General features: G+C 37.1%; 5 protein-coding genes, 1 long non-coding RNA gene and 1 pseudogene across 12 annotated transcripts; 2 read left to right on the top strand and 5 right to left on the bottom strand.

Moving 5' to 3' along the window:
• Positions 1-16629: 16629 nt before the first annotated feature.
• On the bottom strand, positions 16630-36587 carry EREG (epiregulin). The gene is made up of 5 exons (XM_031684019.2): positions 36457-36587; positions 24591-24677; positions 22582-22705; positions 21803-21952; positions 16630-19916 (listed from the first exon to the last, which is right to left on the bottom strand). Exons 1-5 carry the CDS (start codon positions 36506-36508, stop codon positions 19835-19837), a joined length of 495 nt encoding a protein of 164 aa, XP_031539879.2. The 5' UTR covers positions 36509-36587; the 3' UTR covers positions 16630-19834.
• On the top strand, positions 36428-180129 carry LOC140686802 (uncharacterized). 2 transcript variants are annotated; one of them, XR_012060736.1, is made up of 6 exons: positions 36428-36519; positions 63707-63754; positions 166882-166927; positions 172595-172676; positions 177470-177599; positions 179814-180129. It is a non-coding gene; the product is annotated as an uncharacterized lncRNA (long non-coding RNA). The 2 variants fall into 2 exon arrangements; XR_012060734.1 differs by having other exon boundaries at positions 177470-177604.
• On the bottom strand, positions 79352-86699 carry EPGN (epithelial mitogen). 3 transcript variants are annotated; one of them, XR_012060651.1, is made up of 5 exons: positions 86531-86689; positions 85912-86001; positions 83052-83172; positions 81064-82312; positions 79352-80749 (listed from the first exon to the last, which is right to left on the bottom strand). XR_012060651.1 is itself a non-coding variant. In XM_015246354.3 (5 exons), exons 1-5 carry the CDS (start codon positions 86571-86573, stop codon positions 80695-80697), a joined length of 462 nt encoding a protein of 153 aa, XP_015101840.2. In that variant the 5' UTR covers positions 86574-86689; the 3' UTR covers positions 79355-80694. The 3 variants fall into 3 exon arrangements, 2 of the variants coding, with proteins under 2 accessions (XP_031545120.1, XP_015101840.2); XM_015246354.3 differs by having other exon boundaries at positions 79355-80749; positions 82160-82312; XM_031689260.2 differs by lacking the exon at positions 85912-86001 and having other exon boundaries at positions 79353-80749; positions 82160-82312; positions 86531-86699.
• Positions 91370-206119, bottom strand: MTHFD2L (methylenetetrahydrofolate dehydrogenase (NADP+ dependent) 2 like). Of its 4 annotated transcripts, none has more exons than XM_031689253.2 (8): positions 204974-206119; positions 189351-189535; positions 188602-188724; positions 166768-166920; positions 165532-165639; positions 149975-150067; positions 112873-112998; positions 91370-92655 (listed from the first exon to the last, which is right to left on the bottom strand). In XM_031689253.2, the coding sequence occupies exons 1-8, from the start codon at positions 205120-205122 to the stop codon at positions 92543-92545; spliced, it is 1050 nt and encodes a 349-aa protein (XP_031545113.1). In that variant the 5' UTR covers positions 205123-206119; the 3' UTR covers positions 91370-92542. The 4 variants fall into 4 exon arrangements, 3 of the variants coding, with proteins under 3 accessions (XP_031545113.1, XP_072797789.1, XP_072797793.1); XM_072941688.1 differs by lacking the exon at positions 204974-206119 and adding an exon at positions 199323-199369; XR_012060727.1 differs by lacking the exons at positions 91370-92655; positions 112873-112998; positions 149975-150067; positions 165532-165639; positions 166768-166920 and adding an exon at positions 202997-203116 and having other exon boundaries at positions 188642-188724; positions 189355-189535; positions 204974-205319.
• On the top strand, positions 105981-106303 carry LOC140700228 (bolA-like protein 3 pseudogene; annotated as a pseudogene).
• Positions 206120-216800: 10681 nt separating the features above from the next.
• On the bottom strand, positions 216801-218868 carry LOC116285036 (growth-regulated protein homolog). Its single transcript, XM_031689273.2, has 4 exons — positions 218682-218868; positions 218459-218582; positions 218266-218349; positions 216801-217482 (listed from the first exon to the last, which is right to left on the bottom strand). Exons 1-4 carry the CDS (start codon positions 218770-218772, stop codon positions 217467-217469), a joined length of 315 nt encoding a protein of 104 aa, XP_031545133.1. The 5' UTR covers positions 218773-218868; the 3' UTR covers positions 216801-217466.
• A 15620-nt stretch (positions 218869-234488) lies between these two features.
• Positions 234489-236420, bottom strand: LOC107034385 (growth-regulated alpha protein-like). The gene is made up of 4 exons (XM_072973306.1): positions 236131-236420; positions 235912-236035; positions 235719-235802; positions 234489-235135 (listed from the first exon to the last, which is right to left on the bottom strand). Exons 1-4 carry the CDS (start codon positions 236219-236221, stop codon positions 235120-235122), a joined length of 315 nt encoding a protein of 104 aa, XP_072829407.1. The 5' UTR covers positions 236222-236420; the 3' UTR covers positions 234489-235119.
• Between the last annotated feature and the right edge of the window lie 1377 nt (positions 236421-237797).

The raw sequence follows: 237797 nt of genomic DNA, 5'->3' as shown, positions 1-237797 counted from the left end.
AATCTATTAAACCATAAATGGGATTATTTTAGTCCTATAAATAGGAGCTCTTCCCATAAGAAGAAAAACTAACCACCCTCCAATTAGAAAAAATAAAAAAAGAACTTCATCATCAAAAGTGCCTGTGTGATTTGGCCTCTGCCTGCCTGTCCACACTAGGGTGGTAGCATACATCTTGGTTTAAAACTAATTGTCTTAAAGTCATTATTAAGAATGCATTCTGCTACTCTCAGAAATATTGCCTGATGATAAATTAGGTAGGTGGTCATTGAACTTCAATCTCATTTCTTTAAGCCTTCTCTTTCTCACTACATTTGAGCTACACTGGCCATCCAGAAATGTCTGAGGACAACGTTTCATGAGGAAGCTAACTCTTTCATGTCTTAGGAGCCAAGCCCAGGACACCCTTCTGCCTCTATAAGTGGCTAACAGTTAGGCACCTTTCAAGTCTACTGACATATATCTACACACTCTTGTATAAATCTGTTAATCTCTTTTATTATGTTCTTCATTGCACTAAATTTATAGTAATACATTTGCATATGTATTTATTTCTGTAGTATTTGTCATCTCCACAGGACTCTGAGGCAGACAGGACTGGTTCTGAATTGGTTCTCTATTGAGGCCTATAAGGGTCGCTATAAATATGGTTACCCAGTGCCTACCACAGTGCCTGGAACATAGTAGGCACTCAATGTATTTGTTCAATAAATAAAGGAATGACAAAATCATAGCATGACCTCATGAAATCAGTTTTCAAGAATTCAATTAAAATCAGCCTCTATTGAACTGTAACTCTGTGTGAGACGGAGTGGTTCAAGGACCATCAGCATCAGTGGGTGATTAATATAAAGGCTGAACCTCGGGTCCAAACCTGCTGAATCACAATCTGCTATTTAACAAGATACCCCGGTGGTTCCAATTGTACACTGGGATCTGAATGCACTAACTTAGTGCACATTTACGTAATAAGCTTGGAAAAACAGGAAGTTAAATGACTACTCATACTCTTCATTTTTAAGCAATCTTCATGGTCTGTCAAAGGGGCACATGCTTATTTTAAATGTGGCTGAAATTTTTGCCATTTATTCTAAACTTCTTAAATACTATCCCTGGTCTTTCTTGTAAATCATATAACAAAATGGATATCTCTTTAGGTTTCTGATTTTCTGACTTGGAATGTTGTCCTAATCTAAGTAAGAATAATGAGATTTGGGGGTCTAATCTAAAATAAACATGAAGGTACACAGAGTATTGAAATTCTACAATGGTTGTAAAATAAGGACAATTGTCTCAAATTAAAAAAAATTAATGATTAAAGGTAAACTCATAGTGATACATAATAAGCTCACTCATGTTGGTGACTCATGTGCCATTTATGCATGTCTTCAAAAGCCCAATGAACTTTCACCCAAAAAGAACTTCTGCCTTTTACTTACTTCACCAGAGTCCACTGATTTCCTGTTAATCAAGATTTTAAAACAGCAACTGAGATTTGCTTTAGAAGAAACAAAGACAATTTAGGAGGCCTCAGGCCAACATCCAGAATGCCAGAGGTGACTGAATGAACTTTGATACAAAGCAAATAATGTTATAAATTCCACAGGTGATCTGGAATTCTCATTGGCTCCAGGTCTTCTTTATCAGCCAGAAAGCCATAAAGAGGGCAGAGGGAGCAAACTCATTCTCACATGCCAAGGCATGTTTAAGCTCAGCGTTTAGCATGCCAGGTAGCTGCCAGATACAAATCTTGCATATTAGGTCAGTCTTAACATATATCATTGTCATTATACTCATTAAACGTTTTTGACTACAGTATTTAAAAAAAAAATAAGGTAAGGTAAGAATTTGCCTTCTAAGGCCGAAACCCAGAACCTAGAAACACGAGGCCATACATGGATTACTAAAGTGAGTATTTGATTGTCTTGTCTATTGATGAAGAAGGGTGCTTTAACTCACTTCCATTAGATGCTGTAAATACCCAAGTAAACAGAGAAGAAAGGACTAAGTTTCGATAATGTGAACTCAGAGCACTCCTCAAGTGTGGAAGTGTCCAAGGCTTCAGGAAGGAACCAGAGATCTGTGGAAGGCTCTAATATTGCTGAAGCAGTACAGTGGAGAGATTAAGGCATAGGCTTTGGAGTCAGTAGGACGGGGCTCAAGTCCTGGTATCCATCATTTGTACTGAGCCTCGTCTCTGAATAATAAAATTACTTCAGAGAGATTTTAAAGGGTTAAATCCGATCATCAGATAATGCATGAGAGTTACTATTAACAACAAAAGATAACACTAGAATTAAAATGAAACTATTACAAAATTTAAACTTTCCAGGAAATTCAAAGCACTCGCAATGGTGGAAAATTGCTATGTTTAACACCATTCTTACTAGAAGTTAGTTTTGGACAGTTCATTATTCATTCAGCATGTATTGATTGAGAGTCCACTGTGTTCTGCCAACAGCTGATGTGCAAAAAGAACACGAAGATCTTGTGAAATACCACTTAGAATTTAGTGGAAATAGTGTTGTTAAAAATAATAATCATACCAGCAAAAACTATGTGAATTATGATCAATATGATGGAAGCAAATCATAGGATGCTATCAGAAAATACAACAAGAACTAACTTACATGGCAAAATCAGGAAACACTTCTGAGAAAAAATGGCAGTCCACCTAAGAGGTAAAGAATGAATAGGGTCTTGCCAAGACAAGGAGCAGTGGGGCAGTCCAGGTAGAGGGATCAGCATGGATATAGCATTGAGTTTGGCAGAGTTTGTACTAAGAAAGAGCCAATTAGGCAGAGTGGTTGGGACTCAGATGAAGCTGGACCATGCAAAGCCTGGGCAGGAGTCTTTTATCCCAGACACAATAGGCTGCTGTTGAAGGGTTTTAAGCAGATGAATGATATAGTCTGATCACCCTGGCTTCCACCTGGAAGATAAACTAGAATGTGACAGTATTGGAAGCAAGAAGACTAGTTTATTAGGGGAGTGTCTTAAAACATTGGAACATAAATTTACCTTTAGCACATTCTTTGTGTAGACAACTTTGCTGGAGCATGAAAGCACGGGGTAAGTTAGGGTTTTACAAACTCACATTCCAGGTCCCCTTTAGACCACTTTAAAACATGTATTTGCTAAGGGATTCACTAATAACTGTGTGTGTTGGCTCATCCACTTCCAACAAATTTTTATTAAGATTTCTCATGTGCCAGTTACTGTCTTAGGCACTGGGAAGAGGGCAGTGAACAAAACACACAAAGACATTGCTCTCATCAATCTTACATTCTAGTGGAGAGAGAACATAAGTAAACAAATAAATATATAACACGATTAATACTTTTAAATAAAATAAATCCAAGTGAGAAGACAGAGAGTAAGGTAAGATAGTAACAATTTAAGGTAGTCAGGGAGGATCTCTCAAATAAGATGATTTTTTAGCACAAATGAAAAGCAGTCCATTTAAAACCTAGAGAATGTTCATTTCAAAGGGAACATGAGTAAGTGCAAAGATCCCGAGGTAAGTGTTGCTTTTAAAATTCTCAAGCAATTGCCTAGAATTTTGGTCAAAATTAATGATTCCATCATCACCACCACCACCACCACCATCCTCGTTATCATCATCACTGCCACCACTACCATCACCATCATCACCACCATCATCATCACCATCATCATCATAGTGTAACCTTGGGAAAGCTTCCTAGAGGCTTTATACGACAGGCCATTGGTCAGCTCCATCAGAGACAGTTTTACATTAGGCAGAACTTAGAGCTCAGCAAAAGTCTGAATGTTTAAGTACTCCCAGGTTTTATAACACTTTGGTTTTAAAAGTTAGGAAAAATAAATCATTTTAAGGCAAATATTTTTATTCTTCAGCATCAGTAAGAATCAGTTGTGGTACTTGTCACATATGCCACAAACATCCCAGATGGTTTCTTGATGCAAGTGGTCCAAGGACTGTGCTTTGAAAAATGCCATTTTAATCCCTCTGAGTGATTGAGACCTCACAACTCTTACAATTTGTAATCACTTTCACCATGTGCTTGAACTCATTCTGTGCTTGAACTCAATAATGGGGGCCTAAAACATTATTCCCCAAATGGCAAAAGTGACAAACAAGCCAAGAAGAACCAACCTTAATGAAAAACCACCCACTATTTGAAAATTGATGGAGAAGGGAAACCGATGAGTTCAAATTCATTGTCACCTGAAGTATGAGACTAATGACACAATAATTTTTCTTCTATGTAAATCACTTTTCTAATTGGCTTCAATGGCAAATCTTTTTCTACTAATGTAACTTGATGGGGGGGAATCTTCAAATAGATGCTCTTTACAAAATATTTGTGATATCTAAGGAATAATGTTATGGTTTATAAGATGTATCAAACATGATTTACATAAGCATTGTTTATTTTGTATTAGAGTATACAAATATACTTGGCCTTTAAATAATTCTTCACAATATTTTAATACCCCAATGAGGTAATAATAACTCTTTATGAACTGAAAATTGTCAGAAGTGCCAATTAATAGAGAATTCTGCTTCATAAAATTCTGGATAATAGAAAATTGATTTAACTATATATCTTCCTTTAAATATTAATATTTGCAGCACAGAAATGTGCTTTCAATAAAATATCTCTTGCCTTTATGTCAAGTATCAGTTGATATTTTCATCTTACTTAATTACTTGGTAGTAACCAGCCTCTTCTACACCAGCTTCATGCCAAAAGATTATACCAGTTTTATCAGTATATAGTCAGTTTCCAGTCTTTAAAAGTAGCCACTGGATCATCACCCTCCTCTGCCTTAGAAAAGGAAAGTGATCCCTAATATGGGTCAGCTGTTTGGATATGTAGGGTTTTTTTCCTTCCTTGGTAATTAGCTCTTTTATTACTTCATTTCAAAAGATTAATAAGGGACTGGGAGACAGGTACTGTTTTTGAAAGCATATACCTGAGATTAGCACTTATAGTAAACACAACAAGGGATATTAACAAAGGAAACACTAATTTTAGACGAGACTCTAAGATTCTGACCTGCAGATGAATTGCCACTCTCTGTGCAAATTTTTTTCAAGGTACTCTTTAAAATAATTATGATTATTATGATAAATAATTTTAGTTGGAAGTTGAACTTGAAAGTAGACTACTATTTTTCCTTCTGTGTTTATCACTTTTATATTTGGACTCAAAACTCAAATAACTCTTCTCCCCAGCCTCACCTCTACACTCAAGTTCCCAGTATCATGGTCTTTCTTTATTCAGTTGTTTGCACTAAATATTACCTTGGCTCCAAGTTAAGCTCAGGGTTTTTGTGTTTTTGTTTTTTAACAGAATTCCTGCCATTGCTCCATTAGGGCTTCCAGCATTCCTAAAAGAAATTGAATTATAAATCCAAAGATCCTGAATTCTAAAATTCAAAGCGGAATTTTAATAGCTGAAGGCAAATTTATTTGGGGCCAAACTTTATCCAGCCCATCCTGCACTCTAGGTGTTAGTTAATCAGGATGTAAATTTCTACTCTGAATAAAAGAGAGCTTTTATGATTTTTCTTCATTTCTCCTCTCCCTTCCCAAAGGCAGTTTTGGAATCCGAAGGGCCAGTGAGACTGATTATCAAATCCCCTGTCTTCAGATCATGTATAGTCCCCACCCTTTGATGATGGTGATGCCATTTCCCTTGAAAGGGAAGTACAGAACTTAGTCTTTGATTAAGAGTTATAAACTAGTATCTGACTCCGGAGCTGTCTGGGATACGGGCTCTTTATTATCAGCAGGATTTTGGAGGCTTTCTTAATCCCGTCTTCAATTTCACACAACCTAAGGAAAAGCCACTTTATTCTGCTCAGTGCTCTCAATTGGATCATTACACGTGCATACCTTTAATTTTATTTTAATTGGATATTAAATGCTTTTATGCCAAGAATTCTCCTTGGCACATATATCTGTTTTATACACTGCAGGTGTAAATCACCAGCTCAAATAGAAGCCTCAGGTATAGTCCATCCAGTGGGGAAATTAAACATAGACTAGTTGGTAACTGGAAGCATCTGCATCATCTGTTAAGATTTCAGGTTGCTGTTCTAAGCATTGCTAATACATTTCTTTGGTTGTACTCTTCAAGACCCCTGTGTGAGGAAGCCCAGAGTAATAAGACATTGTTCATTTAAAGTGACAGAGGATTGCAAGGATTCCAGAAAGGCTGATTCTTGACTATAAGCAAAGGAAAAGGCATGTGTCCCCGGGTTGTTGGCTTGTGCCAGTTGGGAGCTCTGCTATGACATGTCAGTATCGATGCCAGACATACAGAGTAGTCCTGGAAGTTGAAATCTTAGTATTTCATTCATTCCCTGGGGTGTAAGCACCATGAAAATAGGAGCTGTGACATAAGTTTCACAGTGTCTGGAAGCCCCAGAGAATGGGGACACAGAAGTGCTGACTAGTATTTGTCAAAGCAAATGGAATTATCCAATCATTTATTCAAGAGAACTTTATTGAATACTTACCAAGTAAAAACATTTATTGAACAGTTGTGTGGAATACTAAGATAAATAAGACATGGAAGTGAACTTTAAGGAACATTTAGTTTATTAGAGGAGCTAAGTATGAGTTAAAATAACTGATAATGCAAAGTAGAAAACTATAGGCAATATTAGACAGATACTAGCTTTGTATTTTTAAGTTATTTTAAAAATATTTTCATACCAACTTAAAATGATTCAATGCTTTGAGGAACACTCTGAAATGTACTGCATGCTAAATAAATGTGAAAAATTATTATAATTATAAATGGCTCTGTTGTTTACAAAGAAATTAGATGGTGGGACCACTGTTTTTAGAAGGCTTCTTCTTCAAAGATTTCTACACATCTCTAACAGAAGATGCAGGCAATTTATAAGATCATCATCTTGGCCTGGTTGCACATTAGAATCACCTTTGGGGTTCTCAAACTCCCAATGTTCAGGCACAGCCCAGACCAACTAAGTCTGAATCTCTAGGGGTGGGACACCAAGTGATCCCATTGGTTGAAACCATTGTTCTTAATCTTATGTCGCATGTAAGCAAATACCACAAGGAGCTTCTATGAACCAAGCCATAAATTTATGAGATTCTGATAAATTTGTCTGGAGTAGGACCTGGGCATAGATACTGAAAACAAACAAACAAATAAAAATTTAACAAACAAAACAAAAACCTCAAGTTCTTTAGTAATGTGCAGCCAGGATTGATAAGCTCAGAGTTAGGGAATAATAAAAAATTATATCTAATTGTGGGAAAAATATGTTTCATCACTGGCTATTGTCACTGGTCATCTGTAATAACTAAGTAATATCCAGTTGAAGAGACTACTCTGTTTAACTAGTTTTTCCCAGTTGTAAGTGATTATGAGGATGACCAGAAAGGCTTTCTATCCCTGAACCTATGACAGGTTGGGCCTGGGGGAGGCAAGAAGACTGTTCTGAAATTCTTGGCCCTGTGAGCTGGTGTGGTCACTCTTAGTCATTAGTCTTTGATGGAAAAGGCCTGGGCATAAATCGCGTGCAAGCCTGTGTGTTCATTTCGACACAGATGTCACCACCTATGCAAACCACCATCTGGGAAGGAAATACATTTGCCCCTTGCACATCTTACATGGATAAAATAAAGCATTATGTTATGTCAACCATTCTTTGTTTGTAAATGCTTCTGCTGAATAACCCATGATGCAGTTTGGAAATTTCTTGAATTATCAGTTTCTCAGAACCATTGCTATAAATGGATATTTCTGCTGTGTTACATCAGCTTTTTTTAATAAAAAGAAAGAATTGTGAAATTGAAAGTTTATTGAAAAACTCAGATACCTTCCATCAAAGGCAAAATTATCAACCTTAATTTCAAAGCATAAATGATAGTATGTTGCTTTTACTGTCTTCAGAAAGTCTATGTGATTTAAATACTGAAAAATAGAGGGGTGAATGCAAGGTGAAGGAAAAGGTGGAATAATTACAGGAAGACTAATGACTATAAGTGATGTCAGCAAGAATTTTAGTGCTTTTGGAGAAAAGAATTGACTCATATTTCAACATTTAATTCATTTTATTTTATTTAGATCACTTAATATAAAATTTTCTTTATGCCTTCAAATAATTTCACATTTCCGTTCAAATGAATCACATGAATTATAGCCTAGGGCAGTTTATTTTGGCTAATTTTTTTTTTAAGTTCAGCTCCACCTGGACAAAGTCTGACAAGTTAGTGTGGATTCATGACTGCAAAGATCTTCTTTGGAGAGAGCAAGTTTGATGAAAAATGGAGTCCAAAACAGAATGACATTCACTGGTGATTTTGTTCAACTCTCTTGCATATCCTCTAACTGTTCATGGCCTCAGATACAACTCTACTGTTACCCTGGCAGTGACACATTCCAAATCAGACTGAGGAAATGAAAGGCACACTTGCTGGGTCAGCTCCTCATGGTTAGCCTTGGCTTCTGCTGAGAATAGTCCTCTCCGTACAAGGGACAGTGACAAGCATGTACTGAATATCCATTGAATATGTTATCCCTTGTAATTCTCACCACTCTCCTAGAAGTTAACGGAGATAATTATACTAATTTTAAAGTGTAGAAAACAAAAATGATTTGAAATAACTAATATTTCTGTTTTTAAATTTTTCCATCACATTAATTGTTATAGATGTAAATACATAATTTGGAGAAAAAAACTCTACAGCTAAATTTCAGACTATTCATTTGTCCTCAGATGATCCCAGACCAATTAAATTACTTGGCAGCTAAATGAATTACAGGCATTGAAAAAAAATTGCAGGCATAGGAAAAATGAAAATCTGTGAAATACTAGACTCTCAAATACAAACCTAAAATGTAAAGTATTTTAGGATACTTGGATAAAGAGAAGACAAAAGCTTGGTCATATATTCTACTATTGGAAACTTGGAAAATCTACCTTGCCTGTTGATAACTCTCTTCTTTCCTCTTCTTTTTAAATGAACTTTTTCTCTTCTTTCCACAGGTTGGCACAAGTTAGGACCCTGTTGGTTGTCTGAGCTGACAACCCAAAGCCCTTCATTTGGAGCATGTCTGGGAGCCTGAGAGGGAAATAAAGAGATTTAAAGTCAGCTTCCTTATTATAGATTTGAGCAGTGGCTCCTGTAAAAATGTGTTGGGTGAAGCAGGACACTTGATGGTGTGTGTCACTGCTCTTAGGACAGTCCCTAATCTTAAATATGGCCTTAAGACCCTACCTAACCTGCCCCCTTCACCAGTCCCAACTCCCACCATCCACCTCCTCTCTGTCTAGACACAGGCATCTGTCTGGGGCTTTAGATGTGACATGTTTTCTCCCATCTCAGTCTTTGCTCAAACGCCTTCTATTTGGACAGGAAACCGCTCTCCTCACTCCTTCCCTTCACTCCTTGACTAGAATGTGCTCAGGCTAGGGTTAAACATTTCCTCCTCAGGGATTCTTCCCTGATTCCCCCAGAGTTGAGGTCCTTCTGTTATATATCTTCATAACACTCTCTGGCTCCTCTTCTGTGGAAATTTGAATGTAATGAGTATCAGATGATAGTATAGCAGTGTTAAATTTCCTGACTTTGGTAACTTGACTGTGGTGATGTAAGAGAATATCCTTATTATTAGGAAATAAATACCTATGTATTTAGAGGCAGAATTCCAGATAGCTGGAGCTTCTCTCAAATTGTGCAGAGAGTGAAGGAAGGAATGATGGAGGAAGTGGAATGAAAAGCTCATAGATTAACTCATGACTGAGTAATTTGCTAATGTCTTTTGTTGGTATTAAAATGTATCTTTTATTTTATCATCTGGGACTTAAAAAATAATTCCTTAGAGTTGTATCAAAAGCAAAATTTATATAGGCTTAACTTTGTCCCTCTAATTTTATTTTTGTGTGTTTATTCTAGGAAATAATCATGAAGAGGCACAATGGTGGTTTTACAGGGATATTCATTAAAATTTGTATACAAGTTTGGAAAATTAGAAACAATTTACACATCCAGTAATATACCTTTGGTTTGAGATTATGCAGTCATTAAAATGCTATTGAATAATATTTAAAGGCATGTATAAATGTCATTATTAAGGGTTAAAAACAAGAAGCAAAATGGCACACCCAGAATTTCTCCAGTTTTATGCGTATAAATATGCTCCCAAACCCATACATATAAAAGGTCACAAAACTATAAATCAAGATGTGATAATTTTAAGGAATGGGGGAAGGGGTAACTTTAAAGTTATTTTTACTTGATAGTACTTTAAAATTTTGCTAAAAACAGACATATTATTCTGTAATTAAAAACTAATTATAAAACTAAATGATTTGCTGCAAATCTAGAGTCCATCTTAAAAAAGAGGCATACATAGCCATAAATTTTAATGAAATTCTTTTCTTATTACATGCATACACACCTAGTACATACTATAACTTCTTCCCAATGACACAAGATCTTGCTGCTGAAGTTGGTGGGTGACATTTACAATGTGACCTCCAAACTCTTCCTTTAGTGAAATATATACCCAGGTGTTGGAGGAGGCCATCAAAAGGACATGGTCACTGGTTGACCCTCAAGCTTGACCAGGGCAATTGGTGGCTCCTCCTCCCCTCCCATGTCTTTGGAATGTATGTTCTGCCCACCATTCCCACTGTGAGAGCCATTTTTAAGGATACAGCCTTGAGAAAACAACGTGTTATTGAGACCATCTGCAAGGTATATGTAACTGAACCCTTTTCAGGCCCCTATATAAAGCTTTAAGAATCTGGTGGGTGATATTGGAGATTTACCCATCTTACTGCTTCCCAAGACAAGCCTCATATGTAAATTCCCTCGCTCATCAGTTCTGCCAGCTACCAATCTGGAGTGGTCTGCCACTTTCTTTTGGTATCTCCTTGCCCTCCCTGTATGGGGGCCACTTTGTAACTCAACACCAGGAAATCCTTTTACCATTGTAGTAAACAGATCTATGGCTGCTATAAAGGGCTACGGCCTGTTGGATTTGTTTCCTGATGAAAGTAGCAAGCCTGAGACTAAATGCTGCCCATCCACATAAGAAAATACAATATGATTTATTAAAATCTGTTTAAAAAAGGCACACTTATTTTATAATAAAACTTGCATTTTCTCAATGTCAAGGACTTTTGAAGGAATTCAGTTCTCTCTTGTGATTTGATTTCCAAGTTTAGTTTCTTACATGTTTTTTAGGACCTAAATTTCAGATAGTATAGGCCTGGATTTAGAAACTATTTCTGTGATTTTAAAAAATCTTTTCTTTGTCATTCAACTCTGGATATATTTATTTGTAGTTTTATATGCATATTGCTATTTAAAAAAACTGTATTTCATGTGTGTGTGCGTGAGGTATACCTAAGGAGGTAGACACTATGTCCGTACAGTCTTGGTTTGGGGCTTTTTTACAATCTAGATTGATCCTAATGAGGTGCTTCGTTAGCGCAGCAGGTAGCACGACAGTCTCATAGATTGATCCCAATGAGGAATCATTACTTATGTTACCATATTAGTAATAAACATTGAATCTTGTACTAAGTGCCACAGAATGACAAATGGCCAGAAGACAAATATATATTCAGCATATAAACTACTGAAGATTGGCTTCCAAGCTATGGACTAGTGCAATGGGGGCTATTGAATGTTGGGGACTTGAAGCACAAATTAAAGGCAGACATACCTCTTCTTTTTTATATTCTTTTTCATTATAGGGTATTACAAGCTGTTGAATATAGTTCCCCGTGTTATACAGTGGGACCCTGCTGTTTATCTGTTCTATGTATAGTAGTTTGTATCTGCCAATCCCAGACTCTTAATTTATCCCTCCCCACCCCACTTCCTTTCCCCTCTGGTAACCATAGGTTTGTTTTCTAGATCTGTGAGTTTGTCTCTATTTTGTAAATAAGTTCATTTGTGTCATTTATTTGGATTCCACTTATAAGTGATATCATATGATATTTGCCTTTTTCTGTCTGACTTACTTAGTGTAATAACCTCTATAACTGAATCACTATGCTGTACACTAGAAATTAACACAACATGTAAATCAACTATACTTTAATTTTAAAAAATGTAAAAGGCAGAAACAATGCTATAATGTGGCACTTTATTTCAACCACAAGCCCTTATTAAGTTTCCCAGTCTTGTTACGTCAAAGAGAGCAGATTGTTGCCTCTGAGACGTCATCTATGATTGTATCCATTAACCTGAAATCGCCTACTCATGATTTGTGACTTATACAACACGACCAACAGATCAGGAGCCATCGCATGCATTGGAGGGGGAATATATTCTCAGTACAGCTGAGTGTATGTTCTTTAGTTAAGCTTTCTGGTTGGTAGTCCAACCCATGTTTTATAAAGAGGCCCTACCCAGTGATAAGGGGCTTATTTATATTTCCACAGCCAGATTCTCCTACTATAATCTAGACTGCATCTTATGTAAGCACATGACTCACATGCATTGGTCCCTTTCCTGAAACTCAGGATGAGAGCCAACTCTCAGTTACCTGTGCTATGAGTGCCAGAGGCGACTGGAAGAACTGAAACCCATTCGTGATCCCCAACTTTCATTTTATACCAATAATCTTAACCTCCTCCCTGATGCCAACTGTAACTAGTGATTCTCATGATTACAGAAGAGGCCAAAGAGAAAAGCATAGGATCTGGTAAATAAAAAAAAATTGTATGATTATTGAATACTTGAGAGCTTGTCACTTCCATTCTCTTTAACAGTCAAGATCCTAGGAAAGGATTCTCTCCCAGCAGCCACCACCAACTCCTTTCATCTAGAGCAATCTAACTTCCACCTTCATCATCCACTAAAAATACTCTTTCAAATTTCATGACATTCAGAAGTCCAAACCAGTGGCATTTTCCCTCTTCTTCAGTTTTTTTTTCCCCTAGGTTTCTTGTATACTAGACAGTGTTGACTATTGCTTCAAATCTTCAATTTTTTTCCTCTTGACTTTCATACCACTATATTCTCCCAGTTACTCTCCTGGTTATAACCATGAGCAAGTCCTGTTGCTATAAGGTACATTCTAAGTACAGCCCAAGTTCAACCATTCCACTACTATCATCTTTGTCCTAGCCATGTTACAATTTAAGTGCATAATTAAAACAATCCCCTACCTTGTCTTCTAGGCTTGCCTTGCCCCTCTTTTAGTCTGTTTTCCCCAGAGCAGATAGACTGGCCTTTTGGAAATACAAATTTTATCATCACCCTATACCCAACCCTCTGATTATTTCTTACATTTGTAACAGAAAGCAAACACCTTACCAAAGCCTATACCTCCTCAATTTTCTCTGACTTCTCTTGCCACTGTTCACTGAGTATGCTCCAGCCATGCTGATCTTACTGTCTTTTGAACATTAGAGTCCTTGTATTTCCTGCTCCAGGTCAAAAAGACTTTGGCTCCACAAGTTCGTATAGTAGAGTTTGCCCCATCTCTCTACATCTCTTCTCATATATTACCTCCACAGAGATGCCTCCCTGGCCTCCCCGGCTAAAGCAGCCCTGAAACTGGAGTTACCTTACTTATTACTTAGTTTATCAATTCCCACGAGAACTTGGGCAAGTTACTCTCTGCTTCTGTTTCCTCACCTGAGAAATGAGTCTTATAAAAGTAGCTATATACCTCATAGGGCTGTTACAAGGATTTAACAAGTTATTACATTTTAAAAGTTTCACAGTAAATAGCCCTGGATAAGTGTTTGATACCGTTATTATTAGTAGTATTTATTTACTTCCTCTCTTTTCCCACTAGAAATACAAATTCCAGGCATTATCTGTCTCAACAATCACTTGTTATCGGCATGTAGAACAGTGAGACACATACTAAGACTTCAATGAGTAACTGTTGAATGAATGAGTGAAATAGTGAAGTGTCTCTTTTGCCTTCATAGGCTCCTTTTCTTTTTGCCAATTCCTTAAGTGAAGACACTTCCTTGGAGTCAATCATTGGCTTTCTTGGCATTGTTCCTCTACCCTCACTCCTTTGAAGTGTTTAACCTGAAATGTTTCTCTGGTATCAGGTGTAGTCCCTGTGATGGGAGTTTCCACCATTAAATTTTTAGCTCATACCACACCCTCAAGTTCCACACCAAGGAGGCAGCTCTAAGTAGATGGAAATTTGGGTCTTGTGAGACCTGAAATAATATATGAGTTCTGTGACTTCACTTGCTTTGTGACTCAGAGCAAACCACAGCCTTTCGGGAACTATATTCTCTTGTAGGTAATATAATTCTTCATCTCAAACTTCCATCTCTGAGAATGCATTTAAACAAAGAATTAATAGATGTAAAAGTGTTTTGTAAATTGTAAAATAGTACATATAATTTTGAGATATTGTCAAATACCTTGAACATGCTATTTCTACAAATACACTGCTCTTATATTCAACATATTTAAACTAAATTAATTTCCTTTTTCCCCAAATGGAATTCTTTCTCACTTCACTTTCTCTTATTTCTCATATCCAGTCACTAAACACTTGGGTTCTCCCATTGTGATGTGTCTAAAATTTTCCTCCTGCTCGCTGTTCTCCCAGGCATAACCTTAGCCAAAGCTTTCTTCAGTTTACATCTAGGTCATTACAACACTCCACCAGCTGCTCTCTCTGACCAGTCTTTTTCTCTCAATCAGTCTTCTCAAATAATCTCATTTCAATTTTCCTCAAACACCAGTTATATTCAATTTACATTACTGCTGTAACAAATTACTACAAATCTAGTGGCCTAACCAATAGAATGTATTACCTTACAGCCCTGTAGATCGGAAGTTTGACAGAGGCTTCCCTGGGCTAAAATCAAGGTGTTGGCACTGGGTAACATTAAGGTGTTGGCAGTGATGGGTCGATTAACAAAACCTGCATTAAACTAGCTTAGCCCATGCTTATTTTCTTGTTAGGTGCATGGCACCAGAGGCTTATGGGGAGTTTTTGGACGACTTTCTCCAAATATTTATTTGAATTCAGATAAACTGAATGTAGTACCTGTGTTTGGTTTTATATGATGGCAGTTACCATTAGCTGGTTACCAGAGAGGATTTTTTTTTTTTAAGATTCATGTTTTATGTCTCCCTCTTTATGAATCCATGGTGGAGGCTAGTAAACAGCACTTATGTTTTATAATATCTTGTGACCATTTAGGGAGAGATATATTCTAGAATTGACCAAAGTCAAATTCAGTGCCTACAATATCCTCTTCTTTAAAAATTGCAATATCCTATCTAACTCTGGTTTTCTGGATTTTTTTTCTTTCTGCATAATGTATTCAAAATGATTGATTCCATTGTTGCTGTAAAAAGTTTAAGGTAAATCCTCTCTGAAATCTCTTGAAAGTGAGCCATTTCAGCACCTTCCAGAAGACCAGGTTTTTGGCTTTGAGATATAAGAAATATGAAGTTGAATTTAACTGAATGAGAACGTTGTAGAAGGAACACATTTTGAGGGGAATGTAAGCTTTTGAACATGTTACCTTTTAATGTCCAATGGCTATCCAAGTGGAGATATTAGATGGGTAGTTGGATAATGAATCTGGGACTCAGGAAAAACATTAAGGCTAGGACTGATCAGTATACTGATGACAATTAAAGGCATAAGACTGTGTGGAATAGAGAGTGGCTGTAGAGCACAAAATTTCCAAGACTGAGATCTGGGGGCCCTCTAGCATTTACAAATCAGAGGTGGGGAATGGAAGATATTAAGGAAGATCCAGCATGCAGCTGAAAACAGGTGAAAAACCAGATGAGTGTGGCATCCTGGAAGCCAAGAGGCTAAATTGCTTTAAGAAGTTTTTTTCTTAATTAACCCTTTGGGTTCTCAGACATGGAACAGAGTCAATCTGATGAGGTCCCAAGAATTTCATTTTACAAGAATTTCTGTTTCTTCCCCACAAAATTCTAAACTAAATCTCAGACTAATTCCTTATGATGGTTTGTTCTGCTGCCTCTGACATGGCCAGAGCTGCAGTAGAACTGGGGATGGGAAGACCTTGTTTCTCATGCCAGGTTCATCTCTTACTACCACTGTGACCCTGGACAAATTAGTTTACCTCCACGGAAAATGGTCATGGCTCTGCCTCCCTGCCCTACCCACAGGCTAATGAAATGGCCCAGGGAACTAATAAACGGGCAAAGCACCCTACAGATTGTTGAAGCACGGACCTCGGAAGCCATTGCTCTGACAGACGTTCAGAGGACCGTTTCCTGCTCTGAAGGCTTGGGAAAGCCAAGCCTCTTGGTTGGCAGATGCTGAGGGAATCACAGGACATTCTTCTGGCTGATGCGTCCTTTCAAAAGTTATTTCTCAGTGGGACAGCTATTCATTTTAGAAATACTTTCAAAAATACCCTTTAAAATATTCTTTTAAAAAATACTAACCCCTACATGATTAATGTAGTTCCTTATATTTCAAAGAAATTCATCACTATAGTAGGCTACAAAATATGATAAATTTATATAATGCTTTCTGAAACTAAAGCCATATGTCTTTATATCAAAACATATTGTAGACCTGTCACTGCTTTGAAATCCTTTAATGTAATATGGAAAAAAGAAAAAAAAAAACAAAGAAAGAGACCATATTTATCAGTGACATTTTTAATGCAAGGTGTTTAATGCATTTTTATTTTTCAATTGTTTTTTCCAGGTTCCAACAAAAATAAATAAAAATTAATAATATATTATAAGTATCTATATTCTCCTTCAAAATCTTAAGGTACACAATTATCAAAGCTGATATTGAACACAAACAAATTGATACAATTCAGTACTCTCATAAAATTCACTGTCAAATAAGTTACTTTAAACTGTATACAATACAACTTTATGTTCCATAGCATCTTTAATATAAGCTGTATACCAAAATGGCTCTTAAGACTTGAAAAGTGCAATTACAGAGTGCAAAAAAAGCAGAGAGAAACTCACTGTCTTACATTTAGTATCATCCAATTTGAATAACATATATTTTGGATAAATTTATTCTTCAGTTAAAAGATTAAACTGTATTCCAGCAACGCTGTGCATACAAATTGTTATTCCCCCTTTGCCCATATGAATAAGAGTAGAAAAAGATTAGAAAATATCGAAATATTGGGCAGCCAATTAAACACATTTTCCCCCAAATGTCTACAGAATGAATATTGCAGCAAAAATGGCAAGGTGGGTCAGACAGGAGTTTTTAAAAACTATGTTATTACATTCAACAGAAATTAGAAACTAGTATGTATTTGCTACATAAAAATTGATTGATTTGTTATCTCACGGCAGTTGAATTTAGTTAACTCTCTTCTCAAAGACTCAAAAATAAAAATCTGTCATACTAGTGCACCATTTCTCCGCTTGCTTTGACTTTGGCAAATATAAGAGTAAAAGAATGTCCAAAAGAACAGTAGCATTTGATTGTATTTTTAATATTTAATATATTACGCAAATTTTAACTACGAGGTTGAATCTTGTACCAATCACAGAACTTTATGTCTCCGGTTATAGAGTACGTCAACTGGGTTACTGTGTGGCCTTGGTCGAAAGCCACAAATTATGCATTTATGCATTGGGTTTGCATTTGTTCTCATGGCCCCTTCTGGAAATACATATAGTGAGAAATATGTAGAATAAGGAAGATAGACTAAATGTGAGCCAAAATTTTTCCACTGTTTGTAGGAAACATGAGCTGATAGCAATCATTTTTCAAGTTTGCTCAGCATTATCCTCATTAAAACAATGATTTTTTTTTCACCCATTAAAGAGATCTGTGTCAAACCTTTTTATCATTCAATATGCATTTATAAGAAAAAATTTAACTTTTGCAGGGGTTAGCTTTTTAAGCATTCTTAAAGAAAGATTAAAAAACATCCTAAAATACTACTTAACATTAATTATGTAGTATGAACTGAGATGCTTAAGATAAACCAATATGACTCTCTTTTTGTCATAAAATAAATAGATTGTAGTTAACTTCTTGGTTCGTCAAGAAATTTTCTTTGAAGCAATCAAGATTACTCAAAATAAGCAAACCTCCTTTACATGCAGTAGATGTCAATAAGTGTGTGCAGGATTTAAGCTGTATTAGTGAGAAACAGAAAAATCCTTTTAGATCTTACTGAATTTTATTCAATTTCTCTTTATCTTGTTTTTAAGTTTTATATATTGTTGATAGAGCAACAAAAGATGGTTTTATCTGTTTGTTCTCCTAACAGTGAGGGCCAGACCCAGGACTTTGGATGACAGTCACATGAATGCACCAGGGTATATAAGGCAGGAATACGTATGGAGGCAAATCCTGGCACCTGGCACTTTAGAAGTCAGCCATCACTTACTTACTTCCTCTTTGTTGCCCTAGCATATTCCAAGAAAAAAGGTGAAAGAAGAGATCGTCCCTGACCAGGTATGGGATCCTGAAACATTGTCCCCAAAGGTCCAGCATTCAATAACACAGTCTCCCAGGAGACTGAAGGTGGTGACAGATGTGCCTCCTTATGTGGTTGTGCCAAGTACCCTTACGAACTCACTGAGACCATGGGCTCAGAGCATAGGAGAAATCTTAGTCTCTTTCAAAAAGTAAAAGACAAACAACAGGACCCCGGTTTCATCTCAGCCTCCACAGGAAGGTGTGGTTAAGCCTCCACATTTTAAAAGTTTTCAAATGAATGTATTCATTTGGAAAAATACACTAGGATATTTTTCATATTTTCCCCACTTCTCTGATCAGGATGTAATTTTAAATATATCATTTTAAATTTTAGAGGAAGCTACTTACTGCATTGTTTTAAGTTTAAACTCTCTTGAATAGAAAATGAAATAACTGTATTTCCAACTTTAGACAATATATAGTACTACTGTCTTACAGTACTTAAAATAATAATTTAAATAATATCAGTCCGTCAGATCTTGGACTATGATTTAAACTTAGAATTCTTCAGCAAAGTCCCTGGAGAAATAGTCTTAAACAGAAGCACGGATTTTGGCTTCATGTGTGAATTATTTTTTTATCTCATGAGCAACAGTTAGCTCACATAAATGTCGTACTAAAAAAAAAAACAAACAAACTGTGAAGCTATAAAATACTATTTACATAAAAGATGGTATAAAATAAAGTTCTCAGTTCATTTTCTTATGGAGAATCTGCTACAGGGTTGACGAGCATCTTCGGAGTTGTGGGTTAGAATAGAGAACTGTCCACTTTCCCTCCAGGTGGATTAAGAGCAAGTTACAGCTAAAGATACAGGTGGAGGGGGGATAGCCTCCTGGGTTTAGTTTGTTTCCAGTGTGTAGCATGTAGCACACGATCTATATTTGCTTCTCCCCAGTTCCCACAGCATTACTGTTTTAATACATGCCCCAGTGGTGCCAACTTTTACATCAAACTATGATATAGTCAAAACAATTATCATTGATTTGAGGAGCAGAAAAATATACTTATTAAATTGATTTGACTGTATATCTAGGCGTACAGAAATCTGTCATTTGCTGATACTTCTTAACAACGAACGGGGCATCACCTTCTCCTGAGTTTTACGCAGACAGTAAATATGCTTTGAAGCTTTCAGTAAAGCATTTAGCCCAGGAAATAACTTTTTTTTACAAAAATAACCATTTTCTTTCTACATTAAATATTGTGTATACATTATACATTAGCAAATAGTCTGTCAAAAATAAAACAAAAATAAAAACTTTTCTTAGTATATTAAAAATACATCATTGTTGACTTAACACATGACCCCACATAAGTATTATTAATAAAATAGGAATATTAACATAATTAGCCATGCAGTGCATCCCTGCTCAGAAGCTTAATGGCACCATTCAGACTTGTGGCAACGTCGGCTCCCCTGAGGTCACTCTTTCATATTCCTTCTTTGGTTCTTTGCCTTTTCGATTTCTATACCTAGAAATATTCAGAAATGAAGCTGTTAGCACTGTAGTTCACCGTAATAAGAACAAAGTATGCTAACAAAAGAAACAAATATATGCACTCAAAAGGTACATTAGCATAGTGTTTCCAAAATGACAGAGGTGAAGAGGTTTAGGTTGGACACGAGAGAAAAAGAGGGGAGGAGGGGTTAGTATTTATGGACAAACAATTTTGGGAGGAAATGGTGAAATGCAGTTAAAGGACTTCTCAGAGGCTTTCACATTAGATGATGAAATTGTAAAATTCCAGGAAAGCATGTGACCACATTAAATCCTCGGCTGTTTTAGCATTTTTTCTTTTTCTGTCTTCCCTTCTCTTTCTTTCTTTCTTCCATTCTTTCTTCCTTCCTTCATTTCTTTCCTTCCTTCTTTCCTTCCTTCCTTCCTTCCTTTCCTTTCCTTCCTTCCTTCTTTCCTTTATTATTAAAGTACACATATTCTGAATATCACACTACATTATTACATTCTACCCATCACAATGATGTCAATCATTAGGTGACTGACAATGTTCCAAGTGCTTTATGGTCATTATTTATTTTATACACACATTTATCATTATCATCTTCATTTTACAGACAAAGAAAGTGAAGTACAAATGGGTTACATAACCTAGCCAAGTTCTTCCATCTAGGATTCATATATTTATCATGATTCAGAATCTTCATTTACTCAATCATTAAAGCTATCTTCCTAATACTCTGAATTCATTTTCTACCCATTTTGGAGATAAAGCGTGTAGCCCTGAGGAAACTGCATAATGTTTTTGCTTAAGAGAAGAATAAGATTAGAAAGTTTTTATTTAGGCTCAGTTCTGCCACTTATCAGCTAAATGAGCTGGACCATCCCAATTGACCTCTCTGGGTCTCATTTTCCCCCCTTTATAAAGAAAAGGATTGTAGTCAAAGACCTTTCAAGTGTATTTCAGTTTTAGTAATATGCAGTTCTGTGACTATAACTAACTTAAAAAGGCATTATCATTTGATGAATACTTAGAATCAAACATGGGCAAAATAAATTTAATCTTGTAATAACAGCACCCTTTCAGGCTTTCAAAGTAAAGGTGCATTACTTTCAGCAAAAAATAAAATAAAATTCACTCAAACCTACCCTAAAACATTTGTATCAGTTCCAAAATAAGAAGGATTTCATGGAGACATTTTACAGGCAGTTATTATTAATTAAGTCACACTATTCCCAAATCCTGATCCTAATCCTAAAAAACTGACAATCCGATGGACTGTCAGTAGTTTCAGTGCCCACTCTATATTCTATCAGTTATCAGCATATGTCAGTACAATATTGTACATGAAGATGGAGTGATGAAGATGGAGGTTCTGGGGACTGACATAAACCAGTTTTTAAAATTAAACTTTTATAATTACCTGGAAACTCATTTCTACTAGTCTGCCTTAAATTTCAAAATCTTAAGCCTCGGGGTTACTGATTTATAAAACGTGTTTTATGAAATACAAAATTTGACCTACTAAATTAAATACAAGTGACTAAGTTTAACATTGGCATGGTACCTTACGGTTTACTTTCACATGTGTTATATTCAATACTGAAAGCAGTTCTGTCATTCATGTAGGATAAGGATTTCCATCTGTATTTTATAGAGGAAGGAATTGATACTCCCAGCTTGACTTGCATAAAGTCACAGAGATAATAAATAACAGAGCCAATAATATAGTCAAATCCAGACATTCGGCTGCTAAAACTTCTTTACAAATATCATCAGTCCAGAGTCTGTCTTATCCCACTAAATAATGCTTTGCCGTATTTTTATCCAGTTTGTAATGTATTGTATAAATGTAACTTACAAAAGTAGAATGTTAAAAAAAAAAGAAAACGCTGGCTTACCATCTGCAGAAATAATACATGGAACCAGCGACTATGACGAGGAACAAGATAACAAGAATCACAGTCAAAGCCACATATTCTTTGCTCAGAGGTTGTTGGACGGTTAAAAAGAAGTGTTCGCATCGGACACCGGTGTAACCCACTTCACACCTAAAGGAAAATGCACAGAAAGATCAGTTATTTAAAAAAGGAATCATGGTTCTGAATTAGTTTGGTAAGAGCTAAGAGCTAATCTCACACTATCATGCAAGGTTTGCCAAAAGTTGTAACGATGAATTCAAAGGCTGACCTTAAACCTGGGCCAGCTTTGATAAAAGAGCCCCACATAGCCCTCAAGCTCAGTTGTGGTAGTAAAACGATAGTCTGATTCAGCTGCTGAGGTGGCTGAAAACGGTGCCTTTTAAGTTTTGTAGGTTTGAGGTGCTTTTCGTATAAATCAGTGGAATCAATTCTTGTAACAGTGGCTGGCACATAAGCCCAGTGAAAAGATTAAAAGCTCAGCTGCTACTGTGGCAAGTGTGAGAGGAAGGCACCGGAAGCCCTCCCCATTCTGCACCCCCAAAGAATCTGTACAATTTGATAATTATTGTTGGTTCTACTATTTGTTCCCTAGTTTAAAAAAAAATCACTTAATAAAGTTTTTAATAGTACATATAAACGGCATGCCGATAGTACATATAAGTTGCAGCCCATGAAAATAATAGAGTAACTTAAAAAAAAAAAAGAGAAATACAGTTTTTTTAAAAATTGCTTCTGTTTGTTTGTATTTGGCATATTACCTGCAGTAATTTTCACTCATGTCTACCAGGTAGATGCACTGTCCATGCAAACAGTAGCCATTCATATCAGAGCTACATTTTGTGATTGACACCTGAGCCACACGTGGATTGTCCTCTGTCTGAACTGTAAAAGAAATGCAAAGTTGAGTAAATTCTGTTGCTTCCCTTTTTTTTTTGTATGAATATATATAAGTTTATTTAATGTGAAGAACAAAATTACAGTAATAGTAATAGTTTCATTTATGTTTTTACTATTCTGATTATGAATTTCATTAACAAATGTTCTTGAAACATACCCTGATGCACTTACCAGCTCTTTTGATAGGTCATTTTTTATTTTTATTTTCTATTTTTTTTAATTTAGTTATAGTCATTTTACAATATTGTGTCAAATTCCAGTGTAGAGCACAATTTTTCAGTTATACACGAACATACGTATATTCACTGTCACATTTTTTTTCACTGTGAGCTACCACAGATCTTGTATATATTTCCTTGTGCTATGCAGTATAATCTTGTTTATCTATTCTACATTTTGAAATCCCAGTCTGTCCCTTCCCACCCTCCACCCCCTTGGCAACCCACAAGTTTGTATTCTATGTTTATGAGTCTGTTTCTGTTTTGTATTTATGTTTTTGGTTTTTTTTTAGATTTCACATATGAGCAATCTCATATAGTATTTTTCTTTCTCTTTCTGGCTTACTTCACTTAGAATGACATTCTCCAGGGACACACATGTTGCTGCAAATGCTGTTATGTTGTCGGTTTTTATGGCTAAATAGTATTCCATTGTATAAATATACCACATTTTCTTTATCCAGTCATCTGTTGATGGACATTTAGGCTGTTTCCATGTCTCGGCTACTGTAAATAGTGCTGCTATGAACATTGGGGTGCAGGTGTCATTTGGAAGTAGGGTTCCTTCTGGATATGTGCCCGGGAGCGGGATTCCTGGGTCATACGGTAAGTCTATTCCGAGTCTTTTAAGGAATCTCCATACTGTTTTCCACAGTGGCTGCACCAAACTGCATTCCCACCAGCAGTGTTGCTTTCTTTAAAGTAGTAATAAGCCTTTCATAATAGTAACCACTGAGCTGCTATAACAAAGCTGGTCAGGTATTTTCAGGACTAGGAAGTCACTGTGATTACCAATAAACACACACCTGACCCCCTAAAAACTGTCCAACAGACTAAACAAAACAAAATAAAGCCTGGGGATATAATTCCCAGAAGACAACCTTTAAGGATAGAAAAGGTAAGCTTAAGACATATACATAAAAATCACAGTTATTCACTTATCCAGACAAAGTCAGTGTGATTTTTTCAAATCTCAAAATAATCCTGACATTACTCCAAAAGCAACAGCAGGCTGAATCCACTAATTAATTTAAGAAAGCTTAATTCTATAGTGGGTTTTAAGCCAGCAAGGCCTGTCTGTGTGTGCGTTCCCAATCTTTTGAGGTTTGGGAAATCAATCAAAGTCTCCCAACATCTCTAAAGATGAGACCTGACATGAACTAGACAAACTGAGTTATAAAAGCCTTGGCTACATAAATACAGCAATAAAAGCAGGAGCCTCTTTAGAATAATGTTGCAACCTACACATAAAATACAATTTAGAATATTTTAGATATTAAAATGTGAAATATGCTTGTGAAACAGTCACACAAAGTATCTTGAACAAAGCATCCTGAGTGTAATACTCTTGTTTAAATAACCAAAAAAAGGAAGGGAGGAAGACCAAACCTCTAGAGAGTGCTGATTTTCTTTGTTCCTTACCTCTTTAAGATCAAATCTTTATATATAACTAGATGTCCAGTCCCTCTGCCTCCGGTTATTCCTTTATATAATTTTTTCAGATCACTAGTTCATTGGAGGGGGGATGTTTTAACAATTCTTCTGTTATCCCCTCCTTTTTTCCCCACTATCATGTATTTATAGTCTTTGAGTTTATATTTCTGCTAAGAACGTGTAATTCTTTGATGCAACACCAACAAATCTGGGCTTACCTAAAGCTGTGCAGTTATCTTCGGACTCTCCTGGGATACATGAAGGAATCACTGTTGTACTGAGCACTGCTTGTAGAAGGTGGAAACCTATTTATGGAGGAAAATCAAATATATAAATAATGCTGCAAAGAAAGAAATCCTGATCAGATTTCTACATAATTACAGTATTTATAGTTTTTTAATTAAATCATAAATTTGGCCCATCAAAACTGTAAAAGAAAGTAATTCATGGAAATAGGAATATAATTGAAAATAAATGAACCCCTCGCTCCTCTTTCTATGGGTAAAAGCCCTGGCATTGTATTCAGAGTTATAGACTGGACTTGCTCTAAATATTTCACAGTAACCTTTTCAAAGACCTGATTTTGAAGTTTGATTTCTTAAGAAGCTTAGCAATTGGAAAATTGGAAAATTTCCACTGTTTGACCCATGATGTGTTCAGAGCAATGCTCCAAGCCAGAACCTATCACAAAAGAAGCCTTCAAATTAAAAAATCAGCTTCTATGTATGGTAACAACAAAACGGAACTCTCAACCTCAGATAAATTAGTTATCCCTTTAAGCACCTAAGTTACTCTTTGCTTTCCACATGAAAGTAGCTTTTAATTAATAAAGTGTAATCTAAAGTCAGAACATATCTCATCTAACACGGGAATGAACACGCGTGCTGGATGGACCACAGTGAGCCCTAGAATCCACCCCTAGAATCCGGTCAGCCCAGGAAGAGGTTAAACAAAGCCTTGTCATCATCTGTCTCCCCTGAAAAGACAAATGTTGGAAAACAGGCACCAGAATGACTCAAGTGGTTTCTGAATCGCATAGAAAGTATAAGAAGAATCCTTTTAATTGCACGGATGTTTACTGAAGAGAGTTTGGCCTCTTTTTCTTAAAAGTCATCTATTTGCTCTTCAGTCACTCTTTCCAGGCTCTGTGAGTAACCGTTGTATAATAAATATTATTGGTGGTGGTGGTGGTGGTGGTAGTTGGCAGCCGTTAGCATTTCTTGAACATGCACTACATGAAGGCATGGTTCTACCCTCCTTACCTATATTGTCCCATTTAATCCACTCACTCACTCTTTGAAGAAGATACAACTGTTCTCCCCATTAGACATATGAGAAAACTGAGACATAAAGAGTTTAAGTATCTTTCCCAAGAGTACACAGCAATGTCTTTAATGGGCCACATTATAGATTTGGAAACAGGCAATAATACTAGAGTCTAATGGGCTTGGACATCACAGGGAACAAACGTGGATAAATGTAATTGAAGCAGATTATTTAACCCCATAAGGAGGCAACAAAACATGGTGGAAAGGCAATCCTGGGAGAAAACTCAGGCTATGTAACTTTGGACAAATTAATTAACTTCTCCAGATCTTAATTTTCCCTACTTTATAGAGTTTTGGGGAGAATTAAGTGAAATGATATTTTTCTGAAACGTCCAACATACCAGAGACTTGATGAATGGTCCATGACACTCAACATCCAGCAGCAGTATATGTGGGTAGTGCCCTCTGCTGGTCAATAACAAGGTTATAAATCGCTCTGTAATTTGATACTTTAAAGGATAATTAAATCTAAGTAATAAAGAATTTTATTTTTTCTCAACAGAGGAGGTATGTATATGTTAAGAAAACTGCACATTCTCTGGGTAAAACAAAAATTTAAAACTAAATTACACAAGAGCATCAAAGTTTGAGATTTCTTATGTTTCAAACTTGACACATAACAATCCTGCGAAGTAGTTATTAGCCCCAAACAACCTCAACCCAGATAAATTGTCTTGTCCAAGATCAATTATCTAGTGACCATAGAAAGTAAAACTTAGGAATCTATCTTTTGACATCGTCTCATAACCTTTCAATGATTTGAAAGTACCTTTTGAAAAGTTTAGAACTATCTCCTTCCCACTCCATATTTCTCCTACAATATAAGTAATGCTTCAATTGCTGTTACGGAGTTGGGGTAGGGTGGAAATCATCTTTCTTAAATGACAAAAAAATTGCTAAAGTTTGGATTTCACTGTCAGTTGAACAAAGATGGAGAAAGATGACTTTGTCCACATGGTCTTCTTGAGAGAATGAACTAGATTCTCATCCAAGCCAATTTTGTTCTACTTCTCAATATAATTTTGACCTGCACTTTCACTTCTGAAGAGTTCTCGATGTGTGCTTTTACATCCATGAAGCTCCTCCATGCTTCTTCAGTGATGGGAGGAGATATTACCAATTCTCCCACTGCAAAAGGGCCATCCAGGTCCATGGTGCAAATGCACATTTCTCTACCTGCAAAGAATCGTTTCTTTATCCTTAGCACAAATTAGACCCTAGTCTTTCCTGTTCGGAATTGCTTACAACTGCAATCTGCAACTATTATAGAATTAAGCTAATTTCTTTAAGGTGTTGCTTTGTAGTCTTTTTTTTTTCCCCCTCAAAGGTTTTTAGTATTGTTAGTTTTTCTACTGTTGGAAACTGTGTTCCAGCTGGCCAGGCCACAAGTGAAATATTTGCCTTTATGAATTAAAGAATGTACAGGGCAGGGCGTGCCTCTACAAAAACTGGGCTGGCCTAACCTGTGACGCTCCCTTGGACATAGTCCATCACTCAGGATGGTTTCTGTCAGACTTGATACGTTAATCCAACATCCGGGTATTTTACAGAAGAAACTATAAATAATTTTAAATGCTTCTATCAAATGAAAGTGTTTAGACTACAGTTCCAACAGATGTACATAGCCAACAAACTAGCAAAATTGGTTCTAAATCATGTGTCCATCTACACAGCTCTATTGCTTTAAAAGAGTGGTTCTTAAGCTTCCCTCAACTTCATCTCTGCCCCTGAGTGTTGCCAAATACAGTAAAGGAGTAAGTGGAAGTAATCAAAAGACTGAAACAACCCAGCCACGGACAATTTTGATATCCACCACCCTGTCACCCTTATAAATCACAACTCATTATTTTAAAGTCATACAGGGAAAGAATAGATGCTAAAGTCATATCCATATATTCCATTAATCTTTCAGCTTTTCATGACATTACTGTCATTTGACCATGATAATCTTTCTGTAATTCAACTGCAAATACTACATTTGAGTTTTTGATCTTGACCATGGGTCCTTGCTAAGAAAATAATTCACTATGATGTTAAAGATTCTGAAATACCAGAGGGTCAGTAAACAGATCTGGTGGCCAGCTCCACCTTGGTAACTAAGACACAGAAGAATTCTGTTCTAAATGATAATGGGGCAGAGGATCTGAAAACTCAAAACTGGCCGTTGGAACATCTATTTCAATAATGTTATGAAAATAAAAGTCCCTTTGGAGGCCACTATTTCTGTTAAATTTCCAAATGGGCTTCAGGTGTCTAAAGCTCCTGTCCATCTGTCTACCTTCACCTTTCAGGGATTTGTTTCAGTGAAATGGCCAACTGTGCCAGCAGGAAGTGATGCCGATGACTCACAGGATACAAATCACCTCTACTCTGTGAGTCAGAGCCGAGCCCACACCTTACACAACACCGGGGACAACGTGTGGGAGAGGCTGAGTACCACCACCCCAGTAGGGGATACTAAACGTCGTGGGCCCCGAGCACTAAGTAAGAAGTGCTTGCGTGAAAGTCAGGAGGAGTGACAGATGTAGAAAACATCCTTTTCATTGCATATGGTTTCTTTTGTCCTTGTTTCCTTATGGCCACACAGAGGGGCCATCTAGAAGGAGACTGACATTTGGTGACTGGCTGACCAAACCTATTCTGCAATAATCTTGACGTTCTCAGAAATAAAACGACTTTCCTGAATAACAATCAAGCAAATACAAATGATCTCAAATAAAATGAGACAGGTTGCAGAATGAAAGGAATGCACTTTATTTTCCCAATTGAACCTTTTAAGATATTTAGACCAGAACAGCAAATTCAAATGAATCATAGTATTTGTCCAGCCCAAACAGGCAGCAGAATCTGCTCTGTTCACACTTCTGCTGTGGTCACCTGCCTGTGTGCTCATGGACTGTTAGTTCTCTACCTTCTCCACGGCAGTCTGTGATTTTAGGATTTGTCTGTAACGTAGCAGGCTTGTTAGGTCTTGTATGCTTTCAAGGAGTGAATATGCTGTCACCGTTTCTAGATGTCTTTTTGTTTTAAATTAAATTCCACTATTAGATAAAGTCATGCCCCACTTGGTTAAAATAATAGCAAATTCTTTATCGCATCAGACACTGAAAATAATTAATGTCAGTTCTTTCTAGTAACAGTCTATTTTTCAGAGACTAGTGTACAAATATATATATATATATATATCTCATTATATATATATATATGTATCTGTATATTGTAAACCTTGCCTTCTACCATCAATCATTTTCTTCCTACAGTTTTTCAGTGTTACCCTTATAACTAAGCTTCATTAAAAGAGATTAAAAACAGGATAACGAGATGAAACCAGAGGTTGATATAATAATGGGTTACAAATAAATCTTTTAATTTTGAGTTTCAAATACAGTCATAAGATCTCCCTTGTCAAGTGTCAAGAAAAGATTTAATAGGCTGCATTTTTCAATTCATAGGCATTAAATCAAACCCTTCAATTTCAGTAGTAATTTCTAAATCATACTTCAAAGCGCTCATACAGTTCAGTGATCATACAATACTGTAGCTAAAGCTACTCAAATCAAGAATCAGTGAGTCAAAATATAAGAGTATAGTTTACTTTGGCCTAAACATGGATTTAAAGGTGTATGTCTTATTCATAATGGAAATGTCCTCCTAAGGCAGGAGAAAGCACATCAGCTACTGGATAAAACTACTGTACACTTAATTTATATTGATCTGGGTGCTTTGGAACTTTGTGACTAAGAGCTCTAAATATGGGAATTGCAGCCCCTACAACCAAAGATTCATGTCTAGAATATTACTTCAAACGGTCTATTGAAAATATGTATTTTTTTCTTCAAGATAATGTTACATGGTAGGGTCTTTTTATAAACTTTTCTATCTTTATTCTCTTCCATGTTGTTTCTCACACTTACCCCTATTGATCCAATTCAGAAATTTAAATTTCTATTACTTTACTGTTTTGACATAAAAATCTCCTAAAGGAGCAGCAGTTTGGATTATAAATGTTTGCCATTTAACTTTTTTCCCATTATGGTCGTATTGCATCCTAAGGGTTTGAAGACTTAATGACATTTTTTAAACCATATTGACTATCTTATCATTCGTTCTTTTATATAGAAGCCTATTGCCAAAAAATGAATTTGCATAAGGATACAGTTTTAATCAGTGATCATCAAAACACAAAAAGAGAAAATGAGTACATAAAAGATGATTTTAAAAGCCTCAAAGTGAATCGCTTTTCATTGAAAGAATCGATGTAATGCACCTAGCACAACGGAAGCTGCTGAGAAACTTTATTGTGTGGAAATACATTTTTTGGTTAACACTGGAGACTTCAGCTTCCATGAGAAGCATGTATGCACCTGTAGTATGACAGGAGGGTGGGAAGGGCTTAGTCATACTCAATAAATGGGGAAGAAGGAGGGCGCAGCTTAGCCTTTGCTTACTTTTAGTAACTACATGTCTCAGTAATATCTGTTCAATAAATATCTACTGATATTTTTCTAGATGCAAGATACTGAACAAGATGCTGAAAGGAAAACTGATGCAAAGGATAGAGTTCTTGTTCTAAATAGAGTTAGTGAGGCTAGATACCAGGGAGAGGGAAGGAGAGAATTCACAGATGATGCCAAGTTTCTGGCCAGAAAATCTCCAGGGAGGTGGAGCCATTAGAAGAGTAGACGACACAGCCAGGATAGAAGGTTCATGGTGGCATTTGTAGCTAGTCCACAGGACGGGAGGACTTAATGAGTGAAGGGATTTGAGTTTGTAGCTCATATGTCCTCTATGTATATTTATGAGGCCCTTGGGAAGACAGATCTTGAGTAAAAGAATAAGAATGGAGTCGATGGAGTCTATTTGAAAGTCATATGACGAACTACCACCTTTAAAGGCCTAGGAGTCATTTAAATGTTCCAAGGGAAATAGTATGGAATGGCAAATAATAAAAGTTTGGGAAATATGTGATAAGGAGTGGATAGAAATGGCCAAGGAAACTGGAGAAAAAAGGAAGTTCAGTCTCGTGGGAGACAAGAGAACAGAGTTATCAAAGGAGGCACAGAGTGGTCAGCAATGCGATGACTGAAGAAAGGAGGAGTGACTGGATCGTGAATAATATTCATCATTGTTCAGGGCCAATGGTGCCGAAGTCAGCAATAAAAATTGCTAACTTGTTTTTTTAACACTAGAATTGGTTTTATATTTGCATCCAGCTTATCGTTAATATGATTTTTTTCTTCCTTGGTAACTCACTGATTACTGATTACTAAAACTGTGAATCATGAGTGGCAATGTGTTATAGCAATGGAAAACACATTAGCTAGTGCTTCCCACCCTAGTGTAATTTTGTCAGCCAGGGACATTTAGCAATGTCTGGAGACATTTTTGATTGTCATAACTGGCCTGGGAGGCGGGGGTGGGGGTGCTCCTGACATCTAGTGGGTAGCGGCCAGGGTCTCTGCTAAACACCCTGCAGTGGATCGGACAGTCCACAACAAAGAATTATCCAGTCCACAATGTAAATAGACCCGAGGCTGAAAAACCTTGCATTAGATCCGTAAGATACAGAATCTAGTTCTAGCTCAGATACTAAGTTTATCCCTCTGCAGCTGGGTTTCCTTATCTCTAAAAACAGCACCCATGAGTAGGGTGGAGTAGAGGGGGAGATGGAATTTAGATCAGGTTACTCTAAGTTTCCTTTCATTTCTAAAACGGTACTTTTTTTTTTCTTACTGACTATCCATCACTCAGTCATTTCACTGACCCAGCCTCTCACTCTGTCTCTCTCATACGCAGACACATAGACACACACACATACACAACACACACACACAAACACACACACACACACACACACACACACAGTGCTGATATACTTAAATTTTTTTGGCATACCATCAGTGAATACAGACTCCATTAAGAGAAATGGGAAAAATAAGGAAGAAAAATTATTCAACTTTATTATTAAATAGAATTGAATTTTCAAGAACTATTGCTTAATCAGAATATTTTGCCTCTCAGCACATTTTCAAAGAACAGCTGGTTGAGTCAAAATATAGTGCTGAGAACTCGGAATAAGTAACCTTTTAATCATCCATCCCACAACATTTATTGGGTGATTAATATAAGTCAGTCACAATGTGAATGATAAAAGACAAGTACAGTAGTACTTAGAGAGACCGGCCAGATACACACTTACAGTGCGACGTAAGAAGAGTAGGCCCGAAGGACTCAGAGAGGTGCAAAGGGCTGGGGGCAGACTGCCCATTTATTTTCCAGTGGTGACAGAAAGATGGAGGAGAGTATCAGAGAAAGCTTAATAGTTTTCTTCAGACTTAAAGGATGAGTTGAACTTTCACCAAAAGTGAAGTGTGAGTTGGGAGTATCCGCAGTAGAGGATACAGCCTATTCAAAAATCAGCCCTTACATGCTGGGTAATTCACTTCTTTTGAATTCTGTTTTCTCATTTGTAAAATGGAAATGATTACAAAACCCTACCCGGCAAAAGGAAGTTATTATAAGGATCAAATGAGGCCTTTTTCTTAAAAAAAAAGCACTTGCTGTTGCTGCTAACAGCTCTAATTTTAAAAGTGTTTTTTTAAAAAATTAATATTATCATATTTATAATATCCATATACAATAACAATGTAGTTATTACAATCTCCATTCTACAGATGAGAAAACTGAAGCTCAAAGAGGAATAAACCTTTGTGAAAGTATGAAATAAAAGAACTGGGGTATGAAACTTGTGTTCTATATACTATGTCCCTTGATTCAAAACTATAAAGTTTGCCATACCTGAATGTGTGTGTGTGTGTGTGTACGATAATCGAGAAAGAAAGGCTCTTCTTATCGTAAGGATTTTCAAAAGGATTTGTATTTAACTCACTTTCATGCCTCAAATTTAAAATTCAGGATTTTTTGTCTAAGTGATTAAGGGTTAACGCTTTTTTTTCCTGGAGAATTATCAAGTTGTCTTGTGTATTATAAATAGTAACCTAGTTAATTAAATCATTACTTTAACCTAGAATGTCACTGCACCTTTTTTTGCCCTGTCACTAGACATCCAGTCTTACATCAACTGCATCGCCAGAGGACACTGAGTCTGTTGCATTTCTTCATTTTTTCAAAGGTTCCAGGATGGTCATACCAAGGCCATGGGTGTCACGGTGCTCCTCCCTAAGGAGCTCTCCTATTACAGCTTTGAGGAGTCTTCCCATTGTCTTCTGAAGGAATGCTCCTAACAGCAGTTACAGCCAGATGAATTAGACAATTTGCATAAGCCTGTATTCAGAGTGAGGACTGACAGATGAGAAAACCACACCTTAATTTACAGTCTCTTTAAAGAGGATTTCTTAACATGACATTTGTATCTCCTGGGTGATCATTAACCAGAAAATGCAAGCTTCTTGGGCAAAAATGGAAAGAAGACATTCAAATTCATTTTTTCCAAAGTGACTGTGTGACTATTGTTCTTTTTTTTTAGCCAAGGAAGTATGTTTATTTTCTCACTGGTAATAGAAATGTACTGTAGATTCCAACTTGGTCCCTCATATATAGTACGTTCAATTCACAGTAACACTGTAAATTGATACAGGAAATCAGTCAGTCAAAAAGGACATGGGTGTCCTTCTCTTTGATTGTTTTACTTAATTTACATCTTGGAAAACACAGCAATAAAGGCCTTGATCAACTGATGTCAATGGTTATTTCATAATAAAAGTCATTTCCAGGGTACTATGTTGATTAAAAACGCTGAATACAGGTTAAGTAAAAAATTCAACATCTCTTAGCAGAGTTAGAGGAAACAGTCACATCTTCTCTGTGCCTGATTTTGAGTGATACCATAAAGATACCATTTTTGCACATATACTGGTCCCCATAACAGGTTCTAAGCCCTGGGGCAGACGCCAGACTACTCTGGAACTTCTCTATTAGAATCAGTTATTTTTATTACATTCCTGATAACTCTGAGACCCTCCGGCTCCTTCCACATTTCTCCAGAATGACCTTGACATTTGCTATCTCTAAGTCCTGGTAGGTATCTCACTTCACTGAGCCTTAGGTTCTTCATTTGTCAAACTGGGCCAATCATACCTACCTCGTAGAGTTATTTTAAGAAGTAAATGAGATGAGATTGTAAAACACCTAACACGCGACATGGCTGGCACACAGGAGGCGTTTGGTAACTGTTAGTTCTGTTCCCAACTCCTGTATTTGGGCCTCAGTGCTGAGCCACACACCCCAATTACCTAAGTTGCTCTTGCTCGTATGGCAAGATGATGTGGAAGGCAGCTAGGGAACCTGGGTCAAAAATCCAGCCTGGAGAGGCCTGTCATCAAGTTTTCAGCCTATGATGTGTCACCTCTGGTTGTGACAACATGGGCAGTTTATAAACTCTCGGGGTCAACAGAAAAGATCTGAGGCCAGCCAGTGCCTCACTGTCATCCCTACTCCTCAGTTTTCAAGAAAGAGTGTTTATTCTGCTCACTTCTCTGTCATTGGGCAATGAAGTAGGGATGAATTGTCATTGAGATGTCATTCAGGAGCGTGTTCAAAAGTCCATTCAGATATCAGCGGACATGTTTGATTTTTAGATCAAAAGCCCCTAAACATTCATTGCAGAACTTGAGATAATAATTTCTCATCTTCATTTTGGAACAATCATAGGATGAAAAATGATAATTTAACTCCAAAATTGTGTGTTATTTAGAAATGTGTTATCTAGTTTGAGGTATCTCAACCTTTTTACTTAATGTTGAGTAAGCTAAAAGTGCCAGCTAAAAGTGAACTTTTTCATTGTAGTGCTGCTTTTCTGTGAGACTCTGGGCCAGAGTTTCCCAATACATAAAGTGAGAACATCGATATCAAATATTTATAAAATACAAAAGTAACTAAATGATTGTGGGAGTGTGTAGCAATTTAAATCTGCATGTGTTTGAGGCAAAATAGGAAAGTGAAGGTGTTTGTATTTTTTTTTTCCAGCCATAAATCAAGGTAAGTCCACAAAAAATAATAAAAAATGTTTGCCAAAATCTAAAATAAATGTCTCCTTCTTTTGAAGGATAGACATTTGAGAAAAGCATTTCTAGTTAATTTTTTGTTTGGGGGCGAGAAATGGCAATTTCAGAAATAACAGATGTTTTTGCCTTTTTCCCATGTGCCTTAGAATAAGACTATTGGACTTGCATACCTCAGTAGAGTATAGAGATATGATATGGAAATTCAAACAGGAACTTTCCTAGTGGCAGAGAAATATCTAAACAAACTGGGAAAACAGAAACTGACCTCGCTCATTTGGAAATGGGCTTGGTGGCTGATGAAATAGGTGAACTATAATTAAGTAATGCAATAAAGGACTTAAGCACTTTTATGACAACAAAAACACACACAACACATAGACTAGGTGGGTAGTAACCAGGTTATTCATAGGCTCTTGCTGTCTCAAATTAGAATATTCAATGAGTGGCCCAGAACAGATACCTGCATTGTTCAGAGCAACCTTACAGGTGGAAAAAAAAAAAAAGTGCTAAGCCATTCTGACCTCTAGGTTGATTTCTAACTCCAGGAAGTCTGTCACCTTTGTAATTTTATTCTTTTCACAGGGACTTCAAAACAAAGATAGCAAAGACACACTGAGATTCTTCTAGCAAGTCATTCTTACCAAAGTTTGGTAGAAACCACAGATCCAGTTTCCACCTATGTTCTTGAACTTGGACGAGTAAGTTACGACTATGCATAGTATGCATTTCATAAAGTCTCCCAACTCTTGAGATAAGGCATGTCGAAATAATAATTTAACTGTCACATCCTGCACAGATAGAGTTAGGGGAATTCGCCTCATAGCAATTCCAGAAAGAATTTGAGATTGGCAACTTTTATTTCCTTATTACAACTTTCATATACAAACCCCAAGTTCCACTTGAAGTTTAGGAACTAGCAATATTTTTTTTTTCAAACCAGGGAAGTTACATGAAGATTTTTTCTTTTTTCTTTTTTTTCCGTATGCACAAGAACTAAATGATCTCAAATAAGAAGACGGGCATTAAAGTACACTCAGCCACTACAAGCTCTAGGGTGTAATCAGCAGCAAGTGAAGAGCGCCTGACCGGCCTCCCGGGGCGGGGGCTGCGGGGGAAACCGGAAGCGGCAGGCCCTGGGGTCCCGCGCGGCGAGGAGCGCCGGGACCTGCCCGCGTCCCTCCCGCTCCCGGCACGCAAACACGCAAACACGCCTTTTCATTCCGTCGTGTCCGGCGCTTCAGCACCGCCGACACCGGCGCACACCTGACACAGGCGCGCACCAGCGCCCCCAGAAGCTTAACCAGGCCTGAGTTAGAAAACTGAGCGCAAGACGGAAAAGCATTTCTCTCCAAAAGGTCTTTAACTGGCGCGGGTCTTGTCGGTTCCCGCCCCCACCGCGTCTTCTCGGTCTTTGGATTTCTAGAACTGGCAAATTTTCAAAAGGAAAAGCCCAAACCTTTTCAACTTTTTATTTCGCTAAATACAGAGCTCTATGAATTCATTCATCACATATATAGCACGTTGATTTATCAATGAAAAGCATTTTGAACACAGACCCCCCCCCCCCCAGCCCTCTTCCATCCCCTGCTGGAGGGAAAGACTGATTTGCCTAACAAGAGACACCGCGTGAAGTGGAGCTCGCCTGAGCCTGGTGGGAAGCTCCGCATTGAGATGACAGCTGCCTGCAGGCCGCCTGTCCCCACTTGAGCGGCGGGCAAGGGCGGGGGACTCACCCAGGCAGAGCAGCAGCGCGGGGACCTGGCAGGCGCGGAGCGGCTCCATCATCGTCTCCTGAGGTGAGCGTCTGCGGGGCGCGGGCTGGGCGCGGGCTGGGGGGGCGCGTTGAGCAGAGCCGGAGGGGCCACGCGGCTGCCACGTCCGTCCGACAACCCGCCTGCCAGGCAAGTGAGTTCGACGGCCCCGCGCCGCGACCTTTATAAGTCTGGGGAGGGGCCGCGGGCCCGAGGACTAACTAGCGGGGTGAGGTACAAAGTGCCCAGAGTTTCATAATCGGCCCTGAGGGAGGAGTGGCCCGAGGACTGTCCGGATGTCATCCTCCCTCTGTGAACACCTGAGAGTGGCTGAGGAATGAAAAATTGCCCTTCTGGTGAGCCGGGGACTACTCCCCAAACTTTTCCATCTTCTTCTCGGGCTCCTGCGGGAGGAGGTGGGGAGCATGGACCAGAAGGGTTGGTTTGCTCCGTGGGGTCACCAGCCGGATAGTGGGTGGTGTTTTTAGTTGCTCTGGGTGACAGGCATAACCTGAATCAGTCAGCCGGCCAGCCCGAGCTGGAGCTCCCACTACATGCTTTTGGAAAGGGGTGTGTGTGTGTGTGTGTGTGTGAGACTTGTGTACATTCTTGAAATCTGTCAGTGGCTCGAGGGCTCTCCTTGTACCCGCCACCGCCCAGAGGTGTTTTTCGGGTCTGCACCTTCCTTTGCAGCCCCTCTGCTTCCTGCCTGGTACAATAGTTATGGCTTCAAAGCATAGTTATTATGAAGAAAAGCCCCTAAATTATGTTTTTTTCTGTCGTGTTTGCCATCCATCAGCCTGCTGCTTTTGATTTACTTTCCCCGAATTTTGCTTTAATCCTGTCACTCTCCAGTACAAACAAAGTATTTCAGTGACTTTCCATTAACTTTTGGACAAGGCCTGACACAAATGGGAACCCAGCAGTCTTCTCAACCTCAGCTCCCACTAGTTCACCAGACAGACGGCCCGCACCGCGGCCAGGCTGGGAAGCTCGCCGTGCCTTTGCTTACTCCCACTTTCCTCCCTGTGCTGGTGGAGTCACGGTTTGGGGAAATGGCTGCCTTTTCCTGGAGCTACTCAGATCCTACTCACTTTCACAGTTCTCCTCAAGGGCCTGGATTTCTTGAGCCTACAGGGATCTCTTTTCGTTCTGATCTCTTAACAGCTTGTATTGTTTCTCTTTGCCCTAGTCTCATAGAATTCTAGATCTGGTACTTCATACCTGATGAAATTACTTTGAATTGAATACCTTTTCTTGTTTGTCAGTCATATGTTCAGAACTGTCTGAATACATACATTGTCTTACTTGTTATTGTTATTGCATTTCCTCCGTGGGCCTAAAAACAGTGAGTCAGTTTAGCAGTACTGACAGCATATTTGAATAGAAAATTGAATCTAATGGATGTTGAAAACTCTTTGTGTTTCTACTGTTTGTTTTCTTCTTGTTGTTCCTTTCCTTGTTTTTGTTTGTTTTTTGTTTTGGCCTCTTTCTCCCTTATCTCAAGTATCTTTAGTGTCCAGAACACTCTTGTTGGAAACAAATACTTTATCTTTCTTTCAGTGGTTAGAAGATCATGGGTTCTGGATTTAGATTGTCTGCATGGGAATCCTTGGATGAGTTATTTAATCTCTCTCAGTTTCCTCACATGTAAAATAGGGTTAGTGATAGTATCTAACAGATAGGAAGGTAATGAAAGTGCTTTTTGCAGCGCTAGTACAGAGCTGGCACTCATTAAAAATACCTATTATGTTATGTCGATATAAATTAGGATGGTGCTACTTGGTTGGTAGTCAGTATTCATGAGTTAAATGAATCAATGCACAATAAGGTGGAGGGAGGGGTCTGGGTTCCTAAATCTACCTTCTGAATCCAGCAAGAAAACAGGCAGTAAGTGACTTGGCACTTAACTGCTTTTTTGTAAAAGAATAAATAGAACCAAGAAAGATGATCCTGGCAACGTCTTAGTTTTATAGAAGATTGATGGAGATCACAAGTTTGGTAAACTAGACTTAGGAAAAGGGACTCCTCACTCATAGTGGCTTTTGTTTTACAAATTGGATCTGGAAAAGAAATAGCTCAAGTGTCCGAAAAATTAAAGAATTGAGGTGTCACCTGGGAGCATTTCCTTATTCTGTGCAGTAGCACTGTCGGCACTTAACAAGGGGTGACCGGAAGAATGTCTTAGTCCTGATTAATATCTTATTTTAACCAATATAGTGTTGTGGTCTGTGTTCAAAAGGATGGGGTGAGAACACACTGGGGCGAACGGGGTCACGCGGCTACAGTCAACTCTTCAGTATTGATATGTGGCGAGGGATTTTTTTTTTCACGTTGTAGCTGATGCTTGCAAGCCTGAGATCCCATCATCATGAAAAAATCCTTGTGCTTATCCCAAAATTTTCCACAGCTATGTGCTCTTCTATGGGCTGATTTCACATGGTGTGAAGAAATCTTTTTTTTTATTAGTTCTGTGTTTACTCAATTTTCTAGCCATTAGTTTTCGAGAATGACTCCTTCATGACGCATCAGGGAAGATTTGCCTCTGCCTCCGCAGAATAGCCTTCCGTTTTAAAAAGATAATTGGGGACAATTTTCTTTAATCTTTCACTTAAATGTATATACAGAGTATGAAGTACAATCATAATTCCTCTTAAAGGCCCAAAACACATTTGAAGATAGAATAGTTTGAGAAGAAAATCAAGGCATGTAGACTCTCCCAACTAGGAAGTGACTGACGACATCAACCGGTTCAGCAGTTCCCAACCTGAGAGGTTTGGGCACTTCTTTTCTGAGTTAGTTAAGTATAAGTAATATCTATAGACTAAACATCTATCTATCTAATGCAGTTTTAAAAATATGTTGAATATTGGGATTATTAAACTGTATTCATTTAAAATTGCTAATGAATTCAGGGTGGCTTGACTGCATGTGTATTTTAATTGATACAAAGAAAACGTGTAAGCTCGATCAGGTGGGAGGATGTGGCAAAATAATCTTGTTACATTAAAAGGGGTCCTCCTAGGATACGTTAAGAAAGCCTGGACTAATGGTATCCACACACAGGCCCTAAACTGGTATCAGCAGTCAGCCTACTGCAGACCACAGCCAGATCCAGCCCTGGGCCGGACCCAAAGGACCAGCATCCAGCCTCAGACAAGAACATGGAAAAACTCACCTTTCTTCCATCTCTTACTTCTTCCCTCAAGTTAGTGCTCTTCGGGATTGCAGCTGGCACTTGTTTATTAGGAAATTACCCGCTTTTCAAAACTGACAATGGAGCACACATACTTTGGTGAATTAGCTTTTATATAACACAAAATGTTTCAAGTCTTTTACTAGCTAATTGTTAGCAAGAGCCTGGTGCAACGGAGTGGTAATGGATTGCTTTTGTTAACAATGAAGGCTTTGAAAAATATAGGAAAGTCTCCAAGATCAAATTGTTAAATTTAATATTCAAAATATGAAACTCTGTTCTATCAGATGTTAATATTTGAAAAAACTGATTTTATTCTAAATTTAGCCAAATTTAACCATGCAGGGCATTTTTAGCAAGTTCCATTTGAATGAAGAATTTATGTCTTTCATAATAATTCTTAAAATGTATATTAAATTACGTAATATCATATAAAATAGAAGTAAAGCACAAATTTCCAAGCAAAATTCTTGGCACTATATTTCCCCATAACCTTTATGAGACAGTGACTGTTTTTCTTTTCTCAACCAAAAATCAATGGACCACAATGCTATTTAGGCACATCTCTCATTGATTTATTTATTCAGCAGATATTTCTTGAATGTCTCTGTAATGGCCTTGCTGTATAGCTGGAGGCAGATACAGATATACAGCGGCATCCCTGAGCCCAAAGAACTTTTAATCCAGTTTGAGACAAAATAGAGAAAAAGAGAAGCATATATTGAATGTAGCGATACTCTCTTTATTTAAATAGCCTCTGTGATAGGCTTTTTAAAGAAGTCTTTTTCCTCTGGACTAATCCATTCTTAACTGAGAATTGGTTTAAGAATTCAAAAAGGAAAATCCTCTGTTTTTGTTTAGTATGTAATTAAAGAGAGAAGAAAATAAAAATTTAGAAAGCTTTAGAATCTAATAAATAGTAAATGATTGTTTCTCATTGATTGACTGGTAATTTGAAGGGTTTCCTTAAATTAAAAATGATTCTGACGCATTTAAAAATTTACATACAACTTGAATGTTGAGTGAGCAGTGCGGATGGCTGATTAGCTGATCAGATGAGTGAATCTACTAAGGCAATATCTTCAGTTTGTGGTTCTGTTTAGCTTCAGAACTGTAGGTGGAAAGGAACATGAACTTAGTGGATATTTGTTCTTAAATCTAAATGTGGATGGGCCTAATAATAATAATAATGAGTAATAATAACAACAACAACAATAATAATAATGACAACTAATATTTATACCTAACCTTTTTAACTCACTAGGTAATTTAAAATATAATTGCTTACTTATTCCTCAGAATCATCCTGGGAAGTCAATACATTTTTATTTCCATTTTATAGATGAGACTAAGGCAAAAAGATTAAGAAATTTGTTCAAGGCCCTTCAGCTCATAAACAGTAAGACGGGATTCAAACTTTGCAGCCTGATTCCAGCCAGCATCAAACTCTTTCATCTCCACAGTGTATCACATTTACCTGTAACAACATCCAGTTCACTGAAAGTGCAGGGTGTGTTATACCTGCGATGCTCTCATATATTTTCATTAAAATCCGCATTTCTGGAGTTTTCTAGTCTCAGATTATTTGCAAAGAGCATTCACACCCCTTTGCAGATAGTTTTTATACTCTTTCCTTAAGAAGAATGTCCTGGTACTGTTTTCCTATGAAGAAGAACATCAGGTGTGCCAGTCTCCCAGCTTCCGGTGGCAAAGCATTCATCTTACTTTTTTATTGTTCATTGTGCTTATGAAAAACATTTTACTCTGAAAATGTCACATCAAAAATGAATTTCATCAGCAGAACCCTCTGAAAAATCATTCAGTAGTCACAAAAAGTAAGAAAAAGCCAGGTACTGCATTTGATATTAGGAAGCTGGCCGAGACTGGAGCTGTTGCTTCTTGTGCTTGCCATGAGCTGTGCCCTAGTAATAGGAGAGCCTGCCCTTCCGTCACTTATGCATACCCACAGAGCATTCATTACACACTCAGAGATGATGAATTAGGAATGCAGCTATCCCTATTTAAAACACTGCTATTGCGTGTCTAGCTAATGCCTAGTGCCATGTGATTGTAAATCGCCTACATCAATGCTGCTACTTCCCATGCAACATCTTACAGTTAAAATGCTAACTCTCAAAGGCATTGATTTAAACAATCATTTTATGCTTGGTCATTCAATAAACATTTTCTGTGTCATTCAGCCACAAATCAGCCTTGGAGAAACTTTGCAATTTACAGCTAAATCATTCGCACGACTATTGCATGATGACGTACGGATTTATGGAAGTTTCACAAATATTTAATGTTAATATTCTTCTCAGGTGTGGGAAAAGGGCAAACATGCACAATAGATATTTAAGCTTGAAATTTTATTTTCTGTCAATGTCTTCAAAGATACCTGAATTATTGTCTAAATCTAAGTTCAATAAATTTAGGATTGCCTGATTTCTGCAGACCCTGGGGATAAAAGTATCTAGAAGACAGAGTGAAATGCCACAAAAATCCTAGGAATTGTTTTATGATTAATATTTTTTCTCTGTTGAGCACTACCACTAACAGACATAAAAAAAATTGCTAGCAAAGGCAATAAAACAATAGCTATTAAAGCCTTTATTTTTATTGCATTGGATATTACTGGTAATATCTATTTGACTTAGAAATTATCCCCCAATAAAATTACACATAAATGAGATTATATTCTATCTTGCAATGCATCCTACTCTATAAGGAATGATTTATGTAGTTTTTAATATTTTATTACATTGGTTCTCACACATGGCTGGACTTTAAAATCTCTTGGTCAGCTTCTAAAAAAATACTGAAGCCTGGGCCTTACTTGCCCAGAGATTCTGATTCATTTGGTTTGGACAGGGCCTCAAATGAACGTATTGTTTCTCGCAAGCAGACAGCCTGTTGTTTTAACCAAAACATGGAATGAGAGAAAGAATACTGAGCCACATGTAGTTTAGATCCAAGTTCTGGTCCTGACTGAAAATAAACTGTTATGTGATCTTGTCTAGGTCATTTAAGAGCTGTGGGCTAGATTTTTTCATTCTTAAAATGCAATTTGAACCACACGATCTCCAATGCAATAGTTTTCTATGATCTCCAAGATACGGTATTGAGAAGATGGAATCTCAGCTTTATCATCTCTTGATGGTAGGTGCTTTTAAGCATTGAGCAATTTTAGGCACGTACACAAAGGCATTGGCTCAAAGATCCTAGAGTGATAATGCAGATAATGTCCTCAGGCTGTGAAAAAAAGTAGTTCATCTTATAAACAGGCTTTTCCAGTTTTCTCAAATCTTGCCTTCATCTCCCCTAGGATCTTTGCTTAGGTGTTTTTTTGTTTGTTTGTTTTCTTCCCTTTGCTTACAACTTATGAATCATGAACTCCACAAAAACTCTGTGGGGATTTTGAAACTTGAAAATCTTGATCCTGTTGCAGATAAAGAGGATGGTATTGTAGTACAACCCAAACCACATTTATGAAGAAAATTTCACTTTTTCTGATAGAAAAAAAGGGGGGAGGTTATATGTTAAATGTGCTAACAAACAGAAAACACTTAAGCAAAAAAAAGAAAAGAGAGAGAGACAATCAGTAGCTAGAAGCCCTAGGTTGCCGTCCTCGCTCCTGTCAATCATAAGCCTTTTGACTTTATGATCTCGTTTACACCGCCTCATCTGTAAAACCTGGAGATAATTGTTCCTTTCATTCATCTCACTATTTTTATGGGACTAAAAATACGATAATGCTTAATAAAATGGTGAGAACTGTCAGATATAATTACTGACATTAATAAATATCAGGTATTTAATTAGTGCCAGGATACATAAGAGAGTCAGAAAGTTTAAAGGGCAACCAAGACAGTGCTGGATTCGCAAAGCAAAAGGTGGGCAATCCAAAGAGGAGGCATAGGTACCAATAGCAGGTGGAGCAATGAGGTCGAGACGGTAGGAATGGATGAAGAGATTTGGCAAGAATGAGGTCACTGGTAACCTTTCAGGAGAAAGTTCAGTGGAATGAAGAGGATGGAAGTCAGATGACAGACAAGGAATATTCCATGTTTCTTCTAATACCAAGTGTTACTATCAGAGAAGATGAGTCGTCTGTGAGCCTCAGCATGGGAACATTCACAGCACATTCATAGAACATTCATAAGTTGTCAGAGTTAAGCATAAGAGCAGAGATGAGTCATTCTTCCAGGCCAGCCTCTGTTTAACCCATGCTGTATTCAAATGAGCGAGATAGGGAAGCTGCTTCTGATGAGTTTTACTATGACGTGCGTTTCTTATCTTTTCCTTATTTAATTTGGAAGGAAACATCACGAATAATTTTCTTCAATGTGACATAGCTCTAAGAAGATATCCTTATGTATTATGATAGAGGGGTTGGGGCAAAATGATCTCCTGAGATATTGAGATTCTATACATACTATCTCACTCACTCCTTATTTAAATGCGTTGGTCTCTCTTACTCGTTTCCTACCCATCCCTATTCCACTCTTTTTGTGTGGAGGTGAGGGGAGCTTAGGGAGATACATATGACAGAGATTGCCTCTATATATAGTATACAGACGTACATATACACATATACATATACCTACACACAGGTAGCATCTGTTGTATCTTCCTTGAGAGCAAATAGAGACATGTATCACCACCCTGTCTTACATGGTGCTATAAAACAAACTGATTTGGACTTCAGAATGGCATAAAATTAAAAAAAAAGATGACATGACAGGAATATCGATCTTATGACTGGTATAGTCTCCTCTCAAGTTCCTATGGCTCTTGGACTATAAATTCAGACTTCAGGATCCTTCAAAACTCCCATCGTCTCACCAGTCAGCCCCGCATACTCCCTGGAACAACATTCATTTCCTTCCTCTAAAGACACCTGCTAATACATACCTATTTGGAAATCCAGTTATCTCTCCACCTCTGCACCAGAGGAAGCAGTACTTCAGGTCTGTTCTTCCTGGTTTAGTGCAGCTGCTTCCTGAGAATATATGACAAATGAAGTGAAATGAAGCCCGAAAGCTCACCAAGAAGAAACCTGAGTTCTACAGGAATCTTGAGCCAATTCCCTAGAGGTCTTCTGAACCCTACCTGGATGACAGCGTGTCTTTGGATTTGGAAAACAGATCGCCCCTGTAGCTGTGGGGCTCCAAAAGGATTGTAAACTGCTCTTTTCTGTGTCGTTACCCTGTGCTGCCAGTCTCACAGTAGGTATCATGGCCTCCTAATGTGAAACCTTCTGCTCTTTGTGCTGGTGTCTGTTGTACTGAGGTCTCTGGTGGCTTTGAGAAATCCTTGACTCTCCAAAATCACAAGTCAATAAAAAATATTCAAAAGACAATGCTGAATCAAGCTCAACAATGGATAGGGCTAGGCTAGGCTAGGATAGGAATAGCTTTTGATGTTAGAGGGTAAATTTGAGAGTGGAAGCATTGATATTTATAATATCTCTCAAAAGAGTTCAAAATATTTTTATGACACTTCAGCTCCAGTTAGTTGGAGCTTTTGCTTATTTTTTGTCCTAACCCACATTCAAACCCACATTATCCCTTCCTCTGGGAACCTTCCCTAGTTAACTTTATTATCACTTCCTCTGGGAACCGTCCCTAATTTTCCTAGACCATGCCAGGGACTTTAGTGATGGCCTTTTTTTACATCCTGAACTTTCTCCACCATAACACTTACCAGTTCTTCATGCGCTTGCATCTTTGCTTCTTTCTTGGAAAGGTAAGTTCTATGAGAAAGGGGTCGACAGCTCTGCTTATTGAGTAACTTACATGACAGGCGATATTCTAAAAACATGAAGTTAAAAATTTTGGAACATTGTCTGCACTGGCACATAAGAAGTTACAATAAATATTGACTATTGTTACTATTAGTGGTGATTTAAAAGTTGTATTCTCAAGACCAGATTCTAATATTCTTGAATCCAAAGAGATGCCTTCCTTGTGTTCGGATACCCTGCTGTCCCTAGTTTAGTATCTTGCATATAGTAGGCACTAAGTACATAGTTGTTGAATGAATTTGTTGATTACCAAAGCTGAATTCCATATTATAAATTACAGGAAGAGAAGGAAATGACATTGGGACTTGGTTGTCCTATATCTGGTAGTGATCTAACACCACAATGTTAATAATTATCACCAGTATAATTCCTATTACATTAATGGTGTGCATGTTATCTCAACCAGCTCCTGGACCAGTTTTGTTAGATACGTACGAATCACATTTAGGACCAATGGTAAGGAAGACTTGCCCATTAAGCAGGCACTTAACAATACTTCTCTGCATGGATCAGTGCTGCTCACAAGAAACTGTGTCATTTGATGGGTTTGGTGTGGACAGCCGAAATCCTGTTGAGCAGGAGCAATCCTTGAAGCAATCCTCAGAAAATTCAGCTTGTTGAAGACTATAACATCTTGAATCACTCTGAGAAAACCCAGAAGCTTAAGGAGCCAAGGGACTCCATCTGTTGGCGACCCAGCCATCAGGAGCCCAGCCAGCACCGGACTCTTGTGTTCCGCATGGAAAAGACAAACATGCTGATCAGATCGTGGTGCTCATTACTATGAAAATTACTGTAGGAATAGTACTGAGATGGAAAGAGAAACACAGCAGCAGTGTTATTCAGAGATGCGGTGTCATCCAGTTTCATAGATTAACTAAATCTTTGCTATTGCCACTTTTTGCATTTGAAGTATTTCAAATATTTTTACTTCTGCATCCCTGATTTATGAAGGACTTAGTAACTATAATAGAAAGCATGAGAATGTATGTTCTTAGAGTTGATGGATTCCAGGTTCTCATCCTACTTTTGCTACTTTTTGTTCTGTGTACAGATCTTCCCTAGAAAATTTCATTTAAAGAAATATATTATTGGGTAAAAAGTTTGACAGCTACCTCTGTACATTATAGCTTCCTTACCTTATGGGTCAAATCCTGTTATGACAAAAAAACACTACTTCTGAATCACTATATAAAATAAAAGCTTTCTTATATGATGTTCTGTTTATTTCAAGCAATACTTTAGGCACAAAGTTGCAGTAAAATGAAAGTATTTGTCTGGGCCCTTAGATTTCCTTATAATGCAGTTTTTCTCACAGCTTTTAAATCTGGCATCAGAATTTTGGAATTAATATTATGGGCTTGTGTTAATTTGGTTAGATAATTTACATAGATTTTAACCCCTTTGCTTAGAATTCAATGCTAAGTTTTGAGGGATCACTGTTTTTGTTTCTGATAAGTAAAGACATTTTCTTCTTTAAGGGTCAAGATAGTTTAGTTATTGCTTTACTATTCATGCCTTTTTAGATAAAGAACATTTCATTTCAGTCAAAAGGAAAATTAGAATATTTCTTTAGATTTTATCAGTCTGTCAGGAATGGGAACAGATCACTCTCATAGAGATATATGGTATTTCAAGCACAAAGGTGACATTCTGTAGTTTTAAACTAATTAAAAAGGAATTAAAAATGGTTTTTACAACTTCCTAAAATTGTTACCCCCAAAAGGTAAAAATTCCCATTCTTGTCATACTCGAAAGACAAGTTTACAGTTGGGCGACGGTGCATTGTGTAGTGAAAGATTTTAAAAGATTTATTTAAAAAAAGGAAAAGTATACCCCCAAAACAGGAGGTGGGCTGACCCAAGGGAGGAAAAAGCGGCGGTCTTTGTCTCCCCTTTCTCTTATACCCTCACTTGGAGGTGGTCTTTTGATCGATTGATGGCTCTTGTCTCTGGAATGCTTAGTCACGTTTGGCCCCTTTGCGCATGTTCTTACCCATGGTGTACACAGAAAAACCCATGGGGGTGGCTAAACTGCAATGTTAATTATAATACAATGGGCACTGGGCTGTGTTCAGTTAAGTCCTTTCTCCTACCATGCAGTTGTGGCTGTAGGGTTCTAACCAGTTTCTTGCTGGCACTTATTTAAAAGAAGTAATGTCCCTTTATGCTGGAGGCTGGCATAACACCATCTTCCAGACCATCCTCCCTCTCCTCCACCTGTCTGCCCAGTGCCCTCACATATCTAACTACCTAACAAAATCACAAACACAAAACCAGTTTGTAAAAATAATTCAAGACTAGGATGTGGATGGGGGAAGGGGAAAGGAATAGGAAGCAAAAGAAGGGAGAGAACTTATATTTATTGGATATTTGCTATGTGTGAAACATTAAGCTAAGTGTGTTATACATATTCCTCCTTTTAACCCACACAATGATCCATTGAGTACATACAATAATCCCCAATTTCTTAGTGAGAACCTGAGTGGTAAATAATATTTCCAAGGTCGAGCAGTGATGGAGCTGGGGTTTGAAACTACGTTTGTTAGATTTCAGATCCCTGGTCTTTCCTGGTGTTCCTCTGGATCCCGAGACCAGTCTGTTTTTGCATGGTTCCTACAAACTGCCCTTCTCACTCCTCCTGCGGGGGTTCTCACTGATCTCGGTCTAAACCTCCAGTCACGTTCCATCCTGCTCTCCATCTCTTCAGCCTTCTAATGCCAATCCCTTTGTGGCTCCTTCTCCCATTTGGGGGCCATCTCAATCTTCACACACAGAACTCTTTGCTCCACATGTTCCTTAGTTTCCACTTGACCCCAGGTTAGCTTTAACTTTTGACTACACAGCATCAGTCTACCTTAGGTTAAAGAGCCTCTTGATTTAAAGAAATACCAGGGCCTCACTTTGCTAATCCTGCAAGGAAATCACATCTCCTCAGCTTACTTTGGAGCCTTTAAATTGAGGATCCAGGTGTCTTTTTATATGGAAATTAGAGGAGCTGGAGAATGGAAAGAGCCAAAGGCGTAAACTATTTGAAGTCAACAACTGGCTCCCAGGTGAAGCCCTTGGAGGCATGGAGAGCCAAGAGTCAGCCCTTCCCCCGTCCCAAATAGCCCATCAGATAGGGAGGAGGGTCACTCAGAGGGGAGGATGGTTGAGTGGCGTTAGCCTGAAGTAGAAAAGGCATTGGTAGTTGTGGGTGAGAGGTGACTGGGTGCCTGGAGGCCAGAAAACTCAGATGTTTTCTAGCCAAAGGCTGAACAAAAAAGACTGGAATGATGAATAAGTCAACCTGAAGCTGAGGCATCTGGTTTTGTAGAAAATAAATCGTAGAGGGACATAGTTTTTCGGTGACCCAACAACAGTCTGTAATGCCATTGAGGAAAAAGGAATCTCTCCTTGATTTTGAGCCTAGGTAGAAGGAAACAATGAAAAGCTTTCTTTTCAGGTGATTTGCAAGGAATAGAAGTTTCTTGTACCTGGGATCCTATTGACAATCGGGAGAACTCTGGTGTAGAATTTCACAAAAGACCCTCCTCTTTTGTAGGTCAGAGTTGGACAGGGAAGAAGGCTTGACTTTCCCCAGGCCACACTAGAAAGGCCTGAGAAACATTTTTTAAGTTTCTTTCCTTTTCTGGATGATAAACCAGGCCCGATGTCTTACACTTTTTGTTGTATCCTCCAGCATCCCGCTCCGCATCTAGAACACAAACAGTGCTCCATAAATGTTCTCTAGGTGGATGAATGGGTTGGGCCTCAAACAGGATGATGTATGTGAAGGTACTGAAGAGGGTGGAGGGTTAAAAGTGTAGGCTTGAGGGCAGATTGCCTGGCTTGAAATCGTTACAACCCAATTTACTAATTGTGTGACTTGGAGCATCATTTGACACCTTTCTGTGCCTCAGTTTTTCCTCCTTTATAAAGCAGAAATGATAGTATCACTATCTCTGAAGGATGTTGTGGGTGTTAAATAAGCACAAGGCATTTAGAACCGTGCCTGGCCCATAGTAAGAGTTCAGTAAAATTTAGACACTTGGGACTCAGCAACTTGGAAATTATAAACCAAAAAGGGGTTTTATTGTTTTAAAAATAACCAAGATTGGATAAAAGGCTAATGCAATTCAGTAAAAACCATGGCGTTGAAGTGTATAATATTTTAAGTTTGTTTATTAGCAGTCATAAAGGTTGTAACTTGGAGTAATTTGTCATTTTACTTATGCATGAATTTACGTTGCCAGTACTGTTAGACTGGTATGCAGGATGAATCTGTTCTCTGCAGACTGTGCCCCCCAAATACCTTGCCTGACATTTCTTGTAGCTACATATTCATTATCTATTTTCTTAATAAGCACTATGAACACAAGCACTATACCTGTCTTATTTTTAGAGCCTGACACAATAATAAATACAGCTAAAAATGTGGTTCATTTACTATGTGCTAGCTACTATGCTAAAAGCTAACATAATTGACGTCAATTAATATCTCATTCAGTACTCACAACAACACTTTGAAATGGGCATAATCATTGTAATAGATCATTGTTCAAAAATATTCATTCTCCTGCTGCCACTTCCCTACTCTCAATTCTGGTTTCAGACACGTGACTTACTTGGACCAATGGGATGTAAGCAGACATGGTGCTAGCTAAGGCTTAAGAAGTACATGCATGGGTGGGCTGGCTTTTTTGCACCTCACCATCATCATGAAAAACAATGCCTAGGCTAGCCACTGGTTCCAGGAACAGGATGAGGGACCCCTAGAGCAGCGCTAAGCCCTTAGCCCAAAGCAGTCAAGATCAGCCCACCACCAGTCAAATTCCAGACTCATGAGGAAGCCCATCCAAAATCAGTAGAGCTTTCTAGGTTTCTCTAGGCACTTGAAATTTTAACGTTATTGTTACGGAAACGACAGGCCAGTCAAGAAACAAGCACCACTTGCAGGGTTGGAGTACTCAGATGTATTACGCCAGCGGGCTCAGAGGGGCTTCTGCTCCGAACCTCTGAGCACCTCCAAGACGTGTGCATGAGGTTTTATAGGGTAAAGTACAGGCTTGGGGTATTTGGCCAATAGGCATGGAACAGCTTTAGCAGCATTATCATCACAAAAGTGGAGGTGGGGAGGCAGCAAACCAATATTCCAAAGCCAGATATGTATCTTTGAAAATCCAGCTGGCTAGCAAAAAAAACATAAACAGCAAACCAACACTAATTAACTTAGATTTACAAGTTAGTCCAGCAGAACTCAGATCAGTATTCCAATACTTAGATTTGTGAGTTATCTTGTTAGCCAGCCCAGCCTCTCCTTCACATTCCTAGACTTGTGAGTTATCTTGTTAGATCAACCCAGTTTTTCCTTCACATTATATTTTTATTTTCACTTAATTCAAGGTATTCTTTAATTTCATTTGAAACTTCTTAGACTCAAATGTTGTTTCATTATAAAATCTTTGGGGATTTTCCAGCTATTTTTCTGTTGTTGATTTCAAGTTTCATTCCACTGTGCTCTGAAATCATACCTTGTCTGATTTCTGTTCTTTTAAATGTGTTGAGGTATGTTACATGGCTTAGAATGTGGTCTATCCTGGTGAATGTTCCATGGAAACTTCAGAATAATGCGTTTTTTTGCTGTTGTTGGATGGAGTATTCCATAAATGTCGATTAGGTCATATTGATTGACAGTGCACTTCACATCAACTATATCTTCACTGTTCTTTATCCTGCTTGATATTCTCTGGGCTTCCAGGGTCTGTGCTTTGGTGTCTGTTGTTAATTTCTGAAAATTCTCAGCCACCGTTACTTCTGTTGACTGAAATAAACGCACAGCCTAAAAGTTGAGAGTTATGTTGTAATTGGCGGACATTTCTGAGGACTCGAACCCCTTCAATCCTGGGATGACAGCCTCTCAGATCGCTCAGAGGGACAGCTCTAAAGATGGAGGGGAGGAGCTGGGATATATAGGAGTCTAACAACAAAGATCAGGTAGTTGGAACATTTAAAGTTTACTCGTTAACTAAAGAAAACCAGGCATCTCAAGTTAACTTAGCGCTTTTCTATGTATGGGAGGGAGCAAACATTTGGGCTCACTGAATTCATTCCTTTGACAAGCACCTAGCTATCTGGGGCCAGTATCCTGTCCTTTCTTACTGAGTCCCCTCAGAGTGCACCATTGTGAGTGGCTGCAGAGGCTGGGCTGCAGCCTTGTCTTCACTGGGAGTGGTGACTGCAGCAGCTGATGGCTTCAGCATTCTTTGTTTACTGATATGGTTTGCAGTATTTTTCGTTCACACTTCGAATATTTTTTTCCGTCTTACTCTCTTTTCCCTCTGGTATTCTAACTATGTGTGTGTGTGTTACACATTTTGAAAATTTTCCACATTCTTGGGTGTTCTGTTCTATTTTTTAATTACTTTTTCTCATTACATTTCAGTTTTGAAAATTTTCAATTGATTTATCTTCAAGTCTGTTGATTCATTCTTTAGCTGTGTCCCTTCTACTCTTGAGCCTATCAAAAGCATTCTTTACTTCTGTTAATAGTATTACAATCTCTGGTATTTCCTTTTGCTTCTTTCTTAGAATTTCCATCTCTATGTTTATATTACCCATCTGTTAAAAAACAAAATTCAACCAAGTAAATTTGAAGATCTAATTGACTTTATCCAATGATTCATGAACCAGGCAACATCCCATTTAATAAATTAGAAAGACACTCCAAGGAGTTGTACAAAAGAAAGGCTTTCAGAGACAGAAGGAAGTTGGGGCAAGGAAGCTATTAGTAAAAGAAAAGGAAGGATCATTTCAGGCCCGGTTATTTTCTTTTGGGGGTAGGATGAGGGTCAATCATGCAGATTACCTCTTCTTCCTTTGGGGGATGGAGAGGGCTCACATGACACATTACCTCACTGGTGCTGATCAGAGAATTCTAGACGGGCCAATTAAGATTACATTTCTGGGAAAAGTCAAAACTGCAATTAAGTCAAGTATTAAATCTTGATTTGGTATTGAGACAGGAAGGGGGCAGGGCACAGCCATTCAATGAATGCTACAGCAGTCAACATCAAAATGGTGAAAGATTCAACCCCCAGTAAGCCTTAAGGCTCAAGATGATGAGAGATTTAACTTCTAGCAGATCTTGAACTTCATTATATGCTCACTGTAATATATTAATATGTTGAATAACATGCCCACAGGCACCATGGCAGTCCCAAAGCTAGCCACAAAAGGTCAAAGAGTGGGAAATGGCCTACTTCCTGGGAATCCCAGCCCCTTCCCCAGGCTACTTAGACTGGTCCTTCCACTTAATAGCATATGAAGCCATCAAGCCCATAAAAACCAGCAACATGGTGCCTTACAGCCACTCCTCTCTCCCTCTTTGGAAACAGCCCACATTCTGTCTATGGAGTGTGTACCTACTTTTAATCTGAGCTTCCAACTGCCACTCCTCGTGGCCTTTATCTTGCCTTTCAATGTATCTCTCTGAAGAAATCTACCTTTACTCAACTGTGGCTCGCTTTTGAATTCTTTCCTGCCCGAAGCCAAGGACCCACAACTGGCGGGGCACGTCCCGGGGGCTCAACCAAGATTTGGAATACGGCCCTCGTCACTCCCTACATCCGTTTTCCTGCATCAGTATCATGGGCTTTAGCATAAGTGACGGTATTTTGCACCTGTGGTTTTCTTTTTGCCACATCTGTTTTTGTGTGTTGTCTAATTTTTCTGTTAGTGTCCTAAATATGTAATCATAGTCATTTTTTATTTCTTATCTGACATCTGCGTCCTATCTTGAGTTCTGTCACTTGCTTTGTCTGTATATTTTCTTGCCTTTTAGCATGTCTTGTAATTTTTGGTTGAAAGTTGGACATGATATGTCAGGTGTCAGAAACTGAGGTAAATAGGCTTTTAGTGTGAGCTTTTCTGTTAATCTTGCTATGAGTTGGGCTGTATTCAATGTTTGTTGCAGTGGTAGTTATGAGAGAATTAAACTTCCTCTAGAGCCCTTTTTTTTCAATCTTTCCTCATTACTTTGGGCTTCTCTAAGGACTTCCCTTCAAAGAGGCTGTACAACTTATAGCTCTTTCAGCTATAATCCACTCTTATTATCCTGGTCATGGTGGATAGGTGTGGGAAGGGAAGTGTTCTATAATCTTATGATTAACTCTGCCTTTTAATCAGTCTGTGTCCCTAGGATGTGAGCTTCACAAGTGTTCCTTAGCTTGTTTTTTCCTCCCTCATATGAATTAAGAAGACTACAAGGGGCTGGAGTAGGATAAATGCCCTTCCCCTAGGTGGGATGAGGCTCTGGTCAAGTATTTCCTATGAAGATAGGCTTCTGCTTTGGAGAATGCTCTGTGTGTATTCTGTAAGGTTATGCTTCTCCTCCCCCGTCAGAGCCAGGAGGATCTCCTTCTAGGCTCTTCACCTTGAGAAATGAATGCTTTCCTGGAGATAAAACTCATTAAAGTGTGGGACTCCCTGCAAGGCAGCAGCCCCCAGAGGTTTCTCACTTCCACTCTCAGTCTCCAGCAATTCATCAAAATTACCATTTAAATGTTTCTACCAGTTTAGGACTATAGCACCTTCTGCTTCAGATAAGCAGGTTTCAGCAGTGACTCTCTGAATTCATCTGCCCCTCTAGATTTTGGGGTGGCAGTTTGTCCCGTAACCTCAGTTCTCTGATAGGTCCAAGGAAATTTACTGACTTTTAGTTTGCCAGCTTTTTCTTATTCTAAGTGATAAGAGTGATATCTTCTAAGTTCATTGCATGTCAGAATTGGAACCGCATAACCTTCAACTTATTTTTTAAGTAGGAACGATATTAGTCAGCAATTACATTCTTACTTGGAATAGATTAATTTCATTCCTAACAGCATTCCTCAAATAAGATCAACTTACATATTTTCCAATTTGTTAGACAAAAATCCGTTAAAAATTACTATGAGATTGAACAGCTTTGCCACTGAAAATGAGAAGACTGTTATTCAACCTCTGTCTGTGAACTCATTTTGCTTGTGGCGTTTCTCTCATGTCCAATACAGAACCTGTGGATTTAATTGGCTTGTAGAATTGTGCAGTAACATCAGAGGCCTGATAAAGACAGTATCCAGCAAAGAGGTGCCTGTCAATCTATTTGTAACTGGAAACAAAGACAATATTGGGTATACAAAGAATCTATGTGATAACTGTTATTATTATCACTTAAGAAGGAGCAATAATTATGTCATAGATATGGTCATAGAAATGTACTGGTAAAATACAGGTAAAACTCATTAGATTACTTTTATCTATTTGGGAAATTCGGGGTATTTAGATTTGTCCCATTATTCCTGTTTATCTCCTTGTTGAATACTCAGTCATACAGGTATTTAAGACAGCCTGGGTAAGCCCCAAGAGACCTAGCCCAACTTAGAGTCATTCCAATTTGAAAAAAAAAAAAAACATGGGTTAGTTTTGGGGGTTAGTCTGTTCACATAAGTACCAAATGGACTCCAGGAGTTTACCTGAACTTGTGATTTGGTGGCAGGATCATTCTGGGAACCTAGGGTGAAACCTGAGAACAGACTCAGATCAATGTCTGTGCTGTAGCCTCTGGGCTGAGCAGACAACCAAGAACAGCCACAGGGATGGGGTGTGCTGAAGAAAACCTTTCAGTTTTGAGTGGTGGTGAACAGACTTTCTCTCTTTTAGCTGAGATAGGACAAATTGGAATATTCTTAAGGGATTAGCAGCTTCCAGGAGGTACTCTGGCAATTAAGACTAGAGAGACTAGAGTGGGCTGCAAAGGATTGGTATGAGTCTTGTCCTTGGAGCTTTTAAGGGGAGGCAAGAGGGGTGGAAGGCAGACTGCTGTCTGTATTTTAAGTGAAATTTTGTCTGAAGACAAGGGGATGGAATAGGTAACTTCATGGAGTAATGACTCTCTTCATGATGATTTTCACTATTTTTAAACTTCATTCTTGAATCCCAGCTCTGACACTTATTAGCTTGAAGTTGTTTAGCAAGTCTGAATCAGAGTTTTATCTGTAGAATGGAATTAATAGAACGTGCATCATGGGAAACAATTTCACACATTTAAAGTGTTGAGAAGAATCCCTGGAAGATAGAAGGTGCTCAAGAAACAAAGTGTCAGTTCCTCCTGTACACACATACACACACACACACACACACAAACACACACACTTCCATGGTGAAGGTTACAGGTGAATAATACATGCCAAAATATCAGAAAGGGCCCTTTAATTTTATTATCAAATAAATAAAAGTTTAACAGATAAACTTCCTCATTGTGGGGAGTGTTGCAATGGTATGACGGCTTAAGCACTGTTTTCACGTATTCATGGTTGCTGGATATCTGTAGAATACTTAATTATAAACAATGACTCTTCGAAACACAGAGTGGGTAGGATTGTTGTCTTTCACCAAAGAGAGTTGAGTAATAGGACATATTTCTTTTTGACTGTCTAAACTTTGGGGGGATAAATAATAAAATAGGAGTATATTCACCATTAAGTGCAACACGTGAACTAGTTTTACTTTCAACTGTTTATATTGTACCACATATTCAAGCATGAAGGACAAAAAGAAATAATTAAATGTGATTCCTTCCTCTAGTTTGTGTTTATTCATAAACATGACATGTCTTCATTTTGGTTCCTGAATTTACGTCAATTTTATATTCTAAATGCTACAATAAAAACTTGGAAAGCTTCAGCTTAATTTTTTTCTTTCGAATCTTTTTCAGAAACAAAACATTACAACATTACAGAGTTTTGAAATAGCTGCATATCTGAAGTCTTATTTTGTCCAAGGACACAGCTGAGTTATTTAACAAGATTAAATTAAATCCATAGTAGAGGACTCTTGAAAGCACACATTTTATTGATCTAAAGTTATAAATAGACATCATAAACAATAGTAACACTGAAGGCAATCTGGAAGATTCAGTACCTATAAACTCTGTGGTTATCTGTAAAAGTACAGGTCAAATGAAATTTTCCACAAACACTCATAATATTATTTATTCATTTAAACCTTGGTCATAGACCACATGATTTTAACATGATTAACAATTATTTATATTTACAGAGTTGCTATTTTTTCATTCTTTTACCATTCCTCCCAGTTAAGCTAATTGTGTTGATTTTACTGGTTTGAATGAGAGTCATTTTGCACTATCAAGATAAAAAAAGTTATCATTTGAAATAGACTGGAACTGATCTGTGTTATGGGCTGAATTGTGTCCCTCCAAAATTCATATGTTCAAGTCCCAACCCTCAGTACCTCTGAATGTGACTGTATTTGGAGAGAGAGTCATTGAGGAAGTGATTAAATTAAAATGAATCCATTAGGCTGGGCTCTAATCCAATCTGCTGGAGTCCTTTCAGAAGAGGAATTTTGGACATAGACAGAGACATCAGATATATGCACGTGCACAGAGCAAAAGACCATGAGGACACAGCCATCTGCAAGCCAAGCAGAGAGGCCTCAGAAGAAGCCAGATCTGCCAACACCTTGGTCTTGGACATCCCAGCCTCCAGAACTCTGTTGTTTAAACTACCCAGTCTCTATATTTTGCTGTGGTAGTCCGAGGAAACTGATATAGCTGCGATTCTTACAAACCTCTATGAAGAAGGTATGACTGTTAGTCTTTTTAAATTTGTTATTATTTACAAAAGAAAAAAAATAGCTAAAGCGCAAGAAGCCAGGGTTTGAACCCAGCAGGAAAGAATCAGAGCCGTGATTTGACCTCCAGGCTTTTAAGCTCATCTGACTGCATATTATATGCAATGCTATTAAAGCCATATTGACATTATACATACTTCTTTTACTATTGAATTGAGTATATTGTTAATGAAAATAATCTTATAAATTATGACCAGGAAAAAAAGAAGAAAAGAAAAAGAGAAAATATGGCAGGTTTAGAACACTTAAAAGAAAAATATTTCCACTGAGCAGATACAAACCATGACAGTACATTGTTACAAACTTGGATGGCTCAGAGTATTAATCAGAGTTCTCCTAGGTAGCACAGGAGACCGCAGGGCCTTGTGATGAGACAGTAGAATGAGTGAAGGCACACACTGTCAGAGCTCAAGAAAAATATAAAAGAAAAATAAAATTTTGTATCAATGAGCACCTTTCTGAAATAGCAAAAGAAGACAATAGATATTGTTTAAAACACAATAGAGGACACAGAGGACAGAATTGAGAAAAGCAAGTAAAACAATAGATATAACAAAATTAAAATAATTACTATACATAAAATCTTAGTTTGTTTAATTTTTACACTGATGATAAAAAGTGAGGAGACTGCAGTACTTTGGATTAACCTTCCCACTAAGAATACCTACAAAAGCCAGAGCAGAACAAACGAAAGCTTTGACCTGAAGGCATCAGAGACGTAGTCGTAACGAATTGAGGGAACTGCATCTGGGAGGGAGGACAGTGAGCCCCACACTTTGGACTGTTCTGGATGATTCTCAACATCCAGGAACTGAAAAGCTAAGCAGAGCTATTGCCAGACTCCCAAGGATGGGGACAAGTGTTAGAGTTTAGATCCTATTAAAAAGGAGGGTCCTTGTTACCACATTCCCAGCCTTTCATTTGGGACTTGAAGAGTTACATTCTAATAGGACAAAGAAACAGAAATATAGCAGGCCTCACATTATATAGTCAGGGAAACCAGTGCACAGAGAGGTTAGATAATTAGCGCAGGGTCACACAGTCACTAACAGCAGAGCTGATTTAAACTGGCTAGTCAGGCTCCAGAGTTCATGCATTTTTATCTTCATAGTTTAGTATTCAGTCTGCATGATACTGACACCCAAATCCAACAAGGATAGCACAAATAGAAACTTTAAAACAATTTCACCTATTAGTTTGATATAGTAATAACCTTAAAAAAAAAAACCCAGAATATAAAATTCAACAGCACATTAGAAAAGTTATAAAAACAAGAGCAGGTGTGATTCATACTGACAGTGCAAAGAGGATTTACCATGAAGAAAATTTAATTTAATTTAATTCAACATATTAATAGAACAAGAGCAAAATCATAACAATCTCCATAGATGATGAAACTCTTGATAAAATTCAATATCCATTCTTGACCTTAAAAATACTTTAACTAAAATATAAATTAAAGATTTATTTTTATCATACTTAGACGAAATCAAGAGTCCACGTCATATTGATGGAGAACACTAGATATATTCATAATAAAGCTGGAATGAGACAAATTATTACTAGCTAGTATAATTGTCAGCAATAGATGAGAGAGAAATTAGACAAAAATGTTTGAATAGTAGGAGGTCAATTATCATTATTTATAGAAGAAATGATTTTATATCTTTAAAAACAGAATTACCTTATAAACTATTACAATCAAATAAATATTTCAGTAAGATAGCTGAAAAATTTACAAACAAAATTTGATGGCCTTCCTATAAAGAGTCAACCACCAGTTAGAATTTAAAGTGGAAGATCCACCTGACAGTAATACCAGGATGAATCTTAATGGCTATGAATAAATTTAACAAAAAATGTCCAAGAATCCTATAAACAAAGTATTTAAATGCTATTATGAGAGATGGGAGAAGACCTGAATCAATTGGAAGATATACTCTAACCTTGGATAGAAACACTGAACATCATGATAATGTAAATTCTCTCTAACGGAAGGCTATGCATTTAATACAATAATACTAAAATAACAGTATGTCAGTATTTGAAATAGATTAGGTAAAATGATAAAACAAAACACAATTCAAAGACAGCAATATGGGAATAGTATATAGTTTGAAGATAGCACTTCACATCAGTGCATAAGAACAGTTATTAATAAATGTTGAGAAATTGGAATAGGCATTTAAAAAATAAACAACTTTCTTTGCTTATTTCCTACACTAAAACAAGTTTTAGATGGATCAAGCATTTAAACTTAAAAATGAAGCTATAAAAGTATTGAAGTGCACTAGGGAAGCTTTTATTCAGTAGTTTCCAAGTGAAAGCTTTATTAAGTGTGGAAAAGAAACCATAAAATAAAAGATGAATAAATTCAACTACATGAAATGTTAGAGGTATTAAAAAGTGCCATAAGTAATTTGAAAGACAAACAACGAATATTTGCTAGACAACTCTAGAGCAAAGAGCATCATTTCCTTTATATAAACAGTGCCTTATTTCTGACTAATGGTGTGGGCCCTTGGATTGATAAAGAAATGGAAATATTTACATTTTAAATACAGAAAGAGATGTGTCTTTGAACCAGCAGCCTCCCTTTTAGGAACCAGGAGTCTCGTTTCTAAGAACTTATCTTTACAGATATGCTTTCATATCTGCAACCTGATGTACATGCAGAAGGATGTTCCTGCTGCCCTGTTTACAGTAATGAGATGAGAAGCAGTGTAAATGTCCACCACGTAAAGACCAGTTAATTAATATGGTGCACCGAGCAAAGCAATACTGTTGCAACTCTGAAATAAGTGGTGCAGCTTGGATGCACTCACATGAAGAAAACCTACAAATATATAACATTAGGTAAAAGAAAAAACCGGTGTGTATAGTATGGCACACTGGGGGCAAACAAGCTCATAAATGATTATACTAGTTTATATATAGAATATCTTTGAAGTGGTAGAAAATACCTCTGAAAAGTATATGTGGTGATTGAGAAACAGTAATGGAAAAAAGAATTATGAGTTTTTGAATATTCTTTTTTTTAGTTCTCTATATCATGTTTATATAAAACCTACTGAAAGTTTTTTTTTTTCTTCCAAAAGCTTAACCTGGAGTAATGAGCAAGAATAGCCCATAAAATTTTGAAAAATCAACTTAATAATGAGATTCTAACTTTACCTGATCTTTAAGCATCTTATATATAGCTACAACTGTTAAATGTATGTGTTGGACTAGTGCAAGAAGAGGCAAAGAGAGCAAAGGAATAGAACTGCAGCTTGGAAATATAAATAAATATTAATTAAATATATGTATATTATGTAAATATATATGAAACTTTTATTACATACAATATACTGATCAATGACAAAAGACAACACAAATTAGAAAAGAATAACTAAGATTTTCAGCATTCTTTACAAAGAATCTCTAAAAATAAAAAGTTTTAGTATTTATAAAAATAGAAAGTTGTATTATGTTTAGAATCTCTAAAAAATAAAATGTGACATTTTCTCTAGTGAAAATTAGTGTAGAAAATATCTTTAGATATGAAAATATCACTTTTCAAGTTCTGGATTTCAAAGAGAAATATAAGCAAAATAAAAATGGAAAACAACCTGGAATAAACATTTGCAACCCAAACGATAAAGGGTTGGTATTTGAAGTATTTTATATTTCTTTATGTCAATAAGAAGCTGAAACAGCCTCATTAAAAAAAATGGGCTGTGAAGATGAATAGGACTTTCACAAAAGTAGAATTACAAATGCTCAAAAACATATAAAAATATTCAATCTCACTTATAACAAAAAAAGCCAATTTTGCTCCAGTGTGAGAGAGCAATTTCACTTCCTTTTTCCAATCTATAGTCTTGCAACATAGATATGAAGAAACAATTCTCAAAAATGTTTCAATTTTATGATGGTATTTTTCATGATAAATTGGCTAGTTTCGGGCCTAGTGCGTGCGCTGCTGTGACTCACTCCCTTTGCATGCAGTCCCCTCGCTGCTGGCGATGCGGGCTCCAGGGCTCCTCTCCAGCTGTGAGTTTATGTCACACAGCAGTTTAGGGTGGGCAGGGAAGGGGCCTGGACACATTCCTGGTCACATAGTCTGAGGAGGAAATTACTCAGATGGGTCAAGATTTCCCTGCCCTAGTCTGACTCCTGGATTGGGGTTGTTTATCTCTTCTTAGATCTTGATTCTAGTAACTCAGCACGTCACTGATAGAGCCTTGTGTACCTCAGATTTAACCTTTTACACAACCTCTGACTCTGATGTCTTTCACAACTTTTTACCACTTGTGTAGAGTCAATGAGATTGTTAGTTGCAAAACCACCACCTCAGTTTTCGTGCTATTCTGTTCTTACATGTTTTATTACTCGTAACCTTTATCTCGCTGTCGGGGAAATTGGTTGATGATTTTTATTCTTTACTTTTACAATAAAATTCACCTGTTATGGAGACTAAAATACTTTGAGTCTGCAGGATAAGTGTGTCTGAAAAGAGACAGAGCCTAGGTGTCCAAGTGAACTTGGCTACAACACTTATTAATTGTTGACTGTAGACAAATTACTTCACTTCCCTAAGCCTCAAAGGTCTCATCTTGTAAAATGGAATAATGGGATTGTCACAAGAATTAAATGATTAATAAATGTAAAGCATTTAGAACAGAGCTTAGCACAGACTGAGTGCTCAATAAATACTGTATGTTGTAATCTTTTGCAATGTGCAGTTTAGCATGCATGTTCTCCATCAAGTCTTTTTTCCTACAGTTGCAGTTGTACTCTACAAATGTCTTTTGTGGGAATAAGCTCACAACGTGTCTGTCTCCAGGTATGAAGGATTAAAATAATGTACCACAAAATCTAACTTTTGGTTGCGTTTTTCTGTTTTTCAATATTACTGATAAGTAACAGTAACAATGTTGATTAAATATGAATTGTATATGCATTCATATAACACTAAAAGAAAATACCTTTTTAATATTTGACAAAATACATGTATAAATTTTTACTTCTTAATTTTAATTTCAAGTAATGTTAGCCTCATCTGACTCTAATACTCAACTGCCTGAAATCCTTTCTGAGACAAGATGTAGCACAAATAAATTATTAAAAGCAAAGTCTAGAATTCTTAAGAAATAATAACCCGATGACACGTTCTTGTGTTAAAAAGTAGACCCTGATGATTTGTTTCAAGTTTCCTTTATAAAAGTTTGAAAGTTGTCTCCATTACAACTGCATTACTCGTGCTATACTCGTGTAAAAGGGAAACAAGTATGGTACACTCACTTGGAAGCCCCTGTTTATTCACTCATTCAGCAAGTATTTGTTGAGGTCCTACTGTTTGTTCTAGGTATTGAGGTGCATCAGTGAAAAAAATAGACAAAGGACCACACCCTCTTAATTTACAGTCTAGTAGAAGGAAAAATAAATAATAGACATCATACACAATTAAATTGTATAGTCTGTTTGACTGTGATAAACACCATGGAGAAAAAAAATATGTTTCAGGGTAAGAGTGATAGAGAGTATGGGTTGAATTTTATGAATTTGACGTGCGTGTTTGCATCACTTCCTCCACACTAAGTGGCTGGCCTGATACTTTCATTCAATTTAGGAGCACAAGTTTTAAGAGATGGGTAAGACAATTAGACATTCCTAGGTGAATGTTCTCCATTTTGCAATATTCACTTTACAGCTGTTACTTAATTATGTTAATATGTTTCTATTTTTGAAGGGTAATCTGCATTTTACCAGGCTTCAACAGCTTTGGAGTCACAGGGACAGGAATATCTCCTTTCCTTCAGATCTTTCTTTCATTTCTCTCATTCTCTCTTTATTGTGTCTAAGCGACTGTTTAACCTAGCTACAGGATTTATTTTATCTTGAAGACTGTATTTAAGCTTTCACTTGTCTATTTTCCAATTCCCTACCCTTATTTTATGATTCCTTTTATCTCTTTGAACATTTTAAGCTGCATATTTTAAAAGGTGTTTTGGATCATACTTGCGCTAATTACTCAGGTGTCCGTTCCACATTTCTTGAGTCTGTGGACTCTCTCCTCTCTGAAATTCTTCCTGTGTTTTATAACTTTTGTTTATGAGGCCATTTTCAGTGGGACTTATGTTCTCTGGAAGGCTGTCACATACCATTGGTTAGGGAGGCCTCTCTCTAAGACATTATAATGAACTCTGCTTATGTGCAATAAAGGCCATAGGTTCTGGATTTTTCTTTTATCTTACACTCAGTTTGTCAGCCTGGGAAGCTTATACAATATGAGGAATGTGATTTCAGGCCCCTATGTCCTTGCTTGATGTATCTTCAAGCCCTGCTTTCTTGAAGTTGATTCTGTTTCTGTTCATAGCCTGGGGTGGGTATTTTTTCATCTACTGAGATCTTGACTGTCTGGTGAAGATTTTCTAGTCTTTGTTCATAAACAAGAGGAGAGCTTTCTTAGCTCAGGACTCTAAAAAAGTACCCAGGAGTCTTAACATCCTAAGCCCTAAGACATAAATCTATTACACATTCTAACCACCTCTCTCTTTCTTCCCATTATAGCTTCAACTTCTGCTCTGTGACTCTGGGATCACTCTTTTTGATAACCTGGTAAGAGCCATTTCTTTCTTCTGAGTTCAGTCATGCACTAGCAATTCCTGACACAAAAATCATCTTCCAAGTTAAAATGTACAGGTAGCAATGATACAATTATGTTATCAGAAACCATAGAAAGAGTGCTTTACAAAGCTATAGAGAACACCAGTGATGACATCAGATTCTGCTGTGGTGCTAAGTGGGAAGCACAGCAAATGTGTAATTCATAGTTCTTCGGTGGCAGAGTTGTGTTAATGGTAAATGAGCATTCTCACTGAAGTGATATTACTGAAGTTCAACCAGTCTCACTTTGACCTTCAGTTTTCAGAGTACTTCAGAATAGAACTGATAGCTGAATAGTCACCTGTACTTTTGAAGATACTGCTTGGATAGCATGATAGGCAATGAAAAGCAAATTACAGAAATGAATGTGCTGTAAAGATACTAATTCAACATGAAAGAAAGTGTAGAACATTCATCCTAGTACCAGCACAACAGGATTTAGCATCAATTGATGTGTCAAATCATTTCAGACCTATATTGAAAAGGACTTCCCTGCCGCCATTTCCAGTGAAAGTGACTCTAATAGCATTTTTATTTTTGTCTGACAGTTATATTAACAAGAATTAGCATATGAAAAAATTTACATGGATGACACATAAAAAAGCCATGCCATATAATTTTAACATCAATTGGATTTGTGTTTCCTGTTTTATTCATGCTCTGCTCAACAAGCTAGAACAAATGTACTCACATAATTTTGAAGCCAAAAGAAATCTTGTGGCTAAATTCTACATCGTCTCTATCCATGTACTTTGAACAAGAAGTTTTAAAAGCAATCTGAATATCTCTGGTACTGAATATTTCAGGGCTTTTTTCCCATCTTAAAAACATAAGGAAAAAATGACAGAATTAGAAGCAATAATCTTCCTGTAAAGAAATTATTGTATTGCTCACTTTTCATCTTTGCCAACAAAGATCTCCAGTAGTGTGTTTCTATGACTGAATGGAGTTGGGGGAGGTGTATATTATTGTTAAAAATATGAATTCCTAGGCACTGACTCCTGGGATTCTGATTCTTTTGATCTGCATTTTAATAAACACCCCTCCTCGTGATTCCTATGCACACTAAATTTTGAGAACCATTGATGTAAAGGCTACATTAAAGAGCATGGTAGGCAATACACCAAGACAAGTATTCAGAGTACACATATTTCTTTGGAAGTTGGTCATTTCTTTGATTACTGCCAGGCCACGTTAATTTATAGAAGAACTACAGACACTAACAATTCAGTGAACAGTTCCATCCAAGCTACAAATAGCAAAAGCAAGTGGAATTCAAAATATACATCCTGCAGTTTGAAATCCAACCACTAGATCTGTTGGATTGAAATAAGAAAAGACAAAGAGCATTTTTCAAGCAGAAATGGCACCAGAGAAGTGATTAAAATGTGGATGAAAAAAAGAATTTTCGATCCGTGGGTCTTATGATAATGAAGCAACCCTAATATATCTGATGGGAATACCAATGTTCTGATGGATTAGGTAAGAAATACACAAATTACTAGAATTTGGAATTCAAATAATCTGATCACAAGAATATCATTGAATATTAGCATTGATATATCTAGCCAGAATATCACTAGAAATAAACCATAATGTAAATGGATAAAATTACACAAACTCAGATTTATTATTCCCTAAAGCATTTATTTTAGTTGGTTGAACAGTCTTACAGCATATCACTTGCTAAGTAAGCCAACGTTTAAACTGTATATTATGAAGATAAACCATGAATTCATTTTCACTTTTTAGTTTAAAAAAATTCAATGTTGTAATATTACTACTTTTTAATCATTATTTTTCATGCAGAAAACAGTTATTTAGTTCTGAGTTTAAAGACTAATAAACACCTATGCTTCTCTGCCCTAACATATGAGTAAAACAGGTTTTTAAAGTCTTATTTTATTACACATTTGTCTAAAACAAAACAATTTCAAACTACTGTAATTTTTATTTTGTTTTCTTTTAATAAGTGTTAACATTTACACTTTGAGAAAGTCAGGAAGCAAGCTCTTTGAGGTAAGGAGAGTCCGGATACAGTGCTGGTAGCTTTGATGTGGGCTACGCCCATCAGAAATTTTGTGTCATAAATTTGATTCATATGTGTAAACATTGCATCTTTTTTCTAACCATTGCCAAAGATACCAAAAAAAGTCTTCAAAATGCCTTCAGTCATTTTACCTTAAAACATTTCACAAATTTTTACAAAATTCAAAGAATTTTTTGAATTACAAGGATTACAGTTATTTGTCATCACATTGTCCATAAATTCAATAACAAAATAATATGCAAAAGATTAAATTCTTGATTTACAAAACAGAGATAGACTCACAGACATGGAAAACAAACTTATGCTTACCAAGGAGAATGGGGGTGGGGAAGGATAAATTAGGAGTGGGGATTTGCAGATACTAACTACTATATGTAAAATAGATAAACAACAGGCTCCTACTGTGTAGCACAGGGAACAACATTCAATACCTTATAACGGCCTATAATAAAAAAGAATATGAAAGGGAATATATATGTGTGTGTGTAGTGTGTGTAAAACTGAATCACTGTGTTGTACACCAGAGACTAACACAACATTGTGAATGGATTATACTTCAACAAAAATAAATAAATTCACTGCTTCCATCCAGTTTTAAGGTTAAACAAAACTGGATTGAGCTCAACTTTCAATCATCTGTTTAATATTAAAATATGCCTTGTTTTATAAAGGCACCTACTGCAGTTTGGCTTCAGCTTGTGGTTGCATGAGCAATTCAGGGTTCCATAAATTATTCTTCAGTTGTATCCAATTTATCATCCAAGATGATTCTGAAATTGACTTTGAAGGAAGCTTTAAGCAATTTTAATTTGGTCCTGTGATTGAATTCTCCATTTTACCTAGTTGAGGCTTCTCTCTTTGAAGTTGCAAATAGACTGATGATTTTCTTTCAAATGTATAGATAGTTTTAAAATATAATTTAACACTGATAATTTCACGCTTTTATATCTTGAGCTTTTCTCACCAAAGAAATATCATTATTTGGACCATTTGTACCTTCACAATAAAACTAGTCTTTAATTAAGCATCTAAGTAGCTCTTAAAATTCATAGGTCTACTGCTGCTGCTTGCCGTTAAGGGTCCGCTGTGTGTGGTTGAGAGCCTGCTCTCAACTGCTTAATTTCAGGCTCAGTTCAGGGGGCCTAATGGACAATTACTTTATTTCTTCATGCCTCATGATTTCAGGTTGTTCTAAATTTTTCTTATCGTGAACATTTTCTCTGTAAGCATATGAGTAAAATTTCTTGTTTTAAGTAAATGAAGAGCAAATATTTAAAACAAGAGAATTTTCAGTTACTTGTTTTATCTGGGAACGTATTGCAGAACGGTGGAGCTCTGTGCATGGACTAGGAAAAAACATTTAGTATAGCTCAACTCGGGCAGACAGTGAAACTGATTTATGGGAACCAGTGGTTTATGTAATTGAAAGTTTTAAATTGCCTTGAATTTATGAAGTTATAAATTAATTTTTCAGAAAATCTAACTGTGCAGGACTCCTGAGTACATCTAGAAAACATGCTTCTCAGCACAGCCATGTGGTTTACTCGCTGCAGTGTTAATATCCCTGTTCTCCTAAGCTTTAAAAAAAGGTGTCATTTTTTTCTGTCACTCTCTGCAATGTGCAGATTTTTTAGTCTTTGAGCTTTCATTGAAAAAACAGTGAGTTGGAACCATATGGAAAAGTGAGACAACATATGTCTTGTGAAACCTCTAAGGACCAAAAAATTCAGAACTTTCTACTTTAATCTTGGAGTAAATTTTACAGGTTAAGAAGATCGTCAGTGTTTAAGCTAACAGTGAAATCTGTTGACTAGTTTTATTTTTACAAGTCTGCAATCAGAGTTGGAACTCTAAATATGGCTTGAATCAGGGCCTCAAAAACTGTCATCAGGGCTGGCGTCTCTTCAACACGTCTCATTTCTTCTCTGTGTTGTACTTTCATTCTCAGGCAGGCTATTGCCCTGTGGTGGCAGTGGTCACCTTTAGAAAAATCTAAGATTTCATTCTGCTAATTTAGCAGTGCAGTCCAAAAAAGAGAATTTTCTTTCTGGATAATTCCCATAAAAACCCCAGGGCTGATTTTTTATTGGTGTGGATACCATAACATGCTTGCCCTTCAGTTAATGGCTAGTTTGGGTGATAATAGAATGCTCTGATTGCTCCTGGTGTCAGAGATGAGCTAAGTGCACTTAAACCAGGTACAGTGAAGGTGAAAGGCAACGGCATTTCCAAAGCAAAATGGGGGTCCTTTGTTCAGAAGGGGCATGGATGCTGGCAAAGCAAACAAATGAATTTTTGCTGCATTTTACTACATGCTATGTATTTTGCTAGTCATGCAAACACAAACCACTGGAGGGTAAATCAATTATGATTAGGGGTGAGAAGCATTTGAAGATGTGCTCACTCACAGAAGGTTTAGTCCCTCAAGCAAATGGACTTCAGTCTGCCTAAAGCATCAGTTTGTAGACACACGTTTTTTCCTAGCCCATCTAGACAGGCCTGACCCTGATGGTAGCATGTGTTAGGCTCAAGCTGGGGACCCTTGTATATACCAGTTTGATTCTTCTTTCTTACTGATTTCCTTTTGCTTAATGGTCCCTTCTTTCTATTAAACATTTTGTTAATTATGAAGCAAGTTCTTGCTACTGGAAGGTCTGCAGTTGGCATAAAATTTATTCCCTAATAGAAACTGCTGGAGGAAGGAAGCCAGTTTTTTTTTTTTCTGTACTATTTAAAAACTTTTGAACACAAGTAACAGTTTCCTCAGAGGGTTAAAAAATAAATAAAAAGGAGGGGAATAAATCATGCTGAAAGGAGGAAGAATTGGGATTCTTCACATTAGTACTGTAAATTGATAACATTTGGAAGAGCACCATCTTAGAATGATAATGAATTTAGGAAGGAAAATATAGTCAGAAGGTGTTCTGTTCATTTATAGTTTGATAAGGAAGAGAACAGACATGGTGATAACAAGGCTGTCTGAGAGAACTAGGAAGCGCAGTACTGTGGGGCCTTGGAATTAAGTCCTTGACATGCTTGTTAAAATTGAGACAGAGAAATGAGGGTTATCATAACCCCCAGCCCTCAAGGTCTTGAATGCCTAATATAATCAGAATATTTCAAGTGCCTAATAATTATAATTAAGCTTTAGGTTGAAATACAAGGGTTATGATCATTTCAGGGTACAGTCAGATTTATTTGAATGCTTCTTTTGAAAATGTGAATTTATTCCAACATAAAGAAACAATTTGAGCATAATAGGAATTTTTTGTTTCTTACACGTGAATTCACCTGAGAGAATTACTGGATGAATGCACAAAGCTGTTGCGCAGAGCTGAGTAGATGGCACCAAATGCACAAATGACATGCCCAAATCACAAGGTGTGCCACCTACCTTGGTTCAGGTTGGTGTTAGGAGCTTCTCTTATCGAGATCTGATGTTTTCTATCCAGTTTCTATAATCCTTCCTCTATCAATTCCACAAGCAAATGTCAGGTATTTCTGAGATAAATTACCCTACATACTGAACTATTTATTATTATTATTTAACCACTTAAAATGTATAAAACTGCACTACTGTTTTTACTGTTTCTTTTTTATTGAATTATAATTGACTTACAGTATATATTGGTTTCAGGTGTACAATACAGCGATATGATATTTTTATACATTGTGAAACAGTCACCATGCTGTGTAGTCACTGTACAAAAGTAATTTAAAAATTATGAACTGTATCCTGTAAGCTGTACATTACATCCCTGTAACTTAACTTATTTTGTAACTGGAGGTTTGTATCCCTTAGTCCTCTTTCCCCATTACGCCCATTCCCCCAACCTACCTCTTCTCTGGCAGCCAGTCATTTGTTCTCTGTATTTATGAGTCTGTTTCTGTTTTGTTATGTTTGTTGATCTGTTTTGTTTTTTAGATTCCACACATAAGTGAAATCATATGGTATTTCTCTGCCTGACTTATTTCACTTAACATAATACCCTCTGGGTCCATCAGTGTTGTCACAAATGGCAAAATTTCATTCTTTTTATGGCTGAATAATATTCATATATATATGTATTTGTTGTTGATATATGTTGATATGTATTAAATATACATTATATATAATGTCTTCTTTATCCCTTCATCTATACATGGTCACTTAGGTTGCTTCCATATCTTGGCTATTGTAAGCAACACTGCAGTCAACATCAGAGTGCATATATGATTTCCAGTTAGTGTTTTCAGTTTCTTTGGATAAATACCCAGAAGTGGAATTGTTTGAACATATAGTAGTTCTATTTTAAAAATTTTGAGGAACCTCTATACTGTTTTCATAGTGGCTGCACCAATTTACATTCCTACCAACAGTGCATGAGTGTACCCTTTTCTCCACATCCTTACCAACACTGTTATTTGTTGTCTTTGATAATAGCTGTTCTAACAGGTGTGAGGTGATATCTCATTGTGGTTTTGATTTGCTTTTCCCTAAGGATTAATGATGTTGAACATCTTTTTATGTGCCTGTTGGCTGTCTGTATGTTTTCTTTGGAAAAATGCCTGTTTAGGTCTTCTGCCCATTTAAAATCTATTGTTTTTTGTTTGTTTTTTGAAGTATTTTGCTATTGAGTTGTATGAGTTCTTTATATATTTTGGATATCAACCCTTTATCAGACATATCATTTGCAAATATCTTCTCCCATTCAGTAGGTTGTCTTTTCATTTTGTTGATGGTTTCCTTCACTGTGCAAACACTGTTTAGTTTGATATCATCCCGTTTGTTTATTTTTGCTATTGCTGCCCTTGCCTGAAGAGACATCAAAACAACAACAACAAAATACTGCCAAGATTGATGTCAAAGAGCATGCTGCCTATGTTTTCTTCTAGGATTTATATAGTTTTAGGTCTTACATGTAAGTCTTTAAGCCATTCTGAATTTATTTCTGTTTATGGTGTAAGAAAGTAGTCTAGTTTCATTCTTTTGCAGGTAACTGTCTAGTTTTCCCAACACAATTTATTGAAGAGACTGTCTTTCTCCATAGTGTGTTCTTTCCTCCTTTGTCATAGATTAATTGCCCATAGAAGTATAGATTTATTTCTGGGCTCTCTATTCTGTTCCATTGACCTATATGTCTACTTTTGTGCTAGTATAGTTTGAAACCGGGGAATGTGATACTACCAACCTTGTTCTTCTTTCTTAAGAATGCTTCGGCTATTTGGGAAGTTTTGTGGTTCCATACAAATTTAGGATTATTTGTTCTAGTTCTGTGAAAAATGCCATAGGTATTTTGATAGAGATTGCATTGAATCTGTAAATGTCATATGGACATTTTAACAATAACTCTTCCAGTAATCAGTGAGCACAGGATATCTTTCCATTTATTTGTTTCTTATTCAGTTTTTTCCATTAATGTCTTATAGTCTTCAGAGTACAGATCTTTCACCTCCTTGGTTAAATTTCTTCCTAGGTACTTTGTTCTTTTTGATGCAGTTGTAAATGAGAAATGCAACAGATTTCTACATGTTAATTTTATATCCTGCAACTTTACTGAATTCATTTATTAGTTCTAGTAGTTTTTGGTGGAATTTTTAGGGTTTTCTATATATAATATCATGCTATCTGCAAATAGTGACAGTTTTACTTCTTCTCCTTCCATTTTGGATGCCTTTATTCACTTTTTTGTGTGTGATTGCTGTGGTTAGATCTTCCAGTACTATGTTAATAAAAGTAGTGAGAGTGAGCTTCCTTCTCTTATTCCTGATCTCAGAAGAAAAGCCTTCAATTTTTCACCACTGAGTATGATGTTAACTGTGGGCTTGTCATACATAGTCTTTATTATGTTTAGGCATGTTCTCTCTATCCCCATTTTGTTGAGGGTTTTTAATCATATCTAGATGTTGACTTCATCAAATGCTTTTTTTGCATCTATGCACATGATCATGTGATTTTTATCCTTTGTTTTGTTAATGTAAGTTTTCACAGTAATTGATAATGCAGATATTGAACCATCCTTGCATCCCTGGAATAAATCCCACCTGATCATGGTGTATGATCCTTTTAATATATTATTGAACTTAGTTTGCTAATATTTTGTTGAGGGTTTTTGCATCTATGTTCAGCAGTGATATTGGCCTGTAATTTTCTTTTTTTTTGGTAGTGTCTTTGGCTGATTTTCATATCAGAGTAATGCTGACCTCATATAATGAGTTTGGAAGCTTCCTTTCCTACAATCTTTTGGAATAATTATAAAGGATAGGTAATAACTCCTATTTAAATATTTGGTAGAATTTTCCAGTGAATCCATTTGGTCCTGGACTTCTGTTTCTTGGGAGTTTTTGGTTACTGATTCAATTTCATTACTAGTAATTGATCTGTTAGATTTTCTATTTCTTCCTGATTTAGTCTTGGAAAATTGTATGCTTTCTGTTTATTTACTTATTAATTATTTATTCATTTCTTCTAGCCTGTCTAATTTGTTGGTGTGTAATTGTTTGTAGTAGTCTCTTATGATTGTTTGTATTTCTGTGGTAGCAGTTGTAACTTCTTCTCTTTCATTTCTGATTTTATTTGTTTGGGTCCTCTCCCTTTTTTTTCTTGATGAGTCTGTCTAAAGGTTTATCAATTTTGTTTCTCTTTTAAAAACAAAATAGCTCTTAATTTCATTGCTTTTTTCTATTTTTTTGTCTCTATTTCAATTATTTTACTTTGCTCTTCATTGTTGATGTTCATTATTCCATTCCTTAGGCTAAATTTGGGCTTTGCTTGTTCTTTTTCTAGTTTCTTTAAGTGTAAAATTGGATTGCTTATTTGAGATTTTTCTTATTTTTTGATTAAGCCTGTATTAGTATGGTACTGCCTCTTATAACATTTTTTGCTGCATCCTATAGATTTTGAAAAATTGTGTTTCCATTTTCATATGTCTCAAGGTATTTTTTAATTTCTTATTTGATTTTTTTGTTGATCCATTGGTTGTTTAGTAGCATGCGGTTTAATCTCCGTGTGTTTATGTTTTTCCCAGTTTTTTTTTTGCTCTTGTAATTGATTTCTGGTTTCATAATGTTTTGATGGAAAAGAAGCTTGATATGATATTAATCTTCTTAAATTTATTAAGATTTGTTTTGTTGCCTATCATATAATCTATCCTGGAGAATGTTACATGTGCACTCAAAAAGAATGTGTATTCTGCAGTTTTGGGATGCAGTGTTCTGTATGTTATCTATTAAGCTCATCTACTGTGCCACTTAAGGCCAACGTTGCCTTATACATTTTTTTGTCTGATTGATCCATTCATTGATGTAAGTGCAACATTGAAGTACCTACTATAATTGTATTACTGTCAATTTTCAATTTATGTCTATTAACATTTGCTTTATATATTTATGTGCTTCTATGTTGGATGCATAATTATTTACACATGCAATATCCTTTTCTTGCATTGACCCCTTTATGATAATCTAATACGTTTCTATATGTTTTGCTGCAGTCTTTTTTTAAATTTTGTTTTGTTGTATATAACTATTGCCACTTTATCTTTTTTGTCTGTTTCCTTTTCATGGAATATCTTTTTCCGCCTTTTAACTTTCAGTCTGTGTGTGTCTTTAGATCTGAAGTGAGTCTTGTAAGCAACATTAGATAGATTTTGTTTTTTGTTTTTTTTTTTGTAAGTTGCTGCTGCATGTAAGAATTAACTCCTTATTTTTCTTTTTTTTAAACACCTTTATTGTGGTATGGTTCCTGTACAGTAAACTGCACATATTTCAGATGTACACTTTGATGAATTTTGATAGGTGTATACATTCAGCCAGTCTGAGTTTTTGATTGGAGAATTTAATACATTCACATTTAAAGTGATTATCAATAGGTATGTTCTTACTGTCATTTTATTATTTTCTGGCTGTTTTGTAGTTTTTCTCTGTTCTTTTGTTATTCTCTTTGTCTCTTCCTTTGTGGTTTGATAACTTTCTTTAGTATTTCTTTTTTTTAATGTGATACTGACAAAGTTTTTGAGTATTATACCCGTAGACCCAATTTTCCCATAAATTTTTGTTGCTCAGTTTTGCAGTGTGATTATTTTTTCTAGGAAGGCCTATGACATGTCATGGAAAAAAACTGTACTGAGTGCCAATAAGAGCTTAAACAGGCCAGTCAAGAAACAAGCACCACTCGCAGGGTTGGAGTACTCAGATGTATTATGCCAGCGGGCTCAGAGGGGCTTCTGCTCCGAAGCTCTGAGCACCTCCAAGACGTGCGCATGAGGTTTTATAGGGTAAAGTACAAGCTTGGGGTATTCAGCCAATAGGCATGGAACAGCTTTAGCAGCATTATCATCACAAAAGTGGAGGTGGGGAGGCAGCAAACCAACATTCCAAAGCCAGATATGTATCTTTGAAAATCCAGCTGGCTAGCAAAAAAACATAAACAGCAAACCGACACTAATTAACCTAGATTTACAAGTTAGTCTAGCAGAACTCAGATCAGTATTCCAATACTTAGATTTGTGAGTTATCTTGTTAGCCCAGCCCGGTTTTTCCTTCACAAACTAAGTCCTATGTTCTAGATATTTTATATACGTTAGCTATCTAATTTAACTTAATTCTAAAATGTCTCTATAGGTTAGGTATAATTATTATCCCCATTTTATAATGTAGGCAACAGAGATTTAGAGGGGTTAAATAATTTATTTTCCACCACAGAGCTAATAAGCAGTTGGGATTCAAAACCCAGCCCCCTGAGATTGCAAATCTTGCTTCACACAACATTTGCCAAGTGACAGCCGTGGTCAGAGTACTGTGCTGAGTGCAGCAGACCTTGGAACTGGACAGCCTTGTGGTCAAATCCAGGTTCCACCACCTGCTAGCTGCATATCATTGAATAAGTTACTTAAACTTTGTAAATTTCAGTTTCCTGATCTGAAAAATGGAAGACAATCATAATAAAATAGCTAATATTCTTGAGTACTTACTGTTATCCTCAAAAGAACTCTAGCAGGTAAATAATACCCTTTTTTAACAAATGACAAGATTCAGGTTTAGAAAAGTTAGGAAACTTTGACAAGGTAGCACAGCTGGTAGGAGGCAGAGCTGCGATTTAAGCCTCAGACTTTTCAACTCCAAAAACTAGTCTTCTTAACTACTGTTCTGCACAGCTCCCAATAAAACTTTCCTCCAGGCTCTCTCTGAGGACTGAAAGAGATACTGAATAGAAATTAGTTTGCACTGTGCCCGGTCTATGGTATGCACTTAATGAATGAAGTCTATTATCATTATTATTACTACTACTATGACTGGAACTTAGCCAAGAACAAAAATCATTATAATACAAGACAGAATGTTAGCACTATTTGAGGTATTAAAAAAATATAATATCCAAGGAGTTCAAAGGAGGGAAAGATGATATTTGTAAAAAACATAATACTTTAAGGAGAAGGCAGAATTTGAAAAAAAAAATGTAGGATTGTAGGAGACAGAGCTGGAGGAGTGTAATGCATGTGGAGGGAACAGCAGGGACCCTAGCAAATAGGAATTGTGAGGTCTGTTTGGAGAGCAGACGGCAGCTATTGGCTGCAGCAGATGGTCTGCGTATGGAGCCCTGGGAGGGTAGATGAGAAAAGGAGACCCCTCAGAACCTCCTTGTGGAGGGTCTCACACTGCTGGGAGAGGATTCTTCGCTAAACATGATGTAAAATGGGGAGCTAGTTTGGTTTTTGAGCAGGGAGTTAATATAAACAGGATTGAACACTGAGAAAACAAATCTGGCAAGGGCTGTATCAGAGAGCGACTGAGGGTGTGGGCAGGGCAGAGTTGTCTGAGTCATCAGACGCCGCCCCTGGCAGCTTCCAGGTGAGTGTAGGTTCTCCTAAAGAGCACGTTCCTGGACAACCCATCCGTCTGAGATTCCTTTAGGGCTTGTGTGGTTTGCAGAACAACAAGGCCCTCTGCAGGTACTCTGATGACTAGACTCAGAGGAATTTAGATGAGGTAGGATCTTAAAATTAATCCAGTCAAAGGACTGTGATGGTGGATGGTAAGGCCCATAGGAACCCTGCATGGGTAGCTTAATGGGAAAAGCAGGCTGGGTGTCAAGGGCACACTCTTTCTTACCAAAGCTTTGTAAGAATATAGAGTCAGATCGAAAGCCATAGGAAATATGCCTGTGGACTGGATGTGCCTTATAGGCTGCACGTTTTCAACATACAACTTCCAGTGAGGAGGGGAGTGTGGAGGTCATCTCTAGAGTATCACTTCTCCACTTAACAGACAAGAATAGCATGTACAAAGGGCCCCAGCAAAGTTAAATAATCACACAAGCAGATCAGATCACAGGTCCTTTAAGTGTCCATCCACTGCAGATTTTTTAATGTTGCTTCCAATTTTTGCCCTAAGATGGACCACCACCATTGACTGTTTTTCTCCTAGGTATATGTGGGACTACGGTAGGCTTGAGAGGGATGTGGTGGGAAGGAGGTTGATGAGATTTTCCTGTCGGTGTGAAAACCACTCACTCCTCATCTCATCACCAAACTGAAACAAGTGTGTCCCAGTTAGGATAACATTCATGCCAGAGAACCCTTGTCCACAGGCTGGGATCAAGTGTTCCAAGTGACCAACTTATTCCATAAGTCCTAAGGATAAACCAGGGTTCATTTACAGTCTTAAGTCTCTCCCTGGGCTATACATTGAACTATCAGCAGCGTGAAGCTTGTTCTGGCCCCACCCTAAGGATGGTATGCATATTTTAACAATCTGTAGATGACAGCAGGGAATTTTTGTGGTTGATCCACGATGAAGGTTATTATTTTATATAACTTAAAGAAAAGTCTTTTTTTCATTTGTGTGCAGCTCCCTTGGGTATATCTCTAAGCTCATCAAAAAAACTAAACCCTTATGCTAATATTTTACATAAAATCTTAGGAAGCATTATCATATATAGTTTAGAGGAGGGACTTTGACATCAGATCTACCCAGTTGGGTCTAGACTTTGCCACTTAAAGGCTATGTGATCTTGAAAAAGTGAACTGTCTTCTCTAAGCCTCAATTACACACAGGCATGGATTAATTAAAATAAAGCTAATAATGTTTTTCAAACATTATAAGTGCTCATAAATGGTAGCTATATTGCACTATTACTTCAACTTGGTTTGTGAAGGGACTTAACACTGAATCAATATTTTCATGCAATTTCAAAGATCTAGATATGCCTTTTTTTCCAGAAAGATGAGAATCCTAATTAACATCTTCTTAAAGATCAAAAGCACAGTGAGTTTGATACTCACGGACTGTGGTCTTAACGGAATTTCAATCTAAATGACTTATGCTCCAATATTGTCTGAGACGTAAAAATTACAAAGAAAGGCCATAAAGTATAAAGGTAAGATCTAACTAAGCAGTTCAGTTTTTCTTGTTACCATATAATCACATTTCTAATCTTTATGAGATGCTTCTTTGGAAGTCATGAGTGTTGCCCACAATCTGTAACGTCCGTCATGTTTAGCTTTGGCCGAGGAGCGAATTGTAATGATGGGACACATTTATTCCTGTGGATAGTCTCAAGGAGTGTGGCCTTTGAATTCTTAGGAAATTAACTACTTAGGCTCTTGTACTATGAGCTGTGCATTCAGTGACTTGATAGTTAACAGAGATTTAGAGCTAAATTTGAAAGATATGCTTCTGAATGTGCTACTGAACAGGGCTGTGCCAAAAATTTGGACGAGAAATGTGGACTTACCCAGATTAGCAGTGCCAGACTCTGACAAATTAAATTTCAACACTTCCAGTTCATCTTGGCAGATGCTAGTGTCCTGATGTCATGCGGTTATGATGTAAGCCAGAAAGTGATATTTTGCAATAGAGATTCTGGTAACCCTTCCCTTGAGTGTGGGTTGTAGGATATCAATATTTACATCACACCACAGAGTGCATTACAGTTTGCAAGGCAGAGAACTTATATGGTTGACTCATGGTCTTCGGCAGAGAACTGTCCTTATGTTCAACATCAAAAGCTTAAATTGCTCATGTTTGCCTTGTTATTTCCTTGAGACATTTTTTTCAATTACATGTAATGAATGGAAATCTTGATGTCACCAAAGTGGACAATTCAAAATTAAAGGACTAGACTTATGCCAGGAAACACTAAAAGATGGAATGTGTTATAATTTCATCTACTTCAAACGTTATAAAAACATAATTATACAAAAAAGTCATTTGGGGAAAGAAGGTACAACAGCAAGCAGTTATAATTCCCTTTTTGTAAATTTACTTGCTCAGGCATGATTGAAATTATAGTATTTGCTCCCACCCCCATCATCCTCCAAAATGCTAATGAAGCACTCTTGAATATTGATGACCTAAGACTGTGTTCTCAAGAACTGAAGGGCAGACACAGGAAGGAGACAAAATGGGAAATGAAAGAAATTGATGAACCCCTTGGCCAGTTTGATTTAGTCAGAGATGCCGGTATCAGGTTCTCACATCTTTCCTAAATGACTCACCTCATTTAATGATTCACTGATAGCTGCAAATGTAGTTCTGATGCAAGGGCTTACCTAGTAGGCTTTTTTTAGAGTCTTATTGTATATTGGAAAAAAACCAGAAGATGAAAAAATTTGCAGAAGATCTTATGTTTATGCATTTTCCTGCTTAAGTTCTGCTTACATATATAAATACTGCCATAAGAATGCCAGGGATTCCTTCCCACAAAATTAACTCTGTGAGAGTTATGGGATCACAACATTATTTTGTATAACCGGCCATAAACAGATGGCTTCCCATAAACTGTAATCTAAATTTCCATACAGTCTCACTCCATGGGTTTGATAATGTTAATACTTAATATTTCAAAGGTGAAAAAATTTGCATTTGTTGGTTTTCTATTTTGATTTACTTTTTGGTTTGGCATTCTAGGAATCTGAATTTGTTGTTTAATTTCTATTCAATTGTGTTTACATTTTAGAAATATTTGTAGGTCACCAATATTTATAACTTTTTTAATTGAAGTATAGTCAGTTACAATGTATCAACTTTTTAGGTTATCACCTCTCTAGTCTCTAGTCTCACTTCCTCTTTCTTTTCATCAGTAGGCAGCCCTTAATTAAGCCTTATTTTTTCTTCCTGGACTCTCCCAGCCTTTTAACACCTTTTTGAAGTGCTCAGGAAAAGCCTAGCTTTCTAGGTGCGGTCGCTGCAGTCATTGGGAGAAACCTTCACCTCCCTACTCCTTGGTATGATGTAACCTGGGCATACTTTGTGAGATCATGCAGAAAGTGCTGATGTGCAATCCATCTGCATTAAATTCCTTCTGAAGGAGAAACAAAGCGAGTGAAGTGCCTTCTACTCAAAGGAAAGCGGAATGTAAAGCTTTGCTCAGAAGTGAATGAAAAGACATAACTTCCTGTAAGAGAAAGGCTTGTTATCAGGCTACCGTTGTAAAAATATTCACGTTTGATCCTCTTTTAACCTGTCTTATGATCGAAATTATTTTGCTTATCTACACCACAATAGAAAAAAAAAGTCCATAGTTTTAGAATAGATCTAACAGAGAAATGGTAGATATTATTATTCTTTAATTTCATGTTTTACTTCCTTTAAAAACAAATTCTTAAATTATTATTTCACAAATCAAACACTAAAATAAACACATAAGATGATATCCAATGATGTGTTTTGAGTTAGGGGTGAGGGTGGGGACAGAGATGGGCTGAGAATAGTCCCACTTGCAACACAGGTATGGAAAATTGTCTCTCTTTTCTCACTATCAAATTTTAGAGCCAGAAGGACTTTGTAGAAAATGAAATCAAAGCCCAAAGAAATGAAGGGACCTGCACAAAACTTTTCAAGTTAGGTGGAGGAAATATGATTAAAGAGGAAGAACCTTAATATTCCCAAACTGGTGTTTCTACCAATGTTCCATTGTCTCTCTCTACATGTGAATCTTCTATCAAGTATTCAGAAATGGTAAAGGAAGTTTCCACAAGCTGTTGGCTGCTGAAAAAATTCCTGTGTCCAATTCTTCAGTTTCTATTTCAGAACCAATTGTAGAACTTTATTTATTAGTAGAATTTTAGAATTTCAGTGCAAATAGATAGTCGTCAGGTAATTCCACTAACAGTGGGAGAAAGTGATGAACATAAACATTCGAGGACCAGTGAGTCCGACAGAAAGCTTTATAATCCATGTAAAAACAGAAATGTTTTGCCTACTCAGGGCTCAATATCCATATAGCTTTCAGTCATTAGAAACTTTTTAGCTTATTCCATATTTCACAGTGTTATCACCAGCTGGATATGATTTATGTTTGCCTTGGACATTCAATTTTCTTTTCCTTGGCTAAACTTCAGGCACACGTTTGTTCCCTGGAGGTGCTATAATACTGATTTTGTCCTAATAGTTGACATCACATTCTTTTAGACATCATGAAAGCAGCATATTTGGGATTCAGTCCGTAGAACAGTGGTCCAGAATAATGGTGGCGAGCACAATGAAGAACCCAAGCTTGGCATTGCTGTGACTTGCTGCAAGGTTGATAATTGTTCCCATGAAAATTCACATCTGACATGGTTCGAAGCATAAAACTCAGTCTCTCTGCAGTAAGAGCAATAACCACACAACAGCAGAAAACCCAGAGTAGGTCTCTGGACTTGACTTCTGTCACTGTAGCTTGCTCCCTTGGCTCCCATGGCACCCTCACGATGGCCAAGTCTGAGGACCAACGTTGACATTTACTCTCCCGTTTCATCATGATCCCAACTTCTATTATTTTCAAGTCTAGTCAGCTTGGTAAGTTGTGTTGTTTCACTTGAAGATTTCAGTCTTGGGCCCACTGATTTTTTCAAATGCCTCATGAAAATTTCTTACAGTCTCACAGTGGTCTTCCTCTGGAACAGACCTTAAAAGGTGGTTTCAATTTTAGACACCTAGAACAGAGCATTGGTTTCCGTGTGAATTTGACTGCTGTTTTTATAGCTCATTGAGAATTATATAAACGCTCTGGTGTAGCAGTTGCCCTTGCACCACCTGTATCCCCTTTACCCGCTGGTGGACCACCCCCCAGCAGCTGTGGGTGCTAATAGGCTCACAGCACCATCCTTCCCTAGAAGATTGTTTTGGCCAAACAGAGGACTTCCCCTGAAGATTCCTAGGGGATTCCAGGCCTCTACCCCTTGCCCCACCAGGAGCATCCTAACATCCATGCTTGATGACACTGGGTATTGAAACCAAAATCCCTTACCTTCTTGGGATGGGTCTGCAGAGCCATTCATGTCTTTTCCTGTGGAATCAGCTTGAGGCTAGACTTCAGCTAAAGCCGCATCTTAGCTGACCTCCTTCCTCTGCTCTAGCTTTCCTGCTTCATTACAGATATGTCTCCTTAGACTGCTCCCTTGACCAGTCACTCACATAAGAGGTCCTGTCTTAGGTTCTGCTTCTTAGGGAGCCTGACCTCAGACAGCTGTCTTGTTAGCATTAAAAGGTCTTACCTTTTTGTTTTTTTTCCTTTCTTGGTCTCTTAAGCAATTGAGATAACAGATCTTATATCAATTGGTTCACCATTGATAGATTTTATTCTAAGATGCAATTGTTAAGCAAACAATTTTTTTTTATTTTGTAGCCATGTTTGGTCATTTAAAAGAATGACAAATTAGTTAATAACGTACAGCAAGGGAAATGTATTTATACCTTTTTCTTTAATGTGCCTCATGTTATTTCTTCACTGTTTCCTACTTACATGGAAATTAAGGAAAAATGACCAGTGTGGAAAAGCCAGAAATAATAATTAACAATTAATACATGAGTAATTTATACTTAGTGGCTTAGGCTTATCTTCTTAGGTTTTTAGCAATAGACAATGTCTCCTGAATGTACCCTCATTGGTGTCTGGGGGTAAATGGCCCAAGTTTGTCATGCATTTGCATTCATTTAATACTCATTTCTTGATTTGTTCATTCAACAAATATTTACTGAGTGTTTATAGTGTGCCGGACGTAGTATTTGGCACTGAATTTAATTGTGCACAAAACACATTTAATTTTTACCCTTGTGGGCCAACTGTCCTCCTCATTTATAACTTTGATGTAGGCAGACAGAGTTGAGGATGAAGGGAAATTATAAATTGGAACTACCCTTTGGCAACTGAAGGTAAATTTTTACCTCTTGTCTGGATTTATGAGAAAAGACATCGAAACAAATATGTAGGAACTTGCCAGATTTATAGTCATATTTTCGCTAAAAAAAATTAATACATGTCAATGCCTGGTACATGGTAGGGGCTCAACACATTTGTCCAAGGAACGAGTGCCCAGTGACTTCATACTTTATCTTTTTCATACCTCTTTCTTATGTAGCAGTAAAAAATAACAAGAAAACCACTTAATAATAGTCCAACGCCAATCCCAATTGCAATGTATTTTTCATAAGAATCCACAGCATATGATGTTAAGGTCAAGTGCTCACACCTTTCTCCAGTATAACCAGTAAAACACCTTTAAAAAAAGAAAATAATGTATAATTTTAAAACTCAGGATGACAGAAACACAAATGACCAATTTCAAAGAATGAAAAAAAAATTTAATGAAAAGTAAGTGATTTAAACTAAAGAGGCAGACACCAGTTGAAAGCCAATCTATGAAAGGTACTGAGGAAGCTATGTATTTTATAAAAATCATTTGATTAAAACCCCATAGTAATGCAACTTCTGCCATTGGTAGTAGGGAAAGGTAGTTTGCGTGCTTGAGTTGATCTAGAAAATTGTTAACCTGATCTTTCATAGGAGGATGCTGAGCAAACTGATGATCATAGAGATAATATCTCAGTTGATCCGGAACTTCATATTCCTGAAGTGGTTTTGCCATAGTCTGTTTCATTTCATCCTATAATCAACCCATGAATACTCATAGTCATCTTTGCATGTTGTTAAAATGTAGATTTGGATTCCGTAGTTTCGAGGTGGAGCATGAGTTTCTGCATTTCTAACAGGATCCCAAGTTACACAGATGATACTAATCTAGGAACCATATTTTTGAGTAATAAGGATTAGGTAGGTCAGAAAAAGACTCCTTAGATATTCTAATACAAAGAGGATTGGTGAATCATGTTCAAATTGTGTACCCTTTTTGCTAGATGATACAGAGGTATGTGGAAACACACCATGTGAAATACCATGTGGAAGGAGGCATACATTATCCTCCCATCTCTAGGACTTGGGAAGTGCTCTGCAATTACCTGCAGATGGCTTTCTCCAGCTCGTGGTGGAATGCACAAACACCATTGATGCAGTAACTGTGGTGGTCTTCCAAGCAGTGACGTGAGAACTTCAAGGCAATGGGTCCTTCTGTGTAGTCAGCTAGAAAAGGAGATACAATTTTAACTGATGAGGTGGGTCACACTTTTATAGTAGATTTGTAACACATATGTAAAAAGACGTTTAGTTTTAAGAATATTTGTGAGCCATGTGAACTATTGATTAATTCCTTTGGCGGGTTGGGTTAATATCATCTAGACATATCACTGATTAATTAGGAGGTAGAAGTGGATTGATCATACCATTCTTTAGAAACTAAATAATAAGGTATGGATACAAGTTTGCCAAAAGGTGGCAGCATTGCTTCTAGTCCTAGCATGCTGTCCTGAGCAAGGCTTCCCAAGTGTTGCCTGATGCTAATAAATATAGAAGCTTTTACAGTTTTTTTCTTTCTCCCCTTTACACCCTAGAAGTCAGCACTTAGGAAGGCTTGGATTTATGCTTGTGAGAAAATGAACTTGATTTCTCTACACTCCCCAGAGAAGCATGAGACGAGACCCCCTTTCCCTTTATGGTAACTACCTTAAGTAGTTAATGGTGGAGGGAACATTTTCCCTAACTGATTTCAGAAGAGCTATTGTTACGACCTATCCAGGAAGACAGAAACAACTCATGGCTCAGGCTTAGCACAGCTAAGACAATACCTTTGAATGTTAATTAGAAAATTTACTCAGTTAAGAGGCATTATGAGATCCTGGGAAAAGCCATGCAGTTGAAATTAGAAAATCTGGGTTTTGATTTCTAGTGCTAACACTATGCAAGTCACCACACTTGTCAAAACTTTTGTGGTTAAGTGTCCAGAAGCCTCTTTATGGCCAATTTCCCTTTGGGAAGCTGTACTGTGGCAAAATATATGTATTTCAGGATACTTACTCTTCATTGCTAGATGTACTAAAGACATATACCTATCCTGTCCTTGACATGCAGTGGGAATGACACTTGGGTCAAACTACATGATTGAGTCCTTCGTGGTATACTTTAACTACTGATTCTTAAATTCTTCTCGAGAAGAATTAGTGACATTTTATTTGTCATTGTCATGAATAAACAGATTTCCTCATCCATAGTTATCATGTTACCCCCTACGTGCCTCGCTAAGTAGATTAAGAGAATACTACTCATTTGTTTTTAGGAAAAAAGATCCAAAAAGGCATATTTTTTATATTGAAAATTCTTAATCTTTTAGACACGAAGAACAACAAGATACTGTGTTATATAACTTCATTTTGGCTGAGAACACACATTACCTTAAAAATCACATTCATTTTGTTGACTGTGGTATAGTAAATCTAATTTCTTATCTTAATAATTAATTCTAAGTCAGTGAGAATTCCCATTATAAACTGTGCTAGGTTCTTTCTACCTCAAGATTAAGTAAGTTCAATTAACCAAGCCTGAACCAGGACTTCCTAGAAAATGTGAGAATTGAAAGAAGACATTTCCAAAGAAAGAGTATACTAGAGACTTGTCTTTCCCCTAATGGGAATAATATTAGTTATAACTTCATGAAGAATTTTGTAATATACTGGATTCAGATTTTAAGTTAAATAAAATGCAGGTAAAATCTAAAATCCTCCCATTAAGAAAGCAAAGGAAAACCACTGAGATAATATATTCATAATCCCTTTTTTCCATTATTATTTCCTGTAATTTGGAGAATTTTACTTGCACTTCACTATTGGGGAAGAAAAAAGGTGATGATGGGCACACTGTTACATTACTGAGAGGAAACTGTACTTTAATTTTCTACAGTATCATCTTCCAACAAAGATGCTTTCTCTTTGTTTAAAAGTTCAAAAGACATGAAGGATTTGGCTAAAAGTTATCCTAACACACAAATTTTATTTTGCAGATTGATATATATTCAAAAACTCAAATGAGCAAAATATTTTAAGTAAATTTTTTAAACTTAAAATTATTGGTGCAATGAAGAATAATTAAAATATTGCGATTTTTCATGTTCAGAAACAATATATTTGACTTTATCTTCCTGTATTTGCCTGGCTCTGAGAGCAATATATAGTGTTAAGGTGTTTTCTCTGTCCTAAGTCAAAGGGCCAGTTTTCATATCGGGGGATGGTATGTGATTTGCTTGAGAATCACAACTACCTGATACACAGGTGTTGGCAGGTAACAAGCTTTCCAAGTTCACCTCTAAGAGTTTAAACAGTCTGGAAAAATGCTAATACTCTACAGTGGCCAGAAGATATTCTAATCATAATAATAAAACAGGAAAGAAAATATATCATCACCATCAATAACAAAAATTGGGTACACGTGGTTAGGAAATATAGCACCTACTAAAGCAACAAAAAAAGTTCCCCAAAACAAACAAGAAAGAAGATTTTCCCAAAGATGAAGGAAAGTGGATGAAGGCTTCATCTTGTGGCCATAATTTCTTCAGCTGCAAAGCTCATAATCACAGATCAAAATAAGAAGTCACTCATCAAGAATGCTGAAATGGGGACAGACCGACTGGATGCAATGGGTTATTGGGAACCCAGCAGGAATCAAGCAGAAGGTGTTGCAAGTTTCATGTCCAGGACAGTGACTGAAGACAACTTTGTTTCTCTCGTTTGCTTCACTTCTTTCTTTTCAAAAGGCAGTTCTTTGCTGACACATTTACCTGTCACTTCCATTTAACAGCATCCTAATAAATGATTATCTAATAATAAAATATATATTTAAAAATTTCCAGCGTTGCTTTTACCACAATCCAAACTTCTCTCAAATGTTAAAAAGAAAAAAGTCTCTTGAGATACATAAGTGTGAAGAAAATACCTTCAGTTGTGTTAACTGTCCAGTTACTTTGCTGGGTTGTGGTTGGGGCTGTTACAGTCATGGCTGCCTCTTCAGTCAGGGCTGTCATTGCTGTATGGAGGGGAGGGAAAGGCGTCTTTAGCAGGTGAGCCTCCTTCTACGTACAGGCAGCAGATTGAGAGTTACTCTGTTTATTCCCATGTCTATTCTGTTTTTAATTCATTTACATTTGAAATCCATAACCGGACTGGGGCAATATCCTGACGGTTTCTTATCCATTCCAGTTCTACTGACTACATTATAATTACAGAAGATAGAAGCACATTAATTTTAAGAGAACGTACATTTATAAACTAATCCTATCACAAAGATGCTATTATATCATAGTTAAAATATATCGACTACTCTTCAATTGTATAAAGTAAGCATTTTCAAGATCTCAGAAAAAGAGGTATCAAAATATTTAAGGAGAGGAACATACATTACATAAGAAACTAAACTGATTCCCAGACTCCTTGTTTGGATCTTTGTCCTGAAGAACAACTGCTGAAAAGCCAGCTCCTCACTAATTCGGAGAAAACAAATCCCATTCACACTTTACACTGACAGAGAATTAACGAATCAAAAAGAAATGACCTACCATTGAACAAGAAGCAGACTGTCATTGGAACTCCGAAGGCCATTTCCCACACTTGTTAAGAGTATTTGCTCTTATCCTCCTAGACTGACGGCTGGAAGGTTTTTATTGAGCTCTCTGAGGCTTTTCTGCATTTATATTTCACGAAGCGTCATCTGGCAGGTCTTACCAATCAAAAAAATATGTACTTCTGGCAGCAGCACGAAGCCTCGAGGCGCTCGCGCACTTGCTGAGGATACCTGTGTTATCTAGCACTGTGATCAAGTTTTGTTTTGAAACACTGGTTTCCTGTGACCTGTGGGCATAATCATGTTTGTAAAAGTACTTAAAACCACAAAAAAGAATCAGAATTCAGGAAAGGCCTCCTTGCTGTGAACTTAGAACCGGACCAGCTCCAAAGTTGCTAGTGACCTATGTAGGATTCAAACACGGGGCAGTTTTGGTGTTTCCAAACTAGGACAAAGCTTAACCTGTTAGTGAAAGAAATATCCCTGAAAATGCATTTACTGAAATACTTTTCAGTACTGATGGGGTTCCCCTGCAAATCGAGATTTTTGAAAGTTAGTGGCAGGGGAGAACAATTAAATTTGTGTAAAAATAGAGGTTTAATACTCCATTTGAATTTTTGCTATTTAGTTTTACTATTTTAGGTCTGTAAAAATAATTATTTTTAAGAGTATAACATTTACCTTTATATCATTCTTCTATTAATCTTATTTTAAGAAGATGGAATGGGTTACTAAGTTCCAGGAATTACAGTTCTTAAGAATGTGCCCCCAGTAATTAGGCTGGAGAGAACCAGTAAAGCACTAAGATATTACTACCACCACCACCACCTCTGTTAAGGTGAAGTTAAAATTAAATTAAGGTTTGGTGCATCTAATGAATAGAAAGTTTAAGTTTAATACAAATTCAAGATTTTCTCTTAATCTACTTAAGATTATTAAGGTGCCATTTTTTAAGGCCAAACCATGTAATTATTGCTATTACATTTTGTGACTACAGGAGCATCTATAAATTTTCACTTGCCCCAAATTATTATAAATAATTTATAAATATGTTTTACTGAGAGATTGCTTCTTTCTACCAGGAATGTCAATTGCTCATATTTTCTGTACCTTTAAAACCTGTTTAAGTCAAGATAGGTTGTCATTTGCATCATGTCCACCCAGCAAATTCAATTTACCAGAAAGGAGCCATTTCACTAAGAGATGAATTTGGCTTTAGAAATCACACAAGAATGAGCTTGTCGAACTCATTAAACTTGGGCAATCACTTAACCACAGGAGTCATCCTGTTAAAGTTAAAAGAACTTGGCTCACTTTATATGTGCCTACATTCTGTATTTCCACTTTTGTGGGGTTTTTGAACTGTTTGTTATTAAAACAATTTCTGAATACTATTTTTCCCAGGCAAATATTTGAATTATAAATCAAATAATCATCTTCTGTCCCACTGGTGAGAATTTAAGAAGAAATCATTTAAAGAATTAAATAAACCACAACCAATTGCAGTTGCAGGAGGAAGATGCTAAGACTAATGTTAAATATCTTTATGTCTAAGACTGGGACGTAGCACAACAGCCAGCTTTGTAATAACTGTCAACTGCTGCTTGCACAGTGCTTGGCATTTTGCAGAAGGGTCTCATGCACATCCCAATTCTGTCTTCAGTAGTTCTGGCCCCATCAAATCCAGTGCCTAATATATAGCGTACACTCAATGAATCTGTCTTGCGTGAATAAAGAAGTAAACAATGGGCCTGATTTCTATTCCTATATGGCAAATAAGGAATGAAGACTTAAAAAGAATAAAGTGAACTTGCCAGAGGACACGTCCTCGAGTCAGGACTTGAATTCATGTTCAGATTCTGGATCGTATGCCCTTTCTACTTCCCCAGCTTTGTCCTCTGGTAGGAGTCAGTTTACTGATCTCAGTGGGATTCTCCTAATTATCTCCTAAACTCAAGCTTTCAGTAAATTAAGTCTATTATAAGAATCTAAATGTTAAATGAACTGTGGCCTTTGCATGCATGTAGGCTGAGAGAAGTGGACCCCTGTCTCCCTCGATGTCTCTCCACTCTGGTGCATTGGGTCACATAATGTAGAAACTCGTCTACCACTGGAGTTTGAGGTTCATACCAGAAAATAGCTCTCATCATCCCACGAGCTTCTCTTCCCCTGGACTCATCCTGCTGGATCCAACTTACACTCTGTAGGAGGGTCTCCTGCCTTCCTGTCCTCAGTCCTCTCATCACGGAGTCCTTCCCTAATCCTGTAGAATGGGGGAGGTGGGCATGTGGCTTCACTGATATTTGCATTCGTTCCTAACACTTGTTAAAGTGAGAAAGAAGGCTAAGAGCTGCAGCACTGCACTATCATTTTTTCTGTCTTTAATTTATTCATCTCTCCCTGGTTATAAGCATCTCTGCAAGTATCTTCTCTTCCCTTCTCTCCCCTTAAGTTTATTTTTTCCTTCCTTTCTCCTTCTCCCTCTTCTTCCTTTTCTTTCTTTTACTCTCCCTCCCTCTCTTCCTTTCTTTTTTTTGTCTTTATTTCTTGCTCTTTCACAAACAACCAAAATTTGTTGCTGGACATTGGCCTGAAATGGTCTTCAGCCCATTGCTTCTCTCTCTCTAAACTTACTCTGTAATGCTTGTGGATTCAGTTGCCATCCATTCATTCATAAGATATTGACTACCTATAACATCCATGGCACTAGGCTGGGTGTATTGTTTGCAAGACAAACAGACAAATCATGCGTGGACTCTGACCTCGAGGAATTCGGGGTGTAAGGAAAGTATATATATAAATGTACATATATAAATGCAGTGCTGGGTAGAGAAGAATGACTATCATGAATGTGTGCAAACTGCTATGAGAGCTTGAGGGTGGGACTCAGTCAAACTCTCACATCATTTTTCATGGATAACTTTCATTGAAGTGAATCTGAAATAGTGAGTAGAATTTAGAAATCCAGTGGTAAGAGAAAGGATTCCAGGTGGGGGTGGGCCAGGCACTGAGGGGAGGCAGAGTGATATAGTGAAAAGAGAGTGGGTTCTGGCTCCCATCATCCTAAAAGACTTTTTTTTGAATTCTAGTTTGACCTTTATTCTCCATTTGACCTTGACTGAAACTTTTTAATAATTATGTGTCGATTTCCTCACGTATCAAATGAGGATTGTTAATAACAGCAACAACAACAAAAAGAACTCATTTAGACCATGATAGGTGCTCAGTTAAGGACAGCTATTATTAATGGACAAGTGTAAAAAGACACAGGGTGTGTACAATGGGCAGCAAACAGGTCAGGAATTTACTGGTTAATACATGCTGATGAGTCTTAATTTTCATCACTAGCCATGAATTCTTATTCTGATCTCAGACTGACATTACATCAGGACTTTAATCTATGAATTATGTCATCACCTCAAACTCAACATGTCTTAAACTGAACATATTATCTCTTCTCCAAAATCAGCTCCTCTTTACAACTTCCTCCTGTTAATCAGTGATAACATCCTCAAGGCTGTAACTGCAGCTCTCATCACTGACTAAATGTAGTCTAAATTCTGATTTATCCAGGATTTCTCTAACATGTTTCTGTTATTATTCTATTATCCAGCTGTATTTCCACCACTCTCCAACACTTTTCATTTTAGTATGAATGTAACCCTTGCTTTTATATATAAAAATACACACATATATGCGGAACTCTTTCTCACCTCCATATCCTCATATTATTCAATCCCCATTAATTCTTCAGGGTCCTTTTTACACATACTTGTAGAAGAAGGGTACTTACTTCTTCAAAGCTCCTCAACCAGGCAATGGTATGTCTATGTTTTATGGACCCCCCCCAAGTATGTATAAATGAAGTCGTGGTACCGATGAACCAACTTTATTTCCTTTATATGTTGGCAAAGGCTTCCTTCTTGGCCAGGCTTTACTTAGGCTCTTTTGAGTCCCTTTCTCAACTAGGCATGGACTTAGCCTGCCTGCAGAGCCCAGTTTTAGCAAAGAAGTTTGCTCAGTTAGTTTATGGAGAATCCCCCTGGCTCTGTCATATCTGATCAAGTTCCTCATCTCCTACCCTTGATAGCTGGCCTAACCTTATCAAGAATCGTGGTAAGCTAGTTTCACAAGAATCCCTCTACCTTTGACATCTAATCAAATTCCTCTTAGTTTTCCATACATTGATTACCTCACTCTGCTCATTGGCTATAAATCCATAGCTGTCTTGGCTGTATTCAGAGTTGAGTTCAGTCTCTCCTACTGTGATAGTTTTGACCCCATTGCAATAGTCTCAAAGTCTTCCTTACATTTTTAACAAACGTTAGAATAATTTTTCTCTTACATTGTTTTAATTAGTCTCTGGAAAGGCTCACTCCTGAATTTTAGCCTCGCCAAAGGGGCAAAAAAACTAAAAAAAACTCCTCCTGCATTTTGGGGTGGGGGGAGGGGGAAGCTCAAAATCATGACTTCGCCTTTTCCTTGTACATTTATTTTGGGTTGGTATGTTTGTTTTGGGAATTTGGGGCACTTAAAAATTAAAGAGGGCCTTTCTGAAATGTTTGCTTGAGAGCTTTGGATTTAAACTTCTATCAGGGTTACTAGGCAAAGATTTGTGTGGAATGGGCTATAGAACCTTTTCTTTCATGTTTGAGAAATGTGCATTTCCCCAGCATGCTGTGAAGAAATAGATAACAACCACATGAAAAAAGAAACTTATAGATAGATAGCTTAAGGAAAAAGAAGACAGGTATTCCTCTCCAAATTACCTTTATTATACAGTTGAAATATTAATTATAAACATCTAGTCTATTTTCACAAGAATGATCAAGAAAACACACTAATAAGGACATGCATTGGGTACGAATCATTATTGGCACATAAACACACTAGGATTTGGGCATGAAAACAATACAATTATGTGCCCAGGGTAGTCTCAAAATAGCCTTCAACTGACAGTCATATGTATTTTCTAATCTAAATTGTGTTAGAAACATGGCATCTACTTTGAAAACCAAATGCCATAAGAGAAGAGGGAAGAACTGTGGGCAACAAAGCAGTAGATTTTCAGTCACATCCTAAGGTTTAGTTTTGGCACACTGGAAGTGCATGTTTTCCTATTAAATTTCTAGATTTGTGAACAAACATAACATCTATTCTTGAATGAAGTTCACGCTCATACTTAGCATATTTTTCTGATATTTGTTGGAAAATACAACCTTCATTTTGTTTTGTGTATTGGCTTATGTTTGGATTTTCCATTATTCCTCAAGGAAGGTGTTGTCCATATATTTTTCTAGAAGAACAAGGAAACTACATGTAAACCTAACATATTCTTATTACATTTCTACAATGGCAAGTAGTCATTCACAATTTGACATGCCTAATACTTCCCCAAATAACACTGCATTTTTTGCCTTCCCTGAATATTTTCTTTCCTTGAAGGGAGCATCATTTCTCGTTAAGATGCCTCAACTGATGCATTTGGGAGAAATGTGAGATCAAAATTTTATTTTTAATATTTTATCTTTCTTTTAGCAAGTAAGCTCTTTTTTAGCATACAGTATAGAACATAACATATATAAAAACTGAGCACGATTACAGCAAAACCTAAATCACATTTTACAAGGGTGCCTATTTAGCTGACAAAACGTTTGTTAAAAACATACTATGTGAGATATTTGTGCCAAAAATATATGCACTTATCGTGAGCCCTTTATTATTTTAATATTATGAACAAATGTTATTCACAAAGTAAACAACTGTTACTAAAGTTTTCATTGTCATTGCTTTGTTTTTTTCCTAAAATTAAAACCCACTCCAAATATTCAGTGAATATTAGGAGGAAATGCATTAAGTTGTATGAATCATCTGATCCACAATGATTCCATCCATGAAAAAAATAAATACAATGTAGAAATAGCTTTGTAGTAAAATATAAAGGTTTTTTCCTTTTGTCAAGTAAATAAACAGCATGGCTTCAGTTTGCTTTGTGCTGTCATGTGACCTAGTAAATGATTTTTTTTGCTGCCAGAAGAGTGTTCTTGAGAAGCATCGCCACCGTCATGGGTCCCACGCCTCCGGGAACTGGCGTGATAAAGCTAGCCTTCTTCTGAACAGCTGGTGGAGGAAACAGAAAGTATTCTTTATTTTTTTATTTTTTCTAAGAATTTCATATTTTCAAACGCACTTAAATGTTAAAAGATAAACTGAGGGCATTAAAAAAAAGTAAAGTGTTTATTTGAGCAAAAATGGATTCAAACGGGGTGGCGCCAACCCTGAAGTAGTTGTTAAGGCTTCCACCATCGGGTGCACAGGGAGTGACTTGCAGAGAAAAGGTGGAAGCAAAGCAAGCAGATTGTTGATTGGTTATAGCTTAAAGCCTAGTTGGCTGTTTGTGATTGGTTGTCCTTAGGTTTCTATTTTATAACCTTGAGGCATTTACAGGCTAAGATTTTGGTTTGCTCATGTAGGCAGCTGCGGCATTAGACCCACCTCAGTCTAATGGCCTCCTTGTTTAATTAACAGAATATAGAATGTTTTTCTGCACTACACATAGAACCCTAACAACCTCACATCATTTTTAGAATGAAGCAGACTATAACACACACACACACACACACACACACACACCTCTGTGTATGATATCCAGTGTGTATAGAAAGAACACAATAAGGCCAACACTGTAGAATGAATCTCCATGTAGCTCAGTCTTACATGATGAAAATCTATAACCCATGATTGATCCAACTATGTGTAATCCCAGCTAGCTACTTCTAAAATACATAATACTGATCACAGAGTGGAGACAGGATAAAGACAGTTCCGTTACATTAGAATGTTCCTGTTATAACAGCAGCATCATGTATATATGTGGATAATGCATTCCAGTCCTAGTCTAATAAGAATCACTAAACATATTAAAATTATCTGAAACACAAAACATGCACAGTCCTCTTGTAAGGTATGAATGAAGACTTCTTTAGTCAATATACTTAAAGAAAATGGCAGAGAATTTTCAGCAAGTTATATTTAAGAATGTTCTTACACCCACAATATTACAGGTGAATGACTCCAGGCACTGACCTACTTACTGGCTTAGTGCTTCACCGTGTGAATAAGAACAATGAAGTTTTTCCAGATAACTCTTTTCGTACAAAGTTAGCATAGACAATACTTCTTTCACGCATACTCTGACCTTATTAATCACATGCTATTTAGATGTATTGCCTTTTACAAGTTTGCTCATATATACATTAATATATAAAATCACATATTTGTAAAGCACTGACTTTGAAATATTAATTCATGAATAAAACCAGTAGATGTTTTCTAGAGCTTAAGTATTATTTTTAATTAGCGTATTTAATAATTGCCTTTATTATGTGTCAGGCGTTCTGTTGCCTCTTTAAGTCACAGTGGCACCTAACCCAGATGTTAGTATCCTCATTTTACTAATGAGTTACTCTTTTTGTGTGTTGTTGTTAGTGGAGATACTGAGGATTGAACCCAGGATCTCATGCATGCTAAGCATGCTCTCTACCACTGAGCTATACCCTGCCCACTTAAGTATTATTTTTGTACAATTTATATTGCCTTCTTGAACCACAGTTTGTAAAATTTACATTTACTTTAAGTGTAGTAGTATACTGCAATGATTTTTTAAATCATAGGAAAATATTATTTTACCTGAAGAAAAGTCTAAATAAGCTTGAAGTCATCATCAAAAAAAGTCCTGCTAGTGTGTATCACGAATCTTCTCATGGTGCACAACAAAGAAAAGAACACTGTGATTTGGAAGATAATATTTTTGAAATATTAAGCATGTCCTTTCCCTGCCGTTCTTCTATTCAGTGCACTCTGTGCTGAAGAAACACTAGACTAGGTCAACAGCCATTTCATAAATAGCTAGCTATGAATTATCAGTCCTTCCTTTGCTCTCGCTATTCCTTCCACCTGGATACGCTGCTTCCCGAATACGCTGCTACGTTCTCCAAATAAGAAACTCCTTACTATTCTTCAAAAGCCAATAAAATGTTACCTGTCCATAAATTTTCTCGAAACTTTACCCTTCCAACACTGAATTAAAAGCTCCACCATCTATTTCCAGTCACTCTACACCAGACTCTATTATGGAATTTACCACACTGTGCTGTCTGTGCCTTTAACTAGACACCAGCACCTAAAAGGCAGAAACTCTTTGTGGTGGTGGTTGTCATTTTTTAATCTTAGAACTGCTCTGTGCTCTGAGGCATTCAGTAAATTTTGATAAAGCAAATTAACTAGCCCTTGATATTTAAAATCTAAAGTCAATTTGCAGGAATGTGCCAGTGCTTTTGACTGGACACAAACAACATCAAAACAATTTAGTTAAAGTTAATTTACTGAAAAATTCAAGCTACATTTTTTGCTTGAGGGTGACAAACTGCATTTTTCACTTTCTAATAAGCTGACCTGATGGCATGAGCAATGCCTTCTAGGTAGGACCTTTTCTGTAAGATTAGAGAAGTAATGCCTTTAAAAATTTCAGCAGGTCTCTGGAAGAAATGTAGTACACTACTATTACTTAGATTGATGGTATATAAAATCATAAACTTGTAAAGCACTAACTTTGAAATGTTAATAAAGATAGAATACTACTGAATAGTATAGTAAATTATGAATCAAGTATGAACTAAATCTTCCTTGGAAAACAAAATGGCTTATTTCACAATCAAAAGGTGGATTAAATTGGGAATCATTTTTTATATAATTTGGTTTTCAATTTTGAAGAGGGAAGTGGTTTGGAATTATGTACATATGGAAAAATAATAATAACTGCAGCTACTATTAATTGAATACTCACTACTTGCCAAGAACTTTATGCACATGACTTTAATAATTAATACTTAATTATTATTTCATTTTAATAGGTGAGGAAAATATGGCTCACTGAAGTTAAAATGACCTACCACTCTCCTATATTGTAGAGACATTCACAGCCAGGTTTGAATCATTCTATAATTCCACCCCCATCCCGATACAACTATATTACCATAACTTGAACAAATAGAAAAGTCCCAAGAAAGGCTCAGTGCCAAAAATTAACTCAGTTTTCTCAAAAGTTTAGGGAGATATTTTGGAAAAACAAAGAGGGAGAAGTTCTAATATAGTAATTTTCTGACAATTGTACTATGAGTACTCATGGCTCATCATCTTTGAATTATATCCAGCACTTCAAATTACAGCTGACTTAGTAGTCTGAGTTACTTTCTTCCTGGGTGAGGTTCAGATCAGATAAACCATGGGTCTGCTCGGGTATTATAACCTTCTTCTTCCAAATTATGTTTTTCACAGCATGCATACTACTATATTCTTTTGCTCAAAAAGTGAAGTTTGGGGTGGAGGAATAGGGAATGAGAATGAGCTGTTGCATGAAATAACACCTGCCTGAAATTTGTAGCTCTGTGTCTTGCATTTTTGCACACTTTACTGCCGCAAAGTAACACACATTTATCTTGTCTATCACTTAGACTAGAATTAGACTGTGTGATGGGTAATAGGTCTTCACTTGACCTAGGCTAGGACTTCTCTAGATATTCATAAGCATTTAGTTGCATCAACAGAGCCCTGTAAATTACTCATTAGCAGAAGTTGATGACCTCACTGTGAACACACCTGGTTATGCAAACACTTGTTTCAAGCATTTTTATCTTTGGAATAAAGTGGACAGTTGTGAAAATGAAGTTTGTACATAGTGTTGACAGGTTGATTTTGATTTTGATTTTTGACAGTTGAATTTGATTTAAAAAAATGTAAGAACTCTATTCCTTTTGGTTTGATTTTCATGAGAATCTATGCCTGGGAAAGTTTATCTGCTGCTGGCTAGTGTTAATGTATTCTTTGTCTATTTACATAAGGACCAGGATACGGAAGTAAGTGCTTTCTCAAGAAAGATGAGGAATTATTATTGGCAAGGGCTGATGGGTACAGATACCAATGCTTAAAAGAAATTCTCTAGTCTAATGATTTTGCATAACTATTTCAGGGCTGTCCTAAGCAATGTGTTTATGAAGTACCAGAGGTGGCTTATGAGCTAAAATTAGTCATGTGAGAAAGAGTTAAATTCAATACATGTTTGATGCTCTTTAAGTCATCTTCCCGAATCCTGTCTGCAAGAGAGTAATAAGTTAACAAGCATTATATCACCAGAATAACTTTTCATTGGCTGGTCTGAGGGCAGACAAGGGTTAGCACTTGCTTATAGAAGATAATGCTATTAAAGATTAATCCTATTATGTGTGGGAAAAAGGTGTTCTATATGCTCCACTGAAAATAATTACAGAAGAATTTTAAGGCAGCAATTTCACTCAGAAACTTATATCCTATGAGAGAGTGTGGGTGTGTGTTTCAAGGAAAATACCAAAAATTCTGTATGTATGAGAATCAGGTATTGTATCTTGATTGATACTTGTGCTTTCATGAATAGCTTTCACGAAACCAGAGTTAAATTCAATTTCATAAAGTCAACATGATTTCAGAGTTACTGAAACCATAATGGAGGCAAATAAAACAATCATAAAATCCTATTATCATCTGCATGGAACTTACCTTAGGGAATGAGATTTATATGGAAATGATTTGGTGATGTTTAAAGCAGTTTCTGAAAATAAGAATATTTTGAGGAAAAGCAACAATGATTATGACAATATATTTGAATGACTCTCTGTAGACTTTAGGCCCTGCAAAGTAAATTCTATAGATTTCCTTAAAAATAATAATGCTCTACCAGCATAATTTAGACTGTGAGAGAGTGTATGTTCAGTTTTATAGAAAGAAAAGATATTACCATTTAAAGTCAGTCATTTTAGACACATGATTTGCCTTTGTACTTACTATTCTCTGTTTGACATACAAATACTTGAATCATAGTTACTCATTCCCCATTGGTCAAAGCAAGTCATGTGATCAAGCTCAAATTTAAAGGCTTGGAATAGGAAGAATGGCAAAGTCACATTGCCAAGAGGACAGAAGATATGTGTAGTCATTTTTGATAATCCACTGTAACGGTCTCTTGGTTTTCAGTCTCCACCTTATTAGCCATACAATCTGCTGCCAGATTTATTCTTCAAAGCATGTATTAGATCATTTCAGCTTATAAACATTTGATGAATCGTCACTGTTTCTTCAATAAAATATAAACTATTTGTCATGGCAATTAGGATCCTTTATTATCTGGCCCTATACCCTTGTCTTGCATTGTTTCTTAGTCTTTGCATGTTTTCCTAATTTGATTATTCGCTGTTCCTACACATGCTAAAAACGGCTCCAGGTGGATTCACAGCAACAGCTTCTTGAGAAAGACAGCCATAGGCACTGTTCCTTGGAACTTACAGTCTAGTTGGGAGATGTATATTACAAATATAACTTCCTAAGGATTCCTTATGCTAAGGTTTTGAAATGTTCTACAAATGAAATGCTTATTGCACTGTGGCGTGTTGGGAAGACCTCAGTGAGCATGAGCATATGTGGTATATCTATGCTAAGTCTAGAAACCTGAGGATGAATCAGACTTTTCCAGGTGAAAATGAGAGGTGGGGAGTAGACAGCATTCTTGGTGGAGGAACAGTGTTTGTGATGAAGGTGGGCAGAAGCTTCCCCCAGGTGGAAAGTGGCATGAACTCTTGCAAACTCTGCAAGAAGGCCAGTGGGGCTGACATGTAGAAGTGAAGGGGAGGAGTTGCAGGAGATGACATGGAATAGTCTGGCTCATGGAGAGCCTAGCAGATAATGCTACAAATTTGCGGTATTAACCTAAGAGCAATGGTTAAGGTGGAAAAATATATATATTTGGAGGCAGGGTAAGTCAAGTGGGGAAACTGCCTGTACTGTGTACATTTTTCTAATGAGATGAGTTTATCATCTGTGGCAGAGAGAAGGGAGAACACAAAAGTAGCCACACAAAGTAAGACATGCTAAGATGGTAATAAATGCTGGTTCTTGTGGGAGCACCTCAAAGACAAACAGAAATCAGATGAGGGTCAGAGAAATATTTGTAAAGTGACATAAAAGCATCAAGATCTTATGGCTGTCTAAGGGGGTAAGAAAGAAGGATAGAAGGCAATGCAAGCATACGGAATAGTAAAGCAAAGGAGGTTTGGACTTGACAATGAAGCGGACTCAATGGAGGAGCTTAAAGAAGTTCACCATGACTGAAGCACCTAGCGGAAACGAAGAGTAGAAAGAGATGAGGCGAGGGAGGTGGTCCTGGGCCGCGTGAACCCACAGTGAGGGGTCAGGACGCTTAGGATGGGTGATGGCAGCTATGGTTTCTGCGAATAAGCTTTTAAAAAGGCTTCTGTGAGTGAACTTGGTTATTTATATATTTAGGAATAACCAGTTTTGCAAGATGAGAAATTGGATAGAAAACGTGTACTACAAGATAATTTTCAGAAGAAAATTATAATAAAGGAGAAATTCATGTTTCAGTTTCATAAAGTTTCAGGGTTTTGAATGCTATTAAATTTTTATTCAAGAAATCCGTTTTTAGCCTGGAATCTAAATCTAATCTGCTGGGCTTCCTTTTCTCTGCTAGGTAGGGAGCTACTTTTTATCATGTTACTGAATTCAGATTTCTAAAGAGAAGAAATAAGACAGGTTTGGCTTGACATTATTTTCATCATTTCTTACTTGAAGTTAACCACCTTTCTGTGTCAGGAAAGGAATAATAGGGTATGGAGCAGAGGTTTAAAATCTGAGGTTATGGCAGGGATGATGAAAGAAACTATGTGTTCAGTTTATGTGTGTGCCTCAAAAAAGTCCAGTGTGACACATGGTCACAAGGTGTGGAAATGTTACTAATTAAGGATATAGCAACATAAGGGGAATTAAAATGCCTTTTAACAACTAATGTAAGAATAAAATAAGAAGTATGTGATCATTAACTTTTTGGCACCAGCAACCCATGCTTCATGACAGGGTGTCTCTGGTTTGTGTGTTGTGTGTCATTATTTCCTCTAGAAACTATATGTTCCCAGATTCCCAGGGCCTGGGCTTAAAAATCCAGTTTCATCTAAGATACTTTTGTTAGGAAGACTCACTAATTCTTAGGCAGATAGTGAATTTCTGCTTCAGTACATTATACACTATTCCAAAATTCCCAAATAATGGAATTTTCATATGTACCTAAAAATAATTAATGTTGCTAATACCATTTGGAAATTGTATCTTCTGGCAAAGTCAAAGAATGTATTTGTGCCTTGTAAGTCTATTTTGGGGTGGAAGAAGAGGAATTGATATCTCAGGTCCCTACGGTATTGTTTTATTTCCCTTTGTAGTTTGTTCAATTCTCTGTCTCTTTCAAGGAAGTACTCTAAGCCCATGTCAGATTTCCAACAATGCTACAACTCATTTTTAAAACCAACTCCCTTCTCCCAAAGGAAAAGGGATGATTCCTTATCTGTGGCAATGCAGCAGAAGGAAAATTCCTTGTCCCACTCATGTGAATTTCAGCCTCCTAGAATCCATGTGTAATTGTCTAAATTAAATGCCTGGAGATTTTCCCATGCTTCTAAATGCAGTCCATTTAGGCATGACCTCTCTCAAACATGTCCACTGTAATGAAGGAGAGACAAGCTTCAGGAAAATGAAGTACATGAATAACAACCAGAAAAACCTGACTGGCATAAGACTGGAGAAAAGTATGACTCAGGAGGCAATATGGAAAACACTCCACATTCTTATGTGGTTGATATAAAAAATGACACTTAAGAGCATGATGAGTGAGAGAGAGTAAAGGGCTCCTTGCAACTGAATGGCTCACCACTGAATTCTTGCAAGGCAACAAGGAGTCAGGTGGCCCAGAGGCAATTTACTATGCTTTCTCTTGCATTTACCTAGTTGCCTGATTCCTGGGGTTTCTACAAGTTTTCTGCACATATTAAGGCATTCATTATCATGGCTTCTAGTGGGGTATTAATGGAACAGACAGGATTGATGCCTTACTGGGGACAAGAGTATGAGACTGTGATCACATTTGTATACGAATTGTGTTGGCTTCATTAGGCTGGTGAGTTGTACTTACAAAGACTTCCTTTACCTATTTACTATACTCTCTGTATGAATAAAGTGGCTGAGCCTTTTTTCTTTTGCTTTAGTGACTGTTATCCTTATGTTAAATCAAATCTGTATATCCCCCTATCTGTCTCATAGATGTGAATATCTAAAAATACCGCTCGTACCACTTAGATGACTTTCAGTGAATCCAAATAGTCAATCAGTCACCTGCTGAAATTTTGAAATTGTTTTCTACAAACTCTGTCTATGGCCCACCAGAGGAACCTCCTTTCTTACCTTGAATGGTATTAGCCATCTTTGCCAGTTTCCATTTTGGTAGGTTGGAGTGGGGATCACTGTCATGATATTTCTAATACTCTATCAACACGACTAAAACTATCTTCCTTTCATGACTTCCTTCACAAAAATATATTATTTACTCTTGTTGTTCTCCCCAATCCTTTTTCCTCAAGCCACTGGGACATTCCTACGATAGAGTGGCCAATCTGTAAACTAGATAGACTGTTTTGGAGTATCCTCAAAATGTCTTGGCAGGACCTTGATCTCAGTGATCTGCCATCATCAACCCAAGACACTAGAAGATGATACTGTCCTCCCATAGATAGCTTGTTTTTAAAAGCTGAGAAGCAACTACAACAAATCTCATCATTAAGTATAAAAGAAGAAGAAAGACTTACAGAGGCATCAGGCACTTCTCTTGTTCCAGCAGACAGCTTTTTTGTGCTTCAGCTTTAACTATTCTCTATAAAGGTAGATCATTCAGTGTCGAAAACATCCTACTTTTTTAAAAAGAATGTCTCTAAAGACTGACCTGATTTCAAAGACCTAGATTTTACAATAAGCATCTTGACCATGTGGTAAGCAACAAGGTGGCAGTTGGGTCACTGGTAGGAATATCATAGTGACCATCAGTGGTTCTACCTGTTTTCTGAAATGACATGTGTGGCACTATGACCACAGTATTAGTAATAGCTTGTCTAACAGAGGCATTTGCCAATTTCCATCAGCTTTTTTCAAAGTGGCTGTAACCTCTGGGTTTCAGTGTTAGGTCGTCTTTTATACCAAAGCTGGACTTTTGAGCTACCTTGTAATCATCTAACACAAAACATTGATATTTTGAGCCAGACTGATCAACCATATTGTTATAAACTGAATGTTTGTGTTTCCCCAAAACTCATATGTTGAAATCCTACACTCCAGTGTGATGGTATTAGGAGGCGAGGCCTTTGGGAGGTGATTAGGTCATAAGGGTTCCACCCTCGTGAATGGGATTAATACTCTTAAAAAAAAAAAAAGACCCCAGAGAGCTCTCTTGCTCTTTGTGCCAAGTAAAGATACAATGATAAATTAGCTGTCTGCAACTCAGAAGGGGGTTCTCACCAGAATCTGACTGTGATGGCACCCTGATCTTGGACTTCCAGTGTCCAGGACTGGAAGAAATAAATGCTTTTTTTTTTTATACCACCCAGTCTATAGCTATAATTTGTTATAGCAACCCAAACTGACTAAGACACATATCATCAAATTAAATGATTAACACTGAAAACTGACTTGGTACAGAGTCAGTTTAATTGGGTTCCTTACAATATCACAGATTAATAGTTCTCTCAAAATGGTATCATTCCAAAGTAATCTTATTTCCTTAGAAACTGGTAACATGCGCGTACTTTCCCATCTTGTAGAACACCCATTTGGGAGTAAGCAGTGCAAAACCACTTCCGGAAGAGGCCTGCTTTGACATATAATCTGGAGACTATAAGTTCCATGAGGGCAGGGACTTTGTCTATCTGTGCATGCTATATCCTTGGTACCTTAAAGGTGTGTTGAGTGAGAAATATGTGCTGATTAAATCAATGTATGACTCAATGGATGTATCATTACTGAATCAGGGTTGTTGTAGATAAATAATGTGTTGGATGCTACCTTGAGGGAGAACTTTTGTTCCCATTAAGGCAATTTTAAGGAATTACTCCTGTAATATAAGAGTGACACTAGAGATTTGTAAGTATCGAGGATGATCATACACCAATGACCAATGACGTGACTAAGAAGGCTGAGACCTGGTACGGGATGGAGATACAGAAGAAATGTAGGGCAAGAAGCTTCCCTTACGGAGGCAGACAATTTAGTAGGGAACAACTAAATAAAAGTGCAAGGTAGTATAGGATTAAGAGCAAAATGAGTAGGGCAGATTGAGATCTACCACAGGAGTTTGGAGAAGATGAGGATAAACGTGAATGCTTTAAAGTTGATTTGTATGAGTGTTGGGTGAAAACAAGCCTGACCAGAAGAGAGTTGAGGCCAGAAAAGTGATGAGGAGCAGGGTGGTAACTGAAATGTGAAGTGATATACTTTCAGGTTAGTACCATAGTAGGAACAAAGAGAAAGGCTGAACAATATGCACACACAGACACACACATACACTGTCTTCTCAGCAAGTCACATACATTAGCTCATGGGAGGTGATTATTTCACTTAATCTTCATAACAACTCTATAAGACAGATACTATTATCTGTTTTTCAATGATAAAATCAAGCCTCAGAGAGGTTAAGTGATTTACCAAGATCATAATTGTTTTAAGCAACAGAGCTAGAATTCAAACTTAAGTCAGCCTAACTCCAATCATAATCGTTTATGAAGAGTCGTACATTTTATATAATCGGCAGGGAGTAAAAGGTAGCTCTCAGGTTTCAAATGCAGAGTACTATGCATAAACAAAACATCTGGAGGTGACTGACGATAGTAAAAGAAGAGAAAATGTAGATGAGATGCTTTAAAAGCACGCCAGGAGTTTTAGTTTTTTCTAGTAGTTTCTTAGAAGACTGGTACCTTCTATGTAATTCTAGACCCTCTTCTCTCCTCAGGTTTTGACTATTGGGTTGGAGTTTTGAAGCATAATTCTGACCAGATGGAGTCCCAAATTATAGGTTCCCTTTTGCTCTAGGAGAGATTTCTTGTCCAGTGGACAGTCTTTTGAAGAAAGCAAAGTTCCAGCTAATCTGGGGACAAATCACAATTATTTAGAATATCATACATCATTCAACAAACAGTGTTGGACCTATTATTGAGTACATAAGGCCTTCTGTAATTTTTCTTCCTTCCCTTTGATCTCCTGTTTCCTCCACATGGAAACAGCCCCTTTTTCCCTCTGCCCACTCTCTGTCCTGTATACGTACATATAGATGAAATTTATCCTTTCAGATTCATCTTGAAAGGATTCTAGAACAAGTACCTTCACTCTTGCCTATTTGAAAACTCTTAGAGTCATAAATGATTCTCCTCTTTCTTTTATATCTAATCATTTAGCCAGTCACTCTAACTCTCCCTTTAAATTATATCTACCATCTAACCACCTCTTAATACTTTCACTCATTACCACCCTGGTCCACGCCCCATCTCAGATAATTTCTTATTGCATAATTACAATAGGCTCTTACAAGGTACCGTATTTGTACCCTTAGCTCTCTAAGGTCTATTTGCCACTCAGAAAACCAGGGTGATCCTGTTAAAATGCAAGTCAAATGTCATTTCTTTGTTCTAGATCCTCCAATGGCTTTCCATTGCACTTAGAGTAAAATTCAAATTCCGCTCCATGGTCTATAAGGCCATTCATGATGTGGCACCCCTGTTGCTACCTCTAATTATGCCCAGGGCTGGGCATACACACAAAAACCTTAGTACTTGGACCAGAAGAAACGCAGGTCTTAGGGACCCTGTGCAGCCCTAGGCCTGAGAACAGTAGCCAAGGCTTTCTCATAGACTTGTCCCCAGCTCCTGCAAGTATGACCCAGGCCTTCTTGCTCTGGGCTGTGTTGAAGTACCACTGCCCTCCTACTGGAGACTCAGTGGGCTGTGTCCAGGCCTGGCCCTTGGTCTCAGGAGAGACTCATGGCAGTGGCAACAGCCCCGTCTCCCCAAGCCAGGGGCCCTGAGTCTGAGTCAGACTCCTACCCTGTGTCCCCAGTCCACCTCTTGGCTGACATGGCCCAATTCAGCCTTGGCTGACCTACCCTCTGTAGCTACCCCATTTGTCTGATGTTCCAGATTCACCTCAACCTGGCCTGGGACACCCTGGGAGCCCTTTCTTGGGAGGCAGGTCATCTGGTACCAGTTCGTGTGCCATGGTGAGGCCAGCAGGTGCAGCGGGCAGCTTGTGGACCCAACCCTGGCTGGTTCCCCTCCCTGCACACCACTCTGAGGGCCTCCTGCTCTCCTGCTGCATCTCACTTTGTGAGTTTCTCTTTCTCTCCAGTCAAAATAAATGATAAGTCATATGCCTTTCCTTGTCAGGACACGGTGCAGATGGTGTCTGGGCCAAAGCTGGTCTCTAGACCTGCTCCCTCTGTTAGTTTTCTGATTCCTAGGCGTACTGCTTGACATACATTTCAATAAAAGATATGGCCTAGTGAATTTGAATGGCTACTGAAAACATCAGTCATGATCAAGAGACTGAAAATAAGGTCAGTAAGGTGGTGATGTGAAAAATGGAAGCCACAAAAAGACTTGATATAATTTTTGACATTGTGTGAAGTAGTCAGAAAATGTCTAGTCTCTACCAATGACTGAATAATAAAAATGAATGTAGTTATAACTAAAGATATTTTGATGAGGCTGTACTAACTACAGAAATTCTATTGCAAATCTAAATACCTTTCACTTACAGAGAGTTCAGAGTTAATACTGTAAGAACTGAGCCAAGATACATCTTTGCTGACACTAGGCATCCATTAACCTCAAAGGAAAGAGTTAAAAAGCAGGTCATGTTTAGAAACTGACTGAAAAGCAAGCAGACAATAATGAAATTGTTCCTGAGGTTTTCACAACGGAATGAATTCAGAGAAGACTGAATGGTATATGGATGCTGGGTGAAGAAATCACTTTCTCTCTCTCTCTCTCTTTTTTCCCCAAGTAAGAGATTGGTCTTCAAGTTCTTATGTACAAAATGGATCATTATTCGGCCAAGTTTGGTCTCCCATCTAGAGACCACGGATTCCATAGCTTTTTCACTCCCACATAGGAGGGGCCACGTGTCACATGTTCAGGTCAATAGGGTGCTAGCAGAAATGATTCCTGCAACTTCCAGTTCAATTTTTTTAGAGGTGAAGTCACCCGACTGTCTCTCTTTCACCTTCCCATGGAAGAAACCATGTATGAGGAGGTAGTTCAACTGTCATCCAATAATGCTCAAGTGGAACATGTTATGGGCTGAATTGTGTCCCCTCAAAATGTGCATGTTGAAGTCTTAACCTCAGTACCTCAGAATGTCAGTGTATTTGGAGAGAGGATCTTTTAAGAGGTAACTGAGTTAAAATGAAGCCCTTGGGGTGGGCCCTCTTCCAATATGACTGATGTCCTTCCAAGAAGAGGAAGTTTGGGCATCACCCAGGCATGGCGGCATGGAGCCTGGCCACGGCAGCGCCTCTGCTCCACGGGACTGGGACTTCCTCTTCTCTGTGCCCAGCAGATGTTTGCCTTGCAAGCTGAGGGGGCGCTCAGAGTGACCCAAATTCTCAAAGAAAAGTTTCCCCGAGCTACAGCTATCAAAGTCACTGATGTTTCAGGAGGTTATGGGGCAATGTATGAGATTCAGATTGAGTCAAGAATTTAAGAAGAAAACTGTCCTGCGTCACCAGATGGTAAATCAGGCACTAAAAGAAGAAACCAAAGGCATGCATGGGTTGCAGATATTTACCTCCATCCCCAAACACTGACCACGCCCTGGCTGCATAGGTGCTGCTGCTAACACCTTGGGTGAATCTGACTGACACCATTCTTTCCCAGGCATTTGACAGAAATTTTATCTATTTGGTTCATAGACATTTCCAAAGTATAATTCTAGAATATGTTATCTATTTAGATGCTAATTAAAGGTAAGAGACAACTAAAAAATTTTTTTTCATTACAAAAAAAAAAAGAAGAGAAAATCTGGATATAAACGTGTATAGAAGTGAAGATACAGGTAGCAGACCATCTATCTATAAGCCAAGAAAAGAGGCATTAGAAGAAATGACCCTGGCAACGCCTTGATCTCTAACTTGTAGCCTCCAGAATTGTATGAAATAAATTTCTTTTATTTAAGACACCAGTCTGTGGTGCTTAGTTACAACACTTCTGTCGAACTAATACAAACAGTAAGGTGGATGAAACCAGTAGCCCGGGATGAAGCAGGGCTGCGTAACTCCCTTGGCGGCCTGCCCAACTCCAGACTTCTATGGGAGCAAGCTAAACTACCCTGTTTGAGTTTATGTATTTTGGTGTCTCTTTGTCATAGCAGCTTAACCTATCCTCTTGTATAATACTTAGAGGGGAAAGGGGGAAAATAATTTAAGCATTTAACAAGAGAAAGAAGCAAACCTTGATGTAGTCACTAAACATAACCATGAACTAGGATCTCAGCATGGAACATAAATGACAAAAATGTAAGTGCAGAAGTCACGTATTCCTCAAAGTATGTAAATATGCATACACAAACTATCTGGAAGCAACAACAGCAAAAAAAAAAATCAGTTCTGTTAGAAGATTAGACATTCTTTTCCATAAAAAGTGGCTTCTTTGTTTTTATAATTTAAATCAGCTTCATCAACAATGTAATGTGCCTTTCGACTTATCTCTATAATTTCTATTTACTATTCTATAGGTCTAAGTCAGCAAAGAGAATCATTCTTAGCCCTTAACCCCACCTATTCTGGTTCTGAGAAAAGTGCCTACACGTTGTTCCTCCTTTCTGTCTCTTTGCTTCTTCTCACCAGTTCTTCCCAGCATTATCTCACTCCCTGCTTTGGTACAGACCAGTGGGAGGAGAGGTGTGGTCAGGGATGGAGGCAGGGAGGAGAGAAGCAACCTCAGTCCCTGCAGAATTCATCACAAAACGGAAGTAAAGTTATTAAAGCTCCCCCAAATTACAGACACATCTGTATATTACCTACAAGGTGTAAATGAGGCCTGAATGTTCACCAGTGTGAACAAGCTTAGCTGAAGTAACAGCACAGGAAGTCAGTGCTCAGATTGTTCAGCTGACCAAAGCCACTCAGTGAAGGGCTGTTCTGAAGGCGTTGTGAGTATGGGCTTCTGAGTCCTGGCCCGCAGACAGCTTTCTAGTTTGTTATTCAGAAGAAGTAATTTATAACTTCCATCACATCATCTCTTGTTTCTATTTCATGAGAATACAGCCTTCTTTGTTAGAAATGTATGAATTCCCTTTCCAAGTTACCAATAGAAAACAATTAGAAGAAATTCCATGGGAAGGTAGGTATGTCTCACTGTTTGGGTTTTTTTTTTGAAAAACATCTACATAGGAAATCCAAATCTTTCAGAAGATTATTTTATGATTATTCATAATGAAAAATGATTTTTAGACATACAAAATGATTTTATCACTGATGTTTTAAAAAACCGTTTCTTCTTTTAACGTCCAGTTGGACAGGGGTGCAACGTTCAAGTAGCTGAACAGGCATAGTAAGCCATCTGTCAGATGCAGGAAGCAATGATGATCTGTCTTGAGTTCTATAGCAGAGGATCAATATAAGACAAAATAGCACTACAATTTAGCAATAACCTTAAGGCATTATGAACTCCTCAGAGCACCCAAAAAGGAATTGTGTTGCAGAGAAAACCTGATCTACTTTAAGGAAAAGCACCAGTGCGGTTTCCTAGAAAAGATATTAAGCAAAGAATACCTCCAACACTGCACAACCCACATGGGCAGTAATACTGAGAAATCGTAATCAAACACAACCCAATAAGCATGCAGTAGAAGTGATAATGACGTTGGATACGGATTTGAACTACGTGACCGCTGATTTCATGAATGTTATTGGATATAGAGATAAATACAGGCAGTGCTCACTTTTTATAGTAACGTAAGACCGCAAAAATGACTGTGTGAGTTGAAATTGTGCAAAGCAATCTTAATAATCAATGGGGGGAATTACGTTTGTTCAATGACCTTTAAAAATTTTTGGTCAAAACATTAAAAACTCCCTTACTGTCGTTTATAAATATATAAGAATTGAAAATAATAGTAAAAGTAGTATTTATTTATTATGCCATAATTTAAAACATAAGACACCTTGAGAATTAAAGTGCTTTCTTTATTTGTAAAAATCTTATGCAGAGTAGTCTGACTGGTGCCTGTCTTCCTCTGATCATACACCTTATGGTATGGGGCTAGCATCTTTTTTGTGATTGATGAATTGTAAGATTCCTTCCAAATTTAGTTCTGCTTCCAACATTCTGTCTGTCCTTTCAATGTCATGACAGATCTCTGAGAGCCCCTTTAATGTAGAGTTTTCTGCCAGCGTCCCTTCCTCTGGGGCATCATCATCCTTTCAGTCACAACCACTCTCCTCATTTATGTCAGCTAGTTCACCTTCACTAAGCTTGTCTAGCAGTGTAGCTGGAGTCTCTCAAATGCCAAATGGTGGCACTGTCAATATTCCAAATTTTACTTTCAGCATTAGCACTTTTCATTTCTTTGCTGGCAATTCCCCCTTTCCGTGATCTAATTTTGTAAAATGTCATGTGGTTTATCACCAAGAGACAAGGAGTCAATGTTGTCTGAACAGAATAACGAATGTGCCATGACCAATCACCCAGAGGCTTTGAAAGAAGTGATATATGATCGGTCACAGACCATGATGCACATTTGCTACTGACATAATGATTTATGCACTGAAGAGTGAGCAGAGAAGCTTGCACTTTATGTGATGACAGTTAATACAGCACGCTAACTGACATCTGAACCCCTTTACTGGGAGACTGGTGCTATCTAGCTACACCGTGGTAACTGATTTGGGTATATCAGAACCATGTAAAGGGAGGACTGTTGTGTACCAACACTGTTGTTCAGGCACTTTAAAAACTGCTCTTATACAGATCCTGGGAGTGGGGGAAGACGGAATAAAGAAATAACCTCATGTTCTAAAAGGGAAGTATTAACCAAGTGCAGTATAGGATAGTAGAGGTAATAGAGGGTAGAGATTACAGGTGCCTGTGAACCCACGGCGCCCCATACTGTGTCATTTCAGGCAAGAGCCCAGGCTCTGTGTGCCTCTGTAAAATAGAGGATAATAACATTACCTACCTTTTAGGGTTATCATCAGAACTCAAAGTTAAACAATATCTACTTACAGGGTTATCTTATATGAAAGGCTGAAAACAATACTAGCGCCCCGTAACACTTCATAAACACTAACTGTGAGAGCAGGAAATAAGAGCAGGAAACCCTTGTAGGTGAAGGAGATGTGGTCGACAGGAAATTATATCTAAACCAAAACAAAACCCTGACGTTAAAGTCAAAGGGAAATATTTAGGATGTGTTTATGTCTCTTTTTTTTTTTTTGTCAAGAACAATAGGAAGTGGTGATGCAACCATCATGCTGTATTTGATGTGAAATATCTCTCTTTTTAGAGAGAAGCCTGATTCAAAATTGAAGCCAAAACCTCTAAGAATGAAGATTACAAATGGGCATCTATATTCTCTTAGATTACAAATGGGCATCTATATAAGAGAGAAAATAACTCCTGGTTGCAACTGTGAAATAATTTGCCATTCTTTACATGTTTCCAGGAGTGCCCAAGCAGGGTCACAGATGGAACTAATTTTTAAGAATTATTCCCATCAAAGTAACCTGCTTGAAATAGGTCATCCTGTCTCCTTTATTAGTGAGCCAAAGATTTCTGCAAGGACAGTGTACTTCAGCCCTGGGTTTTACCTTTATCTGGTGTGTCTATCTTGGCTATAGTTAGAGTGAAACTTCCACCGATACTCAGCAGCCACACTTCCCCTGTGGCAACTTGCAGCCAAATGCGACCAATAAGTTTTGTGGCATAACCCACGCTGCAGTTCCTCCCTTCAGCTGAGGGATCAGCCCGCACTCAGGTTAAGTCCTGATGAACAACCTGAAGAGCAACATGTCAAAACCTATCACTCGTGTGCTCCTCTGGGTGGCTGAGTCATGGCCTCGCCGGCAAGACCTTCTTTACCAAGTCCAGGTCTTCCTCAGGGCTCTGGTTCCAGGAACCAGCAGGGCAACAAGAGTAATATTATCAATCACATGGGCGTATTTTATGATAGGATCAGAAAAACCTGACTTTCCGAAGGTTGCAGTGTTTTTACACAATCACTTGGTAGCACTCAGCTGAATGTTCAGGATGCACTAAGTATTAGAGCTGGAAGGAGCCATGCTATCATTGCTATCATTTAACTGATAACAACACAGATGGCCAGAGAGGTTGCAAAGTTATAGTGTTCCAATAGTAAATCTGAAAGCATCTCTCCAGTCTCCCAGTCCAGCGCTCTTTCCTATTCATCTTGCATCTTGTTTCTCTTGATCATTTCCTTTTTTTGTTTCACTATGTACTTAGATACACATAACTGCAATTTAATTTAACAGATACTACCAAGGGATTGCATAGCTGTGACTTAGCATATGTACCCACTCCCAAATGCTCATTTTTTAATATTTTCATAATACCCTTATGAGAAAAAAAATTCTTAGCTAAGTGTAAGAATGTACGGAAGTGATCTGAGACCAGTGAAATATCATATGAGAGAAGGGTCTTATAAAACATTGCCAACTGCAGGGTAAGCTTGCCCCACAAGCACAATCAAGGTTGTGCAGTTCAGACAGCCCTGCTTTTCCCGCCTTGAGCTGCTTATAATGTTCTGTCTGTGTCATCTGGGTGCATCGTAAGTGTGTGGTGATTTTGCAATAAACACATGGTAACTATCATGCAAGCAAGAAGAAGAATGACAGTGCAAAAAATAATAAGGTCAGGTTTTAAAATGAAAGGCATCCTTACTCTTTCAAGTTGAGAAATTCAAGTAAATTATTGATATCTCACATTAGTGACTGAACATGAAAATGAAATAAAGAAACGAGGTCATATCCTAGAGAGGTGAGCATGTAAGCATGACACACAGATACAGATACAGACACACACACACACACACACACACACACACACTCTCACTTGGAGGGCACTCCCTGCTAGGCTGGAAGCTTGATCCCTAGCAAGGCCCTGTAAATGACAGCCTGTAAGGGCAGGAGTGTGCTCTTTGATAAGGTCCATCTGTATTTGTTCTCTTAACCATTCTGTCCCTAGAGAATTTTGTCCTCAGGCTTTCCTTTTCTTTTTAGCGCCAGGCTCAGATTGCCCACCTAGATCTGGTCCTTGATGCACCCTAGAAGCTCACATACTTGGGGCCAGTACCCTATTCAGAAAGACACTTCTGAGCTCCTGCATGTTCAACTGTATTTCACACCATGCTAGGATTTGGGTAAACCATCAGCTGATGACCAGATTCCAAGAGGAAATGTCAAATTTGAATTATTTTGAAAATTGCACTATTTTCCCCTTCAGTTTGTCTATAAAGACACACTAATGACTAATAGAGTTCTTGCATGGCCTTGCTTTTTTGGCTGTAATGGTGAACCTAATATACACAATATTTCTAATATGAAAATATCTCCACTTTATTAGACGCATATTTTATTAGACATTTAAGATTCCTAGATAATTTGAAAACCTGAATGCAAGTAAGTATCTGACAAAGATATTGGAAGTAAAATTGGATTAGGGGTCAGCATCAAAAAATATGTCTGTCTTGGTCCTCAGTTTCCTCATCTGTAGAGATAAGGCATTAGTTAGAATTGGTTAGAATAATTTTTTTATTACTACACATTGGCTGCTTTATCTCCTTTATTGGCCGTTGAAATGGTAGCCTACCTTCTCTTTCTCATCCTCTTTAAAACACAGGTGAAGAATGTTGAATTATCCAGGTAACTGTCTGGATCTAAAATATAGTTGGGTTAGCAAACACACCCTACGATGACTTCTGGCTCTGAGAGGAATGACTGAGTAGAGAGCACGGATGGTGAAGGACACAGATATATTCCAACTTGTCAAAATAATGCCAACTATAAAAGGCTGGCCGAATTCTTTCACTATAAAAAACTGCATTACAAAGAATTTACTCTTCAAGTATTAATGGTGCAATTATGTTTTTCTCCCAAGAAGGGATCGAAGGAAGAAAGGAAGGACAGAAAGAAGGTAAGAAAGCAGGAAGGCAGGAGTAAAGGAAGGAAGTCAAGAGGAAGGAAGGAAAGAAGGAAGCAAATAAGTATGATTAAACTCTTTTCCCTCAGAGGGAAGAGGTGGAATGATTAATAACTTAATAGTGCCCCCATCAAATAGGAAGTTTCTCTTTCTTCTATCAAAACATGCGAAGTAGAATCTGTTTTTTCTTTCACTTATCAAAAGAGATATAATTTATTACCTTCAAAGTCCACATCTCCAACTAATTTTGTCTTTCCTGTCACCGGATCATGGACGTAGTTGATACCCACATCAATGACAGCAGCGCCTTCTTTAACCATATCAGATGTAATCAACTTCGGAATACCTGAAAGCAAAACAGAGTAGTAAAACATTGGGAAATATTTGAACTTCGTCCTCGAGTATGACAAAGGTTGATACATGTAATGTTTTGGTTGTCATGGCTTTAAAAAATATACAAAATATTTTGTTCCTAAGGAAGAAGCCAACTGCACTTGGTCATTTCTGATCAAGCAGAAGAACAAAAGTAGCACATGGTGGCATCTCTGGATGAAATCCTGCCAGGATTTACCCTTTCACCTTAGAGACTGCTTACCAGACTTCTCCAAACGAATATCTTCTTGAGCAGCATCTTTTTGTATTTCAAGTACTATAAACAGCATGAGATTATGGAAATAAAACAGGATTCTGCTGAAGGTGAGTGGAGTGGAGTGAAAACAACTTGGAAAATGGAGGGAGAGTGAAGGAAGAGAGGGAAGGAGGCAGAGAGGAAGGAAGGATGAAAAGGATGGTAATAAATCATATTCCTCAGGGTTGTGGTAAACTGTAAAGTGCTGTTCACAAAGTGATATCTCATCAACTCCAAACATGAAAGGCTATCTTGAGCTTTCTTTTTATTTTTTCTTGGTTTCATTGATTCATTTTATCTGTATATGACTTGGAAAGGTGTAAGATACAGTAAGTTCTACTCACTATTTTTCCATTCCAGTTTGAAAGGTACTCTACAGAGATCTTACATCACCATCTATTTTCACAACTCATTTCAAATGTTATTTCAACAGTACCAGCTAACGATGGCTAGTGTTCCATTTGTTTTTGTTAAAAATTAACAAACTGTTCCCAAATTTAATGTCTTAAAACAATAATTTACTATTATGTTTCAATGATTCTGTGAATTAGCTGAGCTCAGCTGGATGAATCGTCCTTGGGGTCTTTCATATAATTAGAGTCAGATAGTGGCTGAGGCTGGAGTCATCTAAAGATGTGGCTCGGCTGCTTGTCTAAGATGGCGCACTCACTTGGCTGCAACTGATGCTCATGGTGGCTGAGCTCAACTGGGGTTGTCAACAGGAGCACACAGGTGTGGCCTCTCCACGTGGCTCGGGCTTCTCACAGCCCAGCAGCTGGCCTCCAAGAGTGGGTGTTCTGAGCGATAAGAAATAGAAAGTGCTCGTTGCACAGTGTCACTTCTGTCATATTCTATTGGTCAAGCAGTAACAGAATCCACTTAGATTTAAAAGGGGGAATAGAGATGCCACTTCTCAATGGGAGGAGAATTAAAGGATTTGTGACCATCTTTTCTCTACCAGAATGCCTCTGGTGGACATTGTGTCTGGTAGGTGATTTACACACTTTCACATTCTACATCCCTTGCTAGAAAAGGGTTACTTATTGTTGTGTTGTCAGAGGCTTTCCTTTAGCATCTGAATATCCACTAAGCATTCCAGATGGCTTAAATGTCACCCTGTGATATATGCTAGTAAGAACTGAAAGGCTATAAAGTGGCAGTCAGTGCCAAAACAGATGCTGCTATCTGATAGGTTCCTCGCTCATATAATGATACCAATGAAGCATCAATGATTAAGATATATTTTTTCTCTTGCTTCCAATACTATCCCATAGAACTTCTTCCTTTCTATCAGTTCTCACATAGATTTTGAGTATTGCTCTAAAGATAGTTATAAAATCCTGTTTCTTCTTGGCATCCAATAGAAAAAAAAACATAATTGATTGTGGCCACAGGAAATATTTTTATGATGAAAATGTCGATGAAATAGTTGTTAAAATCCGGCTCCTGTGCTTTTGAGAAAGATCCAACTCTCCCTTCCAAATGTAATTGTTCATTACAATTTCTCAGAGAATATCAAACTGGCAATGGTCAAGTCTACAATGTTCAAAATACAGGGAAATGTGAGCTTGATTTTAATTCCAGGAAAATTACAAAATGGAAAAACCTTAAATGCATGTTTGTTTTTTTCTGATGATGATGTTATGTATGTCCATTGTAGAAAATCTGAAAAACATCTACAAGTTTAAAATTACAATAAAAGTCACTATAATCTTGCCATCCAAAGACGGTAAATGCATTTTATTGTTTTTATTTCTAGGATTTTGAAATATTTCTGTATTAGATATAAAGTACGATGCCTGTTAATTTTGCTTGTATTGTGCCTCACTATGTATCTTACCACTTTGCTTTAAAATTAAAATGTGAGCATTTTCCCATTTCATCAAAAATTTGAAATTTAAAAACCACATGAAAGAATTATATGAATTATCACAATAAGCCATTCATTCCTGCACTCATTGCAATATTTTGCTGCTTTAAGTAATGCAGTGATGATCATTTATGCTCAGAAAACTATGATGATTTCTTAATTGCAGCATTAAATTTGACAAAAACTTTCACTGAACCCTTATTAATATGATGGAAAAACATGGGTTGGATAAAAGCTCTTGTTGGTAGTTGTGGTAGTTGTGATACTGCTTAAATAACATATTCTGTCTGAAACTACGAATGCATCTGTAAGGAGGTCTATTGAGGTCTTCCATGAAAAATATTTTTTCAGTGCCATTTTCAAATTTTATAAACAACTCTGAAGAACACATTGGCACTGTGATGGTTATTTTATCTTTGTCCTCCCCCATTTCCACCTTTCTCTGCTCTGTTTTATGGCAAGGATGAGACTGGTCCTTACAGAGGTTTTGTGTGCTTCCTGTCACTCTTGGAACTCGTGTCACAGCCACAAGTACAAGTTCATGCTAGCCTACTGGTGGATTCAAATCCTGTAGAAGAGAGCTGAGGTGTTTCAGTCCTGGACTCTCCTGGACCTACCTCAGTCTAAACCTGATCATTCCACCTCCGATGTAGACTCTTGCTTCTTACATGGATTTGTACCATATCCCAAATTCTTATACTTACCTTTCTAAATGGCATCGTTTCACCAAGAATAATTTAGAATTATAATAGCTATTCTGAGGAACTTGTAATGTGAACAAAAGTGTTCTTTTGAAAGGTGCCTTAGAACATAATGAATACAATTCCAAGCATCCAGTGGTCTGCATATTTTAGTTTTTGAGGAAGTATCCAAAGGCATTTAGATTCCAAAATTGTTCCCTTAAAAGATGTCTTGGCCAAGCAAACAAAAGGTGAAAAACTAATAATGGTCTCTCTTTTAGGTCCCTCTAAATCTCAGTACAAATCTAACAGCCTTTATCCTGTTATTTACCTTCCCCCAACCTATGTTTCTCCATTTCCTCTGACTTGTTCCTTTTACCTTCTGGCTGACTAGAAATCCCCAAAGTGCAATTGCTTCATAAAATTAAATCCCCCTACCTGATATAGGAAAAACTGCACTGGTTTTACGATCTAGTCTCATATTGAGCCAAAAGCCAAATATTAAAGTTGTTTTAAAGCCTAGAAAGAAAAAATAATTGCAGAGGAATTAGGAATAGTTTCAGGAGTGTATAATCCAGCATCCCAAAAAACATCAAATAGTACATATGTTCAGATGCAAAAGAACTGGATGGAAAGACAGCATTCAAACACCCCAAACTGCGTAAGAAATCAGAGGGTTTTAGAAAAACTGTGTATATTGGAAAGTAGCCCCCAAATCATTCCTATAAACATACATTGAACCCTGATTCAGTCCCATAAGCAAAGAAAGAAACCATCCTCCAGGGAGTTCAGAGATGGGCTCCATAATACATTTTGTGTTCAGAAGTAACTCCTGATAAAGATGTAGTGAGCTCTCTAACTTCTGTGAATAACCTTAGCCTGAAATTTAATACACAAGAAAAACGAGAATGGATAATAGCCCCATTGCCAGACTTCCAGCACTTTGCTGAGCATTTTTGAAAGAACGTAAGAACAAAACAGAGTAAGACTCAGAGTAAAGCTATGGCCTTATGGATAAAACAATTAGACACTCACAGTCATTAAAGAGGAAGACACAAAGAGAGAAATAGAAAGAACATTGGCACAAAAGAGAAAAAAAAAAGGAAGTGAACAAAGCACTTTGTTCTTTGAGCAAGACAAGAAGCAGAAGGAATCAAATACCCAATCTCTCATTTTATCCTTAAATTCACAAGACGAAATTTCTAACAATGCTAAAGGACAACCTTTTGCTTGATCTGGGCACAACTTTATTAGCCTTAAACTTTTTTATTCAATATCTCCCTTGGAGTAAACAGACTACTCAAGAGGTGGGTCTCTAAGAATCCTCAGACATTCCTCATGCCCTGGCCTGGAGCAGAGGTATAGTCTTGCCTCCTCAGTGACCCCACACTTGCTAACTTGATAGGGAGAGATGTACACTGAAAATGGTATTACCAGCAGATTTAATTATTTCTTGATGGGCTCTTTGTTAAAAATCCCTGAGGACTCCCTAGTCATAATGAGGTCACAGCTAATTTGAATACTGACTTATGCTTACTTACTTTCTAAATCAAGCCCCAATTGAAAATCTCAAAGAAGTGCCTGAGTTTTTTGTGGGTTACACATCTATGATATTGGCAGCATTAATGGGACTGAACTTCTGTCTAAATGTACATAATACTCTCTTAAAGCACAAGCTAAGGAAAGACTAAAAAAAAAAAAAAGGACTGATTGTTAACACTTTCATCCTTCTAGTTAACAATACCAATGGGATGAGGATATAGATTCATTCAGAACTTTAGACGCATAAATAGAATATTCATTCCCTGGTTCCCTATAGTAGCAAACTCGCATTCTATCTATAGGACCTCCTGAGACTATATACTTTACTTTTAGATGTGTATTTTGTTTTCTTTAGTGTCCCTTTAGATCAATAATCAATACTTGTTTGCCTTATTTTGGAAATGTCAACAATATACATACCTGTGCTGTTATACCCTCATACTTTTTACAAATCCTCAACCAGGACCTAAAGAATCTGAAATTTCCATGTAATTCTGCTCTTATCATTCAGAGGAGGATTTGGGGCAGAACACATATTTCAGAAAATACGATTCAGAAACTGAATTTCAAGGTTCTAACAGTTCAGAGTATGTTTATGTTATGCTGGTCCATCAGCAGATATATTCCTCAGGTACATAGGTAATAAGAAACATTAAGTACAATAAAATGCTGTTAGATTTTACAGAAACATTTGCTGTTGCAAACTCTCACCTTAATAGTTATCAATTTCAAAACTCTCATATCAGCTGTCTAAATTCCTGATAAAACATACCAACTCTATACCCTAGGATACTCAGTAACATACGAAATTTAATTGTTACTTAGAATATCATCATTAAAAATTCCCAGCTTTGTCCCAAACAGCCAAAACAATATTGAGAAAGAATAACAGAGCTGGAGGAATCACCCTCCCTGACTTCAGACTATCACAAAGTTACAGTAATCAAAACAGCATGGCACAAAAAACAGCCACATAGACCAATGAACAGAATGGAGAGCCCAGAAATAAACTCATGCACCTTTGCTCACTTAATATGACAAAGGAGGCAAGAATATACCATGGACAAAAGACAGTCTCTTCAGTAAGTGTTTCTGTGAAAACGGGACAGCTACATATAAGAGAGTGAGATTAGCACATTCTCTAACACTATATACAAAAATAAACTCAAAATGAATTAAAGACTTAAATGTAAGACCAAGGACCATATAACTCCTAGAGGAAAACATAGACAGAACACTCTTTGACATAAATTATAGCAAAATTTTTTTTGGATCTGTCTCCTAAAGCCAAGGAAATAAAAGCAAAAATAAACAAATGATACCTAATTAAATTTAAAAGCTTCTGTACAATAAAGGAAACCATCAACGAAACAAAAACCTATTGAATGGGAGAAAATATTTGCAAATGCTATGACCAATAAGGGGTTAATATCCAAAATATATAAACAGCTTATACAACTAAACATCAAAAAAAAAACAAGCAACAAACAACTCAATTAAGACATAGGCAGAAGAGCTGAATAGATTATTTTTTTCCAAAGAGGAAATGCAGATGGCCAACAGGCAAATGAGAAGATGCTCAACATCAATAATCATCAGGGAAATGGAAATCAAAACCACAATGAGATATCACATCACACTTGTCAGAATGGCTGTTATCAAAAAGAACACAAATAACAAATGCTGGCGAGGATGTGGAGAAAAGGGAACCCCTGAACATGGTTGGGAATGTATATTGATGCAGCCACTGCAGAAAACAGTATGGAGGTTTCCCCAAAAACTAAAAATATAACTACTATATGACCCAGCAATTTAACTCCTGGGTATATATCTGAAAAGAAACAAAACAAACAAACAAAACACTAACTTGAAACATTAATGCTAATTCGAAAAGATGCACCTCAATGTTCATGGCAGAATTATTTACAATTGCCCAGATATGGAAGCAACCTAAGTGTCCATCAACAGATGAATAAAGAAGATATGGTATATTCCATTTTTTTATATATATATTTATATATATATATATTTACTTATTTATTTATATAATGGAATAGTTCTTAGCCATACAAAAAGAATGAAATTTTGCCATTTGCAGCAACATGGATGGACTTGGAGGGTATTATGCTAAGTGTAATACGTCAAGAGAGAAAGACAAATCCTGTATAGTATCGCTTATGTATGGAATCTAAAAAATACAACAAACTAGTGAATATAACAATAAAGAAGCAGACTCACAGATATAGAGAACAAAACTAATGGTTACCACTGGGGAGAGGAAGTGGGAAGGGGCAATAGAAGAATAGGGGATTAAAGAGGTATAAGCTATTATGTATACAATAAACTATGTCATATATGGTACAATATGTGGAATATAGCCAATATTTTATAATAACAATAAATGGAGTATAACCTTTAAAAGTAAATTAAGTTAAAAAATTTCTAGCTGACAAATATAATTATATACTAAAGCCCAGGACAGGTTTATGGAGGTAGGCTTGTGTTTTCTCCCCAAGCCAATTAATCCATCAATGAATTTACTCCTGGCAGAAGAAAAAGGTCTTTATTATTATAGATTTTCCAAAATAATTGGGATAATTATTTTAGGGTGAACTATTCTGATCAGAAAATTTAATAAGATTTTTGATTCATCTAAGATTTCTCTGTTGTGGGTGAAATCTCTTGGAGAATTAGACTAACCAATGGATGACCCACACAGAATCACGCTACTTCAAAGGTTACGACTTTCTTACTAGGTGATTGCAAATCTGTTATTTTTTGATTCCTTGTATGACAAATATGAAATAAATCACCAATGCTGTCTTAATAGAATATACCAAATAAATATAACATTTTAAAAACACCACCAATACATGAAGTACACACAGGACATGGTTCAGTACCCTAGGAGCTAAGTTTACTCTTATGTGAGGTATAACCATTACCCCTCGAGCAAGTGGAGACTGTCTCCTTATTCTCATCAGTTAGAACCCCAACTAAGTATTTTCATATGCTTATTCGACAACCTCAGAATTCAGTTCACATGATTTTTTTAACAGTAATCCTTTCCCTATGAATCCTTCTATCATAGTCATCTTTAAGTCTTTATGAAATGGCTCAGTCAAGGCATCCTGATAAAAGGAAGCACCATATTTACACATCAGTTTAATTAGTAGAGTTCAAAGGGCTGTGCAAACATTATCTAATTAAACTTCACAACAACTCAGTGAAGCAAGAGAAGGTTTACCTATTATCCTCATTCACAGAAGGGAGATTTTGAGGTGCTGAGAGGCTAAATGATTTCTTAGTTTCACAATGATGAGTCAGAGGTGAGGCTGGGAACAACCCAGAACTCTTGTTCAGATAAAAAAGTAACACCATGGAAATGCTTATTCAGGTGGATCACTCCTTCAGCTGGAAGTTGTCCTGCTACATGAGTAACAAGAGTAATTGTGATGGAATTTGTATGAATGTATATGTTTCTTTCTAGATTAGAAAAACTTTTGCATTATTTGCTTTGGGGACAGTTATATGATGGCTAAATGCATCCAAGCTAAATAGAACCTACATTAGAAGTCTGGATACTTCAGTATCTTCCCCAAATTGTCCCCTTGTTACTCCTAGGAATCCTCAAGAAGTGTTCATAAACCAGTGAGTCAGAGGCAGTGACCACAGAACATATCCTCTTTTTTCTCTTTTCCCGTAGCTTCTTTGGTTCTTATCTGATACCTGTTTGACTGTGATGCCTGACATGAGAATGTTGTTCATACCAAGGACAATCCCTGGGTGCTCCCAAACCTTCTAATCCTTCGGGTGCAAGAACAGAACTAAGTTCCTTACAGGGCTGAGGGCCAGCAGGGCCCTGTTCTGTGCCATACTTGATCATCTAGGAGTATGGAATCCTTTTGTTTTCAGAAGTTCATAGGCTCACTCTTGAGTAGTTCTATCAGCTTCTACCTTGAATCTTTCCTCTGCAACGTCCAGTGGACCTTTGGGGGTGAGATGCATGCTTCTCTTTTAAAACATTTAAAAAAAATTTAAAAATTTAAAACATAAGAGTGGAAATTAAAAGCACGTGAAGAGAGAAGACAAGCAGCCCAAATCATCACTTATGAAATCAACCAAGATCTCTAAAACAGGAGTCTGGAGGGGAGGGATGGCCTGGGTCTTTATCTAGGGGCTGGCAATGTGTTTATTTGAGATAGCCATCTTTGAAGTGGATGCTTCTTTGAAGTGGATGTCTCCACAGTCAAAGCTTAAGTCAGGCACTTGCATTACAAAAAGAAAAGCCAACTGTCAGGGCTTGTACTACACACCTCCTTTAAGTGTTCAAACATCAGCTAAGACAATCTGTGTGTACTGCCTCACAGAAGTGACACAGATAAGAAAGAGAAATAGAGAAGAAAGAATTTGCTCCCCAGCTCCTGGATTTCAAAAGACTTAGCACTTTAGAAGCTGTGGGGAAGAAGAAATTTTCCTCTACCCTTCTGAGTTCTTCTGACTGGTCTAAGAATTAAATTTACATGAGACAAATTAGCAGGAGAAAATCAAACAAAAGTTTAATAACTTGTATACATGCGAGAAACCCAGGAAAACTGAGTAACTCACCAAAATGACAAAACCGCTCACCTTAAATACCATCTTCAGCTGAAGACAAAAGATGATGTTAGGAGTGATGGTTTGAGACTTCAGAGCAAAGGAAGGCAGTTTACATTGAAATGGAAAAACACACGTTTGGTAAACAAATGTTTGCTCGGCCATGCAAAGACAGTGGGACACAGAGTGGAATCTGAATTCTAGGTCCTGCTGGGTTTCCCCCACAACACCTAAGCCTTATTTCTTGCATATAGCTCTGGTGATAGCTCTATTCTGGGAACAGGCCCTTTATCTAAATTCTCTTAGGCAGTTAAGGGGAGGTTGTAAGAAAAACTTCCTGAATCTTCTGTTTCTTAAAAATAATCAACCTAAGATAAACAAGTTTCTTCCGTAAAACACAGGAAACTATATTCAATATCTTGCAGTAACCTAACATGAAAAAGAATATGAAAACGAGTATGTGTATATATGTGTATGACTGAAACATTACGCTGTACACCAGAAATTGACACAACACTATAAACTGACTATAGTACAATACAATAATAATAATAATCATCATCATCATCATCATCGACCTAAATTAATCCTCTGCCAAAGAAACACACTTTGGGGTGGCAAATTTTGCTGGTCTACAGAAGGATAGAGAGACTCAAACTAGAAAATGGAAGGGCTAAGTATAAAGAGTCAGGAGAGTTGGAAGAAATGATGAGAGCTTAGACTTAAGAGGTTCCCAAGGAGAGGCTGCTAGTCAAATTGCCTAGAGATGTGTCTGGGAGAGCTGGCAAAAGCCTCGGTATTGGTTTGGGATATCCAAAAACAAAGGGCCCTTTTCTCTTAGCCTGTGTAGAAGTTGAGAAGGTGTCATGACCTCAAATAATTAAATGGATGCAAGAGGCCTAGGAAGACATCTTAGACACTTTCTCAGAGTTTCCGGTAGCAGAGTGATAAAACCACTGGAAGCAAACAGGCCAATGCGTGTGTAGATAGTTGGCCAGGGGCCAGATGAGATAAAGGACATCTTGTTGGATGCCAGCTTAGAAACATAATAGAACTGAATGTCCTACCATTCGTGGTACTTACATGCAACCTCAGGAAAGATGGACGAAGAGTCCAAATGGATGAGGTTTGAGTTTCTACTTCCTCAAAGATACTAATGAAAAATTCAGTAAAATTTGAGGAGTATGTTTAACAGATATTTAAGGATACAATGGTCTGGATAACTGGTTACCAAACAGAAGAGTTTTTAGAATTAAATCAGAACTACAAATACCAGAATCTCAAGCATAAATGACTAACTTCAATGTGTTTAAGTACTTTGGAAGGACAATTTAAAGTACTCCATAACAAGAGAACTAGTCATGGCAAATTTTAAGTGTTTGTCTAGCTTCCTCTGTTCCTGGCCAATATCTAAGATTCAGATTCAAACTCAGGCTTTATAATTTAGTGCCTGGGTAACCTTGGAGCATTACCGCAGCCTTAGCTTTCTTATCTATATATTAAGAATAATAATACTCACCACTTCATAAGTATGATTAGAGAAATGATGTATGTAAAGTGCTTAGCACATTGCCTGCCACATAGAAAATATCCAATAGATACTGAGGATATGCCAGTTATTCACATATTATCCTGGACAAAACATTTGGAAGAAGAGAAAGTCACTGTCCATGCCTATGTTATGTTATAATCTGGTATTTTCAAGCTGTGTGGGTTTGAAACAATCCAGTGGCAATCAACACTTTTTTTTAAAGGAATAGCATGGCTTAATGTAGCATGACATAAATTTTCTGTAAAAATTTGTCTTATTTATGTGTATTTATGTAAGTATATACTACACCGTGAAATGTGTTACGAGGGGTGAGTACCTAGGTATCCATGACCATATTATTACATTGACCACATATTTTGCAAACTTGCTAAACTAATTTACAAATTCTGGTAGTTATTTTGTATATTCCACTGGATTTTCAGTCATGTTGTCTGAAATAAAAAATAGTTTTACTTCTTCCTTCCAAATCTCGATGTGTTTCACTACTTTCCTTACCTGACTGCACTAGATAGACACACCAGTACAATGGGAGATAGAAGTGGCGAGAGGGATCTGGTGCCTGATCTTAGTAGGGAAGCATTCATTCTTTTAACAAAATACGATGTTAGCTGTGAGGTTTTCATAGATGCTGTTTATCAGGTTGAGGAAGTCCCCTTCTCAGTCTGCTGAGAGATTTTTGAGAAATCAAAGATGAATTTTGTCAAAGTGATTTCTGAGACTATTTAGATACTTTTTAAAGTTTTTGTTGATTTGGTTTTAGTTTGTAAAAATGGTGAATTGCAATCCTACAGTAAACTCCATTTGGTCATGGTGCATTATCCTTTTAATATGTCGGATTAAATCTGGATGCATTTTGTTCAGAATATTTGCATCTATATTCATGCAAGATTTTGGTCTATAGCTCTCTCTTCTTCTGATGTCTTTGTCTGCTTTTAGTATCAGAGTAATGCTGACCAATTTGAAGTACTCTTTCTTTTTCAGTTTTTTGGAAGGGTTGGTATAGAACTGGTAATATTTCTTCCTTAAATATTAGGTAAAATTTACCACAGTGAAGCCATTTAGACATAGAGTTTTCTTTGTGGGAAGAACTTTAACTATAAATGTAATTCTTTTGATAGATATAGGGCTATTCTAGGTTCTAGATTTCTTCTTGAGTGAGCTTTGGTACTTTGTGTCTTTCAAAAAATTGATTCACTTAATCTAAGTTGTTAAATTTATTGTTATAATTTTTAATCATAGTCCTTTATTACTCTCTTAATATCTGTAGAATCTGTAATTATACTAACTCTCTCATTCCTAATATTAGTAATTTGTGTTTTCTATTTTTTTTTTCCTAATCAGTCTGGCTAGAGGTACGTTAACTAGCTAGATCTCTGTGTATTCTACACATTGCCTGTGAATCTTCAGTTTTTCCAGTCTGTGTAGTAAAACAGGCACTATTTCTGGCCCTGTGTGAGTACTAGGCACTGTTATCTCTAATCCCTTCAGGTGGTTCTTTATCTGCCTGGGTAGTCTCCTTACATGCATGCACCCAGAGTACTCAAGGGTGACCCTCTGCACCCTTTAAGTTGAGTTTTCTCTCTGTGCAACCTCTCCTCTTTGGTACTGTGTCCTGTGAACTCTTTCCACTATGGTCTTCCCAAACTCTCAGCTCATTCTCCTCAGCTTAGAGAGTCCACCATGCTTCGCCTAGGTCACCTCCATCCCAGGGCACAGTATGAAACCTTCTCAAGCCCGTCAGCCTGGGCTATCAAAGGGCTCACCTTATTTGTTTCCTGTGTATGTCTCAGGGATCACTTTCCTAAGTTGCTGGATGTCTCCTGAATGTAAATCGTTTTTTCAATATATCTTATCTGATTTTTTTTCAGTTGTTTAAAACAAGAGGATGAATCTAGCCCCTGTTACTATATCTTGGTCAGAAGCAGCAAATCTCATGATCATGTTATTATAAATGAAATGAATACAGTTTTACAGAGAAAGTTTATACCAGTCAATACCTATAAACCTAAATTATTCCTTTAAACTGCTATCCATTGTGTATATGCACACCATTTTACTTATCTAGTCCTCTGTTGGCAAAACTTTAGCTGTTTTCAGTTGTCCACTATTAAAAACAAACTGCAATAAGTATTTCTCTCTATCTAGGCCAGATTTCTCTTTAGGCATCTAGAAAAAAATGGGATCTCTGGGTAACATGATATGCACATTTTCAGACTTAATAGCATTTTCAAGTAACCTCCTGGAGTGACTATAATGAAGTACACTTTCCTCAGCACTGTGTACAAATATATGCTTTCCTGTATCCTTGCCAACATTTGTTATTATCAGACTTTTTATTCTTTGCCAATCTGATATGTATAAAAATTCTCTCTTTGTGGGGGGTGTTGCATTTGCCTGATTATTAGTGACATTGAGCAATTTTTCACGTTTATTGGCATTTAACATCCTCTTCTATAAATTATCCTTTTTAACATTAGATTTGTGTATTTTTCATCATGATTTTTATAAAAAATTTAGCTATAATATACTGGATATCGATTCTTTGTCATTTATAATGCAAACATTTTGTCACAATATAATGCTTGTATTTTAATTTTTTAACAGACATGTTCTATAGATTTTTTAAAATTGATGTGTTGAATTACGGCAAGTTGCTTGTTGATTTTCACTTATGTGTGTATCTGTGTGTTTGTGTGCATCTTTCCTAAGACAGTTTTACCTGCTCTAAATTTATGAAAACATTCTCTTTTTCAATTCTCCAGTGGAGTTTTATTTTTGGTCTTTTTACTTTATTCCATCTAGAATTAATTTCTACATATGGTGTGAGGTGGGAATCTAATTGGGTTTTTTTCCTAAATGGGAAATCAAACGTTTTAACACTCTTAATTGAGTTGTTGTGTTTTCTTCTACTGTTTAATGACACCACCTGATTTCATATATATGTATGAGTTTTAAAATTTCCTTCCAATGATGTATTTGTCTTTTCTTGTGCCTATGCCATAATTTTAATTACTAATACTTTATAAAATAACCTGAGTTTTAATAAAGTATTACTATTCATAATTAATAACTAATATTTGCTGAGCACCTACACTGTGTCAGTATTCTAAATGCTTTGTGTGTATTATCTCTATTAAACCTTATAACAATGCTGTGATGTAGATATTATTATCAGGCCTATTTTAGAAATGAAGAAACTGAGGAACAGAAAGTTTAAGTAATCTGTGACCTAAGCAACAAGGTCATACAGCTAGTAAGTGAGAAAGCTGAGAAGCAGAAATTAAAAAAAAAAAAGTCTTCTCCCTTATTCTTTTTCTTCTACTGCTTATTACTTTTATAAATAAGATGTCTGCATATTTTTTGGTCCAAAATAGGACAATTTTGAGAATAATAGGGAGCACTACTAAAAATAACATCAGGTTGCATAATCCTGAATTATTGCAAACAAATTATGACATATGATCACATTATTTATAAGATAACCCTTTTGTGAAATGAACCTTTCCATTTCCTTGCAAAATTATAATACTTGGAGATGGTATTGGATTTAAAGATTAATTTGGGGATAATTAACATCCTTATATGAATAAATTCCTCTGTGCAAACACATGGGGTATATCTTCAATTTTTTTTCAGCCTTCCCCTTTGATTATATTTTATAATTTCTTTCTACTTTCTTATTACTTTTGGTTAGTTTTATTCCTAGGAATTTTATTCCCAATTTTGCTACTATTGTGAATGAAATATGTTTTCTATTACATTTTTATTGAGGTAAAATCACATACAACATTTCAGGTGTATAACAATGATTCAGTATTTGTATGTATTATAAAATGATCACCACAGTAAGTCTAGTTAACATCCATCACCAACCTAGTTAGGTATTTTTTTCCCTGTGATGAGAAGTTTTAAGATTTACTCTCTTAGCAACTTGCAAATATGCAGTACAGTATTATTGACTATGGTCACTTTGCTGTATATTACATCCCCATGACTTATGTATTTTATAACTGGAAGTTTGTACCTCTTGACTCCCTTCACCCATTTTACCCACCCACCCATCCTCCACCTCTGGCAACCACCGATCTACTCTCTGTATCTATGAGCTTGTAATTTTGTTTGCTTGGTTGGATTTTTTTTTTACAATTCTATGGTATTTGTCTTTCTCTGTCTATCTTATTTCATCTAGCATAATGCTCTCAAGGTCCAGCCATGTTGTTGCAAATGGCAAGGTTTCTTTTTAATGGCTAAATAATACTCCACCGGTGTTTGTATATATGTCACATTTTCTTTATTCATTCATCCACTGATGGACATTTACACTGTTTCTATGTCTTGGTTATTGTAAATAATACTGCAAATGAACATATCTTTTCAGGCTTAGTGGTTTTGTTTTCTATGATAATACCCAGAAGTGGAATTGCTGGATCATATGTATTTTTAATTTTGAGGAACTTCCATACTGTTTTCCAAAGTGGCTGCACCAATTTATATTTCCACCAACAGCGCACAAGAGTTCCCTTTTCTGCACATCCTTGCCAACACTCGTTACTTCCTGTCTTTTTGACAACAACTATTCTGGCAGGTGTGAGGTGGATATCTCATTGTGGTTTTGATTTGCATTTCCCTAATGATTAGTGACGTTGAGCATCTTTTCATGTGCCTATTGGTTATCTATATGTCTTCTTTGAAAAAATTCTATTCAAATCCTCTGCTCACTTTTTTAATTGTATTTTTTTCTTTGCTATTGAGTTGTATGCGTTTTCTCTATATTTTGGATATTAACTTATTAGATATATAATTTGCAAATATTTTCTCCCATTCAGTTTGTAGCCTTTTCATTTTGTTGATGGTTTCCTCCTTTGCTGTGCAGAGGCTTTTTAGTTGGATGTAGTCCTCCTACTTGTTGATTTTTTTTGCTCTTGATGCCTCAGCTTTTGGTGTCAAATCCAAAAAGTCATTGCCAAGACTGAGTCAAGGAGCTTATCCCCTATGTTTTCTTTAGAATTTTTATGGTTTCAGGTCTTACATTCAAGTCTTCATCCATTTTGAGTTAACTTTTTGGATGGTATAAAATATGGTCTAATGTTGCTGTCTAATTTTCTGAACACTATTGTATATTCTTGGCTCCTTTGTTGCAAATTTTTGTGTTTATTTGTGGGACCTCCATCCTGTTCCATTGATCTATGTGTCTGTTTTCATTCTAATACCATTCTGTTTTGATTACTATAGCTTTGTTATACAGTTGAAAATCAGGGAGCATGGTGCCTCTTGCTTTATTCTTCTTTCTCAAAACTGCTTTGGTTATTTGAGGTCTTTTGTGGGCCCATAAAATTTTAGAATTATTTGTTCTATTTCTGTGAAAAATGCCACTGGAATTTTGATAAGGATTACATTAAATCTGTAGATTGCTTTGTGTAGTATGGACAGTCTAACAATATTAATTCTTCCAATCCATGAGCAGGGAATATTTTTCCATTTATTTGTGTCTTCTTTAATTTCCTTCATCAATGTCTTACAGTTTTCAGTGTACAGTTCTTTTACTTCCTTGGTTAAATTTATTCCTAGGTATTTTACTCTTGTTGATGCAATTATAAACTGGAATTTCTATTACATTTTATAATTGTGTATTATTGACATCTGTGAATACACTTTTTATTATAAAATGTCCCTCTTTAATCTCTAGTGACTTTTTTGTTAGTTTGTTTTAAAGTCTGTTTTGTACATTGGTATAGCCACTCTTGTTTTCTTATGGTTGTTTTTTGCACCTTTTTACTTTTGAACCTATTTGTATTTTCAAATCTAAAGTGTGTCTCCTGTAGACAACATATAGTTAGATCTTGCCTTTATACCAGTCTGACAATCCCTGACTTTTCACTGGATTGCTTAATCAATTCATATGTACTGTTATATATATGTATTGCTATATTGTCTTCTACTTCTGTTTGGGGGACTCATTTTAAAGGAGATAAATTTCCTGAGTCCTTATGTATCTGGAAATTTCTTTGTTTCTTTGTCACTTCTGAGTGATAGTTTAGCTAGGTACAAATTTCTACATTAATTTCTCTCCTTCAAATACTCTGTTGTCTTCTGGCACCAAAACCATTGACAGTCTTCATTCAGATCCTTATTTGTTTATAGATACTCTCTTTTTCTCTTGTAACTTTTAGGATTCTCAATGTTCTTAAGTTTTAATTTTATGTACCTAAGTATAATTACTTTATTTTAATACACCTCAGCAGTTGGTAAATTTTTTCAAACTCAGGACTCATATCTTTCTTTAGCTTCATAAAATTGTCAGTGATCTTCCTTTAAAGTGTTTTGTTTACATTTATCTTTAATATCTCCTCCTGGAAGAGTTTCTTGATTTATCATCCATATCCCAAGTCATACATTATAGCTGTTTATCTCTTTTTGTTGAATTCTGGGATGCATTCATTTTATTATTCCAGTGGATTTACTTTTATGCTATGTTCAGCACTATTCAGTCTACTTACAAAGTTTTATTTTTTTTTAATTTCAATAACTATATTCTTCATTTCCAATGTTTCTAATTAATTACTTATTAATTATTTTTCATAATTATTTTTTCTTGTATAACCTCCATTCTTGTTTTTAAACTGTCATTCTTCTCTCATGGATGTAATCCCTTCTTTATCTTGGTAATAGCATCAGAGTAACTTTTTTGAAAGTCCTTTCCGGTTGTGCTACTGGGCTTATTTTTCTTAGTCAGCTTTTTTATTTACTGAGTTTGTTGTTTCTCCTTTATTGCCTATGTAGTCATTTTCCATAAGATATCTCCTCCTAGGGCATCCTGGACTTTTACACAAGTTTGTGGGGCCTTAACACGGGCTCCACTGATAGTCTGGCTCCAGAGCAGGCCTAGCACTCAGGGCAGCACTCTTCACAGATCCTTTTCCAGATGTGCTCCTGCTGAGGTGCAGATCCGCTGACCCCTGTCAGTGCACAGGCTGTGCTGCAGGAGCCCCACACTGTATGGCAGGAGGCACTGCTGTTCTCAGCTCAGCCAGGACAGTAGACAGCAGTGGCACCTTTCCCAGAACCCAGTTTCATTCAGGCTGTGCAGATGTGGTCCTGAGCCTTGTGCACAACTTATGTGGGCATAAAGATGCCAGCACTTTTTCCCAAGCATTCACCTGGGTCTCAGCCCTCTCCTACCGATGGACTGACCTCACAGCTTCAGGCTGTTCTGAATTGTATTTGTTCCTATTGCCTTCTTCTTTGAGGGGAATATCCTTATTCTAGTCCACAGAGAGCCCTCTTTCTTGTTTTCTAGAATAACTGTGTTTTTAAATTAAAAATGTTTTGCCACATTGTCAAACGGTAGACAAAACATTTTATTTCCCACTATGCTGTTAGGAGAAGGGCTGGTTCGATTTCAATCGATCACATTCCAGTTTAGGTGTATCCTGAATTTTGAGACTTGGTTTCACTGCTGAAAATGTCAAAAACAGCTAGTTTCATATTGCATTCAATTCTTGGGAAAACTATGGCTGGGTGTACCCAGTGATCTAGAAATGTGAGTATGACACAAGTCCCTGCGGGGAGGACCACAGAGCTTCTGAGAGACAGCTCCCCCAGGTCTGCACATGACAACCATCTGGGGAGCTGTGAGTCCTCTCAATGACCAGGCTGCAACTAAATCAGAATTTCTGTGGCTGGAACTTCAGCACTTTTGAAGTTCCTCAGCGGATTCACACGGGTAGCCAAGGTTGAGCTCCTGCTCTAAAGAGAGAGTCGGGTGCATATGGTGGGCGTCAGCCAGCGTATTTATTGTTAGAGGAGAGAGAAGTCTCAGTAGCTCTCAGTGTTCATAACTCAGACTGGGCTTTATCCAGGCTCCCATAGGGCTCGTTCATTGCGAAAAGGGAGAAACCATGAATAAAAAATAGCAAGGTGTCTTTCCTTTAAAAGTCTGTAGTATTCTAAGAAAGCATACCGTGAGGAAGAGGCCTTCTTTCCCATTTTGCAGTTCCATCGTGAGGGCCCAGCGCACGTAGGATGGAGTGTGCAGTTAAGAGACTGTGTCTGGCCATGGCGACAGCTGTTCTTGGCAGGAAAAGAAAATGCAACCTCGTCTCTACATGAGCCCGTGTTGTGGGCAGAGGGTGACGAGGGCTTGAAGTAAAAGAGAACACCATGTGAAACTGACTGGCTTTGTTAGGGAGAATAAAAACTCTTTTTTGAGAGACTCAAAAATAACAGCAAAGGGATAAGACAAAATTTAAAAGAATTATAGAGAAAAATCTCTATAAAGTTTTAGCACGACAAAGAAAATATCCAGATAAGAAAAATCCTCATTGTTCCAACAGGTATTTGCTGAATAGCTACTATGTGCCAGGTGCTATAGTAGGTGATGGGGAGACAGCAATGAACAAGATAATGAAAATCCCTTCCCTAATGGAGCCTACATTTTCACAGGGAAGACAGCCGATAAGCAAATAAATACATACATAACACAATGTCTGCTAATGACTGGTGCCAGAAAGAAAAATAAAAAGCTGTTATTTTTAGATAGGCCTCTCTAAACATATGCCATCTAAACATATGATAAAGACACAGGAATGAAAAGTGTTGTTATGTAAATCAGTGCTTCTCAAACTTTTTGGCTTCAGGACTATTTTACATTTTTAAAAATTATCAAAGATCCAGAAGAGCTTTGTTTATGTGGCTTATATCCATTGATTTTACCATGTAAGCAATGAAAACTGATAAACTATTTAAATATTTATTTCATTCTTTGCAAAAAAATAATAACCCTATTACATGCTAAAATAAATAACACATCTTTATTAACATAACTAAATATCCCCATGCAAAAAGAGAAGAGAGTCGCTGTTTTACAGTTTTGATAATCTTTTAATCTCCAGCTTAACACAGAAGGCTGGATTCTCAAATTCTGCATCCAGTGTCACATACATGTACTTGGAAAAGGGAGGAGTGCAGTAATAGCCTTTTAATTGTGGTTATCTGTCTCTGAATCTATACCAAGACTTGACAAGTAATAGTTTCTTAAAGGTTACTTACAATGTGGATTTGGAAGCCATTTCAATGAGCTTTCCATACTCTGTCATATTAAAACCCAATATTGTTCTATCATGCATTTGAACGGATTTAGTGACATCATGTGTCACTTAGTTGGAAAATATCACTTCATTGAGTTACATATATCTTCCTAATATCATCACATATCATTAAACAATATTTTAAAAATCCTATTCATTAATATCACCATTAATCTCATGAGAAAAGAAAGTTTTGGGAAGCTGTCAAGCTCATAGTGGGGACACTGCTTTTGCAAAATACTAAGTTTGCTTGAAATCAAACTGTAACCTAGCCCAGGGGGCTAGACCAAGTCCACCACAACTCACCTGGGTGCCTTTTGTACCTGGTATCAGTCTTTGCTTTCATATCTTCCTTCCCACTGGCAAAAGCAGAGCATCAGGCACTCTGACCCATTTCCTTCAAAACCAATGGAAGGATGTGTCTTTACCACCAAGCCAAGACCTCCCCACCCCCCCATCTCTCTGATCTGAGGATCACTTTCCAGCACATGGAAAGACTGTGGTGATGGATATAATGAGTGATCTCACTCTTCACTTGAGACCCCACCCCCCAAAAACAGAGTGGCACAACCTTAACATAATAATCACTTAACAACAGTTGGGACAAATAGTAACAAGAGGATTGTTCTCTCACACCTATCAACAAACTGAATGGTGTTAGTTCTAATTTGAGTCCTCCATAAAGCATAAAAGCAATATTATTAAACAATATTTGGAGCCAAACCTTAGAGTCCTTAGAGCTATAGACGGGCTCAGTGTGCAAGCCAAAGTGAGGAAAGAATGGGCACTTTGAGAGAATGAGAAAAGGGATTTAATGGGTGGCTCTGTTACCTTGCCTACAAGCTTTGTTTTGGGAGAATAACTTGTTACTTATAACCTTGTGATACAAGGACCAAAAAAAATTAAGGGCAACACATTCATAATCATTTGGAACACTAAAAATATCCAGAGCATTGAATGCTGAAGAGGCTTGAGATAAAAGCAGGGAAATCAAGGGAATAATTTTTTTTAGGTTGAAAAAAAAAAAGCTTCTTAGAAACCAACAAATAAAATACCAAAAAAAAAAAAAAAAGCCAGTGCTTGCAAAATCCACATAAATGGATGTGAGAAAGTGCCAAGACTTTGTGATGATGTTCTGATCCTACCATGACCACCCCTCCCCATGTAGCCTAATAGGGGTGTAGTGAGACAAGAGGCTGACATTTGGGAGTGCAAGGATGGCCAACAGAGCCCATCCTCAGGGAACTCAAATGTACTAGGTGGGAGATGACTGGTAAAACTGGAATGCACTGTAATAAAAACACACCAAAGTCCAGAGGGTATAGCTCAGTGGTAGAGCACATGCTTAGCATGCATGAGGTCCTGGGTTCAATTCCCCATACCTCCATTAGGAAAAAAATTAAAATAAACCTAATTACCTCCCCCCCTAAAACAACAACAATTAAAAAAAAATACACCAGATGTATACAAAGTGCCTAGTTAAAACTAGTAAAAGGAAAGAAAACTGTGAAGGTCTTATTTGCTTATTATTAATAAATCCTTAAAAATATATGCCAGCCGAACAGCCACTTCCTCTGGCAGGTCTTCTGTGGTTACACCGGTCCTGATACTGACCAAGTCCCCCTCCATATATGCACACATAGCCCCTGCACTTTCCGTTGTGTTTTAAAATTCTGCCATTACATTTGCATGTTACTATTTGATTACTGTCTGTTTATAGTAGACTATAAGCTCCACGAGGGCAGAAGCTGAGTTTTGTTGTCCACCCAGCACGAAGGCAGCACCTGGCACTACCGGTGCCCGGTCAACATGCTGCGTAAATGAAGGGAGAAAGGGAGAGTGTAGCTTTAGACCATCTTGAGACGCTGTTAGAAAGTGGCACGTTAATCAAGTTAGGAGAAAGACAAAAGGAGAAGAGTCCCAAAGGAAAATAGGAAAGTCACCAGGGCTCTTGTTCTGTGTACTTTAACTTGGTGAAAAGGAGTTAATGTGAGAAAGCAAGAGAATATAGTTCAGTAAGCGTCTGTTAGGTAACAGATAAATCCTCGGAAGTCTGACCAGTCAACACAAAGCATTCTTTGTGAGCTGTTTCTTTTTTCTTGGTAGTGAGGAAGAAATAGCTCCCAAGAGGAAAGAACGTTCTTTGAAGTAGTTCCTCTCATTTGGGCCTTATCATTTAATTGGCTTGGCTGGTCCTGCAAGGCAGTAGTGAAGCAATGGGAAAGGGAAACAGCTGTGTCTCTGACAGTCGTGGGAGCGTCTCACCTGGCAGTGGAAGCAAGGACTGGCAGGATGGAGAGAGAGGTGAGCAGAAATGGCAGTAGTTCCAATTCACAAATCCCAGGGGGTAAGGTGGATGTATACCAGTTATCTGCTCCATATGGCACAATCAAAGTATGGTCTGAGAAGTTCCCCATGTAGAAAATTGGAATGATGATGCAGCTCTCCACTGGGAATTAGTAGTTCCTCCGTAGGGTAAGCAGGTTTGCCATTTGGTCTGCACAAGCATGTGGTCGGAGTCGTTGGAAAGAACTTGGGCTTTGGAGGCAAATAAATCTCCCCTTGACAATTATAAATTGTGTGTTCTCACACTAATGGTAAGATTATATTCCACATTTATAAAAATAAACGCAATGACACTTCCCAAAGCCCTAAGTTTGCTGTAAAAATAAAATTAGATGAAAGCACAGAGCTTGGCACATGGCAGCATTTGATGAATGACAATTGCCTTTGGCTTCTTAGTTTTTTAACTGAAATCTCAAACACAGTATGAACATTGTGTTGTATATAGCTTTACTGATATTAAGTTGCTGTAAGTGACCTTCTTCCTATGTAACTAAAATATCTGTCTTTATTTTTAAGTTGCTTCAAACTTTTTTTCCTTCGAAAAAGTCAAGGTGTAATTAAATTTCCATAAATAAATGTTGTTAACCTCCTGGCAATTTTAGCAATTCAATTTATTTTGTGAATATCCCTAGTTATTTCGATAGGATAAAAAACAAATATGGCTTAATGGATCACATGTAAATAAACTAAAGTTGCCCCAATTTTACCTCTTTTATCCACTGTTGTTATGTGACTATGACTGCCAGCTGATTCCAGGAAACCAATGTGATAATTAGTGAGCCATATTTTGTGTCTTTGTTCAGGGGAGGGAGGGGTGCCTTTCCCTTCCATAATTATTCTAGGATTAGGGGTGTACCAACCAGTTTCCATCGAGTTTACAGGCCAGAATCCCTAATGAGGCACACTGGATGGTGAGAAAACTTTTAATGAGTATATAAGAATAAACAGTAGGTTAAAAAAAAAGTTTTGATTTGATCTCTAACTTAATTCCTCGGCCATGAAAACACACAAAAAATATACCAGGAGTTAACATTTTTCAGCTGGAACACATACTTTGCTAAAAACAAATAAGGGTCTAATGACCAAAAAAATGGAGATGATAGGATAACTTCTGCCCTTTTCAACAGATTATTGACTCCTAAAGACGGTCACATCACTCTGAGAATAGGCTCTTTAGCATTGCCACGTGTTGTGAAAGGGACACATATGGCAGGCTGTTTTGTAAAAGCAGAACTGGAATAAAGATGTAGAAATACTCTACTCAGATGAGTAAAATGCCAAGTCTTTTGAATGTATGAATGTGAAACGTTATTAATTGGCAGGGAGTTATAGAATTGTAGATATAACTCTGCAAGCTTTGCAGATTTAAACCTCACATTTGTTTTTGCCTTCCTTAAATATGCCCCTTGGGTTCTATTGGAAAGTGTTACTAATAAAATGTGGAGTGTGACCAATACAGCTATAAATTCTCGAGAAACAGTATGCATGCTTGATGCCTGCTCCTGCAGTTACTATAACACTTTCATTTAAGATAAAATAAACAAGGAAAATAAAAGCACACCTGCTTTCCAAAATTATGGCAATAATAGCCAAAAGCAGAATGAAGAATCGATGTCAGGGTTTAGAGTCAGATGGGGTTCCCCATCCTGCTCCAACCACTTCATTCTATGACCACAGGCAAATCAATTCATTTTAAGCCTCAACTTTTTGCATCTATAAGGATAATTAACTTACTGACCTCAAAAGGGTACTGTGATATTTAAATAAGATGATGTTTCAGAAATGCTCAATAAATATTAGTCCTTATTATCACAATAAATAAACATTATGAACACCAATATTTAAATAAAATGATGAAAAGCCTATACTGAAACTCTCTATTCAAGAGAGAGTTTTGAAATCTGTTTGATACTATTATTTTAAATTATTGTAAAAATCTGATATTATTTTAAATTATTATTTTATTATTATTATTTTAAAATCTGTTTGATAACCACTATATTTTAAAAAATAATGTTCTATGATATTCAGAAATATGAGAAGGTATTAATTATTTATCATACAGAAAAAAATTTAACGGTCTGATACCTACTTTTTCAGAAATATCAGGAACTAGCTAGTGCTGGAGATGAATCAGATTAATCTGAAACTAAATAGGTTTTTCTAAGGTTTAAAATATTTATGTAGAGGCAAAAAAATGGATGTGCCTCTATTCAGTACAAAGCTTGCTTCAGTTAAAATCTGGATTTGCCCTCAACTGACTATAGCAGAACAAGGTATTAATGACATCTGGGTAGCTCTAGGGGCTTGAGGCAAGACGAATGAATTTGAGCAGCAAGAACACTTCCAGATAGATTGGCAAAGGTAGAAATCAGGAACTCAAATGAGAACAGGTAGGGGTCTTCCCGCCCTGCCTCTTTCCTCATATTCCTGCCCTACTCCTTCCTCTTGGTGCCAGTTGAAAACTAGATGACTTCTTTCTATTATCTATCTGGAAATAAACTTGAAAACCAAAATTACCCTCACTTTATCCCTAAGTCTTTCAGTTTCCCATCTCTCTTTTTAAAATAAACTTTACTAAGATATACATCCCATACTTTTAATTCACACGTCTTTTCATTTCTTCTTTTCTCCCAAGGAAAGTCATTTAATTAAAATGTTTGGTACCCAGCAGGAGACCAGCCATTTCAGCTTAGTACAGCTTCCCCATGCTCCTCTAAATTAAAGGCTAGCAGCCCCAGAAGACAACACAGACAGCAGGCAGAATCTTGCCACAGACCAGGAATGGGTCCTCTTAATATTTTTAAATGTCATTTTATAATTAGGGAATCAGTACATCCTGAAGAATTTACTCAGAGAATTCAAAGAAAGATAAAGAATCAATATTTATCTATCACCTATTAACTACTAGCCTGAGGTAAAAACACTTCTCAAGTTGTATTCTTTTTCATCTTTGTTTTGTGTCAGTGTGTGTGTGTGTTTGGTGGGGAGGTGTTATATTTAGATTTCTGTCATGTCTGTAACCTAACATAATTATTTTTCAAAATAGAATTGTTTGTAATAAGTCCTTTTTATAGCTACACCACCATTCATTAAATATTCCCGTGTTATTGAATGCGTATGCTGTTTCTAACTCTTTGCTATCATAAATTTGTGATGGATATCCTTGAATGTTAACTATGAAAGTCTCCTTGCAATTCTCTTTAGGATAAATTCCTGGATGTAGTATTTTGAGAACTGAGATAATGTGTGCTCACAAGCCTATATCTAAAGCAAGTTTTAAAATCTATTTATTTATATTTGAAGACATTTATTTAAGTTTACATCTCATCTAGTGCCCACATTAAACTAATGTCATTTTCCAAGTTATTTCCAAGCCATTCAGTACTCTTTTGCAAAGCTTCCACTAAAAAATCAGAAAATGTATCATAAAGTAGTGGAGGGGGAAACTCTTTCAGGTAGTTTTTCATTCAAAAAAGTAAATTTGGGGTGCTATCTTAGTTACCTAAAAGGACTTCTATTACTCTTAGTATGTAAGGAGGGATTCTCATTCATCCTAACGTGGCACATCACTTTATTTTTAGAACTGTCCTGACTGTTCTGTGAAGGATATGTGTCATGTGTCCTTTGTTTTTTGTGTGTGTATGTTTTACAGAGATAAGGAATCTTCCTTGCTTATGTTTAAAATAAGTGTAAGTATGAATTATGAAACACGCACAACAGAAATGATTGAAATGCACCTGCCCTTTATTTTTGTAATGTAATATCTGATCCCTGATATTGATTACCATCTTGATTTAAAGGACACATATTAGTAAGATACTAAGAGCAGATTGCCTGCAATGTGCACACTCAGAGAAGAACTATGACTTTTTAAAATCTGTTCCAACCACAGTCATAAAGCCCACATGCATGCGTAGTACTCATCAATCCCCAGGTTTTGTAACAAAGATAAGTCATTCTAAAATAAGCAATTATTAATTAGAAAAATCAGAAATAAAATTTGGAAAGAATTGCACCTATGTGAAAGAGCAAGAGACAGAGCCAGAAACCTTTCTCTGACTATAGAAATGGGTAAAAAGAAAGGACTTTTCACAGAAAGCTGCCTGAGGAGATACAGCAACACAGTGGCTCCCTCCTTCTCACTGTTCCCCTTCAGAACCAAAGCCACACCTAGAGCAGGTAGTCAGGCGCACAGTCAGATTCTCCATAGCCTATTTCAAACACCACCTCTGTATGGATAATTACACAAGTGCTGATGTGGGACACTCCATCCCTGAATTGTTTTTTAATTTTCCTGAATTTTAATGAGATGTATGGATGTTATTTCAAAGCCACAACTAATAATGACTGATTGTAGATCTAATGAAATCATTTCACTTTCTGCCAGTCAACGCATGTTTGGAAGAGACATTCAGCAATACCCCACAATCTGAATATACCACAGGAATGATGACTTCACCAAAGAAGGGCTCATATTCCTCCCCACATGAGAAGGGAAAGCCATAGTATTTTCTCGTTCTTCATTGATGACAGTCATCACTTCTCAGCTGTTTCTCTGCCGCCTCCCCACCTTACTTTTGAATTCTGCAGGTGTAAGCTCTGAGTCAGCAGTGCTGATGCAATGCCATATTAAGCCTTCACGAAGGGGAACAGCCCCAAACAAGGTACTAAGGAGAATCTAAGGTGGAACAGATCCTGAAGAGCCCATCTGCCCCTATAGAGGCTCACCTCAAGTCTTAGGAGAAAAACTTAAACCAAGATAAGCATCTGACTTCTAAAGAAGGAAGTTGTTCATTAAATATTGAATTGTCTATTCTCCAGTGTAAGGTTCTTCATTAGGTACAAGAAATACAAAGATAAATAGGAAATGGTCCTGGCTACTGGAAGTCACAATACAATGGGAGTCACATCAATGATGTCTCCTCAATGCAGTCACCTTCAATACTGTCCCACTATAATTCATACTTTTTTTTTGAAGTATAGTTGATTTACTGTAGCCATTTTAATTATAATATATCTTGTAGATCTGTTTGGGTTCATCTTGTTTGGGAACCGTGTGCTTCCTGTACCAGGATATCTGTTTCCTTCTTTAGGTTTGGGAAATTCAGCCGTAATTTCTTCAAATATGTTTTTGACCCCCTTTTCTCTTTTCTTCTCCACCTGGGACCCCTATTATGCATACACTGGCACATTTTATATTATCCCATAGGTCTTTCATATCACTCTCATTTTTTTTCATTTGTCTTTCTATCTGCTGTTCTGACTGGGTGGTTTCCATTACTCTATCTTCCAGATCTCTTATTTGTTCTTCTGCATTATTTAGTCTGCTGTTTATTGCCTTTAGCTCGGCTTTCATCTCAGCAATGGAGTTTTCTGATTTTAACTGGCTCCTCTTTATAGTTTCTAGTTCCTTTTTACAGTGATCTGCATTTCTGTCAATAGTCTCACTTAATTCATTCAGTATTTGTATTGTTTCCTTTTTGAATTCAAGTTCTGGCAGACTGTAGAAGTCTATTTCATTGATTTTTCAGGGGCTTTCTCTTACTCTTTTAATTGGGAGTGGTTCCTCTGCTTCTTCATTTTATTCTATTTCTCTGACACCATGAACTTAGGAGTAACAGTCATCCACTTGGTCTTGAAGTGCTGTTCTTGTGTGGGAGCGTCCTTGTGCAGCTTTGTGCATCTGCTATTTTGTTGCGAGGGCTGTTTGTAGTATGGATGGCTGCCACGTTTTTCCTCCATGTGTGCTGGCTGTTGTCCCCGTGATAGGGGTGTAATTGGTGTTGTGGTGACCAGAGCCTGCACTGGATGTTGAGCGGGGCCTCCTCTTTGCCCTGTGGCTGTCACAGCCCTGTCGGGGCCCAAGTCTGCTCCCTAGTTGTTGGAGAAGAGGCCCCGCAGATTTGTTTCTAAGCTGCCGAAGGAGGAGGGCGGGACCGGAGCACTTCCGCTGGGAGAGGAGCTGCTGAGTATTCCTCCACAGGAGAAGTCCCCTGGGAAGTGCCCTCTGTGGTGTCACCTGCCGCCTGTTGTGCAGGCTAACAAAGTACATTGTTTGGCGCTGCCCTCAGCCTTGCCTCAGCAGTGGGAATGCAGGCAGCCTGCCCTGGTGTCCCTCGGGCACTGTGCTCACAAAGCACCAGGGCAGGTCCAAGGAAGTCAGGCACCAGGGCCCACTGTAATTGTGCATAGTCATGCACTTGGATGGCCGTGGGCTACAGGGTCACCCTGGCCTTACCTCCGCATGTGCATGCCTGCTGTTCATGTCAGACCTGCCCCAACCACACACCAATATTCTGCCCAGATGTCCCACATGCACTGAATTTACAAAGCACCGATGGCGTAAGTCCACCAAATCCAGCTGGGACACAGCTCAAATTTCAGCTCCACAGCTTCTGAATTTTTGTGGCTTCTGGGAATGGGCTCAAGTTTCAACCCACCAGCAATTGCACCCTTCCAGAGCAAGCTGAGAAGGAGACTATTACGGCTGGGTCCTGCCCCTCCTTTCATTTAATAATGAGGCTTTCAGAACAGGGCTACAACTCGTGAGCTTCCCAAAGAAAGAGGTTTCTTTGGTGGTGTCCTGACCCTCCCTTTGCAAAAGCATGTTAACAGTGGGGCTTCAAAGGTGGACATGGACTCCTTTGTACACTCCCAGTTTCAGCTTGCACATCACTGTAGCCCCTTAAAGCTGGCTCTGCACAGCCAGCCCTCGTCCTCTTCCCCGGTCTGTCCTCTGAAGTCCAAGCTTCAGCACCCAGGGCCAACACACACCAGCAGGCTCGAGTCTTGGGCTGGGGCCTGCCTGGACCCTCTGTGCTGGCTTCTGTCTGTTATGTCTGCCATGAAGTGGATGCTACGCTCCCCTCAAAGCTTCTGAAGATCCCCTTCTGTTCCCGCTAATCTCCCCGCTGTTGAAGGGACTTCCCAGAGCACTTTTCCTCTTTCACCACTCCGTCCCCAAGGCACAGGCACCATATTGATTCTGTTTTTCGTTTCTTAATGTTTTTAAGTCCTACCCGGTTACATGGAGATCTTTCTTGTAGCTTTGAATGTATGAGATCTTTTGTCAGAATTCAGGAGGCATTCTGTGAGAATTGTTCCACATGTAGATATATTTTTGATGTATTTGCGGGAGAGGATGAGCTCCATGTCCTTATATTCTGCCGTCTTGAAGACTCTCTAGTTGATTTACAATGTTATGTTAGTTTCTGGTATACCACATAGTGATTCAGTTACGTGTGTGTATACATATGTATATTATTTTTCATGATAGGTTATTATAAGCTATTGAATATAGTTCCCTACTAATTACATACCTCATCTAGGTCCTCTGTATTTCCACTCCCCCTTCTCCTCTTATTATTTTGTTACACTTCAAAATTTGAAGCATGATGCTTGAAAGACTTTTCTACTTTAAATAAAGGCAACCACTGTCATCCCATGTTAGCACCATGTATTTAAATTTGTCATCATATTAAGGCATATTTTATACCTTACATGGGTGTTGTTAAACAGCATTTTTACAACTATGATTTGATACAGCCTCAAATAAAATAAAAGTCTACTAAAAATTAATAAACTAGAAAAAGGTAAGTCCATTGGAGGCATGGTGAAAAAAAAAAAACAAAAAACAAAAAAAACCCTCAAACCTCCTTCTCAGTGTAGTGTATTGTTGCTAATGACTTCTAAACTTGTCACTCCAGATCAGAGCTCTCTCCCTAATCCCAAATCCACATATCTCAATCCTCTACTGGACTTTTCTACCTGAATATACCATGAGTGTTTCAAACTCAGCAAGTTCAAATGGGGTTCATTATCACCTCCCGCCCACTAATCTTCTCCCCCTCCCACACCCTGCTTCCTTTCTACACCCTCTTCCATGTTAATGGTAACACCATATGCCCAGGATCCAGAGCCAGAAAGTCTTTCTAGTCTACTTTGTTTCTCCATTTGATTTTCAGCTATTCCTGTATTAGTTTAGAACCACCTCAGTGCTACTTCCAGCCTCATCCCTGCCCAGGGGCTACCAGAATAACCTTTCAAAAATTTAAATATTATCATGTTATTTAGCACTTACAACTATTTACAGGTTACCCATAAACTACTCTGTATCCAAATCTCTTCATTTATTTTGCTGTCTGGCCCTCCCTAAGTGCTCAACTTCATCTTTCATCACTCACAGACAGGCATCTATCATTTTGAAAAAGTTAATAGTTTTTGAAATATACAGTGTTTTATAGCTGTAAGCTGCTGGAAGGCCCCTTCGCTTTGATTCTTCCTAGGGAACTTCTGTTCATTCTGTGTGCAGGGCCCCCCTGAATCATTTCATCTTCAGAGCTGGTGAAACACCGCTGTCACACCTTCTCAGAGGTCTTTTCTCTCTCTCTGTCTCCGTCGCTGTGTCTCTGTCTCTTTTGACCTCTGCTTCTGTCTCTCTGTGTGCATGTGTCTGTCCCTCTTGGTCTCTGTCTGTCTCTCTGCTGCCTCTCTTTCTCTGTTTCTTCCTAGATGACGGACAGACATATACATATCTGCACACACATACCTCTAATACTGTATCAGGAAACAGTATGACACTAATTTGTTTGTACATCTTTCTCCTTTGCTAGACTCTGAACTTCCCAAGAATTGAAACTATAATTTATGTATCTCTGTTTTTCAGCATTATATATAGGCCTAATATAGGGCCTAATATAAGTAGTGGCAAAATTACTATCTATTGAAAGAATGAACGGACCCAAGGAAATATGTACAGACCTATATACTACAGCACTACTTCTGATAGCAATAAATTGGCAATAATATACATATTTATTAACAGAAAATGGAAACTCCCTCAACTGAGAATTATACAGCTAATGCTACGTCTATTCACATGTGCAAATCTCCAAAACATAACAATAAGTTGCAGAAATGTGTATTGAAAACATGCATGACAATATTCAGATCTGACAAATCTGACTGGTGTTTGTATAGGTATAAACATTGTTCTTTTGCTACTTTTATGCATATTTTAAATATTTCATAGTATAAAATTTTTAAAGACTTGGCCATAAAAACATAACAAAGTAGGAATGCCAGTGGCCAGGCACTTCTTGAAAGGGCCCTTCCCCCCAGTGATAGACATATATGTAACCAAGTAGAATTAAGAATAAACAACATACCATTTAACAACGTATCATTCATCATTTAACCTCCAAGGAGAAAAATCAGTCTGTGCTTATGTCATGTACTGATACCATCAGGTGAAAACACTTGGTGACGAAAGCTTGTAACCCCTTTTTCACAAGTACATGCAATTGTAACAAGTTGAGAAAAAATATATACATATAAGGGTCTCAGGCAAATGAAGAAAAAGAAATAAAACCTTGGGATGTTTCCCAGATGCTCAGTTTGGTGGGAATGTTTTTGTTTATTTGACGACAACATGAGTCAAGGAAAAATTTTAACAGTGAAGTTCATATACATCTTTTACAGAATGTATATCAAAGTATCAGTAAGTTTTTAGTGCTAGATGATAATTTTTTGTATATTTTCATTTAAAGCATATTGTAATTTTAATCATAGACTCATAACTCAACAGACTGAAGGGAAGAGAAACTACATTTATTTAGTATCAAGCATGTGCTAGACACTTAATTCTTGCAGCAGCCTGTAAGACTAGTCATGTTACCTCTATTTTGTAATGTTTGAAAATGAAGCCCAGAGAGTTAAATGTGATGTTTAAGGCTAAAACTGACATTGACCCCAGAGCCTCCCTACTTTAAAGGCATGCTCCGTCTACTTCCACACCCTGCCTTTGGGCTAGTCCCTTTCTCTTTACACCACAGGCTGCCCTATTCTTGTATGTATCCCTAAAGCCTCAGAGTACTGATTTGTTATGATAACAGGCCTACAGAATGGCTTACAAATGATACTCGTACCTTTGTGTATATTCAAGCTGTGCAGTAATACACATGTAAGGTAGGAAATATTATATTCATATATATGTATGTAATTAATACTATATACACATATGCAGTCTTTTTTATACACAAAAGTTTAAATGTTAATTTTGTTTTTGAGAATATAAGTAATATTTCATAAACAAAGAAAGAACTTAAGACCAGTAAAACAAATATTATAGATCCCTTTTGCAAATAATTACAGGTATTTACAAAGATGTTCACAGTTGTTTACTGCAATATTCATAATAGTAAAAACTGGGAACAATCGAAATGTCCAACAATCAAGAATTGAATAAATAAGTTATAGTATACTCATCACATAGAATAATATGAAGTAATTAAGAATCATGTGTTAGAAGAAAACATTTTATGAGGAAACATGTACACAGTGTGGAGCTGTAACATCCAGATAGTACACATAGGGTCAAAGAACTATGTAAATATTTAGATATACATATTAATACAAAATAGTGGAAGGCCAAGCATCAAATTGTTAACTGTGGTTGGCTATGGCTGGGATTATAGGTTCTTTTTCCCTTTAATGGTCAGGTTTCCCAGGTTTTTCCCAGGGATGTATTACTGACATTAGGAAAAAAAATTAATAGTCAAATGCCCTCTTATTCATTGATGAAGCTGATTTCTTGTAGATCAGGGAGGCTTTGCCTATGTGGTATCTCAGCCTTTGGGGATGGAGTCTGGGGACTGGAATGGGGGCGGGGGAGGAGGTAGAAAGAAAGGGAGACTGGGAGGGTAGGTAAAGGCAACTGTCCAAGAGAACAAGATAGAGAATGAGAAATAGGATATGGGAAGAACAACAGCTTTAGTGAAACCATGAAATGTGCTAGCATCCACTCAGGAAGCACTCGGGGCCATAAGTGAGCAAGTTCCACTCCCGAGTTGCATGAGCTGCAAAGGGTGGGATAGAGTATTTCCTTGCCCCACCCCGTGGAACTTCTCAGTGTCCTGGCATCCTGAAAATTACTAACCTGGCCCCAAGAAGGTGGAAATCTACCAGAGGGAAAACTCTGAACCTGAGATGATGTGTAATGGGAGTGTATCTAAAACTCGATAATATCCTGGGAGAAGCAGTGAAAAGAAATTGGTTGGCCACCTTGTATTTTCTGACGAGTAAGTATGAATATTCCAAATTACTCTACTGAATTGCCCATTTATCCTATTTTGTATTACAGTGTCTATCATTAAGAGTGTTGCAATAGAGACGCTAGAGTTGCGACGGTGAGGGTTCGTTCATCATGCTGGCGGGGATAGCTTAATGGACAAAATACCAGCTTTTACCAACTATGCATCCAGAGGTTAACATGCAAGTGGCATTGACTCAGCAGCTCATCTTCTGAATGAAGCTAATTCCACAGAGTTTACTCAGATGGGTGGAGGGTCCTTTGGACAATGTCTGGGAAAAAACTTGCCTATCCTGCCTGGAAAATCAAGATTCCTAGAACTTTTACAAACTCAAGATTTCCCTCAGTTTCCTGGAAGCATGAGCTATAGGAGAGCCAAACGTCTTCTGCCACTCTTAGAACTGGTGCCCTATTCTTGCCAGCTTTCCCTGTTTTATCATTAGCCTTACAGAAAGCCAATTTAGCCTTTCCTAAACTACTTCTTTCCATTTAATTGTTTAATACTCTTACTATATTTTAGATGTCTATAACAGTCTCTTAGTTTCTTCATCCTGCTCATAATTTCTTAATCTTAACCGTTCAAATCAAATCAGTTGATTCGTATATGTAATGATATGAACTACTCTTTAATAAACAAATCTTTCATTTTCATGGCTTTATCAATTTATGATGACAAAGTAGGAATGTTTACTAGTCACAAAAATAATGCTACCATTGTGTAAATCAGCCAAAATCTAGGCTAATGATTCCATCTTTATAAAATTATATTCTTAAAACTTCATCAGCTAAGTTTGTATCAATTTGAAGAAATTCTTGCTCCATTTGTAATCTCAAAAATGAACACAGCACACATTTATTGAGTACCCACTGTGTGTCAGATATTGTTATAAGCACTTGGCTACCAAGCTTAAAAAAAAAATCCCTAGTCCTGTCCCTGCTAGTCTAGTGAAAATGCCCTAAAAACAGATTCATTCTCTCTGTGAACTCAGAGGTAGCTATAAGTAGAGACTTGAAGCTTCTTATTTCTAAATGCAGTCTGATAATCTGATTTTCAGATTTGAGCTTCTACATTAGTCCAAATCTCGATTTTTGCAGATAGATATTTAAAAAGTAAATGTTATATAGTTAAACCTATAAGGATAAGAGTATGGGAATTTGAGAAACTGGAGGGGTGATATTAATATTAACATAAGCTAATTTTATTCATGTCCCAGACTCTTTGCACAACGATTTCCTCTTTTACCTTTTTTTTTCTGCAAGCTCATTCTGAGATTTCATCATTACACTCTGTACTGTCATCTCTCAGACATGATCGATCTTTCTGATACATCACGCACTGCTCCTCCTTCTACTCTTCCTGACTTCTAGATGGGACTGCTTCCATATATGCTGACATTCTAGTTATGACAACGACCCAGCCCTCCCTGTTCCAGCTACTTCTGCCATTAGATCACTATCTCCTTCTTTAATCCCCACTGCTAATTGCATGTGCTTATTTCCCACACATAATGCATGATGTGGTCATTTTAGTAATATTTCATTCCTATTGTCCCATTATATGGAATTTCTTTTTTACATTAATTCATGCTTTCTCTATAATTTCCCTACAATTCACCAATATTAATACATTTTATCCTTAAATTCTCCAGGTGATTATTAAGGAAGTGGAAATGTAGCAATGTTTAGTTATTTCTTATAAATTCTCAATTTTCTTCCCCCAAATTTCCCATTATCCAAATATTCATTTCTTCAGGATGGCGGCAGGGCTATGTACCAGGCTGTCTTCCAGCATTCAGCAGACCTTTGTATCTACTTAGAGGCATTAGAGCTAGAATAGAAGGCAGGAGCAAGACCCATTTGCACTGTCTTCCAGGTCAGGATTAGGATGGTGTGTGGCCAACTGTCTGTCTGAAATAGCTGCACACCTGACTGGCGCACTCTGGTGGTGAGAGGATACCCTGAGCAGGATGGCTGCTGTGCAGCCTCCATACTGTCTCTACACTCTAGGGCTTGAGTACCACCTGGCTCCTCTTCTGTGAATTTTATATGGGATTGGTTCTTCCTTTCTCTCTTCATTTTCCTTTCTCTTTTTCTGTCTTAATTTAACACCTTGTACTCAGTTTTGATGTAGGCCTTTACAAAGGAGCCCATCGTGAGTCTACAGGAGTAACTCAAGGATGATGACAGCGTTGGCGTAAATACTTGGGACATAAGGTTTCATTTAGTCACAACAGAATGTCAGTGGTTCTTGAAAGAGGACTGATCACCCATTTGTTATTTCTCATCAAAAGAAAAACATGGGGGGAGGGAGTAGTAGAGTGCATGCTTAGAGGTTCAATCCCCAGTACTGCCATTAAAAAATAAATAAATAAACCAAATTACCTCCTCCCCCAAAAAAGTCTTAAAAATATATATATATATATAAAGTGGAGGGTAATAAGTAATGTATAATAAATATATAATAATATATATTAATAAAAATTTAAAAATATATAATAAAAATATATATTAAAAAAGAAAGAAAAACATGAGCATGAATGCACACTGAGGCACTTTGCTCCACTAGATGAAAATATTTATTCAATGTAATAATTGATAAGTGGGGATGAAGATCAATTATGAAATATTCTTTACAAGCTGCTAACATTAGAGTCAAGCAGCACCTTTTAAAGATAATGGAAATTTTATTCTGTCTTAAGAAAGATGGACAATGACCACTCAAATTCCTCTCTGCTCACCATATCCTGAGACCTGTGTGTGAATCCAAGTGTTTCTAAAAAAATTCAACATAATATTTGCCCTCTCTGAATATATCAGTTGCTGCAGCAGTAGCTCACTTAATGTTGATCTGTGGTCTAAAAAATGTACTGCCTCTCAAAACATCAGTCTTACTTATGTCAACCCTGTTCAAAAATTTGCATTTGATATTACCTGAATATAATTTCTCAGATAGACAGGAAGTGTGGTTAGCTGTACCAGCTTACTGGTGACTTCTTGAAAAGAGAATACTTCTATTTTTCCTCTGTAAAGGAAGCAGATTACTCCACCTGGAGTTATCACATATATATTCTCAGTTTCAGAGAAAGGCCTATATTACAGTAAGAAAGTGAATTAAATTTGATTGAAGCTAATTTAAACTATCATTATTCTGTTCATCAAACTCAGTTTCTTCTGGAACTTTTACTCTCACTTCATAGTTTGTAAATACTCAGCAATTCAAGTATAAAGTCTAGGAATTACCAATAACATCTAGTTGATAAACAGAATAAAAAATGCTCTCATTGAAGCCTTGAATAAAGCAAGAGGAGTCACAATTGTCTGCAGTGTAAAAATACTATGTAAAGGTAGAAGCAAAGGGTAGAATTACTTAGTATGTTTGAATATAAAACAAACTAAGGAAAAACCTAGATCCATTAAATGAAAATGCAGTAACTGTTCTGTTTCTACTTTTGCCCTTCTAGAGTCAAATTTTCTTTGCACAGTGTGAGTAATATTTTAAAAACATAAGCCAGACCATGTCAGTCTCCTGCCCACAGCCATCTTTGGCTTATATGAAAGTTTCATACAAGATCTATGAGGTCCGACATGAGCTAGCCCTGGCTACCTTTTCAACAGCATTTAGTACCAGTCTCCGCATTACTTATTCATGTTTAGAATCAATCATGTCTGTCAAAGTAATTGTCAAAGTCCACACTTATTCTTGTGCTGAATCAGTCATTCCAAAGGCTATTTCAGTTTTCTACGATGAAGTGACAAAATCTAACATAGGCATAATGGACCAATATGATGATTGCCAAGAGACACAAAATGTTATTTAGTTGTACACATACCTAACTCTCCCAAGAAGCAGTTCTTATAGACAGATCAGTAATTAGGGTAGGAATTATTCTGCTGATGACATTCCACCAAGTAAAAGCTACAAAGACTTACCTGCAGCTACTATGATAATATCTGCCAGCTGAGTATGGATCTTCAGTTGTTCTTTCGGGGTGTATCTGTGAGCTATTGTGACAGTTGCATCACCTAGAATATAGAATAACTTCCATTAATGATTACTGAGTTTTTCAAAATTTATAATGCTCCAGTTCTGCAGGAGTTTTAGTTACATCCTGAGAATAGAAAAATTGCTTTGAAATGATCAAATCACTTTGAAACCAAAAGTTAGATAAGGAAATCTAGATGACCCTTAATATTGTTCCCTTCAACTGACCAGTGGAAAATCAAATGAGACCAAATAAGGGTGTGTGTTGACCATCAAAGGAGAGTTATAAATAGGGTCCTAGAAATCCAGGATTTGAAAGTTCTGTATTGACAGGTCAATACATAGGTGCAGGGGGTATTCACTAGCTTGATAATAAGATATATAAATTCTGAAAATAACAAAATAAGTACACTAAAATGGGATGATGTACTATGGTAGCACAGGTGAGATATTAATTCTGCCTCATTTTGAGAAGGTGTCAAGGAAGGGTTCCGAAAGGAGTCAATGTACATTTTTAGGTCATGAAGTATGAACAAGAGTATACTAATCAGGGAAAGAATAAAATGGCATTCCAAACCAAAAGAACAGTAGGAAAAAATGGACCAACCTTGAAGTTATATGTTTAGAAAATGATGGAGAGGTCTAGGATATAACAGGAAGTATTCATACATGCTTTAATAAGTGATTTAGGAATAAGAAAGGTTAGCAGTCTGAGGGATTCCAGTGCTTAAAGTCTGAGCCAAGTAAGGGGAATGAGAGAAAGGCAGTGGTGAGGGCAGTCAAAGGAAGGACTTCCAGTAAGAACGTGCCTGTGTGAGATAGTATCTTCTTTCTTCTCCTCCCAGATAACATGCAACACTACACAGTTAATGACAATAACAAAAACTGCAGGATTCCTGTATTCAGCAAAACTAGAAGACATATTTTCCACAGACTCCAAAAACATGTAAAAGTTACCCAGGAGTAGCAGAGTTAGTGGATACCACACAGGGAGAAAGGCAGAAAGAAGTTCAGAGAATACCAAGATGGCCAGTACTGGCAGATCTCTGAAAATGACGACAAAAATACACTTCCTGAAGGTGAAGGGGGTCACATCAAAATGCAATATATCTCTCTCGTATTTGTAGCAGAGAAGGTAGGAATAAAGGCGAGAGAAGCCCTTTTGGACCTAGCATAGTTCACTGTGGGTGTAACACAAAGACTCACACAGAGGAACCATTTAAATGGGAAGCAGTTTGACTCTGTGAAAGTGGTAAAGGAAGAATCTGAAGGCTGCCCAGGATGTCCTCCCCAAACCCCAGCAGAAGTACCCTGCAAACAGCTGATCCAAGAAAATCCAACTCATTCCATGATAAGTAATAAAAAACAAAAAGGATTTAACACAGCATCAATACAAGGATACTATATAAGGATCAGCCCAGGAGAATTTTGATTCTGGTGGTACTTACATGACTATATGCATTTGTCTAAATTCGTGAAACTATACACCAAAAAGAGTAAATTTTACTATATGCAAAATTTTAAGTAAATAAAAGGATACATTAAAAAAATGTCAAACCCAAGAAAAAACAGAAACAATTAAAAATTTTTTTTAAATTGAAGCATAGTTGACTTACGGGGAAATAAAAATTAAGAATTTACCCACAAAGTAATAAACTAACAGAAAAATGTTATTATGGACAAGTTGAACATTATGACCAAACACTATACTAAATGTTTAAAAAATAAGAACTTAGAGTCATACAAACTGGGGAAAAAAAGACTTGAATCCATACAAATTTACCTATAATGGTCAACACTGGGACACATTTCAGCAAAGTTGATGGATTTTAAAGATTAAAAAAAGAATTCTATGAGCAACTGGGCAAAGATTCAGATTTTTACATTGAATTCCAGAAAAATAGCAGAGCAATATCTACAAGAGACTCATGTAAAGAAACTGGGAGTCAAGGACTTCATATCCAGTCAAATCATCCTTCAAGATTAAAAGTTTGCTAACAATTTTGAATTATAAGAACTCAGGGAATATTGTTCCCATGAGTTCTTCCTGAGGTATGTGCTAAAAGATGAACTTCAATGAATCAAAATATAGGAAGGAATTGAGGAAACTGACAAGGGAACTATTGGAGAGTTTTGAATATATTTAGTTAAAAAATTATGACCAAAAATGTGAGGATTGGGGTGACAGACAAAATGTAAATGCTGTTTGTTCTGATTATATAGAAATGATGCAACTAATAAAATTAGAAGGGGAAGGCCAAAGATGAGAAAGTTTGCTGACTGCCTATATCTAATGACTGGAATGAACAGATATTATTTAAAACTGGCCAATCAAATAATAGAAATATAAGAATACTTTAAAGTATAAGGTAAACATACAACAAAGATAATATTTATTGGCAAATATCAGGTAGGAGACAAAGAAATGGAATTATGAAAGGGAAAGGAAACATTTTATTATCTTTTCCATTAGAATTGTCAATAGATACCATATGAAAAAATAGAGAACTAAGAGTACTGTATAAAGTTATAATAATTAACTTTCTAAATCTCCTAAATAGCAAAGGAACCATACACAAAAAGACAAAAATTTAAAAACACAATAACCATATAAACAACAAACAGAATAGAAAATAATATGACAGTTCAGATTGTATATATTTACCATAATAACAAATATAAATTCCTCTAAGTTATCTATATAATATTTTCAAATTGGTTCACAAAGCAAAATCTAATTCTATATTTTATATAAAACACACCTAAATCAAAGCTGTTTTCAGCATCAAATAGAATAAAAAGATACATATTATAATGCAAAGGGGGGATTGAAATGAAGACACAACAATGGTAAATATATAAGTAACAAGTAAAAGAGAAATATAATCATAAAACAGAAATTACAGGAGGTACACAGAAATAGAAACATATTGTATTTGTTGAATTCAGTTAACCTTTCTCAATCCATGACAGAGCAAAGATATAGTAAATATGAATAACATAATTCATGACTTATATCTGATTACAATATATCAAGCTCCAAAAAGAGATCATATATTTTCCTTTAAGATGCCCCAAGAATATATTTTTAATGATATGATTTTTGACAACAAAGAAAATATTAATGAACACCAAAAAGTAGATGGTTAGGTAAACTATAGATATTTTCTTTGATCACAACTCATTAAAGTTATAATTACTGGCAAAAATCATAAAAAAATTTTAGAATATTATTTTAAACAATCCTTGGATCAAAAAGAAAACACAAAACAACATTGCAGAATTTCGAGAAACATGTACAATGGAAGTGCTACAGATTGGATCCTATAAAATATAGATAAAGGAAAGCTTAGAGGAAAATTCACAGTCCTAAATTATTATATAAATAAAACGGGAATTTAAAAATGAGTGAATCAATTATTACCTTAAAATGTTAGGTAAAGAACAATAAAATTAATGATAAAACGATTAATAAACAAATGTTTATATAAATAAGCCTAAAAACTGGAATATTATAAGCAAGGAGAGAATTCAATAAATTAGCCAAATAAAAAGGAATATATAGAAATAAATGTGAAAATGAATAAGGAATCCTTAAATAAAATGAGAGCTGAGAAGACCTGTAGAGGATGTTCTCACTACTACAATGCTCCATCATTTGTATGCACTCACCTCTATTTGTGCGTCCCATGGGAAGAGCTATACCTAGCATTCTCAAACAAGAAGTCAATTACAACAGGAAGGCACATTTTTCTTGCCTAGCAACAACAGCCCAGCCAATGAGAAACCATTGCCATCCTGAACTCTTACTTTCCTCCAATAAATTTTCGTTTAGAACGGTCCCTCCCAACTCTCCCCTTTTCTCTATAAAAGCAAGCTCGCCTCCTTTGTACTCTGGATTTGCCTGTGGTTCACCATAGCTTGTATTTCGAAAACTGCAATTCCTCTGGGTATTCCCATATAAAGTCATTTTGCAGATAAGGTAACTGGCTATTTTATTTTTAAAGCAGACATAAATACTATCCTATATAAAAACATGTAAGAAGATATAATGAAAGAAAAGACCCCATTATACTAGTAATACAAAAACTAAAATACCCAGAAGTAAACTTAACAAGAAATGAGTAAAATTTATATGGTAAAAGACAATCTCCAGAACAACACCAAAAGACTTAAATAAGACTGAGGACTAGTCATGGTTTATAGATTAAACCATGTTCTTGAGCAGAAAGGCTCAACATCATAAAGATGACACTCCCCACTATGTCCATTACACATTGTATACAACTCTAATAAAAATGGAATTTCTGCTTCTTTCTGGATGAATAGAATTTTATTCTAAAGTTAATATGGAAAAATAAATGAGAAAACCAGCCAATCTTTGAATAGGAAGAACAATGAGAGGAAACTCCTTGTACTTGATGCAGAAAGACTACTTGAGTAATTGTTCTCATTTAAGGTAATGGTACCACCTTCTGCCCAGTTACTTAGTGAAAGTCTGTGAGTCTCCTTGTTTTCTCTTTTTATTCTACTTGCTATAAACCATCAACAAATGCAGAGTATATATTTAGAACCATCCCAAGACACCAAAATTATGAAGCATCTTCTCATCCCTATCTTAATATAGTTCTCCTATATTTAGAAATATACATTAGCAGTCCACTCAAGCATTCTCTGGTTCCAGATAAAAGCCTCCCAAATCCCTACAAAAGCCAGAATTAAAATCAAGACTAAACCAAAACCTCCCCCTTCATCAGTACTGATGATTTAAGCAAGGAATTGAAAGAGACATAATCCAATGTGTTATACAAACAACTATGATTAACAATCTGAAAAGTTTCATGTAAAAAAAACATTAAGATGAATTTCAATCAGCATGGAAGAATCTTTTAGGCAGTTCCACTCCTTCAATAGTAGTATCTAGTTAACTTGTTATTGCTTCTAAGTGAGTTAGGCCAGCGATACTCATGACACCTATCAGAGTCATATTTAGACTTGATTGGTCAGTTTCTGACTGTTGTGCTATCAAGCCATGGCAAGGCTTCTAGCCTGCTGTTCATTAGACTAGATGATGATAGCAAAAGAGGGGTGAACCAAGGGTGAGTTAAGAGCAAATGTATTCAAATAATGCGTCAGACTCTCCTGCCTTTGCCCCCCGATACCTGTTCCTGGTGCTGAGAGCTAGATACCCTAACTATTGCCTTATTTAACCTGTCTTACTTGGCATTGTGAAAATTGTTGTCATTCCTATTTTCAATTCTGGTGCCGTTATTTTTCTTCAGTGACTCCTATGGCTTGCTGTGCCTAATTGTTTCTTGCACCTCAGCTTTTTACCTAGGGTAATCAGCACCAACAAGTTACAGTAGCTACTTTATAGAATGATGCATGTATCTCTGACCCTCAGATGACCTCTTCCCACACTCAGTTTTATCCTCGTATTGTGTGTATGATAACCGCCTGGGCGAGGGTCTAATTTTTCCATCACACAAACCTAGATAAAAATGTTCTATAAGTAGAGTCTTAAGCAATTTCATTGTGTCCAGTGCTTTACACCATGTTTGTAAGATATAGCAAGAATAAAAGACTTAGAACCTATCTCCTGGAATCATAGGTTCTGTTAGAACTTAATAATTAGCTGCTGGGCAAGATACACTCCTTACACAATCAAGAGTTGTCCACTCCCAGCCACCTGAGTGGTTTTCTAGTCTAAAATTACCTCTGTGATTTATGCAAAATTGCAGATTGTAGCAAAGAGTTGTTGGCAACTGACACAGAATGCCAATTTGAGGAAATTAGTATATGCTCTTAAAAAAAGCTAACACAAACAACACAATATGCTTCATTCTAGAGTGTCTATTTTTTTTTTTTTGGTTAAAATTACCTAAATGAGAAGTTCTCTTATTCAGACATTTCCAGGCCATTTCCTACCTTCATTTATTTAATAATTAAGAAATCATCCTAGGACCATGCCAAGCAATGGAGACACACAGTTCTCACATGGAGAACAGATCTGAATCAGAATCATAATACAGTGTGACAGTTCCACGTCAAAAGGAGGTGTAAGTTACAGCGTTGACATCAAGCACCATTATCTACTCTAGCTGAGAAGAGCATGGGGCAGTTAAAGGTCTTAGAGACAGATTCTTGATGTGGGTAGGAATTTGGTTTGCTTCTGCTTCAGTTACCTTATGCTTTTCCTATCCTTTCCAATTGATAAATTATTTTCTATAAAAATGTGAGGAGGGCATATTATTTAGCCCCAACTGTTAGAAACTTCTTTCTTAAAGGAGTGGAAGTCTACCTTTTCCCAGCTTTTACCATGATCCTATATCTGTCATCCACAGCAACGCAGAACAAGTCTCATCTTCCTTTTCCATGAGGTACATCTGCAAATAACGACGTACTTGCTTCTGCCTGCGTCAGCGGATGAAGCAAAAGGGTGAATCCAACAGGAGCTAGAATTTCACATGTAGGGTTCTGCTTTGTCACTTTCTCTGGATAAGGGAAATCTGAGTCATTCCTGTTACATTACTTCATCCCTTGTCTGGCTTAGAGGAAAATTGCTGAGGAAACTGCAGGAAGGAAAACTCAGTACTCATCAACAGAAGAGCACTTGATGGAAAAAGGACAAATGTCTCCCAGAGGCCTAAAGATTTTGGATTTGAATATGTTATTTCTTTCTCTATAAGCTGCTATTGCATCTTGAAGCACAAAACAGACAAACAAAAAACCTTTCCACAGAAAAATTCTCTGTAGAAGCTAAATAGGCAAAGCCAAAACATATGTGATGGGAATCATCCTTATATAAAAACCTACCACATGTCCAGCACTGTTCTAGTGCTTTACACACGTTAACTCATACATCGTCACCAAACACTGTAAGAGTATTTTTATGAGACACAAATTAACATTATTTACATTTTATAAATGAGAAAACTGAGGAAATACAAAAAGCCCAGTAATCTGTCCAAGGTCATAAAATTATATGAGCCAGAACTGAAACTCATTTAGTCCAGTTTTAGTGTCCAAGCTTCTAGTCATTTCTCTATCCAGCCTCCACACTGGACAGAAAGAAAAGGAACTGCTGGAATTCACAGTTGTAAAATCAGAGCTGGCAAATGCCATGTTTTCACTTGTCAGCAAAATAGCATTTCTCGGATTATCATCTTGACTCTTTTAGGAGGCCAGTGTGGGATCTTGGAATAACAGTGGGTTCATTTCAGTGTTTTGAGCAGTCACCCTCAATTACCCTGACTGTGTTAAATTCATCTATGGAGCTTTCTAAAAAATACTGATACTCAGGTCTAGCTCATAAAGATTCTGATATAACTGTTCTGCATTGGGATCCGGTGACTACATTTTCTAAAGTCCCCAGATGATTCCAGTGGAAAGCTAAGGTTGAGAACCACTGGTTTAGAACTTGGGAAGAAGAGAATGACTCAGAAACTGAAAATGAGAAGAAATGTCTAAGTGAGATCAGAGAAGTGCATACCAATGGTGGCTTTGATCTACGCTAAACAATAAAAGAAATAATCCTATAAAATATGGCCATTTCATTAAATTAAAAAGCATAGTACGAATATTACTCAGTCCATTACATAGCTCCCTGATTATAAGGATCCTTAGGAGAAATTAATTTTTGGTCTTAATATCAGAAAATGTTTTATTTATCCTGAGCATGTGTTTGTTTTTAATCTTAAAGACACTTAATTGGGTAACTAGTCATCTTTTTTTTTTCAACTGCTAAAAAGCTTCAGAATGAAATTAGTGACCCTATCACATTGAGTTTAGACTCAATTAAATAAATTCAACAAACATATATTCAGTGACGGTATATAAAAAAAGCAATGTGCTTGGTAGGGGTAAAATAGCCATGGAGATTTAAAGATAAGCCTATTTTTAGTTGTAGCTTTATTCTTGGCTCTATTTTAGATCCAAGCCTTTCTTCCCCTTTTCTTAACTATTTCTCATTTGCATTGTGCTTTATCTACTGCTGTGGCCCACCTTAAACACTTTTTAGAATAAGTACATCACAATGGCTAATGTGAACTGAACACTTCCTACGAGTAACCACTGAGTTCTAGGAAGATGCAGGAAGAGAGTGTGCACTCAGGCAGCATGATCAGAGAGCTTGTTTTCATTGACACTAGGCTCTCCTGCTCCAGGAGTCAATCTTCACCCATCAAGACTGCAGCGAGAATGAGAACAAGTTGGCAGTTATAAATGAAGATATTCACTTTGGACTCATATTTTTAGGATTATTTTCCCATTAATGGGGATGAAATGTGTTAAATCATCCACATGAATCAGTTCTCCAGGTGACCAAATTCTTCATGCTACCAAACTGTGAGGTCAGTGTTGATGGTAGTATTCCTGAATGTGAAACAGATTTTAAGCTATTAAAAACAGAAATAACAACAAACTAAATTTTAAAGCAGTCAGACTCTCCCAAATCCTAGCCAAATGAGGTAGCCAGCCCAGCCATGGGACAAAGGGTTAAGTGTTAGTATGGACCAAGGTATTGCCCTTTCTTTTGTGTCATTTTGGCTAGGAGGTGAGTGTACATAATTATATAATTATCTTTCTATAATTTTTGAATTTTATTTTCTGCTTTCTAAAATTAACATATGAAAATAAACGCGGATCTTGCTACATCTGATTCTGCAAACTAGCTTAAAAGACCATAGACTAATGCTAAATAAGTATTCACAAGGTTCCTTCCTGAATTTGGGACTGAAAAATGCAGACACCTTGAAGAACACTGTGCTGTTCACTGCCCTGTTCTTCCTCTGTGTGGGAGAAGGCTAGACCTCTGGGGTGTACTAGTACAAATACAGAAAGTATGCAAGTTCAGATATAGAGCTATGGGGGAGAAAAAAAAAGGTCCCGGGTCAAATACTGAAGACTAGTACTCTCAGAGATTCCACATTAGAGCTCTCAGTGCTACCTTTTAAGGCTATATTATATTACTATACTCACACCCAACTTATATGTTTGATTTTGTTTAACCCAGACTTATTAGACTAATTCTTGCCCCTTTAAAAAATAATTAAACCCATTTAAGATCTTGTGGTACATGGGTGTGCCTAAGAAACAGCTTATGAACAGCTGCATTAGAACTTTCATGACACTCTGGTGCTACAAATAGTGAATGTATTCATTCACTTACTGAACAAAGACTTCTTGGAGAGCCATTGTGCTAGATGTTGGAGATAAAATGGGAAGATAAGCAGATCTGGCTTTCACTCTTGTGGAGTTGATAGACCAGCAAGTAGGATGAACACTAATCAGATAATGACACAGATAAGTGATAATCACAAACTGATCAATGTGGTGAAGGAAAAGTTCTTCAGTGTGTCTGTGGTGGTGTGTGTGAGGGGGTGGGTGAGATTTTCAGAGGAGCTGGCTTCAGGAGTTATATCTGATGCATCTGATGTATATCTGAAGTAATAACACTATTTTGCATTGAATTGATTTTTTTAAATCATCAAATCGTCAATTATCGTTATAAAATTACTCACTTTGTGGAGAATGAACTTTTTTCTTCTAGAAATTTCAGAAATTTTTAATAACTTACTAGAAGATATTTTTATTTTTGTTTGTGAGGTGGGATCTTTAGTTTGAAGAGTAGTGACAGAAAGTAGACAATAAAAACATTCCACTGCAATAGTAACAGAAGTTAGACAAAAAAAAGGTACAACATTCATGTATAACTGTGATTAGAAATTATCCATTCCTTCCTACAACTAAGCTTTTTATTATAGAAAGCTCTCCTCTTTTGCAGCACTTTGTACAACTACAATGATTAATTATTCATACCTAATTGTTTAATGACTGTCTTTCCTACTAAGCTGTAAGCTCAAGAGGACAGGGCAATATCTGATTTTTTCACCATCATATTCCCCGTGCTAGTGACAAAGAAATCAGGCCATTGTAAGAAGGCCGCATTACATATCAGCAGCTCAAGGAAAACAAAAAATCTAAACAAAATGATAGATTTTAAGTGTTTTACTGGAAAAACACTGACCTCTTTCAATTAATGCTGTCGATAACAACTTCCTCTCTCTTCCCAGAGTCCTGAGGTCTCTCCCCTTCCTGACGGTCATGAGGCACCCTCCTCCACTGTGATCTGATTCTTGGGGGAAGGGGAGTCATAAGTTATATTTTTATATAAATTGCTATAGTGTTAAAATGTGAAGGAATCAGTGTGTGGTAGGCACCTAGCTACTTATCTCCCTCTTCCCCACGATATAGGGATAGTTTTCAATAAATGGCAGTGTTTTATTTTAAATCCCCAGCCTGCAGCCTTATTTTCTACAATACAGGCACATAGGAGACACTAAATATGCTTTTATTGATTCACTGACTAGTTGCATTATTATATGCCAAGCCCTGTGCTAAATTACAGAGATATAAACAGCCTAAGACAAAATATCTATCATTGAGCAGTTCATATTTATTATATGTGTGTAGGACAGGGGAATGGGTAGACAATCAACATGCAACAGTATTAGCATTGTGATGGCAGCATATATAAGGTGCAAAAGTTAGATCTGGTCCACATCTTGAAAGATGGGTGGGAGGTGAGAGCAAAGCAGGTGAGTGATGGGAAATGGCAGTCTCTGCAGAGGGAACAGGGTAGGTAATGCCAAGCAGGCAGGGAAGAGACGGTGTGTTTGGGAAACAGTGTGTAGTTCTATGGAGCTTCTGCATGAGGTATGAGGGGTAATGTGATGGGAGGAGTGGCTAAAAAGGCAGGTGGAGCAGAGCACAGCAACTTTACAAGTGATGCCTGGAACAACTGGGCTTATAGACATTAGAAAGGGATGCTTTGTATTGGTAGTAAAACAAATGTCTGGTACTCTGAGGTCATGAAAAGAGAAGAAATGAAAGGGAAAGAAAAGGATTTGGACTTCATTTTATATTTTAAATAGTCTTTAATGTTAGTTTCAACAGTAACTAATAGTTCCAGCTGTGAGAATAGGCGGTATAAGTACAGTGCTTTCCAGATACTAGCTGGCTGAATTTAAATGGCATTGAAAATGAAACAGTATCCCTACTATTCAGCTTAGAAAATGAGACTACAGCAAGCATTTGTTCTGTTCTATCGCTTTCCACTCTGCAAACTCAAAGCTGTAATTCAGTAAAGTCTAGTCAACATGGAGGCATCACAAAACATTCCCCCAGTATCTTCCCATGAGTACTTCTAAATTAAGGAATAGTGGGATGGAAAGAGCAGAGGCTAAATGCTGGCCACTCCTCCCTGCCCCAGTTTGACAACGGTTCATTCTACAGAGGAGCAAAAGCCCCACTCCACTCCACTGCCGACAAGACTAAGAATCTTGGTCTTGGTGGCATGATTGCTTTGTGTGACTCCTGCACTCCTAGGTGTCCCTTTTTGGCTCCTCTTTTTGAAACCCAAGAGTGCCTGGCCCAGCCTGGCGCTGGGCTGAGCTTAATCACACATACCACTTATATCATGTTGCACTGCCTGGAACATCTGCTCCTGTGTTACTATATGAAGGCACCTCCTGTAGGCGGGAGGTAATACTTCCAGGTTGGCAAAAATGTTCATTTTTCACAACTGCAGCCAATTTTCACAAAGGGAAGGCATTCCACTGACAAAATATCTTGTGGTTTTCCATTTAGATAGGATGTCCCTTGAATAAAAAATATCTGATATGTAGAAATTTGCAGCAGATGGGCAGCTTGGGTGTAAAAGCTGAGCACCAATCCAGAAGCAGCGCCTTGAGAAAACATGGTGTCCAAAGCTGAACCCTGAAGATGCAGTCTGTCATCCTCTGGAAACAGAGGACTAAGTCATCACTGTACCCCACAGTGTTTCACAGAGAATATGTACTGAATGCATATTGCCTGAATGAAATCAAGAACACCTCTGGGTCCATAGGACTCTAAGCAAAACCAGCTACTTGCTAACCCTCAAATGCTCTTTTAAAAAGACCCAGCACCAATGCCACGGCAACAGTCCCACATCTCAGTTAAAGGAGCAGCACGTAGCCCTATGCTGTGGCCATTTAGGGGGACCTATTTAGATGAGATGTCCTACATAAGAATATAAAATAGGCAGAAAAGAATTTGAAGTAAGATCAGATTCTGTATTCGTTCAGTGGTAATTAATACACATAATGCCTTGTCATTATGACACTTTGTTATCTTGAAGGGAAAAAAACAACTGTTTCAAAGAAATTGGAGGACTTCTGTCTTACCTCATCACAGTAGAGCTAAGCATAAAGACTTTGTGCTAAAGCCAACAGTGTTCAGTTTTCCTTCTGAATGGTGACACTGGGTAGTTACCACACACAAAGAGGTTACCAGAGCAGCAGTGATTTATCGGCGGTCACGATGGTACTCAAACAGCCTAACAAGTAGTAGGGCTTAGGAGAAGAGACGCTCCACTCCCAGTGTCTTTATGTTTCCTCAGTTAACCAAAGGCTTTCCTTCACAAATGAAATGTTTACTTAAGGATGCAGAATTTTATTTTGTGCCACTGAATATTTCTCATTTAAGTCACCTGTACTTGCATACAATGCTCCCTCTGTACTTCCATCCCCACCCTACCACCACCAAGACTATAAGCTCTTGAAAGACAGGGACCACTTGTCGCTCTCTATAAACTACATAGTGGCTCAAATGTCATGTCTGCTACGAAGCTTCCTGGGATGACACTTCCTCAGCAGACGGGTGTCTCCCTGCAGCATCCTGCTATGTTGGGTATCAGCACTACCTCTTTACCTCAAGAGTTTAGCACATTCTCAGTCCTCTAAATATTTCAAGCCCTTGAAGAATTCAAAGAAGCTCTTTCTCACCAAACAGCTGGGGTCCATGTCCTAACTCATCCAGACTAAAAGCTAGCCAGGTGTCGACACATATTTATCAAGCTAAGTTACGGTACGGGCATATTTCTTCTAGTGCAATTATCTTCTGCTTTAAGACACAAATGAATCATTAGCGCTCTGAATCTTTTCTGGCCAAGAAATACAGTGTGAGCTGAATGCTGAACATTGTGAGTGTCATCAGAACATGTTCTATAGATATGAAGTTGCCCAGTTAATCCTCCTTCATTATCTCCATTAGCTAACAAGGCACATGGAGTCACTGCACATAATTACTGCTCTAATAGACATGGACGTTTGAAATATTAACTTTCCCACAGACTTCAAATCTTCAGTAAGCAGCTCTCAACAATTCATTATATTAATCATATATGCCACCACACTCCTATTAAATATGCATGAGATTAAACACCATCCATGTTGTGAACTGTCCAACATCATTTTTAATATAATGTATTACTTTTTAGGTACTATAATTATAACAGCACCTGGTGCTGCTATAATAAATGTAAATTTAACAACTTGGCATGTAAATAACCAGTATTATAGCTAATTCTGCTTTTATTCCATTTTTAACATGCATTCAGGTGAAAATATTTTATGACACAACGTGTAAAGTATTAATAAAGTTAATGTTTTACAACATAGGAATGTCTAATTTAAAACTGCATGAAGAAGAAGTAAATAAATTTTCTTAGACTTAGGTATTTTGCAAATAATTCAAAATTGGAATTTATCAAGAAATTAGCACACAATGTATTACTACAAGAAAAATGTAAAGTACAATTTATGATGTCATATTTCCAATCTAATACTTTATAAATTCTATATTTATGCAAATTATTACAACAAAGACTAGGTTTGATCCCCAAAAAAGCAAACATAAAGTCCAGCAGAAAAAGAAAATAAAATTTCAAATGAAGGTGAAAAATACATCATTAACCTTGGATTATGTTACTCTAAACTTTGTAGTTATGTCTATGGCCACAGAGTATTAACTTAAGCATAATAATGGAAATAATAGTAGTAGCCACAGTTTACACATCCCAAGGGCCTACTTAACCTACTGCGTGAGGCACTGTGAGTAGAGCTTTACACTCAAATCTCATTCAATTTTCACAATAACTCAGTGAAGAAGGTAGTAATACTATCTGTGCTTTACAAATGAGGGAAATGGAGGCTTATACAGATTAAATGACTTGTCAAGGACACAGGGCTTGGTAGGAGAGGGGTCTGACTTCAAGTCTTCTGTCCTCCTAAACACGCAGTCAGCACCCACCGGCCAGCTCAGAACACCATGTCCTTGTATGGCCTTGGGTAAGTCACTGAAGTCTCGACAGCTCATTTCCTCTGACTGCAAAATCCAAATACTAATCTATGCCGGAATTATTGAGGATTAAACGAGATAGTTCACAAGAAAGTGCTGTGCAAGTAATGGAGTTACATAATGCTGTTGCTATGTTATCAATGAGATAAGAAAATGAAATGTTGAAAATGAAGAAAAAATTGCCCATTGGCTCTTGGTCAAAATTTCCCAACAAAACTAATACACCAAGGTAAACTTCCCTGGTTGTTTTACCTTGCTTAACACAGAAACGGTTACATAAGGGAAATATGAATCAGTATCTCCGTAAGAGACAGATAGATAAGCATTAATAGATTAAATTAGAAGGGAATAGTAAAACCAGAAATGCAACTTTGTGGATGGTTACGATGCAAACTGTGTTCATACTACCAGATTTGGCCTTTCAAAGAGCTCTTCAAAACTAAGGCTTCTTAAAGTTACCTTGAGTCACTATCAGGCCCTAGTTTACTATGATGCACATACACATTTTGATTTGTGGCAATATTTAAATCCTTAAGTCCAAGGAGAAAAAACAATATTCAAAAGTCTTAGAATTTATCACTTTAAATAAGTGATACATTATAATTGGGCTTATTTTTCCATACGGATTTGTGGCTTAAAAAATTATTTCATATGCATCATGTCAATCAAGATCATAAAATTAGTACTGTTGACCCTTGAACAATGCAGAGATTAAGGGCACCAACCCTCTGCCCAGTTGAAAATCCACACGTAACTTTACAGTTGGCCCCCATAATCATGGTTCCGTGTGCATTGATTCAATTAATTCACCCTGTAGTACTGTAGTATGTATTCAGTGAAAAAAACCTGCATGTAAGTGGACCGATGCAGTTGAAACCCATGTTGCTCAAGAGTCAATCATATCTGAATAAATGAAATCAGAAAACTGGAATTCACCAAGGTTAATAGTGGTAAAACAAAGTCTTTTACCCATACCTTGGTGGTGTGTGTTGGGGGGTGTGGTGTGTATGGACAGACACGTATCTATTAACATGTGATTTTTATGTATCTAGTATGTGTCTAGCCTTTCCACCCTTCTTAATGTTTAAATTTTTAATGATTTAAAGGAAGTGTATATACTCAAGAAAAAGTAGGAACAAAGGGGTCACATATTTCCAATAATTCTTATATTCATTATCAAGGTGCTCATGTCATTAGAGAAGGAATAAGGAAAATCTTTATTTGCATAAACCCACAAATATGCTAAGTCACATTTTCAAACATCTTCATCTGATGATTTTAAGAAGAGACTGTATGAGTGCCTTCAATCTCCAGACCCACCTACCTCCCGGCCGTTCGTGTTCTCCGTCGGTGTGGAGGAGCATGGCAATGGGCATCCCCACATTCTTGGATCTTCCAACCACAACCACGTTTTTCCCAAATGTTTCAATCCCTTAAAACACAGAGTTTGATTTAAATGAAGAATAAGCAACAAGAATGAAATTAAACAACAGTCAGTTGAAACAATCTTCAAAAACTTCTAATTAAATTTGAATTATTGTGTGTCTTGTCTATAATGTTCCCCCATTCATTCTTTATAAATATTTTTTTTATACGTCTTGGATTTGTCACTTCCCCTCTCATTACATCCTTATTAAAAAACCACAGACATTTTCAAGTTGCCATTAAGTTACTTTTAACTGTTAAAATGCACATGAAGAGTTAGAAATGCAGAGAATTAAAATATATGAATTACTGATTATAAAGTAAGCAAATACAACAATGTCGAGCTTAATTGGCAATCAAACTTTGAGCAAATCTGGGACAAAATGACATGGGGAAAAAAAGTGTTTTTTTCACAAAACTCATGCACTTTACTCCATAGGAGAGAACCACTAAAGTTATAGACTTCGAAAGGTCCAAAAGATAAAGCTTACAGATTTAACATCCTTTACCTCTTTAGGGCATAATTTCTTCTTAAGTAAAACGAAGAAGTTAGAATTAAGGTTTTTCCAAGTACTAACATTCTAAGAGTATGATTCTAGGGTCTGCTTTCCCTTGGAAGTTTTTTCTCTCACTTAGAAAACGGCAGATTAGAAAGGAGGAAATGCTGCCAGAAATGGAAATGACAGTAATGGAGACTTAAGAACCATCACCTGCCTCTTCGAGGGTCTGTCGGAGCATTACTATATTTAGACTGCATTTCAAGGGCAAGTGTTTATGATGAAAATCTAGGTCATCAGAGATGGTTCAAAAGTGTTCAGCACATTTTGTTTTGAAAAGTAAGGAAAAACATAATACATTTTGAAAAATGTACATCAAAATACATTAAATTTAAAGTTTGAAAGTAGGGAGACAAATGTACTGTTTGGAAAATTCACTCCCTAAAGGATAAAACAGCATTCACTTGTAACCTGGCACATGTCTTCATTTGTTTTTATTTTATATTATTCTTTGACTTCTATGACTTTATATATTTCTATAGACTGAAGTTTTATGGCTTATATTCTTTCACTCTTTCCATCAAGGCGATGCACAAATCCTCAGTTTGGCAGTTAGCACTCATGTTCCGTAGACCAACCTGTTCTTTTGATTATTTCCCAAACAGCACTAGCAGTGGCAGGTATGAGAGAATGCTGATCAAGGCACAGTCTTCCGATGTTGATAATATGAAATCCATCTACATCTTTTTCAGGGGCAATTCCATTGCATACTGTCCGCTCATCCACATGGTCTGAAACGTAAGTAAAACTGATGTAATTTTATCATTGTTATTTATTTGAAAATCTGGAAAATTAAATCTTAGCACCTACAGCCAGATCACTTATGGTTCAGCTTCAGTTAATGTATAAAATCATCCTCTCTCCCCTTTCTTGCCACCAAAATAGTAAGCCAAAGTGCCCTTGACCAATGGCTGTAATTAACCACTATAAGAGTATATGCAAGTCCAGAACCAGAAATGGCTGGCCCAGTGAAAGAGAAAAATCTGTGAAATAAAACAATGCCAATGAGATCTGAGAACATCCAGGTGATAAGTCTTTGCCTCAATAAGATTAGGTATTTAAATCTATGTTTTTCCTATATATTTCCACAAATAGGTTTCTATTGAATATTTCTAGCATTACAGATTAAAAGGGCTTTGTTAGTGTTAAAAATAGTGATAACTTCAGTAATGCCTAGCTTCCTCCCAAATGACATAACAAAAAGCAAGTAACACACACATACATGTCATTTTCCTGAAGCATCAGTACATTGGAATCCAAAATATCATATGGTTTCCTTTATGAAAGGAAAAGAACATAACATGAGTAATGAACTAATCAAATGAGATGTGAGATTCCAATCATCTCATTTTGAAAAGCAGTGAGTATAGAAATATAAAATAAGCTCTTAATACTATTCTGTGCAGAGTAGCTTAGGTTACTGGAAACCCAACAATTAACCCACGTGCCTAAAATATTAAAATAAAGGTGTGTTTGCTACATAAAAGTTTCTTAATGCATTATTCAATGAACGCCACTTAGACATAATTTTTTAAAAACATTATCAGAGCCCAAGTTTACATTGTTTTCAAAGGACTATGCCTTATGCCTTAGACCTTTTGCATTCTAAAAGTGCCACTACTGCCATCTCACTTCAGACAGACCCAGTTCACCATCACTAGACCAGCAAAGTCCTTTACGTACATAAAAGTCATAATATGAATCATATTCAAGTAGAAAGTGGGCCTTTGGAATATCTCTCCAATGAACAGTTTGTCACTTTTGGTGACTGCATTCATTCTATGATGTCCTAGCAGTGGAGGCCTCCACCTGTTTTCTCTGAAGTTATAAGATGATTGTACAGGTTCTAGTAAAACTTTTTCATTTTTTAGAATTATATATTTAACTTACTATTTGAGGACAAAAACAGTGGTTCCTTTTTTAATCTGGAGGAAGAGGATGATGATGATGATGATGATGATGATGGTGATGATTCGTTTTTTAGACACCTACTACTCAGGCAGAAGCTTCATGCCATGGACATTTCTTACAACAACATCAAAAGCTTTGTAAATTAAAAAAGAAATAACTGTAATTGAACTCTCCATTATTGAGCTATGGCTTAAATTAGTTTATTTTTAAGTTCAAAATCGGCTAATGTATATCTGAGCCAACAATAGATGTATGGTTGAAAGAATCCAACAAAGGCTCTTTTGTAGATTTTGAGAGCCATCCTCTTACCAAATAAGCCTGAGCTATCTGAATTTCATCATCCACTGGTCTGTGCTGCTTTATTAACTAAAAATAACATCAAGTTGTAATGAATAATTCATCTCATGCAACAGCTGAAATAGGAAGAAATGGAAGCATCTGAAAATTTGGAGGCAAGCACTAGAAACTGATAATTACAGACTTGTCCTCTTCTGTACTTCTTAAATTTCAACTCTGATCACCATTTTAGAACAAGTTTATCTTAAGCTAATTAAGTAATTTTGTTTCAAAGACAGATGTGTGGATATATAAAAGGTGTGATGTAGAGAACACATGAAAATGGATTATTCATGTGCTGAATATTTAATCTAAAAGGAAAATAACTGATAGTAGTAGGTTAAAAATGTTAAAGATCATGAAAATCAAGAAAACCAATTCATATGTGATTTTTATGTAACTATTATCTCAGCAGTGGGTTAAATCTCACATATATCATTTGTCAGGAAAGATGTACCTTTTATTATGTAATCTATTATTCTATCTATTTTATAAATTTATCTATTTTATTATGTAAGTGCATAGAGTAATATAAATTAGTATATCTTACATTAATAGTGCTTTATAATGTTTATGTTACCATCATAGATTTCGCCTTTTATTTTCATAGTTTCTGGGGTAGAAAATGTATCATCTCCATTTTAAAGATGACACTCCAAGAGTAAGACTCAGCCAATCTCAAACTACTACTAAGAGGAGGGTCCAGATAAAATCCACATCTTTCTGCCCCCAAACGTCTGTATTACATAGAAATCATAAATACTAGTCATCTTAAAAACCACTCAAACACTAAAATGAGAAAGGGCTCCTATCCCTTCTAATCAAGACATTTGATTAAGACAATCCTAAAATACCCCAAGGAATGTACTGTTTCTTCTAGGCCTCCAAAGACAACAGCATCCCTAGAGTAACTAACACATGTCTAAACACATGCAAAAAAGCATTAAACATTTCATGCAAATACCACCTTTTGTTGTTTGAGTAAGAGAAATAAACATATTTCATGATTTTGACTGACTGCTACGGAAAGTCCCCTGATACCTCACTCCTGGGGACCCTGACTTGAAAAGAAAAAACATTCACAAGACTCAACAGCATTAGTTTTTTCAAAAGGCTTATAAAACATTTTCGATTCATAGAATATGCTGGCAAACAATTAACCACTTAATATCTTACCCAAATGAATGGGGAACCTGGCATTATTCACTTTGTGTTTTTTCCCATCTACTTAATATTATGAGAAGTCATTAAATCATGCCAGAAAAAGAGTCATCAAATTAAATTCATAACACTGCAACAGAACAGGTCTGGAAATACCTTTAGGGACCACACTGTAGAACTCAACACTGAATATTTATTTTTTGTGATTTATTTATTTAATTGCCTTCAGATAAGGAACAACAACAACAACAACAACAAAAAAAACAAACAAAAATTACTGGTTTATTTTCCACCCAAGGATTTTCACATTACTGTTTAAAAGTACCTTCTTCCACTTCCCCAGTGCTTGTTGGATAAGTGCAAGCTCGTTAGCATACTAAGTCATATGTTCCTTACTTTCTTTTGTCCTATACTTTCCTCTCTTCCAGTGCGCCATCTCTTTCCCAGCCACCATTATCACACACCGTTAACTCAAGCCACACCAAACTGTGCCCAATTCCCAAACCCTTAGCGTTAATTTTTGCATTTCTGGGTTATTGTTCATGATTATTTTTCCATTACCAATTCCTTCCTCCCTGTTCTTTCACATCCTATTTATTCTTTATTATGTTGATCCACTACCACCTGCTCCCTCATCACAAATTGAAATGTTTCTTTTCTTCTCTGGTCTCCCACAGAACTGCTATCAAAAGTACTTAGCACATTAGTTCAGTTAGTTGATCCTGTTAGTTATTTAAGTATCTCTCTCATTTATGAGCCTTTTAGGGCACAGATCTTGTCTTATTAAACTGATTCACCCATAGCCTTCTCTTGGTTGATAGGAATTCCATCCTTCTGTTTTATAAGCTAGAAAAACCTGGAGTCATTCTGAAACCTCACTTTCCTTCACAGGCCACATCCAAGCCACTGAAAAATCTGTTGGCTCTTCCTTCATAAACATCTAGCACTTCACCAGTCTTATCACGGCCACTGATAACACTGGTTTGAGTGGCCATTATCTCTCCTGTGAATTCTCCAGCCTCCTAAGTAATCCTCTGCTTCTACATTTGCATCCATAGAATCTATTCACAAAATAGCAAGGGTTATATTTGAGAAATGCATATCTGATCACACTACTCTTCTCCTTAAAATCCTGCTCTTCTTGCTCTTCCTCAGACCTATCAGGCATTTTCCACCTTGATTATTGCTCTTCTGTCAGCCTGGAGGCTTTTCAAAAAAAACTGCCCCTTTGGCTAAATCCCTCTCATCTTTCCAATCTTTGCTTAAATTCCACATTCTCTGTGAGGACTATTCTGACCACATTATTTAAAAATGTACGCACCATGTCTGATAATGTTAAAGTTGTTTATATTGGACCAAATGTCTCAACAGAAAACAACTGTAAATATTGGGAAAATTATATTAAAACAACCACTGACAACCCTGGAGAGTTACCAGAAGCAGATAGATTTGGAAGAGGGTGGGCATCTGAATGGAATGTCTCTGAAAGAGTTTCTGATTTGGGAAGAATTTGGATAGAATTCTGCAGTTTTACTTGCTTGAGGAATCAAACAACGAAGTTTGGGGCTACGACAGAAGCTGGAAATCAAAGGAAAATATCCAGCAAAAGCAAAAACTGCAGAAAAGAGACTCAAATTGTTTCTATAAACTCTGTCCAAATCTCTGACTGACCTTTGAACAACATACACAAGAGGCAAATTCCAGGAAGCCCATCTAAGACTAACAGAACTAGACAGATTGCAGCTGTGGTTCACCAAGGGCAAAGCAAAGCTTGAAGTTCTCAATATGATAGGCACTCACACACAAAAATTTACAGCTATTATACTCAATAATGAAATACTGAATCTTTCCCCCAAGATCAGAAGAAGGCAAGGGTGCCCACTCCCACCATTTCTATTCAGTGTTTTATTGAAGATCCTCGCTGGTGTAATAAGATAAGGAAAAGAAAAAAGAAACCCAAAGATCAGGAAAAAAAGAAGTAAAACTCTCTAGCTACAGATTGTTGTTAATGCAGAATATTCTGAAGAATTTACAAAACAATAAAAGAACTAATAAAGTGAATTTAGCAAGATCACAGAGTACAAAGTCAATATATAAAAAAATCAATTGTATTTCTGTATACAAGCAGCAACTACTAAAAATGAAATTGTAAAAGTTCTATTTACAATAGCTCATAGATCATAAAATGCTTAGGAGTAAATTTTAAAATTTGGGGGATGATACCTATAATGAAAACTACAAAACATTGCTGGCAGATTACCTAAATAAATGGAATGTACACCATATTCATGAATTGGAAGACTCAATAATGTTAAGGTATCAATTCTTCCAAATTGATCTATAGACTTAATGTTATCTCAAAAATAATCCTATGAGGCTTTTTGGCAGAAGCCGACAAACTGATTCTAAAATTTGTATGGCTATGCAAAGGACTTAGAATATCCAAAGAAATCCTGAAAATGAACAAAGTTAGAGGACTTAGAATACCTGACTTTAAGACTGGCTACAAAGGTACAGTAATCAAGACAGTGTGGTATTAGTGTAGGGATAGACAAATAGATCAGTGAAACAGAAGAGAGAGACCAACTTTAGACTAAAACTTACACAGTTTGATTTTTAACAAAGGTGTCAAAAGCAATTTAATGGGAAAAGGAAAGTCTTTTCAAGAAATAATACTTGAACAACTTGACAGCCATACAGAAAATAACCAAACTGAGCCACAGTCCCTACTTCAGACTGTGAAGAACATCTGTCACCCCAAAATGTGTTTCTTTGGCATGAGAATTAATTTTTACCTCCCCCTTAGCTTCCTAAAGAATTTAGATAGAAGACCTGTCCCAGAATAGAGCTGTCACCAGATTCTGCAAAGAATATAGGCTAATTGTGTTGGGGGAAACTTTAGACAGAGCCTAGACATGAGAGTCCACTCTGTGACCCATTGTCTCTGCAATGCCCAGCAAGTATTTGTTTACTAAACATTTGCTTTTGCATCTCCAGGTGAGTTGCCTTCTTCCCCTTTGAAGTCCCAAACCATTACCCCTGACATCCTCTTTTGTCTTTAGCTGAATATGGCATTCAGGTGAGGGTTTCAGCCATTTTGGTGAGTTACTCAGTTTTCCTGGATCACTCTCACGTATACATGTTATTAAACTTTTGTTTGATTTTCTTCTGTTAATCTGTCTCATGTCAATTTTATTCTTAGACCAGCCAGAAGAAGAACCTAGAAGGGTAAAGGAAAACTTCTACCTCCTTGATAGTACCATACAGAAAAATTAATTGGAAATGGTTTATAAGCCTAAGATAAAACTGAAGAGTTTCTAGGTGAAAACTTTAATTTGTGTGCTAGGTGCAGGCAAAGTTTTCTTAGAAAGAACACAAAAAGCATAAAAAAAAGAAAGAGAAAAATTGATCAATTAGACTTCAGAAAAATTAAAATTTTATGCTCATGGAAAGACACCATTAAGAAAATGAATAGGCAAGCCAAAGATAGGGAGAAGACGTTTGCAAAACACGTATCTGACAAAGAACATGTGTTGAGATACATAAAGAACTACCAAACCTCAATCACTAAAAGATAAATAATTTAGTTTTTTTAAATGAGCTTAATACTTAAACAGGCACTTTACAAAGTAAGATATTCAAATGGGCAATATGCTTGTAAAAAAAAAATCAGAACAGAGAACTTAAGGGTGAGAATGAAAAGTAGCCAGAGGTTGACCGCGAAGGGTCACAAGGAAACTCTCTCAGGTGAAAAAAAAATTCTGGGTTTTGATAAGAATTTAAGTCAAATGAGAATTTGCATTTTTCAAAACTTATAGAATAGCACACATATGATGTGTGCATTTCAATGCATGTAAATTTCACATGGAAACTGTAATGATATGCACACTGACATTTTAGAGGTACATTACTTGTTCTTTTTTAAACGCTTTTAAAATTAGATGGATGATTAGATAAATAATTGGATAGATGTAACAAAGCAAATATAGCAACATGTTAATTACAGAATCTAAGTTGTGGGCATATGTATGTTCACTATATCATTCTTTTTTCTGAATGTTTGAAATTTTTCATAATAAAATATTGAGGGGAGAATAAAAATACAACCCATCCCTGAACATCTGATGCTCTTACCATGCTCTGCTTTTTCTTTTTTTTCACATAGCATATCAACTTCTAATAAATATACAGTAATTGTTTATTTATTATGTTTATTTTTAATTGTCTGTCTCTCCTACTACTCCACAAGGGCAAAAACTTCTTTTTTTCAATGATGTACTCCTAGCACAAAGAACAGTGCCTGGAAATTGTTGAATAAATTATTACTATTACTCTTGATTTACAGACTGAGAAACAGACAAATGAGTGGACAACTGGAGACAATTAGAATGGTCTTTCTACAACCTCTGACATCCCTCTTTTTCAAATATGACAAAAAACCAAAGATGGCTTTCATTAAAGTCTTGATTTGCTGCATCTACAATATTAGATATTTGGTACTTTTTATCCTCCAATATATATTTAAAGTAAAGATTCATGTTTGTTTGTTTGTTTTTCATTTCTTCCTTTCAGGGCCTGAAAAATCAGAAATCTCAGGCAAAGCTTTACGCTTACACATTAAAGCCCACACTCTGAGTAAGTGTAGATAAGGTCCCTGAAAATTCACTCATTTATTCATTCAAGAGATATTTATATATTTATGATATATATTTATTGAGTGTCTACCATATGCCTGGCACTGTTCCAAGGGTTTAGGAAAAATAAGCGAACCAAACAGGTAAATCTCCTACCCTCTGGAGCTTACATTCTAAAGAAATAAAGGTCTGCCTTTATTTAGCTGTAGTCTCTCAATTAGTTAATTATTTACTAGAAGTAAATGAGAGATATGCTTTTGGAAACTGTTCACTGTTCTCAAACCAATAAATAATATTTAAGTTACACCCTCTGGATTCTACATGAATGTATTCTGACAGAAAATACTTAGAAGGTGCTTACCACTTGCCTAATATCATTTAAGAATTATTTCATCATCAAGGGGTGAGAGGACAAAAAGGGAATATGAAGTGACTACTCTCACTGTATCACTCCACCCCCACATCTGAGAAAACAGCAGAGCCTGGAGGTGGAGCAGGAGGTGTCCGCTGGGCCAGAAAGGAGTGGCCCTGGCCCTCCACATTTCCTTACCTCTTTCTCCTATAAAGCCACAGAAATGACACAGGACATCCCCAGTCAGGCTTGAAGACACCCTGGTTTATTAAGCTGTTGGTTTCCTAGACTGTATACACAGTGGCTTCTGTCAAATACATTGCACTGCACTCGAAGCAGTGTCTATTCCAGAGGAAAACAGGTAAGTGAGCATGTCTGATGAGCTGCTTTTATACATAGGGAAGAGATACTGTGTTTTAGGGACTCTGCAAACTTCTCAAGGCCAGTTAGTCGCAAATTGTTTTCTAACTAAACTTTCCCCTGTCGACTGAAATAAATGTGCAGCCTGAAAGTGGAGAGTTATGTTTTATTTGGTGGGAGGACTCGAGCTGGGAGGACAGCCTCTCAGGTCACTCCGAAGAGTTAGGGGAGGAGCTAGGATATATAGAAGATTTACAACAAAGACCAGGTAGTTGGAACAATAAAAGATTACTTGTTATCTGAAGAAAAACAGGCATCTCAAGTTAAAGAATTTAGTACTTTTCTATGTATGGGAAGAGGCAAACATTTGGGCTCATTGAATTCATTCCTTTGACAAGCACCTAGCTATCTAGGGCCGGTATCCTGTCCTTTCTTATTCTGAGTGCCCTCAGAGTGCACCATTGTGAGTGGCTGCAGAAGCCAGGCTGCAGGCTTGTCTTCACTGGGAGGTGGCGGCAGCCGCTGATGACTTGATGGTTTCAGCATTCTTTGTTTACTGATATGGTTTGCAGTATTTTTCATTCACACCCCCTAGTGACTATCAGAGAGTCATATATAGATTGGACTCTAGGTAAAATTTTTTCAACTGGTAAATGAACAAAGAGAGTCGGAGAGCAATCATATAAATAGATTTCTTGACAAACTTTCTACAAAGAAATATCCAAATGTTTCAAAGGACTTTTTGATTTTGGTAAATTCTTTAGCAAAGCCAAATGCACTCAAAAATAGGTATCATGGTGAAGGAAAAATAAAAAATATGAAAAAGGAAAGAGGTAACTATTGTTGTCCTGAGAAATTCTGGATTTTGAAGATACTTTGAGAAGTAAATTATCTCAAGTTACATGATATAACCTGTTTATGATAGCAGCTGCTCAAAAAGACGTAAGTCTATAGATCTGAGTGACTGAAATAACTCTTGGGGTGGTTTCCACCTGGGAGTGAATAGGGAGAGACATACGTGCCTACAGAGACCAACCAATCCCACTAATATGTAAGTCATAAAAGTGATTTACTAGGCTTCCAGTATAAACCATTAACATTTTGAAAAATCACTGCTTGCTCTATGCCGCCATCATGTGGTTATCATAAGCCACGTGCAGGAGAACAGTCTTCCATTTTATTCACCCTACATGCAAATTCTTTCGTAAAAATGTTAACAATCAGAAATTTTTTTAAGTAGATAAAGGATATCATGGGGCTGGCGTTGTTTCTATGTTAACACTCAAATCATGTCAGAAAGGATTTGAACAAAATAGTGTTTGGAATCTGGCCATTTTTCTTTGAATAAACGACATAAATTGATTGATTCGTAAGTCATGGCTTATGACACAATCTCAGTACTATTCCAAGCACAATACAATTTAAAATAATTAATTAGTTATTTTTAATAATAATCTGGGTGCATGCAAATCCACCACCCCAAACAAAAGTTACGGCCTTGACAGTAATCTATATTTCATATAGATTAATCCTATATTTCACCCACTAACTCATCCCATTTCCTGCTCCAGCCTGGAGTAAACATCCTGTGCCTGCCATTCCCTCAGCTTCCTTTCCATATTGTTTTATTGCATTTATTTGTATTCCTAATAGATTTGTTTTTTTAAACAACTTCATTTAAGAATATTTGAATAGAACAGACTGCACATATTTAAAGTGTACAATTTGATAAGCTTAATATATATATATATGAAACCATCACCCCAATCGAGATAATGAACACACACCACCCAGAAAAGTTTCCACATGCCCCTTTTCCTCATCCCTTCCTGTCCCCTCACCTTCAACCACCTATAAACACTTGCTATGGGCTGAATTGTGTCCCCCCTACAAATTCATGTGTTGAAGCCCAACCCTTAATGTAATGATGTGTAATTAGGTTTACATGAAATCTTCATGGTCGGCCCCTCATGATGGGATTAGTGCCCTTATAAGAAGAGACACCAGAGAGCTTGCTCTTTCTCTGCCATGTGAGAAGGAGAGAGTCATCTGAAAGGCAGGAGAGCTCTCACCAAAACCTGACTCTGCTGGCACCCTGATCTCAGACTTTGAGCATTCAGAACTGTGAGAAAATAAAGTTCTGTTATTTAAGGCACCCAGTCTATGATATTTTTTTATGCAGCCCAAGCCGACTAATAACCACTGATTTGCTTCCTGTCACTATACATTAGTTTGCAGTACATAGACTTTATATAAATAGAACCATAGAGTATGTACTTTCACTTGTCTGGATAATTTCACTCAGCATAACTATTTTGATATTCACTCATGCTGGAGTGTACATCAATATTTAATTCCTTTTTATTGCTGAGTAATATTCCACCGTATAGATTATACCACATTTATATCTATTCACCTGTTGATGAACATTTGAGTTATTTCTAGCTTTTGACCGTTAAAAACAATGCTTCTATGAATATGCATATACAAGTCTTTGTGTTAACACATATATCTTTTTTTCTTTAGGTAAATACAGAGACATGAAATGGATGGACCGTTGTACATATATATATGTAAATTTTTAAGACACTGCCAATCTTTTTTCAAAGTATACCATGTTGCATTCCCACCAACAACACATCCTCATCAATACATGGTAAGGTCAGTTATCTTTCTAATATCAGCCATTCTAATAGGCGTGTAGTAGTATCTTATTACAGTTTCCATTTGAATTTCCCTAATGACTACTGATGTTGAGTATCTACTTATGTGCTTATGTATCATTTGTATTTCTTCTTTGGTGAAGTGACTGTTCATATCTTTTGACCATTTTCAGTATTTACCCTGTTTGGTGTTCTTTATGATTTGGTGTGTGCCATTAATTTTGGACAGTTTTAGCTACTATTACTTCAAATATTTCTTCTGCCCTGTTCTCTCTTCTCCTGATATTCCAATCATCTGTATGTCACACCTTTTGAAAATGTCCTATAGTTCTTAGATGGTCTTTTCTGCATTTTTTTCTTTCTTTTTTCTCTCTGCATTGCAATTTGAGAAGTTTCTATTGGCATATTCTCAAGCTTACTCATTATTTCCAGTCTACAACTGAGCTACAACAAAGCATTCTTCATTGCTGTTAGAGTGTTTTTGATTTCAGCATTTCTTTTTGAATCTTTCTTAGAGTTTCCATCTCTCTGCTTTCATTACCCATATGTTCTTGCATATTGCCCACTTTTTCCACCAGAGCCTTTAACATGTTAATCACAGTTATTTTAAATTCCCAATAACTCCAAAATCTGTGTCATATGTGAATCTGTTTCTGATGGGGTTTTTTGTCTCTTTAGACTGCTTTTCTTTGTCTTTTGGCATGCTTTGTGATTTTTCTTTTTGGGGAAGAAGCCACATCTAAGACAATGGCCCCTAGGAGTTTCTCTCATGCTAATACACATTAATCTCCAGAAATTCATCAAAATTACGTTCAAGTATTCCAATCAGTTTATGGCTCCAGAAGCTTCTGTTACAGGTAAATAGATCTTGGTTGTAACTGGATTTGCCTGTCTCTCCAGATTTTGGGATAGTGGTTTGCCCTGCAACTTCAGTTCTCTGATGGGTCAAGAAAAGTATTGATTTTCAGTTTGTCCAGCATTTTCTTGTTATAAGGACAAGAGTAATTATGTTGTTCTGGCTAGAGTTGGGCTTTGTTTAATTGGGTTGTTTTTATTTTCTTGATATTGATTTTTGATAGCTCTTTATATATTCTGCATATATATGTTATCAAATACATGCTTTGCAAATATTTTCTTCTAGTCTTTTTTTTAGTCTTTTAATATTTTTTGAAAAACAGAAGTTTTGCATTTTGATGAAATCTGATTTATCAAGTTCTTGTTTCATATTCCTATGCAATCCAATTGCAGCAGCCCTCATTTATTGAAAAGCACATCCTTTCTGCACTAATTTATCTTTCCACCCTTTTCAAAAACCAATTGTTGATATAGGTATAGATCTATTTCTGGATTTTAAATTTTCTTCCATTGATCTGTTTTCCTATTTATTCCAGTACCACTCTGTCTTGATTACTGTAGCTTTATAATTAGTCTTTGAAAAATTTTAATTGAGGTATAACTGACATATAGTTTAGTTTCAGGTGTACAACATAATGATTCATTATTTACATATATTACAAAATAATCACCACAATAAGTTAACATCCCTCCAATACACAGTCAAAATTTTTTTCTTATGATGAGGACTTTTAAGGTGTATTCTCTCAACAACTTTCAAATATGCAATACAGTATTATTAACTTTAGTCACCGTACTGTATATTACATCCCCATGACTTATTTTATAACTGGAAGTTTGTTGCTTTTGATTTTAAGACATTTGATTAGTCTTAAAATCAGGAAGTATTAACCTTTCAACACTGTTACTAATTTTCAAAGCTGTTTTAACTATTCTAGGTACTTTGAATTTCCATATGAATTTAGCAATCAGTTTTGTCAACTGCTACAAAAAACAATGCTGAGATTTTCATTGAGACTGTCTTGAATCTACAAATTAATTTGAAGATAACTGACATCCTAACACTAGTTAGTCTTTCAATCCATGAATACAATATATTTATTTACTTAGGTCTTCTTTAATTTCTCTCAGGAATGTTCTATAGTTTTCAATGTACAAGTTTTTCACATCTTTTGTCAAATTTATGCCTAAAGATATTATATTTTTGATGCAACTTAAATGTCTTTATTCACTTCAATATCTGGTATCTGATGCTAACACACAGAATGGCAATGATATTTGCATGTTAATCTTGTATCTTCTAACCTTGTTAAACTCATTTATTAGTATTAATAGCCTTTCTCTTCCCCTAGGTTCCACTGGATTTTCTACATAGATGATCATGTTATCTGCTTTTAATTTTCTTTTTCTTGCCTTGCCTTATGTGTTGGTTAGAATCTCCAATACAATGTTGAATAGACATGGTTAAGAATGGACATTCTTAATTTCTTCCTGATCATATGAGGAAAATATTGTCTTTCATAATCAACTATGATGTTAGCTGCAAATTTTTCATATCTTTTATTATGTTTTGTTACTAGTTTTTAGACAGCTTTTTATCAGGAATCAATTATGAATTTTATCAAATAATTTATCTCTATCTATTGAGATAATCACATGACTTTTCATTTTAATTGGTTAATATGGTGAAATACATTGTTGGAATTTCCAATGTTAAACCAATGTTGCATTCCTGGAATAAAAGTCTTGATAGATTTTGGTCATGATGAACAATCCCTTTTATATATTGTTGAATTTTATTTCTCAAATTTTGTTAGTATCTTTTGCATTTATGTTCATGAAGGGTATTAGTTTGTAGTTTTCCTTTCTTTTATTTCTTTGCTTGTTTTTGGGTATTGGTAATTTTAGAATATAAACCACACATTAAATTGTTTTTCTTTGGGGTTTAATACCAAGTACATCCTAAAATTATTTTACTAATAAGAAAAATATCATATATATTTACTCACATAGCTATCATTTCTAGTGTTCTTCATTCCTTTGTGTAGAAACATATTTTCATCTGGTATCATTTTTTTCTGCCTGAAGGACTTCCTTTAATATTTTTTTATAGTGTAGGTTTGCTGGTGATTATTTCCCTAGCTCTGTCTGGATTCTATTCTCCCTAAATATCTAAAATAATATTTTATTTGTCTTTGTTTTTAAAGATATTTTCACTGAGTATAGAAGTCATTGTTATAGTTTTTTTTTTCTCAGTATTTTAAAGATCAAGATGCTCCATTATCTTCTTAATTACATTGTTTCTGATAAGAAATCTGCTATTTCTTTCTTTTTATCCCTCTGTATGTAATGTGACTTCTCCCCACTTGATGCTTTCAGTATTTTTTCTCTACATTACACTGGTTTTGAATAATTTGATTATGGTGTTTATATTGGTATAGTCTTCTTCATATTTCATGGGCAGGGAGTTTGTTGAGCTTGTAGATCTGTGGGTTTATAGTTTTCATCACATTTGTGTATTTTAATCTGAAATCCCAATCACTTGTGAAAGGATACTTATTTCTTACTCCTGTAACCTCTGTTAAGATTCCCACTTCCATCCTTCTTGTAATTGACAATCATCTATAATACATACCTTCCAGGATTAGTGCAACAAAAAGAGAAGTGGGGGTGGATGCCACGTAGCTTTTAACCATCTCAGTTCAGAAGTGGCTCAAAAAAAGTCACTTCCCCTCACAGTCCAGGAGCCAGAAATCACACGGCCCAAGCCTAATTGCTAAGAGAAGCTGGGAAATGTAAGGGAATACGTGGATGTTTCGAGAACTTTATTTGTTTGCCACACAAAAAAGCAGATCTAAAGCAGGGATTGACAGAACTGAAACAATTTCAGAGGGTGTGGCTGAAAAAGGCTCTCTGAGGCAGTGGCATTTAAGCCAAGACCTAAAGGTGGGAAAGAAGTCAGCACTGGTATGTTTAAAAGATAACCAATGTAGTTAAGAGGCCAGAGGCTAAAGCCCTATTCAAGTAATAAAATGTTATCCTACCTTGTTCTCTGTATAATAAATACTTAGGGCTACAGAAAGCTTTCTAGGGTCTGGCGTGTAAGATCCTCGCCAAATCTTGACCAGTGACAGAACTTACATACTACTGTCTTAGATGTAGAAGAATATGCAGAAGGATGAAACTTTAACGGAGGGGAAAACAAAAGCAGTGGCTGTAAAACTACAGGGTTCATTCATTCCAGCAATAACATTCACTAGGAATCTACCAGGATGCAGGGTGGAATTCAGGAATAAAATGTTGACTGCAATCCCCCCCTGATTTGGTGAAACTAATAGTCTAGTGGAAGAAACACATTACTAGAAAGTAATGAAATATTCTATGTGGAATTGTTCTGTGCACTCAGTCACAGAACTGGGGTTCCTCCCTAGAGAAAGGAGTAAAAATGCTATAACAAAGGTCAAGTCTAATTTAGAAGCTATTTAGAAATAAACAGGAAAAAAAGCTCTACAAAAATGGAGTCCAGGGTGATGAAAATTTCCCACTCTGTTGAAGAACATTATACATAGAGTAGTAAGTATTCTGCATACACAAATTTCATAATCTCTCAAGAAAAGCAATCAAGGCAAGGCCCTTTTTCCCCTCCAAATGAAGAATCAGGTTTTAGACAAATGTACATATCTGCATGCCCTAATTAGGTCAACACCCACATTTTTATGCCTACTAATTACTAGAAAATGTTATCTTTGTTAAATCTACACTGCGAATTCTAACTCTTCTTACTCACCGCATCTGTATTTAATCCTTTAATCCTATGTTTCATTCTGGTTTCTCTGATCAATCCTCTTACATAAATTGGAAGATTTAATCCTCAAAAGCTTCAAACTAACTGAAGGGAAACATTTGAAAAACAATTTTAGAAAAAGATAGATAAGCTAGATTAAGTTTTCCCATTCGACCTAATAAATTTTGTTCCCAGAAATAGAGAAGTAGATTTCTTGGAAAGCAAGAAAATAAAAAGGGGTGAGTAAGCATCTCTTGGTGCTTGACTTGCAGTCTCAGCTGTAGGACTGTGATGAAGACTGAAAGAACACCAGAACTGGTTCTCCTGGCACTGCTCTGCTACCCGCTACTGCCGTGACGCTACACAAGTTTCTCAGCTCACTCAGTTTCCTTTACTATAAACCATGGCCTTAAAAAAGAGTACCTACCGCTGAGCGCTGCTGTGAGTGTTACATTACTTACTGAATATTGCTGGCCGTCATAAGTGGTAGTAGCTGTCAAGGAACAGTAGTCGTAAAACACCGCATCCAAATTGAATTGACTGATTATTGTTTTCTAGGCTTACATCTGAGTGCTTTCATATAATTCATATAATTTGAACCCTTTTAAATCAAATTCACCCCGTGCCAAATCCCGCACTACAACAAATATTTATAGCAAATTTTCAGTGTGTTTCAACCTTGTGGATATTATAATTCCCCTTTCGTTTCTTTGGTCTGAAAAGAATGTCACTGGTCCCCAACTTTTAAAGACCATCATTCCCACTTTACTTTTCACTGTACGTACTGATACAGATACTTGTGGGAAGGGAATGTTGCCTAGCATTTTAGCAAAATAAAGTTGCTGCCCACCATCAAGCCAGCAGCCACTGCTGCCACCCCACCCCCTGCCTGACTGTGTGCCCTGAGGAGAATTCAGGATGGAGAAAAACAGGAAACATTCTGTGTCCTGGGTACTGATGCTAGATAGTTAAGATGCATAGCTAAGGAATAATTTCAGTGAGCCCAGACTCTTGCATCTTCCCATAGAAAATCACTAAAATCATTCACTTGAGATGTCTGGTTTTTGTGATTAGCAGTGAGCTTTTGATATTCACCCCCCCCCCAGCAAAAACTCCTAGATATCCTAGCTTCTTCCTTACCTCTTCTGAGCAGTTTCTCAGAGCTAAGAGGCTGTCTCCCAGGCAGTAGTCCTCAGTAATGTTCCCAAATAAAACTTAACTCTCAACTTTTAGGTTGTATATTTTTCTTTGGTTGACATACTCTACAAATTATATAACTCTTAGTATAATATCAGTTTAATAGATATAACTCAATAAAAGCTAAAAGCAAAAAATGCCTAATTAGGAGAAAAAAATATATATAATGTGAATAGCAGACATCATTCTGGCCTTGACATGATGACGACTTATTGATACTGACAGAATCTGTGCTCAGTGGTGCAGGAGTAGGGAAGCAACCTCATATGACTGCTCTATTTCTCCCTCTTTGTAGGATCAGCTACAGGACAGACAGGCCATACGACTGTGGACGCACAGTTGCATCCTCAGTACTTCCAGTCCTGGCCAGAGTCACACAGCTCCTGAGCATAAACATGGGTGTAAGCCTGTGACAGACTCATTATCACCAAATGGAGAACAGAATTCTCTCTCATTTCTTTGCTTTGTATCCAAATGAGATGCATGGAAACTGCTTGTACGCTCTCTTTAATCCTTATGCAAGCTAGTCCTCCAACATCAGGTTTCTAATTCTAATTTACAATTTCTTTTGCTTAAGATATTGTCCTAATTGTAAAAAATAATCTCCGATTTCTATCACGAAATAACGTGAATCCCGATGTTAACCTAATGACAAAAAATTAGAGGTAAAATCGACTAGAATCATTTCATTTGTTCATTTGCTCATCGTTGCGTTGTAACAATCTTAGAAGACATGTACAGGAGAGGCTATTTCAACCCACTTGCACATGGCCAACTGTTGGGGCTCAGGGTAGGCCACCCAAAAATATGCCTCAATGGCACATTAATTATTTTGAATTTGTTACTTAAGAAAGAGCCGTTGTAAGAGGGGACACTCTGACCCTCCTCTGTCCCCTTGAAAGGAGAAAATAAATCTCACATGAAAGGCGCACTCCCTGCATCTGGGGGTAGGACACCCTTGTTGCCAGAGACAGGGAATTTAGGGCAAGAATCCTATGTAAATAAAGCTCGCGACTCCTTTAACTTACCACCTCAAGCCCAAACTCTGTTTAGTAGATGTCTAAGAAGGCTTTTAGATTTAGATTTTTCATGCATTAAGCACCCAAGGCCTAATTTTCTTTGTCCTGTCAATTCCTCACAAATGTATTATTTGTCTAAAAAGTATAAAAGCTGCCTGCTTTGGCCACTTCCTAGGTCACATGTCTGTGGGACCTCCATGTGCATAAATTAAAATTTCTTAAAAGTTTACTTATCTCCTGTTTATTTGTGTTGTGTATTAGTCCAGCCACAAGAACTCAAGAGAAGAAGGGGGGAGAATTTCCCCCTCCCCAGAACAATCTACCAAAATGACTAATGAGTTCCATGTCTTCTTAAAATAGGCAGGTTGATGCCCAGGGCTTGCTGAAAGAATATCAGAAATAGTGAATAAGCTACTCCTGCTCCTACCAGTTGAATTTCATGATAATCAAGAGACAATTGTGTGTATTTCTCGTCTGTTTTTGCCAGTTCTTTCACAGTAAATTATGAAATTTAATTTAAAACAGTATAAACAAACAATTATTTCTATGAAGACTAATTTGAATATTCTTGAAACACTCTTGAGAACTAAAAAGAATTAGTAATGACTTAGATAAAAACAAGACAGCTATTAAGATTGGGAGACATTTTAAAAATACAGATGTATTTTAGATATTTTTACCTCAAACTGAAAATTACAGGCAATGAATCATAGGTGTTATTTATGCCAAAAGATAGTGCAAAAATCCTAACAGTAGTTTCCAAAGAGTCTTGGACCTTGTAGGGAAGCACAGTTTGCCACCCAACAATGTCTCTTTGGCATGAGGATCATTTTAGGCAGATTATTTTTAAGAAACAGAAGACTCAGTAAGTCTGTCTTTTTGCCTCCCCCGTGGCTGCCTAAAGAATCTAGATAAAGGACCTGTTCCCAGAATAGAGCTATCACCAGAGATAACTGCAAAGAAAATGGGCTGGTGTGGTGGGGAAAACTCAGCGGGGTCTAAAGATCGGAGTCCATTTTGTGTCCCATTGTCCTTACGTGGCCCAGCAAACATTTGTTTTTGCATCTGCAGGTGAACTGCATTCCTCCCCTTTAAGGTCCCAAAGCACTACCACCAATGCCTTCTTTTCTCTTAGCTGAAGATGGTATTTAAGGTGAGGGCTTCAGCCATTTCGGCAAGTTACTCGGTTTTCCTGGGTCTCTCCCATGTACACATGTTATTAAACTTTTGTTTCTTTTCCTCATGTTAATCTGTCTTATATATATTTAGATCAGCCAGAAGAAACTAGAAGGGGAGAGGAAAATTTCTTCCTTCCCGACAACCTACATCAAAAGATTGGTGAATTAATATTTAAATGTTTTATGTTATTATGCTATGTTTAAGATAAAATGCCTTGTTTTATGATTTCCTACTTTATCCAACTTTTTCTATTAACCAAATTACATATCCCAGTGTAATGTAGGTGAATAGGTTAAGTAATACAGAAGAGTCCCCTCATCTGTAAGATGAAGAAGATAATTCCTACACATAAGGCTAGGCTGTTTTGAGGATTCAATAAAATTATCTATATAAAAGAACACCTGCCACATAGTAGCACCTGTTACTCACCAGCTAACACTGACATGCGGTGAGAGTGGTAACATAATGGTAATGGAATGAGGGACCAGTCTGCCTGGACTCACATCCCAGCTCCATTACCAGCTCTGTGAGCTTAGGGACAGTTATCTAACCTCTCTGTGCCCCAAATCCCTCATTAGTAAAATGCATATTATAATAATAGCTCCACCTCCACAGGGGTATTGTGAGGATTCAATGAATCAATAAGGTAAAGTGCCTGAGACATAAATGCCTGACATAGTAAATTTTGGTTATTTTGTATATTATTGGCTTTTCAACTAGATATAAAATTGTCATTTCTCAGAGAATCCAGATATTTTTTATCACCATGTCCCTTTAGCTTTATGCTTCTCACTCTCAAACACAAGACTTGAGAAATTTCAGTACAGAGAGATCAACAGTGCCATCTAGTGGCAAATTGCTAATAAATTCAACAAAGAATATTGCCCATAAAGGGGTAAAATTTCTTACAGATATGAATTTAATTTTTAAGACAAACTAAATATTTGGAAAATTTTACATGTTTACATGTTTTTATAACTATCTGAATGTATTTCAAATACAAGTGAATGAAATTTAAAAACTGCAAACCACAAGAAGATTGTGAGACAAATATAGTACCAAAAAAAAAAAAATCTTGTTTTGCATGAGCCAAACAACTGGGCTTAAACCCAAATGCCAAAATTTTTGGAACAGATCTGTGATGTTAATTAAACTCCTGATATTTTCTAGACCTTAACTTCCTATGATACGAAATGAGTGTGCTGTACATGTTGAATGCCTTTTATAGTTGTAAAAGTAAGTGATAAGTCACCATGCTAATATTAACATGATGAGTCTATAGGATTATCTATCAGAAGCATTTTTCTTGGGGGGAACCTTGATAACTTCTAAGATCCTTTCCAATTTTTTAATTTTTTTAAATCCCGACATATCAAAAGAAAATAATTAAAAATGTGAGTTTTTGTTGTAATTTAAATAGCACAAATGTTATACACTGAGACAGTAAGTTATATTATTGCATAAATTAAAATATTAATACCATACAAAGATCCTAAGTAATACCATCAAACAGCTCTACTTTCTGCAAGTCAAACTTACACAATAATTCAAAACTGCACCAAACTGCCCTAATCCATAATATTCAAGCAATCCTTGCTTTGCTCATTGAATATGCACGAATTTCAGAGCCACAATTCAGTCAAACACCACCAGTCTTCCAGCAACACAGTTTAAATTTCAGTTATCATGGCGTATTAACTGTGAGTGATTATATAAGCACTGCCAGCTCTTTGGTCCACAAATCACTACGTAAGTAACAGATGAGCATCATGATCAGTGACTAACACGTCACTTCTTTCAGAGTCTGTCGGTGATTGATCACGGCACATCTGTTATTCAGTTCAAACACAGACAGCAAATCATACTGCCTCCTTGTCTCCCAGTGATAAACTCACATGACATTTCACAGAAGCGGATAATGAGAAGAGGGAATGAGCCTGTAAAGATGAAGTGCAATGAAGAAATAAAAGGCGATGATTCTGGAAGTGAAAGCGGATGTGAACAGAAGAACTGAAGGTGGCACAGCAAAGACAGAAGAGACATAGGCCAGCATAAAGGTAAGAACCATGAACGTAAAAAACAAGATAAACCTGCTTCAGTAGATTTCTACCTGAATATAAACGGGCTGTACAGGAAGTAGGCCATGACCCCAGAATGCTGACGCTGCACCCTTTGAAGCCATGTAGCTACGCAGCCACAGGAACGTAATGAGGACAAACGGATCCAAATAAATGAGGAACGTGCTTATGACAAAAAGGACGACAACACCCCAGAGAAAGTGACACCAGGATAAAACCTCACATTAAAGAAACTCTCAGAGACAGTTCATGACTTCAAAAGTACAAAGGACAAAACAGAAGCTGATCCAGACTTGGAAAGGAATATGACAGTTCAACTCACCAAGGCACAGAAAAGATGCTTGGAAAAGAGCAAGCGCTCCGTATGAAGAGTTATAGGATGAGAGGAAGGAAGGTCAAACTCCTCTTGACGAGACTTTGCCAATGAAATAAAACACTTTAATTCTCAATGTTTCTAATGTTTTAAATCACAGTGTACTTAATATTAGTTTTACTATTTTTCCTGTCCTTATACATTTGCAAACCACAGTAAGAGAGTTTTTGATGTTTTGAGAAAACATTTTAAAGGTCACAGAACAATAGCTATTTTCCCACTGATTTATTTAGATCGCTTTGACCAGCTGCAGCAGACACAGCCATTTCTATGTTCTTGCACTGTTGTGCAAAGCCAGAACTGCATGTGTTGCCAAAGCCTCCATTTTTCTTTCACAATTTTCAGTCATTGTAAATGTAAGTCATTCAGAAATTGTCACCTATTATATGCTAATATAAGAGCTAGTCCCCTTCTGAACATATTTTATAAATTACTTGAGGTGTCAGCATATAATGTTGAAAGGTGTCCTTACTCCTAACCAAACCAGACACATAGAAGAGCATTATGTACCTGGCAGTGGCAACTGAACTAATATACCACTGACTCTTGGGTCCATGTTCAACTGATCAGTTATATCCAAAAGTTCTTCCTGAGAAACGTCCTTAGGTTTTAGAATGATCTCACTACAGATACCTGGAAGAAAAACAAGTACAGAAAGTCACTCGACTAACAAAGATGTGTTTTTCCATTAGTGATGTTTTATAGCATGTGATTGGCTCCCTCTGCTCCCGTCCCACGAGAAGGAAAGGTCCTTCTACAAAAATGATGTTCGAAGCACCATCAGAAGGGATTTCTCAAATAGTGTAGATGTTTTCTCATGATTCACATGCATTCTTTAGTCCAGGACCCCATGTGGCAAATTGCATTTATTGCCAATAAGCTACTGTCAGTAGATTTAAAGAGAATAAAAACACCAATACTGCCACCGCCACTACCAAGCCAAGTTGGACAGAGTGAACTGGCCAGGTTTACCATGCAATTAAAGCAAATGTGACAAAACCAGGCCCTTTAAATGTAAAGTGTTGCTCTCACATTTCATCATAGGATCTGAAATCACACTGAATTGATTAAGTAAGAAAATCTGAAGAAAAAGAATAAGAAATGAAAATAAACTTTGGTAACTAAATAATCTCATAATAATAATAATACATGTTATTTGAATAGCACTGAGTTGACAGTTTTCATTCATAATTATCACACTTTGAAGTGAAACCAGAAAACATGATTTAGGAAAAAGCACAACTAAAACGCACGCCCACCTACAGCAGCGGCCGCTTTGACCTTCCTCCTGACGTAGGTGTGGCTGGCGGGGTCATCACCCACTAGAACGACGCTGAGGTGAGGCCTTCTGTTCCCAAGGGAAATCCAAGAGTCCACACCTTGCCGTATTTCTTTCTGGATTTGTTTGGCCATTTCAGTTCCTGAGATAATAACTGCATCATGTCTGTGGAAAACAAAGAGAGAAATGTAGTGCTAAAAAGGCACTAAGGAACATTCGACCACATAAATTTAAGGTACAAGAGTGAACAAGACATCTTTGATTCCCCAAGTGAGCAACCGGAAATTGATTTTTTTCAAGTATATTCGACACACTCTTCAGGTTCAAAAATATATTATTAATTTTGTGAAGGATTCCAACTCTGCTTTTTGGTTCTACATTATAATCTAGCTACAGTAAACGTTTCTTCATGACTTTCACTTCATGATTTTTTTTTTTAAATTATCAAACCACATACTCAAGATCTGGACTAAAATATTGACGCTACTGAAGCCTCTGTTATTTTTTCAGAAGAGGCAGAGCAGCACAGTCTAGTTAAAGCCAGCACCCATCTTCAAAGCCCCAGGCCATGGGGTATAGACGCAGCACCGTAGTCTTTTGACCCAAAGGCAAAGTCAGTTCACTCCTAATAGTATACCCTGTACAAGACCCCCCAGTCATGAGCTCTGTACTACACAACTCTTCTAACCTACTCAAGGGAAAATGTTATTCCTCAGCTCCAGGACCACTGTGACAACAGCTGCCAGTCTTGCCATGCTCGTCATCGATCACGGTGGGGACCAGGCCAGTACGCCCCACCCCCACACCATAGCATCACTTCTAGTAGAAAAACTGTACAAAACTACCTGGCGGTTTATCAGTGCCTAAGGTGGTAAGAAACACTGTATGACAGATGACACATATCTCTAGAAAGGCACAAAGAAATGCATTACAGGAAGACTTCCCTACTCTCCCTGACATCAGACTTGAAAGTAGTGAATTAATGTGGCTCCTACTGCACGTTTTGTTTTTAAAGATACCTGGTAAAGTAACAGATGGTCCCTTCTTCCTGCTGCCCCTGTCCTTTCACTGTTGAAAGGCCTGATGAAAGCATGAACTGTATAGCACATGAATACGACCCAAAATGCCAAATGCAGGTCAGTGAATATTGCGAAGAAGAGGAAAAGGAGGAAACAGAAGAAAAAGGGAGAAAAGAAAAACCTTATGGCACCTTCATTTTTTCAAGTACCTGGACACTTTTTATCTTCTAACAAGATCAGGCATCATGAATACCAGCCAATACAGACAAAATGCAGATTTGCTGCCCCTTCCAGGGAAGTCAATTCCCCTCTCTAATAGGCCGGTGTACACATACGTAGACTCAGATAATACTCCATTTCAGTCTGGCACCAGTGATCCACAGCGTTCATCCAGATTTACACAATTTTGTTGCAAACAGTGTTCTGCTAAGAAATGATTCTGAAATGTGGTCTATGGATACATGTATCAAAATTGCCTGGGAAGCTTACTGAACTTGCAGATTCCTAGACCCCACGACCACACCCATGATTCAGAATCCATGGAGGGGGCCTGGGAATCTGCACATCTAACAGGTTCCCGCAGGTAATTCTTGTACATGACCATGTTTGAAAATCATTTCTTCAGTTCAACACAAAAGTATATTTTAATAATAATCGTAACTGTGGGTAAACAACTTGAGCAAATAAAATGATTGGTTAGACATTACAATTGTAAGTACACTCTACTTTTGATTTTAATTTTGTCTACTTTTCACTGAAAATTTAATAGCTTTCAAGACATGAAAGGTCATTGTAAATTCAGTGTACCAATCTTACTCTACTGTCCTAATTTTATAATAGCTTTATTAGGGTGTAACTGACATACAATATACTGCATATACTTAACGTGTACAATTTGATGTTTTAATGTGTGTATATACCTGGGAAACCATCACCAAAATCAAGAAAATAAACATATCTATCACCCCCAAAAGTTTCCTGGTAATCCTTTTTTAATCTCACTATTCCATCTGTCCCTGCCATGTCCCCAGACAACACTGATCTGCTTTCTGTTGCTATATATTAGTTTGTATTATCATGAATTTTATAAAAATGGAATCATGCACTACATACTCCATTTTATCCAGCTACTTTGACTCAGCACAATTAAAATTCATTCATGTTGCTGCACATATCAGTAGTGCATTTCTTTTCATTGCTGAGTAGCTTTCCATTGTAACGACATACCAAAATGTGTATATCCATTTAATGGTTGATGGATATTTATGTTGTTTCCAGTTTTTAGTCATGACAAACAAAGCTGCTATAAACATTCATGGGCAAGTCTTGTATGCACATGTGCTTTCATTTCTCTTGAGCAAATATCTAGGAACAGAATGACTGGGTCATATGGTATGTTTAAATTTGTAAGAAACTGTCAATCTGTTTTCCAAAGTTGTATCATTTTACATTTCTGCAAGCAGTATACAAGAGTTCCAGTTGCTCCACATACTTGCCATCACTTGGTATGGTCAGTCTTTTAAATTTTGGACAATCTAGTGGCTATATGGCAGCATCTGACTGTGCTTTTAATTTGCATTCCCCAGATGAATAATGATGTTCAGCACTTTTTTCATGTGCTTACACAGCATCTGCCTATCTTCTTTGGTGAATTGTGTGATTTGAGTTTTTGCCCTTTAATATTGAATTTTGAGAGTTCTTCATATATCCTTGATTCAAGTCCTTTATCAGATATGTGATTTGACATATTTCCATTCTATTAACTGTGTCTTTGGATGCTAAGTTCTCAATTTTGATGTATTTCAATTAATTTTCCTTTTATGGTTTATGCTTTTGGTATTGTGTCTAAGAAATTTTTTGCGTAACTCAAGGTCACAAACATTTTCTCCAATGTTTCCTTATAGAAGTTTTATGGGTTTAGGTTACACATTCAGTTTTATGATTTAGTTCTATTCCTAGTTTGATGAGGCTCTGTATCAGAATACTGTCAAATGCTTTTTCTGTGTCTATTAAGAAGATCATATAATCATATGCTTTTTTGGTTTTAGTCTATTAATATGTTAAATTACATTGATTAATTTTCAAATGTGAAACCAACCTTGCAGTCCTAGGATAAACTTCCCACCTATCATTTCCAGATATTTTGGATTTCATCAAAATTTTAAGACAGAATGTTTGTACCTATGTACATGAGAGGTACTTGTAGATTTCCTTTCTTGTACTATCTCTGCATGCTTTTGGTGTCAGGGTGATGCTGCCCTCAGAGAATGTGCTAGGAAGTATCCTATCCCCTTCAAATTTCCAGAAGAGTTTGTGTAGAATTCATATTATTTCTTCCCTAAATGTTTGGTAGACTTCACCTGTGAAGCCATCTGGTCCTGGAGCTTTCTGGGTTGTAAGGTTTAAAACTACAAATTAACTTTTTAATATAGAGGGCTCTTCAGGTTATTTATTATTTCTTGAGTGAGCTTTTGTAGTTTGCCTTTGTACATTCTAGTAATTAGTATGTAATTACAATCATAGACTAAATCAAGTTAAGATAAAAATATATTCATTTTGAGTTTAAATTTTATTTTTCAGGACTAAGTAACAAGCTTTTTCCACTATTTACTTTGAATTCCTGGTGCACATTTTTTAGTAATTCATTTAAGTAGAATTTTAATACTAAGAGAACAAGGACTCTTACATTAACAAATACGAAGGGTTGCAGACACTGCAAATAATTCCAGCATGACTCATTTATAAGGCAGTAAAAATTACTTTCTAAAAATTTATCGTGTCAGCAATATTCAGATAGGTAAAATACTCTACTATAGAAGCCAGTTTATCTGCTAATATACTAGAATTCACTCTTAAGAACATTATTTTTATTTTAAAATATAAAGCCATCTGAGTTCTATGTTACATTTTATAGCATATGAATAGCAATACAGCTGCGCACGTGTTTTATTAGCTGATTCTCTGTTAAACACAATGACTTATTTATGGGCTACTGTGAAACTGGCAATCACTGAGCATAAGCATCCAGGTTACCGATGCCCTAGACACTACAAAACTGTGTGAACCTGAGGATGGTGGAGGTAACAATGGCGTAAACTGATTCATCACTTCCATAAAGACAGTCTATCTACAGATGAAACTTGACTACACCTTCTGTGTTGGGGTCTGAGGTGACAGGGCTTCCTTTACATCACAGCACTGATGTGCTAAGTCAGTTTGCTAATTACAGCTGAAATGGTAAAGCCTGGCCTCGCTGGTGTTTATGAGTAAACACACATAAGACTCCCACCCAATTATGTATACGGACTTAGAGCATTTTCAGTAGCAACTGGTCCATTCCATTGATTCCCTCAGTCACTGCAGAGCCTCGCAACTCTCCCACGTCTCTGTGGGAGACGTGATATAAAGATAAATGAAGCAACTTGGGATTAGCGGAGGTCCAACAGGAGGATGCCTGTATCAGCTGATATGCTGGAAGGACTGGTAAACACACACATTCATAGCTCACATAAAAGACTTTAGTGCATAAGGAGATGAGATTTTTTTTTCAACACACATATTGGTGAAAAATGTTAAGAGCAACAACCCAAATTTCCAGCCACAGAAGCATACAACTCCTAGGAATTCTCCCTGGCTCAAGTCTTGAATTCTGCCAATTCATTTTCCACACTGCAGCCAGAGTGATTTTCCAAATGGAATCATATCACTTCCCTCATTAAATCCACATGTCCAATTTTTGTTAATTTAATAAATACATATTGAAATCAACTATATGCCAGGCACTATTCTAGGCACCAGGAATATAAATAATACGGAACAAATGGGTCACTTTCATGAAAATTATATTCCAGTTAGAGAAGACATAAGCAAATTTTTTTAAAAAGCAAATATTTAATATATCATATGTACAAATTGAAAGAAAAGGCATACCTGGAGGCCAGAATTACCATGTTACATAGGTGGATTAAGGTGTCACTTCTCTGATTAATCAGGTGGCACTGAAGGAGAATTCTAGGCTAAATTAGGAAGTACACAGCAAGCACAAAAGACAAGGCAGGAGCATGCCTGGCATGTCTGATGAGTAACAAGGAGGCCAGTGGCTGCAGTGGAAAGAACAAATGGACCAGAACAGGACATGAAGTCAGAGAAGTAGTGTGACATCAGATCACACAGGGTTCGACAGGCCTTCAGAAGGGCATTTGCCTTTATTGTGAGATAGAAAGCTGTCTGGAGATTTTGAGGAGTGCCATTTCCTACTTCAGCGATAACTGGTTAAAATGCGGAGGACAGACTCAATGGAAGGAAGGGGGGGAGCGGGGAAGCAGGGACGCCAGTTAAGAGGCTAGTGTGGTATTCCAGGCAAGGGATGATGGTGGCTTGGACAAGGCGGATAGCAGTGGAGGTGATTAGTAGCCTGATTTAGAATCTATTTTGAGGGTGGGGCCACTGGGAGATTAGGTGTAGGGTGTGAGAAAAAGAACACGAGTCAAATATGACTCCAAAATTTTTGACCTGAGAAACTGAAAAACAGGAGTTTTAACTCAAATCCAAATGTCCTGTGGCTTACACACTCCTGCATGAGTTTTCTTCAGCCTCACTGTGCTCACCAAGTCCCACACTACACATAGCTAAATCTCAGCTTATCAACCACGCCAGGTTCTATTCCTGAGAATTCACTTGTACTATTCCCTCGACTTGAAACACTGTTCTTCCTTAATACCTAAGAGTATTTTGCACATTGTATGTGTTTATTAAATATCTGTGGAATTCTCAGAGTTAAATTTTTATTATAATTTGCACAATTTGTATGTTTTACTATGCAGCCACTGAAAATAATTAACTATAAAAACATCAATATATGAAAATATTCATTGTATAAAATTAAGTGAAGAAATTAAATGAAAAATTGTAGGTTCATAATTATAACTGTTAAAATGTGAATGCATATGACTAAAGATTAAAAGGGAAAACATAAAATAAAATGGTGAAATAGGTAGTATTCTGGATATTTATCTTTCTATCTTAAAATATTTTAAATGTTATCAAATAGATCTTGAATTATATTAAGTGAGTAGATGCAAAACATAAAACACATGAAAAGAAAACAGTTATAGTAAAATTAAAAACCTTGTCACCCAGTTTAAGAAAAATAGTATCATCATCACTGAAACTGTCTATATAACCCTCCCCTACCAAAAACTTTTTCCTTTCTCATAGAGTTAAATATGATCCTGAAATTTTGGTTTATAATTCCATTGTTCGTTTTTACCATTTAACCTAATATTTGTATCTCTAAACATTAAAAATATAACAATATACATTATTATTATAATAATATACACCGTATATACTATGTGTGATAATTTATAATATACATGATCTACATGACATCTATCACATTTATATATGTATATAATATGAAATATGAGAATATTTCTCTAACGTTTACACCCAGGAATAGAATTGTGGGATTATAAGATCATTTATGTATGTTCAATTTATGCCATCTTTCTTGTTTTCCAAAGTGATTGCACTAGTTCACAAGTCCACCAGTAGTATTTAAGAATTTCTATTACTCTACTTCCTTGATTTTGTCAAAGCTTTTAATTTAACCAATTAGTTAATGGAATTTTGTTGTGATTTTAATATGCATTTTCCTGATCACTACAGGTTGGATATCTCATAGGTTTAATGGCCATTTGGCATTCCTCTTGATGGAATGCCTGTTCATCTCTTGACCATTTTTCTAATGAATTATTAGCCCGTGCCTAATTTGAAGAAGTTATTTATGCATTCTGAATATTAATCTTATATTAGTTATATCTGTGTATCAAGTATCATAGTATGTGGCTTGTCTTTTCATTTATTAAATGGTTACTTTTGATGAGTTCTTGATTTTAATGTGAAACTCAACCATCTTTGCCTCTAGTGTCCACTTTTTGTCTCTTAAGAATATCTCCACCATTTCTGACAAAATTTCTTTTACAGAACACAACAGGACTCAGTTAAGACAGACTGGCTAAGGAATTGTCAGGAACTTTTTGAGATTCTGTATAGGCTAGACCTAAAAATCCCACAGGGTTTAATTAAAATATCTATAAAGAGCTTCTGCCGAGCCTTGGTTAGGAATCTCTGGTTTATGCCCCCATTACTCTCAAAGCAGGAGTCCCCACTCTAGTATTCCTGATAGGGGTCAGCTACTTTCCATATAAGGAAACCTATGAAGCATATGTACTCGAAACTGGTCACAGGACTCTTTATCCAGAATAGTGTGCAAATAAGCTAGAATCTACCAAATAAAGTATAAGTTGATAACAAATTAACAAATATTGTACACATAAACAGTTTTGTAACTAAATTAAAAAGCTTTTGTGAAGTTTATATTGAACACAAAAAAATTTCATCACAGCAGAATGTATTCTCTTTATTCCCTACATCAGATTTTAGAAATGTATTTAAAAATCTATTTTGTAAATGAGTCCAAAAGACCTAAAAGCGTTGCATTTTGTTCAAAAACTGTTAATCAATATATTAAAAAAAATAGACCAAGGCAGGTGGGACTTCAGATTTGAAACTTTCAGTGAGTTGCAATCACTGAAATCAAAGTTTACAAACAGAAATGTTTCCCCTCAAAAGCGAGGGAAACACTGAACTAATTAAACAATGATGGCTCAAACAGTATACAAGCGATTTTGAAATTCTATTGTTGTGTGTTGAATTGTGACCCTAAGAAGGTATGTTCAAATCCTAATCTCTGGTATCTGTGACCTTTTCTGGAAATAAAGTATTTGCAGATGTAATTAAGATGGAGGATGAAGTCATACCGGCGTGGACCATTAATCCAGCATGACTGCCGTCCTTGTAGGAAGAGAAGACACAGGCAAGAGAGCCATATGACCACAGAGGCAGGGGTAGAGTCCCACAGTTATAGACAAGGAAAACCAAGGACTGCCAGCAACAACAGGCTAGAAAAGCATGGTCCTGCCGATACGCTGGTTTCAGATTTCTAGCCTCCACAAATGTGAGGATACATTTTTTGTTGTTTTAAGCTGATGGGGTTCAGGGTAAGTTGCCCCAAGATGTGCCACACACATAATTTCATGCTGAAACAAGCAAGGGCCAAAAGACTCAGGAAGAATGTTTGAAATTCCTCCTAAATGCCTAAGAGAATTTAAGATAGGAGGCCTGTTTCAGGAAGGCGCTGTCACCACAGATAACCATGGTACAACCACAGATAAACATAGTAGAGTATGAACTAGGTGTGGTAGACAAGGAGGAAGCTAGCAAGACCCATTTGATCAAAATCCTCTCTGTGTCCCACTGTCTCTAGATGACACAGCAAACATTTAACAAACAGTAACTCTTCACCTTCCTTACTTCTGTTTTCCCAGACCCTTACCTTCTTCTCCTTAGTCTAGAATAACATACAAACCTCATCTTGCCTTACTGTCTTAGGAATTCTCCATGTTTATGTGAATTTCCCATACATACATAATAACCTTGATTTTCTCCTGTTCATCTGTCTTATGTCATTTTAATTACCAGCTCAAGGAACTGAGAGACAAAAGAGGGGAATATCGTCTCCTCCACAAAGCCATCTAGTTTGCGGTACTTTGTTTATGGTAGCCTTAGTAAACAAATACATCTACAATCCAATTTAAAATGTTCCAATTGTGGGAAGAGCTTTTGATAAAGTTCCTATTTTTCACTGAATAAATTCATAGTTTGTAATTTAATGGAATACAATTGAGAAGACCTATCATTTACTGCATCTATAAATAATAAAATATTTTAAATCATAAATAGGCACAACTTATTTGATAACTTTTATCTTAAATATTTGTCAAAGAAAGGTACTTTGAAAGGAGACATGAAGATAGCACCTGTGAAAATTATTTAGGTTGAAATATCTTCACATTCAATATTTTAAAAACTAAAATTGAGACTATGTTCCATTTAGCAGTTTGTTCTGAGTTTACCAGGTTCTTTAGCATCTGTAGTGACAGTATTTTTAAAACCAAAAAATACTACTGTCTAAAGAAAAGAGTAATTAAGAAAACTGCAGCAAATTTAACTTCTTTTTTTTTCAGAAAAGTATCAGAAACTAGGTGTTAAAGGAAGATATGGCTAAGAAACTGATTCAGGTTTGGTTGACCTCTGAACAAAATGTGTTTGCACTGCGTAGGTCCACTTGTTCTTAGATCTTTTTCACTAAAAAGGTACCACAGTGCTACATGATTCCCAGTTGGTTGAATCTGAGGATGCAGAACTGTAAATACAGAGGGCCAACTGTGAAGGTTTCTGACTATGTGGAGGGTCAGCATCCCTAACCTCTGCATTGTTCAAGAGTCAACTGCATGGCAATGTGCACCAAGAATGTGTCACATGTTAAAAGTTAATATTTGCATAGTTAACACAAACATTTAAGGGTATTAATAAAAATTAAGATAAAAAACTTAAACTGTTTTAATGTATAAGGATATAAATTACCTTTTAAAAATGTTAACTTTGAAAATAGTTTTGAATAGAATTATTTTATAGGTTGCCTAATATAAATCAATAAATATTCTAAATATGTAACTTTCATCACTTTTTACTCTTAAAAATTTGCTGGTTTCATCAAAAAATTATACAGTCACATTGACATTAATACACATCAAAAGTGAAGTCAATTTGACCCCTTAGATAGCTTTCATACAAGGCACCCTGTCATTACTCGCTCAGGTGTCATTTCCTAAAAAGACAGAAATGTTGCAAGTCACCCCCAGAGAAGGCAGGACTTCTCTTTAGCACTTTATTCTCTTTCAGTACTTTATTCTCACCCCATTGCTAGGCTAGCACTAAGTGTGACTTCATTAGGAGGCAATAAATCAGAGTGGAAGGCGGATGGGAGGAGGTTAGTAGGGCAACACAATTCAGTACAAATTACTCACCCAAAGCCAGAAGTCCTGAGTCCCAGCCCTGGTTCACCCTTAGTAGCTATAATGAAATTGGACAAGTCACTTAACTGCTCTCAAAGGCTTTCAATTTCCTCATCTATACAATGGGAATGGTCTCTGTTGACCTTACATAAGAGAATTTGGCTAAGAGTTGATTGGCTGATTTGTAAAAATGGCTCTCTCTCCTAGTTTCTGTTAAGTAACAGATGGACACCTGTTCAGAGAACCAAAAGTAATATGGCACCAGAAAGCCATCAGCATTTAGCGCTGTTTCTAAGAGCTTGATTATTTACCTATACTTTCCAGAAAATAAATTGTAACCATCCTAATCTATGGTTACTAAAACTAAATGAAGTGTTTAATTAACTAAAGCAAAGCAGTAAACAGGAGAGAAAAAAATCAGGACTTTCCTGTGTATCAAAACATTCCTTTACAAAATAGTAAAGTAACAGCAAATAAAATCTACCCAAGATCAAGAGTGTATCTAATTTGTATACTTGACATTTTGCTTCTGCATCTACGTTTTAATCTCACTTTCAACCACAACTTTAATTAGAGCTGCAGTAAACAGTTTTATGATCTACAAAGGTGAAAAAGCCTAATACAATCATGAGCAATTTAAACATCTCTGCAGGTCTTAACATAGTTTCATTGATATGAAATCCAAAGGAACCAGGGTAAAATTACATGTGGAATGAAACCAATCACTAGTACTAGGGAGACTTTTGAAGTAAACGAATGTTTTTAAAGTAAATGAATACTTAGGAATGTTAAGTTTATGGCCTTTTAAAAACATTCATTTCATATCCTAAATACTATCTTACACTGTGAAGTAATTTTATCAGAAATTATACTTCTGCAAATCAATACAATGTAAAACAAGTTCTTTTCATTAAGTATGACTGTTATTCAGTTTTGTAACTTAACTTTCAGGGCCCTAACTTGTAACTTGGAAGATCAGTAGCTACCTAAACACACATACTTTTTCAGAAAAATCTTAGATGCTAAGCTTTATACCATAAGAATCCTTGGCAGTCTGTTGAACCCTATGGACACCTTCTCAGAACAACCTTTTTAAGTGTTTAATATAGGATATACAGGTTTACAAGGAAGCCAGTTTTATTGAAATACTGTTATCAAACATTTTTTTAAAAGCATTAAATAAAAGGATCTAATAGCAAGTCTAATAACTACCATAATACCAGAGTAGTGGTGAGTGTGTGTTTTGAGATCTCTGCCTCAACTCTGTGATATTAAAATATCTGTATTTTTACTGGAAACCTCACAAGTACTGCTAATACTACTGTGGTGTGTTGCCAACATTCATAATTGAAGAAAATGCTAAATTTATCAGAGATTAGTGACCTCCCATCTAAGTTTAAGGAGGTCTAAATTCTTCTCATGAAGTCCCAGGTTACCTGGTGGTGAGGGAATCTGACAGTATTTAGTATCTATATGCAAAATTAGTTTTCTTGACTCACAGGAGTTCTATGAGATTTAATAAATGTTTTGAAAAAGAGGAAAAGCAACAGTGAGATATGACAATTATAAATTGCATATAGAGTAAAGCACTGGGTTGCGTGCAGCTTCAAATCCTGTCTTCACTATTTATTTCTTGTGTTATCTTGGACAAGTTATTTAATTTCTCTATGTCCCAACCTGTTCTCAATCTGTTAAATGGGAATAGTAACAGTGTCTACTTCCTTCAGTTGTTGTAAGGACAAAGGACATACTGTATGTGAAAAATTCTATCAAAGTGCTTAACACAGAGTAAGGGATTATTAAATATTAAGAATTTTTCAGCAATACAACTGGATTACTTAAAGGCAAGATGATATAAGTTAATGATAAACAGCCAAGGGGGTGGGGAGGAAACATTTGTTTTAAACTGTAATATGCCCCCACTTTAGAATTATGAATCTTTGACTAGTCTCTTAGCTCTAGACATACCCTTTAATAAAAGTAATTATAGAAACTTATATAGAGTTAAGATCATTAAGTGAACAAACGTGGTTGGTATGACGTTGACAAGAACATGACCTGAATCTCAGAGTAAATTATTTCATGTTTCAAGGACTAGACATTAAACAACAGCAAGATGGTTATGTAAGTTATGGCCAATTGACTTAATATGGATGATGCAGCCAATAAAATGTTAGCAAAAACAATGGCAACACAGAAATGGTGAAACATTTAGGTTTGAAATCTAAAATGAAATAAGAACTGCTTGGAAATCAAAAATTGTAACCAGCTAGCTGTCATATCTCATTTTCTTTAGAACAAGTAAGGCATTACAATAGGAAAACCACTGTATAATATTGCCAACAAAATAAAACATGATTTTAAGAAACTGCCTTTGCTAGCCATTGGGACTAACTCTTATCTTGGCTGAAATCAGGTTATGGAAAATCATCTTTAGTAATGGTCCTAACTGGAGTCTGGGCCCTTCAAGCTTCACAAGAGGATAAAAAGATCTTTAAATCAAATAATTCTATGGCAGAGAGAGAAATACTGAGTAAGCACTAGAGGGAAGAGTCTAAAGGAAAATGAACAGCCTTACTGATAAATATTGTTTTTTAATTATTAAACACCCCACTCTACAAATCATGATTATTTAAACAACATAAACCGGAGTCTCTTCCTAACTCCAAAAATATGTTTTTTTTTTTAAAATGCCAGCCTAGCTATAAAAATTATAAAGCCATTAGTAGTGAGATAAAAAGAAAAGATGAGGTCTCCATAAAGAGCTGTCGGTCAGCATACAAGATTTTACAAATACTAAAAGGAATCAGCAGGAGAGGAAAAATAAAGAGAATCTGGCAAATGAATGATTTTTGCCATCACTGAGCAATGGGATAAACATGGAACGAATGCTTGGGATATCCATTCAGTTACTGAAAATGAATTCAGATAGGAGGATCTAAAGTGTAGGATCTGGGGAGGTCCCTGTTGTAGGACACCTGCAACTCTGCTTACAGTATGGCCTGAATGTGTGAAGTCTATAACCTCACCTCCAAATGGGACAGGCTGCTACCTGGCTCCGTACACTGAAAAGCCCTGTGCCAAAGACTCATGTGATGTTTATAACCCAAGGATATTTTCATTTCTAAATCTCTCGGACAGCAAGGAAAAAATGGGAAAAATTCGATCACTAAGAATGTTTTAACTTTTTGGCTGTTTAGGTAATTCAAGAAAAAATAAGCTGCAACAAATAGAAGGGCTTATTTATTTCTATGACATTAAATGTATTTTCTTCCAGTTAATAAGATCTAATTTCTCTTGAGAAAATAGGAAAAAAAATAATTGCAAATTTTAAAGGAAAACCATTGAGAGGTTAATATTAAAAGATACTTCAAGATTCTGTACCTTTCAAATTTTGCCAAACATGATTTATTGAAATTCTGCTTATTAAAAAAACTCCTCCACTAAAAAAGTATTTATATGTTCAACTATTATAGGTAACTAATTAGTCAAAAATATGAAAAAATGATCAAAGTTTTTTTTCATTATTCATTTAAGGTGCTGTAACTCAGAAACTGGTAATAAATCGGTTGATTGAAAACAGTCAATATCACTGGGGAAAGAGCTTATAAAACTTAAAGACAATTTAACACTAAGGTTCAAATTTCAAATCAGTAGGAATGATATCAGATTTTAAAAACACTCACTATGAAGAACTAGACAACTAACGTGTCACTACATATCAGAAAAAAGATGACTGAGGATGGGGACAAGTGGGGAGGCAGACAGTGGTGACCTCTGGAAGGAATCTCTTCTCTCTGCTGGTCCTAGAAGAGAAAAGAGACACCAATAAGCATCAACACACTGTCCGAATTCCTCCCCACCCGAGACCCACCAGTCCACAGGTGTTTCTCAACCTTACAGCCAACCTCACCTTCATATATGGTATTCAACACCAAGAGGACATCAAAAACACCACCTAATACTAACTTAACTGGTGCTGCCTTGAAAAAGTAAAAACTATCAAAAGTATTATTATTTTATACAGTTATAATTTGTATTAAATAGGGCCGAAACCAGCTGGGTTGAAAGTAATACTTCTTTATATTAAAAATAGCTTTCCAAAACTACTGCACTCAACTATTTTAAATTATAAAGAGGCCATTAATTTAATTTTTAAAAATCTGAATTTTCTCTGTGTGTGTGTGTGTGTGTGTGTGTGTGTGTGTGTATGGATATGTGTGGAGCAAGTGGCTACAATGAAATGTTGGGGTTGTAACTATTGTGGCTCCCATTCAATGTACATGGAGAAGACAGGGTGTTGGGGTCGTTTATTTACATTAGCTGACAAAGTTAACCAGCTATACAATTTGAAAAAGGTTATCTGCACTCTGGAAAGAAGCCCAAAAATACCTGAAATTCAAAAAATAATTATCGAAATAAGAGTGACTATAGTACATAATTCCTTCATTTCTGTAGAACAAATAGAATTCTACAGAATCTTTTCCTAGGTAGTAGAATTGATAGTTCCAGACCAACTGGACAATTTTTTCAGACACTGAGAGCTTCCACAACCAGAACTCTGAATCTCTGTTATTTTCTCACATATACTTGTGAAAGACAAGTAGTAGTCACTATAAACTATGTCCAAAGTAAACCCCACAGGAAATATTGTTTTTAGTATCAGTCACTCAAGACTAAGGTCCAAAATATACACAATGGGGGAGTTTATTTAAGTTAAATAAGCAGTAGCTCTGTCTTTCCACATTACTGATCATTACTTTCTTCCAGGTACAATGCTGAGCACTGGGGATACAAAAAGATGAGTAAGACATAATCTCTGTAAAGTAAAATATAAAACTGCAGTGAAAGCGCATTCCTGGAAGCCCCGAAAGTCAGAAAACAGAATCTCTTCTGGACTCACTAGCTCTGGGTCAAAGGAATGTATTTTTAGCTTCTTAGATTTTAGTAACTACAAGTATATGACGGAAGGGTGAAGTGCTCCTGGGTACCACTGTGCAGAAGAGTTAAAAACCGAACTGTTCTGTATTTTCAACATGCCAGGCAGAAACAAGGTCCAAAGAAATGCAGTGAATGTAAAATTGATCACTTCAATCTACGATTTAAGAGATTCAGGAAGCGCCATACAGAAAAAGAATAAGACAAGATTAATGTCTGTTGTGTGAAATCATTAAGGATTTTAGAGCTGTAAAAGGTATCAGTATAACTACCAACCAAGAAATTCAGAAACTCAAAGACTACTAAGACAGCTGGACATCCCCGCTCCTTTGTCTACGAAACATGCCAATAACCAAAACAAAGTGTCTGAAACAAGAGACCACGTGTTTTTCTGGCACCTTTCCTTGGGGCCTCAAAAGTCTTCCTCGATCACTCGACTGCACCTGCTGCAAAGATGGAACGTTCTGGTGAACGCAGAGCACGTCCAAGGCGCCCGACTGGAGGCCGACGCACCTCCCCGCCGGGCCGCCAGGCCAAGTTCGGAGCCCAGGCAGGCCTCGCCCCCAGCCCCGCCGCGCCGAGCGACTGCCCCGGAGCCCCGGCCTCGCGCGCGAGGGCCTCGCCCGCGCCAGCTGCCGGCGCCCCGCCGCCCCTCCCACCGCCGGCGGCTTCGCACCCGGGAGCCCCGAGACCCGAGGAGGTCGAGCGTCCGGGAGCGCTCGTACCTCACACCGCTGCTCCGAAAGCCCCGGAACGCGCGTCCGGCCGCTCCCGGCGCCGGCGCGGCCAAGGGGGGCACCGCGCTCCCACCCAGCGCCGGCACTTGGCCTAGGCGGCCGCGGAGCAGCCAAAAGCCGCGGGCCGACACTGTCATGGCCGCGAGTCCCCGGCTTCTGGACCGAGGCGCCACCTCCCGCCGCTCCGGTCCCGCAGCGGCAGCCAGGCTCCGCCCCCACCCGGAGCGCGTCCCAGCAGCAGCCGGGTGCCCGGGGGCTCCACGCAGGGGCGGGGTCAGGAGCCGAGCTTAGGGCCGGGGGCGGGCCCGAAGGAGCTCCGGGAGTGTCAGGGTGCGCGGCGGGACGCAGGCCCCGGGCGGGGCAGAGTACTGGCAGGTGCGTCTGGGAATTGGCGGCTTGCGGTGTGGCCCGGCGGCGACTCGGCTTCTCACCCACTGGGCACGCTAATGTTCCAGTAGCGAGGACACAGGGAAGGCGGCTAAACTAATTAGTTCAAGAGCATCCCTCTTTTCTCCCAAACCAGCGCTCCGCCCAGCAGCCTCCGAGGGTTCCTGGAATTTGATTTAAAGCAGGAAAAGTGTTTCTCACTCCCTTGTGAGACTTCGGGATACCTTGAGAGCCGGAGAAAGAAACACCAGTGTGAGTGTGTAGGAGTAAGAGGAGGACCTGGCTGAGCAGGCCTGGATCTAAGGATTTCCATAGCTCTGCCTTTTCACCTCCACTTTGGTGAGAAAAGATTGGCCAATGTCTGTCACTTTCTAGAGTCTAGAGGCAGCGTAGGAACCTGCCTCATGCAGTGAATTTGTAGTGAGAAAACAAAACATCAGCTCCCTTTGAAAAAGTAAAAATCAGACTGTCCGTTCATTATGCTGGGATATGCTAAAAGACAAACTGAGGCTTGTTTTTACATTTTATGAGTTTATTTGAACAAAAACCAGTTTGAATCGGGCAGCATCCAATTTACGAGATAGAAAGGAGTTCCAAGGGGCCTGTCTTTCATGAAATGAAAGACTTTATAGGCAGAAGGGAGCAGAAACTAGGAAGCTATACTAGACAAATAAGCGGTTTGGTTACTTTCCTTTAGGGGAAAGCAAGGGTCTATTAGACATGTTACCTAATTAGTGATAATATGAAGGAAACACAAGTAGTTTCATGCCCTTGAATTAAATACTGTTTTAAAAAATTTTTTTCTTGTAGTCCAATCTGAAGGGATAATGCAAAATATAGACAAAGGGTGCACAAAATGAAAAATGTATAATTGAGAAAATAAAAAGTAATTTACATATTAAAAATGCAGGATTATTTGTGAATTAAGTTTCATTAAATAAAAAGTAAAAAAAAAAAATCACTAGTAATACCTAGCAGTTTCTGTAGGCTTACTCTGTGCCAGGTCCTCTTCTGTGTCCTTAACATAGATTGCCTCATTTAATCTTCACAATAGCTCTGGGAGGTAGAGTCTCTTATTGTTCCTATTTTGCATATGATAAATTTGAACTTCAAAGAAATTAAAGAACTTGCCTAAAGCTACCAGTCTAGTAAGTGATACATCCAAGGCTCAAAGAAAGGTACTTGATTCTGTAGCTGAAAAAAATGACAAACTTCTAATAATTCATGGGACAAACACATGAAAAGGAAAATCAGAAAATAATTTTGAACTCAAGGAAAAGAGAACATATCAAAATTTGAGAAATGCAGCTAAAGCAGCATTTCTTTTAGAGAAATTCATAGCCTTACATGCTTACTTTAGAAAAGAGTAAAGGTCTAAAATCAGTGGTCTAAGTTTCTACCTTAACAAATTAGAAAAATAAGAACTGTTGAGCTAAAGATAAGAGCTAAATTAAATGGAAAACAGAAAAATGACAGAGGAAATCAATGAAATCAAAAGCAAGTTTTTGGAAAAGATCAATATAATTGATAAACTAATTAGATTAACTAGGGGAAAAAGAGGACTGCTGGGAGGCAGTGCACTATAAACTATTTACATTCCTATGTATCTTGCTGAGTGTCAAGACTCCAGACCCTGACCACTTTCTACCTGGGCCGTTTCTCAGGAGTCTTCATGCAGCCAGTAATTCTGAGAGGTAAGGTAATATCTCCCTGTGCCAGGGAGGATGCTTGCTTACTGCTTGCCCTAAAAGTGATGGACTCCTTAAACTCGGAATTCCTCTTCTGTGGGGCAACCCACTACGCAGGCAGGCTTCATCTGGTCCTCTACATCACTGTGGTACGTGGGACAGGGAAACTGCAACAATGACACTGATACTCCAGCCACTTTTTTGGTCAAGTATCATTTGATCATATACGCAAGGGTTTATTTCTGAGTTCTCTATTCTATTCCATCATTCTATATGTCTGACCTATGCCAACACCTTCTCTTTGGATAACTGTGTCTCTGTAATAAGTTTTCAAATCAGAGAGTGTAAGACCTCCAACTTTGTTCTCCTTTTTCAAGATTGTTTTGGCTATTCAGGGTCTCTTGAGATTCCATATGAATTTTAGAACGGGTTTTTCTGCTTCTGCAAAAACTGACATTTGGACTTTGATGAGTATTTCATTAAATCTGTAGATTGCTTTGGGTAGCATTGGCATCTTAGCAATATTAAGTCTTCCAGTCCATGAACACAGGGTATCTTTCCATTTATTTGTATCTTCTCTGATTTCCTTCAGCAACATTTTGCAGTTTTCAGTGTAAAAGTTCTCCTTGGTTAGGTTTTTTTCTAAGTATTTTATACTTCTTGGTGCTATTGTAAATTGAAATATTTTCTTTATTTCCTTTTTGGATTTGTCATTTTTGGCTACTACTTTTGCTGTCACAAATTTCTATGTCTCTGTCCAGGGGTCTTGTATCTTTTGTAAGTCTTCATGAAACTGTAGAGGGCTAACTGATTAGATTGTAGATAGGGCACAATTAACTCCCTCACAAGGACACAAATTATCAATATAGGGAATGAAAATGGAATATCGCCACAGATGTAAAGGTATTAAAGTGTTAATAAAGTAATAATATAAAAAGTTTTAATGTAACATATGTGGCAACCTAAAAAAAACAGACAAATTTATTTAAAAACACAAATCATCAAAAATTGACCCAAATTTGGCATTTGCAGATACTAACTACAATATATAAAATAGACAACAAGGCCCTACTGTATAACACCAGGAGCTATATTTAATAGCTTGTAATAACCTATAATGAAAAAGAATATGAAAAAAATATAAATATGTGTAACTGAATAACTATGCTGTACATCAGAAACTAACACAACATTGTAACTCAACTATACCTCAGTAAAAAAACTGACCCAAAAAGAGACTTAAAAATTGAATAACTCTATGAAAAATTTTTAAATGAAATTACTAATTAATTATCTTCTGATAAAGATTCTTCAAGCTTAGTAGGCTTCACTGATGATTTCTCTCAAATATTTAAGAAAGCAATGATAACAATCTTACGTAAATCTCTCAAAAAGTAGAAGAGAAAGGAACCTTCCCAGCTCATTTTATAGAGTCACCATTGCCCTGATACCAAAACATTACAAGAAAAGACACTACAGACCACTATCCCTTAACAACATAGTAACAAAAATCTTTAAAATCAATAGCAAATTTAATAAAGCAATATATAAAAAGGGTAATATGTCATGATCAAGTGGAATTTACCAAAATATTACAAGAAAAGACACTACAGACCACTATCCCTCAACAACATAGTAACAAAAAATCTTTAAAATCAATAGCAAATTTAATAAAGCAATATATAAAAAGGGTAATATGTCATGATCAAGTGGAATTTATCTGGTTCAACATTCAAAATTAATCAGTATAATTTACCACAGCAACAGATTGAAGAAGGAAAAAGCAGTGATGATCTCAATAGATGTAGAAAACGTATTTGATAGAATTCAACATTCATTCATGGAAAAAAATTAAAACTTGCAGAAAACTATCAACAGAGGAATATTCAGCAAGCTTATAAAGGAAGTCTATGAATAACCCCAGCTAATGATGGGTTCACTTCATGGTGAAAGTCGTCTATGATGAGAATAAGACAAGGATTTCTGTTTCCACCTTTTCTATTCTGTACTATTTGTCTGGGGCTGACTGCAAAAGGGTACAAAAGAACTTTGGTGGGTGATGAAAATTTTCTATATTTTGATTGCGGTATGGTACATGGACTGTATGTTTGTAAAAACTCACCAAATTACACGCTTAAAATGGGAACATTTTATTGTATGCAAATTATACCTCAATTAAAATTGATTAAACAAGGGGCCTAAGCATTTGTTGATTTGCCTTAGAATTAATCCACATCCCACAATAAGAAGCCGATAGATAGATAGATAGATAGATAGATAGATAGATAGATAGATAGATAGACAGACAGACAGACAGATAGATAATGGATAAATAGATAGACCTAGATATCATAGGTACCATAGATCTGTCTGTCTATCCATTCATCTCCCATTGATGGGCCATAATTAATTTGGTCACTAGAGGGAGCTCATATTTCATGAACCCCAAAGCTTGGCAATGATTTGAAAAGCAGTGGATGTAAAGGCACAAAAAAGAATGATGAATATAAAAAGTTTTCATGAGCAGATCTGTAAGAAATTAGTAATAAAGTTGGTAAAACCTTTTTTGGCCGTAATAATAAAGAAAATAAAAATGTTGCTTGTGGAAGAGACAAAGCTTCTTTCATTAGTGTATTTAAAAAGTAGACCTGATCTTGACTTTTATCTAGATGTTGTGGGCTGTTAAAACAATAACCTTGGAATTTTTTTTCAAATAAAGCTTATATTTTTTATTACAAAAGTTATACATGTTAATTATAGAAAATCTGAAAGAGTAAATTTGAATGAAAGAAGAAAAAGAGGAAGAGAAGAATCAAAAGTACTATTGTCAACATCCTGAAGACACCTTGGTATACATTGTACCTGTCTTTATCTTTTTGATAATGATCATCACCCATACATCCTCAGGAGCCAAGAAAATTGATTTTCTATCTTTCACTGTGACTCTAAAAGGAGACTATTTGGATTACTAAAAATGGGAGTACTGCTTTTTAAAAAAAATGCTTTATTTGAAATTCTAAGGTAATTTAATGTTACTTACTGAGTTTGTAAAAACAATGACAAAATATATGTGTTTAAAAACAAATTTGTCTCAAATATCACACTAACCATATATTTAGGTTACAATATTCTATATGTACTACCACAATTTTATGCCATTGACCATAAATAATGTCAGTTAAAATGTAAGATAGGACCTTGTTAGCCATAAACCAATCAGAAAGCATTTCTTACTATGTATGTAATATGTACATAATACATGTAATTCCATGTACAAGGTTCTGTGTTAGGTTTGGTAATCTACACATGTATCTCCCAAGCTGCCATCATAGAATGTTTACCATATATTGTTTAGTATTATATCTCTGGTAGTCTTTTTGGTCTATTTTTGTTTGTTTGCTTGTTCTACTTCTAGAATCTCATTAAGATCTTATTTATTATTGGGAAGAGAGAGCATACATTGTTCAAATCACGGGAAAGTATTCTGTGTCCTACTTAAGCCCCCATTGATTCTGAAGTTGTCAACTGCTGTTTGTAGGCCCCAGGGCTCTACCTGCATCTCCATGTTTCCTCAGAAGTTTGTTAGGTTGAAAATGTGGCCATCTCACCATAGTTTGAACTCAGAGTGGAAATTCCAGGATTTAAAAGTAATATAATTCAATATTAACTTGTGATTTAAAAAGAAACTCTTAAGAAATCATCGATAAGGGGAGGGAAATAGCTCAGTGGTAGAGCGTGTGCTTAGCATGCACAAGGTCCTGGGTTCAGTTCCCAGTACCTCCATTAAAAAGAGAAAGAACTCATTAATAGACGTTTCCTTTCTTAACCTCAGAAAGCTATAAAATATCCACAGTAAATATTATACCTAGTGGTGAAATGTTTAAGAGGTTTATTGAGAACGAGACAAGAGAACCTGCTATGATCCTTCATTCAAGCTTATACTGAAATGTTTAACTTGTGCAGGAAGGTTAGAAAAAGATGGAACAGTCACTAGTAGCAGGTGACATAATTATCCCTGTAGAAAATGCAAAATAATTTACAGATTCATAAGGAGAAGGCTGATGGATACAAAACTAATTTACAAAAATCAGAAAATGCAGTTTTAAAGACAACATTTACAATAGCATCCAGATGCAAAAGTCTCTAGAAGTAAATGTTATTCAAAGACCTCACTTTCTGGACCACATCAAGGTCACAAATGTAAGATTTTCTATTTTAAAGGTGCATCAAATATCCCTACTCAAACTGATCTATAATTCAAAACACTTTCATTCAAAATCCACATATTGACAAACTGATTTTAAGATGTATATGAAAGAACTAAGAAGAGCTAAGACATTCCTAAAGAAGAAAAATGTTGTTGGGGGACTTGCCTTTACACTTATCAAGAGTTTTTATAATGCTACAGTGGTAAAGATGGTATGGTTCTGATGTCAGATAAATATATTGATCCATGGGGGAAAAAAAAGAAAAAAAACAGAGTCCAGAAACAAACCCTTACTTTTACTTCTCTTGATTTATGACAGAGATTGGGAAATGATGGACTTTTTTTTTTAATAAATAGTACTGGGACAATTGGTTATCCATATGTGAAAAATAAAATTGAGTTTCTATTCATATCACAGAGAATAATCAATTCTGAGTTCTGAATACAAAAGATAAAACTATCCAATTTTTAGAAGTCAATACAAAAGAGTATTTTTATGACTTTGAGCATAGCTATTAAAAAGTTACATTATAAAAATCTGTTTTACAGTACCACAGATACAACTTTTTGCCATACATATGGTGACAAATGATTCATATACAAAATACATGTTTTTTAAAAAACTTTTATGAAATAGCAAATGGGATAACAGAAAAAAATTGACAAAAGAAATACAATTTCACAGAGGATCAAATCCAAATAGTTTATATGCATATGAAAAGATATTCAGTCTCACTTGTAATAAAGGAAAAGCAGTCTCACTTGTAATAAAGGAAAAGCAAATTAAAATCACAATAAGGTACTGTTACACAGTAATTTCATTTTCCACAATTTAAGAAGTCTGACAATTCCAAGTGCTGACCAGTAGGTGGAGGAAGAGGCACTGTCATGAGTTGCCTGCAGGTGGAATTAATCAGTACAACCATTAGGAAAATAGTGTTATTTGGCGAAGTTGAAGATGTGTAAACTGTATGAGCCAGTAATTCCCCTCCTACATATATATTCTAGAGTATCTCTTACACATGTGTAGCTGGAGACCAGTACAAAAATGCTGCATTTTTCTTAATAGCAAAACGTTAAGCAACCCAAATTTAAGTCAATATAGCCCACCACTATATTGGATTAACAATTCAAAATTGGTAGAAATGATTAAGGAGAAATCACAAAAGAGATTTCACATCTAATTATCATGTGAATAAATGTTCATTGAGTGAAACAGTTCATTTTCTTCTTATATTGCTTATCCTGATGACAATAAAAACCTAAGGAATTGATTTTTGATCTAGCATGTCTAACACTGTTCCATAGTAGTAGCTCAGTAATGCATGTTTATTATGACATTGGCAAATGATTTACAGTTTTTACTTCACTTAAAGTCAAAAGAAAAGTCACTTTAGATCTAGTTCTTCTTTTATGAAACTTTCCAATAGATAAAAGGAAAAGAGAAATGTTTGTGAGGTTACAGTAGGCACCTCTGATTTCAGACCTTGGTGGATTCAACACTATAGTATGCTTTATGCACTGCAATCTCAAGGTTAATTTTTATTGCTTTCTCTCTCTTTGTCGAAGAATAAAACAAGAAGCTCATCAAAGGAGTATTTGTCAGTTTTAAAATAAGTCAATAGGGAAGTAGAATTTATTTTTCTAGTTTATTTTATTTGGGAGGGATGGGGAGTGCAGAATGTAATACGTTTGTTAAAAGAGATAGAGACTGTTGCCTTATTATTTCCTGGGGGTGGAGCTATAAAACTTTGAAGGATCCAATGCCATTTTCAGTTAATGATAATTTGAAGAATATTGTCATGAGGAAGTCTGTACATCTTTTGAAAAATTAATATGGAAATTAATATGCTTTACTATGTCTTTGCCTTTTATGCCCACTTGCATGATCACATTTAAAGTCTTAATGGAATCTGCAGTCTATTGATAAATTAATAATTCCTATCCTACCAAGAGTATGTTAAGTTTCAAAGCTGTAATGACTAAATTACTAACAGGAAATATGAGCTCAAATTCTGTTAATTGTTCTGTTAAATGGCCTTGGTTATGTCATATTCAACACATTTTTTCTGCATCAATGAACAAACCACTTAACTGAATAATTAATACAATTGTTGACACAGGGCCACTTTACAGATAACATCAATAATCAGAATATCTCATTTGCTTTCATTGAAGAAGATAACATTGAATTGAGTCTGTAAAGATGAATATACATACATAAGTATAACTGAATCACTTTGCTGCACACCTGAAACTAACACAGTTTCTATACTTCAATTAACTATACTTAAATTAAAAAAAAAGATGAATAGAAACTCAGCGTTAAGAGAAAAAACTGATAAACACTGTAAACAGAATTATGCTTCAAGAGGTACAGCTTTGTGACAGAGAATGACATATTAGGAAATAAGTCTCAACATGTAATTAGATTAAAATGACTGTAACATTCAACTGACTGCTGGGTTCTTGGCCTTCATGCCAAGCGAAAAACTGCCACAATGAATCAGAAACACTATTCAGACATGATCTTAAATTCCTTGAATTTCAATTGTCTATGTACCAAGTGGAGGTGATCAAATTATGTGCTATCAGAGCTTTGATTCAATGCCAGATTGATAGTATATTTAATTTGTAGTAAGCTCTAAATTCTTTATATTGTAAGATGATCAAATCTTCAGGTTTATAAGATCATCTACCACATTACCATGATCTTCCAGCTGCTCAGAGGGCTATATGCATAAATTTGTAAGTCACATTAAATATTCCATTTTGACCTATGTCTTATATTTCTCTCCTCAAAAATAATTATTTATTCTGACATAGATACCACACATTGTCCTAAAAGTAACCACCATTTGTTGAGTTTTGCTTTATGCCAGTGCTGCTTTACATGCTTGTGGTGTATATTCTTGAAACCTTTCAACAATGTTACAAGGCATGTTTTTATTTTACTGATGAGGAAATTGAAACTCAGAGGAGGTAAGTAAACTGGCAAGGTCACAAAAAGAGAAAGGTAATTATTTTTTTCTTTCAAATGTGTTTGGCCAATGCCCATAACTTTGCTTTAGTCCACCCTGCAGTGGCCCACAGTGAGGGGTCTGGGAAGAAACCTGAGAAGCAGAGGGAAATGGTGGTTCTACAACGTGCCGTGCTCCAGATGATGCTAGAGTCAGAGGTCAGCCACAGTCCTCTGAGGGTCATGTGAACTGGACTGATGTTCAAGAACCTTGCTTCTCTTTCTTCTTCTGTGTCAGCTGTATTAGGGCACTGGCTGGGTGGTTCTGTGCATGTGTAGGTTTTGTGGCCCACTGAGTAGATTTCTTTGAGCTCTAACCTGCTGTTCTGGGTGCAAGTCCATCTGATCTGTTCATGACGGCCCTGATCATCTCGTTTTCTTTTCACAGGACTCCTAAAAGTAAAAGGCACACCCCTAATCATCTGCTGCTACCATTCTGAAAGCAGAGGATAAAATGTTTCCACAGAGGTACCACACACAGGTGAAGATAAAGTTCGGGATGTGAGCTGGTGGAATTAATAAGGCACTTGCACAAGGGCTCTGTTTTATGGGAAATATAGAATAAAACAGGACTCTAACCTTGTAATTTTTCTGTTCCAGCAGAGAAAACATTTCCCCATCTTGCTATTACAGAACCTCCATCTCTCCTCTCTCGCACATCTGGCTAATTTCTGAAAGTCTCTGGAGGATATCTCAAGAGAACTCTCAAATAAGTAATCATAATCATGGAGTGGGATCACCCATTATTCCTTTTCTTCTGCTCTGGCTCCTTTGCCCAGGAAACTTCTGGCACTGCTGCCATTATGGTATCCTGCTGGCTTCTCAAGTTCAGCTGGCAATACTGTGTCACACTGTTCTAAGACTGATCTGCTTATGCAGAGAACATCTCTTTCCTGCCATCATCAACCTGTGACCATCCTTTCAAATACCTGTCTTCTACTTCCTACCTTATTGTTCCTAGTGGAGGGCTGCCTTCTTCTCCAAAGACTTCTAGACAATTTAACATGGTGCTGACTCTTGACATTTATGCTTGCTCCAGGACTGCATTATTATCTGTGAGAGCAAGCCAGAGGACCAATGATAAATGCAGACCCAGATCTTCCTCCTCCTCTTCCAATCATTCGTGTCTTCCCTCTAGTTATGTAATAAATATATTTTGGTTCTCTGAAGCTTTCTAGTAGCAATCTGGAGAAAATACCTAAATCTGCTTCTTCTTAACTGACAAACATTAATAGTAGTTGCATTTATTGAATATTAGCCAGTCCTGATACCATTTTGGTTCCATCCACAATCTCCAATTCCCCTTCTATAACATAACATTTGTTAACCTAATCAAAATTGCTTTTGGCACTGAAATCCAAATACCCTGTGGAAGCTGGAATGATAGCTCCCCAGTGATACCCTTGTCTTAATCCCCAGAAACTGAGAACATGTTATCTTCCATTTTAAAATGAGCTTTACAGATGTGATTAAATTACAGACCTCACAATGGAAAGATTATCCTGTGTTACCCAGATGGACTGATAGAATCACTAAGATTCTTACAAAAGGGATGCAGAAAAAGTCAGAATCGGACAGAAGGTGATGTGACAGAGCAGAAGGACAGAAAGTGTCAGGTAAGGAGAAATTTTCCTCTACCCTTGTAAGTTCCTCTGGCTGATCTAAGATTTAAGTTGACATAAAACTGATTAAGAGAAGAAAGTCAAACAAAAGTTTAATAATACATATCATGGGAGAGACGCAGGAAAACCAAGTAAAATGGCTAAAGCCCTCGCCTTAAATACCATCTTCAGCTAAAGACAAGAGAGGATGTTAGGGGTAATGGTTTGAGACTTCAACGGGGGAAAAGGCAATTTACCTGGAGATGGAAAAGCAAATGTTTGGTAAACAATATTTGCTGGGCCTTGCAGAGACAATGGGACACAGAGTGGACTCTGATCTCAAGGCCCTGACTAGAGTTTCCCCCATCACTCCTGGCCCATTTTCTTTGCAGATATCTCTGGTGATATCTCTTATTATGAGAACAGGTCCTTTATCTAAATTATTTTAGGCAAGTAAGAGGGAAGTAACAAGAAAAACTTTTTGAGCCTTCTGTTTATTAAAAATAATCGGAAAAGAGATACATTTTGCTGCCCTAAAAAAGAGACTTGAAGAGGCTATGTTGATAGCTTTGAAGATGCAGGAAGATGGTCGTGAACTATGGAGTATAAATGGCCTCTGCTAACTAAATCGATCAGAGCAATGGAGTCCCCTCAGGCCTCCAGAAGGAGATAGCCTTGTGGACACCTTGACTTTAGCCCAGTAGAACAAATTTTGATTTTCTGACCTCCAGAACTGTAAGAGAGTAAGTCTGTGTTCTTTAAAACTACTAAATTGGTAATAATTTGTTGCACCAGCAATAGAAAACCCAAGTGCTGGGTATTCAGGGGAGGGGGAAAAGGTTAAGGAGTAAAAAAGAAATCTAAGCAAGAAATTTTTGTAAAAAGCTTTATTTTCATGTTATTTGTAAAAAATACATCAAAAAATATTTAAACTTCTCTATTCCAAGAGAGAGAGAGAAAATCATTGCATAATTAATACTACACAAGGCATTATGCCTTACAAGGAAGACATAAAATGTCCAAGGGATATTCAGAATACTGTCTATTTAAAAGCTTCAGCATCAGAAATGTTGACTACGTGCTATGAAACTGTTTCAATAAATAGCAACTGACAATCTTCTCATCAGGACAGATAATAATGTACACATACATTCCCCTACCTTAACAGTGATCTATTTGCTTGGATTCCCCCACTATTGTCTCCAGCCTTTACCAAAGTGAATGGTACAGTATGGTACCCCCTAGCCCCCCCCAAAATAGTTTAATGAATGAACATTTAAAACATAGCATCTTCAAATTAAATAATAGAACTGAACTTTGAACATAAAAATTATCTTTTTAAATAACAGTACAGAAAATTGCCAAACACATTCATATCTTTAAATATTAGATAGAACATCAATATACAAGCTTTGAAAAATAAATAAATACATACAAATAAATAGAAGGACTCTCATAAGAAATAGCCAAACACATTAAATGCAGTCTAGGTGGCCCCAGTAGCTATTCCTTTCTCTTCATTCACTCCAATTCCACTAGGGCTCAGCAGTAGCCAGCAAGCTTCCTCTTTCTCTCCAGATCAGTTGGTGCTGCCCCTGTGATGAGAAAATAGTTACTGTTAGTAGGACTCAAAAAATTGACCTCATAGCCTTATACCAAGTAGTTGCTACCTAGACCACTGCTGCCTTGTGTGGCAGAAAATGCCAGGCTCCTAGATGCCATTTAATTAGGAATAAGGAGCCTGTGGTCACAATCTTATTATTAGCTTCAAAAAAAAAAAACAAAACAGAAAGCAATGGATTAAAAAAAAAAGTACATGCATGACATCATTTAAGCGTGATAGCAAATCCCGTGCAGTCGCTGCTATTACTTTCCCCATGTTATTGAGACTTAAAGAGTTAAATACTTTCCTTGGGGTTACAGGAACAATAAAATGTGGAAACTAAACTTACGGGGTGGGGGTTGGTTTTCACTGCAAAGTCCTCTTCACCACTAAGCTTGAGAGGTGTGTGTTGCTCAAAACCAAGGGTTCTACTTTTCAGGTCTGAAACCCATAGGAGACAGACCTAAACAATATCTGTTCCTTAATGCGTAGGCAGCAGCATTTTAGCATCATTGGCTAAATCTACTTAATCTTTCAGGAACATATTCCTGAAACACATTCACTGGGGATGGAGAGGGGGATGAGGCACTGGAAATATCCTTCTGGCGCCAGAGCAGATTCATGACCTTAACAGCAAATTTAATTGTGAAATAATAATGATTTTCAGCCCTGCAGCTAAACCCTAAGTTTCTCTGATACAGTTTTCAGAAGGTAAGATGTCTGTATTTGTAACCAATTGCTCTAGCCGTACGTGCAAATATAAACCATAACTCACTTGTTTAGCATCTTGTCGACTATTTTCTTAACCAAGGGGGCTTCGGGGTTGAGACAAACTTCCTGGCCATTCTTGAGAGTGGCTCTGCAGAGAGAGGGGAGAATCCACGTGAGGCCGGAGATGGGGCTGGGGGTCGGGGAGGGGGGACAGGGAGGGTAGCGGTGACAAGGACCGCAGCAGCAGCGGCACTTACATGACTTCCGTTTGGCCACAGTGGGGTCCCGGGGGCGTCACCGCCAAGCTCTGGATGTTCTTGAAGTGAATTCCCTGCACAGTCTGCAAGCAGTGGCAGCGCAGTTCGGTGACCACGGGCGCCCCTGCGGAGAGAGCAGACTCGGTTAGGGGGCCGTCCGGGGATGGGCGCCCAGCCACCCGCCCCCCACCCCGCCCCGGCGATGCCAGGCGCCGCGTCTCACCTGCTGCGCGCCGGCCGGCGGCCACCAGGAGCAGGAGCAGCAGCGCGGCGCGGAGGAGCCGGGGGGCGGCGGGGGTCGCGGTGCGGGCCATGGGGCTCAGCTCGGAGGGTCTCAGTCTGCGGCTGTTGGGCTGGCAGGTCGGACTCTGTGACTCCCCGAGGCGGTCGAACGCCTTTTATCCTGATGGGACGGGAACCCGCAGCCCCGGGCAGGGAAATCCCCTGACGCACGGGTCGTTCCGGGTGCGGAAGGAAGACGCGGCCCCGCCCGCCCCACTCCCGCACAATCCGGGGACCCCGGGGTGTGGCCTCCCCACGGGGGAGTGAGTCGCCGTGCGAGATGTGGTGTCAGACCTTAGAGACAGGTGTTGTGATGAACGTTAGTTATTAAGATTGGGGGAATTAAGGAGAGAGAGGAGGGGAAAATCAGAGAGAACTGATTTTCCATGTGTTAGTTACGCATTAAGAACCTTGGGACTTGATTTTACTCATATTTGCATAAATACAGTTAAAATACATGCCACCTCAAATTATACATAAGGAAGTTCCCCTACTTCGTGGTATTTTGCAAGCACGAATAAATCACACTTTGTGTCATATCGTCTCGCATTGGTGACGGGATGACAAATATCAAAAGTTTAATTCAATGTTTAAAATAGAACATAGCGTCGTGTTGTAATCCTACCCCTGTGAAATTCTGGAACTTCCAGAGCTCGAGTAAATCCACGAATACCACCTTTTTGGTATAGAGGGTGTTGATTAATCCATGAAATGAGGGGCTGGTGGTCATTTGGAGCTGTTCTGAGAGGGACAGCTGCGTTGGGCTCACAGGTCCACGGTTTCCAGTTTTGTCCAAGCACAGAATAGGTCATAGGGACCGGAAGCAGTTGTCTAACGTGAGTAATAGCGCCCTTTGCTCGTCTAAGCAGCAGAAAAACGTGCTCCTGTAAAGTGTCTAAGAGCTAGATCATGAATCTAATTTCATTTCCTTGTTTTATGGCTACAAATCTTATTTCATTTCCAAGTTATATGGACTTTCCTGCTTCCAGTGATCTGATTTCCTCTCTAGAGAAATAATTACAGTCATATTTTATTTGTACTGCTTTCTAATAAGACATTTCAAGCTGGTAACTGGAGCCTTTGTCATTGCGTAGTTATTTTTCATTCTTAGTTTTAATGTCCTTTCCTGGATTATACTCAGATAGGTTTCAGATGGTTTAGGAGTGATTCTGGATGCAGATCTGTGAGAGGGGTGGGGATACCCACCAGGTGAAAAGCATGAGCAGGGAAAGGATGCTGGAGAGGTGGGTGAAGGCACAGACAAGGACTCTGCCCCATATTCCAGGATAGGAATTTCAGTGCTCCCGATAACTGACATGATATTTAACCTGTCTGTGCCTTAGTTTATCTGTAAAATGGAAATTAAAGGTACTTTCCACTTCAACAGGTTGTTATGATGAATAAATGTGTAAACATTTGAAAATATCAGTACATATTAAAAGCTATAAATAATAAATAAATTAATTAAATAGAAGTTGCTTTTCCATATTACTAAACTGAAATTAACCTGGGGATAAGATCTTCATACAAAGAGAACAGAATTATTGCAAACAAAACAAAACAAAACAAACAAACCCCCACAAAATCCTACAGCATAAAATATTTATTTATTTTTCTTAAGAGAAAACTTAGAATGTTTTGTTGTCTAGTTTAATTGCTGGGTAATTTTATAATTCTAGTTTTAGTCATTTCAACTACAGAATGTGAATAAAGATAAAAATGTCCTATCTTGATTATTAGAGATTGTGAATGACTAGATTATGAATAAAGATTTGTCTTTACATTTTATTTGTCAGTAATCATCTGTACAAGTCCTGAGAAAAAGAACAGACTATGTATTTATTTTTTAAAAAGGAGTAGGAAATGCAGGATGACCTAAAGCTTATAAAACATGAGTTATCTCAGCAATAATTGAGAATTTGTTTAGATCCTATTGGTATTCTTATTTTGGGGGGATTCTTTTGGAAATACAATTGAATCTTGAACAACGTGGGTTTGAACTGCACAGATCCATATATATGTGAATTGTTTTCAATAAATATACTGGAAAATATTTTGGAGATTTGTGGCAATTTGAAAAAAACTCAGAGTCTAAACATGTCACCCAAAATATCGAAAAAATTAAGAAAAAGTTTTGTATGTCATGAACGTGTAGAATACATGTACATTCTAGTCTATTCTTATATAGGCATAAGGTGAGTAATATTTAATATAAAATTAATGTGTTAATTTTCTTACTGTTTTATAATTTTGCTTTCAAAGAATTACATTACCCTACAGCATGCCTTTCTCTTTCTGTTGGAGAAACTGTGTATCATCAGCCTGTCATCACAGGTAAATTTTTGAAAAAATGTTTCCACTCCTATGTTATGAATTTGACTGTAGTACTACAGGTGTAAAATTTTTATAGCGATTCATTTATTAGTGCACAGGCTAGGCTACCATGAAGCAATCGCATCAATAATACTAGGGTACCATAAAACAGCCCCTTTCCTTCTTCATTATCAATGCATTAATCGAATCATTTTTTCAACGTCCCTAGTAACTGACATATTTTATATGCTTACAAGATGCTGAGTAACCATGAAGTGCTGTCATAAATATCACTTTCATGTAACAGACAATATTCTAAATCTCTTACGTATGTATAAAACCCACTTCATTTTCTCAGCTGCCCCGTGAAGCAGTTACTGGTCTTTTTTCTCCAGTTTTTCTCCACAAGGAAACTAAGCAAGTTGCCAAGTTTTCACAGTTAATATAATTTCAGATTTGAGCTGCAGGCAGTTTAGCATTAGCCACTCCACAATAAAAAAAAAAAAATTCTGGATACAAATGAGAGATAACTTCAGAAGAGCAGTTTTGTTTTGTTTAAATATGTTCGTTATCCTCATTGGTTGAATAGTTCAACTCCACCTTTCCAAAGCTTAAAAATAACAAACTGTTCAAAAGTCTCCAGTGTTTTATTTTACTAACAGTGAGAATCTTCTTTTGTGGCATGAATATTATCAACTTAATTTTAAAATCCATGTCTATTCGTCTATTTGATTTTCCAAATCAGTGGACTTCACCTTCAGAATCGGGTCAGTGGGAATGAAGATTCTACCCTTAGAGCTTGCCAGAAGGGACACTGAGCATATTAATCAGCTCTTATTTACTGAAATAAGAATCATAGTTTTCTGCTGACCCAGTTTGGGTCATATTTTAATATCTGAAATATTTTGCCTTCAGCATTCAGGCTACTCAGATGTTTTCTCTTTTTATGACTTAAGAAAACAGAGAATATTTGCTCTAATGCTTTCCAGATCTAACCCAGAGTATTGGCGTAAACCAGTACTCAGGGTGAATGAATAGAATGTCAAAAAATTTACAGTAGTAGCCAAAAAGGATGAAACAGTTCAAGAAGCAGCCTCATATTTCTAGAATTATCTATAACTTTATGCCTAAGACTTATGTAATAAACATCAATTGTTTATAAAATTAAGTACAAAGGAAAGGGTTTTCTTCTTCTTTAATATATCAACCCACAAATTTCAATCCCTGTTGGCACCCTATTTATTTTTCAGAAAATTTAAAAAGCAGCGATGTTCTGAAACCTACTAAAATAATCCAATTCTTTTTTGCTTTAACAAAGATCTTCCGTAACTAATTACTCATTTTATGAGGTGAACGGCAAATGTATACGCCCAAACTTTCAGCTAATGCAATCCCCAAGTTTAAAGAAATAGAGCTAACCCTAAAATAAAAAGCATTGCTTGCTAAATTTCATTTTCAGCTACCGTATTTACTGCATCTTGCATATTTGATTGACACTGTCTAATCTGCCTTTAGAATGTGGAGTTGCTGCTGCATCCTGAGACTACAGAGCTGCAGGAATGAGTAGTGCCGTGCCTTATTTTGTTGCAATTACTACTTTGGGTAGAATGAGTCTGACTCAGAGAGGAAAAGAATAAAGAATAAAGAATAAAGACGTTGGATCCTTTCACTTCTGAAGTCCAGAGTGTTTCATCCAGTGTCAATGTCATCCATGTGGTCCAGTGCACTTGTCTTTTCTGCTTGCCTTCAGCCCCTTCTTCCTTATTCTGGTTACAAAACCTTGGCTTTCCTGTGGGAACCATCTTTTCTTCCTCCCAATCGAGGTAGCTCAGGTAGGGTGACCCTGCTCCAAATTTTCAGGAGTGAGCTGATGTCCCAAAGTAGAGTCAGTCAGTCCTTCCAGTCTGGGTCCAACTCTCAGTCACTCTAGGGTACAGAAGTGGGTGAGTGACGTAAGTCTGACCAAATCAGAAAAATCCCTAGAGTCTTTTTTGTCAGGACATGGTTGGAAAAACAAGCCCTTGATTCCTTCTGGGTCATTATATCTGGCAGAACAGAAGCTTGACACTTTGCCAATGCTTGAGGAGATCTTGCCTAAAATGAAGCCAGCTCTGGGAAAAACAGCCTGATCTGGAGTGAGACTGTCACTGCAGAGAAGTTTTAAACTGAAGCACTGGGCTTTATCTCATCTCAGTCTTTTAGTTTCACAGGTCAAATGATCCCCCCTCTTCATTTAAGCCAATTTGACTTAGGTTTTTGTTACTGACTCCACTTACTGCTAGACTTATCTTACTAACAGAGGGTGTTTCAACTCAGATTTAATTCTTTTCTTTCTCCGTTTGTTTCAGCATTTTTAGTGATCATTTTTTCTGTAATTTGTAAGGTGGGAATGAAGTTTGGTGTCGGGGATATAAAGAGGAATAAGACACTCTGCTAACCTCTAACTCTTGATAGAGTAAGAGAGATGAATATACAAATAGAAAATGTTTAGAAAGGCCTGGTAAGTATCATGGTAAATTATTCCCAATGTATTAGGAGCGAGTCCCGGTACAACTCTTATAGAGTAGGTTTATGAGAGATGTCAGAGAAGTTTTCCTAAAAGAGGTGCTCACTCTTGAGAATCATAAGGATGAGGAGTTTTCCTGTTAAATGGGAATACTGAGGGGTGGAGAACATTCTAGGAGAGGGCAAATTAAATACTTGGACAGCAAGCGGCTCCTGCAGCTAGAGATCACTCTGTGAGTAGGGAGAAGGGAGAGACAGTGGCAGGAGAAGGTGGCACAGTTTGGACACTGGAGGCCCGTAGGATCCTGCTTGTCTGTTAAGACCCAGTTTGGATATTGCCTCCACTGGGAAGTCTCTACATGCATGTCAAGGTGTTTCTATGGCCCTCTTGCCACGGGGAAGGTGGGAAGTCTCGGGTAACCTAAAGATTCAGGTATGTGCAGAAAGTGAGGGGGTAGTAGATATCGCAAAAACAAAGAATAAACAGAAACTTGAATTAAATAGAGTTGAGAGACCAGAAGAGGGAGCTCTCACACACTGTTGACAAAAGCAGAGCTTAACAAGAAGAAAGTCTCCTTTCCTGGCAAGAACCCAGGCAATGAAAAGCTATGGGCTCTTTGTTTACTCCAGCTCTCCCAACTGTCTTTGCCCTCTATAAAACCTTTCTCCTTCCCTTGCCATGTGGGGACCTGCACGTGGCTCACCATGTTTGCAGACCCCAAACTGCAGTTCTCTGCTGATCCGAAATAAACCCATCTTTGCTGGAGAAATATCTGGTAGTCTGTTTCAGATCAAAAATACTAAACCAAAAGATATTTATTAAGCATATACAATATACAAGAAATTGTGGTCAGTTTTGCAAAAGACACATAGTGGGCAGAGCTGAACCATGAAGTTCTTCACTACCTAATGTGAATGCTTTCTTCTGCAACATAGCTAGTCTTTCCTTCTGTTCCTGTGGTAAAGACATCCTGATGAAGTTAAAATCTATAATCATTTAAATTCATTTCAGTTAACTCTGATTACCATCTAATATATTAAATTTGGGCATTATGTGAAGGCTTTTAAAAGGATAGATTTCAATATAAACTTTGTATTTCCATTTGCTTAAGATTGTTTTCTAAACATTTGCAGAAGTAATTAAATTGCATTACATATAATATAAGCCAAAGAAATACAGAAACGCCAAAGTTACCAAAAAATATGTCAAGAAATAGAGACAGAAAATGAGGAAATGTTTATGTGAAAGTATCTTTAATCACACTTGGTTCTGATGGGCATGAAAACAGCATGATGATTCTGTTCTGATGCTTCCTGTATTATAGAAACAAAATTTAGGAAGTTGCAAAATGAGTTATAAACCACAGCAAATATATCATGTACAGTGATATGTTACATATTTCAGCTAGGAAAGTTACAGTCATCATAAAAATCTTGATGATCAGAGCATATTCTCTATAATCATTCAACATTCTGAAATCTGTTGATACATTCTTTATGGTTCATATATGATCTCTTTCAGAAAATGTTCTCTGTGTGTTGGAAAAACAAATGTGATTTACGCAGCTGTTACGTGAAGCTTCCCTGTACATTTTGTTCAGGGTCATGTTGCTTAACTCTTCTATACTGTTACTGATTCTTTACTGCTTTGTCTATTAAGTATTAAAAAAAGTTTACTAGAATCTTCATCTATGACTGTGGTTTCATCTGTCGTTCCTTTTAGTTTCTGTACATTTTGCATTAGATATTTTGATAAGTTTATTAAGTTTTTTATTAAGTTCATAACATTTTATAATTATTTTTGTTTCTTGTAAAATTGCCACCCTTTTATTTTAAATCAGCCTTTTTTATCTCTATTTCTTTTCTTAAATCCTAATATATTAATTTGGTCTTAATTAGTATATCAATCACTAACTGAAACATCAATCATTTATATTAAAAATAGATTGATAATTATTAATAATAATTAGTATATCAATATATCCATGCCAGATTTCTTTCTTTTGACTTTTGCAAGATATGACACTTTGAATTCTTTTGATTTCAAGCAATCTGGGTCCTAATTTTTAATGTGTGTCTCTTTAAAGCACCACAGATTTTTTTGGTCTTAATTATACAGTCTGATAATCTTTGACTATTAATTGGAGGGTTTATTTCATTTAAATTTACAGTAATTCTTAATATAGTTGGGTTTAAGTCTACTATCTTATAACTCTACTTGTCCTATCTTATTGAAAATAAACTTTTAATTTAGAATAATTTTTTTTTTTTTTTTTTTTTTTTTTTTTATTTTTTTACATTTTTATTGATTCATAATCATTTTACAGTGTTGTGTCAAATTCCAGTGTTCAGTACAATTTTTCAGTCATACATGGACATATACACACTCATTGTCACATTTTTTTCTCTGTGATTTATCATAACATTTTGTGTATATTTCCCTGTGCTATACAGTGTAATCTTGTTTATCTGTTCTACAATTTTGAAATCCCAGTCTATCCCTTCCCACCCTCTACCCCCCCCCCCGGTAACCACAAGTCTGTATTCTCTGTTCATGAGTCCATTTCTGTTCTGTATTTATGCTTTGTTTTTGTTTGTTTGTTTGTTTTTGTTTTTTAGATTCCACATATGAGCGATCTCATATGGTATTTTTCTTTCTCTTTCTGGCTTACTTCACTTAGAATGACATTCTCTAGGAGCATCCATGTTGCTGCAAATGGCATTATGTTGTCGGTTTTTATGGCTGAGTAGTATTCCATTGTATAAATATACCACATCTTCTTTATCCAGTCACCTGTTGATGGACATTTAGGTTGTTTCCATGTTTTGGCTATTGTAAATAGTGCTGCTATGAACATTGGGGTGCAGGTGTCATCCTGAAGTAGATTTCCTTCTGGGTACAAGCCCAGGAGTGGGATTCCTGGGTCATATGGTAAGTCTATTCCTAGTCTTTTGAGGAATCGCCACACTGTTTTCCATAGTGGCTGCACCAAACTGCATTCCCACCAGCAGTGTAGGAGGGTTCCCCTTTCTCCACAGCCTCTCCAGCATTTGTCATTTTTGGATTTTTGAATGACGGCCATTCTGACTGGTGTGAGGTGATACCTCATTGTAGTTTTGATTTGCATTTCTCTGATAATTAGTGATATTGAACATTTTTTCATGTGTTTTTTGATCATTTGTATGTCTTCCTTGGCGAATTGCTTGTTTAGGTCTTCTGCCCATTTTTGGATTGGGTTGTTTATTTTTTTCTTATTGAGTCGTATGAGCTGCTTATATATTTTGGAGATCAAGCCTTTGTCAGTTTCACTTGCAAAAATTTTCTCCCATTCCGTAGGTTTTCTTCTTGTTTTATCTCTGGTTTCCTTTGCTCTGCAGAAGCTTGTAAGTTTCATTAGGTCCCATTTGTTTATTCTTGCTTTTATTTCTTCTAGGAGAAAATTTTTGAAATGTATGTCAGATAATGTTTTGCCTATGTTTTCCTCTAGGAGGTTTATTGTATCTTGTCTTATGTTTAAGTCTTTAATCCATTTTGAGTTGATTTTTGTATATGGTGTAAGGGTGTGTTCTAGCTTCATTGTTTTACATGCTGCTGTCCAGTTTTCCCAACACCATTTGCTGAAGAGACTGTCTTTATTCCATTGTATATTCTTGCCTCCTTTGTCGAAGATGAGTTGACCAAAAGTTTGTGGGTTCATTTCTGGGCTCTCTATTCTGTTCCATTGGTCTATATGTCTGTTTTGGTACCAATACCATGCTGTCTTGATGACTGTAGCTCTATAGTATTGTCTGAAGTCTGGGAGAGTTATTCCTCCAGCCTCATTCTTTCTCTTCAGTAATGCTTTAGCAATTCTAGGTCTTTGATGGTTCCATATAAATTTTATTATGATTTGTTCTAGTTCTGTGAAATATGTCCTGGGTAATTGGATAGGGATTGCATTAAATCTGTAGATTGCCTTGGGCAGTGTGACCATTTTAACAATATTGATTCTTCCAATCCAAGAGCATGGAATATCTTTCCATTTTTTAAAGTCTTCTTTAATTTCCTTCATCAATGGTTTATAGTTTTCTGTGTATAATTCTTTCACCTCCTTGGTTAGATTTATTCCCAGATATTTTATTACTTTGGGTGCTATTTTAAAGGGGATTGTTTCTTTACTTTCTTTTTCTGTTGATTTATCGTTAGTGTAAAGAAAGGCAACTGATTTTTGAACATTAATTTTGTAACCTGCTACCTTGCTGAATTCTTCGATCAGCTCTAGTAGCTTTTTTGTGGACCTTTTAGGGTTTTCTATATATAGTAACATGTCATCAGCATATAATGACACTTTTACCTCTTCTTTTCCAATTTGGATCCCTTTTATTTCTTCCTCTTGCCTGATTGCTGTGGCTAGGACTTCCAGGACTATATTGAATAGGAGTGGTGATAGTGGGCATCCTTGTCTTGTCCCAGATTTTAGTGGGAAGCTTTTGAGTTTTTCACCGTTGAGAACTATGCTGGCTATAGGTTTGTCATATATAGCTTTTATTATGTTGAGATATGTTCCCTCTATACCCACTTTGGCGAGAGTTTTTATCATAAATGGGTGTTGAATTTTATCAAATGCTTTTTCTGCATCGATTGAGATGATCATGTGGTTTTTGTCCTTTCTCTTGTTGATGTGATGTATTACATTGATTGATTTGCGTATGTTGAACCAGCCTTGTGTCCCTGGGATGAACCCCACTTGGTCATGATGTATAATCTTTTTTATGTGTTGTTGGATTCTATTTGCTAAAATTTTGGTGAGGATTTTGGCGTCTATGTTCATCAGTGATATTGGCCTATAATTCTCTTTTTTTGTAGTGTCTTTGCCTGGTTTTGGTATCAGGGTGATGGTGGCTTCATAGAAAGAGTTTGGGAGTATTCCCTCCTTTTCAATCGTCTGGAAGAGTTTGAGAAGGACTGGTATGAGTTCTTCTTTGTATGTTTGGTAGAATTCCCCGGTGAAGCCGTCCGGTCCTGGACTTTTATTTGTAGGGAGGTTTTTAATTGCTATTTCTATTTCCTTTCTAGTGATCGGGTTGTTCAAGTGTTCAGTTTCTTCTTGATTCAGTTTTGGTGGACAGTATGTTTCCAGAAACTTGTCCATCTCCTCTAGGTTATCCAGTTTGGTTCCATATAGTTTTTCATAATATTCTCGTATGATATTCTGTATTTCTATTTTGTTTGTTGTAATTTCTCCATTTTCCTTTCTTATTTTGCTAATTTGTGCTCTCTCTTTTTTCTTTTTTGTGAGTTTGGCCAGAGGTTTGTCGATTTTATTTACTTTTTCAAAAAACCAACTTTTGGTTTGGTTGATTTTTTCTATGGTCTTGTTAATCTCTATTGTATTTAATTCCTCTCTGATCTTTATTATTTCCTTCCTTCTGCTGCTTTTTGGGGCTTTTTGTTCTTCTTTTTCTAATTGATTTAGGTGGTGGGTTAACTTGTTTATTTGAGATTGTTCTTCTTTTTTGAGAAAGGCCTGTATCGCTATAAACTTCCCTCTTAGCACTGCCTTTGCTGTGTCCCATAGGTTTTGAGTGGTTGTGCTTTCATTATCATTTGTCTCGAGGTATTTTTTAATTTCAGCTTTGATTTCCTCATTGATCCATTGTTTTTTCAATAACATATTGTTTAATCTCCATGCTTTTCTTTTTTTCTCCTTTGTTTCTCTGTTGTTGATTTCCAGTTTCATGGCATTGTGGTCAGTAAAGATGCTTGAGATAATTTCTATCTTCTTAAATTTGTTGAGGTTTCTTTTGTGTCCAAGTACATGATCAATCCTGGAAAATGTTCCATGTGCACTTGAAAAGAATGTATATTCTATTTTTTGGGGGTGTAGGGCTCTGAAAATGTCCACCAAATCTAGTTTTTCTATTGTAGTATTTAATTTCTCTGTTGCCTTGTTTATTTTCTGTCTGGAAGATCTGTCTAGTGATGTTAATGCAGTGTTAAAATCTCCAACTATGATTGTATTCCCATCAATATCCCCCTTTATCTCTGTTAGTAATTCTTGTATGTACTTAGGTGCTCCTATATTGGGTGCATATATATTAACGAGTGTAATATCTTCATCTTGTATCACTCCTTTAATCATTATAAAATGTCCTTCTTTATCTTTCTTTATGGCCTTTGTTTTAAAGTCTATTTTGTCTGAAATCAGTACTGCAACACCTGCTTTTTTGGCTTTTCCATTTGCATGGAATATCCTTTTCCATCCTTTCACTCTCAATCTATATGTGTCCTTCTCCCTAAAGTGGGTCTCTTGTATGCAGCATATTGAAGGTTCTTGCTTTATTATCCAGTCTGCCACTCTATGTCTTTTGACTGGAGCATTTAGTCCATTAACATTTACAGTAATTAATGATAGATGTGTGTTTATTGCCATTTTGAACTTATCTTTGCAGTTGAATTGGTATATCCTCTTTGTTCCTTTCTTCTTCCTTTTGTGGTTTGGTAATTTTCCTTTGTATTATCATGGATTTTATTTAATTTTTGTGACTCCCTTGTAAACTTTTGACTTGTGGTTACCCTTTTTTGTAAATCTATTAACCTATACCCGTTTTTAATAAACTGATAATAACATGATCTCAAACCCATCCTACTGTTAAAAAAATTTTAAAAAAGAAAGAAAAAAAAATTCTATATTTCCCTGCCTCCCTCTCCCACTCTCAGTGATTTGTATGTCTTCTTTTATAATTTCGTGTTTTCTTTATTTGTAATTCATGAGTTATCACCTTTCCAGTTGTACGTTTCTCATTTCTGTAGCATCCTGCTGCTTTTCTATTTAGAATAGCCCTTTCAATATTTCTTTTAGCATGGGTTTAGTGTTGCTAAACTCCTGCAGCTTTTTTTTGTCTGTGAAACTCTTTATTTCTCCTTCTATCCTAAAGGATAGCCTTGCTGGATAAAGTATCCTAGGCTGCATCTTTTTTTCATTCAGGGCTTTGAATATATCTTGCCACTCCCTTCTGGCCTGTAGTGTTTGTGTAGAGAAATCAGCTGAGAGCCTTATGGGGGTTCCCTTGTAGTTCACTCTTTGCTTTTCTCTTGCTGCCTTTAGAATCATTTCTTTATCCTTGACTCTGGCCATCTTGATTATGATATGTCTTGGTGTGGGTCTATTTGGGTTCTTCCTGTTTGGGACCCTCTGAGCTTCCTGTACTTGTATATCTGATTCCTTCTTTAAGTTTGGGAAGTTTTCAGTCATGATTTCTTCAAAAACCTTTTCAATCCCCTTTGATCCTTCTTCCCCTTCTGGGACCCCTATTATGCGAAGATTGGGACGCTTTATATTATCCCATAGGTCCCTTATGCTATTATCATTATTTTTTATTTGCTTATCTTGTAGTTCTTCTGAATGGGTGCTTTCTGTTGCCCTGTCTTCTAGATCACTAATTCGTTCCTCTGCATTAACTAGTCGGCTTTGCACAGCTGTTAGATCATTCCTCATCTCTGTCATTGAGTTTTCCCATTTTGCTTGGCTCTTCTTTATAGCTTCAATTTCATTTTTGACATATTTTATTTCTCTAAGCATTATCTCTTTTAATTCCTTCAGCAATTTGATCACTCCTTTTTTGAAATCTTGATCTAGTAGGCTATCGATGTCTATTTCATTGAGCTTTCTTTCAGGGGATTCCTCTTGTTCTTTTAATTGGGAAAGGTTTCTCTGCTTCTTCATCTTGCTCATACCTCTCTGGCACTGTGGTTTATGAAGTATCAGTTGTCTATTTTGGATCTTAAGGATTTTATCTATCTAATGCCTATTTAGGAATAGAACTTAGGAAAAAAAAAGAAAAAAAGAGAAAAGAATAAGAGAGAAAGATTTTTAAAAGAAGGGAGAAAGAGGGTTTGAAAACAATGTATAATGAATAATAGAAGAACGGGTTGTAGCAGAGTATTAACCGGGTGGAGAAGTCCTTTTAACACCTTAAAAAAAAAAAAAAAGGGGGGGTGGGGAGATGAATATATGTGTTTGAAGCCTGTGTCTAATCAATAACAGGACATCAAAACCCAAGAGAAATAGAAATGAATTAAGAAGTAAAAATTAAAAGAGTAATTGAAAATAGAACAGGTAAAAACCGATTAAAACAAAACAAAACAGAAACAAAAACAGAAAACAAAAAAACAAAACAAAGCAAAACAAAAACCAAAAAAAAAAAAAAAAAAAAAAAAAAAAAAAGGGGGGGGGTTGTTGGTGTTCTCCTGGAGTCTGTGTGCTTTTAATGTGAAGTCCTTCTGTCTTCGTCCTGTTTTGGAAGCTCAGCTTGTTTTCATAGGCCCTCCGTTAGCACCCTCTTCTGTGCTGCTCCCAGCACCTGTCGGCAAGCAAATCGCGCCTCCTCCTAACACGGGGTCAGATGCAGCTCTCCTCTGCTGCGGGCGGGCGGGTCACTGCCCCTCCGGATGCTGCAGTCAGATGTTGCAGACTGGCCAGGCAGGAGGGCGGGTCGTGCCCCTTCCCAGCACCTCGGTCAGGGGTTGTGTTCCTGCCCGACAGGCGGGGGGCCGCTCTCCCCCTGCCTGTGTCGCCGGTAGCTCCGCTGCTCTGTGCGGCTGCGCGCTCTGCGCCGGCGCTCCGCCCTGCCCGGCGCTCCGCCCCGGTCGCACGGTCGCACTCCGCCCGGGTCGCGCTCTGCGTGTGGGCTCGGGGAAGACCCAGGGGCAGCCTCGTCCCTGCTCCGAGCCAAGACCGAGATGCTTGTTTGTCTTTGTGGATCAAGTTCTCTGGGGTACCAGAATGGAAGGGTCCTATCTGCCCAGGGCTGTAGGCCCGTCTCAGTCTGGCCCTTGAGGCTGCTAAGCCCTTCGGTGCGGACGCAGGTTTCGTCTCTGCCCCCGCCTGGGTGTTAAGCGCCGGAGAATATGGCGGCTCTGCCTGGGCCCCGCCCCTCTTCCCTTGAAAAGTTTCCGCGTGTTTTCAGAGATGGGGGTATGCACCCTTCCCCCGAGAGCACATCAACCTTGCTGTTTTATGGAGGGCCCAGGTTGTTCTGTCCTGTACACCCACAGCCCTGGCGCTCAGCCCCTTGCAGTCCCCCGGAGTTTCCTCCGTGCAGCCGCCCCCGTCCTCCGCCCAGATTATGCAGCCTGGCCCTGCCCGCTGCTGCCGGCCCGCGTCTCAGGCTGGTTGTCGGGGGGACGCTCTGTGCCCGTTTAACTTAGTTCTGTCAGACAAGGGCTGCTCTGTACAGATCCGAGCCTCGGAGGCTCCCCCTCCGTCCCGCTGGCCTCTCAGTTGGAGAGGGGAGACCCAGCGAGCAAGCGCCAGTCCTCCTTTGCCGCTCCCTCCCCGCGGGACCCGTCCCGCGCTGCTTTGCCTTTTGTTCTTTCTTTTTTCCTTTTCTCCTACCAGATTTTTGGCGTCTTTATCTTTTGAAGAGGGCGATGATCTGTTGGAGTTCCGCAGGTGCTCTGGTTGGCTGAGTGGGTCTGTAGATGTGGGTCTTGGTGTATTTGTGGGAGAGGGTGGCTTACAAGCGTCCTTCTACTCCGCCATCTTGCCCGGAAGTCTAGAATAATTTTAGATTAAAAAAAATTTGCATAGATAGTATAAAGAGTTCCTGTGGATCTTTTGCCCAGTATCTCCTAATGTTGACACTTGACATAATTATGGAACATTTGTCAAAACTAAGAAATTAACATTGGTACATTGCTATTAGCTACATTTCAGCCTTCATTCAGATCTCACCAATTTCCAGGAATGTCCTTTTTCTATTGCTGGATCCAACCCTAGACACCACAATGCATTTAGACTTCATGTCTTCCTCTGTCTCCTCTGATCTGTAGCAGATTCTCAGCCTTGTCTTGTTTTTGATCACTTCAACAGTTTTGAAGGATATTCATTTGGTGTTTTGTAGAATATTCCTCAGTTTGGAATTTTATGATCACTTTCTCTTGATTACACTGGGATTATGGGTTTGGGGTAAGAATATCTTGGAGTTGAAGCACACTTCTCATCACATCACATGAGGAGTCCATGATATTCACATGATGAACTGCTGATAATAACCTTGATCACTTCATTCAGGTGGTATCTACCAGAATCTCCTCTGTAAGGTTATTATTTTTCCTTTTTCCTTATGTCTTCTATGGAAGTAAGTTACAAAGTCCAGCCCACGCTCATGTGGGGAAGGAAATTAAACCCCAACTTCAGGAGGAGAGACACTCTACTTATATCACTAGGCATTCTTCTGAAAGCAAGATTCATCCCATCTTTCCCTGTGCTACCTGTTGTTCCCTTATTCCTTAATTCAGGTATTTTCATTCATTTTATCTTCTTCTCAGTTTTTTAAATCCAAAATTTTACATTTCCTTTTTAGTGGCTGCCCTAAAAATTACTGTGTTCTTGCCACATAACAATTTTCCTTAATAATTTCTCCTACAATTGGAGAAATGTATTGTTTTCAAGTCTGTTTATCTCCCTACCTATCCTTTGTGTTATTTTTTGTCATATTTTACTGTACATTATTACAATTTTTTTAAATAGCACAGATCGTTTGAGTTCTTAGGATGAATCCACTTATCTATGTTTCACACCCAGTTTCATTAAAAGGAAAAGAATTGCATAGTTGTTTGAAAAACCACTTACCAAACCATTTAATAGGAGCCCTTGTTGAAATATTTATAAAAATTCAACAGTTTATGAAGAACTAATTTTGAATAAGAAGTTGGTCAGTGTGGGGAAAAAAGCAATATTTTATATAAATTTAGGATTCTCAAGGCAGTTGGGAAGGATAGTGTGTCAAATCTTACTTCTTAAGAGAAAAATAAGGAAAGTAACAGCCAGGAACAGGCATAAATTTAGGCACAAACCGAGTCTAACTGTGCAATCCCTTGGGCACCCAATAGAACTAAAAATCAAGAAGAATAAAACAAAACCTACTCATTTTTTTTTTGCAAAACTTTTATTTTCATGTCATTTAAAAAAGTAACAACAGTTTTAACTTCTTTGTTCCAAAACAAAGAGAAACATTGTGTAATGAACATTAAACAAGGCATTATGCCCTACAAGCAAGACATAAAATGTCCAAGGGAAACTTCAACATAAAAATGTTGACGACATAATATGAAATAACTTCAGTATAACAACCGACATTCTTTTAAACAAGTACAAAAATAGATGTGCACACACTTTCCCTGATTCTAATAGTGATCTCACTGTCCAATTGCTTGGACCTCCCTCTCCCACCCACCCCCTGTACCTCTATGACAGTGCTTGGCACTTTATGGTCTCCCAATAAATACAAGTTTGAGACATTTAAAACCAATGATCTTCATATTAAATAACAATCAGGACTGAATTATGTTTCATTAAACACCTTCACATCTTTAAATATTAACATGTAAAATATTAAAATAAGAGCTTTGAAAAATAAATAAATAAATGTATAAATAAATAGAATAGATAAAAAATAGCCCAGCATGTCTAGTCCTTTCTAGAAGCCAGCTGTTCTCTTCTACATCTTCAGTTCCTGTAAGAGGAGAGATGCCTTTTCAGCACCTGCCGCCAATGAGCTTCTTACTTCTCTCTGGGTCAGTTGGTGCTGCTCCTGTGATGCAAAAAGGGTTAGTGTTACAGGTGCTCAGGAGAACTGCCCTTCTCTTGCACTGGCCCCTGAGGCTGGAGAGACTTCCGCTTGTAGACCCGGGACCAGCCCTGCACTTGGAAAATGTACTGATCAAAGGGATTACAAAAAATTTCACAGGTGTCCTGGCCTTGAACTCAGGGAGCTTTCACTGCACAGTCCCTGCTCTTACCACTAAGATTTAGAGGCCGGTGTTGTCCAAAACTAAGGGTTCTACTTTTCTGATCTGAAGCCCATGGGAGACTGAGGTAGACAATGTTTGTTCCTTAATGGGTTGAAAGCATTTTAGCATCACTGGCTAAATCGATTTAATCATTTAGGAACATACATTTACCCATACTCATTTGAATGAGGAGGGGGATGAGGATGGAGGGCACTGGAAATATCCTTCTACCACCACAGCAGATCGAATTGAATGGTGAAATAATAATGATTTTCAGTCCTGCAGCTAAACCGTGGGTTTCCTTAATATACTTTTCAGAAGGCAGATACTTGTATTTGTAACCAATGGTTCTAGCTCCAATTGTGAATAAAAATCAAAACTTACTTATTTAGCATCTTACTGATGATTTTCTTAACCATGGGGGCTGCGGGGTTGAGACAAGCTTCCTGGCCATTCTTGAGAGTGGCTCTGCAGAGAGAGGGGAGAATCCACGTGAGGCCGGAGATGGGGCTGGGGGTCGGGGAGGGGGGACAGGGAGGGTAGCGGTGACAAGGACCGCAGCAGCGGCGGCACTTACATGACTTCCGTTTGGCCACAGTGAGGTCCCGGGGGTGTCACCTTCACGCTCTGGATGTTCTTGAAGTGAATTCCCTGCACAGTCTGCAAGCAGTGGCAGCGCAGTTCGGCAACCACGGGCGCCCCTGCGGAGAGAGCAGACTCGGTTAGGGGGCCGTCCGGGGATGGGCGCCCAGCCCCCCGCCCCCCCGCCCCGGCGATGCCGGGCGCCGCGTCTCACCTGCTGCGCGCCGGCCGGCGGCCACCAGGAGCAGGAGCAGCAGCGCGGCGCGGAGGAGCCGGGGGGCGGCGGGGGTCGCGGTGCGGGCCATGGGGCTCAGCTCGGAGGGTCTCAGTCTGCGGCGGCTGAGCTGGCGGATCGGACTCTGTGACTCCCCGAGGCGGTCGAACCTCTTTTATCCTGTGGGATAGGAGCTGGCAGCCCGGCGCAGGGAGATTCCCGGACGCACGGATCGTTCTCGGATCCGGAAGGAAGACGCCGCCCCGCCGCGGAGGGAGAGCGCTGGGGCCCGGCCCCGCCCGCCCCACTCCCGCCTAATCCGCGGACGCGGGGGTGACGTCTTTGTTCCAAATCCGCACGCAGGCAGTGAGTCGCTGCCAAGTTGGGGCTACCGCCTTAGAGGAGCCTGTAAGCACCCGATCACCCCTGGTTTCCGGACGGGGAGTGTCAGGCCTTTTAGACCAGTGTAGGTACCGCACCACGACTTTAAGAAGGAAGAGTTACTTCTGCCTAAAACACTTCTGTTTTGGGGATTGTAAGAATTGATTATGATACTTACATAAACAGCAACAATCTACATTAAACCCTTATGTAAATAGGAAAAATGTATATTTTTTAAAGAAACATCTCAATTTAGGCGGGAATGGCAGCCTCTTTTGGGTATCTGTCTTCCTCTTTAATTTGTTTTTTTTCAGATTTTATTTATCACTGGAATATACTCAGGCTTTAAAAATCCATCTGTTTATGTGTAAGAACGTTTGGACAAACTAGTCCTAGTGCCTTAGGATCTCAAATAAATCACGCTCAGTGCTGCTGTTTTTCCACGTGGGCCCTGGGGGTAGGGTGAGGAAAGACCATTGCACAGGTTAATTCAGTGTTTATTTTAGGATACAGTGTTGTAATCTCTTATCTTTCCTCTCTGAAATTCTGGAACTTAAATTCTAGTAATTCCATGAGCACCACTTTTTGTTGTATAGGGTTGTTTTCATTTGTGACAGTTACTTTTGGCTATAAGGAGCCCTGCTGAGCTCAGGAGATCCCTTCACCTTTTTCTAGACCTGTCCGTGGATAGAAAAGATCATAAACATCACAAAGTACCTAGGGATTCCCTAAGGATTTTATTATAAGCAGCAAACAGATACATTTTTCAAATATGTATGCCCTAAATTACTAGTATATTTCGTTCCATGTCCTACAAGTTTGCCTCTTTCCTGGGATGGATTCTGTCTTGAGAATCAACTCTCAATGTACTTTAGCTATTTAAAATGTCAGTAAAGCATTTCAAATTCTTTATGGGTAAGGCTTTCTCACTGGATAATTCAGTTTTCACTATTGGCTTCAATAACCCTTTCTGGATTAAACTGTAGATCGTTTAAACTGATCCTCAAGGGTAGATGAGGACCCCCGGGGATGTGTGAGATACTGTGTGGGTGGGGTGAGAAGGGGAGCTGAGGGAGTGGGTCTGCCTTAGGAACAGAGAGAGCTTGTCAAGCTGTCAGAGCTGAAATCTCAGCTGCACACTGCCTTGCCACATGACCTTGGGGCCAAGGGCAATTTATTTAATCTCTCTCTGCTTTTGCTTTTCCTCTGTAAAAGAGAGCTAATAATAGTGCCTGCCTCACAGGGTGGTTATGAACATTAAATGTGTTAACACTTGTAGAACATAC

The sequence above is a fragment of the Vicugna pacos genome, chromosome 2 (assembly GCF_048564905.1).
Source record: "Vicugna pacos chromosome 2, VicPac4, whole genome shotgun sequence".
In the NCBI taxonomy this organism is placed as follows: domain Eukaryota; kingdom Metazoa; phylum Chordata; class Mammalia; order Artiodactyla; family Camelidae; genus Vicugna; species Vicugna pacos.
The sequence above is the reverse complement of the archived record's forward strand: the minus strand, read 5'-3'. Positions and strand labels throughout refer to the sequence as shown.

Coding starts and splice junctions, on each gene's coding strand:
- EREG (XM_031684019.2), bottom strand. CDS start 36,508: ATGATGGAGCCGCTCCGCGCCTGCCAGGTCCCCGCGCTGCTGCTCTGC. Junction 21,953..22,581: donor ATGAGTGAAAATTACTGCAG/GTAATATGCCAA, acceptor ATTTTCCTTTAG/GTGTGAAGTGGGTTACACCG. Junction 19,917..21,802: donor ATGTATTATTTCTGCAGATG/GTAAGCCAGCGT, acceptor GAATATTTCTAG/GTATAGAAATCGAAAAGGCA.
- EPGN (XM_015246354.3), bottom strand. CDS start 86,573: ATGGCCTTCGGAGTTCCAATGACAGTCTGCTTCTTGTTCAATG. Junction 83,173..85,911: donor GACAGTTAACACAACTGAAG/GTATTTTCTTCA, acceptor CTCCTTTTCTAG/CTGACTACACAGAAGGACCC. Junction 82,313..83,051: donor CTGGAGAAAGCCATCTGCAG/GTAATTGCAGAG, acceptor CTTTTTTTAAAG/GTGTTTTACTGGTTATACTG.
- MTHFD2L (XM_031689253.2), bottom strand. CDS start 205,122: ATGACAGTGTCGGCCCGCGGCTTTTGGCTGCTCCGCGGCCGCCTAGGC. Junction 189,536..204,973: donor TTTCGGAGCAGCGGTGTGAG/GTACGAGCGCTC, acceptor TGTTTTCCACAG/ACATGATGCAGTTATTATCT. Junction 165,640..166,767: donor GGAAATAATCAAAAGAACAG/GTTGGTCTACGG, acceptor CTGTGTTTTAAG/GGATTGAAACATTTGGGAAA.
- LOC116285036 (XM_031689273.2), bottom strand. CDS start 218,772: ATGGCCCGCACCGCGACCCCCGCCGCCCCCCGGCTCCTCCGCGCCGCG. Junction 218,583..218,681: donor CGCCGGCCGGCGCGCAGCAG/GTGAGACGCGGC, acceptor CTCTCTCCGCAG/GGGCGCCCGTGGTCACCGAA. Junction 218,350..218,458: donor TGTGGCCAAACGGAAGTCAT/GTAAGTGCCGCT, acceptor CTCTCTCTGCAG/AGCCACTCTCAAGAATGGCC.
- LOC107034385 (XM_072973306.1), bottom strand. CDS start 236,221: ATGGCCCGCACCGCGACCCCCGCCGCCCCCCGGCTCCTCCGCGCCGCG. Junction 236,036..236,130: donor CGCCGGCCGGCGCGCAGCAG/GTGAGACGCGGC, acceptor CTCTCTCCGCAG/GGGCGCCCGTGGTTGCCGAA. Junction 235,803..235,911: donor TGTGGCCAAACGGAAGTCAT/GTAAGTGCCGCC, acceptor CTCTCTCTGCAG/AGCCACTCTCAAGAATGGCC.